The sequence below is a fragment of the Calliphora vicina genome, chromosome 4, assembly GCF_958450345.1.
Source record: "Calliphora vicina chromosome 4, idCalVici1.1, whole genome shotgun sequence".
Lineage (NCBI taxonomy): Eukaryota > Metazoa > Arthropoda > Insecta > Diptera > Calliphoridae > Calliphora > Calliphora vicina.
In genome coordinates, this window is record NC_088783.1 from 19,927,567 (window position 1) to 20,215,924 (window position 288,358).

The 288,358-nt window shown below is 29.5% G+C and overlaps 2 protein-coding genes across 2 annotated transcripts; one reads left to right on the top strand and one right to left on the bottom strand.

Annotated features, from left to right (window-relative positions):
- The first annotated feature begins 41,236 nt into the window (after nt 1-41,236).
- Nucleotides 41,237-87,379, top strand: LOC135956927 (piggyBac transposable element-derived protein 2-like). Its single transcript, XM_065507538.1, has 2 exons — nt 41,237-42,169; nt 87,350-87,379. The coding sequence occupies exons 1-2, from the start codon at nt 41,237-41,239 to the stop codon at nt 87,377-87,379; spliced, it is 963 nt and encodes a 320-aa protein (XP_065363610.1).
- A 125-nt stretch (nt 87,380-87,504) lies between these two features.
- Nucleotides 87,505-218,591, bottom strand: LOC135956929 (mucin-2). The gene is made up of 7 exons (XM_065507540.1): nt 218,452-218,591; nt 105,289-105,418; nt 97,593-97,707; nt 94,554-94,717; nt 94,231-94,370; nt 91,672-94,122; nt 87,505-87,510 (listed from the first exon to the last, which is right to left on the bottom strand). The coding sequence occupies exons 1-7, from the start codon at nt 218,536-218,538 to the stop codon at nt 87,505-87,507; spliced, it is 3,093 nt and encodes a 1,030-aa protein (XP_065363612.1). The 5' UTR covers nt 218,539-218,591.
- Nucleotides 218,592-288,358: the final 69,767 nt, after the last annotated feature.

Sequence of the window (288,358 nt, forward strand, 5' to 3'; positions counted from 1 at the left end):
GTATATTATCTTTAACTTTCCTAGAGCGACTAACAATAAATTTGATTTAATCAATAATATTTTAATTGTGAATTTAGTACTTTAAAACTAAAACCTATTAAAATTTTGTATTTCCAAAAATAAATTTTAATAATAATATGATTATTTTGGACCATAATATGATTTAATTGTATCATAGTATTGATTTAATTGGGTCATAAATATGATGGCTTTGGGTCATATTATGATTGATTTTTATCATAATTTGATTATTTCAGAATATATTATGATATTTTATGATACTAATAATGATCATATGTTTTGGACTACAAGCAAAAATCTGATCATAATATGTTGCTCTTAGTTTATGGTTACCACAACCATGTTTTTTCTCTGCGTATGGAAAATCGAATATGCTTTAGCTCCTTTAATAGTGGTTCATACTGAAAAAGGTAGGTAACCTGTGATCACGTTTATTTCCTACCAAAAATTGATTCTTTATATGAAAACCTAAAAAATAGTAGTCCAAATTAAAACAGGATTACAATCTGTTATCACTTTTATTTCCTACCGAAAATTGATTTTTATATGAAAACCAAAAATATACTTTGGCTCCTGGACGATCAACTTTGATCACTTCATTTTCTCACACTTTTTTTTTATTTTGTTTGTATGAATTAAAAATATCAGATTTCTTAAAATTTTTAGCCGTTATTTTGAAACATTCGTGCAATATAATTTTATTCAAAGTATTTGTCATTATTAGCTATGACCATCCCAATCACTTCGTTCTGAATACTTTTTAACAGGTATTAAAACATGTGGTCGAGCGTTTTCATGATGGAATATTAAATATTCATGTCTGACCGAATATTCTTGGCGTTTTTCGGCCAATGTTGTGTTCGACACTGAATCCGTGTGATGGTCTAGACAGATTTCAGCAGCTCATAATAGATAGGCCCTTTTGGTCGCACTAAATACATATCATTACCTTGGCACCATGGATATTTGGCTTCGTGTTTGGCTGTTTGAATGCTTGTCTTTTATAGCATTCAAACAGAATTTAAGACACTCAAAATCGTCTCTCAAGGACTCAGCAGCTCATAATAGATAGGCCCTTTTGGTCGCACTAAATACAGATCATTACCTTGGCGCCATGGATATTTGGCTTCGGTGTCGAAAAATAATTGTCTTTTATAACATTAAAATAGAATTGAAGACACTCAAATCGTCTCTCAAGGACTCTCGGATTCAATTCGTACGGTACATATTTCTCTGCTTTTGAATGAATCAAGCTGCACAGTGGTATGAAAAAAAATAGGGAAATAAATCTGTAACTTCTAAACCCTTAGTCCGATTTGAATGAAATTTTAAATGATCCAATTTCTTCGTTTGTGTTCCGATTTCAAAAAAATACATATATAGAATCTTATCATCGAGCACTACATAAAACCTCGTCGTAGCTTAGGAGATATTCGCATTTAAAAATTAAATTTTCAATATTTTTAGCCATCCTACTCCAGTTTTTTGATGACCACGGTTCCAAATATTTCCCAATTTTCTCCGTTTTTCTTTTGTAGGATTAACAAGAGATGTATATATCATATAAAGAAAGAATTGTTTAAAACTCATAACTGAATCCAAAGTTACATGCATTTGAATTTAAAAAATGTTAAAAATGCGATTTTTCGATATTTTTTTTGGGAAAAAAGTACTTTTATTCTTTTTTAGTTATCTAAAAAATTTATAGGAGGATGTATAATGAATTTGTACTGTTTAAAAAAGCTAACTTTATATTTTAAATGAAAAAACGCCTATTTTTTATGTAAAATTCAAATTTAGGGTAAAAATTCTCAAATCACATAGTCGATATCAAAATATAGTAACCCATTTTAGATGGCCCAATATGTTCTTAATTATTTTGTAAAGGGTTCCGATAACCCCGCAACTGGTATAGATATTGTAGGTATAAAACTAAAAAATCCCATTTTTGGGATTTTTCAAGACTTTTTTGGGAATTGTAGAATACTTGATAACAAATTTCAAAATTTGTTTTCATTTTTCCATTTTAAATAGAAAAATCTACATAAATGTAAAATTTCATTAAAAAATATTCATAAATAAAAATTTTATTACAATTTGAAAAAGTTGTATCTATGCAAAAACTCAATAAAAAACATTTTTTTGTCATATTTTTCAAAAAAGTATTCCATGAATTTTTTAATTGTCTAGAGTTATATACATTTTTGAAAAGTAGACAAAATTTTTTAAGTGGCAAATTAATTAGGGAAAACTTAACAACTCGCTGATAATTTACCTAACATAGCAATGCATAAAAAATCATGTAGCCTACATAACAACATTTTTATGAATGTAAATAACAGTGCTAGGTTAATTAGGTTAAATACGTTTAGCTCCTCTAAAGCTGCTGAAAATTACAAAAGGCTGATAATCTGAGATCACTTTCCCACTAAATTTCCATTTGTTTTTGAAACCTAAATTACGCTATAGCTCTTAAAGTCTCTTAGAAGAACTGCGGTTTACAATATTTTCATATTAATACAATTAATCTAACCATAGCACCCTGACGGCAAAGTTTTGCATCAAACCATAAACGATGACTTAAATATATGTAATTGTTTAACAAAATGCCAATAGATGTCAATAAAATATGTTTTAAAGTCTTTAGTAAAGGTGGTTAGAAAAGCGACCACTAAACCGAAAAGAATTAATCGTGGTGTAAATTGAAAATGTACATTCATCTATGATTACTTATTTTAAAGTCGACAAGAACTTCTCCCAAATTTCGGCTATAGTTACTAGTAAGACAAGTAAATTACATTTCTACTTGCTAAAATGTCTTTCACATTTATTTACTCATCTAACTGACCAAAAATAACTTTAAAATCCATTTGTTTCTTAAACAAAATTAAGTGTCTCTTAAATTGTTTTTTACTTTGTGGCAACAACTATTACATATCTTCTCTGTATGGACGTTTGAAATAGTTGTATTGTTTTTTTATTTTGTACATGTGGTCTCTTTTGTGGTAAGTTGTTGGATACTTTTTGTTTAGAAATTCTATGTATTCGTTAGTTTTTGTTTGTTGCAGTCTGTTTGTTTATACTTATTTCAATAGAAATTTTCTTTACATGTCAACATAACAATTGCAACAATAGTTGCTGCTTGGTGTAGATTTACTTCTATGTTGCTGTGTGTCTTGTCGAAGAATGACAACACCAAACTGTTACAATACCACCAGGAACAGGCTGTCAGTAGTTGGAAAAACGTACATATACATTACGTACAATAAAAAACTATTACAAACAAATGAAAATGAATAAAAAACTATAAACGAAGAGAGAAAGAAAGAAAAAAAATTGTACACCAACCAGTTAGAGACTTAAAACTAACAGACATGCAAGGATACTTTCATACGTTTGCAATAAACCCCCTAAGGACAACTGTCGCCAACATACACAGACTCATATAAAGAAAAGTTTTTTTTTTTTCTTTTTTTTTTTAAGCAGCAAAAAAATAACTAAAATGAAACAAAATCTCACAAAACTCATTCATACGTACATGTCAGTTTAAATGTAACAAAAGGAATATGGATTGTTCGTTATATTTGCTTTTAGTTTTAGTTACAAAATGTTTTATTTATTTGGTTTATGTCCCCTTACACCCTATTCATGTGTCTAAATAGTGAAGGGATGATGCTTGGTAGTTTGGGTTAATGATCACCAAGTTTTTTTCTTTGAAACCTGTCATCAGTTGCAGTTTACAGGAACTGCAGCATTCGCATACAAATGAGAAAAGTTGGTGTTTGTGCAACATGATGCATAAGAAATATTAAAAATCAACAATATCAAAGATTGAGATGTGTGATATTGTCCACCTTCAATTATGTGTATACTTCCTTTTGAAGGGTAACTGGACTGTCAGCTTCATATAATGTAACATTTTTAAGACACTGAAAGAAATTAGTTTTTAAATTATTCAATTTCAATATTTTATGTATTTAAATATGATCACAATAAATAATTTATTGACAAATTCATTTAAATTTTATTAAAAAAAAAATCGATTTTGTTCAATATTTTTCCCAGTGTCCTTTTACCGAGTTAAATTTCTACAGAAGGGAAATGGGTTTTTCTAACAACAAGTATGTTGCCACTACTGGTCGAGTCTTTGGCAGTGCACTTTAAAAAGTGTTAAATAAATGTTACCAACTACAAACACACAGTCCTACACACATTCAATTTTAAGTATATTGACACTACACTTGTAGCATAGAATTTAAGTACAATCACAACTACAAATGCCCATCAAGTTAAGAATACTAAGTCTCACATACTACTCATACAGTCACATGTGAGAGTGTTGCAAGTGTTGCATTATTACATATTTTCATTTGTATGTGTGTTACATTATTTATTGACAGTTACATTGGCCCCTTGAGTTTGTTTGAAGTTTCTTTTCTATTACATTTTTTTGTTGTTGGTCCTGTTTGAATTTCGACAGCACTGAAATTTTTTTCAATGACTTGTTCTAGTATTTTATTATTTTTAACAAGATAGTTTTTGTCAAAGCTAGTTTTGGAAGAGTTGTTATGTGTTAAAATGTAATTTCTTATTTACAAACGAGGAGAGTTGCGTTAAGTTTGAAATAAGTAGATAGGGGGAGCTGCAGCTGTAGAAATTATTACTAATTAGACATGATTTAAAATGTGTGGAATAATCAAAATTAATTTTTTTGTCTGCCTAATTGCTGTAGTAAATCCTATAGTCAACAGTGTAATTTCTGGTTTGTTTAAAGGTCCTTTTAAATTTAGCTAATATTCTTATATTAGTTTCCATTTATACTGAGTTCTACTTGCGTATCAGTCCATGGGGACACATCCACATTATGGTCGTATAATGTTTTGACTTAATCACCCAGGAGATATAAGGATAGCAGACGGAAAACATGGTGCATTCTTTTAGGTTTATATCTTTATTTTAAAGCTGAAGAATTGGTGATCATTTTCTACAAAAATCCATAGATCTCTATAATCTATGGATTTATAGAATATAATAATTTTCGAAAATAATTGCATTCTGAATTGATATCGTCACATTCCATATGGCTTAAATATGCTGGATTTACAATAGATAGCGTAGCTTTTGAAGAATACATATCTGTCACTGGTTAAATGATACGGATCGAATCAGAATCACTTTCTGCTTCCGATAATCAATTTAAGGGGCATAAATATTGGTATACACATAAAACAAAAGTAACTTTCATATAGACATAAATCACATGACCTAATTTCATGGCGATCGGCCCATAATTAATCATAGCTCCCATATGAATTTTGTGCTTTATTTCTTCAATTTGAAAAAAGTGCCACTGAAGCACAACGATTGCTCACTGAAGCTTATGGTGAATGTGTTTCATCGGTTTCAATGTGCGAGAGATGGTTTGTGGGGCTCAGAAGTGGTGCTCTTGATCGCCCAGGACAGCCAAAAAAGTTAAAAGACCAATAATTGGAGGCATTACTATATGAAGAATGTTGTAAAACTTGGATGCTATTCAGCCAGCATTTTCAAAACGTTTGCAAGTAGCAACATTCATCCAAAAGCAGTGAAATTTGGTTGCCATACGAATTGAAGCCGCGAGACCTTATAAAAGGGAATGAATCAATTACGATAACCCGAAGCAGAAGTGATCGTATATGAAGCCCTAACAACAAGCCGAATCGATACCAAACCAAACATCCTAACCGCTAAGGTTACGCTCTGTATTTCGTGGGAACAAAAGGGTCCTATATATTATGAGCTACTGCAATATTGCCAGACCATCAGCGAGCATTGGCCGAAAACGCCCAGAATAAGCGGTCAGACATGAAACCGTAATATTCCATCATGTCAACATTAAAAAATATTTATAATGACCTTGCCCCTTTCGATGGCTGGGGATGGCTCTATCTGGGATACGCTTCACTTTGAAACAGAGTTTTCGAAAATGGATTGATTCGTTCTTAGCCTCACAGGATGACCAGTTCTTTTGGATCGGAATCCATATGTTGCCAGAAATATGGGAAAAGGTCATATTTAACGATGGTCAATACTTATACAAATGTTTCAAAATAAGTGCTAAAAATATCCCCAATAAAAAATCTATTTCTAAATTTCCTGGTATACAAAAGAATTTTTGCAAGAATTGCTCCCACAACTAATATAAATATCTACCGTTAAATCACCTTAATACTCTGATGACAACTAATATAAATATCTACCGTACTCTAGCGGGCAGTGCTTAAAATCTTTGGATTGTAGACCACATAATTCTGTGGCTTTGCATCCCCGGGAAATGCATTACAGTTTGTAAATCCCCTTCGTCGCACATCCTATAACTATCCTAATTATATCTATGATAAACCTAAAACTACCTGCCATGTTTCGTCTACAGTTCCAGGATTGGTATTGGTTTCATCAATTCCTTCCTCACCATCAATAATAATTCCGAGTCATGCCTTGAAAACTTGTCCCCAATCTCGTTGCCTTCTATATCATAGTGTATTGGCATCCTTATTACATCGACGTGTTCCATCGACTTGACTAGGGCTCGCTTTTAGTCATCAGCTTGTATTTGACCCTGTGAACTTTCAGAGTCTTTAACGCCACCTGACATTGCTGTCAAGATCGCCAGTATCCCCGCTTAAAAAACCCTACATTCATCCGGATGTCTTAACGATATTAACCCATTTCGTTCCGAGAAAAAATTGTTATTTATTTAAAAAAATAAGGGTAGCTATGACCCCAATATTGCAAATATCTGGTAAAAAAAAATTCCGATTTTTCGTTTTCCCAGAAAAGCCAGATCAAAATTTCGAACAGTTAAGTTTACACATATGTCCCGCATTTGCATGTAAATCATGATTTTTATGTTTCATGAAACAGTTACATATGTTGGCAATAATTCCTCATGTTTATTATTTTAATTTTATTTTTTTACTATTTTTAAAAATTAATTTAAAAATGTCTATTTTTAGCCACTTTTTTTAATTTAATATAATTGCAGAAATTTGCCCCTAGCAACGAGGGGGAGGGGGATGTAGTTTTAGTTTTTATAGTTTTTTATTAGCTAAAATATTAGTCTTAACACACCAACATTTTTCAGAAATTTCACCTTTTTCACATATAAACATTTGAAAAATTTTGTTTTTACTGTTCGAAAAATCGAACAGCGGAGCGAAATGGGTTAAAGAGACCGACTACAATTTGAAGGTTTCTGAAACGGTGCCATTTGCCATGATTGGTCCATCAGGAAATACCGCATATTGCAAGCTGTGGCAGCTGTAATAGATGAGTCCTGTAGGGATTTCCGTGATCATGTAATCTAAGAGAATGTGATCACCTCGAATCTATGAACGGAATCCAAATTCATATTAGATTTTCATAAATTCCCTCGGTCTAAGTAATTTTGACATTTCTCAACACATAGCTGTCAGGATAACAAGTATTTGCCTTAAAATGTACTACATTTATTCGGATTTTTGAACGACTTTCTAGTGACCGTCTCCACTATGTACAATGGAAACAAGAGAAACTCTCTCCATTTTTGAAAAAGGAAATATCGCATAAATAACGAGTAATTTTTATGAACATTCCTATCCGGAATCTTTATTGGAGGTCTGAGAGAACTGGAGTATAGCGAATCCAAGAGGGGAAACCCAATTCTTATTAGATCTTCATATATACTCTTCTCATTGGCTTTATATAAGCTGAATCATACCATATACGTAAACTTTAAGGTTGACCCCCAAACGCTTTTTCCCGGCACATCAAGTGAGATCGACAAAAAGCTATTTGACGAATTAATTAATTAAGGAACTGAATTATTCAACAATCAATTAAATCTATAAAGTATGAATTTTTAATTTTGAAAATGTAATTAAGAAATTATTCTTTCTAACCTCTGGTTCGCGAAAAGTTCATTTTCTTCGCTCAAGCTCTGAAACTTCTTCACAACATAGCACATCATAAACTATTTCTGTATAAATAGCATTTTGTACAGCATGTTGCCTTGTAATGCTATTTATTAGAAACTTGCTGCGTTCAAATTAATTTTTATCATATTTGTTGCGAGCAACGTTGTGGTGTTAGCTATTTGATTGTCCGTTTAGTCATTTGTTCATTTGCAAGTTTTCTTTATCATTTTGAAAAGCAAAGAAAAAACTTCAGCAATAGTTAATTGCATTTGTGTTGTTTTATAATTACATTTACTTGCTTAGCAATTACACAAATGTCCAAATACATTTAAATGAACAAACTTACACTCTCTCAAACTAATGTAAGCAACGTACATACATAAATGCGTAATTACTGTTGTGGCATAAATTTGTGTTTGTATACACATATTTGGTCATTAATGTGCTGTTGCAACATACCAAATGCTAACAAGGAATTGTTGAAATAATAATATTAAAGTGTTTTGTGGTTACGCTTGATGTTCTGTGTGCATAAGTGCAGTATAATAGTAAACACACGCAGCAATGGTTTATTATTATGTTTTAAAATGTATAAAATGTTAGGATACATAACTAGATGTATATACATAAGAAGTATCTTGATAATATGATTTCGTTGATGCCATTTTAATTAAATAAAATTTGTAAAAGCTTTTGTAGCTAAGAATCTAATAACATCAGTAATAAATAAATATTTCTTTGGCAACATTAAATATATTTCCAAGGAAACTGAGATTGCATAACTTTTACTCATTTTATAGCTAAGTGCAATGTGCGAGTGTAACTATATCCTATATGGTAACAAGTATTTAATTTACAAACTCATTTAATTATTAGCAATAAAGTTTAGTTAGAACTATGTTGCCTTCTAATTACAATTCTTCATTTCACACCTAATTACAGAAGTATCTCTGTTAATGTACTGATAAAATCTGCTGCAAATATTTCATTATTGATTAAAGGTATCGAAATTAAATGTTATTTATTAACAAATATTCTAAGGAGTCATTAAGAAATTGGGTCAATAAGGTCTACTATAACAATTTTACTAATTAACAAATTTTAATGCAAACAGTAATTTGAATTTTAAGATAAGAAGTAAGAACTGTAAATTATTTTGAAATTAAACACTGATCGACAAAAGCGTTAATTAAAAAATAGATATAAAAAATATATATTTTCATGAACTTTAGTTTCTTTAAAGTTCTTTTTACACAAAGCCTGTTTTTTTATAACTAAACTTATTTTTTACACAAAATTTAGTTTTTACACAAAATGTATTTTTTACACAATACGCAGTTTTTACACAAAACGTAGTTTTTACACAAAACGTAGTTTTTACACAAAACGTAGTTTTTACATAAAACGCTGTTTTTACACAAAACGTAGTTTTTGCACAAAACGTAGTTTTTATACAAAACGTAGTTTTTACACAAAACGTAGTTTTTACACAAAACGTAGTTTTTACACAAAACGTAGTTTTTACACAAAACGTAGTTTTTACACAAAACGTAGTTTTTACACAAAACGTAGTTTTTACACAAAACGTAGTTTTTACACAAAACGTAGTTTTTACACAAAACGTAGTTTTTACACAAAACGTAGTTTTTACACAAAACGTAGTTTTTACACAAAACGTAGTTTTTACACAAAACGTAGTTTTTACACAAAACGTAGTTTTTACACAAAACGTAGTTTTTACACAAAACGTAGTTTTTACACAAATAGTAGTTTTTACACAAAACGTAGTTTTTACACAAAACGTTGTTTTTACACAAAACGTACTTTTTACACAAAACGTACTTTTTACACAAATAGTAGTTATCAGGCTTGGGCGATGCCAATTACATTTTCCATTAAATTACTTTAGGTGTAATTGCAATTGATAATTTCAAATTACAATTACATGTAATTGTAATTGAAGAATTATGATTACAATTACTGGTAATTGTAATTGCGATTTTTCAATTACAATTACATGTAATTGTAATTTGAAAAATTCAATTACAATTAACAGTAATTGTAATTGAAAAATGGCAATTACAATTACCAGTAATTGTAATTGATAGAAAAACCATATGTAATTTATTAAAAAGTAATTTAATTACTTTAAATTCAATTACATTTATAAATATTAAACCGGTTTACCGATTTTTTCATATTTGTAAACTCGACCGGTTTCAGGTTTCTTTAACGGTTTTAATGAAATATATTTTTTTAAAGCTCATTTAAACATATTTTTAAGAAGTTTGATACTATTTTTAAAAATATTATTTCGTCAAAGATATAAAATAATTGCATAAAGAATTAAAAAATATAAAATTTTCGAGGATTTAATACTCAATTCTTAAGGAATCATATAAGGACCATTTACGAACACATTAAACTGCATAAATATCTAAAAAATATTAATATTGAACAAAAATTCCATACCTATCCGTAATTTATATTTGCAAATCATACTACAGGATTTTGTGAATATAGTCCATATTTGGCTATACCTCCCATATAAGGTCAACTCCCGAATAAGATAGTAATAAATTTCTTACAAATATAGTTATCAAGTTGAAATTCGAAACAAAAAATTTCAATATATATAAAAATCACTGTACTCAATTTTATGAAGATAAATTATCGTCATAGCCTTCGCATGAGAAACATTTCCGGAAAACTCATTAACCTTCACAAATCTACAAAATAAATCTTTACTGAACCAAGTAGGTCATAGCCCCACATATGTCCCCCAACCCAAAAATACATTAACGCACATTTATATCGATCAAAAATTTAACAGAAATCAGTTTCAAGTAGACAGAAATCATACTATTTGATTTTGAGACTATGGGTTCATAATTATATATTGCACGTATATAAGGCTCATATCCGGAAAATTCATTAAACGCGAATATATGTATATTAAAATTTCCGTATGCAAAATTTTGAACTTTGTCTAAATATATTTGTATACCCTTTTTATAATCGGATTCTTCACTTGAATTATATATGTATAATTATTTTACATTCGAAATGAAATAACTTCTGCGCAAAATAGTATTTTTAACAATTGTTATATTATTTCATATATTTATTTAATAGTATTTCAATGACATTTTCTCAATCCTCATACATAATAGGATTTTTATGTAACCAATGTAACTTCTATAATTCTCATCATATTTCGGTGGAGGGTATTTCAGACTCGGCACGGCTGAATATAGTACTCTTACTTGTTTTTAAATGTAAATCATAACTTACAAATTTACTTCGTTTTAAAAATAGTTTGTTAATTTTGTTCAATATTCGTACATCATATTTCAAAAATGGTCAATATGTTAGTTCTGAGAAGTAAATGTTCTAATTTAGAGGGATATAAAATGATATGAAGTTGGAGTTTCGAGTTAATACGTCTTGAAATGAGTAGAATGTATACTTTGAATTTCAGAGAATTCGAAGTTGCTAAAAATCCATATAAGTACATATGTACTTCGAAAAAATTTAAAAATTTTTGTTTACAAACTATACTTATATCAAGATTTTCAATCTTTGTTGGGAAACTGAAGACTAATTTTATTAATCGAGTATGCATCAGTAGATATGTCTTCGGCATTCTACTGCACACTATAAAAATAAGTAATTGGTAACTTCTGTAATTTTATATTTTTTTAATAATATATACTTTGAAAGTAATCATTACATAGTTTTAGTCATATTACTATTACTTTTTCTTAATTTTGTAATTGTAATAGACATATTTCAATTACAATTACATGTAATTGTAATGTAAAATTTTGCAATTACAATTACTTGTAATTGTAATTGAAAAATTCAATTAAAATTACATGTAATTGTAATGTGCTATTGGTCAATTACACATTACAAGTAATTGTAATTGCAAAAATCCAATTACAATTACAAGGTAATGGTAATGTACCAGTAATATATTACACAATGTAATCATTACCGCCCAAGCCTGGTAGTTATTACACAAAACGTTGTTTTTACACAAGCGTAGTTTTTACATTAAACGTCGTTTATTACACACAAAGTAGGTTTTACATTAAACTTAGTTTTTTACACACTTATTGTTGTACACAAAACTTATTATTTAACATTAAATAGAGTTTTTGACACAAAATTTAGTGTTTTACGCAAATCGTAGTTTTTTACACAAAACTTAGCACTTTACACAAAATTTAATTATTACACAAAAATTTGTATTCACTATTACATTAAATTTTACCCAAATCATAGCTAATTACACAAAACGTAAACAATATTTCCATTAAACATAGTTTTTGCATAAAACCCAATTTTTTTTTTTACAATTTATAATTTTCTGTCGACTAGTGTAAAGCAAATTAAACAATTCCAACATGAAATATATAATTACTTTGTTTAAGAATGCTATAACAGCAAACACATGCAATTGTAATAAATATTTATGTAGACAAGTTACTATAATTGTGTGTTAATTGACTTTATATTTTTTTGTATGACAATATATGTAGTTATACAGTAATGGACAAGAACTCTAATATATTACATGCATTTACAAAAACAAATATTTAACATTACTTTTATACACATATACACATTTTTCGTACATTTATTTACTTTTGAAATTGACCCTTTTGGGGCATGTAAAATAATGCATTGACATGAAATATGTAAATAGATTTAGTTTTAGTCAATGTAATATGAGAGTTTTGCCTTAATAGTTAACATATGTTGCGTATTTATTGTCTGCTTAGAGTTAATAAAGAGTATCAAAAGTACACTTGTCTTCAATACTTTGGAATTTCTTGTAGATTTAGCAAAATTTATTTACATGTACATGTGTACGATGTTGGTGAGAAAAGTTTAGTTTGGAATATAATTTAAAAGCCCGAACAATATATTAGAATATAATTTGAGGGAAAATATTGTGAATAAGTCATTTAGTTTTCGTAGTGAAATTTATCCGTTTCTATTAAGTTTAAATAACTTAAAAAATCTGGAGTTAATGAAATATATTGTATGTAATGTTTTGAAATATGTAATACACATACCTATAATAATTTTCTCAATTATATCTAAAATCTAACTTTATATGATTTTTTTTTACGCAAAACTTGGTTTTTTACACAAAACGTGGTTTCTTACACAAAACGTGTTTTTTTGCACAAAACGTAGTTTTTTACACAAAACGTAGTTTTTTACACAAAACGTAATTTTTTAATTTTTTACACGAAACCTTGTTTTTTACTCAAAACTTAGTTTTTTTTGTGATTTCGTGCAACTTTCAATTTATCAAACAGCCTTCGTTCACAAAATATTTATATATGAAACAAGATAATGTTCTTTTCGAAATTAATAAAAAGACCCAAGTAAAAATGGCCAATAAGTTTGCTATGTTCTTACAACATTTTATTACAAATGTTCGAATTTGAGAGAATATTTCTTATGAATTCAATATATGTGTCCTTGTAGATCCTTTTAAGCATATGTATGAATGTGTGTTATTATTTGTATATGGTCTGTTAACTATTTATACCATTTTATTGTTATTAACCACAAATGTGTCAAATGTGTGATTTTATGCCATATATTGTTTTTACTTTATTTACGAGAAAAAAAAGTTCCAAAGAACTTGCCATCTAAAATAAAAAGTATTTTTGGTACGATAATAATACTTTTATTGTTTTGTATATGTTTTTTTTTCCTTTTTTTTTGGTTTCTCTAATGAAATATTGAATGTTATTTGGGAATTGTTTTATGTTTGTTGTACGTTTTACTTTGGTTAATATAGGGCAAGGGAGATTACAGTATGAGTAGGCTTTAGATTTTTATTGTTTGTTTGTATTATTAATGATTTTGAAGATGTTCATTTGTCTTTAAGTATTTTATTGTTGTTTTTGTTGTTGTTGGATTATTTATTTATTTGTTCACTCTTTATATATGATTATTTATGAGTCCTATTCTTGTTGTTGTGGTTATTTCTAAAGAAAAATAAATAAAATTGAACTTTGTTTTAAGCTTTCGAACAAAACATGCAGAAAGAGCATTAATAGATTAAGTTGAATAAATGGCATGGGAGACCAAGCAGAAGTAAAGAATTATCGGAATTTATTTATTTGTTAAGGAAATTATTTATTGTATAATGTTTTATTTGCTTAATTTTAAATGGTTGGGATGGGGATTAAGCAAAGATGTGTAGAAATAGACATTTAGTTGTAACTAAACTTATTTAAGGCTAATTTAGATATTTGTTGAGTGTTTTCAATGTTGTTAAACTTTCATTGACGTAAAGAAAAATGTCGATAATCAAAGTATATCTTAAAAAAAGCCATTTATTATTTTCCAAAGATTGTCCTTAAATATAATTCAGAATGGTACCATGGAGTGTTCTCGAGATAATAACATTTTTATCAGAAAATATTATTACTATGATTAGTGTCCTTTGAAGAAGGATTTTTAAAAAACGTGCTAAAAAATTGGTAGTGGGATTCTAATTATGTCATAAGACACAGGTTACTTTTACAAACTGCATTGATTATTTTCTAAGAAGTTTTGACTTATGAAGGATAATTCAATTCTATATATAAAATTAATTGTAATCTTTTGATGTATAATGATTCATATTTTAAAATAATTTGTATAATTTTATAGTACTTTTTCTCAATTGTATATAAAATATAAAACAATATGATAAATTTAATTTAAAAACTGTCCTACATATGTTTTTTTTACACAAAAAGTAGTTTTTTATACAAAACGTTATTTTTATCTCAAAATGTTATTTTTTACACGAAACCTAGTTTATTTCACAAAACGTATTTCTTTACACAAACTTTATTTTATTAGAAGAAACGTAATTTTTTCTACACAAAACTGCATTTTTCTGAGTTTATTACACAAAGCGTAGTTTTTTACAGAAACCGTAGTTTAGTACACAAAACGTAATTTTTTAAATATTGTTTTTTTACACAAAACAATATTTTCCTGAGTTTATTACACAAAACTTAGTTTATTACATAAAAAGTGTTTTTTACACAAAACGTAGTTTTTACACAAAACGTAGTTTTTACACAAAACATAGTTTTTACACAAAACGTAGTTTTTACACAAAACGTAGTTTTTACACAAAACGTAGTTTTTACACAAAACGTAGTTTTTACACAAAACGTAGTTTTTACACAAAACGTAGTTTTTACACAAAACGTAGTTTTTACACAAAACGCAGTTTTTACACAAAACGTAGTTTTTACACAAAACGTAGTTTTTACACAAAACGTAGTTTTTACACAAAACGTAGTTTTTACACAAAACGTAGTTTTTACACAAAACGTAGTTTTTACACAAAACGTAGTTTTTACACAAAACGTAGTTTTTACACAAAACGTAGTTTTTACACAAAACGTAGTTTTTACACAAAACGTTGTTTTTACACAAAACGTTGTTTTTACACAAAACGTAGTTTTTACACAAAACGTAGTTTTTACACAAAACGTAGTTTTTACACAAAACGTAGTTTTTACACAAAACGTAGTTTTTACGCAAAAGTTAGTTTTTACGCAAAATTTAGTTTTTACACAAAACTTAGATTTTTGTTACATAAAACGTAAAAAAAAGTTTTGAAAATTTGGAGTGAGTAGATTTCCGCATTGTGATATTTTATTTGGTTAATTTGAAAAAGTTGGGAAGGGGCTTAAGCAGAGTTGTGTAGTTTCTAAGGCTAATTTGTATGCTTTTTGGTATTTCAGCGATGTTAAATTTTTACCACGAAGTCTGGTTATGTTTTAACCAATAGTTATACTGACAGTTTTCATACAAAGACAATTTAAACCGACAGTATAACTATTAGTTAACGCCTAACAATGATTCATGTTACTGGGAGTAAGTAATAGTATTTAAACATTTTTATGTTCCTTGCTGTACACAGAAAAAACTATATTTCAATTCAAACATTTATCACAGATTGAACTGGTTTCATTTATTTCATAATTGAATCAAGTATTCATGTTTTTGAGCACATGCATACTTGATTCAATTATGAAATAATTGAAACCGGTTCAATATGTGACAAATATTTGAATTGAAATGGTTTAAGAAATTGTTTTTTCTGTGTACCATATACAATATTAATTTTAAGAGAATCACAGCAAATTTTTTTGTGTTTTTCCCAAGTCATTCATTTAAATTTGCTCATTTTTCCTCAATAAAACAGAGCACAGTCATTGTCATGACAGCACTTTAGTAAAAAAAAATCCTTAAATGCTGCTTAACGTTGCTATGAGTGACTAACAAATTGATTATATTTTAAAATGTTTTTCCTAGAAAACACTTCTATATACGGCATAAATACATGTGAGTACAAAAAAATATTCTTAATCCCAAGAATTAATTCCCCCACTTGTCGTCTGACCTGGCTTAGCAGCACACGTGTATTATTTTTATTTCTGATTATTAGCTAAGAAATAATTTTATTGAATTTTAATTAACAACTTTGGCATTGTATTTGTAATTACCTTGCTTGTGTAAATTTTGCTGTTGCTGTTTGAATTTTCTACAAAAGAGAGAAAAAGAAAACACTTCAACACTAAATCAACTAATTAAAATCTACTCAAATTTGTAGCTGCTGTAGTTACAAGCATTATTGTTGTTGTTGCTGTTTCTGTCGTTATTACGCTAAAATGTCTAAACAATTACAACAAGTGCCAAATAGTAGAGCGTGTTTGAAGAATGAACGAACGCACGAACAACAACACAACAGGAAATTAGAAACTTTAAACGAACATTTTTGAAGTCTTAAACTTTTGTTTTCAAAAAGTTAGACCAAAATCCCGGTACTTGACGGGTAACGAAGCTGTATATTGCCTTTCCATTCAAATGTAAAACATAATTAACCGTTATAAAGGGTTTTTAGTTTTTCTCGTTCGTTTTGTTTTTTTTGCAAGGGAAAATATTCATACAGCCAGTTTTGGGGAAAAGGGTGTTCGAAAAAGTGTTTTAAATTTTACTTTTCTCTATCTAGAGATAATCGCAATAATTTGATTGAAGTTAAATATCTGCGATATTTGTTGGTTATTTATGAAATCCAGAAATATTTGATTTTTGGCGAACAATCAAGTGATTTTGTACTGAACATTGCACTGTGGGGCAGAATTATATATTTTTAAAAATAAATCTTTAATTACTAACTGACTGACATGAAATTCTACATTATTCTCAAGTACTTAAATTTCTATGCCATTTTCTGTCCAAATTTTGGTAGTTTTTGATATGTTTTATCAGTCTTTAGACCATCTACCAGATTGTATTTTTGTAATCGACGTAGGGTCAATTCACTTCCTTTTAAAGGGAGCGTATGATAGATAACTTGTAAGGATATAAGTATTCGCTTTTTCAATTTAGAAAATAAAATTAAAAACTACTGTTTTTGCAGCACTCTCTAACGTAATTACATTGAAAATGTTACAACAATACACCTAAACTAATAACTAAACTCTGAAGCTTTTCAATGACCCTTCTTTAGCCAAAGCAAACTCCCACCTCCCCAAACGCCTCTACCTAACAGCAAGAGTTTCAACTGTAAACGAATAAACAAAATTTAATTTACAATTGTATAGAATCATTCAATATCTTTAGAATGGCAGGTAATTTGGTTAACTAGCTGTATATTTCATACTTGTGTGTATACATTGTGCATGTGTTTATGGATTCATTTGTAGAGAACGGCTTATTAACAGAAATTTAATTTTACCTATACACACAATTCCATAGAAAATTTCTGACAAAACGTATTGCACGTAAAACTTTAATTTACAATTAACAAGTGTTTAAAAAATATACGACTATACATAGCTGCTAAATAGCTACAGTGCTAATACTACAAACAAACACATACATTCATGCTCTCAATACTAATATTAAAACAATACAAACACTTTAACATATACATCCATCCATAATAATAGGCCTACAGCTTTAAACTTTCAATAGCTGTTTTCATTAAAGGTAAACTTAATATTTGAATTTCGATAAGCTCCTCAAGGTATGCTACATTTATTGGGGAATATGTTATGTTTGAGTTCCTAAAGTTATCATAACACTGTGGTTTCAAATAAAAATCTAGGTGGACAAAATTATTTGGCGATCTTTTTATATAGAATTGGTATCTCCGATTCCAAAAAAAAAAATCTTTAAAAGATCAATATAAACTTTTTTTAAAGTTACAGTAGGGTCTAGATATACATATAAAAAACATTAATAAAAAATTAAAAAAAAACTTTTTCATCTGTTTTTTCTGTGAAACTAAATTTTTAAAAAGATCTGTATTTACTATATTTCAAGTTACAGTAGGGTCTAGATATATAAAAATCAATAATAAAGAAATATTTCTAAAAATTCCATTCCGTAAAAATTAAAGAAAAAGTATTTCGGTGGGTGCTGGCGGCTACAATTTTTTTACAAAGACATTCCCCAGCAGTTTCTTTAAATGACGTATATAGTCATTGGACGGTCTTCGACGGTCTTTTTTTTTGGCAAGCTTAATATTCTTAGAAAAAAACAAGTAAGAGAGCTATATTCGGCTGTGCCGAATCTTATATACCCTTCACCAAATTATACTTTAAAATAAATTTGTTTAAATATTTTTAGGAAGACAAAATTTTATTTTTTTTTTAATTGTTTTTTTTTTAAATTTAAAATTTTTAAATTTAAAAATTTTTTTTTTTGACAAAAAAAAATTTTTGATAAAAAAAAATTCGGGTTAAAAAATATTTTTCCCTATTTTGACCCATTGTAGGTCCAACTTACTATAGCCTTATCTACATCGTTGCAATGGACTTTGAAATATCTGTCATTAGATATCCATATTGTCTATATTAATGACTTAGGGCCGTTTTCTCATTAGGTGATTATCTTTTTTCCCAACGAAAAACTGCAGATTAAAGAAATTTGGGTTTCTCAATGTCTCATTTGCTTCTATTTTGTCGCAAAGCTAACCCGACCTCATCTGCCAATTATTTATTTATCGTACAGATAAATTCAATCAGCTGACTGCTGTTCATAGTTTGTATGTGTTTGTGTTTTTGTAAACGAAATTAAATAGATTTTATAAAAACAAAAGTTTAATAGAGGAATTAACATTAATTTGATGGAGGATGAACATGAGTTCCAAGTGAATGCTGAAAAATTTTATCATGCCAGGCCTAACTACCTGGCAGACATGGAGAATAATGAATATTTCAAAAGATTCCGGCTGTCGATGGCCACGTTAAACAGCTGATTTATGTAAACATGTTGTCAATTGAAGGCAGGGTTCCCAACTTTCACATCTATTTTGAGAGGTTTTGCCAACTGAAAATAATCTTTTTTTGTCGGTATATTGAGAAAAACAAAATTGTTAATGAACAGTTTATCGGCCTAATAAATTTATGTCGACATTTAGTAACAGGCAGTTTGTCGATACATTGAGAAAACGGGACTTAGTAATCCAGATGTAGATAAAAAATAGGTCAAAAATTGAGGTTGTCCCGGTTTTTTGCTCATATCTCCGTTATTTATGGACCGATTTTTAAATCGAAAGCATGTCTGACAGAATTATTGAAGATTTGGATCCCGAAGATATCTGGGGTCTTCAGAAAATTGATTTCAACAGACAGACGGACAGACAGACGGACATGTCTTAATCGACTTCGCTATCTATAAGCATCCAGAATATATATACTTTATAGGGTCGGAAATGAAAAATGTAGAAATTACAAACGGAATGACAAACTTATATATACCTTTCTCACGAAGGTGAAGGGTATAAAAATATCAGTATATTTGAGAACCAAGTATAAAGGACTATAACAGGAAAATGGACAGGCCAATAAATATAAGATACACATTTAATAAAAGCCTATATCAATGTTTATCTATGTTTTGAAGTATGAATTTGTATGTGGTAAAACCATTGAGATATATCTAATTTAGTAAAGCAGTAAAATAAAAAATAAAATATATATTTTCGTTATTAAAAATTAACGAAAATATGATTCAAAATTTGTTGAACTTCTGGCGCTTCTGTCGAGAAAACGAAATGTCCAATTGAAAAACCCATTTGTATTGGAGGAGAGCAGATTGTCAGCTTCCAAAAAAACTTAGTTTTTCCAAATTCTGAAGATACCGATTTTCATAATTTTGTCCACTTAGATTTTGATTTGGAACCACAGTGCATAATAGCGACGCACAGTGGTTTAGAAACTTTTTTTTTTGGAATTATTGGATATATTGTTACGGAATTTCACATGGTTGGAGTTGAGGTGTTTTCGAGTTGATATACATTTTTTCAGCTTTTTAGCTCTAATAGGGGCCAGTCCGTGGCTCCTCAAAATTGGTCACCTCGGGTGTCAAATTTTTAAAAAAAATCATCAAAAATCCACTAATGAACTAAATGAGCTGAAATAAATAGTCCTTGAGAATGTCTACAAAAAATACGCTTACATATGTAGGTTATCTCTATTAGTTGAAGATATATTTAGGTTTATTGATTTATTTTTTTTAATTTTGCTCGATCTTTTTTTGGTTTTTTAGATATGGCGGGCCTACGGAGGGTTAAAATTTATTTTTTAAATATCAGCTAAACTTTCTAATAGTTATCTGGTCCCTATACAAAATTACACGCATCCAAAGTTGGAACAGGTAAAAGGGGCCGTATTTTTACGTTTTTTCCCAAAAAAGACCATACATTTTTTCTTTTTTTAAAAAACAAATTTGTTCTGGACTATAAACAATTTTTATATGATCCGGAAGGAAAACTTAATGCAAAAGCGTGTAAAGTAAAATTTGACTGTCTTAAGAGGACCTGGTACCCACCAGGCCTATCCAAACTTTGCCAATTTTAAAAAAAAATTTTAGGTTTGAGTTAAAAATTCTAAAAAGGCAAAGCACCAATCCTCGAAAAAGCTCCATATTTATATAACCCTATATGTTTCTTAAATACTTACAAAGCCTTTTTTACTATCACACGGTAAATAACATCACAGTAGGCACTTTTCTAAAAAAAAACTCAGTTTTTGGAACATATTTTCCCCGTTTTAGGAATTTCGGTATTGTCAGAAATTTTACCGCATAATCAACATGTTTATGGTTGCTGAAACAGTATTTCTAGGGAACATTTGCATGGGGGCTATATCAAATATTGGACGGATATTGCCCATTTTGAATACCACACGCAGAGAAAAAATATATTATAGTTGGTCACTGTAACCACATAAGTAGTGTTTTAAGTTTTTTAACAATATTATAGTCACAGTAACTATTTACATGGTTGTGGTAACCATAATATGGTTAATTTGCAATTCACATGATTGTGTCAACCATATATATGGTTACAGTAAACAAGTATATGTTTGTGACAACCATTCATATGATGAAGGACTTATCATATTATGTTGCTCTTGTCTCATAATCTGAGAACAACATATTATGATAAACATATACTTGTTGTCACAAACATATACTTGTTTACGGTAACCATATATATGGTTGACACAATCATGTGAATTGCAAATTAACCATGTTATGGTTGTGGGAAATTTTAGACAGCTAGCTCCTTTCATTTTGGACCTATCGTGTTTTCAGCAGAGAGACAAACGGACATAGCAGAATTGTCTTAAATCTTATGAGGACCCACAATATGCTTTTTGCTTCTCAACCAATATTTCGATATGTTACAAATGGAATGACAAAATCTTATCTTTTTTGAATTTGTGGTATAAAAATTAATTTTTCACACAAGTGTAATTTTAATATCAATTAGTATTGTGTTGAAAAATTCGTTCTTAAGAACTTGTTCACTCATGCACTACACACCACTAATGTACAGCATTACTTTGTCATCATGACCCAGCATCTTTAAATCTTTATAAAATATTTGTTAATTTTCTCTCAAAAACAAACAGAGGTTATTTCATCTTACGTTGCAAGAAACTACAAGTACTCACTGAAGTGTTTGTTGTTGTTTTATTTATACTCGTACTATTGTTGTTTTTTAATTAATAAGGCATTCGTTAACGAATTTTTCATCACATTTCCATTAAAAAAAAACAACAAAAAAGCATTTCAACAGTTGGCCGTAAATAAACTTTAGTTAGTAGGTCTGGTTGTTGAAATTTGTTTATAGATTCAAACAATTTTACGCTTTTATGATTCTTTAACTACAGCCTGAGCATTGTGAAAAACGTAAATGGTTGTAGAGTTTTGTATTTTTTTTAATTATTTTTTTATTTTAATGCTAATTTCTTTACATTTATTTTGTTTTTTTGGAGGAATTCTTTCTTATGTGTTTGGCATACTAATTATTTGTTGAATAAATTCTTTAGGTTTTATATTAAAATAAAAATTATTTATAGCAGAGTGAAGCTTATGTTTCATTCGTTTTTTATTTGAGTTTTTTTTCTTCTTTTATTATATGTTTTTGCTCTTTATCTACTTTTAAGCATGAAATTGAAAAAGAATCTTAAACAAATATTTTGATTTAATTTGCATATCGATAATTGAATTTTTATTTTGTTTATCTTTTTTTGTTTTGGTTTCTTAAAAACTTTTTAAAACAAGATAAAATTTGTGCTTATGAATTATATTATTTTTTAATTTCGAAGTGAAAATTTTAATTTGTGTTTGAAGTGTTTGTTAAGTTCTTTCAAATTCATGAGTTTAATTTAAAATTTAAAACATATGTAAATATAGTAAAGGTTATGCACCTACATTCTAAGACTGTGAAAAGAAAATATAATGTGAACCATAAAAATATCAACAGATGGAAATTGTTTATAGATTTTGATATATTTTTAAGTAGTTATAACAAATTCCTTAGAAATTTCCAAATATTTAAAGTTTTAAAATATAATAGGACATTGTGTTTGTATTTTATAAATTATATATGCAGATTATGTTAATTCTGATTTATAATTATACCAACTTAGTTGTTTTATCTGTTATATATTAATCTTACTTTTTTATAATACCCGAGTTGCTCATTAGTGGTTTAGGTTTTTTTTTTGTTATGTAAAATTATTTCTCTACTTTATGCAATGCACATGCAAATTCATATTAACAATTTCTAAGTGCATATATTAGGTAGGGTGCACCCTAAGTTATTTAAATAAAAATACAAAATTATAGGAAAAACACAGCACATAAAATGTATAATGAACCTTCATTTCACTCTTGTGTGGAAAATCACACAAGAACACAGACTTAAAAAGAACAGGAAAAGTCATGGAATTTTATTCGCTTTTCCTGCCTCATCAATTTAGCACTGAAAACTTATTTATTGTTTGATAACGAGTGACATTGCTTACCCTAATGTGTGGTTTTACACACATATGTAATTTCTATATATTTTGCACCAAGAACAGCGTTTTTGTGTCGTCGATAAAACGCATTTATTGATTCAGAAATAGTGTTTGATAAAGAGTAGCATTGCTTACCCTAATGTGTGGTTTTACACGCATATGTAATTTCTATATATTTTGCACCAAGGACAGTTTTTTTTGTCGTCAAGTTTCGCAAAAAATGTATGTGTTGAAAACAACACACGAGGTTAAACAACGTTAGTTTTTTTTGAGCGTGAGATCAGTGTTAAGTAATAACAATTAAAATATATGTTGTAAAGTGCAGTCAAAAAAGTCAATCCATCAACTTAACATAATTAATACTAATATTGTTGTTAATAATTCCCAAATAGTTTATGTGAATTTTAATATAAGACATCTAAAAAAACTGGAACAAATCGAAGTTCCGATCTAATTATACTTTCTTCCCGGGTTACGAAGCATAATAAGAAAAGGCTAAAATTCTATCTTCGTAGTTTGCCGATCGAGAGCCGACGCATATATATCGTCGGATTGTATTCATAACCTAGTATTAGCCAATAGGTTGTAGTTAGCCGATGAGAGCTGAAGAATTTATCTCCTCGAATTGCATCCATAAGCTGTATTCACCAATAATTAGTCGTTAGCCGACCTAGAGCCGAAGCAATCATCTCGTCGGATTGTAATCGTTAGCTAGTATTTGTCAATAAGTTGTAATAAGATGAGAGCTGAAAAATGTTTCTCATCGGATTGCATCCAGAAGCTGTATTTACCAATAGATAATCGTTAGTCATCCGAAAACCGAAGCATTTATCTCGACGGCTTGTATTCAGAAGCTAGTATTTGCCAAAATGTTGTAGTTAGTCGATGAGAGTAGAAGAATTTGTATCCATTGCCTCCATTGCATCCATTACTCATAATAAGTCGTATCTTCTATTAGAAGCTTCGCCCATTAACAAACGTATTCCAAAGATACATGACAGCTCTGTGGCAAAGAATATTTGAAAGGAATCAAAGCTTTGAAGAACATGGATAGAATAAGGATGCCCAGCACAATGTAGTTTGCTGCAAATAAAAAAGAAAATTTTAATTTTTTAATTTTTTTTGGACCTTTCGTACAACAAAACCTTGTTATAGATCCTTTGGAAGAATTGTTTTAAGAATCACTAAATCTTAAATCGGAATTTTTTGTCATATAAACATTAATTTTATTTTAAAAAATCCACAAAAACTTTCCGGGGATCACCCTTATGTACTGGTTTAATCACTATTCTATGTAAAATATATTATTAAATTCTTTGGTCGTGTTGCTACTAGCATTTTAAACAAAAACCAGCAACAACAAGAGCAACCTATTATAAATATATGGTATTAGTTTTAGCATAGACAATGTTTTTATGTTATACATATATGGTCATTTGCACGATCATGGCTGCCGTAAAAGTAATCAAACTTATGAAATGTTAACATTGGATCAAGTAAGGTCCTATTTCTTGTCGAAAAATGTTGTTTCCTTTCATCTATATATAATTTTCGGCCTTTCTGTGGATATACCCATATGTTGTATTATTTATTTTTTTTGCCCTGTTTCTATTAAATGCATTTTGTTTCTGGGGTTTTATAATTAAGTGTTTGGTTTTCAGTTTAATTTTGTGTTAAACATTTTCTATATTATATGTACAAATGTATTTGCTGTAGTTGTTAGTTTTTAGAAACTATAATTAAGCAAAACAACAACAAAAAAGTGAGTAGAAAATATATACAAAGTGATTTATAATATAATTAAATGAAGCTATAGAAACGACTTGCAATAAATTCAGCATATATTAAAAAAAATATAAAGAGACGAATGAGATGAGGGAATTTTTTTTAATAATTTTTACAATTATTTATTCTATATATGGGGGATTTCATGTCAAGTGAACCAAATTTTAAAATCGATGTCTTCCGATCGGGATGAAATTTGCACCAAGGTAAGACCTATTGGATAGTAATTCAGATACAATTTTTCAACAAGATATTAAATGTTTTCTAACTCAAGACATGCAATTTTTGAGTTAAACCATTTATTTTGATATATATCCCACTCAAAAGTTCCCATTTTGAAAAAAAGTCAAAAAAGTTTTTGATTTCGAAAAAAAAATATTAAACATTTTTTATTTTTTTTTTTAAATATTTTTTTTTCGAAAGAATTAACACACATTTGGGACACATTTTGCTAAGAACAATAGATAATAAGTTACGTGGATGAGAAAAAACATATGTTTGGCCAAAATGTCAAATATTGACCCCCTATATCTCAGAGAGTTCTTGACCGATCTTGTTGAAAAATTGTATCTGAATTACTATCCAATAGGTCTAACCTTGGTGCATCCCGATCCCCATCGGAAAACATCGATTTTTAGAGTTGGTTCACTTGACATGAAATCCCCCATACAGTATTGGCCATAACTATATATAACTATATTTTTGATAAAATATGCTTTTTTGAATTCTGATTTGTATATATTTTATTAACTTATATTGTTAATGTTCATATAACATTCATTTAGTAAAAGATTATTTTATGAACAATTAATTTAAAATGATAAATCATACAAAAACACAAAGCGCAACGGTCAAAACAAAAGCACTTCCTTATAAGATGTTTAAAAATTTGAGTTGACGGGGCTGACAACGAATGGATTTAAAAAACACGATATTGATTCCTTGATCAAAAGAGCAATTCAAAAATATCCTACAGCATAATCTAGTCAAGTATGAACAATCCGTTGAACAGCAATAGAAGTCGGATTATTCAGTTGACTACCAGCAAAAAAACCAATTATATCAGCTAAGAACAAGAAAGCTAAACTGGAGTTTGCCAAAGCGCACATCTACAAGAGTGTCCAAAAATGGAAGACAGTACTGTTCATTGAGTAATCCAAATAAAACTTAAAAAGTTCCGATGGTATAAGGCGTGTACACATACCAAAAGGAGAAAGACTGAATCCTAAGTATTGCAAAGGAACAACTAAACATGGAGGAGGCAATGTAATGGTCTGGGGTGTCTTCTCTGGTCAAGGAATTGGGCCAGAAATGACACCCCATAAAATTAATGGGATTATGGATCATTTTATGTACCGTGATATAATGAAAGATGTAATGTTGCCTTATGCCAGTGAAGACATACCATTTAAAGGGAGCTTCCAACAGAGCAATAAAATTCAAGTTATTTATTTGACTCCTCAATCTCCCAATATCAATCCTATTGAGAAGTTGAGGGAAATTGCCGAAATAAGGATCGGACATTTTAACGATTTATTCCAAGCCGTTAAAATAGCCTGGGATGGAATATTGCAAGAAAAGATAAAAAACTTAATATCTTCTATGCCTAAGTGATGTGCTTGTGTCATCCAATGCAAAGGATTTGCAACAAAATAGTAGTTAAAATTAGTGTTATATTATATCCATCAAGGGGTGCTTTAGTTTTATCCGTTTCATTTTCTACCTTAAAATATTTTTTGATTTTAAGTTAGCACTTATGGAAAGATTAACTTTCAAAGTATTTGTTTATCAATAATGAAAATATCAATAATGAAAATAATACATAATCGAAATTTAAATCTTTATTTTTATAAAATAAAATATAATATGAAAAAAATTCACTGAGGGGGTTCTTTAGTTATGGCCGATACTGTATGTATAAAAATTAAACTGATGTTACAAATTTGTTTGCATGGGTGACATGTCGTATGAGCATTGTACGTAAATTTCATATTAAATATACGCAGAGTGTTACATTTACTGGCATTGCATTATTTTGTGGCATACTTTAGGGAGATATAAATATTCTTGTCTTTTAATTGTAGCGTATGAGTGATATTTTTTAAACATGCATTTAATAATAAGTATACATTAATTAATAAGGGGATTTTGTAAAACTTTACCGTATTTTCAAAAATACATAATTGAATAATTCATAAAATTAAAAAAAAAATTCAATATTTCCTGATAACTATTAATATTTTTGCATATTAAAACGTTACTGCAAAATAAATACAAACATTATTAATCTATATAACATACATTGACAATGCAATGCAAAATGTAACTAAAGGCGTGACCACTTATTTTAACACAAATTTGTTAGACGTTATTTCGTCCCCTTAATAAAACAATAGTGTATAATTTATTTGCGATTTCGAAATAATTGAGTTTAAAAAAACTAACATGACTCCCAAAAATGAGAATCTTTAACAATGACAACAACAATGCCAACAAAATACTCAGACAAATTGTCAAACGTGTAGATATCGAATATTTTCTATAGAAAATAATTCGATTGAATTGCTAAAACTGCAATGAGTTCATTTTAGCACAAATATGCAACAAAAAGGAGAAACTGATACAGCCATTCACGAAGACAATACCAACAACGATGACCAACAAATTGTTGTATGGACAAGTTAATACACAAAACTATTGAACATTTAGAGACAATTAAAGTTGAAAAGCAAATAATACAATGCGATTGTGAGACGCACATTTATACAATTTCACTCCTTATTGGCATTGTCGTTGATATGGTTGATATGGTTGTTATTTGTTTCTTTTTTCATGTTCATTTAAGCCCTGGCATTGTATTGTTTCAAATGCGTACTCCATTGACCAAATGCTACACATCAAAATTAAGTTGCTTAAATGTTTAGAGAATGCTTTTGTAGAACAATGATATAGCAAAGCAGTTGGCATTGTCTATCATGAAAGAGCCAGTAGTAGTGTTTTATATTTTAAGTCAAATATTGACTAAATGACAATTTGTTGTGTAATGCGTGATGGTGTAAAAGTGATTTGAAGCGAGTGTGAAATAGGCATTTTGTGGCTAATGTGTGTTTTATAGAATTTGTGTGGAAAAGGAAACAACAAGGAGATTTATATTAAATTTTTGAAATGGAACCTTAATAAAAACACTTTTCAAATTGTTTAAAATTAGAACATTGATCAAAAATATGTACATTTTTTTAGAATATTAAAAATGTTATTTGAAATTTTGAATTTTGACAGTTTGGTCGACGTCAAATTGGCCATCATTATTCAGTTTGTTTTGCCAAATCACCGTAGATGCACTAGCGTCCAAAATAGTTTTGTCAAAATGTGTTCTGGCAACTAGAGTATCCAAAACCGAAAACCGGTCAACCGGTTTTTTCATCTTTGTAAACTTTGTTTCTGTTTTTTTAACTTTTCGGTTTTTTTGACAAACCGGTTTTTGTTTTTGGTTAACCGGTGTGAATGAAATATATTTTCTAAAGCTCATTCAAACGTATTTATGAAAAACTTTGATACTGATTTATTTTATAGAAAATTGTAGCATTTGACAACATTTCGTAAAAGATATAAAATAATTGCATAAAGAATTCAAAAATGCCAAATTTCCATTAAATAAAAATTTAATATAAATCGGTTAACCGGTTTTTTTGAAGACAAAAACCGAAACCGCTTAACCGATTGTTTTAAAAGACAATAATCGAAACCGGTTTTTTCAAAAACACACTTTTTCGGTTAAACCGGAAACCGGTTTTTTAAATTTTCCAGTTTTTTGGACACTCTACTGGCAACGTTCCTTGTACTTTGCTTATTTTATGGTGAGACCCATTTCTGGCTGAATGGGTACTTCAGAAAACTTAATTTTCGAATAATGGTCACTCACTTAGGACCATATGTGTTTAATATCAAGTTTCTAAGTCCATTGTTATAGAAAAATAAAATTCATTAGAATAATAAAAAAGTACCTATAGTTCAGTTCTTACATTTTGGTACCTAAATATTATCCCCTATTCCTAACACTAATTTCACTCAGATTCATAATAGCTAACTCTAATGTCGATAAGTGAAATAATTTAAAATATTAAAAAAGTACCATTAGGAGAAAAGCTCCAATTTCCCTTTTCCTCCTTAAACACCCCCAAGTTTGAAATTTAAAAATATTCCATTTTGCCAAAATTGTTTATGCTACAGACATGCCTCAAAAGATTAAAATCTGTATTAATATGCCCCAGAAAAAATATGTTTTAAAAAAAAGTACCCAACTGTTTACCCGGATTGGCACTCGTGTTCCAAATAACACCCTGTAAGTTAATTTTTGTATGAATCCAGGAACCAATGTTAAACAAATTATCTAAATTGGTTTAATAATTTCATGTATAATGTATTTTCCCGATTTTATCCCCTTTTTGGTAGATTTTTTTATCCCCATTGCGGTGGTAAAATTTTATTCAAATAAATTTCTGAATCGTGGTGGGAGCTCATAATAAAATATTCGTATGTCTATATCAAATTATAAAAACACATATTTTATGAAAAAGTGCTAAAAATAAACACAATTTTTATCCCTTAAGGGTTCGAATTTCGAAAAAATACCAAATTTATATTTTTTATTTTTTGATAGGTAAAGAATACGATTTAAAATTTGTTTCTGTGTTTATTGGTTTAAAAGATACATAAGGTGCCAAAAAAGTACCAAATTACAGTTTTTACCCGTTTTCTCCCCTAAAAGGTTCGAATTTCGAAAAAGTACGACACACCTGTCAGCTTTTTTTTTAATTGTAGTGACATGCAATTATAAGTTTTTTGTATCTTTATTAGTTTTGAAGATATAAGGTTACAGAATTTACCCGTTTTTACCATTTTTTTTCCCCCCAAACGTTCGAATTTCCTAATATCCTTTATTATCGGATCGTTTTGGGGAGGGAAAATTTCATGATTCTAGGTTCAGTCGTTTGGGCTGTGCGATCATGAATCAGTCAGTCAGTAACGTTACTCTTTTATATATATACTAGTTGACCCGCCCGGCTTCGCCCGGTTGCATTTACTAATGTTAGTTCTTCTAGTTTCTGCAACCCACTGTTCTTATTTATTTGCAAATAAAATATATAAATTTGTACTGCTTACTTTAGGGAGCTTTTTTTATTTCAGTTGATTGTCCTCAAAAAAAAATATTTCAGAGTTTTACCCGGAATTTTTTATTTTTTTTTCTTTACAAACCATCTCCTGAAAATTTCGAAAAGAATAAAAAAAAATCAGCCAAATCGCTCCAGCCGTTCTCACGTGATGACATTATACATGGACCATTTCATTTTTATATATATAGATATGACAAGGGCTACAACTTTGCCTCAGAGAGTAAATCAAAATTCCGAACTGTTGCAAGATATGAGCCTGAGAAAATTATAACTTTTTTGCATAAATGACACCGAGGCCCCAAATCTTTGGGGGCCCATGGGTCTTTATTTGGTCTTTTATGACTTAGTGGTGACCGTATATGGTTATATTTCCATGACTCAAAAAATAACACACAGTGTATTTATTTGAGAACTACATTGGCCAGACCATCAAAGTTAAAGGCGAGCGCTATTTGTTGATGATTATCAAGTTCTTAGGTTTGAATTGGATGATATGGATACCAACGACATGTTGTTTCAACAGGAAGGCTCTACGTGCTACACTGCCCATGATGCATTGGACATTCTGGAAGAGCGATTTGAGGCCATGGCCATCTCATGTGGGGGTGATGTTAACTGGATATCGAGATCGTGCATTTTGGCCCTGTTAGACATTTTCGTGTGAGGTTAATTTGCGAATAAGCTACAAACAACAGCGGCCCTCATAAACCAACATAACTCATGCAATCGGGAGCATCGAGAATCCAATAAGTGCAAAATAATTAGGATGACCCTTATTAGTCACTCTAATTAGAAAGGCATTTATTTCGATATTTTATACAGCTTTAAATTTTTAGTTTTACAAGATTTAATTCAGATCTGCATTATTTTCAACTGTTCACTATAAATTGTATTCTATACAAAAAATCTTCTGCGCTTTTAAAATACACTTTCCTTTGACAGCACATTTCAACAGAGAACCATTTTAATAACTCCAATCTAATTTTGTTACTTTTAATTGAATCCATTAAAAACTAACAAAAAAAATACAAAATTGAGTTGTTTTTTTTTTTCAACTTCTCTTACTAATTGCCGCTTTTCCTTCATTTTATTTTCATTCTACAAAGGCTAAAATGAAACAAGACAAACACTTTTCTAGACATTCCACTTCAACCGGAAATAAGTTTTCTAATGGTTGCTTCCGTTTGACAATAAACACAAAAAAGGGGCTAAAATGTTTTTTTTATTTAGCCTGGCAATGTTAAAATTTTTGAAATATTTTTGTTCATATAAATTTCTATTTCAGTTGAAAGAACAAATATCTTGGAGGTTGTTTTTGCTGTTGTAAAATTTATCTTAATAACAGGGCAATAAATGAAATAGAGTATTATAATTTTTTTAAACATAACACAGCAAGTAAGCAATACACCCTTTTAGAAAAGAATTGCCCTGACGGTAGTACTTGTATTGTACTTCTAAGATCAAGTATCATCAGAAATTAACATTGTTAGTGTACATTTTAAATAAAACAACAACAACAATGCCAACAATAGCAACAGCAGCAACAGAACAGCGTAAGTTAAGACAAGAATATAATAAATATAAATTTTTATTAAAAGTACTTACAAACAGCTTTAGGGGCCCTTTTTACTCTAATGTCTTGCTTGGTTTTACTGTAGCTGTTGCTATTTACTAATGCTGCCGTTGTTACTGCTGCTAGTAACATCATCAAGCCAAACTAAATGTTTAATATTTAACAACTTTTACACAAATGAAAGTCATTAAGTCGTAAATTTTTGAAATTATTTATAAGTACATGTTGTTTTCGTCTTTGCCCAAAAACCATATAAAAGTAGTAGACACTAAAGCATTTAGCTGAAAAATGCTTGGGAAAAGAATCAAATTTTAATTTCTTTAAAAGAACAGGTAACCATATTAATCTACTGTTTTTTGTTTTCATTTAAATTTCTAGGATTTATGACGCAATACTTATTTTATGTTATAAATTTGAACACTCCTATCAGCCCCATAAAAATATATTGAATATATTTACTACCTTTCGGCACAAATACTTAGTTTAGATAAAGTACATAATTGAATTGTAAAATAAAGTTGGCTAGCTTCATCAAAAACCCTTAAGGCTGTAGTAGTGTCATTTCATTTGAGAGCTTTGCCATAACTAATATATATTACGCAGTAGATTTGTAAATTGATTTCACAAAATAAATATTTGATTTTGTTCATTGAATGAAACACATATTTTTCAGAAAAGATAGGTACGGTAGTTTATTAAGTATTTTTGGTTTCCCAAATATACGTCACAATTTTCAGAAAATGAGATATTTCTTGTTTTTTATCTGGACGCATAAATACATATTTATTTTTTGGATTAGAAAGATCATACAAAATTTCAGTTTAAGGTATAATAACACTCTGCTCCAATAGGGGTTGTGGGCCTAGCTGAGGACATACTAAAACCGTTTTCAAAGATTTTGAAACACCCTCAAAACTTTGAGATATTTTGAAAAAAATGTTTTAGGGTAGGTCGTAGTACTTTAGTACCTCTAACTCACACATTTTTAGACGGACTTCAAATTGCATAAGTTTTTATAAAAAGTTTCGCTTTATTTTTTTTCATAATTTTTCAAATTCAACAATAGTTAATTTAATTTTTTTCTATAAAAACCTATTCCTTTTTCCACATTGGTTTAAAGGCAACTTTATATGGGAAAAAATGAGATATTACTTGTTAAAATCGGTTTATATATGCAAAAGTTATTAAACTTTTTTGAAAAAAGTTCGAAAAAAATTACCTTGTAATTTCAAAAATTTACAAATATTTTTTTTTCTATAGTTTTTTGTTTTTATACCCTTCACCTTCGTGAGAAGGGTATAGATAAGTTTATCATTCCGTTTGTAATTTCTACATTTTTCATTTTCGACCCTATAAAGTATATATATTCTGTATCCTTATAGATAGCGGAGTCAATTAAGCCATGTCCGTCTGTCTGTCTGTTGAAATGTATTTTCTGAAGACCCCAGATATCTTCGGTATTCAAATCTTCAATAATTCTGTCAGACATGCTTTCCAGAAGTTTGCTATTTAAAATCAGCAAAAGCGGTCCATAAATAACGGAGATATGAGCAAAAAACCGGGACAACCTCGATTTTTGACCTATTTTTGATCTATATCTGGATTACTAAATCATTAATATAGACAATATGGATATCTAATGATAGATATTTCAAAGTCCATTGCAACGATGTAGATAAGGCTATAGTAAGTTGGACCTACAATGGGTCAAAATCGGGAAAAATATTTTTTAACCCGAATTTTTTTTTCATCAAAACATTTTTTTGTCATACATTTTTTTCCAAAAAAAATTTTTTTTAAAAAAATTAAAAAACAATTTCAAAAAAAAAAATTTTTAAAAACAATTAAAAAAAAAATTAAATTGTTTACATAAAAATATTTAAAAAAAATTATTTTAAAGTATAATTTGGTGAAGGGTATATAAGATTCGGCACAGCCGAATATAGCTCTCTTGTTTATACCCTACACCACCATAGTGGGGAGGGTATTATGCGTTTGTGCAGATGTTTGTAACGCCCAAAAATATTAGTCTAACACCCACCTTAAAGTATACCGATCGACTTAGAATCTCTTTCTGAGTCGATTAAACGATGTCCGTCCGTCCGTCCGTCCGTCCGTCTGGTTGGCTGGCTGGCTGGCTGGCTGTCCATGTAAACCTTGTGCGCAGAGTACAGGTCGCAATTTTGAAGATATTTCGATCAAATTTGGTACATATTACTTTTTCGGCCCAAGGACCAAGCCTATTGAAACTGGCTGAAATCGGTCCATTATTTCACCTAGCCCCCATACAAATGTCCCCTCGAAATTGGACTTTATCGGTCATAAATGTTTAATTTATCTATGTATCTACACAAATTTCGCTCCAAATAAGTTTTATATATACAAAATTCATGTCACCAAATTTTGCTACGATCGATCCATAATTAGTCATAGCTCCCATATAGACCCGCTTCCGAAAATCACTTTAAAGTGCATAAATCGCTTAAAAATGTTGGTATACACACAAAATTCAACATAGTTAACTTTAATATAGACATAAATCACACGACCTAATTTTATGGTGATCGGTCCATAATTGGTCATAGCTCCCATATAAGGCCCACTTCCAAAAATCACTCAAAAATATAAATTATTGATATTTTAAAAGAAAAATATTTTTACTCATTTACTTGGTGTAGGGTATTATATGGTCGGGCTTGACCGACCATACTTTCTTACTTGTTTTTTTTTATTCATATGAGCTGGGGGAGAAAATACTAAAAATGGTGTTAATTAAAAGTTAAATAACTTTTACAATTTTAATCCGATTTGAATAATTAAAACCAAGTTTTATTAAGAACTAAATTTCATATATATGTTGCTATAAAGTTTTATAAACTTACATATCAAAATAAGCAATGTAAAGCGACAAAAATCAAAAAGGTTGACAAATTTTGTTTTTCTTTTAAATATTTTTAACAAAAACAATACTTATAACTTTCAAATGTATCAAAAAATGCACGTCACTTTGAAGCGACGTGCAGAAACTGACTAAGCTACAGGTCGATAAGATAAGTCGACGAACATCACTGAAAACGGTTTTTTTAGAATAACTTCTGAATTTGAGGTTTTTCTGAAATTTTTAGATATAATTTGTAGTGTACTCAGCAATAACTATAACTCACGCTTGGCCGTTTTCCAAGTTTTTTTTCCATCGTAGCACCGTGTAATTTTTGAAATTAAAAAAATATAAGATGAATATGGGGGATTTCATGTCAAGTGAACCAACTTTTGAAACCGACAGGATGAAATTTGCACCAAGGTTAGTACTATTGACTTTTTTATTTTAAATGAACCCTATTGTATTTTCTGGTCGGTTACTGGGATGCGGGTACGCTATCGGTCAAAATAAATATTTTATAACTCAAGACATACAATTTTTTTTGCAAAAACAATAAATTTTTTCAAAAAAGTCCTTCGTCGTCCGCCAAGGATTTCTAGTAAGTATTGAAAACCAGCTTCGCCCAGTAATGATTGATTTTACTGCCAATATATTACGAAATACCTTTTTAAGCTAATGTACGAAATCTTTACTAAGTGAAGCCGGTTTTTGATTCACAACAGAGAAGAAAACCTTTGTGATATGTCGAAGGCCGGTAATTCAATATATTTTTGCTTATCGTAGCCGCTTTCTTTTGATAAAGGAGATAACATCTCGAAGCTTTAGATTAAATAACGAACAAATATTCCGTTGGTATTTATTTCATCGGAACATACATACCGGGAAAAAGTGCATCCATTGCTTTAAAAATGCAAATTTTTTAAAATTCTTCCCCTATTTTTCACCTTTTTTCCTCAATAACTGGACTTTATTTAGCTTGAAAATAAAACTTCCGATTCATACTACAGTTATTCTTAAACAGAAAATATGATTTTTTTTCTATATACATCCTGGCTGAAGTGCACCCTTGTGGTTCTGATGATCTTGTTTTATTCGTAGGTTGTTCATATTCATGTTCTGAGTCTTCATGATCATCCGAGTTAGACATAATATTCAAGGGCATGTTTTCTTCAGTGTCATCTTCATCTTCGTTGCTTTCATCGTTAAACTGCATAACTTTAGAACTCCACCAACAAACCTCCGCAAGCAAATTATCTAATTGTTTGCCTTTGATTCGATTTGCACATGGTCACCTGGTGGAACCTCTCTCCAGGTTTAGTGAAGAAAATGGGAATCGCTGACCACTGATGTTTATTCATCGACGGTTCAGTTTCATGTTTTGAAGGTTGTGCTGTTGCACAAAATAAAAAAATATCCATCCATTTTATTGGGATTCAGCACAATTAATAGAATGGGAAAAAATGGGTATTTTTGCGATTTTTAAGACACTGGATGTACTTCTTTCGGGTAGGTATATTCCGCTTCTTTTTTTCTCCTATTCAATATCTACAACTTTACTTCAGACACAAAATAGATATTCCGTATGGTACACAGAGGGATTTTTGTGTCAAAAATCCTATTTTTTAGACCTATCAATTTCAAAAATCAGATGATGCAGTTTTGTAGAGAAACGTTTAAAGATGAAATGTGCATTTATAGGTTTTAGAAAAATTGTATTTTATTTTTAAAAAATTTAAGTAAAGTTTATGCAAAGGTGTTAAGCAAAAAATTATTTTATTTTTGATTTTCCATTGAAAAAAAATAATGTAGCCCCACTTTTTGTCGAATAATAAACGAAATATCATAAAACTCTTATCTGTGTATGGGTTTCGTGAGCAGTGGTCGTGACCGATTTTATTGAAACCCGGCATGCCTTCTTTTTTTTCCAAAAATGTATCTATGTACCAAATTTCTAGACTTTTGCTTGGATATTAACAATTTTATACGAAAAAATAGATTTGGATTGTATGGGCAGTGGGCGTTGGGCGTGAACGACTTTCATAAAATTTAATTTTTTTTCTTAATTTAGTCCATAAAATTCTCGGTGTCAAATTTCAATGCTCTACGACCACTTGTTATAATTTTTGCACAAAAATATATAAAGCCACCCCTCTGTGCGGTATACCGAGATATAACCGTGTTAAAATATAGAAAAAGTGTTAATAATCCACCTTGAGCTAACAAAATTCGTATGGCCATTAAATTATTAATGCAGCCAAAACTTGACAAAACTAATGATGCAGAAGTTCTAGTTTTTGGCGCTACTTTCACGTTCAATTGTCAGAATTGAGTCCCAAATCAATGAGCTGAAAAATGTACTGTGTAATGAAATAACTCCCAGCTAAAAAAAAAAAAAATTATAAAGGTGCCAATGCATTGGGAGTTATTTCATAATGAAATATTTAAGTTGCAATTTGTATGAAAAATTGTGTGAGGGGTTATTTAATTTTTTCCTAGGAAGTTATTTTACACAGATCATCATTAATTGCCCATAACTTTCTAAAAATTGTACTAAATGAGAAAAGAGTTAGAGCCTTTCATTAAGTCGAGAAAAGTAAACTAATACGTAATGCATTAATTTCCCGACAAATTTACACTTATGTTCTGTTTAAATGCATCTACATATATTTGTAATTAGTTTTACAATAACTCTAATTACATAATTTCAATAAATTTATCAAATAATACAATAAATTTGTCATGAACAGTTGACAATTTATACGCTACAATTTCAAATGTTATCTAATTTATTTAAATAATATGCAGATAACAACTAAAATAGAACAAAAAAAAAAATTATAAATACTTCATCACTAAACTAAAATGTCAAAAATAATGCAAAGCATTAAAAACACCCCAACACAACAACTATACACTCATGGGTATTTATATGTACGTATATGCGTAAGTGTGAATGGGTGTGTGGATACATAAATTCATGCAAATTTTATCAATTGCATTAAATCCATTTTGGCAAGTGTTATTTGTTATTAAAATGCCACAAACATGTGATTGCACTTTATGCAACCAATAAACTTATACAAAAACATATCCATACACACACGCTATACACAGATTTACATAAACAACTACACTGACATTAATGTAAATATAAACCCAGCAAACTTAAATTTAAATATTGTTAAAAATTATGAATTTTTCACTTTTCAACTGACCAAATCTGTTGGAAAATTTCAAAAAGTCATTATTTTAAAATTTCATCAAAAACTTCTTAAACATTTACATTTGAGTATGATTTTGATTTTAAATAATTCTAAATTTAAAATCAAACTTCCGCGTTTGCTGGGCATATTTACATAAACACACCAACACATATTAGTATAGACTCTCACTCACGCTGATAATAAACAAAAAACATGTGTTTGTATGTTGCTGTTGTTGTTTATCAGCTTATAATAAATTATATGCATAACAAACACAACAATGACAACAACAATAATAATAACTAGCTGTGTAAGTAACAATACAAATGGCTACTACAAATAAGCAGCAAACAAAAACAACAAGAGCCACTGCAGCAGCAGCAACAAACAACTAATTACATTTAAAATGGTAGATATCTGTTCATAAAATCACTTTAATTAACTAAGATTTATAGCTGTTTGTTTTCATGTATGACTACTAGACAGAAAAAAGTAGATAAATAAATATTAAAACATAAACAAATAAATATTTTCATAGAATTAAATACATAAATTAGTTTAAAGGTTACAATTAAGTAAATCCACATAGAAGTGGATAGAAAATAAATATTAAAGGCCCATAAACTTTAAATATCGAGGCCTATATTCAAAACCCACTATCTTAAAAAACACAACTTTTCAGGAGAGCCAAAAAACTGTTTTTTTTCGCATATTACTTTAGTTATTAAAATTCAGTATTCTTCAATATTTTCTTAAAGCAAAAAAAAATATGTTTATTATGAAATTCACACCATAGCTGAGGGCTGTTTTATTGAACATTTTACCATCAAAAAGTAATTTTCGTGAAAAATAAAAATTAGGGGGTTTTGAATATATATAGTCCCTCGATATGTTATATTAATGTAGCAAATGCATGAAATTTTTCAGAGAACTTTTGTGTTCAATATTTAATATTCAAAATTTTCGCAATGTTTTAAAAGCTAACTTTAAACGAATAGTAAAAAGTCTCCAAAATATTCTAGGTTTCTTACTATCATGCGGCTGTATAATATTTATAATATCTTTGTGATTACATGTTAAAGATGATAAGGGATGTGTAAATTATGTAATTTTATCGATCTGATCAAAAATACAATATATAAACTTTCTTTAATTTAAAATAATTCTTATAAATACTAAGTACTCTTTGAGTATTCAATAAAAAATAAAAATCTTTAGAAGATTTTTTTTTTATTAATCAAAACATTTATCAATCAGTACTTGTTATTTGTAACAAGAAATATAAAATTAAAAAGAATAGAAAAGTTGAGTTGAAAATTTAATAAATATGAATTATTTTTGATCTCTGGTATTTGCAATTGATTTATTTTTCATATACATATATATCAGGAAATATACAAAAGGCTCTGAAAATATGCAAAAATTTTACAAATTTCCTCAATTTAACTCTGCAGTTAGGTTAGAAAAAACTTGCGAATGTTAGGTTAATGGACCATTTGGTCCATATAAACTGCTAATGTAAAAAACAAGTGTGGGATTCCACTTTTTTATTTATTTTTTTTAATCAACGAAGATTAACCCTCCGTCATGCACATGTTCCGATAGTCACGTACGTAGCGCATGTATCTGGCCAGATACACTATGTATTTCAGTACATTTATATGAAAAATATGCTATTTTAGTGATAATATTACATTCTTATATTGTTATCACGCCAGGCAGATATATATTTTCTATTTTTTTTGTTCTTAGTGCATACGAAACCACCTACCTGTGCAAAAAAAAATTTATGTTTTTTTTTAATGTGTTTTTTCATAAAACGATACCTAACAATATTTGTAGAGGGTACCTGTAGACTCAAACCCCTAGCCAAATTAGAAATATATTTAAATCACAGTTAAATTCGTAAAATATCTGGCCAGATACATGTGCATGACGGAGGGTTAAATATGTAATGGATTTTGTTGAAAAGAAGCACAACTATTTGCAAATGCTTGGATAACTTTACATGTAGTGCTTTACTTATGACATGGCAAACTTGAACGAAGATGAAGTACAAGGACTGCTCAATGCAGAAAGTAACTCCGATATTTCAAATTCGGAAGTTGATTATATTTCAGAAAATATATAAAACAAACTAATAAATACTTATTTTTTTTAAATAAATGTAAAAAAATCAAAGAAAACCGAGGAAAATATACTATGGACTAAATGGTCCTTTAAGCTAAGATTCGTGATTTTTTATTTTTCTCAGTCCTGTTTTAAGTCAGATTCTTGTATTTTTGTATATATCATTGGATTATAAGAAGGCAAGGTGAGCTAAAAAACTAAGTCAATATATATCAACGTTCAAAAATTACAAAGGAAACAATTATAAAATTTAAAAATATCAAAAATGTATGGTATGAATATTTAAAGCTCCCTAAAGTATGTTATACGTATACTTAATATGTAATAGACACATATTATTCATACGCTACCGAATAACAACATTTAGTTATCACAGATTTGTAGACCTCGTAACTAGTACAAATATGGATAGACAAGTAATCAATGAATTTATTTTATAAAATAAATAAAGCTGTTTATTTCAATAAGTTTATCTTAAACATTAAAAGATATTTATGTTTCAATTTTGAAATGTTCGAGGTTTACCTTGACACCAATCACTTCGTTCTAAATAATTTTGAACATGTATTGCATAAAGCGGATCCTGCTGCCCCCAAACGTTTTGAAATTGCTGCTTGAGTAGCTCCTAATAATTTTGGATGATTTTGATATATGATGGAACACATCGGTTTCAATGTCCGAGAGCTTTGGTGAGCAATCGGTGGGCTTCAGCGGCCTTTTTTCAAATTAACCCATTCCCAGCCATTGTACTCGCTTGAGTACAGAAAAAAGGCAATATTTAAGAACGCGTAAATTTTTTAATACATGAAATTATGCAACGTGTCTTGTGGTTTTGCATTCAACACATTGTAGTTTAAAGACACACATAAAAAAATGTAAAGAAAAATATACCGTTATTGTGTATTTTGTTATGTTTTTGTAACACTTTTTCATTTTTGTGATTTTTAGCTAGGTCAGTAACAATCGAGCTGCGTAGAGTAAGTACTGCTTTGTTCAAATGAGTGTTTTTTATAGTTTTCTGAAGAAAAGTGATCGTGTGTATATTTAATAAATAGTTACAAGAAAAATAGTTTTTTTGCACAAAGTTATCTGAGTAGTAAAATCGCTGTACCCAATTGAGTACAATGGCTTGATATGTATAATTTTTTTTAGAGTTTTCCTTGGATAAAAATGGAATTTCAAGCCATCAAACCGTCAAGTTTTTATGGCAAAGCTTTTAAAAATTTAAACAGCGCTCTTGATTTTGTGGAAAATTATGATCACGAACATTTCGATATAGCGATTATTCCACCAGATCCAGACTATAACACAGATGAAGAGGAAGGGAATGCTGATGATATTCTTTTTGATCGCATGCCAAATGATATACCAGGTGAAGTCGAAGTATTTTTCGGCAGTGATAGCGAAGATGATATACCACTTGAGCAGTTGCGACAGACAATGATGTCTTCAAAATCAAATAAAATAGTTCCTAAATGGACAAGAAGACCTTGTGATATGGAAATGCATCGAACCAATACTTTTTCGGAAAATGAGCTCAATATGATCGCAAAATTGGATGGAAAATCGTCAGTTGAGGTTTTTGAAGTCTTATTTGATGAAAAAGTCGTTAATTTAATCGTTGAGCAAACGTGCATTTATGCGTCACAAGCTAATGAGCACAATTTCTTCTTCAACGCAGACGACTTGAAAGTATTCATCGGAATTTTGCTGTACAGTGGTTATCACTCAATGCCTAGAGAGGATATGTATTGGCAGCTTTGCGAAGACACGCACACCCCGCTTGTTTCCCAAAATATGTCGCGAAATAGATTTAGAGAAATAAAACGTTTTATTCATTTATCTGATAACACCAAATTAGACGCTACTGACAAAATGGCCAAAGTGAGACCCTTGTCAAAACTTCTTTCAAAGAATTTTTGCCAGTATGGTTATATGCATGAAAAGCTGTCAGTTGATGAATCCATGGTGCGATACTTTGGTAGTCATTCTTCTAAACAATTCATCAGAGGTAAACCAGTGAGATTTGGTTTTAAGAATTGGATGCTAACAAGCAGCTCCGGTTATTTATACCAGTTCGATACGTACTGTGGAGCCAAAGGTGTAAGTGCAGAAAGATCAAAACTCCCGCTTGGATCCCGGGTCGTGCTTGAGTTTTTAGACAACGTTCCTAATCCTACAGATCATGTAGTATTTTTTGACAATTTCTTTACGTCATATGATCTTCTAGTAGAATTAAAAAAAAGAGGATTTCGAGCTATCGGCACTGTTCGTGAATCGAGAACAAAAAAATGTCCACTAGAATCAAATGCAATTTTCAAGAAGAAAAAGAGAGGATATTTTGATTGCAAATTTGACACTAACAACCAAATAATATTTGTTAAATGGAACGACAATAGTGCAGTAACTGTGGGGTCGAATTTTGAATGTGTTGAGCCAATGCATATGGTAAACAGATGGTGTTCAACTGAAAAAGCTAAAATTAGTGTAAGCCAACCGAGCTTGATCGCAGAATATAATGCAGGAATGGGCGGTGTTGACCTCCATGATCAAGCTGTAAATAACTACAGGATAAAGTTCCGAGGAAAGAAATGGTGGTGGCCGCTTTTTACCGCAATGTTGAGTTCCACTGTGGTAAATGCCTGGAAATTGTTTAGAACTGCAAACAAATCTGAAATGGACTTGCTAGAGTTTCAACGCAACATTGTTAGATTTTATTTGCGAAACTATACCCAGAAAGTAAATATTTCCAAACGATCGCTGGCTCCTGGTGTTGCAAATAGTGGCGGAAGCCACTTTCCGAAAAGGATAAAAAATCCGTTACGATGTCGTGAATGTCATAACAGAATAAGATGGTTATGTGAGCAATGCGATGTCGCTCTATGTGTTGAAAAAGTATGATTCAAAAATTTTCATACTTGAAAAAATTGCATACTCATGACGCCACTGTACCCGTCCGAGTACAGCCCCAAAAACACATTTCCAAAAATTTTTTTTTACTTTTTTGTTTTTTTCTGTAATCTTTAACTCTATTTAACTACAAATAAATAAATGAATTTCAATTTTTTTTATTTTTAATTGCCTTGGCGTTTAATGGGTTAAAGCAGTAAATCAAAATTTCATCCCACTAAGTGCCAAAAAGCTTTTAAAGGAAAAGACCTAAGTTTTCTTTTGAGAAAAAAATAAAAAAGGATCAATTAAAGAAAAACAAAAAAAAATTTTAATTTTGCAAAAAAAAAGTCAAAAATTGTATGTCTTGAGTTTCGAAACACAATGCAGTACATCTTTACTGATATGAATATGTTTCTATTCATACTATTACAGATATTTAAAGGTTTTTACATAAACAATTCAAATTTGATCACATATATGACATTTCTTTATTAACTCTTAACAGAAGCGCTTTTTTGTGTTTAAGTTTAAAATCAAAACAATTGCATTTTTAATTTAATCAAGTCACGCGGTAGTCTTATATCAATAGCTGTCAAACTCAATCAAAATGACGCAGCTTGATCAAATTTTGACAGGAGTCAACTGATATATGCCTGACAGAAGCAGTATTGCACTTTCAGTTAAGAAGCGTAAATAATCACTGTTTAAGATAAGTATATATATGTAAGTCCTTTTTTGGGACTAAGCGAATTTTTAGTTACTTATTTTCTATTTTTTAATGGACTTACCATTTTTTTCCCATCATGTTTTCTTTATTGTTATAGCTTTAATTCTGTTATTTGATTTGAAAACTCTATTGTCACTAAAGTTGCACTAAAAAGCAAATAGAGTAACGTTATTGATATCTGTGATCTATCATCTCGATAAATTTCAAAGTTTGTTTTGCTTCAAATTTATCGAATTTTGTAAAACTCAACAAGACCTAACAAAATCATTGGGAGCTACTCAGTCAGCAATTTTAATGCGTTTGCGAATATCAGGATTCATCCAAAAGCAGTGAAATGAGAGACCTTGTATGTCTGAAATGCTTCTTGAACGCTATAACTATAAAAAAAAATTTCTGCACCCCCTGTTTGCGATGAAAAATGGATCCGTTACGATAACCAGAAGCGTAAGATCGTATGTGAAGCTTGGCCATCCAGCCGAATGGACACCAAAGCCAATGGCGCTAAGGTAATGCATTGGAGCGAGCAAAAGAGTCCTATCTATTATAAGTTTCAGAAAGCCGGCTAGACCTTTACAGGGAACCTCTAATGAATTTGTTTGAAGAGAGAATTGGCCGAGAAACAACCACAATATGCGGCCAGACATGAAACCGTAATATTACAACGCTAGGCCACGTGTTGCAATACCTGTTTGTTTCTCTCTGGGATACGCTCAGAACGGAGTATCAGATTTTGGCTTGATTCGTTCTCAAAAGATCAGCTGTTATTTTGGCTCTGAATCAATATGTTGCCAGAAAGATGAAAACCGTCATAGCCAATATTTTGAATGAATTTATATTCTACAAATTATTCAAAATAAGAGCTAAAATTTTAAAAAAATGTCGCATTTTTAATTTATACATCCAACATATTTGACTCTGATTTTAACGAAAAAAAGAGTTAGCATTTTTGAACTTGTTAAAATACTTATATTCAAACCTAAATTTTCATAAAGAGTGGACTTATCACTAAGCTAATGATATTTACCAACATATTGAAACCAAACTATTGGAAAAATCCTAAAAAATATCTTTTAACTAAACTATTTGAAATAAGTGCTACTTAAAAAAGTATTGTTTTCATTTCGATTAATGAAAACATAAATTTTAAAATAATTCTAAAAACAATCTTAATTAAATCCTATTTATACTCACATTATTCTTATCTATAAATTTGTAAAACCTCTCATTTGTTATAAATTTGTTATGAGAGTAAATTAAATTTAAATTAAAATCCAACACCTGAATATCAAACAAAATCATAAAATTTAATTTTATAACAAAAGCATTTGTACAAAAGATTTGCGTAAATCTAAAATAGTTAGTTGTTCTGTCACTCAACACAGTATACAGAGGACGTGTCTAAGAATGTGAGTAGTTTTCTGCCATGTTTGGGTTAGAGAAGCGTCTCAAAAATATCTGTGAAATTAAATCTTAATGCCACTAAAAATCAAACAATAAAACTAATGCTTGGGAGATATAGAGAAGAAACTTTATATCTACATTTGCAAAAAGCTCAAGCTCTAGCTGACAAAACTACACACTAAAAGTGTGTGCGTGCACAATGACACTCGTCCTTGTAACTATATCTGTGTGTGTGTGTGTGTGCGTGAGTATGTGAACAAATGTACAATTTAGTTTTAGTGCCATATAAAATGTTTGTAATCCCCTCCTCTCCATCTTTGCCAAAACCAATCGTAGGATTTTCTGTTCGCTTTCTATGAATGTGGGTGAGTGAGTTTGAGTCTGTGTTTTTGGGTTTTTCTTTTTTTTATGTTGTTTATCATTAAGTCACGGAGTCATAAAAATACCACATTTCGAAATTTGCCAAGGAATTTTGTACGATTCTATTACTCTGTGTATTTTCTCTGAATTTTCCAGCTCCATGTAGTTTTTCATTGTGTGAGGAAGTACATGTATATGAATGAGTCTTGGCTATATTCGTTCATTTGATTTGGTTTTTTTTTGGGTGTTTTCGTAAAATCCAAAACCAAATAGCTTAAGTAGACAAAATGCGCGTTAAACCACAGCTGTTACAGTTAAGACACCACCAGATATTGTACTATTCTTTACATATTTGCAATCAATTCTCTACACATACAATGAAGCACTAAAGTGTGAACTGACTGATTAACGTGGCGTGCTTTAAAAGTTCGTGCAAAAGTCAGATATTTTTAAAAAATTCATTCATATTTCCGGACGATAATTATCGATGTCAAATGAATATGCCAAGTTACACGAATGAGCAGTCATTTACTATCAAAATTAGTGTTAGTTCAAACGTTGTCATTCTTACCTTTATCATATTGTTACATTTATACCTTTTGAAAACGGTGGTTTATTTTTTATAAATAATCCGTATTCTTTTAGTTACAAATTTTTAACAAAATTTTTAAGAATAAAAGAAATTATAAAAGACTTTTTTCAAAAATATGGGAATAACAAATTATAGCTGATTTTTTGGAAAATTTTAATTTTTAAAATGCAATAACAGTTTTTTTTATGAATAATTATTAATGAAATTTTACTCTTATATAGAAACTTTCGATCCAAATCCAAAAGTGAAAAAGATATTTACGAATTTTTAATGACAATCCCACAATTCCCAAAAAACTTTCCAAAAATCCCAAAATTGAGACTTTTCAGATTTTTTGTTGGATGTGAAAGTGTCTGACATAGAGAATAGACATAAAGCGGAAACTATTCTGTCAAAGACCTAATTCATTTGCCAGAAACCTAAGTGGAGGTAATGAATTAGTAGAAAAACCTATATGAAAACAAAACAACACTCGTATGTATGATTATTTTGAGTAATTTTTTTGTTTGAGCTTTTTTCTAGTTTCCGCTCTTTCTTTCTCTTTGGTGTCTGAAGTCTTGAATCTGATAATTATTAGGAGCAAACCGATTTGATGGAGCTTGGTGACATACCATTGGAGCTCCAGTCAAAATTTGTTGGTGATTTTGATTCGTATGATGACATACCTCTATGAAATGTGGCTAATACTTCTCTTAGTGACTTATCTATCCAAATTGTTGTGGTGGAACTAAAATGAGGAACCAATTTTAGATTGGAAGAGACAGGTGATAATATAGTAGATGTAAATGTTATAATGAAATTGGTCTAATTTATATACTACGAAAATGTTAATCATAATTATTTTTAATGCCAACTGCCATGGTGGTTAATAAACTAGACACCCTTTAGCTATATTTTTATTTTTTCTTATTTTTCATTATATATGAACATACTAAAATACAAATTTATCCAACCAACCACGTATCTAACATACAATTAAAATAGAATAGAAGATATCATAGACGCAGTTATACATGTTTACATGCTTAAACACTCAATCACCGAAATTTCCATCATGTTGCCAGCAGAAACGCACTCGCACACACACTCACTCCCATATACATATATACAATACATGGCGAAAGGAAATGGTAGTATTTATGTATTTAAATTGCTTGTCTTTTAGTATTTAATTTGATCTGTTTTATTTAGATATGTGTGTGTGGAAAAAGTGATTGTGTGTGAGTGTAAATAATACAAGTATAGATTATATTTCGTAATACTGCTGTGTTTATTATTTAGCCAACGAATTTTAATTGAATTTTATGACTTTGCATATAAATTTAGTCTAAAATGTATTGTTAAATGCCTGCACACACAAAAACACTTAACTAACATTGAAATCAACAACAAAACTAAGGAATGAAATTAGACGAATTGTTTCAACAGTTTTAGGAGTTTATTGCAGTTCGTATTACTAATTTAAAGTTGCTTGAGTGTGTCCATCAGATACCTTGGTATTAACTCTTACAGTCACGGTTTTTTGTGCATAAGTTTAAAATCAAAACAATTTTGCATTTTTACTATAATCAAGGTTAGTTTATTATAAAAAATAAGCAAAAATAAATCAAAAAATAAAAAGAACCTGTCGCATTCCAAGGTTTTTTTTTGTGGAATAAGGTGGTTAGTTTATTAACCACCTGGCATTAAAATTTTTTAAATCTAATAATTTTGACTAAATTTTCTGACCAAACAAACAAAATAGAAAAGTACAATAAATTGGATGAACACTAAACACTCTGTGCATTTTTTATACCCTACACCACCATAGTGGGGAGGGTATTATGCGTTTGTGCAGATGTTTCTAATGCCCAAAACTTTTAGTCTAATTAGTCGATTAGTATACCTTAAAGTATACTAATCGACTTAGAATCACTTTCTGAGTCGATTAAATGATTTCCGCCCGCCCGTCCGTCTGGTTGGCTGGCTGGCTGTCCATGTAAACCTTGTGCGCAGAGTACAGGTCGCAATTTTCAAGTTATTTCGATCAAATTTGGTACATATTACTTTTTCAGCCCAAGGACCAAGCCTATTGAAACTGGCTGAAATCGGTCTATTATTTCACATAGCCCCCATACAAATGTCCTCTCGAAATTGGACTTTATCGGTCATAAATGTTTAATTTATCTATGTATCTACACAAATTTCGCTCCAAATAAGTTTTATATATACAAAATTCATGTCAACAAATTTTGTTACGATCGGTCCATAATTAGTCATAGCTCCCATATAGACCCGCTTCCGAAAATCACTTTAACATGCATAAATCTCTTAAAAATGTTGGTATATACACAAAATTCAACTTTCATAAAAATAACTTTCATATTGACATAAATCACGCGACCTAATTTCATGGTGATCGGTCCATAATTGGTCATAGCTCCCATATAAGGCCCACTTCCGAAAATCACTCACGAATATAAATTATTGATATTTTAAAGGATAATATTTTTACTCATTTACTTGGTGTAGGGTATTATATGGTCGGGCTGGACCGACCATACTTTCTTACTTGTTTTTATTGAATGCGTGAAAGTCTCTTAGAAAAACTGCGGTTTAAAATATTTTCAAGTTAATATATTAATCTAAACAGAGCTGCCTGACGGCAAACATAAACGATGACTTGAACAAATATAATTGTTTAGCAAAATGCCAATAGATGCCAATAAACTATGTTTTAAAGACTATAGAAAAGGTGGTAAGTAAAGTGACCACTAAACCGCAAAGATTTAAAATATCAAAAAACTTAAACTTGAGTTCAGCCATTTACTTTAGCATTAGAAACCATACTGGGTTTAGTCCTTAATTACGAATACAACGACCAGAAATTGTTCTTGTACAAGAAAATAAAACTTAAAGTATACAGATTTCTATTCCTTTAAACATTGTTCTTGATTCAGTTGATTATTCAGTAAATGGCAGTTTATCAACTATTTACATACTAGCGTAGATATATATGGAAAAGTGTATCTAAATGTAATTGTATGTGAATAAATTAGATGGTATTGTTTAGTTCCTTTATCATTTTTATACACACACACTCAGGCGTAACAGTGTGTTTGTGTGTTGGGAAATACACAAATGTATATTTGTTTAATTCATTTAATTTATTGTTAATGGTTTTTATTACAATTTAGCTGTTGGCAAAAATAAAAAATTGAATTAGGAACAAACCAAAAAAAAAGCAATTTAGTTTTCTGCATTTGCACATACGCACATTCATATACATATGTATTAGGGTGGTCCTTATTTTGGACTTTGTCGATTTTCGCTGAAGGTGTAAAATCCTTCCCCATCGCCTAAAAACTAAATACTGAAAATTTGAGCAAAATCTTAGAATGTCTAGATACTGCACATTTGATTAAATTAAATACATCTACAATTTTACTAATATAAATATGGAAGGTAGTTGAAAATTGCATCGTATAAGACGAAACATATTTTTAGGCATTATACTATTTTTCCCAAAACAGGAGCAGTAAAATTTTTTCTCATACAACGCAGCCAACCTAATAAACCTACATTTTATTTATATAGTGATTAACTCATGTTAAATGAGTATAATGCGAGTGTATATGTATTTTTATTACTTCTGTATACGGATACAGATACATAGATACACCAGGGGATATTGAATTCGCTGTGAAAGGGAGAAACAAAGCAAAGATTAGTATTTTAATGAATTCCACTTTGGTTTAATAAATACTCACATGTATAGAACAGCAGAACTGAAACTAATTTTATGGCGTTTTGCGGTTTATTAAATTTATTTATGTGGCCAGCAATTAAATTAATATCTGTTAGAATTACTTATTTTCGTAATTAACATGAAACAGTTTAAGTTATGTTATTAGAATTAATTAAAATTTTTGCACATTATTAGTAAAAGCAATAAACAAAGTTTTAAAAATAAATTAAAGTAATTTACAAAATTTAGTATTAAAACATAAATTTATAATTGAACATTATGATTTACTTTAAAAACTATAATTAATTACACTAATATACAAATAAATTTTACAAAAAAAATTACATTATTTTTAATCAAGAAGAGAAAATAATTTACAAATATTTTCCAATACAAGAATTACAAGCAAGTACGAGTTTATTGTAAAATTTATGTATTTGATTTTATATTGTAAACTAAATCTGTAAATATACAAAAAGTACTAAAAATTCTACTTTTTCTTCTTTTTCAAAAAAGTACTAAAAATGCTCATTTTTAAAAAAAGTATTAAAAATACTACTTTTTCTAAAAAAAAGTACTAAAAATTCTACTTTTTCAAAAAAAAAAGTACTAAAATAACTACATTTTCTAAAATTGTGCTAAAAAGAATACTATTTATAAAAGGTACTCAAAATACTAGTTTTTCTAAAACAGTACTAAAATTCTACTTTTTAAAAAAGTACTAAAAATACTCCTTTTTAAATAAAGTGTTAAAAATATTACTTTTTCATAGAAAAGTACTAAAAATACTAAAATACTACGTTTTAAAAAATTCTACTATTTCTATAAAAAGTACTAAAAAACTAATTTTTCAAAAAAAATACTAAAATACAAATTTTTCTAAAAAAAGTATTAGAAATACTACTTTTTCAAAAAAGTGCTAAAAGAACTACTTTTTGAAAAAAATTAACTAAAATAACTAGTTTTTCTAAAATTGTACTAAAAATTAGTGTTTATAAACCAAAATCTCGGCTTTTTGCGAACCGGTTAATTTAAAATGTTGATTTTCGGTTATCCGGTTTATATCACTCGGTTAACCGTTGATAATAAATCTCATGTTTTGGTGCATTTTTTTTATTCATTGTGTGCACATTATATCAAACATTTGGTCTGATTTCAAACCTAAACTGCTGATTTACAATATAAACCTCTTTAGATAAAACCTTTTAAGAATGACATTGATGAGTTTACTTAAAAACTTTTTCAGAATAAATTACACATAATGAAGTTAGAAGTTAAGTTAAATCTTAGTAATGATTCATTATAAACTATATAAACCTTAAATTGAATTTGATGTACATACCATCTTTCAATAAATTTGACACTAATGGTCTTAAAATTTTATTTTATTAATCATTTCGTTAGCTTAGTGTTCCTTTTTAGAAATAAACGGTCTAAAATCCATGATTTGAAATATTTTTTAAATCTGAATCTGAAATCTGGAGTTTTATTAATTATTTGGTAAGATTATAATGACAAATAATCAAAGTTAAGAAGATGTGCGTTTGCATCTTAATGTCCTTTTTGGGACTTGGAACATTTTCTGTTTCATATCAGAAAGTGTTGGTGACAATAGATTTTTAAAATTATTAAATACATATGTATTTTATTAAAAAAATTGTGATTTATTTATAATGTTCCTAAGCAATTAAATCGCCCAGCTGAGTCACCTGATCTCAACCCGATTGAGCATCTATGGAATCACTTGGAAATAAATATTCGGCAGCACAATATATCGACTAAAGATCAGCTAAAAGCCGTTATAATGGAAGAGTGGTATAAAATAGATTTCCTAACAATAACAAAGCTGGTCCATTCCATGCACTGCCATTTAAATGCTGCAATTGCTCAGCAAGGAGGACCTACCACATATTAAATGCAATTAATTTTCATATTGGGGTTCCTTGCCTTAAAACGGTCAACTGTACGGAGACTTTTTTGGTGATACTTTTAGTACAATTATTGAATTTATGTAAATTTTTATGATTTTAATGAAAATGTTTGTATTTTTTTATGTTGATTTCTAGTTTATAAAATTTTTAAAAAAATTAATTAAAAAAATTTTTAAATATGTATTGAAAAGTGACCATAAATTGCTAGTTTATATTAAAAGTGTTTATGTATATGACGGTTAACGGGTTTTTTTCAAAGTCGGTTAATCGAAAAAGCGGTTTTCTAAAAAAGGCCAATTTTCGGTTAACCGACAAACCGGTTTTTTTATAAACACTACAAAAAATACTACTATTTATAAAAAGTACTAAAAACACTTGTACTTTTTATAAAAATTACTAAAATTCTACATTTTTAAAAAAGTACTAAAATTACTCCTTTCTAAAAAAAACTACTAAAAATACTAAAATAGTACTTTTCTAAAAAATTACTAAAATACTACCATTTTTAAAAAAGTTCTAAAAATACTACTATTTCTAAAAAATACTAAAAATACTACTTTTTCCAAAAATAATACTATATCTAAAAAAAGTACTAAAAATACTAGTAAAAAAAAAATGTCAAAAAAAGTACTGAAAATATGAATTACTTTTTTAAAAAAAAGTACTCAAATTACTACTTCGATTGCAGTAAATACGTTCATGTTTGTGACATCAGTTTTTATAATGAAATATTTACCATATTATGTGGTTCTCTTCTTACGGATATCATAATCTAAGATTAACATATTTGGTCAATTCACAAGGTCTCTTATCAGTTATATTGTCATAATGTCCTAATATATCAGGACTCGGCTTAACCGACTCTTAGGCATTCGGCACAGGTCTTTGCTGGTTGGTTACGATAACACAATAAACATAGCATACAGAATAGTATTACTTTAGGACATTTTTTGATTGAAAAGTCATAAAAACCTTTGTTAAATATTAGGAAATTATGACAATATGACATGATAAGAGACCTTGGGAATTGACCAATTATGATATATTGATTCATCGTAAACCTGATTGCCATAAACATAAGTATATATATTTACTACAATCATATATGATTCCGAAAACCATTTGAAGCTTATCATTACCATATTAGGGTTTTTTTAAAAAACTTGTAAACATGTTGAAATGGTTACAGTAAACATGTACGGCTGTATATTTTCTCTGGGTGTATGCAAAAAATACTTAAACAATAAAACAAATTCAAACTATATTTGGTGCACCATGTCTTTGACTATCAGCAAAAATTACCTTTTCTAAAACGTATTTCAATGAAGTATATTTTGAATATATTTTTTTATTCAACACAAATAATTAATCCATACCAAAATTATTGAATTCAAACGACATTCATTGACAATTTCCGTGTGTTAAAACCATTACTAATGAATACTGAATGCATTATTATGTTGTCTCTGGAAAATTCCAATGAACAAATATATTGTGACAAACACAAATAAATACTTATGGACTTATATACATTTATAAAACTATGATCTGATTTATATTAAAGCTTTTTAAATGAAATTTCATCAAATTATTGTACGTTTTATATTCAAATACATACTTTAAGTGTCGTTGCGAGTTTAAATATTTGAATGTGAAATTATATAAATATTTATACCTCCATATATTGGGTAAGAAATAAAATAAATTGACTTTGTCACTTATTTAAGGTATAGATAGATTTTCAAAAAATACGAATGATTTTTTTGATTTACGGTCGGTTTTGTTTAAAACAATTCAAAAACTTTTTATTTTCATATGTATCGGGTATGTATTTATAAAAGCAAATAAGGAAAATAAAAATGTCAAGAAAATATAAAATAAAATTTTCAGAAAAATATCAATCAACAAAGAAATAAAATATTTGTAACACTATCGTGTAAACAATAAATATTTTTTTCGAAACGATTTTTTATAGATTCACTTTCATTGAGAAGTTATAGGCATTTAAATACTTTCACATTTAAACAGGGGTTTTCTATAAGCCTGGTTTCTTACTTGGGGGTTACATGTTCATGTTTTGCCTTTCAAGTTTTAATGCACTTTAAAAAATTTTACCGAACTTGCTTTCAATTTCTCTTTCAAGTTGGTGTTTCAATTTATAAATCAAGAAAACAGCTAATTACATTTTTTTGGAACAGTTTCTAGTTTTCCCATTACAAATATTCTGTCGTCGTAGTTTTTTGCAGCGTTTTTTTTTACAAATATTCTGCCGTAGTATAAAACCATTTTTTTTAATAAAATATGTATGTGAATAAAATTAATAATAATATGTTGCGATTCACAGAGCTGTACCTGAAGTTCTAACGAATATGAAACTTTGGTCATATACACGAAAATTTAAATGAATTTTGACAAGAAGTATGTGTAAAAATCTTGAAAGCAAAACTTGAACGAGTGGTTACTGGAAAATTTTTCTGCCATAATATTGGAAATTTCTTTTACCCCAACTAATAACTAAAACTTTTACAATATTTCGATATTCGTATATTTAATGATATTAGATGCTTTTACACAGTTTGATATTGAAATTTATGATACTTGTGTGTGTGTCTATATTTTTGAGTGTTTGAATGTTTGTCAATATGGCTACACTTAACGTTGACTCTTGGCATATGTTAGTTGTCTCTACTCTCGTACTCTACCATTTCATATAAAGATAAACTCTTAGACAAACAACGAAATGGTATTTCTCGTATGGCTAAAAACCGCTTCATTCATGGTTAACCCATTAATGGCGCATGTATTCTTATCTGAAACCTTTTTTTTAACCTTTATGTGCTCGGTAGTCTATATTTGTAGCATTTTTACAGAAAAAGTTGAATAAAAAAAAAGTTCCACTACAACAGGTTCTGAAATTTTCAGTAGCTTCCTAAAGATAAATTTTAAGCACTTTTGACCAGTAATACGTTAAAAAAATAATTTACAGCTCCCTCCAGGCCATACTTTTAAAAATGACCATCTCCTGGCCGGTAGTCTACAAATGTGGACACCATATAAAATGTATGGAAATTCACATGACTCTTTTACTCTACTAAAATTTTTGAAATGCGGCATGTGGAACATGTCTTTTAGTATTAGGAGGAAGAGTTGGTTCAAAATACAGGTTTTCCAATCTACATAATCAGGCAATTCGAATCGGTGCTCAGAATGTGTTTCGTAGATCTGTTGGCCCACCTCGTGCAACAAAAGGGCTCATCGAATCAGCCGTATTTGATATGATGCTCGAACAAGTTTGATTGATACTAACGCAAAAGTCGTGTAAACGTTTCAAAAGTGGAATGAACAAAACCGCACCGTAAAGGAGTGGGTGTGGAATAAGGTCTGGTTCGCATGCGATGCAAAGTCATTCTATCCTCTCAACAGCGATATGTATACAGGAATGAGCTCAAATACAAGTCGTGCACGACACTCTCTCCTCCAATGTAGGAATGAGGTTCGTGCAAAGGCTGGTTTACCTTTGGGAAAACAGCGGAAGAACCATAATCTGTGCCAATTTTTTCACATCATTGAATCTGTGTAGGCATTTGTTGTCCAAAAATCTCCGTCTTCTTGGTAAAATGAAAGTATACAGCAAACGATCATAAGAGTCTACAGTTTTTCTCGAATCAAAGTTTGCGTTGATTCGAGGGGAAAGAAGTTGTACTACTTTACGCTGGAAGAAAAATAAGCTACAATATATCCTTGACTACAACGCAGCCAAAGGAGGCTTCGATGCGATGGACAAAATGCTTACAAAACGCATATTCAACTAAAAGCAAAACTTTGTGCTGGAAATGTTTTTTAACTTGCTAAATAAATACCTTTAATACTTTCTGTATGAAATTTCGTGAAAATCAAACAACAGAATCTGGGGATAGGCGTTAATGGGTTAAGTGTATGTCTACGACTACATATTGACATATACATAACTACCTATGTGTTAGTGGGAGTAGGTAGTCCTTATCATAATGTAGATGCGTTTGTATTGTCTTTGCATGGTTTTTCATTTCCTTTGCTTTCCCCTAACGTTATACTGTGTTTCTATACGACTGACTAAAAGCGTTAGTCTACTTTTATGCGTTAGTGTGTGTGCCTGTGTACTTAGTGGAAATTGCATAAAATATCATAAGTTTGTTTACATTTCATAATGTTGCAGACAAGTTTGTTAATGTTGCTGCTTTTCATGCTGATGTTCTTTAGTGTTGGAAAAAAAAGTAGCATCAACATTAAATTTGCATTTTTAAAACGTTTGTCTTTTGTCTCCATATACAACCTCCCCCCCGCATGCTTTTTACTTCCTGGTCTAGTAAAAATTTCCATTTTTTCTTGATTTGTCTTGTCAAGACTTTAAGCATTTGCTAAGGGAGAGAAAAAATGATTTTAACTTGACTTGACTGATTTATTCAAGGTACGAGTACAAAACTCATGATGATGACGATGAAAAAAACTTTTTAAAACATTATTCTTTTGAGGCGCTATAATTTTAAAGAAATTCATATTATAAATGCTAACGAATATAACATTTTACCATGTTTCCCAGGGCAATAATTACTTGTTTTGCATTTAAAGCTTAAATAATTATAATATGAAATCAATTTAATTGTAGCTTAAAGGGGTTTTAAAGATTTTTTAGGACAATTTTTTTGTTAAATATTTCCTTATATTTAGCAAATATTAAATATTTATTCAGTATCCCATTACCATCTTTACCACAATAGAGTACCTAGTGCAACCTTACTTAACTTTAAGTAATTTTATGTTTTTTTTTTTTTTCTTGATTTCATGCTAAGCAAAAGTGATATATTCTACAAATATAAGTTGCATCATACATTTCAAGTCCACCCATACCAAAACAATAATTCAAATATAAGTTGCAAATGCATCACTTGAACTTACCAACTCATACACTCATATACTTAGATCCTTTTGCTATTTTTACAAAAGCTATTGTTAGTGTTGGTGGCAGTGGCAAGTATAATGTAAAGTTTAAGTAAAAGTAAAGACAATGCAATTGAGCAATGTTGAAGTAATAAATTTCAAGTGTTATATATATGCAATAGAAAAAAAGTCCGCTTTTATGTTATTTTTCTTCATTTCAGTTCATTTTCAATTTATCTTCAGTTGTTGAAGAAAGCTAGGAGAAAAAAAGCTATGAAAAGTGTTTTAAGAGGAAATGTTAAAACATCAATAGAAGTATTTTTTGAATTGTATGGTTTAGTTTATGCTTTTGTCAATGAAAACTAAATATTGCTTTTTTGCATACTTGAGGAAGTTTGTGCAATAGAAATAATAAAATCTTGTTCGCTTTAAATTCTTTAAGAGTTCGAATATTTAAGTAGAATTTGACTTTACCGCTTATATGTTTATTAAGTCAGTTATATCTATTTAGAAAATAAAATTGTTTTTTGTTCTGTCTCTCAAAATAAATTTTGTTTGCAGTTGAGCCACATTTGCTTAGTTTTCTTTTTTTAATTCATCTTTAGTTGTATTTAATACAAAACTAATAAGATTCATGTCAATAATTCATAATTTTTGCTGAAGATATAAATGATATAATTGTATTCTGTTTGGGCAACATTACTAGCGCTTGACCCATCGCGATGACGCCCATTTTTGGATGAATGGGTACGTCAACAAACAAATTTGTCGAATTTGGAACGATACCAATCCACATGTGATCCAAGAGCGTCAAATGGGCACAGGCACTTTTTGACAAGGATTTTATGGATTTGGTGGCATCATCGATCTTTCGTACAGTGGCGCCTGTAGAACAAATGAGGCTGCAAAAATTTCATGGGCCCTTAAAAAATATTCAATAATACAGCAAATTGTCCAACGATTTCAAATATGGTACTCTTCTTACAATCGGACTTGTGGTTAAAAAAAAGAACCGGATCGGATCGTTATTTTTTTGATTCTTTTGATAAATCTATTTTTTTTGGTTGATTCTATTGATAAATCTATATTGACCAACTATACATTTTTTCAATATTGCTCAACTTTGATGGAAAAAAACTATAAATTTCTATATTTGCCATAATTTAAAAATTTTATTATTCCTTTACCTAATGCAAAAATTTCCAGCTGCCTGCTTTTGCTCCATTTTTTGCAATTTATGACATATAATCTTGAAAACCAAAATAGCAATATTTTACAAAAAAATCTATATAAATAAAAATCAAATGTCGTTCGTTGGTAATTGCATCAGTAGAGAACGGCCGGACCAAAATATATAAAAACTCAAAATATCTAAATTCGCTAATAACTTGGCCAATAAGCATTTAATCAAGAAATAGAGCTCGATCTGTGATCACTCATATTTCTAACCAAAAATCGATTTTTTTTTATATAAAAACTCAAAATATCTAAATTCGCTAATAACTTGGCCAATAAGCGTTTAGTCAAGAAAAAGAGCTTGATCTGTGATCACTCATATTTCTAACCAAAAATCGATTTTTTATATAAAAACTCAAAATATCTAAATTCGATAATAACTCGGCCAATAAGCGTTTAATCAAGAAAAGGAGCTCGATCCGTTATCACTCATATTTCTGACCAAAAATCAAATTTTTTTTATATAAAAACTCAAAATATCTAAATTCGCTAATAACTTGGCCAATAAGCGTTTAATCAAGAAATAGAGCTCGATCTGTGATCACTCATATTTCTAACCAAAAATCGATTTTTTATATAAAAACTCAAAATAGCTAAATTCGCTAATAACTTGGCCAATAAGCGTTTAATCAAGAAATAGAGCTCGATCTGTGATCACTCATATTTCTGACCAAAAATCGATTTTTTTTATATAAAAACTCAAAATATCTAAATTCGCTAATAACTTGGCCAATAAGCGTTTAATCAAGAAATAGAGCTCGATCTGTGATCACTCATATTTCTAACCAAAAATCGATTTTTTATATAAAAACTCAAAATAGCTAAATTCGCTAATAACTTGGCCAATAAGCGTTTAATCAAGAAATAGAGCTTGATCTGTGATCACTCATATTTCTAACCAAAAATCGATTTTTTATATAAAAACTCAAAATAGCTAAATTCGCTAATAACTTGGCCAATAAGCGTTTAATCAAGAAATAGAGCTCGATCTGTGATCACTCATATTTCTAACCAAAAATCGATTTTTTATATAAAAACTCAAAATAGCTAAATTCGCTAATAACTTGGCCAATAAGCGTTTAATCAAGAAAAAGAGCTTGATCTGTGATCACTCATATTTCTAACCAAAAATCGATTTTTTTATATAAAAACTCAAAATAGCTAAATTCGCTAATAACTTGGCCAATAAGCGTTTAATCAAGAAATAGAGCTCGATCTGTGATCACTCATATTTCTGACCAAAAATCGATTTTTTTTATATAAAAACTCAAAATATCTAAATTCGCTAATAACTTGGCCAATAAGCGTTTAATCAAGAAATAGAGCTCGATCTGTGATCACTCATATTTCTGACCAAAAATCGATTTTTTTATATAAAAACTCAAAATATCTAAATTCGCTAATAACTTGGCCAATAAGCGTTTAGTCAAGAAAAGGAGCTTGATCTGTGATCACTCATATTTCTAACCAAAAATCTATTTTTTATATAAAAACTCAAAATATCTAAATTCGATAATAACTTGGCCAATAAGCGTTTAATCAAGAAATAGAGCTCGATCCGTTATCACTCATATTTCTGACCAAAATTCAAATTTTTTTTATATAAAAACTCAAAATATCTAAATTCGCTAATAACTTGGCCAATAAGCGTTTAATCAAGAAATAGAGCTCGATCTGTGATCACTCATATTTCTGACCAAAAATCGATTTTTTTTATATAAAAACTCAAAATATCTAAATTCGCTAATAACTTGGCCAATAAGCGTTTAATCAAGAAATAGAGCTCGATCTGTGATCACTCATATTTCTGACCAAAAATCGATTTTTTATATAAAAACTCAAAATATCTAAATTCGCTAATAACTTGGCCAATAAGCGTTTAATCAAGAAAAAGAGCTTGATCTGTAATCACTCATATTTCTGAACAAAAATAGATTTTTTATATAAAAACACAAAATATCTAAATTCGCTAATAACTTGGCAAATAAGCGTTTAGTCAAGAAAAAGAGCTTGATCTGTGATCACTCATATTTCTAACCAAAAATCGATTTTTTTTTATATAAAAACTCAGAATATCTAAATTCGCTAATAACTTGGCGAATAAGCGTTTAATCAAGAAATGGAGCTCGGTCTGTGATCACTCATATTTCTGACCAAAAATCCATTTTTTATATAAAAACTCAAAATAGCTAAATTCGCTAATAACTTGGCCAATAAGCGTTTAGTCAAGAAAAAGAGCTTGATCTGTGATCACTCATTTTTCTGACCAAAAATCGATTTTTTTATATAAAAACTCAAAATACCTAAATTCGCTAATAACTAGGCCAATAAGCGTTTAATCAAGAAAAAGAGCTTGATCTGTGATCACTCATATTTCTGACCAAAAATAGATTTTTTTATATAAAAACTCAAAATATCTAAATTCGCTAATAACTTGGCCAATAAGCGTTTAGTCAAGAAAAAGAGCTTGATCTGTGATCACTCATTTTTCTGACCAAAAATCGATTTTTTTATATAAAAACTCAAGATACCTAAATTCGCTAATAACTAGGCCAATAAGCGTTTAATCAAGAAAAAGAGCTTGATCTGTGATCACTCATATTTCTGACCAAAAATCGATTTTTTTATATAAAAACTCAAAATATCTTAATTAGCTAATAACTTGGCCAATAAGCGTTTAATCAAGAAAAAGAGCTTGATCTGTGATCACTCATATTTCTGACCAAAAATCCATTTTTTATATAAAAACTCAAAATAGCTAAATTCGCTAATAACTTGGCCAATAAGCGTTTAATCAAGAAATAGAGCTCGATCTGTGATCACTCATATTTCTGACCAAAAATCGATTTTTTTTATATAAAAACTCAAAATATCTAAATTCGCTAATAACTTGGCCAATAAGCGTTTAATCAAGAAATAGAGCTCGATCTGTGATCACTCATATTTCTAACCAAAAATCGATTTTTTTTATATAAAAACACAAAATATATAAATTCGCTAATAACTTGGCCAATAAGCGTTTAGTCAAGAAAAAGAACTTGATCTGTAATCACTCATATTTCTGACCAAAAATCGATTTTTTTTATATAAAAACTCGAAATATCTAAATTCGCTAATAACTTGGCCAATAAGCGTTTAATCAAGAAATAGAGCTCGATCTGTGATCACTCATATTTCTGACCAAAAATCGATTTTTTTTATATAAAAACTCAAAATATCTAAATTCGCTAATAACTTGGCCAATAAGCGTTTAGTCAAGAAAAAGAGCTTGATCTGTGATCACTCATTTTTCTGACCAAAAATCGATTTTTTTATATAAAAACTCAAGATACCTAAATTCGCTAATAACTAGGCCAATCAAGAAAAAGAGCTTGATCTGTGATCACTCATATTTCTGACCAAAAATCGATTTTTTTATATAAAAACTCAAAATATCTTAATTAGCTAATAACTTGGCCAATAAGCGTTTAATCAAGAAAAAGAGCTTGATCTGTGATCACTCATATTTCTAACCAAAAATCGATTTTTTATATAAAAACTCAAAATATCTAAATTCGCTAATAACTTGGCCAATTAGCGTTTAATCAAGAAAAAGAGCTTGATCTGTGATCACTCATATTTCTGACCAAAAATCCATTTTTTATATAAAAACTCAAAATAGCTAAATTCGCTAATAACTTGGCCAATAAGCGTTTAATCAAGAAATAGAGCTCGATCTGTAATCACTCATATTTCTGACCAAAAATCGATTTTTTTTATATAAAAACTCAAAATATCTAAATTCGCTAATAACTTGGCCAATAAGCGTTTAATCAAGAAATAGAGCTCGATCTGTGATCACTCATATTTCTAACCAAAAATCGATTTTTTTTTATATAAAAACACAAAATATATAAATTCGCTAATAACTTGGCCAATAAGCGTTTAGTCAAGAAAAAGAACTTGATCTGTAATCACTCATATTTCTGACCAAAAATCGATTTGTTTTTATATAAAAACTCGAAATATCTAAATTCGCTAATAACTTGGCCAATAAGCGTTTAATCAAGAAATAGAGCTCGATCTGTGATCACTCATATTTCTGACCAAAAATCGATTTTTTTTATATAAAAACTCAAAATATCTAAATTCGCTAATAACTTGGCCAATAAGCGTTTAGCCAAGAAAAAGAGCTTGATCTGTGATCACTCATATTTCTAACCAAAAATCGATTTTTTATATAAAAACTCAAAATATCTAAATTCGATAATAACTTGGCCAATAAGCGTTTAATCAAGAAATAGAGCTCGATCGTTATCACTCATATTTCTGACCAAAAATCAACTTTTTTTTATATAAAAACTCAAAATATCTAAATTCGCTAATAACTTGGCCAATAAGCGTTTAATCAAGAAATAGAGCTCTATCTGTGATCACTCATATTTCTGACCAAAAATCGATTTTTTATATAAAAACTCAAAATATCTAAATTCGCTAATAACTTGGCCAATAAACGTTTAATCAAGAAAAAGAGCTTGATCTGTAATCACTCATATTTCTGAACAAAAATAGATTTTTTATATAAAAACACAAAATATCTAAATTCGCTAATAACTTGGCCAATAAGCGTTTAGTCAAGAAAAAGAACTTGATCTGTGATCACTCATATTTCTAACCAAAAATAGATTTTTTTTTATATAAAAACTCAGAATTTCTAAATTCGCTAATAACTTGGCCAATAAGCGTTTAATCAAGAAATGGAGCTCGGTCTGTGATCACTCATATTTCTGACCAAAAATCAAATTTTTTTTATATAAAAACTTAAAATATCTAAATTCGCTAATAATTTGGCCAATAAGCGTTTAATCAAGAAAAAGAGCTTGATCTGTGATCACTCATTTTTCTGACCAAAAATCGAGTTTTTTTATATAAAAACTCAAAATACCTAAATTCGCTAATAACTAGGCCAATAAGCGTTTAATCAAGAAAAAGAGCTTGATCTGTGATCACTCATATTTCTGACCAAAAATCGATTTTTTCATATAAAAACTCAAAATATCTAAACTCGCTAATAACTTGGCCAATAAGCGTTTAATCAAGAAATGGAGCTCGATCTGTGATCACTCATATTTCTAACCAAAAACCGATTTTTTATATAAAAACTCAAAATATCTAAATTCGCTTATAACTTGGCCAATAAGCGTTTAATCAAGAAAAGGAGCTCGATCTGTGATCACTCATATTTCTAACCTAAAATCGATTTTTTATATAAAAACTCAAAATATCTAAATTTGCTAATAACTTGGCCAATAAGCTTTTAATCAAGAAAAAGAGCTTGATCTGTGATCACTCATATTTCTGACCAAAAATCGATTTGTTATATAAAATCTCAAAATATCTAAATTCGCTAATAACTTGGCCAATAAGCGTTTAATCAAGAAAAAGAGCTTGATCTGTGATCACTCATATTTCTGACCAAAAATCGATTTTTTTATATAAAAACTCATAATATCTAATTTCGCTAATAACTGAGACAGGACAACGTCTGTCGGGACAGCTAGTTAAAAATACAAATTAAATTATTTCTGGAATATTTTACAAAAAATTTTAAAATAAATTTAAAGAAAACAAAACATGGAATAATTTTGAAACATAAAAAATCAAAAATTTTAAAAATATTTTATTTTACTTTCCATAAAATTGATTTTTCCACATACTTCAACTTTGCTAACCCATAAGTAGGCAGCTAAAAGCATTGAACCATTTTCGAACACTCATTTCATAGGTTGATTAATTGTCTACAGTGTGACGTTGGCTAGGCCATCACCGTCAACGGCTAGCGCTATAGATCGATGATTACCAACTTGTTTTGACTTGAATTGGATGATATGGACACCAACGACATGTGGTTTTAACATTCTGCAAGCATGGTTTGAGGGTATAATCCATGCTATAGGTCAAAGTCAACATAATTTATGTGCCAGAGTCATGGAAATAGTAAAATTTTGAATGAGCGCCAGCAATCGAAGAGGCGGCGGACATTTGCACGATGTTTTATTCCATACATAATGTATTCGATGGGACTTTCAGACGAATAAAATATGTCTATGGTATCTCGCACACACTTAATGAAAGACCCTTATAAACTGAATGTAATTTTAAATTTCAATTCAAACTTAAGATAAAGATTTGGATAGTTAAAACTCATATAAACTAGAACCTTGTAAAGGTTTATTTAAATATTAATTATTTAATGCAAACATTATTTTTCACTTTATAAAAACATACTCGAATCTTTACTTTTCACCCCTCATCCTTGATAGCAAACTTTAAAGGCTGTCAGTTATACTTTCATACATACCAAATATCTTATTACAGGCTTAGAAAACTTTATTCCCAAATGCAATTGAATGATGCTTCTAACAAGCAAGTGAGTGAGTGAGTGAAAAGAAGATTCTTATTTAAATATTTACGTACAGGAACAGCAAACAGAAGACAGAGGAAACTGTCATATCATTCCATTAACTTCAACCAAAGAAACTATCTCGAAAACATTCGTATGTAGTTACTCGTTATGTATGTTTTAGGTTGGTTTTGCTTATTTTGCGGTAATAATATTGTATGGAAAAAAACGGAACAGATCTACTCATTTATGCTGTATATGTTCATAGTTAGATACGAAACCCCAGATAAGTATGGCCATAAGTAAAACTACATATTCTCATATACATATTTAGATATGAAAGTATGTAGTATGTTATCGTATGAATACGCCTGAACTGATTGTGGCTTGACATACATACATATAACAACTATTTCTTCTTTTTTACTTTGAACACATTTTGCACCACAGAAGTTTGCCTGTTTACAAATAAATGGCAACTATATATTAACTATATGTTAATAGGGTTTTTAATGAGTAGGTGTTAAATATTAGATGAAGAAGTTTTTATAAAGCAATTTATGACTTTGATCAGTATTAATTTAAATTGGAAAATCTAACGAAAATCCCCTATTATTAACCCATTAACTACAAAAATCAGAAAAAAAAAATTTAGTCTCAAAATATGATAGAATATATATTGATGGATAGCTAACAACACAACTCAACTAAATTTTTATGAATTGGTTTTATTTGACTCTCCCAGACTTCACCAGAGGTCGCTAAATTCAGTTAAATTTAAGAAAAAATTAATGAATAAAAAAATGATTTGAATTGCTTCAAGAAAATAATTCTCAAAAATTAATTTTTTTAAAAAGGAGTTTAAATTTCTAGTTTCTGAATTCATTGGTATATTCAAAATTTGGCAGCAGTAAAATTTTTATAAAATATTTCGACTAAAATTATTTTTTATCGTTCAAAAAAATATTTTTTTTTTAAATAAATCAAAAATTATAAAAGTTTGTTGGAATTTTAAAAAAAATCACACCTATAACCTGTTTCGAAACATCGAATAAAAGATTTCTTCCCTAAATGGGACGCACAGTAAAATAGGCGAAGCGCGCGGAAAAGCAAAATCATCTTTCAAGGTCTGGCGGCTTCAAGTAGTATGGTACCCAACATCGCTGCTATTGGATGAATTTGAATGCTACAAAATGTTTTCAAATTGCTGCTTGAATAGCTCCCAATGATTTTACAAGCTCTTGTTGAGTTTGAGAACAATCTTCATGGAGTAATGCCTCCAATTCTTGGTTTTCAAACTTGTTTTGCTGGCCTGGGCAATCTTTGTCTTCCGTTTCAAAATCGCCACATCCCAGTCCCACAAACCATGTGAAATTTTAGTTTTCAGTTTTCCCTTCATACATTTTTTACTTCATACTTTATTTGCCTTTTAACACACCCTTTATAAATATTCTCGTTTGTATCTCAGTGTATAAATCTGCGTTAGTTTCTAAGTTTCTTTGGTAAAAGAAAATGGCAACTTCTTGCTTAACACAACAGTTGGTAGTAAAGTAAATGCGTTACCATTTCCGTAAAAGATAACGGAAATGTGAATTGCGGTTGTATACTTTGGCGAATATAGCAGTTAGATTTGCTCTTATGAAAAACAGCAATATACTTATACCCAGCAGTTAAACAAGCAGTCAATGTATCCCTATAGATTTTCAAAAATGTATGATCTCTTGACTGCCTAAATACAATTTATATATTTTGGGTCTTGATAATGCAAAGAGTCGTCAATTGATTATTTTATACATTCCATTTCAGACAATTGTCACTCAACTGTCTCTAAGTAATCTAGATTTTAGTTACTCCACTTGTTTGTGAGTAATTTGTACAAACTGGTAGTAAACAAATTGTGTTGATATAATTCTCATACAGTTTATTTTATTTTTGCTTAAGTATACTGACATCCAATGTAACCTAAGGTGAAGTCAATTGTACTGCACTTTAGAAAGTAGTTACTTTACCCACCATAAGTAATCTATCGACGAGTTGTCGGATAATGGTTTGTTTGCAATCAATTGAATATTGAACTGTTTATGAGATGTCTTTTTAACTGATTATTTAAGGTCAATTAGCAGCCGTACTTGTGAAACTAACTAGTTATGTAGCTGGTTAAGTAACCAGCTAGGTAGGTAGTAAGGTAACTGACTCTATTTAATCAGTATGCGAATTCGTTGACTATTTCGGATCAGCTATCAAACAGTCTCATTGTAATCAAAAACTGGACGTCCTCTTGTGAAAATAAGAAGTCACGTAGCTGGTTCTGTAACTAGTTGTCATCCAAAATGATAGGAAAAGTCACTAGATCGGGATAATGTCCCAGAACTGCTGGATATATACATACTACATACATACACATAAAATATGTATGCAGGAGTATGTGTATGTGTAAATAAAGTTCATACTTTACGACACTAAACATTCATGTGTCTCCAAATACACATGCAATATTTATTCATACCAGTTGAATTTTTAAGTAGACACTCCTCTCATTTTAGCATTTGAATGTATCTACGTACAATAGGATGGCCCTTATTTTGAACTATTTGATCCCAAGGTCTAAAATGATACTCCATCATATAAATCCTAGTGGTGAAAATTTTAGTAAAATCGTAAAACGTTTGGAAATTGCACATTTTTGGGGCATCGAAAATTAAAAATGGGAAAACTAAGGGCCACGCTAATGTGTGTTTATGTGTTTGTACACAAACATTAGAAATTGTCTTGAATCTATACGTTTATGAGTTGTGTTTGTGTATGTGTAAATAACTAAGGAAATGTGTGACTTTATAGCGGTAAAAGGAAATAACATTTGTTGATTGCTCTACGCTCCATGCTCTGTGCATAAATTTTAATGCTTTCAGCCTACCAACAACAACAACAAAAAAGAACACAGATTTTTCTTCCTTTCTCTCCATTTCTGACAATTTCAGTTGCAAAAGTTTTCTAAAAAGAAAATAAACAAGACAAACAAAAAACACATAAAACTAAGTCATGATAGGATTCAAGGATTTCCGTATAATCATTTAATAATTTCGTAGCAACTGCATAAAGAAAAGCAAACAAAATGAAAAACTTCCTTAGAAAATATGTAGCTGCATTTGAAATTGCGTTATGGGAGTTAGTTGCCGTATTAAAGGGACATATTTGATGGATTTAAAAAACAGAACCACTTGAGAAGAAGGATTTCAAAAGTCTAGTTAGCTACTAGACTGAGATCGAAAAAACCTGAACACGAGTTTTTCCTTAAAACTTTTAACCCAAGTATTATTTGATTATTTGTTTGATCAAGTTACCTTTGTAGAGCATATCAGTTATTATTTTTAATGTCAATTATGCTCATTTGTTGTTTTATTTATTTATGAAATATTTTCCAAAAAAAATCCGACTTGGTCCTACAAAAAGTTGGCCAAACAATCAAAGGTCTGCCGTCAAACTGATTCAAATGTTATTAAACAGTATCGAGAGAAGTTGTTCGTTGATAGAAAACCTGGTTCATGATGTTTCTATAGCCAATAAATAGAAAGCATTTTCAAAAGAGCTTCCAACACATCCGGTAGGAAAGCAGTCAGGTTAGCTTAGTACTCGGACTATTTGGTACGAAAAATTAAAGCAATGCAAACGGACAAGGCTCAAAAAGTTCCTGGAAGGAATTCTGCTAAAAATTTAGAGGCCAAAGACAGAACACGTAAATTGGAGTCAAAGTTTATACAAAAAATATACCTGCTGCATAATGGATGACGAAACGTACGTATAGACATTTTTTCGTAGCTTCCGGGTCAATATTTTTATTTTGCTGATGCTTCACAGTGGGGCAGAATCGAAATAAACGGCTGGTCCGACCGGGATAAAATTATACGTGGGCGTAGCCAAGGAGCATTCGAGTTTAAGTTATTAAAATAGATCATACAAATGCTCTAGGGGCGTCGATATGGGGGCTAAAAGTAGGGTACTTCGACATGCAAAATTTTTAAACACGTGCCATTTTTTTGTTTCCCATCCGATTTAAAAGATTTTAATATTTTTGAAAAGCTCTCAGCTGGGTCTTCTAAAATTTTGCTTGCGCTATTTATCACTTCTAATTTTCGAGTTACAGGCATTTAATAATTTAAATTTTAAAATTTGGCCACACTTTGGCCCGCTTTTTTAAAAATATAGGGCGTAATTTTTTTTTATTAGTTAGACAACTAAATTAGCAATAATACACAAAAGATTTGAGGTCAATATCTATTAAGGATCCAAAAATAAACGATTTTCAATTTAAATATTAAAAAAATAGTTGATTTTTCCAGTTTTTTTAGGCGAAAAGGTGACTTAACTCTTTTTTAATTAAAAGAAAAACTTTCTTTAAGAACATATAACAATTTTATATTTAACTGAAATATATCTCTACGGAGAACATTTTGATAGGAAAAACATGTCCTATTCTTCGAACATCTCTCTCTTACGCCCTTCGGAATTTGACCTATTTTTTTATCAAAAATTAAAATTTGGGCCACATGTTCTTAAATCGCAAAGCTGGGATCAGAAAACAAAAAGCAGCTTTGGAAACCTTGATGTGTTCCCTATTTATCGCCAATGTATTTTCCCAGCCCCAAAGGAAATGTGGACCGTATAGGCAGAATTGTAAAAACTACCATTTTTGAGATTTTCGCTTAAATTTTTAGGGATTGCATTTGACCTTTTGACAAGTTTTGTTACACGTTGTTATTTAGAATGACAAACTTAAAAAACTTTGAAAATTTCATTGAGTTTCGTTAATAAATAAAGATTTTAATACATATTTTATATTCATTGAGTTTCTAAAACTAAAATTTATATCAACGTTTTAATAGGATTGCAAATATTAGGAACAATTTGATCCACATTTATTCTTAGCTATATTTGTTTGTTAAGATAAGTTAATTTTTGGTCTTATAAAAAAAATTCAAGTCAATATCTCAATTAGATTCAAAAATATGTCACTTTAAAACTCCGTCCCTTAAAAATTGCACTTTTTCATACTAAAAAAATTTTATAGAGATTTATTTCCAAAAAATTTTAATTCTGCCCCACTGTGTGCTCGAGGGAAAAGTTTAGGACCCCCAAGCAGAAAATTTTTCCAAAAAGTTCTTGGCAGGTCAAGCTAGTTGTGGCAAAAGAAGCCAAACATTTGTTACAAAGCTTTAGAAATACCGAAATTTACATCAAGGATAAGACTTCTTAATGTGTCCACTTATTTTTGGCCTGATTTGGTATCCTGTCACTATGGTAAGCAAGGTTTTGAGTGGGACAAGAAAAGTAATGTTTTATTTGTACCAAGAGAAGAAAATCCACAAACTGCCTGGAGCTAAGGCTAGTGTAGAGATATTGGGATCTTGTTAAAAGAGAATTGAGGAGCACAAAACTGTGGTCGATTTTTAAAATTACAATAAAATAAATGCTAAATAATTTAAATAACGCCTTTTATTAGGCGTTATTTAAATGACGAAAAAGTCGTTTTTTACGAAAATATTCATAAAATATTCTTACTGCAAAGTAAGTATTAAAATTTAATATTGTACATTTTTCAAAATTTATTCATACAATATTTCAGTTTTATTTTAATTTTTTTTCTCCCTACAAATTCGCATATTTCCCCCTTACATTTATTTCCATTAATATACTTTGAATTTCACAACCAGTCTCCTTGGAATTTAACAGTTTTTCTAACAACCCCTTTTTATATTTTTTTATTATTTTATTCCCTCGCACTAAAAAAGGAACAAAAATTATGGTTGTTGTAAAGGAATAAAATGAAAATGAGTTGTTATAAAACAATTTGATTACTCATACGTTAACCCGGCAATTCCCAGTGTCACCTACAGGTGACAAAGATTAAAGGTAGTTTTAAACATAGAAACAGATATCGCCGATAAATATTGGTATTATTTATATACAGACAAGATCCTGTTTTATATCTGATTTTATTTTGGCAACGCTAGAATTTTATTAACTAGGGGATTTTTAAAAATCTTTAAGCAGTGGTTTTGATTTTAACATACTGGTGTGTGTCTTATGATAAATAAGTTGTTATAAAAATGCCAAACGGGTAAGTATCACAATATTTTTTTTTAATAAATACTGCTAGATATTCCGGCTAACAATGTGAGCAAGTATTTTTAGAAAATTATTTTTTTTCTGCCCAGTGTCACCTATAGGTGACCCAGCTATAAAATCGAAACTAGCTATATTTTTTTTTTATTTTAAACTTATATATAGTGTAAACTAGACGTATTTTTACTATTTTTAATAAAAACAAATTATTTCTCCCTTTGGCGAGGGTATGGGAATTGCCGGGTTAAAACATTTTTTATTGAATTAAAATCCCTTTGCAATCAAACGAACACCGTAAAAAAAAGAAACCAAATGAAATAAAATAAAATGAAATCATCGTAAAATTCAGCACCTAAAGGATTCAGGTTTTAACCGAAAACAAGTTATAAAAAAAGGATCTCTTTGATAATGAATAATATTTTCCCCCTTAAATTACGTTTTTTTTGTGGTTGTTAATGTAGTTGTTGCTGCTGCTGCTGCTGAGCTCTTCCTTTAGCAATCACTGGCTTATGATGGTGAATGGCAACCAAGGTATTTTATAAATACACAAATACACACACACCGTAAACATTCAACACACACACAAATATTTTGACACGCGGTATAATTGCGTGTGAAAATTATTTTTATCTACTTCTGGATTTAAACGCATTTGTGTGTGTGTGTGTTCATAAGGGAGGACACATTTCCCTGGATATTCAAGAAAATGCTTGAAATATGATACCGCCAGATATCAACCATGATTCTCAAGCCAAATTCAAACTTAGATAGAAGCTTGAATTAAAAATTTGAATTCAGTTTGAGGTTGATTTGAGAAAAGGCATTTTGAGAAATGACATACTCTCAATATGATATTAAATGTCATTATAAAACAATTTTCAAATCTAAACATAAGTTTAAATGCATGAGAAATTATGAAATCCTAAACAAGGAACCCAAGGAAACAACCTGAAATTAAATTGTAGGAAATATGCTGCGAAATGTACTTTCAAGAAAAAGTTTCAAAAAATTTGCGAATAAAAAATAAATTTCCTCGAAATCTACCAATTTCGAATCTATACCCACGCTAACGCATAATAGGTACAATCTTTAAATTTTATTAGAATTGAAAACTAAGTTTCGATTTTTTTAAATTTTTTAAAATGAAAATTTGGAATTGAAAACTTCTGAAAATTTTTATTTTTTATATTTACAGATCTATTAGCAATTAAATAAAAACCTATTCTTCATTTGATTTTTTAAATTTTTTGAAACAATTTTTATTCGAAAATTGGTCCAAATTACAAGTCACCCTAATAATCATGTATCAGTGGATATGTTCGTTCAGGTTTTTTCCCCTGCCAGCATAAGCTTTGCATTCCTTTGAGGTTTACCAGAAAAATCCAACAATTAAATTTTAATTTTAATTCAACTCTTTGTATCATTTATATCTGACAAATTGCAAAAAGAAGCTGGGCAAAAAAAAAATAAATCGTAATATTTATCTGTTACCAAAATTTAATTTAATTCGAATGATATTTATTAATGTACACGAACGAGTATGTGAGTAAGTGAGGGAGAGTTTATATTTTAATTGCTCTCAGAGGAAAACCAAATTAATAACGTAAATGTTGTTGCTGAAATAATTTGTTTTAAAGGCTGTGGTTATTTTTTTACATATTTTATTTGTCAAGTGTTATTAAATCAGTTCTGAAATAAGTTTATTATTATCACATATATCGATATATGATTTAAAGGGGTTTTCAATAGGGATTGCCGAACTTTGACAGTTGTTGGCGGTCATATTGTAATTTAGTCAATTTGTTTAGCCATATCATCATGGAAGCATATAGTATTAAACAAAACGTGAAAATGATATAATTGTTTTATCAAAAGAGGAATTTCAGAAGTTGCAAAATTACCCTAATTTTCATAAAAAATCATAATTAATGATGAAGCCTATTTCTTCGTGAATGGGTATGTCAACAATCAAAATGGTCGAATTTAGGACGATACTAATCCACATGAGACCCAAGAGCGTGAGATCCTGAAAAAGTCACTTTTTGTTGTGGATTTTGGACTGGCTTAGTAATCGGTACATCAAAAGCGTGTGATAGATAATTGATCAACCTATGAAATGAGTGTTCGAAAAGCATTCTATGCCTTACAGGTGCCTACTTATGGGTTAGAAAAGTGTAAATTTCTTGAAAAAGAAATTTTATGGGAAGTAAAATAAAATATTTTTAAAATTTTTTTATTTTTTTTATTTTAAATTATTCCAGAAAAGATTTTAATTTTTTGTAAAATATTCCAGAAAAGATAAAATTTTTTTTTTTTTTTGAATTTATTTTTAATTTTTTTTTTAGACATTGCTTACAATTCATAAAATATACATACTTAACGGGTTTTCACGGCTATATGTCTTTTTTAAAAATTTTACCTCTAGCAAAAAATGGAACAAGGACGGATAGACAGTTTTGCATTTGGTAAAGGAATAATCAAAGAACTTATTTTGAAAACATGGAAATATAGAAATTTATGGTTTTATTATTTTCCATCAAAGTTGAGAAATGTTGAAAAAATGGATTTTTACAATTTTCTTTTCCTAGTAAACAGATCTATCAATGCAATCATAAATAATGACGAGCCGTTACCTAGTTTTTGAGATACTGTATCTGAAATCGGCCCAAATTACGTAAAAATGGTCTGTTTTTTTGAACACTGAAAATCAGTCAACTTTGAAGAGCTATCTGATTGTATCAATGATAGACTATTTGAAATCGTTGGAGAATTTCCTGTAAAATAGGTTTACTCAATATTAGGGTCACATTTTAGGGTCGCGCCACTGTAAGACTTTGGCGATGCGATCAACGGAAAATGCTATGGTTTGATGATCAACAACTTCTGAATAGGATGTTACAGACACCAGCGACATAAGATTTCAACAGAACAGCACTACGTGCTACTCACTTGGAGGAGAGTTGTACTGGTCAATGAGATCGTGCGATTTGACCGCGTTTAAGTGTTTTTTGTGGACTTAGCTTATGTCGCAGCTAGGTCCTCAGAGTAGTCCTCAAAGCCAACATAACGCATGCCAAAGTCACTTTGATGTATGCTACAGAGTCATGAAAAATTAGATATTCTGAATACGCGGCAGCCAGCAAAGCCGCGTCGGACATTTGAACGATTTTTTATTACATACATTAAATTTTAATTATTTTACATTGTTTTAAAAAACATATATTTTGTGTATGACTTAAAAATGCAGGATTTTTTAGCTTTTATTTTGAAATATTTGTACATTGGCCATTTTTAGCTATGACCTTTTCCCAGCTCATTTTTTGAGGCCAAGAATGAATCAAGCCAATTTCGAATACTCTGTTCTGAAGAGAAGCATCGATGGAAATACATAGTAGTCCGACAGGGAACGGTCTGGTCTATAAAGCTGGTGAGTAAAATTTTTTCAAACACTTCATTCTAAACACATTTTAACAGGTATTGTAACATGTGGCCGATCGTTGTCATAATGGTAATAGCGGTAGTATATCCTGCAGCGTATTGTTGTTTTTCGGCCAATGCTAGGATCTCATGAATCAGTTGCGTTCGGTACAGCTTCCCTGTGATTCGGTGGTCCGATTTCAGTAGCTCATGGTAGATAGGACCCTTTTTCCCACCTAATACTAAGAATTACCTTAGGATATTTGACTTTGGTGTTAATTCGGCTGGTTGGCCGGTCTTCACATACGATCTCTTACGCTTCGGGTTGTCGTAATTGATCCATTTTTCATCGCAATTACTGATTCTCTTTTATAGCGTTCAAGCATCATTTTAAACATGTAAAATCATCTTTCAATGTCTCTCGGCTTCAAATCGTATGGTACCCGATTTCCCTGCTTTTGGGTGAATCCCGCTGATCGCAAACATTTTGAAATTACTGCTTGAGTAGCTCCCAATGATTTTGCAAGCTCTTGTTGAGTTTCACAACAATCTTCATGGAGTAATGCCTCCAATTCTTGGTTTTTGTCTTCTTTGTCAAAATGACCATTTCTGAATCGCACGTTGAAACCGATGTAGCACATTTACCATAAGAAGCAATGCAAAACTTCCCGCTTATGACGCTTTGTTGGTACAAAATTCGAAATTTTCGAAGCAATAAAACACTTTGTTGTTTACACTATAATAAAGAAAGATATGTAGCCTTCAAAATAACATATAAGTTATTAGAAACAAAAAACCGCGTTCAAGAGATACACCATCTATTGTAAATTCCTGTGGGAATAAAATTTTCACATCACTTTTATAAAATTGCTGACAGGGCGCACTGTGGGACATTTGGCGAGAAAGAGGTTAATTGTCTACAACTTTTGGTCAAAGCTTCGAATTAATTAGTTAATTAATTAATTCAGTTTAGACTTAATTCATTAAAATCTGAATTTAGAATTCATAATGTTAGCGATTCATTATATAAAACTATGCACGCCAAAATAAATAATTTAGCTTCATTCAATGGCTTTTATTTGAATAGAGTTCATTGAATTAACTTCAAATGGAATTAGTTCATAATAAATTTCTTTCAATCTTTTAATGGTTAAAAATTTGTTGATTCAATTGAATAGGTGAGATGCAAAACTCTTACGTTACAAAAATTAAAAAAAAATTGAGATAACTATTGATTCTGGGTGTCCTTCTCTATGTTGCAGTTTATTTTATTTTTTCAACTGTAGAGTTTTAGTCAAGAATAGAGTAACATCTAAGAATTTAAAACATTCGACTAATTTGGTCCATTTAATCAGCCGCTACAAGTTTATCGTGTTTTTCCAAAATTCGGTTTATGTGTAACGAGCGAGTTTTGCATTTCACCTTTTCAAATATAATTTAATTGATATGGATTAGAATTAGAAAACGTTTATTGATTCAATAAGGAATTAATTCTACAAAGAAAATAAAACTCAAAGGAATGAATTCAATATGTTTAAAGAACTAAGGAATTAGGGCTATGAATTAATTCCAAATGAATTGCTTAATTAAATAATATAATTGTTTAATTGAAAATTGAAATCGAAATTCTTTCCAAGCTTTGCTTTTGATATTATGTAGGTTTTTGTTAGTTAATAATATTTTGACTTCAATTTAATCATAACAAAGAAAAATTTTAAGGTTTTAGAAAGAGACGGACAACAGACTAAACTCTGGGGATAAGTGGTTGTGAGAGAAGGAGAGCGACTTAAGTTATTGCAAAGATAGACAGAAGTTAGTTGTCTTTGAATTCTAGACAGCAAATGACATAAATATTTAGCCAATATAATTTTATAAGCTTCTGAGAATGTATAGTTAATATTTAATACATATAATCAGTGACTGACTTTAATAAATATAAGATTAATTAATTAGTATAAGTGAATAAAACCTTAGGTTATTTAATTTGCAATTTAAAATAAATGTTAAAGATCCAGGCAACTGTTAAATGAAATCATGAAGCCAATTATTAATTTCTTTAATATCTGTAATAAAAAGAATGTATTCAGTGATTTAATATTTATGTACATATGTTGTTTAAAAATAACATACTTGTTGTATGGCAATATACAACATAAGTATTTTCATGTTTTTATTTTTTACTGTAACAAAAGTTGTTAATTTTGTTGTAAGCTTTTAATGAATTTCATATGTTTCTGTGTAGCATATAAAAACATAAAGATTTATTAAATACAGGGTGAAAGTTTAAAGCAATTTAAGCATGAATTGGAAATGCCCTACCATAATAAAAACTGCAGCATGTTCTTTTTGATACTTAAATTATTCAGTGTACAAATGCATTCATGATGAAAAAACAAACCATTTTGTTCATTTTGTTTTAGCTGTATTGGTGTTCCACGGCTGTTGAGAATCTCCAAAATTTATATATATCCGGTTACATTTGTATTAACAAAATAATTATACCATCTTCAATATTACGTTAGTTATGGAAGCGTAAAGATACAGTGTAAAATGATTTAAAAATAATGAAAACCAAATGTGGTTTTGCTGTAATAATTCCATTTACATATATGTACATATATTTTTTTTAAATAAAAATATTTTACTTTAGGGCAATTTTATTTGGAAAATTATTAACTTTATTTTATGGAATTATTTTTTGCTGGAAAAAAAAGGAAATACTCTTGGATAAAGTCATATAAATTCGTTTATTTTAAATTGGGTTGCAACAATATTTTGTGCATTGTGAAGAGATTTCTACCATAAATGCTGATAATGATGAGTTATCATTATTTCATACAAAGTTTTTCCCATGGCGTATGATTAATATTTAATTAAATAAAAATCATACGACAAATTGTATGTGGGTACTAGGGTGGGCTTTATTTTAAAATTTTTGGATTTTCTCATTTTTATATTTTGTTTTTCAATATTGGGTTGCTATTCTGAATACCAATTTCCTCAGTATTAATTTGTATTTTATCAATTTCAATATTGAATCTTGACATTTTAATTTTTTATTGTATTTTAGGTCTGTGCCTTCAATGAAATGGATCGGTGGGTTAAGCACAATATTGTGAAAACCCCTTATGAATTAGAAAATTGTTAAATTCTGATCCAGTCTGTAATATCGAATATTACTTATATTGAAATTTAGTAAACGGGAATAATTTCCTACAATACCAGCAAGCAATTAAATAAAGCAATTATTTTTAAAAATTGCTTCAACCTTGAATATTTAAAATTTATTGCAAACAGCATTTGCTTCTCTAATCTAAATTCAACAACATGGTTTATTGTCAATAAAAATTCTCTGGGCTTTCGTTTTTTATTTGTACGTTTTACATTTAACTTTTTTTTTTATTTTTCTTTCACTCCACTTTCAATTTGTAGCTCTTTATTTATTCAATGGCTGTTGAAATTGTTTTGCTACCTTCAAATTTCCCAAATAATTCCGTAAAAACTAAATAAAAAGAAACATAGAACAGCAACATCAACAGCAACAAAAGGGGTTTTCAGTTGTAATTTTCACTTTTCAAAGTCAAACACAATACTAATCAATAGCACTGACTACAACATTGCAAATGCCGGAGGGTGGAACTGACTCACTGTGGACAGGCAATACATTCAAACACTAGTAGGAGGAGTGTTGTACTAGAGAGTTTTGGCAAAATAAATTTAAAATTCATGGAAATTTGTATGTTGTTAAAATAAAATAAATATTAGACCTTTTAGTTGAACAAGTTACCAATTCAATTCAACTTAGTTAAACAACAACCGACTTCATTTGAAAACTGTTACAGCAGAAACAAAAACACAAATTTCCCTTTCTAATGAAGGTTTTTTGGATTTTTTTTTACATTTACTGTTTTTGCTGTTATTATTATTATTTTATTATCTGAGTACTTTTTGTACATATAAAATTGATGTTTGATTTGTTTGCCAGTTATAAAAAATATTAACGAGTATTAAAAGTTGATTTGTTTTAGTGAAAAAGGACTTCTAATTTTATTTTTACTCAAGCGAATTTTTGACTTAAAATTAAAACCATTTTTTTTCGTTACGGGGGAATCATTATTCATAGTTAACTTTTAAGGTAGATATATAAAAAGGCTTTCAATAGGGACTTCCGAACTTTACATCTGGCGAATTCAGTTTATTTTAGCAAATTATCAAGGACTGATAAAGCGTTCAACAACACATACAAATATAAAATTTGTTTTTATAATATTGGTGTTCTGTTAGGGAAATATTCAGCGTGCCTTGCCCATTTTATGGTGAGGCTCATTTTTGGATGAATGGGTACATCAGCAAACAAAATGGTTGAAGTTGGGACAATACCAATTAACATGTGATGTAAGAGCGTCCAATGTGTCACGAAAAAGTCGCACTTTGGTGTGGTATTTCGGCTCGCTGTTTCATCGGTACATATTTCTTTGAGACGACATTGGCCATGCCATCACTGTCAAAGGCAGGCGCTATCGCACAGTGGGGCAGAACAAAATTTCTTAGAAATATATCTGACATTTCTAAACAGCTAGTCCTATCGGGATAAAATTTGACTTGGGCGTAGACAAGGAGTATTCGAGTTTAAGTTATTAAAATATACCCTACAAATTCTTATTAATTTATATTATTCTTAACTAAATTGCCAATTATATACAAAAGATTTTATAACAACATCTATAATGGATCCATAAATAAACGATTTTAAATTTAAAAATTAAAAAAAAATGTAGATTTTTTTTTTTTTTTTTTAAAAAAATATTTTCTTTAAGAACATATAACAATTTTATGTTTTTCTGTAAGCTATCTTTACGGAGAACATTTCGGTATAAAAAGCATGTCCTATTTTTGGAATGTGTCGTACCTACTTCCTTCGGAATTTTACCTATTTTTTTTTATCAAAATTTCAAATTTAGGCCACATGTTCTAAAATCCCAAAGCTAGGATTAGAAAACGGAAATCAGCTCTAGAAACCCTGATGTGTTCTCCATTTATCCCCAAAGTATTTTCTCAGCTTCAAAGGAAATGTGAACCCTATGAGCAAAATTGTAAAAATTAAAATTTTTGGGATTTTCGCTCCAATTTTTAGGAATTGCGGGACCTTTGTTAATAACTAAAGATTTTATTACATACTAGCTGACCCGACAGACGTTGTCCTGTCCAAGTTATTAGCGATTTTATATATTGTGAGTTTTTATATAAAAAATAGATTTTTGTTCAGAAATATGAGTGATCGCATATTAGCGTTTCATCAAACGATTATAGGCGAAGTTATAGCGATTTTAGATATATTGAGTTTTAATATAAAAAATCGAATTTTGGTCAGAAATATGTGTGATTACAGATCGAGCTCTTTTTCTTGATTAAACGCTTATTGGCCAAGTTATTAGCGATTTTAGATATTTTGAGTTTTTATATAAAAAATCGGATTTTTAGTCAGAAATATGAGTGATCACAGATCGAGCTCTATTTCTTGATTAAACGCTTATTGGCCAAGTTATTATCGATTTAAGCTATTGTGATTTTTTATATAAGTAATCGAATTTTGGTCTGAAATATGATTGATCACAGACCGATGTATTTTGCAGATATATTTAATAAGTGGGCATATTAGTGGACGTGGACAGTTTTTATTTATGTAAAAACTTTTGCGGACTATGTATTGCGAAGATTAAAAAAAATTAGTTAAATCGGTCCAGGCGTCCTGCGATTTTAAATATATCGAAAAAAATTGGCTGGTCAATTATTCTTTCAGTAAAAACTTAACTTGGATTACTATGATCAATTATTAAACAAAAATCGTAGCCGTTTTCAGATTTTAGATAAATCGAAAAAAGTGGGTCTAAAAGTAGGCGTGGTCAATTTTTCATTTCGTAAAAACTTAAACTGGGCTATGACCAACATTTAAAAAAAAAATTATCTAAATCGGTCCGGCCGTTCTCTACTGATGCAATTACCAACGAACGACATTTGATTTTTATTTATATAGAAGAAGATAGATTACATATTACATATTATTGAGTTTTAAAAACTAAAATTTGTATCAAAATTTTAGTAGGATTACAAATATTAGGAACAATTTGATCCACATTTATTTCAAATTATTGTTTTTGTTTAGATAAGTTAATTTCAAGTCAACATATCAATTATTTTCAGAAATATGCCGTCCTTTAAAAATATTGCGGTGCAAAAATAATTTTTTTTTATAGCGTTCAAGCAGCATTTCAGACATACAAAATCGTCTTTTAAGGTCTCTGAGCTTCAATTCATATGGTACCCAATTTCCCTGCTTTTGGATGAATCCTGCTGCTTACCAACTTTTAGAAACAGCTGCTTGAGTAGCAAGTTGTTGTTGAGTTTGACAACAATCAGTATGCAGTAATGCCTCCAATTTTTAGTCTTAAAAAAATATGAAATTTGAAACTCTATGAAAACCAAATTAAAATGAATTTCAAAATTGTGGAGAATTTTAAATTTTGTATTGCCATGAAAAACAAATATGCCAAATATTATTCGTATTCAATCAATAGCATAAAATTAATTTTTTTAGCTAAATTTTTCGTTTCCTCCCTAATACCAAATACTTGTATAGAATATATATATCCAACCTTCAGAAGACTTACAAATATACCCATCTATTGAATTTGTAACATTTCCAAAATAAAATATTTCTATACCACTGTGGCACCAACGTGTTCAATACAATTCTGTTTAAGATCAAAACGAAATTAAGACAAACTTAACTAATTTATTTCAAATTTAAAATTCTTTCAAATAATTTTATTTATAAATGAATACTTTTTTTAATCGCTACCAATAAAATTCGTCAGTTGTGCCTTTTTCACATTGACGCAAATAAAATAATAAATAAAAGTAACAAAATAACAAAATTAATTTTTTCCTATAAACCAATATATTCGCAATCCATATATTGTAGAATTGAATACTTAATTCAACCATTTGTTGTTGTTGAAGATAATTCTACCTTTGTTGTTTTTATACCCTACACCACCATAGTGGGGAGGGTATTATGCGTTTGTGCAGATGTTTGTAACGCCCAAAAATATTAGTCTAACACCCACCTTAAAGTATACCAATCGACTTAGAATCACTTTCTGAGTCGATTAAGCGATGTCCATCTGGTCAGCTGGCTAGCTGTCCATGTAAACCTTGTTCGCAGAGTACAGGTCGCAATTTTGAAGATATTTCGATCAAATTTGGTACATATTATTTTTTTCGGCCCATGGACCAAGCCTAGTGAAACTGGCTGAAATCGGTCCATTATTTCACCTAGCCCCCATACAAAGTCCTTCCGAAATTGGACTTTATCGGTCATAAATGTTTAATTTCTATATGTATCTCCACAAATTCCACTCCAAATAAGTTTTATATATGCAAAATTCATGTCACCAAATTTTGTTACGATCGGTCCATAATTAGTCATAGCTCCCATATAGAACCGCTTCCGAAAATCACTTTAACGTGCATAAATCGCTTAAAAATGTTGGTATACTCACAGAATTCAACATAGTTACCTTTAATATAGATATAAGTCACACGACATAATTTCAAGGTGATCGGTCCATAATTGGTCATAGCTCCCATATTAGGCCCACTTCCGAAAATCACTCAAAAATATAAATTATTGAAATTTTAAAAGAAAAATGTTTTTGCTCTTTTACTTAGTGTAGGGTATTATATGGTCGGGCTTGACCGACCATACTTTCTTACTTGTTATTATTACATTTGCTGCTCTTATATTCTCGAGTATTGACCTTTTACAAAAGAGAAAAATAAAACAAATTAATGCTCTTCAATTATTTACGAAACTTCAATCAACCTGGAATTGTATGAGTAGCAGTTTTTGTTTTGTTGTATTGAGCTGCTGTTGCTGTAAATTAAATGTATAGAAGTTGTTGGCTGCCAGCCTTCAGCAGATTGCAAATTTTTGTATTTGGTTTCATATTACAATTTTATTTCACTTTAGTGTGCAACAACTAAATTCAGTTGTTGTTTTTGTTGTTGGTTGAATTTTTTTACCTTTTTTTCTGAATTTGTATGAATTTTATTCATTCTATTTTTATAGGAAAAAATTTCATGATTTCTATATTGAATTTAATTGAAAATGGTCAGAGATTTGTTTTATTTTTATATGTTTAATTTATTTTATTTTGTTTTCATTGTGGAAATTGTATATTTCAATAGATTTTAATTGCATTGAAATATTAACCGTTGGTTTACCACACTCATATTTGTGATTTTATTGGCATAGTTGTGAATGTTTAACTTTTAAAAGATTCAAACAAAACGGAGTTTTATTCAAAGAAAAATTACAAATTCTGAATATAATTCAAATTTGATGCTATGAATTATGAATCCTTAATAATAGCTCAGATATACCAACTTTCTGAATGGTTTGAGTATACATATGACTTTGTATTTATTCCAAAAAACTTTAGTTAGAACTTAAAATATTAAGAAATTATTAGTTGTATTTTCTTTTTTAAAAGTTTTATTTTTTAATTCATATATTGTAATTCTTTTATGGGTTAAGAGATTTATATTTTGTTAGTTAATTAAAAACAATTCAACTACCTTCCTGCTGAATTTGTATTGCCCTTGTATATTCTTCAACTTCATTATTTCCGTATTTATATCATTCTGGCCTTTTTGTTGTTATTTTTGCATAATTTGCTTTAATTTGTATTTGTAAAATATCAAATATGATTCTGCAAAATTAAGAGGAAATTTAAAATTATTTGAGAATAGTTGAAACTGAGAAGAAAAACAAAATGGCCACAAGTTACAGAATATAGCTGTCAGCAGTTTTTTTTACAGATTAGATTAGATTATTTCAGCAGGACATTTGTATTGGTATTAGGTGGAATAAAGAAACAATTACAGCCACTTTATATAGGTTTCGTTCACGTTTATCTTGGGTCGTCCGTTTTTGCCCATATTCAGTAAACACATACTCTTTTCAGTCATTTGGACACTTCCATTTTCATTCTCTAACATTTCGAAAAGTTATAAGTAGATTTTATTCATGTAATAAATATTTTTGAAAATCTAGAAAATTTGCATGGGTTTTTTCGAATATGATCAAACTCATTATACGTGTATACAGAAATCATGTCACATAATTTTATGATAATCGATCCATAATTATTTACAGCTCCCAGGCCCACTTGAAAAATTACTGCAGAGTGGGGCAAAATCAAAATTGTTTGGAAATAAATCTGGCATTTCTAAACTTCTGGTCTGATCCGGATATTAATTTGCCGCGGGCATAACCAAGGAGTATTCGAGTTTTAGTTATTTAAGTGGGCCCTACTGATGCTCCAGGAGAGGCGCTATTGGGGCTCAACTTAAGGAATCTAATTGAGATATTGACTTGAAATTTTTTTTTGTAAGACCAAAATTTACTTAACTTATCTAAACAACTAGTTCGGAATAAATGTGGATCAAATTGTGCTTAATATTTGCAATCCTTTTAAAATTTTGATACAAATTTTAGTTTTAGAAAGTCAATATGTATGTAATACAATATGTAAAATGTAATAAAATCTTTATTTATTAACAAAACTCAATGAAATTGTCAACATTTTTTTTTAAATTTATCATTATAAATAACAAAGTTTAAAAAATCTGGTCAAAAGGTCAAAGGGAATCCGCAATTTCTAAAAATTGGAGTGAAAATCCAAATAATTCGATTTTTACAATTTTTCCTAGAGGGCCCACATTTCCTTCAGGCTAGGAAAATACTTTGAGGATAAATAGTGAACACATCGGTGTTACCAAAGCTGCTTTCCGTTTTCTGATCCTATCTTATCCCATTTTAGAACATATGGCCCAAATTTTAAATTTTGATAAAAAAATAGGTCAAATTCCGGAGGGCGACAAAAAACCAAAATGTTCTCCGTAAAGATTACTTACAGAAAATCATATAATAATTATATGTTCTTAAATAAACTTCGTTTTCTTTTTCCCCATAAAAACTGCCAAAATCTACTATTTTTGAATTTTTAAATTGAAAATCATTTATTGTTGGATCCATAATTCATATTGCTCTGAAATTATTTGTATATTATTGGTAATTTAGCTTTCTAACTAACAAAATAAATTCGAATCCATTTGGTCTAAAAGTACGCCCTAGATTTTTAAAAAAGCAGACCAAGGTATGTCAAAATATTTTAATTTTGATATTCAAATGCCTATAATATGGAAATTATATTGTCTCTTATAATTTCCATATTATAGGCATGTTTTTTCAAAACCAAAAATATAAAAATCTTTGAAATCGTATGGCAAAATGGCACGTTTTTATAAATGCTACATGTCGAAGGTACTCTACTTTGAGCGCCGCGCCAAGATAATTTGTAGGCCTCATTTTAATAACTTAAACTCTAAAACTTCTTGGCCCGCGTCAAATTTTATCCGGATCGGACCAGCCGTTTAGAAATTCAAGATTTATTTCCAAAAAATTTTGATTTTGCCCCACTGTGCACTGTAATGAGTATAAATCTGTTAAAGGTGTTGGTTTACAAATAAAATTCAACACAAATAAGTTTTATCCTAATAATGTGTCCTTATAAGCTACAGAGTATGTGGACTTAAAATTTATTAAACAAAAATTTGCTTTTATAACCTGAAAAATCAAGATTTATTATACCCACAATAAAATCGCAATATCGATCCATGATTTCACCTAGTTTCCATACAAATATCCTCGGAATACTAATAGTAATATCTGGCGAAAATCCGGCAATATATGTCTATAGCAACACAAGGTCTTCTTCAGAAAATTACTTGAACAATCATAGTCTTCTAGTAGTATATATCGTGATGAAATTGGACATAAACAAATTTTAAATGAACACAAATTTGTCTACTAACTTTTATGAGGATTATCCTAAATTAAAAAATGGTGTGTATCCAAAATTAAGCAATATGTCGGCTATAACAATTTTACGAGTTTTGAATGGTGTGATAATTGTAGGCATGACTATCTTTTTACAAATTTTTCGTCGGGAGAGCGACTTGGAGTATTATCAGGGATTAATTAAGCCTTCATTGGGAGGAAGTTTGGTTTTTGAAATGAATCTAACATTAAATAGTATCCACGTTTTATTTGAAGGTAGATGATAAGTTTTAGCATAACCTTCACTCAGTGAAAAAATATAGTTGTTCATGGTTATCATAACCATTTCAAAATGTTTAAAATTTTTTTACTAATATTATGGTCAACTTAATAATATGATTAAGTTACAATTCATATGATTGTATAAATCATATATATGATTGTTGTAATTAATGTATATGTTTGTGGCAACCATTTTTATTTTTTGTTCCAGATGCATTAGAGCTAAGTAAAATTGTTAGTCTATCATCAGCTGTTCACTAATTCAAATCTAGATGATAACTTATGTTCAGAGACTTTAAGAAGTCTTACATTGTATCTGGTTTTGAAGAAATATAGCCGACCATCACTTGTATGGAATCTGCCATCGTAAAGACCTTTTGGTTTTCTACGGCAATGCCTGGAATGTTTCTTCTCTGGTTGAGAAAAAAATTCTTTAAAGACCGACAATTTGTTGGTTGGTTATCATCGACCTATAAAGCTCGCGGTTGATGTTGATGACCTGGCCATCGGCGATCTCAAAGTAGTATGTACCGGTAGTGTCCACTTAAAATATTGAATTTTTTGGAATGCATTGGGCGCTCTTGGATCTCATGTGAATTGGTAGAGTAAGTTCGGGTAATGTGGTATACCTATTTTTTATTTGACTATAATTTTTAGAATCTTTATTCGATTGGAACAGTTTTCAGCTGGTGTTTTACTACATGTGTTAGGTTTACATCCATGAAAGTAAAAAAGTCTTTTAAGTTCAAGTTTCAGAGACATTTGGGAAAAAGAGAAAACACACATAAACAAGCCATTGAAAAAATTGGCGGGTAATGTGGTACACCATGTTCTTTTAATATTGTATAACAAACCGCATAACCGATACATATTATTTTAATTTGTAAATGAGTTGCGTTTTATTTAAATCATCTTTAATGGATGCGGTTAAAGTTGGCGGCTGACCAAGCTTACCAGAAGCTCCTCAATACATTCTTCGCTTCGTAGGAGACATTGAATGATTGATGCGAAAAAATTTCCATTTGTTGTTTCTAATAGCTCCGATAGCGTTCTTCAAATCTTCCGCTGCCCATTTTCATACTTCACATTTCTTTGGCATATTATTTGCTTGAAATTCTTTAGCTCTGCCACATTAGCCGACCACGTGGTGTAATGAAATTATTATAAAATTAAACATATACACTAAATATACTATATTGTTACATATGTTCTTCAATAGCAAAATATTCCCATTTGACTTTAAACTTAAATTAATAATGTTTAAAACACGTGATTGCAGAAAAAAAATAATTTTTAACAGACCACAAAAAAAAGTCTACCATAAGATAATGCTGATTTTTTACAACTGACTATTAACATGACCTGTAAAAATAAAGTACACTCACCCAATGTGAATTTTCTGAGATCATAAAACTCTTAAGCTTGGTACCGCTACTCCTATGCTCTTAGTTTTAGAGAAAAGCAGCTATACCATATTACCCGCCTATACCACATTACCCGAACTAACTCTATCGTCCCAAATTCGAAAATTTTGTTTGTTGACATAATCATTCATCCAGAAGTGGGTCTCATTGCTGAAGATGATAGGGTCAGTTTACAACTGGTCCAAGGCCCATTGAGCGAACACACGTCGTTGTCCATGATGATTTGGCAAAATATTATGACCAAAGTTCAGAAGTCACTATTGGAAGACTGTTTAGTTCTTTAAATAGATATTATGTTTATCGATAGACAAAGGTCTAATATCGAAATTTGTTTTATAAAGATTTTTTTGTACCAAAATACGTCTATGAGATTGATAACACAATAATCACTTTGACCACTTTTTATCTCAGTACTAATATTACTAGTGACTTCAATATGTAGCATAGGATATTTATGAAATAGGTTCAGCCAATTTCAGTCCTAAATAGTTAATTGGCCTAACACTTTATCATAGTTTCAATTGACCTCCCAATAGTTCATACCATGTAGCACAAGCCAAGCCTTTGTATACATAAATAATTCCCATGAATCTCTTTTTAATACCAGTTTATAAGCTCTAGTGATTTAATTAGTTTCACTTTTATTAAATGTTAAATATTTATTGTATAAAAACATAAATATATTGTTGAAAAACCTACAAAAAAAAAGAAGTAAATTCATTTCACCACAATAAAACACACATTTAAAACAGTTGGTTTTAATTTTTTTATTAAATTAATTTTTATTTTTATTATATAATTAAAGAAGACTGGGTAGGGATTTCGAGGGAACTTTGAGGATAAAAGGTTTTAATGGTTAAGGGATTTTGGTTGTAATGGTTTTATTCATACAATTTTATTTGTTTCATTTTATTTTATCATTTCAATGTAATTTTAATTTTAATAATAATTATAATTTAATATTTATAGTTTATAATAATAATGGACTTGTGCAATTAAATTGTAAGGTTTTTTTTTGTTAAATTTATAATTTTTTTCACCATTAATTTATATGTATATGAAACACAATTTAATTAATTTTATCTAAAATTAGAAAAAATGATTTATCAATTTTTGTTTTAGGTTTAAAACTAAAATTATTAAAATAAATTAAAATTAAAATGTATTAAATTTTGTGTTAATTTTGTTAGGGGCTGTAAATAATCGCTTTGCAATTTATATGCAGCTTAATTTGAACATTGTGTTTTTTTATGTTTTTCATTTTAATTTAAAACTCAGTTTATTTTAATTTTTTATCTTTAATTTTACCAAAAAAAATGTTCTGTTTTCTTTGTCATAAATTTATTTATATTACTTAAATATTGTTGGTTTTGTGTATTTAATTTCTTTCTTTTTTTTTAACTTAATAATATTGTTTACTTTTTTATTTATTTATATTTGGCATTTTTGTTTCTTGACTTCCGTTGTTTGTTTTGTGCTACAGGAGAGGAAAAACAACGCAGTTGTTTTAACTTCCGTTTTATATGTATTTGTGTAGGTTTGTGTTTATTTTTTAATATTTTCTTTAATATAAATTGACTTACCACTGGTTTTATTTTACTGTATATGTGAGTGTTTGTATGTATGTATTTTAATTATTTTCTTTAATTATTCATATTACAAACTGTGAGTTTTTTTTTTATTTTGTTGGTTGTTTTTCTGCAAATATTTTATCTTTTTTTGTTACTTTTTACATGCTACACATTTTTACGTCTTACATTTTCTTTTGTTAATGTTAAAATTCTACTTTAATTTGTTTGATTATTTTTTGTTTTAATCCTTAAGAGAAGTTTTTAGTGAATAATGAAATTAATGTTGGACATTAATTGAACATTGATTAATAGCGAAACGGTCTCTTAGCAGTAACAAAATTGAAATAGAGGAAGGCAACGAAACCTTATCATTTATTTCAAAGTATTAACTTTGAAAATAAGTAACTTTCATTACTTATTTGATTTTTGTAAAGAAATTGAATAGGATATTGTTCTTAAATAAGATTAATTCACTTATTTAAAATATATTGGATAAAGTTTTTGAAGACATTGTTAGTGGCCAGATATAGTTTTGTTGCATACATCTCATTTGCTTTAGGGTTTAATTTTAGTATAAAATAAAAAAGGTTTAACAGAAAATGCAGACCAAATGGACACAAACAGTTCGAATAGTAAAATGTTCTATTATCTTTCCAAAGATGTCTTTATTTTTTTTTTTGAACAATTGCTGAGAGACCAAAAACAGTGTTCAAAACCCTATAACTCCTCAATTTTTCAGAATAAAAAAGGATTAATACTGGTGATGGCATGGCAATGAAACGATGCTTGGATATTGATATGAAACACTCCAGAATTCTCAGAATTGGACCGAAGCTAACTTAATAGAAAAAGTAGATTGGAACAAACTGCATATATAAATATAAAAGGTTAATGTTTTTCAGGACAGTTATTGTAAATATGGATAATCCACCAAGCTCTTATATCATCGATTGGAGTTAATTTACAAAAAAATGGCGCACTATTATAATAACCAGATCAGTAGCTTGAATTTTTTTGTATTTTTTTTTATCAATATTCTACAAAAGTCTGTTGTGAGCGGAAAGAAAAATTGCGTTTGCCATGGGATCGTTTAATAATTTTTTTTTTTGCATTATTACAGTGATCGATATCAGCTATCATGTCATGTCAAGAGAATTGAGAGAGGTAATATTGATATTTGTTCCCGGAAGAGAAAATATAAGCCACAATACCGTGACTATATATATATAACTATAGATAAATCGGTTTGTAATTATTTTTATTGAAAATAATGATTGGTGTTTATGCCAATCCTCAATCCTGGTAACTTCTTTAAAGGAAAGTCTTTCTAATCGAGACAATATTTAAAATATGCCTTCTTTTCTGGTGCCTTCAAGAATATTAATACATTCTCTATAGTCGAAACCCTAAGTGATTTAGAGATTGACCAAAGAATAACTGATAGAATGAGGAATAGGTTGAAGCGCAGGACCATAAATTCCTGTTTTAACCCTTGGCAAGGGAAAACGATTTGAGATTTAATCCGATGAAGATCGGATTAGTAGTATTTTTCAAAAAATATAAAATTCTGGAATTGCGTAATATTTTATAACATTTTCTAATAAGGAAATTTTTCTGCTACTGCACATATGAAGACCACTATAATAAAGAAGCTAGCAAATTCTAAAGAGTCATTATGGTTCAATTAGTTTCACCTAACGTATAGTGTTCTAGTCATGGTGGGCACTTAATCACACCTCGGTGTTTTGTTTAAGGGTCTAGCCTGTCTTACTATCTACATTGGTTCCAATCTTCAGGAAAGTGTGGAGACAATGCTGAACAAGTCTTTTTCCGATATCTATATCAAACAGATCGCTGTTGAAGATAAAAAGACTGGCCAATAGTGGGGCAGTATACAGATTGACAAGAAATTCTGTTGCTACCACGAATCTGTTTCCTCTGTGTGCCAATAAGAGATCACTGCAGCGACAATTTCACTTGCACTATTAAATGTCACTTAAGATATTAAAATGTATAGCAAAGAAGCAATTACTTGTATTTGAAGCAATATAGCAATGCTAGTGTAGCTATTTAAAGAGAAAAAAATATGCTGTTATGTACTATGGACACTTTTCAACATATTACTACACAAAAAATTTGCTTTTGAAATATTTATTTATATTTATAATATTTCAGCATTTGGACCACTGTGCTGAAAGGGGTACAGGCTCGAACATTTTCTCTGATAAAATTTGCTTCCAGATTTCACTCGGTTTCCATGTTTAAATTAACGCCTTTAGTACAGCCTTGAGCTGAATCAGTAGAGTAAATATCCAGGCGTCCATAATTGATATTTACGTGGACAGCTTTGATTAAATTAACGCATTTAAAGTGTGCTAATTTCAACTTATTATGGTTACCACATGTATTATATTTACTGTGACTATAATATTGTTAAAAAAGTTTTAACATTATTTAAATGGTTACAGTAACATGCATAACTATATTTTTTCTCTGCGTGTATACTCGCTAATTGTGAGCAAGACATGGTAACAACATACTCTATCAACAGGGATGGATTGATGAATAACGACTTTAGTGTATAACAGTATTTTCGAAATCTTGTATGTATTTTACAGAAATTCTTGTGTAAAACTGTATCTTCTATATAAAATCTTGAATATAACAGTATTTTCTATAGGAAATGACAGCTTTTTATTACAGAAAATCTTGTGTATAACTGATTTTTCTATAGAAAATCTTGTGCTATATAGAGCATTTTGTTTATAACTATATTTGTATAGTTGATTTGTACTACAGAAATACTGTAATATGAACAACATTTCCAATTGCATTTCAGAAATTTCCAATTATTTTTCAGAATTTTCTAATTGAATTTCAGAATATTCCAATTGTATTTCAGAAATTTCCAAATTTATTTCAAAATTTTATTTTAATAACAATACCAATGGAAATTTCTGAAATACAAATAGGAATTTCTGAAATACAATTGGAAAATTCTGATAGACATTAGAAACTTTTTAAAACTACTGAAATTGAAATTTATAAAATATAATTGAAAATTTTTGAAATGTTATTAGAAAGTTCTGAAATATAAATGAAAACTTCTGAAATATTATTGCAATATTCTGAAATAAAATTAGAAAATTCGGAAATATAATTGGAAATTTCTGAAATTCAATTGGAAAGTTCTAAAATACAATTAGAAATGTCTGAAATTTAAATGGAATTTTCTAAAATATAAGTAGAAATTTCTGAAATATAATTGGAAATGGTGTAGTAGTCTGGAGGTGAAAAAAGTATTATGTGAATATTATTTTGATACCGAAATAAATTATTTAAACTTGTCTAACTCTTAAGGATCAATTGTTATAATTTTCAAATAATGTTTCTCTCTCTCTTTCTTTATTTTCAAATAAACACTTTTATTTACTAACAGTTAATATTAATAATTTTTGTTGTTGTTCTATTCTGTATATAATATTGTGCACTCTTCATTTCATGTCTCTCTCTTTCTAAAATAAACACAACTTTTCTGTTTCTTTTTCTCAATTATTTTTCAAATTATTCTTTTGTATTAAATTGCATTTGGTTTGGGTTTAATGTTATTTTTATTTTCATTTTCTTTTTGTATAAACGTTTGCATGTTTTATGTATGTGTGTGTGTAAGTGTTGTTGTTGTTGTTAAACTTAACCTAAAATTTTTTTCATATAACTCACTGTTTCTGCTCGGGCTGTTGCTGATTCAGCATCGTTTTCTATTGTTGTTGTTGTTGCTGCTGAAGAAGATGATGAGGCCACCAATGTTGAGAAAGTTGTTGTGGTGGGTGGTGTAATGGTGGTGGTGCTGGTGCTGGTACTGCTTAAATCCTTATTAGTAGTTGTTGGCATATCAGTGGTTGTAGTAGTGATGATGTTGGTGTTGCTGGTGCTCGTAGAGGAAAAGGAAGTCTCAGTTGATTTTACTTCATTTTGTGGTGCAGTTGTAGTAATCGGTTTAACAGTTGTAGTTGTGGTTATACTTGAGCTTGTTGGTGTTGTTACAACTGTTGTTGTTGTTGCTGGTGTATCTTCTGTTGCTTGTGCTTTTGTTGTTGGCGATGATGTTACTAGTATTTCCGTTGTTTTTACAATTGTTTCCTTTTCATCTTGGTCTTTTTGTTTGTCTTCATCTTCTTCTTTATTTCCATTTGCTGGGACTTTTTCCATTTGTTGTAAACTTTGTGTTTCTGTTATTGTTGTGGTTGTAGTTGGTTTCTGTTTTTGTATTTCTGCTGGTATTGTTGATGTTGTTATTACTTGTGCTGTTTCTGTTGTAGCTAGTTTCTGTGTGGTGGTGGCTATTGTTTGCAAATGTTCTTTATGTTCTGTAGATTTTATTGCTGCCAGTTTTTCTTCCGTTGTTATCACATGTTGTTCTGTTTTCTTTGTTGTCTCTGCTGCTTCTGTTACTGCAGCTGTTGTTGTATCAGCAATATCTTGTATTTTTTGTATATTGTCTACTGCTGTCTCCAAATCATAAAGTTTTTCTGTGGATTTTAAGGATTTTTCTGTTGTTGCAATCAGTATTGTGGCTTGTGTTGTTTCGGCATCTGTATGTGTTGTCTGCTCATCCTCATCTTTTTCAGGGCCAGCATTATTTTTATTAATTTCTTCAGAGTTGGTAGTAGCTGCTGCAGTTGTGGAGACAACTACTGCCTGTATAGTTGTTGTGGTCATTGTGGTTTGTATTTCCTCGAAATTTAAATTTTTGGAATTTTTACGTTGTTCCGTTTCCGCTGTTTGTTGCTCTGTAATTGGTTTTATGCTGCTGTCACTTTCAGTTGTTGTAGTTATTGGTGCTGTTTGATGTTCTTCCTGTCTGGTTGTGGCAATTTGTTTTTCGCTTTCGGTACTGCTGCCTGAGGTGTCCAAAGTCTTTAATGTAGTTTTCTCTAAATCCAACACTTTAGGAGTTGTCACCGCCACAACAATATCTGAGGTTTGATTTTGTTCATATTTCGCTATTGTGGGCTGAGCTTGTTCTTCAGTTGTGGTCTCTAAGTGTGGCTGTTCCTCCGCATGCTGATGATGCTGATGGTGATGTTCGTGTTCGGTGTGGCCATGTTTGTTGACAGGTGGCACATAATGAGATTTTACCATCAACATGGGGGGTATGAAATGAGAACTGTCTGTGGATTCCTTTGTATGAGCATGTTGACTTTCTTCGTTTAGCACATTGCTGCGTGGCTGTTGGGGATGCATTGGATGACCTATGCTGGTTGAAGAGGTTGTTGTTGTCAAATGGCCTCCGGAATTGTCAAATTCTGTGTGGCCTTCATGATGATGATGTTTATGCGTGTGGTCTTCACTAACTGTTGTTAGCTCATCAGCTTTAGTTGTTGAGACAGTTTCAGTTGTTGTCAAAAGTTTTTCTGTGGTTGTTGGACTACTGGTTGTGGTGGTAGTAGTTGTTGTGGTAGCCGGCTCTGTTGTTGTTGTCGTCGTCGTTGTGGTTGGACTCATCATAAACATCTTTTTATTTTCCATTTCCTTAGATTTCTGCAAACTTTTCTTCATGGCAATGGCCTCCTTTTCCATTTTCTCCAAGCCATCTTCTTTGTGTATATTAGTTTTCTTGATGTGCGGCAAAGGTTCCATTATTTCATTGGAAACATCTTCATTTAAAAGTTGTTCCGGCATTTCTGGTTCCCCCTGCAGAGGCTGGTCACCCATCATCATTTCATCCATTTCTACCGGCAAGCGCTTTTTATCTTTCTGTGATTGTTCCATATTTGTAAGAGCCTTTGGTTTGCCATTATCCTTTTTGGGATATTCCAATACCTTTTTGGCTGATTTTTTAACGGGTTTTGGTATGAGGCCAGGAATTTTGTAGAATGAGCTAACAGTTTCCATATTAGAGGGCTCATCGGCCTGCATTAACTCATCCACATTGAATTGTTCTATAAGTCGCTGCACGGTATTCTTTTCGGTTTGCAATTCTTCGGGATAATGGGGACCATAGTTCACCTCCATGGGCAACAATTCAATATCATTGTTCTCATTATTATCTGAGGGTATGGAATTTATAATTTGCAGGGATTTGAAATGGGAGTTGGTAATATCATTAATGCGCTGGGCCTCCAAACGTTCTCTAGGGCAGATCAAATCTTGCAAGGCTCTTTCACGATCCTTAAAATAACAAAATATTTTTTTAAATTTATATTTAGTTTAAAAGTTTAATTAAAGCTTAACTTATTACTATATCTTTTGGTTTGTTTAAATATAATTTTAACCCACCTGTTTGCCTCTGCACATTGTCCTTAACAAACCCTCCTCTTGGCAATTTCGTATCAATTCAATGCTGGCTGTATCAGCCATATACTGCAAGGTTAAATTTGGCATGTCCTTTAAATTACAAGCATCTGCCCAGCTGGGTACTATGAAGACAAAAAACCAAATTACAGACAACATCCAATAAAGCAACGAGAAATAAGTGAACAGGAAATTATGTTAAATTAATTTAAAAATAAAATCTGATTACACTTGACATTGTTTGATTTAAATTGAGGTTTAATTAAGTTTCGTGGGAATTTCTTTATTTTCTTTTCTGTTAAACATACCTGGCATTTCACACAAAAAGGATGCTGTCTCCGGACCACCGCATCGCAAGGCATGCCAACGATAATCACGTATGGGATCAATTACAGCACACAATGGTGCATCCATTAAGGGCAAAGATTCAGCCCAATAGCCAGTGTCAGCCACTAAAGCTCTGGAATTGCTACTTGATATTGAAATAAAATTAAAGAAAACAAAATGGAAGAAAAGAAAATTGGTAATAAACATGACATAAGGCAGATGTTTAATGACAAAAAATAAATTAAAATTTAAAGGAAGTATGTTGTAGTTAAAAAAGGTAAATAAATGAAAAGTGCACTATATGAAGGTAATTATTTTGCTCTTGGATTTTCAATGGCCTCAAAATTTTAAATTGTTCTGAATTATCTAAAAATCAAATGCCGAAAATTTTAACAAAATCGTATAACGCTTAGAGTGTGGAGTTGTTAGTCTCCCATGTGGCGGATAGGGTGAGCCATCGTCTAGACCTGTGATAAATTTTATACAAATGGTTACCGGTGTTGAAGACGGCTCGAGCGATATGAAGACTTCATGATACATTTTATTTTATAACAAAGTCTTGGTATAGCTTGGTTCCTAACAGAAGATGGAAAATACAATGGCTATTCCCTTGCGATACACCTGCAACGAGTGGACGCTAGGGAATGCTATCTGGTGATAGGATTGCTGTTACTACAAATGATACATTTTTGACAAATGGTCATATGTTATTAATATAATCATAATATCCTATCATCTCCAACTCTTTTCCCTTCCTCCAATCTCTCTTTACCCCAACTCCTTTCCATCCCGCCTCTCCTCTCCCCCACTTGTAAGGTTAACGTGGTTGGTAGCAGTGCCGAGAAGCTGAATTGGTGGAGGTGTCTACATTCAGGTATATGAAATTCGGTTATCTTTCAGACTTACAAACGAATGAAGTATTATTCAAGACGAAATATCGGTTATTTAAAGGACAGCTAACTAGCTCAGTTATAACCAGATACCAGTCAGGGATATTCGTATATATACTGAAAGTCAAACCGCAATAAAATCTCTGACAGGTGTGTATACAACATCGAACATAGTCCTTAAATAGGATGGCGAGATATTCAATTGTCGTACTCATGTAGGTACGTGAACACAGCACACAACTGTGCTGCTGTTGTTCTAGCGAAAAAAGGCGCCATGATGCCTGACGGAGACAAAAAGACTACCTATGCGTGATTCCGTTAATTAATTGCAAGCAGAAAATTTTGCTATGAGCTCGCTGAGACAAGATGGGGAGGTGAATCCACAACATATCTTCTTGGCCTGACACGCTCGCAATTAAGCAATGTAGTGGTGGTTATAACCGGACGCTACACTTTTGACAACCATGCTAGGAGACTTGGCCTGCCCTTTAATGACTTCTGTAGAAGTTGTCAAAATGAAGAGGAGGCTGAGACCATTTTCGTTTTCTTTGTCATTGCCCGGCACTAGGGTCAGGTTTCTGGGACATGGTTCCCTAAATAGTGTTATTGAGCTATCGGACATGAAGTTAGAATGCATCAATGCCTTCATTAGGAACATCAATTGGCTACTCAGGAATTTCCACGGAGTGCACCAGTACCCATCAATGACTTGTGCAACTATTCTCGTTACTTCTCTTCTTCTGACCACCTTCCTCTTTATTTCTCCTACTTCGTATTCTATCTGATTTTCCCCTGGACACAAGTGAGCTACTCTATTTCTTATTTCTACCATGCGACTGCCTGTCAACCTAACCTAACATTGAGGAATATGGGAGGAATCGAAACATTTTTACCAAAAAAACCTTTCTCTTCTGCATTCCACAAATATTAGTGTTATTTTAGATAGAATTTTTTTAAAAAATCTCTATATTTGAGAATTTTTCTACCCATCCGGCGTTAATCGGTTAATATATATTTTTCTATCATGTTGCCTACACAATTTTGAGATGAGGGTTAACAAAGAAGTGACTAATTTGTTTATGAAATGAAAAAAATATTTTTTTAAGCAAAGTTCAACTTAAATTTACATTTTGCTAAAAAATATTAATATTATTATTAGAGTTGAAGTTCTGTGATATTAGTATTAAGTTTGACTTATAGTATATGTTTGTGTTGTAATGATTATTTATTTATTTATTAATTCTGTGTCGTGAAGTCCAGTTTTTTAAATAATAAGTTAATTGACAATGTAAACAATAGAATTTCAATTCAACAATAAAAGAAAACCCCTGAAGAAGTTTGAAACAAACAAACGAAACGTTGGGTAAATAATAATAAAAATGAAAATACTTTGATTTTTATTTACACATTTGGTAACAAATGATTGACCATAAATAGCCCGTAAGATTGGAATCTTAAAAACTAAAAAAAAAAATATTAATGTTTTCTTAAATTTAGCTACAAAATTATGTTCTAAAAAGGATAACAAATACAAATAAAACCCAGTTCTTTTTATATTAACATCTCCCCTTTTTAAAGCTACTTCCTATATAATAAAAACAAGTTTGTCCTTGCTGTTGGTATAAAATCCTCTATTTATAGACATCCCTAAATATTCACACATTTTACATAATAATTTTTTTTGCTTTTAGCCACAGACTCCAAATAAAAAAAATCAATAAATATTCAGTCACATGTAAACAAAGTTTTTCATAATTTCTCGCACATCCTGTAATATGCTTTCTAAACATTTTATTTTTATAACTCCCTACTCAAACAGCAAAAAAAAAAAGGAAATTTGTGCAAAAAATAAGCAACAAAAATATTAAATAAAAATAAACAATTTTTATACCCAAACTCCTATAAATACACATTCATATGCTTCATAAAACTTGTGTTTAACTATTGTCTAGTAATGGTATTAGAATATTTATATGTGAGTGTTTGTGTTCAGATACACATACATTTTATGCTATATTTATATACATATGTATATTGTAGTATTATTAGAAAAGTAGTGTACAGCTCAGAGTGATGTGTAGTGTAGTGAAGTGAAGAGTAGTAGTTGAATTTTTCACATTTAATACTTACGACCACATAAAACGATCAGAGCTTTGAGGTCTCATAAGACCAATCCAAACAATGTCGTTAACATCTAATTCTCTTAAAAGGTCTCTGGTTGCATCAAATTGAAAACTGTTGTCGACTATGGAAATATGAAAAAAGAAACAAACAAAAAGAAAAAAAATAGAATAGAAACAGTATAAAAGTAAGTAAAAATCAGTAAATATAAAATATGTATACAACATTTATTTATATGTATGTGTAACTAAATTTAAATATTTATATGTTTATAAAAGATTTGGCATGTATTTTGAAAATAATATTTAATTATGTATAAATCACGTTCTTTAACAGTAATTCATATGAAAAATTCATTAGAGATTTTTTATTTATATTGAGGAAAAAATTATAGTTGTGGTGTGTTGGATCAAAGGGGTCAGTTTTTTCTAATTTAATTCAAGTTGATTTAGTTATGTACGTGTGTGTAAAACACTCTTACATCCCAACTACAAAACCAAAATGAATGAGATTTATGGGCAATATTCAAAGTTTTCTTAAGCAGTTTGGTATTGAGAATCTTCAAAATTAGTTCAGTAGAAAATTAGTTATAAGCGAAAATGTGGGACAACCTCAAAGAAATTTTAGGTCTTTTCAAAAACACCATTTATATTGAAAATCAAAATTTTGGTGAACAGGATCAAAGAGGAATAATTTTCACTTTTAAATTTACCGCAGTTTAAAAAGTGTCTATTGGAAATTTTACACTACACTATGGTTTCAAATCCAATTTTTATGGCATAAATTAAAATAATCATGTCAGAGCTTTTAGTTTCAGCACATTTAATGTCCATGACATATAAATAAATTTAAACAAAAAATAATCAATTGGACCACGCCCACTCCATACGCCCACTAAATGGGAAGGTATACGAACTGAACTATTTATACCCTACACCACCATAGTGGGGAGGGTATAATGCGTTTGTGCAGATGTTTGTAACGCCCAAAAATATTAGTCTAACACCCACCTTAAAGTATACCGATCGACTTAGAATCACTTTCTGAGTCGATTAAGCCTTGTGCGCAGAGTACAGGTCGCAATTTTGAAGATATTTCGATGAAATTTGGTACATATTATTTTTTCGGCTCAAGGACCAAGCCTATTGAAACTGGCTGAAATCGGTCCATTATTTCACCTAGCCTGCATACAAATGTCCTCCCGAAATTGGACTTTATCGGTCATAAATGTTTCATTTATATATGTATCTCCACAAATTCCGCTCCAAATAAGTTTTATATACACAAAATTCATGTCACCAAATTTTGTTACGATCGGTCCATAATTAGTCATAACTCCCATATAGACCCGCTTCCGAAAATCACTTTAACGTGCATAAATCGCTTAAAAATGTTGGTATACTCACAAAATTCAACATAGTTAACTTTAATATAGATATAAATCATACGACCTAATTTCATGGTGATCGGTCCATAATTGGTCATAGCCCCCATATAAGGCCCACTTCCGAAAATCACTCAAAAATATAAATTATTGAAATTTTAAAAGAAAAATTTGTTTTGCTCTTTTACTTAGTGTAGGGTATTATATGGTCGGGCTTGACCGACCATACTTTCTTACTTGTTTTTATATGTATAAGAAAATTATATACATTTTATTTAATTTTATTTTTTTTGTTAATAATCAGATTTTTATTGATTTTTTGAAGTACACAATTTATTAGTACATCATATTTGCGCCCGTTTGTCGTCCAATCTGAAAGCATTTCGGTACGGGTAATCAAAAATTGTGCTAAAATCAAATGACAATTGTGGGAGTTTGCTGAAAAATGCTGGCGAGATATGAATATACACTCAAAATATACACTTTGGCGAACACTTCCACATTTAAACTTCCATGCAAGTTCGTGCCAAAATACAATTTGTGGTCCACGGAACTTATAGGTTATTGCGAGACTACAAAACTACACAATCACAATATCAAGAATTACGACAAGGACTCAACAAAAACAAAATTCTAAAATATGCCATAAAACTACTTACCTTGGGCTACATTCGCCATTTTTGAAATACTTTATAACTTTATTTTTTAAGGTTTGTTCGTTGTACAATTGTAACACTGTTTTAACACTTATTTAAGAACACGTGTTTAAAGTTTCAACTTTGAAAGCCTAGCAGACCAGCAGTGTTGCCAACTGTTTTTTTAAAATATATTTTCTTGATTGCTTGGAGTGTTGTCTTTAAGAAAATAAATTAATTTTTAACAATTTTTAAAATTTTTGTTTTTGAATTTTTGCCAAAAAAATCGATTTGGGACCATAGTGCGGTAGCTATATTACTACTTTAAAATTTACAATAACAGTACAAAAATGGAAATTAACCCTTAATAGCACATGGGGTCCAAATGACCCTGAACTTTTAAAATCACAAAAAACACAGTCATTTTGACCGCAAGTGTTCTAAAGGGTTAATTTCCACTTTTGTGCTGTTATTAAAATACTAGACTTCATTTTATATATAATATCGGCCCAAAAATATATAATATTTCGCTATCTCTCCTTGAAAAATTCCAAATATTGAAAAATTTTACATTGACCCTCAAGATTTAAGGCTTACCGTTTTCCGATTTTAGTAAAACTTTCAGACTATATTTAGATTGACCTGGGCTATAATATTCTGAATTGGTTGTACTTAAAAATCATAACAGTAAGGAAATTCCGCTCATTCTCCAAAATATGGCCAACAAATTATTTTTTCTCGAAAATCGAAAAAATTTAAATCGTAGGTACGGAAAAACTATAGGAGGTATTGACATATTTTTTTCACATTTTTATTCCCTATTATGTTGCAAATAAATCCCCGATCAAATGTAAGCATAGTTAAATAAATTTTAAGGAATAAAATGAAAATATGTTATTGTGATTCTAAATTTATAAATAACTGCTAAAAAAAACACTTTTTGTAAAAACTTGAAAAGTGGTTGTAGACCTCCGTTTTCAAAGATTTTGAAACACCCTCAAAATTTTGAGTTATTTTGAAAAAACTGTTTTACGGTAGGTCGTAGTTCTTTACTACCTATAACTCACACATTTTTAGAACGAAAAAAAATCGTTATGGTTATGGAAAGGCAAAGAATTAAGCTTTCATAAAATTTATGCATAAAATGTATTTTCTATGAAAATCAATTTTTTTGTACAACGTTTTTAAGAAAATTGTATATAGAAAAAAAAACGAAACATTACTTGTTAAAATCGGTTTAAATTTGCAAAAGTTTATAAACTTTTTCGAAAAAGTTCGAAAAAGTTTTTGACACAATTTGTAATGTAGATAATTGTAATGTAATTGGAGATAATTAGCTGCCTCCTAGGAAACGTAAATTTTAAATTACTAAATTTGTTTTGCCAGTATGAGATAATGATGTTAAACAACATCTGTATGATAAAGGAATTCTCTTGGAAAACGATATAGTAGCATTGAAATTACTTCAAAACATATAGAGGTGTGACTGGCAATATCTCGCGTAATGGATATAAGATTTTGTATGGCTCTTTGCTCTTATAAAATCAACATAAAAGTGTATATAAATGAATATTCCACAAACTTGACTAATTTTAATATACAATTGCTGCACTTTTTCTAGACCAATAAGCTCAGCTGGCAAAACACAAATTTAACATTTAATTCAATATTAAGCTCTATATATAAAACCCTCTTTATGCATATACGATTGCTTATAAATACAACACATTTTTATTTTTCCTCTTAATATTTTCTAGTCAATTATGCCTAAATAAGTAATAAATATTATAGACAATTTTTAAAATTTAAATTGTCGATTTTAATTTGTACCCAACAACAGCAGATCACATGAAAAAATTATGTTAAAAAAAACATACACTTAACGAACCCCTCTTTCAACCTTGTTTTCTTTAACAACATGAAAGACGTAGTAAAAGCTGTTAGAAAAAATTGGCAAAAAAAAAGAAGTAAAATAGAATATTTATATCTTATATTAAAGTACATGTGTCTGAGTTTTTCATGTCACTGCAACTGTGACACCTTGTCGCAACAAAATACTAAAAATCACATAAGATCCCCTTTGTATCATTCGTTCGTTCATTCACTCATTCAGCCAGTCCTTCATTCATTCGTTTATTCATACAGTCATTCATTCAGTCTTTGCTTTTATTGTATTGGCTGCTGTTAGAGTTTAATTCTTTTTTCTTTTTCTATATCTACTTAGTGTGTTGCTGAATGTATTTAAGAGTGTTTGAATGTGTTCTTGGAAAAGCTGTTTACTTGTTCATGTATTTTATGTCGATGGGTTGTCTATGCTTGAATGAATACTTTTATACCAACAAACATACGTAAATACATACATATGTACATAGATTTGTACTGTATATGGACTTTTCTTCGATATGAAAAAAGGAAAAAAGTATTGGTATCCATATGCAGGCCTAATTCGCCAAATTGGTTAACTCCACATTTTCTTTTTTTTTAGATTTTAAAATACCACACTGAATTCAAATGTTTTCCATTTAAAATAAGGAAGACCGAAGGAATCTGATACAGAACTAATTAAGTTGCATGTTTGCATACCATGTAATGGACTTAGCGCAACGAGAAAAAAGAAAAAAAATATTTGTAAACAATTTTTAAGCAAACTGTGAATTTTTACTTATTTGAACGTTTTCTTTTAATTTCTCAATTTTCATAAAAAGAGGACTTAGCATGTTTGCTCACTAAGCTAACGATATACATAGTATATGAGGAGCCGCAGAATAAAAGGTACTTTTTTGAAAATTTTAGGAAATTTACATTTTCTAGAAGGTTTCAACTCAAATGTTATAAAAATACCAAAAAATCAATTTGAAAAAAAATTCGAAAAATTACTTTTTGTTCTGCGGCTCCTCATATATGTATGTATCTATGGTTATATATATGTATGTACGATGTATAAAACATGTTGACATTTTAAGTGATAACATTTCTAGCATCAAATGGAAAATGCTTTTGCCGTATTTAATAGAATCCCTAGAACTTTGTTTTTATTTTTGTGTGCGATTTTTTGGCAATTTTTTTCTAGTTTGTCCTTAATTTTAGGCCGGTGTTCTCTATTTTTTTTTTGTACTACAATATTTTTCTAATGGTTCTCTATCTATGCTGTTATCCTTAGGCATTTTATTATCATTTTTTTAAGAGCTTAAGAGCAATTTTTTGGAGCATATGTACATTTTGTATTGGAGTACTTTATATTTTTTTGGTTTACTAAATGTTCATCTTAAATGGACTTTTTAAATATTATCTAGTATCGTTGGTGTAGAGATATTGTCTAAGAAAAATAAGAAAAGTAATATAAAAGTGGTTTACAAAGAATGTTGTTAACCCAAGCTGGGAAAATAAATTTAGGCAGTTTAAAGCATTGGAGAATTTAACTAGTACAGGGCAAAAAAAATCGACAAAATTTTAAAGGCTTTTTTAACCACTACACAATTTTGATGTATTGTGGTTACAGTAGTACAAATATGATCCAAATTTTAAATTTATTTTTTACTCAAAAACGGTTAGTCCAATATTATTAAAGTAAACATAAATGAATTTAAATTTACTTATCCTTTAATCAGTTTATATATTGCTTTTAATCGGCTCAGTAGATTCGGAGTTATGATAACAAATTTAAGAGAAAAATATATTTTTTACGTGAAAACAGCTAAATTTTGTTTTAAAAAAATTATGAAAAATCGAAAAGGGCAGAAATTTTAAAGATTTATTGCTTTATCATAAAGCCACGTGTACTAGGAATAATTTCAGATATCGATCATAAAAATCGATGGATTCTTTTCGAATTTATTCACAATTAAGTGAATTCGTTCATGTTCAGAAAATTGTATGTGCTTACAAGCTTTTACCTTGAGTGTAAATTTTACATGTGTTTTGTTTTTGTTACAATAAGGATCGAGATAAAATTTGACGTGGGCATATCTAAGGGGAATTCGAGTTTAAGTTATTCAAATTTTTAAACTCGTGCCATTTCTTGGTTTTCCATCCGATTTCAAAGATTTTTTTGGTAAGCCCTCGGATAGGTCTTGAGTGTGCTATTTCTTTCTTCTAATTTTCGAGTTATATTCATTTTGTAAAAATATAGGGCGTACTTTTAGACCAAATGGACTGAAATGTTTCCTGTTAGTAGACTACTAAATTGCCTATAATATACAAACGATTTTAGAGCAGTATCAAATATGGACTCAAAAATAAACGATTTTCAATTTAAAAATTCCAAAAATAGTAGATTTTTGCTGTTTTTTTTAGGCGAAAAGAACATACATATAACAGTTTTATGTTTTTCTGTAAGGTATATTTATGAGAAATATTTCGGTATACAAAATATGTCCTTCTGTTCGAATTTTACCTATTTTGTATCAAAATATATTCTTTGAGTTACATTTTCTGAAATCTCAAAGCTAGGATCAGAAAACCGAATGCTGCTTTGGAAACCTTGATGTGTTTCTTATTTATTTCCAAAGTATTATCCCAGCTTTAAAGGAAATTTAGACCATATGAGCAAGTTTGTAAAAAATACAATCTGCTTCAATGTGCGAGAGATGGTTTTTTCCGTTCAGAAGTTGTGATTTTAACACGGAAGACAGAGATCGCCCAGGCCAGCCAAAAAGGTTTGAAGAGCAAGAACGGGAGTCATTAGTCTATGAAGATTGTTATAAAACGCAATAAGTGCATGTAAGGCTGGTAGGATTCATCCAAAAGCAAGGAAAATGGGTGCCATTCGAATTTGCATGTCTAAAATGATGCTTTAACGATATAAAATAAAACAATTTTTCATCGAATCATTACTTGCGATGAAAAATGTATCCATTATGATATATCCTTGAAGCTAATGTTATTCTCTGTATTTGATAGGAGCAAAAGTGTCCTAGAACGCTCTCTTTGCAACAGAGTATCCGACATTGGCTTGATAGTTTCCTTTAACCTCTAGTACCATTTTCAGCTCTTTTCATGTCTACCTACCTTTACCGTTCATAATGGTTTAAACGTTTTTATTTTCTTTTATTTTTTTTTTTAAGTTGCAAATAACTTTTAGTTTTTTTTTTTAGCCCCGAACTAAAATAAAAAAAAAAAGCAAACAAATTTAAAACAAAAAACTGCTCTTTGGCTAGGACTATTTGTTTATCTAATAGTTGTTTATTGTATACATTTTGCTTTAGTCTAACAGCTGCCGGCCATTAAATAAGGTTTGTCATTTTTGTTTTAACCTGACTAACTTAAAACCTCCTCGTCTGCCTACCACCGCACTCACGTAATTCAAATAGGTTTCCTACATTTTTGAATCATTCATCTAAGCACATTCTACATGTCTTTTACAGTCTGGTGCTACAATTGTCTGTCATTTACCTGCCAGTTTGGCCTCAATAAGAGACTGGCCAAGGAATAGAACATAGTATTTTCCTTGCTGCTGCTTTTTCAAAACATTTTCTAGCAGTGCTAGTGACATTTGTAAATAACAGCAACAAAAAATATGGCCTAAAGCAACACAATTTTCATTCTTGTTTAATTTTCTTGCTCGAATACTACTATACAAAAAATTAAATTACTTTTTAGGTTTTTTTATAGCTTTTGCCTATTTTATGTAGCTTTGTATATTATTTATTCTCTTGTTTGGGAAATTTAGTGTATGACCATATTTTACCTGTCACCAGATTGGCATGATGGAATTGACAAACAGCATCAGCTTCAAACCAGGATATTCGATCACGAAAGAAACGATAAAATACATTAAGACCCTCTTGAGGCATTGTCCAAGTGTTGCTAACATTAACCTGCAAAGATATTAAGAGAAATATGTTTAGAAAAAAATATATATACATATGAAAAACAATGAAAATAGATAAATTTTACAAATGGGAAATCATTTCGAATTTGACAGTTTAAAAAAAGAACAGATAAATTGCTGGCAAAGTGTGCGTATGAGTGTTATTAATGGCATTATTTATTGCTTATACTTCATGGTCGGCCATTGGAATTTTAAACAATGATTCTTTTTAAGGAAATTCATTCTAAAATATTAAGAAAAGAGGAGATGCAAGTAAAAATACATCAAAGGTTCGAAAGAATTAAATCTTAATTGAATTTTCAAAATCAAATACAATTTTTTCTCTTAAAAATTTCATTAAATAATTCATTGCAAATTAATTCTTAGATATAATTCCTTAGTACTTGAAACGTAGAGAATTCATTCCATTGAGAATTCAAATTAAATTCAAATCTAATACAAAAAGGCTTATGTCAACTTTTAATAATTCAAAGGTTGAATGAATTTTATTATGAATTAGTTCCATTATGATTTAATTCAACAATGAATGAATACTATTCAAATAAAAAATTAATTTTTTATGTTGCGAATGGTTTTATATAATGATTTGCCGAAATTTTTAATTTTAAATTAAGAGTTCAGTGAATTAAGCTTAAACTAAACAATGTTTATTAAATTTATTCAAAACCTGAAAGGTCTGATACCTTTTTATCTGAATATTCCTTACAAATTAGAACAAAAAAATATTCTTTAAATTTTCGATTTGATTTTAATTTAATATAAAAAAGTTAATATAAACCTTTAGGAAACTGAGACCAAGGGGTTAACCCAAATTGATAATTTCAACCTTAAAATTACGGTTCTTAGTTGCCATTTGGTTGATCTGGATACGCGCCTGTCTAGCTATCATATAGATGGTGAAAAGTTAAAAACACATATCTAACTAAATAATTCTGGCTTGATGAAAAATATTGTTACATTTTTGATAGAGTAAAATAAATTCAATAATAAATCGGTAAAAATTCACAAAGTTCTAAAATTTGTCGGAAATTCTGCAATATCTTTAAGTTTTAAAAGTTGTTGGCTAAAAATTATAAATGGAAGAGGAAAATAATGACGCAAATCACAGATATTTTCCATCAGATTAGGTTTATACTTTCAGAAAATTTTATAATGTCTAATAAAATTCAAATAACTAATGAAAAGACTGGCAAGTCTGAGATGGAGTGTATTTATATTTTCTAAAGTTGCATATTGTCGTTGAAAATAATGGAAATATTGATCTCCATAATATAGAACCATAATTTTTGTTAATGAAGAGAAAGTCTAGGAAACATTATATAGAAAATATATGGGGTTATTGGGAATTTCTACATCGCTAATAATCCTATTCAACTTTTCTATGACTTTATTAAAACCATGGTAACATAGTAACTTAATAGTGGTTCAAGTAAAGTTTTCACAATGAATAACAAATTGAGAAGGAATGGAACTCTCTAACACTACCCAGCAGTTCGACAAGGACTCAATACACCTGTAAAATATACTAATTTTCACTATTGTCTAAACCCCTGGTTGACACTAACTTGTATGTATTGGGTTATTCGTCAAGAATGTACTCATTGTAATGCAGAGTGGAGACAGTTGTTACTTAAACTTCAGGTAATGCAGGCAGTCGTCACTTTAGTGGTCCTAAGAAATCTAGAGATGGGGAAGCAGTTATATAAACTGTGGTAATAAATCGAATGCAGAGTAAATTGTCCATTTGCAATAGACAAAATGTAGCACGGTCTCCAAAGAGTCAATTGACTTCCTCCTAGGACAAGCCTACTAATTCTGTGGCTATTGGTAACCTGAAAGTAGATTAGATTGCTAGTTTCGGACTGCCTAAAAAGCCCTACACACACATGACTACCATATTTTTCAACATAAGATAATTGTGGTAACCACCATCAGTATAAAAGAACAGGTTTGGCATCATTATTTCATGGTCGAAAAAAATTTAGTTAGATTGTGTCAACCTTTCACCATCTAAATATTTTATATAGTCATGTATACTCATACCCTTAAATGTTTTTATTATGATTTTCTAAAAAAAAACTAAATTTTTACTTGAAAAATTAAATTCATATTTCATATGTTTTAGAACCCACATATGCCGAAGTGGGTATTTTTATACCCAATCAACAAAATCGTACTTGTTGCTTAGGACAGTGGGTCTAATCACTTGGTTATTTTGTTTACTGATAGAGGACATCTAAGACTACTAGACACAAGGAGGGCATGGGGAACTTCCACTCCCCCCTTTTCTAGAGCCGTTTATTTTCGAATTTTGTGATTTTGTAAAATTACTCAACTTTCCCTACCAACGAATTATCTACTTATCTTTATCTTTTTATTTATTCCAAAAAAAAAGATTTTTGATATCGCTCTCCTACACTCTAATAAATTTTCATGTAAATTTCCTACATTAATAGTAGGAAACTTTTCTCCTTCTATAATTAGGGTAAAAATACATGTTGTGTGTAAATTCAAATATATTTTTTGATAACAAATGGTTTTTGTTTTTTTATAAATAAAATGTTGACAATTTGTATATTAAACATTTATATTAATTTACACACTTTATGTGTAAAACTTCAATTTATTCACAATATACATACATATGTATGTAATTTTAAACATAAAATGCCTATTATATTATAAAAATTTAAAATACAACATTTTGTTTGTATTTTTGCTGATAAAAGTATGTAATTGATTTTGATAAACATATTGTGCTTAAATTTACGCATATTGTGTAATTTTACATGAAATCTTACTTACTTTATAGTAGTAGATTTACATGCATTTTTTAGAGTGTAGAATTTTCTAGAATTTTTGTAAAATTGCTCTATTTTTGGGTATTTTTCTACCCATTCGGCGTTAATGAGTTAAACTCTCTTTCAACAGTTACTATGGCAGCTGCCGGGAACGCAGAACTAAGAAAACTGTTTTTATTCCCTACGCCACCATAGTGGGGAAGGTGTTATGCGTTTGTGCAGATGTTTGTAACGCCCAAAAATATTAGTATACCGATCAACTTAGAATCACTTTTTGAGTCGATTAAACGATGTCCGTCCGTCCGTCTGGTCGGCTGGCTGGCTGGCTGGCTGGCTGGCTGGCTGGCTGTCCATGTAAACCTTGTGCGCAGAGTACAGGTCGCAATTTTAAAGATATTTCGATGAAATTTGATACATATTATTTTTTCGGCCCAAGGACCAAGCCTATTGAAACTGGCTGAAATCGGTCCATTATTTCACCTAGCTCCCATACAAATGTCCTCCCGAAATTGGACTTTATCGGTCATCACAAATTCCGCTCCAAATAAGTTATATATACACAAAATTCATGTCACCAAATTTTGTTACGATCGGTCCATAATTAGTCATAGCTCCCATATAGACCCGCTTCCGAAAATCACTTTAACGTGCATAAATCGCTTAAAAATGTTGGTAAACACACAAAATTCAACATAGTAAACTTTCATAGAGACGTAAATCACACGACCTAATTTTATGGTGATCGGTCCATAATTGGTCATAGCCCCCATATAAGGCCCACTTCCGAAAATCACTCAAAAATATAAATTATTGAAATTTTAAAAGAAAATTTTTTTTTGCTCTTTTACTTAGTGTAGGGTATTATATGGTCGGGCTTGACCGACCATACTTTCTTACTTGTTTATCTTTTCTTTGAATGTCTGGCTTTTCACTAGTTAAAACATTGATTTTTTCGACCTTTTGGTAAAACAGTGACTTTTTCAGTGAAAAATTAACATTTGGGTGAAAAATATACTTTTTGGTGATATGTATAGTGAATTTTGGTGAAATGTGAAATTTTGGAGAAAATTATCTTTTTGGAGAGAAAGTTACTTTAAGGTGAAAAAGTAACTTTTTGGTTAAAAATTAATTTTTTCGTGAAATAAAGACTTTTTGGTGAAAAAGTAATTTTTTAATGAAATAGGAATTTTTTTGTTAAAAAGTAACTTTTTGGAGAAAAGTAAAATTTTTGTAGAAAAAGTGACTTTTTGGTGAAATAGTGATTTGTTGGAGAAAATTTTTTTGTAGGAGGCTTTTTCTTTAAAAAGTAAATTTTCTGTGAGACATTGATTTTTTGGCTGCAAAAATTTAGTTTTCAGTGGCTTTTTCGATACGACATTTAATTATATCCTTCACCATGAGTTGCAAAGTGTTTGTATAAGTTTGTCATTCCGTTTCTAGTTTCTACATTTTTCATTTGCCACCCCACAAAGTATATATATTCTGGATCGTTATAGATAGCGAAGTCGATATAGCCATGTCCGTCTGACCGTCTGTATGTTTCCGTAGCCCAAATAACTTACATACATGATTCATGCATCAATATATCAGGAATTCTTCCGGCTATCAACAAAATCGGTCCATTAATGGCTAAGTTATAAGGAAAATACTGGGATAACCTCGATTTTTGGCATATTTTTTATCTATATCTGGATTACTAAGTCTTTTTACTATGGATATCTAATAATATATTTTTCAAAGTCCATTGCAACGATGTATATAAGGCTATATTAAGTTGGATCTACAATGGGTCAAAATCGTGAAATATATGTTTTAACACGAATTTTTTTTTCAGAAAAAAAAATTTTTTGTTATAATTTTTTTTTAAATTAATTTTAAAGTATAATTTGGTGAAGGGTATATAAGATTCGGCACAGCCGAATATAGCTCTACTACTTGTTTTTCTATGAAATGTGACTTTTCGTGAAAATTACTGAAATGATGAAACTGTAAATTTGATTTTTCGAGTAGAAAGCCACTTTCTTTTGGCTATTAAGACTCTTAGCAGAATATAGTCCATTTTCTGCTTCGCTTCTAGCTTCATCGGTATGTATGAATGAGACATTTTTATTTCTTGACCTAATTCTTCAGTGATGGCTAAGAGCATCGAGCTCTAACAACCAATAAACCAAAAAACATGGTTCGGCATGGTTACGATAACTATACTGTGTTCTTTGCAACAATATATATGGGGAATTTCACGTCAAGTGAACCAACTTTTGAAATCGATGTCTTCCGATCGCGATGAAATGTTAGTTCTATTGGACCAATGTTAGTTCTATTGGATAGTAATTCGGACACCATTTTTCAACAAGATCGGTCAAGAACTGTCTGAGTTATAGGAGGTCAAAATTTGACATTTTGGCCAAACAGGTGTTTTTTTATCCATATAACTTATTACCTATTGTTCTTAGCAAAATGTGTCCCAAATAGTTTAGATAGCTATTTATGCAATCTTTCGAAAAAAAAAATAAAAAAATTTAATAAAATATTTTTGATTTTTTTTTTTTAAATCAAAAATATTTTTGACTTTTTTTTTCAAAATGGGCCCTTTTTATTTTTTTTAAGAAAGCTTAGGTCTTTTCCTAAGCGACCTATATGGTCGCTTAGTGGGATGCGAGTAGGATATCTATCAAAAAAAATATTTTGTAACTCAAGATTTAAAATTTTTGAATTTTTTTGCAAAATCAAAAACTTTGTTGACTTTTTTTAAAAAAATGGACCCATTTTTTAATTTTTTTTTTTGCTCAGAAGAAAGCTTATGTGTTTTCCTTTAACACCCTTTTTGTCACTTAGTGGGATGCGAGTGGGATATCTATAAAAAAAATGTTTTGTAACTCAAGACATACAATTTTTTACTTTTTTTTGAAAAATCAAAAACCTTTTTGACTTTTTTTTTCCAAAATGGACTCTTTTTTTATTAATTTTTTTTTCTCAAAAGAAAGCTTAGGTCTTTTCCTTTAAAACCTTTTTGGTCGCTTAGTGGGATGCGAGTGGGATATCTATCAAAATAAATGTTTTGTAACTATATATATATAGCTTTCGTACATTTGTACTACTTTAAACATTTGTATGTTCATCGCAATTATATTAAAGTAAAGTCATGTATTATCAAATATTAACATTGTAAGTAAAGAATTGTTGCAAAAACAAATTTGAACATTATTTCGCTAAATGCTTTGTAAAGTTTCTTTCTTTCTATATTTTTTTATTGCATTTTTCCATATTTAACTTTTTCAAATGTTGTTGCCATCATGTCTATTTCGTATTTTTTTTGTATTAAAAGTATTTTCATCCATTTATATAGTCTCTGAATATTATTTATTCAGGCATTCAATTTTTTTTATTTGCATTACTCTAGCAAGCAGCTTGACATTCAAATATTACCAGACATTTATCTCGTCAAAATGCAAATTTGTATTTATTTTTCTTGTGAGCTTAAAAATTTGCACCCAAAGGAAGAAGGAAGCCAGAGAAAATGATAAAACAAAAATAAATAAACAACATTGAATATAAAAACTACTATGAAATTTAAAAAATAATAAAATATTTATCTCAAAAATAGCTAAAAAATTAAATACAAAAAATGATTTCACCAAATTTAAGGTTAGTTAAATTTAAATCCTTAAAATTAGAAATAAGTTAAAAAGAGAACTGTAATTTTTTTATAATTCAATTTCTGCTTGATAAATTTTTACATTTGGTTACTACTTCCTAATTAAAATTTAACCCTTTAGGTCTCCAGCCTAGGGCTATTCTATTTTGTAAAAAAAAAATCCTTTTATTTCTACATTCCCATAGGGCTCAAAAGGGTTCATTATTACAAGTTCTTGCTGCTTTCATTTATAAAATTTATCATTAACATAAAATAGAACAAGAGAAGGAGTAGAGTTAAATAAAGAAATGAATGTCATTATACTTAATTTGAAATCATGGCGTAAATTAATGGTTCGTTTGTTATGAACACAAAACAACAGAGTGAAAATATTTGCAATTTTTTCTGTAAAAAATTATATAAAAAAATATATATAAAAAAATGCATCAAACAAAAAAACAGAAATTACCAGCCAGCATAAAAAAAGAACGATAAAGTGGAAACTGGAAAAAATTTTAACAAAATTCCCTACATATCCAAAAGTGTAGATAATTTATTTAAAATAAAGTTCTGTGGAAATTAAGATACAAACAGCAAAATTAAAAACAAAAAAGTTAAAAATAAAAAATAAAACTTTTGAAAAAACACAAATTATTATCACTTAAGGGTAGTTTTAACTGCAAATGGAGCACTTTTGCATTCCTTTTGGCGCATTACGAATGCTAAAAGGAAAAGATGCACACAACAGACAATTACATGAAATGCAGGAAATGAAAATGAAGTTGAATTCGTTTGCTACGAATTTTTAATGTACATCAAGATTAAAGAGGAGCAAGTCTACAATGTGTAGAACGTTTCCATATTTTTCATTTGCGATATCATAATGTATTATCATTAACATATCTGTGGAACATACAACATTAAAAAAATGACTTGAGTTGATCATTGTAGAAATAGAATTTTCATGAAGCTACTGGAAGTAAGATGGCGCTATATAAAAATGTGTCAGCAGTAGCAGTCGGTGACTAGTTGATCGTAGGCACTGTTAGAATTTCCAGTGTATTCTTGCACAGTATATACGGTGATATAATAAAGAGTTGCTACAATTTTAAACTTGTATCTCAGAAAAGGCGAAATAAATTTAGAAGTATTTTTTTAAGCTGCACAAAAGTATGCTTTAGTTAATAATAATTTAACAGTTTATGGCCCAAAACACTTAATTCTTTCAGTTGACCTACCTAAACGGTGTTAAGAATCATTCCTACGAAGATCCTTGGTACATTTTTGTAGTTGATTGTTTACTAGAATTTTGAACGGTTTGCTAACTATGGACCTCAACAGGGGAAAAAAGACAAAAAATCGAATTTTTAAAGTTTTTTTCGATTTTGATATTGAAGATAATTTTTTTGTGATTTTATATATTCACAATATTTGTTCTTTATGACAAGGGCTACAACTTTGCCTCAGAGAGTAAATCAAAATTCCGAACTGTTTGCAAGATATGAGCCTAAGAATATGATAACTTTTTTGCAAATAAAAAAATGCATGACTTTTGGCTAAACTGGTAGACAGTGGTCTTTTTTTTTGGTCTTTTATCACTAAGTGGTGTCCTTATATGGTTATTTTTTTTCGTGTTGCACTACGATATTAAAGGCGAATCCTAATTTAACTACTTCTGAGTAATACAGATGGTATGTAGTAGTCATTCCAAAGTATATTGTTCCGCAAGAACATGGCATTATCATGTTTTTCCGGGAACCCTCATATATGAGACATTCCATTATGTCTCATATATGAGGGTCATTTTTCAAAATGAAAATTCTGCATTTTGGACTTTAAAAAGGTCTAATTCGTGTTTTTATTGTTTATAGCTCCAGCAAACCGATTAAACAAAATTTTATTGTGAAACTTTTGTTTACCCTTACCACACATTGTCTCCCTCTGTACATATCCATTTAAATGTTAGACGTTTTTATAAATGATGAACATCAGCAGGTGCAATACATCTTGGTACTTCACAGTTTTCTGCGAAAAATAACGCATTTTGTTCAACCTTAACAAGCAACCACTATTCCAGAGAGAAACAAAAAATATAAATAAATGCCATAGAAAACCAAAAACAATGTATTATTGCAAAATAAATTGCATAATAATAAGGACAATACAAGGACACAACTTACAACTCACCACTCCATACTTTATCCTCTAATATTGTATGTTTTTTCTACACTTTTATTTTATTTCTTATTTTATTGTAAACGTTTCTATTTAAAGCGTAAAAACAAACAATAGACGGAAAAGTTACGGCAAGCGAAACAAAAACAAGTGAATGAAATATTATGCAGTAAAATTAAAATAAAATGCACTGCACTGGGGACTGTCTATGTAGTTAGCATGCTTAAAGATCTTCTTTTAATTTTAATTAGTTCATTTTATATATTTTTCTTACATTTTAAGATAACAAAACAAGAAAGAAAAAAACGTTATAGAAAATGTAATAAAGCCATTCAAAACTTTAAGTCCGGATAATTGATTCAACTGGAAATAATCTGGGTGTGAAACAAAATGCTGCTAATTACTTGAAATATGCATTAGAGCTGGGAAAAGTGAATTATTTCAAAAGAGTCTATAAAAAGTACTAAACATGTGTCATTATTTAAAGCACCCAAAGCTACCTAGACACGAATTTTCAAAAAGCAAGCAAATGAGAAACAAAATTTTAATCAGTCACTCATCTGCATTACTTACGATGTTTTTGAAAATTTTCTAAAGCGCAAGCTTTCAATCAGTTCTCTGTTTGCCGAGCAATAATTTAAACCAGAGTCACTCGTAAAGAGAGAAGATTCATTTGGGACTACATTTGATTTAAAATGTAAATGTGAAAGTATTGGTGCCTTCGAACTTAAATAATGTTGCAATTTTTTTTACAAAATGTTATGTAAAAGTCGATTTGGCTATGAAGGCTTTAAGCCCATCTTGCTCAAATAGGTTTTAAGTATTGACTTCTACAAATTGTTAAAATTTTTATTTTTTTTTTTAAATCTGAAGAATATACCATTTATCTACACCAATGTGTACACAAATATTAAACAACTTGTTAAACTCATTTACTTTTAGATTCTCTTTCAAATTGTGTCACTTTTTGTTAAAACAGAAAATTGTTTTTCTCTTTCGTTTTAGTGTTTGAGGCGACAACAGCAGCAGCTTAAAATTAAAATAATTTTAAGGCGACTTAAAACTAAAACTATATTTAAGAATAAAATGGCAAGTGTTTTACAAATAAGTAAATACGTATAATAATATAAAGTATGACAAACTTTTCACAAAAGTATTAAAGATGATTTTAAATATGCACGTCTAACAGTGGAGAACATTTCACAAAATATTTTAAAAATTATGAAATAAATATTTTGGCTAAATAAAAGGCATGAGAAATTCGAGCATGTTAAAATTTTATTTTGTTCTTAATAATATTATTAATTTTTATTTTAAAGTATAATTTGGTGAAGGTTATATAAGATGCGGCACAGCCGAACTTGTTTGCTATGTTCCCTAATTTGTCTAGCCTGCTCCACCATGCACTGCTTTGTTAAATCAATTTAACAAAATTGATTAAGATTTCCTATGTTCCCCAATTTGTCTAGCCTGCTCCACTATGCACTGCTTTACTATAAAAATTTAACTAAATTGATTAAGATGCTAAGTTTTTTCTTAGTATTTTCTGCAAATCCTTTTAAAGTAGATGAAAAATAATCCTTTTCAATTTTCTTTTAGTTTGTGTTATGGATGCAAACATAAACATTTCTTCTAATTATACTTAAAATATTTTTATTTGACTAACAAGTCTTCATTAGTCTTGGGATAATAAGGAAGATGAGAATGTGTCAATGTGACACAGAAATGTAGTTTGGAGGATGAGTCAAGGCGACTATAAGATACACTCTACAAAAAGTTGGTGAGAGAAATAAATTAATGAAATTTCACAGAATTCAAAATAGGCTTTTCGATACTAAGTAAGCGGATAATATAAACACCTAGAGAAGAACATCTGTGAAAAAGACTCATAGCAAAGAGCAGCAGCATGGAATTCCGAAAATAAGACAATTGAAAGATTCCATCGAATCAAAATGTGTAGCCTTATATAAAACTGCTGATTACGAGAGGTCAATCGAAATGCTAGATTAAAGCAAACACAACTTTATTATTATTGGCGCCAACTTTAATGACTCCGCTGACTAACACCAGAAAATGAGAACTTCTGAAAGCATTTTTACTGGAATCCAAGTTGAAAGCAAGTGTAATTCAAGCCTTGAATTATAGTCCAACAATTAATTACAGTTGTATTACATTTTGTTTCAATAGCATTCTCCAGTAAAAAGGAAACATAAATACAAGCCATATGTTTTTTGATTGAAAAATATTTAATTTTTCAAATATTTGTCAAGTTCAAAACATAATTTTCAAGTACTTGAATTTTTGGTGCTTTGGTGCTTATTGGGCTCTACTCAATCTCATCCTGGTGAATAAAAGAAGCGCACACACTTTCAATATAACTAGATACGAAGCAATACTCGACATTACTTTCGTCAGTACCACACTTGCTACACTCAGAAAAAAATATAGTTGTGCATGTTTACTGTAGCCATTTCAACATTGTTACAAGTTTCATAACAATATTATAGTCACAGTAGCTATTTACTTGATTGCGGTAACCATAATATTTATACCCCACACCACTACAGTGGGAAGGGTATTATGCGTTTGTGCAGATGTTTGTAACGCCCAAAAATATTAGTCTAACACCCACTTAAATTATACCGATCGACTTAGAATCACTTTCTGAGTCGATTAAACGATGTCCGTCCGTCTGGTTGGCTGGCTGTCCATGTAATCCTTGTGCGCAGAGTACAGGTCGCAATTTGGTACAGGTCGCAATTTCGGCCCAAGGACCAAGCCTATTGAAACTGGCTGAAATCGGTCCATTATTTCACCTAGCACAAATACAAATGTCCTTCCGAAATTGGACTTTATAGGTCATAAATGTTTAATTTATAAATGTATCTCCACAAATTGCGTTCCAAATAAGTTTTATATATAAAAAATTCATGTCACCAAATTTTGTTACTAGTGGTCCATAATTAGTCATAGTTCCTATATAGACCCGCTTCCGAAAATGACTTTAACGTGCATAAATCGCTTAAAAATGTTGGTATACTCACAAAATTCAACATAGTAAACTTTCAGATAGACATAAATCACACGACCTAATTGGTGATTGGTCCATAATTGGTCATAGCCCCCATATAAAGCCCACTTCCGAAAATCACTCAAAAATATAAATTATTGAAATTTTAAAAGAAAAATGTTTTTGCTCTTTTACTGACCGACCATACTTTCCTACTTGTTTTAATTTACGATTCACATGATTGTATCAATCATATATATGGTTACAATAAACAAGTATATGTTTGTGACAACCATATATATTTACTTTTATATACATAACATAGACATGGAATTAGTCTTTAATCTTGTAAGTAATTACACTGCCGACTATAGTACATCCCTAACATTTTCAATTTATCTTGGAAAATTGTTAACAACAAATATTTTGCAACTTTTTCACAAAAAGAAAGAAAAGTTTTTTTGAACCAATTTTTTTGTTTTCATTTAAAATAAGTTTTGTATGTGATGTTTGTTATTTGCAAGACATTCTTCTCAATGTTTTTGGTTTCGAACGATGTACGGGCAGGGCAGACTGTATTAATACAAAGAAAAATTCCCCAAGAAAAGAGTAAAATTAGCTGTTGGCTAAATTCGGTAAAGGAAAACACAAACAAACATACTTGAACTTTGGCTGTTCTAAAAGTTCCTTTCTGTAGCTTTTAACAAACCAATGAAATATTTCACACTCAAAGTGGCAGCAGAGAGGAATAAGAAATTATTTTTCAGCGGTTTTCTATTTCATAAAAAATGTTTTTATACATTGCATTTTAGGTAAAAAAAATTAAATATAAAAAGCGAAATGTATAAAATAGAGCATTAATGTTGAGGTATTTACTTTCATCATAAATTTTCACTTTGATTTGGGTCGGTTTTGAGCACAAAGCAGCCAAACGAATGATGAAAACAAAAGAAAATTGTAATAAAAAATTATTTTTATAAAAATGCTAAAAACAACATCAAAAGTAATAAACAAATAAAAACCTTAAGGTCTAATAAGTGGGAATATTTTTTTGTAAAAGTCATTCATGATATCCTTTGAAAAATTAGGATTATAATTTGAATTATAAAACTTTAGTGAAGCGAAGGTAATAAGAGATTCGCTAAAAAAAAATGCAAATGCATCTTGAGAAAAACTATAGTTGTTCATGATCACAGGAATCATTTTAATAATTAAAAATATTATATATTCATCACAGAAATGTTTGCTACAAACATATATGTAATTACTATATACATGACTACTGTAATCATGTGAATCATAATTGTTATATATTTTGATTGTCTCTACCATAAAAATAATTACAGTAGCCATAATATTGTTGATTATCATGTAATCATGCTAAAATGATTGATGTGATATTGTACAATTATATTTGTCCCTGGGTGGGTGGCTGTTTGAAGGATTACAGGTTCAATTCATGCCAGAGATTTTTGGCTACTTTACACGATAGAATAACTGGGAATACAATTTAGTTTAACAGTTTTGTATTGTTTCTTTTACCTTTAAAAATATGCTTTTTCCCTTAACTTAATTTACCAAATTTCATAAAGTCCATTAAAAAAAATTATTTCTTGCTAAATAAATTTTATGTGAATTGCATTAAAGTATTTATTAAAAAATAAAACTTAAAATATGATTATTTTTTATGATTACAACATTTTAATCGTACTCTCTTATACGTAAGAACAATTTTAAGCAACATAAAGCCACACAATCTGTTGCAAGTACACAAAACGAGAAAAACTAAAAAGAACGAAAGGGAAAATAAAGCCAGGCAGGCAGACAAGCTTTTATAGCTTATTAAATTGTAATAGCAACACATAAGCATAAAAATCTTTATGGCTTAATACAGCGTTATTAAAAATAATATAAAAATGGTGAAAAAAAAACCCAGCCAGGAAACTAAAGATGAACATGAAGAAAAGTTCACTGCACATTAAAGACTGGAGGAGCACAACATGAACAGGCTACAACAGGTTCAATTCAATTCACTTTGCTTTTTTGTTTGTTTGTTTATTAAAGTAAACAACAACAAAATGAAGATACTTAATAATTTATAAAGTTTATAATAGAATTATTAAAAAACATAAACTTTCAAACAACCATACTTTGTATGAAAATAAACACACAGCAGTAGCAACAGGAAGAGAACAACAATAGCAGTTATAGCAGGCAGCTAGCTATTCTACTGCTTGTGAATTAAAAACTCCCCCAGAATAAACATGCAAAAACAACTACAAAAATTACCAAGTTCAACAACAAAAATAAAAGAAAAAAATATTCATGAATGAAGAAATTTCTAACAAAAAAAAAAAAAAATAGATGTTGAAAGAAAAAGAAAAGAAAACTGATAGACAAACAATAAAGTTGAAGAACAGCTTAATAATCGGGCAATAAATGCACTGGAAGATATTTGTGTGCTTTATTGAACCTAACCTATTCTCACCTTTGTGTAGGAAACAATTGAAAAGAAATCTTTTTTATTAATTTTCATTTCTTGCCGTATCAATTTAGCACAGACAATGCATTAAATTATTCAAAAATAATTTTAGATATTGAAATAAATAAAATTTGCATTTTTTACCCTCTTGTGTGATTTTCCACACATATGTAATTTCCATGTATTTATCACTAAAAATATAAATTTTGTTGGCAAGTGTCCTGTTTCTGCCAAAAATTTTATTATTTAAGTACTCATAACCGAAATTTTTGTGGAAAATGCATTGAAATATAAAGATAAATATATTATTGATGGTAAATCATAAAAATACCGTATGTGTGGAAACAAACACATGAAGGCAAAAAACAATATCGAAACATGTTTGGTAAATTTATTAAAAAATTTTATTTCAGGTATCTTCATTTAATCCAAAAAAGAAAGTATGTTTTGAAACTTTTCGAAATTTGAATATTAGATCAATAAGTTTTGGTAACCTGTAGACATTTCACTGTCAAACTTAATGCAAACATTTTGCTCCCCAGGTCTAAAAATGTTCTCTCTCGACTTCAAAATGCGAGAAATGGCTTTTACGGTTCAGAAGTGGTGACTAAGGTTTTTATCCCCGGAATTCCCGATACAAATTTCCTGGGAATTTTGCCAATTTTTCACTACCCGATTCCCGGTATTTTGAGTCGGGAATCCCGGGAATTAAAAACTGACGAAAATACATAGAAAACAACTTGGAACTCTATTTTTTCACCAAAAAACAGTGAAAAGTTTTTACAGTTTTTTGCTTATATCTCGGCAATAATAGACCGCTTTTTATTATTATTTATTTGGGGTTTTTAGTATGAAAATTTAAAAAGTGAATTCATTATTTATAGAATTCATTTCTTATTGAATCGTTCTAATTTCTTTAAATTTCTTCTTCAAATCCATAACAAAATAGCTTCAAAAATTTATTAAATGATTAAATTTTTCTTCAATTCAAATCTAGTACAAAAAGGCTTAAGACAATTTTTTCAATTAATTTTGTAATTGATTTGATTTAACAAAAATTTAATCATTCAAAGTTTGAATAAATTCTGTTATTAATTAACTTTAAAATTAATTCAGTTTAAACAAAGGCTTTGCAATGAATCTAAAAAATAAAATATTAGGAATGGATTTATGGAATTAAAGGCGAATGTCAGCCTTAATTACAGATTAAAATTTTAGTGAATTAAGCTCAAATTTTATTAATTTATTCGTAGCTCTGATATTTAGTATTTATAACACTAAGTTTTTATATGAAATTTGGCTATAATATTCCTTCTAAGGTCGGGAAATTAAAAACCCTAGTGGTGACTTTGACACAAGACAAAGATCGCCCAGGCCAGCCAAAAAAGTTTGACGACCAAGAATTGGTGTTATTGCTATATGAAGATTATTTTAAAACTCAACAAGAGCTTGTAAAATCATTGGGAGATACACAAGCAGCAATTTCAAAACAGCATTATTCATCCAAAAGCAGGAAAATTGTGTACCATGCGACTTTGAATGTCCAAAATGATGCTGAAGCGCTTTAAAAGAAAATATTTTGTTTACCTAATCATTACCTGCAATGAAAAATGTATCCATTACAACAACCCGAAGCGTAAAAGATCGTATGTGAAGCCAAAGCCAAATATTCATAGCTCTAAGGTAGTTCTCACGAAAAGACTCCTCCTTATTTTTCAATACCGGTTAAAAAGTATTTAGAATGTAGAGGTTGGGAAGTTTTGCCTCTCCCGCTTTATAACCCACACCGCGGCCCGTCCAACTACTATTTGCTTCGAGCAATGCAGTACGCTCTCTTTGATATACGCTTCAATTTAGAATAGAGTATCCGATATTGGAATTCAATGAATTGCCAGGAAGATGGGAAAAATTCATAGTAACAATGGCCAATAATTTGAGTAAATTTATATTATACATATAAATATTTAAAAATAAAAGCTAAAAAATCTCGCATTTTTAAGTCATAAACCCAATATTTTGTTATAGGGTTAAATATTATTATACTGGCTGACTATGATGCGTCACAATATTTTCTTTCATTGTCTACAGTATGTATCAGAGTGTCCCTTAGAATTAAATTTTTTGAAATGTTGAAACGGTACCCGCTGAAAATTTTCGTAATGACCTAAAATACCATACAAAAAAATTTTAGCATTTACAAGGGGAAAAAATTAATTTTTTTCAGTTTTTTTAAAAAAAATTGCTATTAAGTAATTACTTTTGCAATTTAATTTTAAAGAATCGGAATGTGTACGTAATTGTCGTTCTAATGAGATATAAAATACAAAAATTGGTTAAAAAATGTTAAAGTTATAAAAAAATCGCCAGGCCATTAATTTGTCTCAGGCCACTACAACAAGAAATGTAGGAACAAAATTAACATATTTTAAGAAATATTAAAACAAAAGTTTATTCTTATTTAAAATATATCCATATTTACTTGTATATGAGTTTTTATCTTCATAGAATACAGTTAACCTATTCGCAGGTATAACCAAAAAAAATATATTTTTTTTAACGGCAGTTTCAAAACTACAATTTCAAATTTTTAAAATTTTTGTTAAACAAATTTCAGAATTTTATGATTTATTGACAACATAATTGGGAATAAAAATGTAAAAAAATTATGTCAATACCTCCTAAAGTTTTTCCGTACCTGCGATTTAAATTTTTCGATTTTCGAGAAAATCTAATTTTTTGGCCATATTTTGGCCGAATTTCCTTACTGTTATGATTTTTAAGTAAAACCAATTCAGAATATTATAGTCCAGGTCAATTTAAATATAGTCTGAAAGTTTTACTAAAATCGGAAAACGCTAAGCCTTAAATCTTGAGGGTCAAAAGTCAAATTTTTCAATATTTGGAATTTTTCATGGAGAGATAGCGAAATATTATATATTTTTGGGCCGATGTTGATGAAACTTAAGAAAAATATAACATGAAGTCTAGTATTTACAATACAAAAATGGAAATTAACCCTTAATAGCCAAATGACCCTGAACTTCCAAAATCACGAAAAACACAGTCATTTTGTCTATATTATATAAAGAATATAAATATTCAAACCTTCATCAGAAAAAGTTATGTTGCTGTTGGAATGTCTACATATTTTGCTCTAGCAACATATTTGTTTTTAGTTAAAATCGTGATTTACCTTCGATAACATATTTGCTTTTACATTTTGTTATCTGTTTTGCTATTCCTAGTGCAAAATACATAAAAATTTCGTATGTGTGGAAAACCACACACCAGGGTAAGCAACAACACTTTATAAATATATCATAATATTTTTGAATCATTTAATGTGTATTCTGTGCAAAATTTATGTGGCATTAAATTTGATGAAAATCGCTTTACAATTTTTATTAGAAATTTATCAAAAATAATTATTTTTTTAGGTTTTTCTCACACGATCGAGGTACTTAAATTTTGTTTGTATACAATTTTGTACCTGTTATATGACTGTCATATTGTAGCTGACATATTAAAGATTGATTCCATTATAGTCTGTCTATCTCTTTGAAGCTTGTATGTGAGTTCACTGAGAATGAGTCAACTAATATGAACTGTTTCTTTGTAGCTGGTATCTGTTTGAGTTGAGTACTAGAGTAGGGATCAATTCAATTCATGTTGAAAAAAATTGTTAATTATGTAAACAGATATAAACCTATATTATAAAAAAAATCACTAGTTCGGGACAGTCACCCAGAACTGCTGGGTTATTTAAATTTCACTTTACTCAACTCAGTTTCTTTTTTGTTAATGTTAAAATTATGATGTTCCTTCATACACAAACAAAAAACACAACATTATATTATAACATTATGAAAATGAGTCTAAAGTTATTACAACCATGAATAAAAGTCTGTTTCACGAAAAAAAAAACTTGAAGGAAAAACGAATGAATCCCTGCATGAGCAGATACTCAGGCAAGACACGACAAAAGTAAAGTAAAAGAGTAAACAAATCTTCTACCACTTCTCTGTGCAAAGAAAAGCGTCTTTTTAGTGCCTTGCTCTGCTAAAATAAATTTGTTAGTGTTTCAAAGAAAATTGTTTTTAGCGCATAAATTAATTAGGATAATTAGGTACATTTAACTTTTTTGTTAAAAAACTTACATAAATTTCTATTAAAAAAAGGTGAAAATGAAGAAAATAAAACAAAAATTTTTGTAATAATGCATAATGTAGACATTAAACAAACAAAATGTATAAAAAACAAGGAACAAAATAATGGCAATGTAAAACACCTCTTAATTTTAAGGACATTGTCTGTGTTTTTTAAAGGTTTTAAATTGCTTGTAATAATCTAGTGTTTGTTGCAAGATAGGTTAGATGTTAAAACAAAGTTTTCTTGAGTCTATTTAAAAGTGTTTTATTTTAAATATTTGTTAATTACCATTATTTTGAGTGTAATTGCTGTTAGATGTAGAGAATAATTTATTAAAATTTTTAGCAAAGAAAACAAAAGGAAGAATAAACTACCCGACAGTTGATAGAATGAAACCGTAATGTTGACTTAACGAAAGAAATAATAAGAAATAAAAAAACATTTTGAGCTTTCTTCCGAAAGAAAGTATTTTATTAATTTAATTGCTTTTAAAAATCAAAACTGTCAAGAGATATCAAGTAAAAATTAAAGGACATAACTCATTTTATCACTCTAACTACTTTTCACACAACAAAAATTATCAGCTGTTCCGTTTTGTTAAGGAAATTTTTTTAGAAATTTGATATATTTTTAAATTAGAAACTTTACATTAGCTCTTTCTCACCCTTATGTGGGAAACCACTCAAAAATATATTTTTAAAACATTAATTTTTTAAGCAATGTTCATGAAGATATTAATTGATTCATATATAATTTTTTGATTACGAGATATTTGAAAAATAACGTTTGTTACCCTGGTGTGTGGTTTTTCACACATATGAAATTTCTATGGATTTTGCACTAGGAACAGCGTTTTATCTACCCAGAGAAAACTGATTCGTGATAGCAACCGAATTTGTTGTCAATAGAATGATTCTACTTTAGTGACCTAATTTTAGAGTTATGGGTAAACAATTTTATAAGGGGTAACAAAAGTTTGGTTGCTTCAAGCGAAATTCTTCTTCATATTTATTTTTTATGTTAATAGAACCGAAAAATTCTTTGTGAGAAAACAAATATTTCTATTAGCTACAATTTCGGTTGCTACTACGAATCTGTTCTCTGTGTGTATTTGACTACTGCTGTAAACGAAATGCTTGTATAAAATATGTTGAAGATTGACAAATTTGTCGTAACTGACAACAATCATCAATTAATTATAATCATGACTTTGACTACTATACAAATTATGTTGCTAGTGCCAAATACGTGGATGTGTGGAAAACAACACATGAGGGTAAACCTTTTTTTCGACCTTTTTTTAGAGTGAGATGAAAGTTAAATTAGTATTTATTTGGAATTACATAGAGATGGTGGCAGAACTACACAGAGATTTCGGATAAACATGACTGCGATTTTGAAATCTACACGTAGTATTGAAAAAATAAGTTGAGTATCGACTTTACTTAAAATCATTTTTAGATTTTGCGGCACCAAAATTAAAACTTTTGATTATCTATTATCATAACTTTCGCAATTATGATCCTATTTTAATAATTTGAATATTTCTGTCTAAATTTAAAATTAGGCTTTATTAAAATTTATATTCTAATTTAAATATTTGCTAAAATCTTCAGCTTTAAATACGAAATTAATGAATTGTTACAATTTTAAATTAAAAAAAAAATCACTTAAAAAGAAAACACCAAACATATGCCATATTTAGCTATAGAGAAATAAAATATAAATGAGAAAAAAATCAGACAATGTATAAACATGAAGCATTGTTAGATTTATAAATTTAATCCACAGACTAACACAATTATTCATACGTCAAACATACAAACAAAAACCCTGCAGTTTTAAGGACTACACACCCAGACAGCAAACCTGTAGTTTTAAGGACTACACCCCAGACAGCATTTGGAATATAACTACGAAACATTTTTCTCTAAAAAACAATTGGTGAAAGAAGGACCTGCGCAGTTCATAAGGGCAGCTGTTCGAAAAGTGTTCTTTGATGAATTAGGTTCCCTATATAGCTGGAAAGGGGACTCATAATGATATCACTAAAATATGATTCGAAATTTACTCTAAAACGATTAGCAATTCAATGAAAGACAACTCAAAAAATGATAATAATTATGACTAAAATATTGTTACGTTTTTACCTTTTAAAAATGGTGGCTTGTTTCCTTTAAATAAACCGTATTCATTTAATTGCAAATAATAATGATCAGTAGTTTATAACAACTCTTTATTTACTTAAATTTACACAACATTTTATATAGTCACTCTCTTTTAATACACACACTTTAAAAACACACTGGCAATGCAGTTGATGTTAAGTTAAACAGCGCCTACAATAAACTAACACTCTGCAACTTGTTGTTACGCAGTGCCATCAGCTAGCAGTTTCATGAATTATCTTACAGACAAAACTATTTCTAGAGCTTTTAGCAGCTTTAACAGTTAACAATGTTAATAACAGCGTGTTATCAACATTGTTGATAAGTAGAAGTTTCGAGCACTCTAAATATTTATAAACATGATGAATGTTGCAAGCAGCCGTTACAGACAATTAAATTCAATTGGTTAATGCAATTTTGTAACAATATGATTCGAAAACTACACCTGATCGCTTTTGACTGAAAAAGTACTCAAAAACGATTCGCAAATACTAATCAAAATAAGTCCAAACTGATCTGAAGAGAGACTCATAAAATACAATTTTAAAAAAGTCGCGAATAGCTTACCATTTTCTGATTCGAAAATGTATCTAACATGATCAGCAATTCGACTGAAAAATCATTCAAAAATACTAATCAAAACTTTTTGGAAACTGATTAGGAGAAAGCCTCATAAAGACTCTGTTAGAAAAGTCGCTGATAGCGTACGATTCTCTACCGACAAAATTATAATTTATATATTTTTATACCCTTCACCTTCGTGAGAAGGGTATATATAAGTTGTCATTCCATTTGTAATTTCTACATTTTTCATTTCCGGCCCTATAAAGTATATATATTCTGGATCCTTATAGATAGCGGAGTCGATTAAGCCATGTCCGTCTGTATGTACGTCCGTCTGTCTGTTGAAATCAATTTTCTGAAGACCCCTGATATCTTCGGGATCCAAATATTTAATAATTCTGTCAGACATGCTTTCTAGAAGTTTGATATTTAAAATCAGCAAAATCGGTCCACAAATGGCTGAGATATGAGGAAAAAATCAATACAACCTTGATTTTTTACCTATTTTTGACCTATATCTGGATTACTAAGTCATTAATATAGACAATATGGATATCTAATGATAGATATTTCAAAGACCTTTGCAACGACGTATATAAGACCTGGACTTACAATGGGTCAAAATCGGAAAAAATATTTTTTAACCCGAATTTAAAAAAATTTAAAAAACATAATATTTTTTTTTAAAATTTAAAAAAAAATTTAAAATTTAAATTAAAATTTAAAAAAATAAATTTTAAAGAAAACAATTCGAAAAATTTTTTTCATCAAAAAATAAAAAAAATTAAAAAAAAAAAACCAGGACAACCTAGATTTTTTATCTATTTTTGACCTATATCTGGATTACTAAGTCATTAATATAGACAACATGGATATCTAATGATAGACATTTCAAAGACCTTTGCAACGAAGTATATAAAACTATGTATTTTTTAACCCGGATATTTTTTCCACCAAAAAAAAAAAATTTTAAAAATAAAATTGTTTTTTTTTTAAATTTAAAAAAAGAAATTTTAAATTTAAAAAAAAATTTTAAAGAAAACAATTCGAAAAAATTTTTTTTTCCAAAAAATAAAAAAAATTTTGTTCACCTAAAAATATTTAAATTTTTTATTTCGAAGTATAATTTGGTGAAGGGTATACAAGATTCGGCACAGCCAAATATAGCTCTCTTACTTGTTTATTGTGCAGATAATTCTCAAATGGCTCGATAGTAATAAAAAAAATGCTGAATTGACCCACTTGGATATGTACATCTTTTAATCTAACTTACTCTGACTTCTTACTCTTGGTAATACAAGAAAATAATACGATTCTAGGTATACAATAATATATTTTTTGATTTAAATGTGGAACTGGTTCCAAGGTCTGCTGGGCATATATATAAAATAAACACATGTAGTCATACAATTTGATCATACATAAATACATTCATTAAACCATAAATGAATAGACTGACTATTGGATGGGTGAACAAGCAAATAATTGTAATACTTAAATTATTTTGTTATTTAAAGGAAAGTTTAATGGAATCATGGCCTTAAATTAGTTATGAGGCATATTAAATGTCTAATTTTACAAACAACAGTCGCTCATGGTTATCTTGTGAATTAAAAGAACCGATTTTCATTTGGTAGGTAATTCTGTTTATTTCCTGTAACGGAAATTACTTTTTTCCCCAACCTTTGCCTTCTAGTTTGAATATGAGATGCCTACTTTACAATGAATAGCTATAGAATAAAATAATATTTTCCATTTCAAGTATTTTTTTCCTTCTTTTTTGCGAAATTAATGTAATAAAATAACAAAATCATATAAAAAACGGAAAAATGAAATAAGTGGAAGGGAGCGTAGAGTAAAGAATGAAAAGAAATATTTGTAAAGAAAACATATTGCTGGAAAAAAAAGAAGAAAAATGTTGAGTAAAATTAGGTTGAGGGTAGACGGTCTTGAAACAAACCATGTTTTCAATTTTCATATTTAAATAAAATAATATTAAAAGAAAAAAGTATTTCTTTTTAAGCAAAGTAATTAGATAATTGAAATTACTTTTGATAAATATACATTCATAACTTTTAATATGAGGGTGTAAAATGTTTTAATAAGAAATTTTCAACATTTTTATTTATACGTTCATAAAGTCATTTATGCTTAATTTTTTTAAAAAAAATAATTATCTAATTGAGTTTTAACTAAAAGGGTCTTGGTATTTTAGCAATGAAGGCTATGAGTTAAATTAAGGCTCTTATTTATAATGAAAATTTGTTTTTTAAAAAAAGTTTATAAAACTAAATTCTTATATAGAATTTATTAATTGGATGTTAATTAGTAGCGGTTATACCTATATAGGCGATCTAAACCAGTCTTCGCAAAATACGGTACCAGGGCCCGAAGATTAGACGATCGTTAAAGAGGGTTGGTGTTGCTTTATAAAGTTCAGTTCTGTTAATGAACGAAACAGAAAATTAAATAAAAATTTTCATAATAATTGAATATATAAACACAAGATTCACAAAATATACTTTCTGCTGCTACCTTTAATTCCTTCTTAAAATGCCAAAGGTAAAGCATGTTATTTATTTAGAAAACATTAAAAATAAAGAGCTCGTTAATAATTTCACACAAAGTTGGCTGTTGTCCATTAAATAAACCTTTTATTTTTAACAAATAACCACAACGAGCAACAACCTTTATAATCACTACAAGCAGAGAAAAAGGAAACAAAGCCTTTATAAAGACAGCGTAACAAACCCTCAACACAGGAAATACTCTCATACAACACCAGTTTTATGAATAGAAAAACACCAACTGCCTGCCATATTATAAAAATATGTTTCTGCTATAGGAAATAAATAATGTATTTTTTTATTATTTTGTTTTTATTTCCTTTTGCCCTCTTTATAGAAACATAACCTCAAAATAATAAACTTTTATGTTTTATTGGAGTTGTAAAATATATAAAAATTATTTATAATACTCAACAACAAATTTGGCAAATATTCGTGCTACAAAAACCCAAACAAAAAAAAACGACTGAAAACTTACATCAAAGTTGTGCTGCTATTCAGTTTGTTTTTATGATTGTGTTAGCATCGGTAACGTCTACAGCTACATATTATGCCAGCCATTGGACATTTGCCGGTTTACTGGAAAACGGAAAACTACTAAAACTACCGGTGTAATAAATCACTTATATAATAGCGTTACGAAAATATTACACATAAAATATAAAACCAAAAGAATAACATAGATTTACTTTATAATAAAGTTTATATTTAAACCTCAATATAGATGCGCTACAGCAATTAAAGGATATAATTAACAAGTGTCTGCTGCTTGCGAAAATGTCTGGTGTACAAATAATTTTAAATTTTAAACATAATTCAAAATTGCCTTTTCTAGAGGGAAGGACTAAACAAAATCAACTAGAAACCAAACCTTCACCAAATTAAACTTCAAAATAAAAATTTTAAATATTTTTTAGGTAAACAAAATTTATTTTTTTTCAAAAGTTGTTTTTGTTTAATTTTTTGGAAAAACAATTTTTTAAATTAACTTTTTTTTTTTTAAATTATAATTTTTTTTTTAATTTTAATTTTTTTCTTTTAAAAAAAAATTCGGGTTAAAAAATATTTTTTCCGATTTTGACCTATTGTAGGTCCAACTTACTATAGCCTTATATACATCGTTGCAATGAACTTTGAAATATCTATCATTAGATATCCATATTGTCTATATATTGATGACTTAGTGGACCGATTTTCTATATTTTATATATGAATCGTGTATGTAAGTTATTTTGGGGCTTTGAAAAGATGATTTCAATAGACAGACGGACATTAATCGACTCCGCTATGTATAAGGATCCAGAATATATATACTTTATAGGGTGGAAAATTATATTGTGGAAATTACAAACGGTTTGACAAACATATACCCTTCTCACGAAGGTGAAGGGTATAAAAACAAAACATACAAACAAAGCTTCATTGCAACTGAATGATGACCAGGGAAACCGGAAATATGCTCTAAAAAAGGCGTTTTAAGCGCTTTAATGCAGTAAAAACTTTAAAATATGCTCTTAAAATTTAAAAAATATGATCTTAAAAAAACAAAATTTTACATAATTTTTAACCAAAAAAAATACTTTTATTTAAAAAAAATCAATGCAATTCATTTCTAAAAAGGTAAAGTAACATAAAATAAACAAAAATAACATGAACTAAAACAAGTGTAACAAAAAATATATACAACATAAAAACTATAGGAACTAAAGCTATGAAAAGGCCTCGAGAGGTATTTTTTGATATTTTATATAAATATAAAGTCACTTCTTCAATTAAGTATATTATTGCAATAAATTACAAAATATTGACTTAAAATTTCAAATAAAAATCGTTGTCTATTGGATCTGAAAACATTTCAGTTGATGTTGAAAATATTCTTTCGACATCAGCTGATGTTATAGGAGCAAATTTAAAAGACAATATTTTTTAACACTTAGAACGGTTTAGTTTGAATTAGAACTAAAATTTGATATTATTAAAATAGTGCTTATTTTATGTTAAAACAAATAAGAGAGCTATATTCGACTGTGTCGAATCTTATATACCCTTCACCAAATTATACTTCAAAATACAAAATTTAAGTATTTTTAGGTGAACAAACATTTTTTTTCAGTTTTTGGAAAGAACAAATTTTCGAATTGTTTTTTTTAAATTTTTTTATTTTAATTTTAATTTTTTTTTAAAATTTTAAAAAAAATTTTTTGTTTCTTAAAGTTTTTTTTTGGTGAAAAGCCATCTATTTTTCAATTTTGAATTTTAAACAAAGGAAGTAAAAACCTGTAACACAACAGCGAAAAATAATTAAGACAAAATTGTTTTTTTTTAAGTCAAAATATGCTATTAAACAGTAAAATATGCTCTTAAAACAAATATATGCAAAAATATGCATTTAATGGTAAAATATGCAAAAATATGAACTAACAAATCGATGTCAAAATTCTTAAATAGTTCTGAAACGTGAAAAATATTTTATCCATGTGCTCATTAGACTCACAAGAAAAAACATGGATTTGCATATTTTGGTTTCCCTGATGATGACAAAGGCAACAAAATTTTATTTGCAGAGTGAAGGCGCAACAAAAGTGTGATAAGGCCTCGCCCGAATATTATTCCCATAACTTTAAATTATATTCTTAAATTTAAAGAGTGTTCTTTAAGCCCCATAAAAAGGGTTAACGAACTGTTTTACTGCTCTTACTTTTTAACATTTATGATCTGTATACTGTAGCAAATCATCATGAATAGATTGACGTTTGAACAACTCTACCAAATTATTCAAATTTACTTTGAACGTCAGTCTTCGATTAGTGCAACTTATAGACGACTGTTTTATCGCAAAATTGTAATCAGCGATGAGGTTAATTTTGTTAGTAAACAAAATTGACGGATACAGGCTCCATTACATCTAGAAAAATTCAAGTTTTGGTGCAGTTTACACAATGGCTGCATCATCAGACCTTATTTCTTCAAAAAGGAAGCCAGAGCTCACATTACGGTCAATGAAGAGCGTTATCGCACCACGATCAATGATTTTTTTGTTTGAAAATATGTATATTTATTTCTTGGGTATTTCCTGTGGGCCCACGTGAAGTTACTGATTTATGCTGATAAACCAGCAAAAATTTACGATTTGTAGACCAAAACTAGCCCTAAATTAGACGTTCAGAATGTCGTTCGTCAAGAACAGCCATGTATTTATCCGTCTGTATGTTGAAATCAAATTTCCGTAGCCCCCAAATAACCTTCAAACATGATTGATACATAAATATATCGGGAAATCTCGCGGATCGGTTGCTATTTAAAATCGAGAAAATCTAAACAAATAGCTGAAATATAAGAAAATAATGCTGAAGAATCTAGTTTTTTGACCTATATCTGGATTACTAAGTCATTAATAGAGACAGTATGGATATCTAATGATAGATATTTCAAAGTGCATTGCAACGATGTATGTATATAAGCTGGACTACAATCGGGAAAAATATTTTTTAATTCGAATTTTTTTTTTTACCAAAAAAATAGCTTTGTCATCAATTTTTTTCACTAATAAATTTAAAAATTTTCAAAAACAATTTTGAAAAAAAAAATTTAATTTTGTTTACCTAAAAATATTAAAAATTTGTGTTTTAAAGTATAATTTGGTGAACTCTCAATTATCTCAAATTATTTCATCTATGAGTCTGATGTAGAAATACGAACGGACAATGTTTAACCTACAAGCCTCCTCAAAACCCCATGTATCGTGGTATAGGGTGTAAATACAGTCAGTTTATAATACTTTTATACGTAAGCTTATTATAGTTGTTTTTGTATGTGAGTTAATATTTCCCATTTTAAAGAATGCGCCAAACAATGAATATAAAACAAAGTTTATGATTCTAGTTTTTGTTTTCAGTTATATACCTTTAGTTTATGGCTGCAAAAATTATGTAATAAATAAAAAAAAATAATGTTAGTATTATTACAAGGTTTACAGAAAATAAAATTTATTTCGTTACGGTTTCATAAAGTATTAAATGATGGAAAACTAAAAGAAATTTGGCGGCTGACTTTAAATCAAATTTAAACACAAATTAAGGGCCTTAGAGCAATAAGTTGATAAGTCATAAAAATAAAATATTTAAAAAAAACAGACTTAAATTTTTTTAGAAATTGTGTGTTTTACATTTATAGATCCTTAAATTGATTTCAAGTCCAGTAGACATTTAAAGCAAAGACATATAACTGCATGGCTTATACTGTTTTAACAGTAAGTCCTTCAACTCTACATTATTGCTTAAAAAATTTAAATCCATCATTGGTGCAGTTAATCCTTAATCGACTTAAAATGTATAATATAGTTTTATAACTTTTTTTAATAGTTACATATTTCTGTTTGTAAATTAGGTGTAATTTTTCCTTTAATATTAATTTTCTCATGCGACTTTATGAACACATCAAATAAATTATATTTTATATGGAAAACAATTTTGAACTATACTCTTTTTTTAGATACAAACTTTTACATTTTACAAAGTTTTAAAAAAAAAAAAAATAATATATTAACATAAATATTTTTTCTACATTAAAAAGTATTTCTCAAATATATGTACTTATTCTATTGTAACAAAAGACAGAATTTTTTATAAAGCAAAACATTTAAGTAAATTGTAACAATTTTGTTTTATTCATATTTTTGTATATTTTTGCAAAATTTCTGCTTTGTAGAAAAACTTTTGCTTTTTACTTTGATTTCTTTTGTAGCACAAAAAAACAAAAAAAATATATATTTCTTACAAAAAACCAGAAAGAACTCATTTGCATTTTAACATAAATTCAGTTCTTTTTTTTTTGGCAAGAAATCACTGCAAGTTGAGACGTGTTAAGGTGTGCTTTTTTGTGTTTAACAAGAAGAAAAAAAGTTTAACAAAAAAACTTTTCAATTTTCAGTTAAGAAAGGGAGAAAGAAACAGCAGCAATAACAATATACATTCATTTATAAAGAAAAAAAAAAACTTTTCACTTTCATCATGCAAAAACCAACCTACAAATCTTTTTTGTTTCACTTTTTATTATTAATATTTTTTTTTCTTTATCTTAATGTATGCAACTTTTTGTTTCTTTTTGAACTTTCTTTGCTACAACAATAATGGACGAGTATGTGGAAACAATCAGAATAAGTGTATGGTGACAGAAGGACAAACATTTATGTTGGTTACATCATATACATAGATATGTAAGAGTAAATTTTGAGGATACAAGTTGTAGGAATAACTGAAACAGTCAATTTACATTAAATATTTCCAATTCAATTTATTTTGTCAGCATTGAAAGCAGTGGAAAATAAGTTTTTTATATATTATAATGTGCATTAGGGTGGGCCTTATTTTATACTTTTTAGATTTACGATGCTCTCGAGATCTCCTATTGTTCCCCCTCATCTAACTATCTGTTCAAACTTGATGGTTTACTGATTCCACGTGATCGACTTCATGGCTCCTATGTCCTTTTTATGACTCACGACGATCGGTAACTTAAGTGAGGATCCCAAGGTATCGACTTCAGAATCAGCTGGCTGTGGTGGTAAGCCACTGTTAAATAATAAAGCTTATGAGGAGTTTGAATATTTGAATTACTGTACACGCAGAGAAAAATATAGTTGTCCAAGTTTATTGTAACCATTCAACATTTTTGTATATTTTTCTACGATATTATGGTTACTGTAATTACCTATATGATTGCTGTAATCATAATTTGGTAAAAATTATGATTCACATGTTTGTAGCAATCTATATGATTGCAATAAGGTATCAAACTAGAAATTAGCTCTTAATATTTCATTTTATGTCAATATATTAAAGAATCAGGCGAAGTTATATCATTTATGAACAAATTGAAAAAAAAACCACGAGCGGTATATAAGTGATACCTTTTTGTTCATATCGTACTTTTAGAATTTCCAAAAATCGAACGTAATTAGGCACATATGGTCCAGGATACAAAAGGGAACTAAGTGGTACATTTTCAATAAAAATTAAACTCTAGTACAAAATAACACTTTTTGTCAGAACTTGAAAAGCGACCTAATGGTGAGAACATACTAAAACCGTTTTCATAGATTTTGAAACACCGTTTAAGGGTAGGTCGTAGTACTTTAGTACCTCTACCTCATACATTTTTAGACGGATTTCAAACTTTTATACAATTATGGATAGGTAAAGAATTAGGATTTCATATATATGTGCACAAGGTCTATAGTCCAAGAAATTGTATAAGTTTTTATAAATACATAGTTTCACTTTTTTTTTATTTTTTTTTTGTAATTTTTCATATTCAACAATAGGTATTTTTATTTTTTTTCTATGAAATAGGGTTTTTTGCACAGTATTTTAAAGAAAATTTTATGTAAATAAGAACGAGACATTAGTTGCCAAAATCGGCTTATACTTGCAAAAGTTATTAAACTTTTTCGAAAAAAGTTCGATAAAATTTACCCTGCAATTTAAAAATTTTACAAATATTTTTTTGTATATTTTTTTTATTTTTTTTTATTCATATGCGCTAAGGAGAAAAAACTAAAAAATGTCTTAATGAAAAGTTGAATAACTTTTACAATTTTCATCCGAATTAAATAATTAAAACCATGTTTATCGCAATGAAAAGCGACTAAAATCAAAAAAAGTTGATAAATTTAGTTATTCTTTTAGATATTCTTAACAAAAACAATACTTATAACTTACAAATGTATCAAAATATGCACGTCAGTTGAAATCGTAATCAGCTTTCTTTTTAAACCCGTTAAAGCATTTAATGTCGGACAAAAACTGACTGAGTTACAGACCGATAAGTTGACGAACATCACTGAAAACGGTTTTTTCAGAATAACTTCTGAATTTAAGGGTGTTTCTGAAATTTTTTGACACAATCTGTAATGTACTCAGTAAGACCTATAACCCACGATAGGTCGTTTTCCAAGTTTTTTTCCATCGCAGCACCGTGTTATAAATATTTTAACATAAATGTAGAAACATAAGTTTTCGGCTGAATGTTACTTTTTTGTTAGAAAAGTACTTCTTGATTATTCAAAACCATTAAAGTTAGCAGCAAGAAATTAGGCTGAAATAAAAACCTACAAAGGAGAAAATAATGCTGCTTACTGGACGAATACATCCAAAAGGGGATGTATTAAATCATTAATATGAGCATCCGAAAGCTGCAAGAGAAGGTATATATCAAATCATCGATTTTTTGATCCGATATCCTTTCTTGTCCAAAAATTTGCATAAGGCAAGAGGCATTAAACTTTTTATACCCTACACCACCACAGTGGGGAGAGTATTATGCGTTTGTATAGATGTTTGTAACGCTCAAAAATATTAGTCCAACCTTAAAGTATTCCGATCGATTCAGAGTCACTTTCTGAGTCGTCCGACCGTCTCACAGTATGAGAATAAAAAAAGAGGGAAATCAATCTGTAACTTCTAAACCCTTACGCCGATTTGAATGAAATTTCACATGCGCAAAGAGGAAGTGTAGTCGACTTTAAGTCGACTACACTTCCTACCAGGAGCGGGACCAGGGGTTCCCAAAGTAGGACACCTCGGGTATGTTCAATTTTTAAAATTATCATATTTCTTCGTTTGTGTTCCGATTTAAAAAAAATTACACATATAGATATCAATTATCTTTTATAGCTTAGGAGATATTCGCATTTGAAATTTTAATTTTCAACATTTTTACCCACCCTACTCCAGTTTTTTGGTGACCGCGGTTCCAAATATTCCCCGATTTTATTCTTTTATAGGATTAACAATAGATCTATATATCAAATAAAGAAAGAAGTGTTTAATAATCATGGCTGAGTCCAAAGTTACATGCATTTGAATTTAAAAAAATTAAAAAGGCGATTTTTCGCAATTTTTAAGGGAAACAAGTATTTTTATTCTTTTTAAGTTATCTAAAAAATTTCTAAGAGGATGTATAATGAATTTGTATTTTTTGAAAAGCTAACTTTACGCCAAATATTTTAAATGCAAAAAAACATTTCTAATTTTTGATACCGACGGGATCAGGTCTATTCAAAAAATGCCTATTTTTTATGTAAAATTCAACTTTAGGGCAAAAATTCTCAAATCGCATACTCGATATCAAAATATAGTAACCTATTTTAGATGACCCAATAAGTTCTTAATTATTTTGTAAAGGGTTCCGATAACCTCGCCCCTGGTATGGATATTATAGCCAAAAAACGAAAAAATCGCATTTTTGGGATTTTTCAAGATTTTTTTGAGAATTGCGGGATATTTGATAACAAATTTCAAAATTTGTTTTTATTTTTCCATTTTAAATAGAAAAATCTACATAACTGTGAAATTTCATTAAAAAATATTTATAAATAAAAATTTTATTTCAATTTGAAAATTCAATAAAAAGCATTTTTTGTCATATTTTTCAAAAAAGTATTCCATGAATTTTTTAATTGTCAAAAGTTATATACATTTTTGAAAAGTAGACAAAATCCTCTATCCATTGATATATAACATGTCTACCTTATGTTTTTTACGTGTCAAATAAATTAGGGAAAACTAAACAACTCGCTGAGAATTTACCTAACATAGAAATTCATAAAAAAGCGCCTTCGGTATGTAAACTGTACCAAACAATAAATTGTTCGGGATGTAATGGAGTTTCAAGAGTCTTGTAGCGATTTTGCTGTCTCCAAAATGATAGTTCTGCTTGTTTGCATACCTATTAAGCCGGAAATGATCTTCATCACTGAAGATGATTTGACGATAAAAGAGCTCTGTAAATTTGGAGAAAATAGCATGAATTTTTTTAAATAATTTGTTAACGATTCATAAACAATTTGTTCGCATTTGAATTAAAATTAAATCTAGAAGTTTGCTTTAGAGAACATAACTTTATTCAACACCTCTTTAAATAAAATGAAATAATACCACTGAAATTACTCAGGTACAGTTGTAGACAACAGTTGTGAAGTTCTCAATATCATACCAACAACCTAAATTCAACACTTGTCAAATGTATTAAATTGTCTGTATTTTATACACTATTATTTTAATTATTGAATTAATTATTTAATTTTTTTTGTCTGCTCATAATTTGGTTATTACGAAAACAATTACATATAAATAGCCAATAAAATATATTAAATATATTTTAAACGAAAATTTATGTAAATACAATTAAATATGTACAAACACACATATTGTATTTTGTAAACATGCATTCATTAAAGTAATATGTTTAATTAATTAATGCGTATTATTGTGTTGTTTTGCTATTATTACATGCTCGAATTAATGATTTAATTACAAATATTTGTAATTAATAAATTTATCGTGATTTGGCAAAAAAAAAACCAACACAATTGAATAAATAAAAATAATTTAAATTGATTTATTAACTTGAAATCATTATTAACAAAATTTTAAATGCAAATGGAAATGTAAAATAGAATTGAATACACATATATAGATAATAACGTTTTTAAATGTTTAAATGAAAACAAAGCCATATTTATTTAATTTTAATTAATCATATGGCTAAAGTAAACAAATGAAAATGTGTATTGATTATAATATTTGTTAATAATATAATACTTGGAAAACAAAGAAAATAAATACTAATAAGTAGCATTTTATTTAATTTCATAATAAAATAATTAACTATTCTTTATTAAGGTTTTATTGTCCATTTATTTTAATTAATAAATTTTAAAAAGTTCTGTTTTTTTCTTTTACAAATTATTGCTAACAATTTTAATTTAAGGCAATTATTATAAATTACTTTAGCTTGAATGCTTTTAATAAACAATTATTTTTTTTTGTATTTTATCAGAGACCTTCAACTATGTTTTTAAATTATAGTTTTATTATATCTATAAATAATTTTTTTCATTCTTTTCTACCCTGCACATTTTAATAAATAATATTAAAACCACATTCATTTTTCCTTCCTTTTACATTTTGCCTCCATTTTCTGCTGTTCTTATAGTCATTACTATATTTTATATCCGGTTTAAGAGTGAGAGTGGTTTCTGTTTTTGTTATTGTTAATGCAGTGAGCATGAGCACCTTCAATTTTAATCAACCACTCATCAAGCGGAAATTAATCTTTTGCCGTTATACTTGTATATAGTTATAAAATCCCATGAAAACTACAGCAACAAAACAAAAAACAGACTGACAGAAATATAAAATATATATTGACCACTTACCACAAGAGCTAAAGGTTGACCGCACATGACACACACAAGCTCACAAGGAAATTTTGCTAGCACCCAGCAGTTCAGGGAAACTGTACCGAACTAGTGATTTTACCTATCATTTAGGCTGACAATTAGATACATAACTAGCTACGTGATTAGTTATTTCATGTCCTAAGCAGGGCGCCAATTGACGCATTTAGATTACAATGAGACTGTAAAATATCTGTTCCTTAGTAGTCAGCTAATTGGATTTAAGTACCGGTTACATAGAGTTAGTTTCCTTACTAGCTACCCCACTGGTTACTTGATCCGCTACAGATCTCAAGTAGTCAGTTAAAATGACATATAATAAACAGTTCAATAACCGATTGCTTGTAAACAAACCTGCCTCCGACGACTCTCCAATAGACTACTTCTTGTGGGTAAAATAAGTACTTTCTAAAGTATAATACAAAATAAGCACTCTAGCTTACTTAGACACACTAAGCAATTGACTTCACGCTAAGTTAAATGGAGTGCTTCCAAAGCAAAAAGAAAATAAACTGTATGACAATTATATCAACAAAATTTGTATAAAATGAATTGAACTCACAAAAAAGTACTAAATAAACATTTAAAGTGACTACACTCTAGATTACTTAGAGACACTTAAGTGACAATTTTCCTCATACTAGATTACATGGGATGTGTAAAGTAACCAATTGACTTATCTACACTACAAAGATCACAGACGTGTCAAATTATCCAAAATATATAAATTGGAGTCTGCCAAGTGGTCCGGCATTAGCGAAAATTAATTTATATAAAGAATACATTGACTAATTGCTGGACAACTACTAGAGATGAGAGATATTTCCATACCTGTTATATAATCACTGTGATTGAAAAATCACTGGTAACAACTGTTACTGTATATAGCAAGTAACAGGTACATTTAAGTCGTTCTTTCATATTTTTCAACATACTGTTAAATGTCGTTCCTTAATATTTTCAACATTCACTGGTAACGTTTTTGGAAAATCACTGGGACAGGTACTTTTAATATCGTTCTTTTATTTTTTCAACATTCACTGGTAACGTTTTTAAAAAAAACACTGTTAACAAATGAAGAAAGTAACAGGTACTTTTAATCAGCCTTATCATGTAAGGCGTAGTCGTTTTACGAGAACAACAGTTTCGTACTAGATTAAATAAATAATTCAACCTGTTTCATTAATCTAGTACGAAACTGTCGTTGTCGTAAAACGACTACGCCTTACATGATAAGGCTGAATGTCGTTCTTTTACGTACTTTAACAAACTGTTAAATGTCGTTCTTTTATATTTTTCAACATTCACTGGTAACAACAGTTACTGCATATTTTTAGGAGCATAATTTTATTTATACATAAATGCATGAAAATCCGCGCCATAGCTACATATATCTTCAACACAGTGTATAAAATAAAATGTTAAGTAACATATCAGGCAGTTATCTTAAAATTTGTGTTGCATTTGCTTAATTCTGTTATTTTCTATTTAATTGTCATTTTGCATAGACAAAACGTGATCATGGTCACTGTTTAAAAGAACAGCGATTTATAAATCACGTTCACGGATAACGACGTTCTTCAAAAATCACGGGAACGCTCATCTCTAGCAACTACCCATTAGTCCATTCACTAATTGGTCAATTAATTTCATTGTCATGTTAGTATGTCTGAGTAATCTAAATGTAGTCACTTTAAACTTTAGCACTTCAGAAAGTAGTTATTTTACACACTAGAAGTAATCTAAGACTCAATTGTCACTTTGTTCATGTCTGAAACACAAAGTATTGGTTTGCCTATCTCTGTCCTGTTGGAAAATACTATTGGAAAATACAAAGGAAAGTGTTTTGTTTTACAATAAAAACAAATAATTACACAATATAAAACAACTCCCTTTTTTTGTTCCTAACAAACCATGTTGTTTTTGATACTTGGTTGAAGTAATTGCAGGTCCCACATAAACTGGTAAAAGTTAACACATTTGGTGACTTAACACACTTAATGTCGTTGTGTGGAAAACCACACAAAATTAATATTTTTTAGAATTTTAAAAAAATTTAACCAATTCATGAAATTTCCTGAATTGTATTTTGCCGATAAGGATATATTGAAAAAGTGACGTTGCGTACCCATGTGTGTTATTTTCCACACATGTGTAATTTTTGTGTATTTTGTACTAGGAACAGGATTTGTTGTCACTAAGCTTGTGCCTAGATTAGGTACATACATATACAAATAATTAGTTAAATAGCACGTCAAATAACCATTTAGTTAGCTATGATGCAGTTGCAGAGTAAGCTAAATATTTTGGGTCTAATAACTTTTATCTAATACTCTTACATGTTGAAATAAATAGTCATATAGCTAATTCAACAACTGGTGACTCAGAAATGCTTGGTACTTATTTATATGTACGGATGGGTAGACTGACAATGTGCTTACATCACCCTTGTGTGGAAAACCACACAAAATAAATCGTTTTTAAAATATTTAAAAAATTTAAGCGATTCATGCAATTTCATGAGTTTTGCTTTGTCGATAAGCAGCTATTGAAAAAGTGAAGTTGCTTATATTGGTGTGTTGTTTTCCACACATAGATAATTTCTATATATTTTGCATTATTAACAGAATATGCTGTCGTCAATTAGCTATATCTGATAGGTACATGAGAAAATAACTATGTAGTTATATAACTATTCAAAAAGGCATTGAGGCTGCAGACTCTCATATGTTGAAATAACTAGTCACATAGCTAATTCCAGAACTACTGGGTACTCATTTAAATGCATGTACGGATGTGTAGTCTTACAAATGTGCTGAAACTCTTAAATACTCACAGTATCAATCATCTACATGCTAATAGATATGAAAGGGATATATGTTTGTACATTTGTATGTTTCAATGTTCATATGGACTTGTATTATGGAAAAAATAACCTTAACGAAGCCAGAGGCCAAACTATTTTGTAATATTTCAATTTTCTTTATACTCATCATATACAGTAGAGACTAAATTTAAAGCACTGTTAGATTATAATAAATTCTGTGTAGACAATACATATGCGGGAAGGTTTGCTTTACTTCATTAATTTGAAAAAAAGAAGTGCTGCTGAAGCACATCGCTTGCTCACTATAGCTTATGGTGAATGTGTTCCATTGGTTTCATAGTGCGAGAGATGTTTTTTATGGTTCATAAGTTTTGATTTTGACACGAAAGGCAAAGATCTCCCAGGCTAGAACAAAATGTTTCAAGGCCAAGAATTGAAAACATTAATCCATGAATATTGTTGTCAAACTCAACAGGAGCTGTAAAATCATTGGGAGCTACTCAAGCTCGAGCAGTAGGATTGATCCAAAAGCAGGTAAATTGGATACCAACGAATAGAAGCCGGACGACCTTGAAAGGGGTTTTGGCTTGTCCGAAATTCAGTTTGAACCGAATCTTTACTTGTGATGAAAAATGGATGCATTACGATAACTCGTTGTAGCGAGCCGAATCAACACCAAAGCCAAATATACACGGCGCTAAGGTAATGTTCTGTATTTAGTGGGAGCAAAAGGGTCAAGTCTATTATGAGCTGCTTAGATATGGCCAGACCATCACAGGGAACCTGTACCGAACGCAAGTGATTCGGTACAGGTTCACACATGAAACCGTAGCATTCCATCATCACGCAGAGAAAAAATATAATTGGGCATGGTTACTGCAACCATTTAAATAGTGTTACAAGATTTTTAACAATATTATAGTCACAGTAACTATTTACATGATTGTGGTAACCATAATATGGTTAATTTATGATTCACATGATTGTATCAACCATATAGATGGTTACAGTAAACAAGTATATGTTTGTGACAACCATATTTATGATGAATAATTTTATCATAATATGATAAGTCCTCCATCATATGAATGGTTGTCACAAACATATACTTGTTTACTGTAACCATATATATGGTTGATACAATCATATGAATCGTAAATTAACCATATTATTCTTAACACAATCATGTAAATGGTTACTGTGACTATAATATAGTTAAAAAACTTGTAACAATATTGAAATGGTTACAGTAACCATGCCCAACTATATTTTTTCACTGCGTGATGACAACGCTCGTCCACATGTTGCAATACCTGTTAAAAAGTTTTTGAATAGTCCAGACCTTTCCCCGTCCGACTACTATTATTTCGATCGATCACTTTGGATCAGAATATCCAAAATTGGCTTGATTCATTCTTGGTCTCAATAAGCGCAAGTTTTTGTGCAGTAGCACAGGCTAGCTTTTGGGTTTAACCATTATACCATTAATTCACAATTACTTAGGTTTGTATTTGGTAAAACTGTAAGGAAATTATGAACATATCTGTGTATAACAACGGAGCTTTTCTTTTCATGTTTAACAACCTTTTCACTTAAAATCATTTGGTAATAATCCCATAATATTAAAGGTTTAACATTCTGCTTATATGTTTGTATGCATGCATGTAGTAGACATGTTAAGGATATTAAAATAAATAACTACTTATTCATATATGTATGTAGATGTTAATACTGACACTTGGCCGCACGCACAATAAAGCTTAAAAAAAGGACATTGTTAATCCTTTAAAGCAGTATTGGGACATAAATCAGTGATTGGTGACATTTACAAGAAAAAATCTTTGAGAAAATCAATGTTTATATAGTTAAAATTAACTTAATTATTTAACAATTAAAATAGCCTGGTTTATAAATAAATAATTATGCTATTAATGATATTTTTATAGATAATAATATGACCCCATCTTCTATGTTATTTTGGCTGTAAGTAGTCATCGTGCATGTGGTTTGCCACAATATTTACGCTTATCTGCATTTGAGCATGCAGTTGACATTGCGGTTATTTCGGTTTTGCATTATCAAACAAAATTAATTAGTTTTTCAATTGCTTGCTTTCACTATTTTTAGCAGCAAATGAACAGCTGCACAAATTGTTTTTTTTAATTATTTTAATTTTGAAAATCTGTGTGTGTATGTATTTTGTGCAATTAAAATTAATTGTGAAATTATTGTTTTTTTGGTTGAACTCACCAAATGTTGCCAAAAAATTAGTATAAACGATAATTATTGAATGCTGAGGTTAACACTTACCTGAAAAGAGAAAAAGGTGGACAAATATTGGATTAGTCAAGCATATATTTACTTTAAATATTTAATAAATATAATATTTAAATAGTTCAAAAATGCTTTTAAATAAAATCTAATGGATTTGTTGTACTAAATACACCCAGAGAAAAAATATAGTTGAACATGATTACCATAACCATTTCCTCATTTCTATGAGTTAAGTAACAATAATTATTATGGTCACTATAATTATTTATTTGATTATGACAACCATAAAATGTTTATGATACAATTAACATGATTGTAGCCATCATGTTTATGATTGTATTAATTAAAAATGTTTATAGTGTTATTGTAATTTTTTCTCTGCGTGTATCAGAAATGTTAAATTGCTAATGTTGGCTTTTCAATTCAGGCATATGTATGTATGTAAAACTATATCCCTATAAAGCCATTAACTAGTAGTTATTTGCCAAGCCTTTATAACTTTTAACCACTTAATTCTATTTACACATTTTTTCTCCCCGTTTTAGTTTTGTTTAAAAACTGTTGAAAAGCATTTTTATTTTCCCAGCAAATACTTTTTATTATTTAATTTGTTTTTAGTTTTCCTTTATGCCCCTCCAACTGCCATTGACCTAATGAAAAGTACCATTGAAAAATCATGCTAGCACTTTAAAAACATTATTTGCTTACACTCTAAACTCTACTCCCTTTAACTTTTTTCTTTTATTAGTTGTAACAACAATTGCTTAAAAACATTTTTTTTTTAGTTTTCATACTTTCGACAAATCATTAAAACAATAAAATTGCAAATAATAAAATCACACACAAAAATATCCTTAAAAAATTTTAAAAAATCTTTTTTTGGTGCCACATTTCTGTGGTCTAAATTGGAAAAAAAAAGAAATAGTTGAAAAACATCACAGTTACTCTTGTAGTTGAAAAGGATACAATTGTAAAAACTTCCATTTTTGCCAAAAAAAAAAACAACAAAATAAGTAGCAACCACAAATATATCGAAGAAAAATATATCAATATAAAACAAAACTAAATCGATAAAATTTTCCTTCTGGTTTTTTTGTTAAGCAAATTATTTGGCCCCAATAAAAGTATGTAGAAAAAAACGCAAAATTATAACTTTTCCCCAACCAACCAAATACTAGAGAACTTTTTTTGGATATTTATTTGGTTTAGTTAGACAATGGACGACTACAGTGGGAGAAATAATAAAAAAGAGAGATAATATTTTTATGATTTGTAATTGAACTACGGAATTAGAATTTTAAAACAGAGCGTTTGTCATCTGATAATTTTTCTTTAAAAATTTACGGCTTGAAAAGTTGTCGATGATTGACAATTTTGCTATAGAAAAACTCATGGTTGAATGGTGATGATAAGTTTTCTATGGAAAGCCTGATGCCTGACATGTTTTCTATCGTAAACCTGAAGCATGACAAGTTTTCTATAGAAAATTTGTTGACTGAACAAGTTTTCTATAGAAAATTTGTTGACTGAACAAGTTTTCTATAGAAAATTTGTTGACTGAACAAGTTTTCTATAGAAAATTTGTTGACTGAACAAGTTTTCTATAGAAAATTTGTTGACTGAACAAGTTTTCTATAGAAAATTTGTTGACTGAACAAGTTTTCTATAGAAAATTTGTTGACTGAACAAGTTTTCTATAGAAAATTTGTTGACTGAACAAGTTTTCTATAGAAAATTTGTTGACTGAACAAGTTTTCTATAGCAAAATTTGTTGACTGAACAAGTTTTCTATAGCAAAATTTGTTGACTGAACAAGTTTTCTATAGCAAAATTTGTTGACTGAACAAGTTTTCTATAGCAAAATTTGTTGACTGAACAAGTTTTCTATAGCAAAATTTGTTGACTGAACAAGTTTTCTATAGCAAAATTTGTTGACTGAACAAGTTTTCTATAGCAAAATTTGTTGACTGAACAAGTTTTCTATAGAAAATTTGTTGACTGAACAAGTTTTCTATAGAAAATTTGTTGACTGAACAAGTTTTCTATAGCAAAATTTGTTGACTGAACAAGTTTTCTATAGCAAAATTTGTTGACTGAACAAGTTTTCTATAGCAAAATTTGTTGACTCAACAAGTTTTCTATAGCAAAATTTGTTGACTGAACAAGTTTTCTATAGAAAATTTGTTGACTGAACAAGTTTTCTATAGCAAAATTTGTTGACTGAACAAGTTTTCTATAGCAAAATTTGTTGACTGAACAAGTTTTCTATAGAAAATTTGTTGACTGAACAAGTTTTCTATAGAAAATTTGTTGACTGAACAAGTTTTCTATAGCAAAATTTGTTGACTAAACAAGTTTTCTATAGCAAAATTTGTTGACTGAACAAGTTTTCTATAGAAAATTTGTTGACTGAACAAGTTTTCTATAGAACAAATTGTTGACTGAACAAGTTTTCTATAGAACAAATTGTTGACTGAACAAGTTTTCTATAGAACAAATTGTTGACTGAACAAGTTTTCTATAGAACAAATTGTTGACTGAACAAGTTTTCTATAGAACAAATTGTTGACTGAACAAGTTTTCTATAGAACAAATTGTTGACTGAACAAGTTTTCTATAGAACAAATTGTTGACTGAACAAGTTTTCTATAGAACAAATTGTTGACTGAACAAGTTTTCTATAGAACAAATTGTTGACTGAACAAGTTTTCTATAGAACAAATTGTTGACTGAACAAGTTTTCTATAGAACAAATTGTTGACTGAACAAGTTTTCTATAGAACAAATTGTTGACTGAACAAGTTTTCTATAGAGCAAATTGTTGACTGAACAAGTTTTCTATAGAACAAATTGTTGACTGAACAAGTTTTCTATAGAACAAATTGTTGACTGAACAAGTTTTCTATAGAACAAATTGTTGACTGAACAAGTTTTCTATAGAACAAATTGTTGACTGAACAAGTTTTCTATAGAACAAATTGTTGACTGAACAAGTTTTCTATAGAACAAATTGTTGACTGAACAAGTTTTCTATAGAACAAATTGTTGACTGAACAAGTTTTCTATAGAACAAATTGTTGACTGAACAAGTTTTCTATAGAACAAATTGTTGACTGAACAAGTTTTCTATAGAACAAATTGTTGACTGAACAAGTTTTCTATAGAACAATTTGTTGACTGAACAAGTTTTCTATAGAACAAATTGTTGACTGAACAAGTTTTCTATAGAACAAATTGTTGACTGAACAAGTGTTCTATAGAACAAATTGTTGACTGAACAAGTTTTCTATAGAACAAATTGTTGACTGAACAAGTTTTCTATAGAACAAATTGTTGACTGAACAAGTTTTCTATAGAACAAATTGTTGACTGAACAAGTTTTCTATGGAACAAATTGTTGACTGAACAAGTTTTCTATAGAACAAATTGTTGACTGAAGAAGTTTTCTATAGAACAAATTGTTGACTGAACAAGTTTTCTATAGAACAAATTGTTGACTGAACAAGTTTTCTATAGAACAAATTGTTGACTGAACAAGTTTTCTATAGAACAAATTGTTGTCTGACAAGTTTTCTATAGAAAAAATTGTTGTCTGACAAGTTTTCTATAAACAAATTGAATCCTGACCAGTGTTCTACAGATTAAATTGACTCCTGACTAGTGTTTTATAGAACTAGTTGTCTCTTGACTAGTTGTCTATAGAACTTATTGTCTCCTGACTAGTTTAAAAGTTTTTTAATAACATGTTGGTAAATCTTTAACAAACTGTTCGGGTTTTTAAAAAGCATCATAATTTTTCTTAAACAATTTATTTTGCAGCGCCAACTGTCTGCCATTTTTATTGTGGCTCGTATATTTTTATTTTATATTTTTGTCTATTTATGGTTCAATGAATGGCAACTCACACAAAAAACATGCAAAATAGATTCTTTTTTGTGTTTTTGATTATTTTACTATTAGTTTTTTCTTCATTTATTTCATTTCTGCTGCCGTTCCTGTTTTCTTGTGTTTTTTGAATTCATTTATAGTTTGGTACAGACAAAAAAAAATAAATAAAAACAAAAACAAAGAGTCAAACTTTTGCTGTTTTTCCAACGAAATGAATTTAATTTCAAATGCCACTCACGCTCAATTGAATACAAAACCAAACAAAATGCCAAAGCATTTTAGCGTGTACTTTCCATTATATTCCATACAATACAAAATTTTTAGTTTAGTTGAGCCAAAAAAATAAAAATTTTTGGAACAAAAGAGTGTTGCTGTGAATAGGAACACCATTGCTAAACAGAAATTTCAAAAACTAAAGTTGGAGAAATGCGTGATAGTTTTGATAAGGAGTTCAGCAAAAGTTTTAAAAAATTCGGAAATGAAGTTGATACTTTTAATACGCTTTTACTTGCTTCCGAATAATTTGTTGGTCTCAGAAATGTTGTCCTTTGCTGAGTTTGTTAGGATTTTTTTTCAATTTATAATGGAAATGGTGTACTTGCAACTAACTCAAATATTTAGCAGCTATAGAATTGCGAATACAACAACTACTAACTGCTTTTAAATATTGTAGTTTGCTGCTGTAGTTGTTTTCGTTAAGAAAAGTGTAAAACTTGATCAAGGCAAACGTGTTAAAATCGTACTAGACAAACAAACAGACAGACAGACACAATACAGCCAAACCAAAGAAATAAAACAGAAATATCGAAATACCAGACAAAACCAAACCGTATAAAACACATAAACACATTTACACAAATACCTAAAACGATTGAAAAAAATCAGTAAATGGAGTAGAAGTTCTACAGACTACTACAAAATATACAACAAAATATAAGATAAAAAAGCAAAAAAAATTAAAACAAAAAATAAACCAAGGAATTTACAAAAAGTTGAAGTAGTCGGTTTTACAAAATGAATGCTGACTATGCCTGGCTAAGCTAATTGAATGAAAAAGGGCATTAGGAGAACAAACACACACAAAAAAACAAATTTCAAATATTTCTTTTAACCCAACTAGAGTCCTATAAAATGTTTTTGTATTTTTCTACGTTTTTTATAAAAACAATTTTTCTGTTGCAACAAAAAAAATTACAGAAACAGAAGAATGTACGAAAAAAACACGACAAAATAATTGAAGCAGAATTTCGCACATACATACCTACATATGTACATTAGGGTGGCCCCGTTTGTATGGAGAAAAAATAAGGTATCGATGTTCCCGCCTAAAATGAAAATTTGATTCATTCTAAGACTACGTTTTGAAATTTTTTCGTCCTGGGGTCAATATTTGGCGAGCTGGATCAAAGGATAAAAAGGTCCTTTTTTGAGGTTTTTTACATTTTTTCCATATTTCTTCCAAAGGAAGTATATGTAAATTTGGTATCATATGAAAGGTCTTTGAGAGACGCATTGAATTAGTTAAAAGAAATTTTAAAAAAAAATTTTAATTAAAAAATTTTAAAAATTTTCGACAAATTTTTAGTTTTTTTTAATTTTTTCATAGAATTTATTCAAATACATAGATGAAATTTCTTGATCATAAACATCATGTAATTTCACCGAAATGGTTTTTCTCGTTTTTTAAAATTCAATCCAGTTCAATGTTTATTCAAATTTGTTTAAACCTAATTTCATCCCTATCTGACAATCTCTGTACTCAATTCATAGTATATGTATGGGCATCAAAATAACTCAAATTTTATAAGCTTTCCATCGATGTATAAATTCTTATACTTTTCTTTTGTTACACTACGAATATTTAAATTTAAGCTAAAACATTTACTATACATCGCGCTATAATGATTATTTTAATGTTATTCCTTTGGAATGTTGTTGTTAATTTTAAGTAACATGTGAAAAACTGCTTAACAGATAGGGATGAAATTGGGTTTAAACAAATTTGAATAAACATTGAACTGGACTGAATTTTAAAAAACGAGAAAAACCATTTCGGTGAAATTACATGATGTTTATGATCAAGAAATTTCATCTATGTATTTGAATAAATTCTATGAAAAAATTAAAAAAAACTAAAATTTTGTCGAAAATTTTTAAAATTTTTTAATTAAAATTTTTTTTTTTTAAATTTCTTTTAACCAATTGAATGCGTCTCTCAAAGACCTTTCATATGATACCAAATTTACATATACTTCCTTTGGAAGAAATATGGAAAAAATGTGAAAAACCTCAAAAAAGGACCTTTTTATCCTTCGATCCAGCTCGCCAAATATTGACCCCAGGACGAAAAAAATTCAAAACGTAGTCTTAGAATGAATCAAATTTTCATTTTAGGTGGGAACATCCGCAAATTAAATTTTGGGGCCACCCTAATGTACATATAAACAAAAAATATATATTGAATTAAATTGCTTTTGTACCAAAAAAAGTTTTTATTGGAACTATTCATAAAACTTAATAACACGATATGAAAATTTAATAGTGTCGACGGTTTTAAATTTAATATGTTTTTAGAACAACTTTTCACGAGAGCCACACAATAGTAAATATTTTATATGAAATCTATAAACCATGGCCCAATAATCTAAAAATTATTCAATAAAAAGTCTTGTTGCTTGTCAAATTTTATAGAAAAAATGTTGCTTGAAAAAATTTATGTAGAAAAGACAGTTTGACAAGTTTTCTGTAGAAAAGCAGTTTGACAATTTTCCTATACAAAACAATAAAATCAATTACAAAATCCCCCTCTCCAACTGCTTCAATAAGAAATACTAGAACATTTCCTTGACATAGTACGTGACATCTGTACGCCTATAGATTGGAATAGATTTTGCAAAAATTTAAGTAACTGAAAAATAATTAGGTCTTTATGTTCCATTCAGAGGGCACTTCATTCAATAAGTACATTCAAAACATTGTTGTTCAACATATAGAGTGAAATATATCATAACGGAAGTGATTTTGAGGTATATGTAAAAATTCGCCTAGACCTGCATCTTAAGAAAACCCAAAAAAAAAGTGTAATGGGGTCGAATCTTACGATATCGATGACCAATTCACATCACCTCTACATGAGGTGGCCATGCGCTCAAATCGCTCATGAAGAATATCCAAAGGCAAATTGGTAATCATCGGTTTTGCCAACGTCGTTCTCTAATAAATGTGGATTGATGACACCGCCATCCCAAAATCCACACCAAACAGTAACTTTTTCGGGTTGCACTGAACGGCTACATCTATCCATGGAGATTTGGCAAAACAAACTGAATAAATGACAGTCAATTCGATAGGTATATTGGGTGTATGACTTAAAAATATTTCTAATAACTTATACATCATTTAGAAGGGTACATATCAGTCATTTTTCATACTTATTTATTGAATATTATAGTGGAATCAACAATTTTTTTTTTGCTTCCAAAATGTCGAATTTTGTGCCAACAAATCGTATTTGAATTTGAAGAAAAACTGAAGCACAACGATTGAAGTAATTTCAAATGTTTGCAGGCACCAGGATTCTTCCAAAAGCAGGGGAATTGGGTACCATACGAATTGAAACCGAGAGACCTTGAAAGTAGAGATGCTAAACGGGACTGACCCCGACCCGGGGTTTCCGAGTGATCTATTTCTTTTGCAAGTTGCAAATCTACATTATAACTTGGTTTCGTTATTGTTATTTGGGTTTTTTACATTTATTAATAATATCTTTTAGCCTTTGAGCAATCGAAATATTTTCATTTTGTTCGAGCTCCTCATATGAGATAAAATCGATTTCGTTTGAAGAGGATTTAAATTGAGTTTTGTTAGATAACTTACAAAAAATGTGAACAATTGATTTTCCAGAGCCCCACTCTAGGAAAACCAAAAATACCGCTTTCCTTTATTAACTATGTTGTAGAAGGAGTTGAGCTTAAAAACTTTGCTGAACATCACTTTGCGATATTCCGGCATGCAGAATGTCAAAATGCATAAAAAAGGCACACAAAAATTTAATTTCCCCTATTTATTTATGAAAAACGGGATTTGGAAAATCCCGAAAATCTCGGGATTTAAAATTAGAAAATCCCGGGCTTCGGGGTTTAAGAAATCCCGAAAACCCCGGGATTTTCGGGAACGTGATTCCCCGTTTGGCATCTCTACTTGAAAGTCAATTTTGCATGTCCGAACTGATGTTTGAACGCTAAAAAAGGAAATCCAGCCGAATCGAGACCAAAGCCAGATGTCCATGGCGCTAAGGTAATTCTCAGTATTTGGTGGGAGAAAAAGGGTCCTACTGCTGATTCGTTTGAAGCGACTATTGGCTGAAAAACGCCCAAAATATGCAGCATACATGAAACCGTAATATTCCAACACCTGTTTAAAACTATTTGGAATGAAGTGGTCGGAAAGTTTTTCCTCACCCGCTTATAGCCCATAACAAATAGTGCCCGTCCGATTACTATCTGTTTGGATCGATGCAGAACGCTCTCTCTGGGATACGCTTTACTTTAGAATAGAGTATCCGACATTGGATTGATTCGTTTTTCTCCTCAAAAGGTGAGCAGTTAATTTGGCTCGGAATCCATATGTTGCCAAAAAGATGGGAAATGGTCAGCTAAGAATGGCAAATAAAAGTTAAAAATTTTAAAAACTCCCGCATTTTTTTAAATGTTTTTTTTTAAGACGAATTTGTCCCCAAATTCATCATCGAACCACACTCTAACCATACTACGCCTTATAAACCTTATAATTGTATGTCTTGAGTTACAAAACATTTATTTTGATATACATATAACCCACTCGCATCCCACTAAGCGACCACAAATTTTTGAGGCAAAAAGAATTAAAAAAGGGCCCATTTTGAAAAAAAGTTAGATTTTGCAAAAAAAAAAAATCGAAAACTAAATGTTTTGAGTTACAAAATATTTATTTTGATAGATGTCCCACTAAAGCTACGTTTCCGCATACACCGTAATCAGCACCGAAAACGAAATTCCATACATTCGCACCGAAAAAAAGTCCGTTTCAGAAATCGGCAACGAAAATTGGGAACGAAACGTCACCGATCAATAACGAAAAACCTGTAATTTGGGGCCGGAACAAAAACAACTTCAAGTAGCTTGTTTTAGGTGCTGTAGGAACTAAATTATTTTAATTATTTCTTTATTTCAAATTTAAAGAAAATCAAAATTAATAAAAAAAATTAACTTTCTTTATTGGAAGAGGATTAAATAATAGGTTTTGTCAAAAATAATGAAATTCTATTTAATTTCCAAATGACAACTTAAAAAATAATTTCATTTCTGTTTTATGCCGCAACGCACCCAACTGAAACGAAAACAATTCAGAAACGAGACGGCGACGAACTCCATCGTTTTTCAGTTTTCGTTATCGGCGCCGATTACGGTGTATGCGGAAACCCAGCTTAAGTGACTAAAAATGTCTTCAAGGAAGAGACATAAGCTTAATTTTTACCAAAAATAAAACGGGTCCACTTTGCAAAAAAAAAGTCATCAACATTTTTGATTTTGCAAAATAAAGTCAAAAATTTTATGTTTTGAGTTACAAAATATTTATCTTGATAGATATCCAACTCGCATCAAAGTAAGCGAACAAATAGGTCTTCATGGAAAGTATCTAAGCTTTCTTTTAAGAAAAAAGACCCATTTTGAAAAAAAGGTCAAAAATTTGTTTGATTTCGAAAAAAATATTTTTAATTTTAATTTTTTTTTCGAGAGATTGATGAAATAAATATCTAAAATATTAAATGTTGACTTCCTCTAACTCAGAGAGTTCTTGACCGATTGAAAAACTGTGTCTAAAAAAGTATCCAATAGGACTAACCTTGATGCAAATTTCATACCGATCGGATGTATAAATGGGGATAAAATAAAATCTTTCGCGAATTTTCTATATCATGGAGAGTTGTGTACAGTTTAACTGCTTATTAAAAAACAAATTTTTAGTTATTTGTAAATTTTAATAAGGATTTTACATGAGAATATAAATTAATCTAGAAAAACTAGTAAACTCTACTAAATCTATTTAGCATCTATCAAAAATATATGGTTTACTACAAAGTGTTAACATTTTACAATTTTATTGAAATCCTATTTTTAAATCTAAGCTCCTTTAATGATCAAATTGTAAAATATAAAAAATGTCCACAGTAAATTAGATTTGCTTAAAAAACATTCACTAAATAGCTCATGCATTTTTTTATTATTGCATTAAATAGCATTTCCAATAACATAACTTCTTTTAAAAAGGTATGAATACCTTAGATAGAAAAAAGCAGGCCATTCAATAACATACAATATCCACTAGACTAATAAAGAAAATTCTTAAGTGTCCACACATACGAATGTATCTATAGGTCTCTTCAAAACAAAAACTTTTCATTCTGCTCGCGCTGCCACAAAAAGTACAAAAAAGAACTATACACACCCAGAATGTGGCATAAGTTTTTGCCAACGTAATTGAAAATGAAAATTTCTCCTAGTCAAGTCCATACACAACAAATACTTGCTACAAGAAAAACTTTCTAAAACTAAACTTGTTGGTAACTATTGTACACTACAACTGCCTAACTAATACTATAGTACAACTAAAGTTGTTACAAATACTTAGTAGTGGTGTGAGTTGTCAAATATAGAAGTAAGAACAACAAAAAATAAACAATTTCCAAAAATATAAAAACTAAATCAAGTAAAAAAAATTACAGCTAAGGAGTGAGATCGAAAAATTCTTAACACACGTTTTTCATTACATTTTTTAACCCAAGTATTATTTGAATTTTTTTTTGATCAAGTTACCTTTGAAAAACATGTCAGTTATTATGTGTAATGTCAATTATATTAATTTTTTTGTTAATCTGATTAAAATGAGTGACCAGAAAAAAGTGCGTACTGAAATTATTAAATATTTTCAACAAAACCCAACTTGGTCTTACAAAAAGTTGGCCAAGCATACAAAGGTCTGCCGTCAAACTGTTTCCAATGTTATTAAACAGTACCGGGAGAACTTGTCAGTTGATAGAAAACCTGGTTCAGGTAGAAGGAATGGTCCACATGATGTTTCTAAAGCCAAAAAAATAGAACGCATTTTCAAAAGAGCTCCCAACACATCCGGTAGGAAAGCAGCCCGGTTAGCTTAGTGCTCGGACTATTTGGTACGAAAAGTTAAAGCTAATGCAGGTTTAAAAACATACAAGGCTCAAAAAGTTCCTGACAGGAACGCTACTAAAAATTTAGAGGCCAAAAACAGAGCACGGAAATTGAAGTCAAGTTTTATAAAAAAATATTCTTGCTGCATAATGGATGACGAAACGTATGTTCTGGCAGATTTTTCGCAACTTCCAGGTCAAAAATTTTATGTTGCTGATGCTCGAGGGAATGTTGAAGAAAAGTTTAGGACCCAAAAGCAGACAAAATTTCCCAGAAAGTTCTTGGTATGGCAAGCAATATGCAGTTGCGGCAAAAGAAGCCACTCATTTGTTACAACGGGCTCTATAAATACCGAAATTTACATCAAGGAATGTTTACAAAAAAGGCTGCTTCCATTCATAAGACTTCATAATGTGTCCACTTATTTTTGGCCTGACTTGGCATCCTGTCACTATGGCAAACAAGCCCTTGAGTGGTACAAGAACAATAATGTGGTATTTGTACCAAGAGAGGCAAATCCTCCAAACTGCCCGGAGCTAAGGCCAGTGGAGAGATATTGGGCTCTTGTTAAAAGAGAATTGAAGAGTACAAAAAAGGTGTCCAAAAGTGTGGTAGATTTTAAACGGAGATGGACTACATGTTCGAGCAAAGTGACAGAAAGCACTATAAAAACGTTAATGGAAGGGTTTCCGAAAAAGGTTCAAAATTTCATCACTAGTGATTAAAACTATAAAAATAATTTTTTTTGTAAATTGTAATAATAATTTCAATCAAATAAAAAAAAAATTAAAGCTGTAAGTTTAGTGGTTTCTTTTTTATAAACATATATGTATGTTAAGAATTTTTCGATCTCACTCCTTATGTATCAGAAAATGAACGAACAAACGAACCAAAAACAAATAGAAAGAACTTTAATAAAATGACCAAATATTGAAAACTTAGTTTTGTTTGTCTTAACCAAACGATTGTGAGAATAGCAGCCTATTAGGGTTTGGGCAAATGAAAAGAGTAAAATGTCCTTCGTTTGGCAAAGTAATCACTAAAGTTTTCTCTCATGCAACATCAAGTTGTGCTACTAATTTTTTTTATTTCTTATTTGTTTCTTTCTTTCAGCTGTTTGAATGTTGTTTAAGAGAAGTTTCTTGTATATTTGAGTTTTTCTTCTTCTCAGCAATTACTTTGGTTGTATAATAGTGCAAAAAAAGATGGAAGAAAATTCCATTTAATATTGTAAATGATTTTGTCGTTACAGATTTCTTTTCTTAACTATAGTTTCGATGAAGCTAGGTTAAAACGGGTGTGGGATTATATGTTAGGTTGGGGGAAAGGTAAGTTCACTAATCACGAAATTTGACTCAATGTACAAATAGCTTATATCTTATTTTTTTCATTTTGTTCTCCAATTTCTTTTTACACTCCATCAAGTCTTTCATCAATTTGAGTTTTTTTATTCACCATTTCAATCATAGAGTATTTTATACTCCAATTTTAACTTCAATCCTATGTCATTTAATCCTCCTAATTTATCCTCAATACTATGTAATTTTATACTCCAATTTTTATACTCCAAAGTTGTACCGAAATTTTTGCTTCGATCCTGATCATGTTATACTCTAGCTTTAGCTTCTATACTAGATCTCTTATACTCCAATCTTAGCTTCAATTGTTGGCCTTCTTATCCTCCAATTTTAGCTTCTATTCTAGGACATTTTTAACTCCAATCTTAGCATCAAATCTAGGTTATTTTGTATATCAATCTTAGCTTCAATCGTATTTCTTTTTAAACTCTGATTTTAGCTTTAATTGTAGGTCGTTTTATCCTCGAATTTTAGCCTCAATCTTAGGTAATTTTATACTCCAATATTGGCTTTAATTCGAGGCCATTTTGTACTCCAGTATTAGCTTCAATTGCAGGTCTTTTTATTATCCAATTTTAGTTTTAATCCTAGGTAATTTTATCCTCCAATTTGAGATTTAATCCTATGTTGTTTTATCCTCCTATTATAGCTTTAATCGTATGTCATTTTATACTTCATTCTTTGCTTCAATTCTAGGTCATTTTGTACTCCAGTATTAACTTCAATTGATGATCTTTTTATTCTCTAATTTCCGCTTCGATCGTAGGACTTTTTATTTATTATAATTTTAGCTTCAATCCTAGATCATTTAATACTCCAATTTTAGCTTTAATTCTAAGTTGTTTTATTCTCCAATTTTAGTTTCAAGTCTAGGTCATTTTATACTATAATCTTGTCTTCACTTCTAGGTCATTTTGTACTCCAGTATTGCTTCAATTGTAGGTTTTTTATTCTCCAATCATAGGTAATTTTATAGGTAATCTTATACTCCAATTTGAGCTTCAAGCCTAGATCATTTTGTACTCCAGTTTTAACTGCAATCGTCAATTTCAATTATATACGTCAATTTCAATTTCAATCATAGAACATTTAAAACTCCAATTTTAGCTTCAATCCTAGGTCACCTAATACTTCAATATTAGCTTTAATCCTAAGTCTTCTTGTGCTCTGATTTTAGCCTCAATCCTAGTTCATTTAATACTAAAAGTTTTGCCTCAATCGTAGCTCCTCTAATACTTCAATTATAGCCCCAATTCTATGTAATTTTATAATCCAATCTTAGCTTAAATTTTGGGTCATTTTATACTCCAATCTTAGCTTTAAATCTAGGTTATTTTGTACTCCAGTTTTAGCTTCAATTGTAGGTCGTTTTATACTCCATTTTAAGCTTCGATCCTAAGTCATTTAATACTCAAATTAGCGCTTTAAGTCCAGATCGTTTTATGCTCCAATTATAGCCTCAACCATAGGTCATTTTATACTTCAGTTTTAGCTTCTATCCTAGATCATTTTGTACTCCAGTTTTAACTTCAGTCGTGGGTCTTTTAATACGCCAACTTCAATCATAGAACATTTTATACTTTATACAATTTTATCTTCAATACGAAGTCAGTTAATACTTCAATTTCATCTTCATAGCTCTTCTTGTACTCCAATTTTAGACTCAATCCTAGGTCGTTTAATACTCCAAGATCGTAGGTTTTTTTCAATTTTATCCTCAATCCTGTGTAATTTTATACTCCAATTTTAGCTTCAATCGTAGGACTTTTTACTGTCCAATTTTAGCTTTAATCGCATGTATTTGAATATTCCAATTTTAATTTCAATCGTAGATTTCTTTATACTCCAAATATAACATATTTGCGGCAACTGAAATTTGTTTAGGTTTATGTTGGAACTGCGTGAATTTGTCATAATTTTCGGCATACTTCATCTGCATTTAACCCTTTCTCTCACCCAAAATGTTTCTCTTTTTTTTGTAATTTCAGTTTCCTTTTCATGTTGCTTTGTATTGTGTTTTGTGAAATCTTAATTATGCAAAAGTTTGTTGAAAGTTGTGACAAAGTTTCCAATACTTTTTCTATAGTTAGTTTTTGCAAAAAAACAAATTTTGTTTTTTGTAGCTTTTTACAATCATTTAATAAAGTCTTTTAGTTGGTTATTCATGCTAAAATGTACTAATAATCCTTTTTGTTTACCTACAATATACAGTACAATCATTTAACTTTGTCATAATATCCTTTAAGAAATGATTTACAAAAATAAGTTATTTGAAGGGTGATTAGCAAACAGCTGTCCAGTTTTGTTATATCTTACTGTATTTGTTTATTTTATTGAATACTTTATTGAGTTGAAATCAATATTTGATATTCTTAAGAAGAAATTTGTAACAACTTTGTTAAAATATGTCTTTGTTTTATTTATTGGAATTAATTTGAGGGTTATTTGGTGTATTATAGATTTATGGAAGGAGAAATGTAACCAGGATTTAATACAAATAATTATCATTAAACTACTAAAAACAAATCGCTTTTATGTTTTCAATTTAACTCTATTTCATATTACTGCTTTATGTTTTGCTTTAATACTTTAAAAACTATTTCAAAATCTGGCCTTTCAAAATGTTAACAAAAGAAACATATTTTTGTTTTTCGGTAATATTTCTTCTTGAATAGAATTGAAATGAAATATTTTATATCAGCTGGCAATTTAAGACAGAGAAGTGAATTTCTTTGGAAGGCTAGAAACCTACACAGAAAAAACTATGTCTTAAACCGTTTCAATTCAAATATTTGTCAAATATTGAACTGGTTTCAATTATTTTATAATTGAATCAAGTATTCATGTGCTCAAAAACAAAATTTTCTGATATTTTCTATTGAATTTTGAGTTTTGAATTTTATAATTTTGATAATTGAATAGACAATTTTCGTTATTGATTGAACTTTAAATACAAAAAATATTGAATAGATAATTTTTGTATTTAAAGTCCAACCAAAAACGAAAATTGTCTATTCAATTATCAAAATTATAAAATTCAAAACTTAAAATTCAATAGAAAATATCAGAAAATTTTGTTTTTGAGCACATGAATACTTGATTTAATTATAAAATAATTGAAACCAATTCAATATTTGACAAATGTTTGAATTGAAATATAGTTTTTTCTGTGTATAGAAAGTAGGATATAAAAAGTGTACCCATGGCTGCCAATCGATCTGATATATATTGCAAATTTAGACTATTTTGGAATTTGACTTGATCGTCAATGAATAATTCCAGGAAAAGAAACATCGAAGATAATTTTTTAAAAAAGAAAGTTATTCTTAGCTGTTCGCAAAAGAACTATAACTTGGGAAATTATTTTTTTTTTATAAATTGCTTAAATAATTTATAACTTGGGAAATTGATTTAGAGAGTATAAATTTCTTTAGAATATTGAACTTTTTCGAATTAAATAATAATCATACGTTCGCAAAAGAAAGCTTAAAATCAATCAATGATCAATATCTATAACTTGGGTAATTTATCAGGAAGAAAAATGTTACGTATGATTATTATTGAACTTTTTCGAATTAAATATTAATCATACGTCGTTACCTCTACCAAGTTATTGATAGAGTTCTTCACAGACTGAACGTATGTTTAATATTGAGTGTTTTCGAATTGAATATTTATCATACGTTTTCTTTAGTGAAGTTTAAAATCATTTTAAATTTGAATAAATGGGCAAGTTATGTTCTTATTCAGTGTAATGGCTAACCCTTCAATAATATTTTATTTGCAATAATTTTTAAATCTATAAAATCTTTGTACTGCTGTTGCAGAATATCATTCTTGCAAATCTATCTTACATTTTTAAACTAAAAAAAAATCTAACCTAGATTAATGATTCTTGATAAAAAAAAAAAATGTATTCAGTTTCGTCTTTATTTTTTTTCTCTCTGGTTTTGTCATTTTGTCCACCCTTTTTGAGGCAACACATGAACACAAAACCCATTTACAAGCATTGCATAAAGACATTTTCAAATACGCAAGATGATCCATTACGTACGTAACAAATGGATTGAAAACAGAGATAAAACCAAATTTTTGCTGTCAGTCTTAAACCACATCTAAATAATTTGATACACATTTCTTGTGTGTAGTTTTTGTTTTAATAATCTACATACTATTAAAACAAGCAAAAGCTTTAAAAGATGAATGAACCTAAAAAAATATGGAACCATAACATTTATTTGAGAATAAGATACATGGGATTTTGTATTTATATGAGTCAAGTGTAACAATACGAGGGTAATGTACACATTCTCAAAATATGAATTTGGAAACTGTTATATTCGCCTTATATTAGAAGTCTTTTTAAACTACTTAGGTATTGATTTAAAGTATTTATCAAACTCTAAACTTTCATATACCACCCTCGCATGTGAGCAAAACTTGTGTAATAGCAATCCCTCACTCACTCACTTACACACCCAGTTAGTTAGAGTGAATATTAAAGAAACACACACTTATACCCATATGGATAAATACTCAATAGGGTGGTCCCTATTTGGAACTTTTCGATTTTCTAATCTCCTAAGGTCTAAGGTTCTACGTCTTCTGAAACCAAAGGCTGAAATTAACTTTTAGACATTGCTACTTTGACCCAAAACTCGACACTACAAACAAATTGAGCAAGCACTAAACGTTTTCCAATTTTGCTCAAATTTATTGTTTGAATTTATTGAAATCAAGTTGAAAAAATGCAAAATAAGCGCCACCTTAATGCATACACATTCATCAAGCTTTTGATTAATGTTTGTTGGTAACTGTTGTTGTCATTTGAAGTTGATTGCTTGTGTCCAGACATTCGTTGTTGGCTCTAGTTCCATGTTTTTTTCTTCCACTCTTTTTTTTTGTTGGCCACTTTTTTGTCACTGGCCCAGCAGTTTGGAAATGAACAAACAAATGTTTTTAGATTTTTCTCTAATGGTTTCATATGACAAAAACCAAGAAACATAATTCTTGTTGCTATTTTTTTGTAAAAGAAACAAGAAAAAATCTCTTAAAGAGTACATACACCCATGCTCTAAATCATACTTACACACAAAGATATATATTGTACATATGTATATGAATGTGAATGTATGTATGCATTTGTATATAGGAAATAATGAAAAATTAATGAATTTTTGTTATAAATTGGGATACATATATTTCTTTGCAAGATGTAGAACAATTTTTTTTTATCTAAATGTATCTAGTTTGAAAAGTTTATTGCTGTACTATAAGTTTTATTTTTTTTTAAGTTTGGCTTAAGTCCAAAGTAAACAGGAAATAAATTGTAAGCAATTTGCTACAAAGAAAATGAAGACAAAATGTCAATGTACTGATATATGTACATTAGAGTGGTACATATATGTATGAATGGAAAAAATAAACACAATGTACACAAATGTCACTTGTGAGACACATTTTTTACAAAATTTTAGCCAAATCGTACAATCTCAACGCCTCAGAAGTTCAAGAATGATTATATTTAGTAGGGTATCCATTCGATTAATGATCGTTCGATTAATCGATCAATTTCGTAAGAATTATTTTTCGAGGAATTTAAAAATTACACTGCGTTACAATAAAAAAAAAAAAAAAATTTTGAGTACCCGCTTTGAAATGCCATTTTTTCTTATTTATACTTATCGTTTATTAAACATACATTAAATTTTTTTTTTATCACGTCTCATTTTTCTTCCGTAAGAATGTGCCAAATTATATCTTTCTTATATATAAATAGGTCACACGTTTTTTGTGGTACACTTTTAAGTATGTTATTGTCCACCAATATTGATGAAACATGTATGGTTTAAAAGGTTCTGTTCTCTAGATATTTACAATATAAACAATTTTTTCAAAATTCTTTCCATTAAAGTGGTCGAATTTCCAAGTTAAAATTAAAAGGCCAACACCTATTTTAAAGAAATCTAATAAAAACAACCAGAATTTTTTACATTAGGTCTGTTCATTTACTTTCCCAGTAAATACTTGCTACGAGAGAATAAAATCAAAATTTCCAAAATTACTCTCTTAAATTCTCAAAAATAGTAAAAAGTAAATTAATGCTTTTCCAGTAACAATTGTTTTATACACACAATTTTCTTATTTTATTCCTTTTAAAATGTAGAAATACTCACATTTTCTTTAATTTTATTGAATATTCTTTTGTTTTGGCATTTTTCACCACAAAAATTAAATTTTAAATAAATAAACAATAACACAAAACATATAAAATATAAGCTGCTAACTATTACGAGTTCAAAATAGAACTTGTAATAGTTTTCAATGAGAGAACACTCTCTAAAATTTATACGCTCTTGATTTTTTCTCTACTTGCAAGTTTTTAAGTTAATGAACGCTTTTCCAGTAACAATTGTTACTAACTAGTAAAAACTTTTAGTTATTGAACATAGCTATTAATCAAGTTTAAGTTTATCATTTAAGTAAAAAAGAAATTCAAAGAAAATCTTCTTATATAATTTGAACACAAAATATCGTGAAACTTTAACTTTTTCTTCTCGTTTTTAACGCCAACAGTAATCACTTAGCATAGTTGTGTTCCAATGGCCTTTAAATCATTTTTCAAGCTCCTTTACAGGGTGGAACCAGGATGTAAATATGAGCAGGGTGTCAGGAGACACAGATTAGATTGAAAAAATACAAATGACAATGAATAAAGTAAACTTTCAATGACATTCTCAAACCCAACTTTTCATAAGCTTTAAACATGTCGTTAACTAGCTGTTCTACATTTTCGGCTCTGTTGTTCTCTAAAAAGCCTGCCTTCAGTGATTACTAATAAAAAAGTACAATACATCGAAAACAGTAACTGTTTCTTTTAACCCTAAAGTGAGGGTAGTAAAATAATAATTGACATGTACCTCGAAAACTAGACGTGATGGATACTACATTCGTTTGGAACATTTAATCTATGACTCATTACCTATTCATTCCAGCTAACAGTTAAGAGGATACCAAAATCGTTTTACGCAGTGTTACCGTTTAATGAAGTATAATCAGCATGGTGTAGTGGTTAAAGTGCTTGCCTACAAAACCAGGCACCCCAGGTTCGATCACTGGCAGAGGACGAAAAATTTAAATCATGGTTTTCGAGTTTTTAAAATTAACCTCCCTCTAAACATTCCATCCAGGAAGCCCCCTGACCATTCCTTCACCTGGAAAAGAGGATAACATCATGGAAAAGGTCAGCCAGCCCGCCATCCCCTGGGAGAAAAAAGGTAGGAATCAAAGATCCGCAAGGTTCCCCATCACTACACCAAACACACAGAGGGCGTTGTTTCTAGGCAACGACAGATGGCAGCACCATTATCCTTGACCAGCTACAGCAGACCAATCATATACTTAGCTGGAACAGCACGCGATTAACGAAACTGACACAAGGCAATAATAACAATTGATTGAATCCTTATGGCAACATCATACATGTATCCGAGGACCCGCTACAGCAGACCAATCATCTAATTAGCTGGAACAATAACAGTATAAACTGATACAAACAATAACAATGGATCTAATGGCAACATCGTATATGGAGACGCACGATACTCCAATAATTAGGACAGTGCAATCTACATGAAAAATGCGCGAAAAACAACTGCAACAATTCGTATAAGATGGAGATGCTTTGTGGAACCCAAATGCCCCCAAGTATGGTAATGGAGAAAAAAAATCTAATAAAACAATTAAAAATATTTGTTTTAATTTATCATTATTCTGAATGTAAATCAGTAATACTATCGTATTATAACTCGTTACAATCATAACAAATCACGATTTGCATTCATGTTTTCCCATACAATTTGCAGTAGAAGCAAAACCAAGTTTTTCTTAGAAACACTTAAAAATTAATGATTTTGTGGATTTCATTTAGAATCATAAATTGTATGGTCCAGATACGACGATGTAATGCGAAAATATAATGGTGTTATACGTTAGTGATAATGTTTTTGATAAAAATAAATAATACTAATAGAAATGTTAATGAGGACATCCAATACTACTAGACACAAGGAGGGTATTGGGGACTTTCACTCCCCCCATTTCTGGTGCCAATTATTTTCGAATTTTGTGATTTTGTAAAATTGCTCAACTTTGGCCCATTAGTGCCCCACCAAGGAATAATCTAATATTACCGAACAAATTAGTTTATCTTTATCCAAAAGAAAATTTGTAATATCGCTCTCCTAGAATTTTCTAGAACTTTTCTAAAATTGCTCTATTTTTGGGTAGTTATTTTTCTACACAGAATTGATGTCTACAATTTCGTACCAGTCTACAACCAGTAATGAATAAAAAATTAATATTTTCCTTCAACAAATCAAATCAATCAAAATGCGAAATATTTATATTTATGCATGGGACAGCAAAAATAGTATTTTTTTTCTAAAAAGTTGTGAAATATGCAAAAACTTAATATTTAAGCAAACAGCTTGAAAAACTTGCCCTAGTCCTTAGGTTTCAGTTCAAGTATCAATTGAACTTTGAAAGCATGGAAATGTGAATCTTCACCAGCAAATAATAACACGGTGCTACGATGGAAAAAAATCTTGGAAAGCGACCTAGCGTGGATTATAGGGCTTGGTGAATAGATTACAAATTGTATCAAAAAATTTCAAAAACACCTTCAAATTCAGAAGTTATTCTGAAAAAACCGTTTTCAGTGATGTTCGTCAACTTATCGATCTGTAACTCAGTCAGTTTTTGTCCGACTTTAAATTAGTTAACGGGTTTGGAAAGAAAACTGATTACGCTTTAAAATTACGAACAGTTTTTTATACATTTGTAAGTTATAAGTATTGTTTTTCTTAAGAGTATCTAAAAGAAAAACAAAATTTATCAACTTCTTTGATTTCAGTCGCTTTTCATTGCTTATTTTGATATGAAAGTGTGTAAAACTTTATACCAACATATATAGGAAATTTAGTTCTTAATGAAACATGGTTTTAATTATTCAAATCGGATTAAAATTGTAAAGGTTATTAAACTTTTACTTAAAACCATTTTTAGTATTTTCTCCCCCAGCGCATATAAATAAAAAAACAAAAAACTGTAGAAAAAAAATATTTGTAAAATTTTTAATTTACAAAGTAAATTTTTTCGAATTTTTTTCAAAAAAGTTTAATAACTTTTGCAAATATAAACCGATTTTAACAAGTGATATCTAATTTTTTCCCACATAAAGTTGTCTTTAAAACACTGTACATAAAAGAATAGGTTTTTATAGAAAAAAATTAAAATATCTATTGTTGAATTTGAAAAATTATTAAAAAAAAATAAAAAATAAAGCGAAACTTTTTATAAAAACTTACGCAATTTTTTCGATATACATTTTATGAAAGCTTAATTCTTTGTCTATCCATAATTGTTCAAAATTTTGAAATCGGTCGAAAAATGTGTGAGTTAGAGGTACTAAAGTACTACGATCTATCCTAAAACAGTTTTTTTTAAATATATCAAAATTTTGAGGGTGTTTCAAAATCTTTGAAAACGGTTTTAGTATGTCCTCACCTAGGCCTAGAACGCACATTAGGTCGCTTTTCAAGTTCTGACAAAAAGTGTCATTTTGTAGCAGAGTGTAATTCTCATTCGGACTCAATAGAAATAAACGAAAGCTTTTTTTATAGCTACTTGCTGTAAGAGCTTACATAAATGCAGTAAAGACTCAGTAATGTAAGGGAGACTATTAAGATTTCAATTTTGGATGCAAAACTTATTGCTTTTATGCGTCTCATCTCGAACGATAATATAAAATGGTAAAATTGTGAAGATGTAGCATCTTGAAATTATACAAAACTTAGTTTTATGATTAATACTGTTTTTGAATACAACAGAACTCTATAATCTTATTTAAAACACAATTGAAGCATTATGGTAATTCTCACTTTAAAACCTATTTATTCAAAACCTAGAAAAAAAATAAGAAATTTTTTTCTCCAACTATTATACACCTGCTTTACTAGAATAGTTTAAGGATCTCCATTAAAAATTTATTCGTATTTGTTTGCATGAATTAAAATAAAACTTGTTGTTTAACATATACCAGTACAAATATGCTTATGGCAGCTGTCTTTAAAGGAACAACTACAATATTTATTGCTGGGAAAATTTATTAAAACTGCAAAGATTTTTTAAATAAACATATTCATGCATATTCTAGTCAAAGTATCAAGTATCATCATCATCATCATCCATTCCAAAAGAAAGACTTTATCACTTAAACATACTTGTGCATAAATTTCTGAATAACTTTGTGATGCTGTTTTAGTTTTAGTTTTTTTTGTTTTTGGTTTATTTTTTTTTAGTTTTTCTCAAAATGTTAAGAATTTTTAACAACTACAATAGTTTGTTAGTATTATACAATAAATTATACATGCTTACATACAAGTATTTAAATTTACATACAAATACAACTAAACAAGTGGATACAAGTATCTACTTAGTTTGTTAGTAAAAGAGTTAGATTTACTATAACATGCTTAAATTAAAGATTAGTTAAAGGGTTCAGTAATAAGAGCTGTTTAGAATTGAAATTCTTAGTAACAAACTAGCCATTAGCATCTATCCCTTTAAGCACGTGACCTTTTATCAGCTGCTCCGATTTTGTGGAATTTCAATACAAAAGAACTTAGCTCTATTTTATAAATTTTTTGAAGAATCACTTTATCATCGATTATATATTTTAGATATCAGCGTGATTTACACAGACAAAATTATATATACCCTCGTTCACAACTTTTATTCGTATAGTTCCGTAATTCTTTAATATGAGTAGGTGAGATGCAAAACTAGTTCGTTACAAAAATTAAAAAAAAAAATTGAGATAACTATTGATTCTGGCAGTCCTTCTCAATGTTGTAGTTTATATAATTTTTTCAACTTTAGAGTTTTAGTCAAGAATGGAGTAACATCTAAGAATTTAAAACATTCGAATAATTCGGTCCATTTAATCATCTTCGTGTTTTATCAAAATTCGGTTTATGTGTAACGAGCGAGTTTTGCATTTCACCTACTCATATGTTTGGACCATTCCCGTTTACTGTAAAGAGCTGTTAATTCATTCCACTATATTTAGATTTTTATTTTATTTATGGAATATCTTGTGGTGCAAATGTCCAAAAATTTCCATGACCATTTTGAAAAAATATGCCTTAATTTAGTTCATGCAGTATTGAAACTTCTAGTTCAATGTACACTGTATGCTCGCCTAGACATTTGACTTCTAAGAACTTAATGAAAAGCAATCCAATGGTGTTAAAGCACACGATCTAGAAATTTACTTCTGGATGGCCTGATAGACTAGACGATAGTGTGCTAGACTATCAATCCAAGGGTTTCGTGTTTGATTCCCAACACAGACTCTGGGTGTTTCAGCACACAACCAAAATGCTTCACAGTTGGTGTTTGTTTTTATAGAAAAAAAACCAAAACAAGAGAGAGTACACGATCAGGAAATGTCTCATAGAGTACCAAATTTAATTGTATCACGCTTCATCGCTTAGGATGAGTTTTCTGTAGGAACTCATCCATTTATTGATATTTAACTCTTTGCAATTTAGTTGTCTCTTTTCTAACCACATTTTCTAGAGTCTTTAAAACATTATTTAGTGACATGTTTTGGCATATTGCTTTTTTGCAAATATTTTGCCATTTTTGCTCTGGTTAGATTAATTTGAAAATACTGCAAAACGCAGTTTTTCAATCAATAGAAAAAGGCCAAAGTGTTTATTGTTCATCGAATTCATTGTTACTTTGTTATTTTGTGTTTGTTTGATTGTCTTGTGCTAGAAAAGTAATATCTTAACTATACTCTGTGATAACTAACGTAAGTAATATGGTGGTTAGATTGCTAACCACTGTGATTGAAGAAAGATTTATATAATGTTTTTCTTTACAGAATATCGTGTTATTTTGTAGATATAAAAAATATATCTTCTATATTTTTTGAAAGGTATACCTTCGGATGGCGAAAGTGTCTGCAGTCTTGAATCAGATGAAGAAGATAATTATGAGGAGCAAACGATCTGATGTTCACATACCTACGAGACTCGAGTCAAAATTGTATGGGGATTTTGATTCGGATGATGAAATACCTGTATCAAAATTGACTAACTACTTCTGTTAGTGGCTTATCTACACAAACTGCTATGGTGCAACCAAAATGGACAAACAATTTCTGATTGGAAGAGCCGGTTAATTACGGAAGATGGGGTATAACAAATGATGTAATAGAATTGGAAAATGTCTCACCTACACAGCTATTTCGTTTGTTTTGGTCAGAAAATGTTGTCAAAATTATTAGCTTTCAAAACAAACTAATACGCTATGAAAATGTTTATCCAAATTTTTTTAATATCAACTTTTATGGTGGTTAATAAACCAACCACCTCATTACATAAAAACGTTTAGCTCCCAGCGGTAAAAAATGATAGGACTTCAGATTGTGGGCCTTCTAAAAGGCATATTTACTTATTCTAAAAGATTCGATACTCATTCCACACTGCTTGCTTTTAGAAGGTGTTCAAGAAACCCTATGAATCCCCTTCTAAAAACAAGTGAGTAAATTAAAATAGTCTAATCAAAAAATAAAATACTCTGAATCTCTTTGATTAATTCTCTTTGAAAAATTTTCAACAATAAATTGCTTGTGGGCTACCAGTAGCCCATCATAAGTAGGCCCTCTCTCAGCCCTCTAACAGCAGCGAGTATGCAAGGCCTTGGCTCGCATAAAATTGTAAAATTGAAATGATTTTGCCATGCGGCTAGAAGTCTTTGTGTCTGCAAAATGAGGCATTTTTAAAGGCCTCTTTACTGCATGATATTTTTCCCGCTGCACACTGTGGTAAATCACAAATCTAGCTGGACAAAATTAAAAAATAAATGTCTGGCAACATTCCTTCTGATCATTTAATGAGCTTCTCAATACAATAGGGAACTGTAATTCATGTTTTGTTTTTTTGGTTTTTTAGCTCCGATTAGGAAAAACTAAGCTTTAAAGTCAGCTGTTGTCAACAGGTACATTAAGATTTCAAAGATAAGTGTATTTTTTGTGTGACTTTGGTTTATGATTAAAAAGGCTACGGTGATTTTATGGTCATAATTTTTTTATATTATTATTAAGCTCTATTTCAAGGAAATATGCAACAATTATCATTTAATTATTTCCATTGTAACTTTTAAAAAAAAATATTTTTTGTGAGAAGATCAGAAATTGGAAAAAATAAAATATTTCCTTTTTTCAAGTAGAGTTAAAGCTGTTTATTCCGCATAGTTCCGCTGTAAAACTGTATTTGGGTTAATCTGTCAAGTGTTCACTTTAAGGTAAATCAAAAACAACTTGCGCATTTTTGCGACCGCCATACATTTTTTTTCACTTTTCCAGTATGATCTACACAAAGAAAAATTAAAATATTTCCTTTTTTCACGTAGAGTTAAAGCTATTTATTCCGGATAGTTCCGGTGTAAAACTATATTTGAGTTAATCTTTCAAGTGTTCACTTCAAGGTAAATCAAAAACATCTTGCGCATTCTTGCGACCGCCATAAATTTTTTCACTTTTCCAGTATGACTTCTACTTTTTCACGAAAGAAAATTTTTGAAGAATGGGTAAAAACTCATACAAATACATTGCGAAAAAAAAGTTGGTTTTTTATAATCGTTTATATATTTGAACTCATTTTTTATATGATTCATAAGTGAGAAGTGAACCCAACGTGATTTATTAATTTTGTCCAGTTATATTTGCGATCTACCACTCTGTGCGCTGGGCTGTATTTTATTATTTTCTAATTTTTTATAATAAATGGAACTTCATTAAAGTTAAAACACATAAAACTGTGGCTGCAAAGTTAACAACTCATTTCGTTCCCATTACATGTGGCTTTGTGATAAAGCAATAAACCTGAACAATGAAAAATTTGCTATTTTCACGTAAAAAATATATTTTTATACTCTTCATGCCATGAGTAGCAAGGGTGTAATTAAGTTTGTCATTCCGTTTGTAATTTCAAAGTTTTTCATTTGCGACCCTACAAAGTATATATATTCTGGATTGCTTAAGATAGCGAAGTCGATATAGCCATGTCCGTCTGTCCGACTCGGTTGCTCGGAAAATCGGCCCACAAATAGCTGAGATATAAGGAAAAAACCGGGACAACTTCGATTTTTGGCCTATTTTTAATCTATATCTGGATTACTAAGTCATTAATATGGATATCTAATGATAGATATTTCAAAGTATATTGCAACGATGTATATAAGGCTTTAGTAATTTGCACCTACAATGGGTCAAAATTGGGAAAAATATTTTTTTTTACCGAAAAAAAATTTTTTCTCGTAAATTTGTTTCACTAATAAATTTAAAAAATTAAAAAAAAAAATTTTAAAAATATTTTAAAAAAATTGTGAAAAAAATAAAAAAAAACAATTTTGAAAAAAAAAATAAGTTTAGTTTGGTGAAGGGTATATAAGATTCGGCACAGCCGAATATAGTTTTCATACTTGTTTTTGCTGCAATTTGTTATTAAAAATCTGAAACTACTGAGCCGATTGAAAAGCAATCTAATCTAAGTTTATATTAATAACATTGGACTCACCGTTTTTGAGTTATCATTAATTATGTGGAGAAACGTCTAAAAAAATTCACAATTTTACTTAAAATTTAAAAAAAAAACCGTTTACTGATCAAATGGCTGCAAATACAAACCCAGTATTTTGTAACTCATTCTGTTAAACAAATGTATTTTTTTTCATTTATTTTGTTAAATAAAAGAAGATGCACCCTTTACTTCTCTACCAACTTGTTTGCTACATGAACCGGAAAAAGGAAATAGGATACAGGATGCACTGGTAGTAGTAAGACATTGTTAGTTGTTGTATGACAACTAATCCTTGTACTAGTTTTTCTTAACCTCTCTAACCTCTTACTGCCATATATCCCTTTACTAAACTCCTTGCATTCCCACCCAATACACTCGAACCCTAAACTATTGTTGTTAAGACTTTGGCATAGCTCAGTATAACCAAATTATAAACTAAAACTAAAAACTACAAGGCATTAAGGATATACATATGTTTAAAATATGTGTATATGAATGAGTATAAGAGAAAAATGCCAAGTACATGGGAAGTTAAATCATTGAAATCCTTGATATAAATGCAATGCATTATTTGTAAGTATGTGAGCATAAATTATGTATGTTGAGTGTATGAGTGCACCTATGTATGAGTGTGTGTTTGCATCTGCCAGACAGATCTGCCAGATCTTTTGTTATAAAGCTTTTGGGTTTATTATTTTAGAAAATTATGGTTTTTTAATGCATGAAAATTTATATTTGTTAGTTTCCAACACACATGCTAAACTAAAGCAAACATCCTATCAGTTACAGTCATACTACACATTTATTACGGTGGCACTGATTTCGGACTTTTTGGCTTCAACTTCAAATAAAATGTGCAACCTCTTAACGTTATCCGATTTTGATAAAATTCTCAGCATTTAATTTCTAGATGATAAAGAACAATTGCGACATTCCACAAAATGTGGGACCACCCTAATCTACATAGATGAGTACGCAAATACATTACGAAAAGTTAGCAGATAATTATGGTTTCCTATAAATTTTCTTTGTGTGAAAGTCGTCTCTTATGTCTTGCATAATGTATTAGAGGATTTGTGTTATGCATGCATGTGCGTGCATTAATACTTGTTAAATCTACAAACACAAAAACATAAAACATTCAATTAAATTATAATGATGTGTATTTGGCATCATGTGATACAAACCAAATGTTGGTTTTTGTTTTTCTGTTCAAGTGAAATTAGAACTGAGAATTTTGTTGTTAAATTATTTGTATATTTGCACATAATTTAAGCAATTAGTAGCAGCATATTATAAACCTTCAATTAATTGAATTAAATTGTTCAACCAATAAATAGATTATTAAATTTCATACAAAGTTTTATAGGTTTTAAGAGAAATTTTCATTTTGTTCTAGGAGATTTGCTTTACTAAGTATTTAATTAGTGGTTGGGCAAATATTGTCTTTGTAATATTCTTTGTAATTTACTAACGTTTTAGGTTAGTTTGTATTAATATATTAAATGTATTTTATATAAGCTTTATACACTTAACTTAACATTTTTAATTAATACTGGTGATAGTCGGATTGTATTGGACCATCAAAATGCGAGATTTAATAACTTATATGTCATTTTGATGGGTACATATCTGTCATTTATTCTCACTTAGTTATTGATCATTATAGTCTAATCAACAAACTTTTTTTGCTTCGAAAATGTCGAATGTTGTGATAACGAAGCTTCAAATGTGGGAAGTTTTGCTATACCTCTTTAATTTGAAGCACACTAATTGCTTACCAAAGCCTAGGGAGATTGTGTTCCACCATTTTCAACGTTCGATAGATGGTTTATGCTGTTCAGAAATGGTGATTTTGACATGGAAGACAAAGACCTCCCAGGCCAGCCAAAAAAAGTTTCAGGACCAAGAATTGGAAGCATCACTCCATAAAGATCGTTGTAAAACTCAACAAGAATTTGATAAATCATTTGGAGCTACTTAGGCAGCAAAAAACGTTTGCGAGCAGCAGGATTCATCCAAATGCAGGTAAATTGGGTACCATACGAATTGATGCCGAGTGAATTTACTTGCGATGAAAAATGGATCCATTACGATAACTCGAAGCGTTGTAGATCGTATGTGAAGCTCATCCAACCAGCATCTACACCAAAGCAAAATACCGATGGTGATAAGGTAATTCTCTGTATTTGGTGGGAGCTGCTGAAATCTTGCCAGGGGAACCTGTACCGAACACAAGTGATTCCTTATAAGCGAGCATTGGCCAAAAAATGCTCGGCAACATTTTTTTTTGCTTGGACCAGCACCCTACTCATGCACTGCATTGTGTTGGAACTAGGAAAATAGGTTATGGGAAGGAGGATAGAGGGAGTAGTGTTTGTGGACATTTGATTTGAATTTTCCTACATTGAAAGGGACAGGAAATATTTCGACAGGAAGCTTATTCCACATACGGACGGTACGGCTACGGTGTTGTGCGATCCACTGACCAATCGACCACGAATGGATGAGTCCCCACTGATGAACGCGTATTTCGTAAGAAACTACGGATATCGGGAACAAGTTCCCTAATTTCATCAGAACACATTCCATTGTAGTATCGATAGAACAGTAAAACACAACCCACATTGCGACGATGCTCCAGAGAATCAATAGAGCTGGATACCCTACTGTCGCCGATAAGCACCTTCGCCCTCTCCTGTACGCGGTCGAGTAACTCCAAAATAGACTTCGAAGCACCGGCCCATACATGAGAGTTGTATTTCATTTTGGGTCGGATATAAGTGATGTAAATAGGAAGGTGATCAGATGAAGTGAAGTATTTCTTACACCATCTTAGAAAACCGAGACACTTGAATGCTTCTTTCGACACTTGAAAAATATGTTTTGTACACCACCCATAGAAACAGATGAAGCAGCATGATCTATCGTGCGTTTGCGTGTTAACATACAACATTGAGTCTTACGTGCATTAAAATCGACTCTGTTCACATGACCCCATTCGGAGATTGTCACAAGATCTTGGTTAAGTGTATCATTCATATTTTGCCTCATTGCCCCAATCTCCAAAAGGCTTGGCCTATAGTTGAATGAATATGAATGGCAAATGTTGCTGTCATCTACAAAAGAATAGATTGGGTTGGAAGTTTTACTTAGGTCATTTAGAAAAATAAGGAATAGAGTAGGAGAAAGAACGGAGCCTTGCTGTACCCCTACCTGTTTAGAATTATTTAGAAAGAAGTGTTTTGGAAGTTTTGTCTCACCGATGCAGCACTCTCTCTCGCTTCACTTCAAAACAGAGTATCCGAAATTCGGCTTGATTCGTTTTTGGCCTTAAAAGATGAGCAGTTCTTTTAGCACAGAACACATATGTTGCAAGAAAGATGGAAAAACATCATAGCTAACAATGGCCAATGATTTCAATAAATTAACATATATTGTACAAATGTTTCAAAATAACAGCTAAAGATTTAAAAAAAATCGAACCTAGTTATATTTGATACCAAAAACTCATTATATTTTCAAAGAAGTAAAAAATTGTCTTTTATTCAAATAAATGTTAAAAGAGGATTAACAGTGTTATATTCGCCTGTACCGAATCTTATAAACTCACCATTAATATGTGGATATTTTTTTTAGTTTTTTGATAATAAAATATTTTTCTGATATATGGGTTATATGGGATGTAGGGTCAATTATGGACCGATTTTCACAATAGTTGGTAGACAGATTTATGGTCATATAAATTCCACTTTCATTTCGATAGTAGTTATTATAAAACAATCATAAATATACAAGTCATTTTCTAAGGTTGACATTGTATGGGGTATAGGGACCAATGTTGTCATAATTTGCATTATAATATCAATGTATTTAGAACTGTATTTCGGTGAGATATTTGTATGAGAGCTATTTAAAATCGTGGACCTCTTTTGTTCATTTTTAATACCAAACAAACCTTATCAACAGAAAATCTTGTATTCAAAAGACGTACAGACGGACGGACGGATATAGCTAGATCGTTTTAGAGTCTTTTGAGGATCCAGAATATATATAATAAAGTATTAGACGGAATATTCAAAATCAATATCTTTTGATTGGTGGTTATAAAAATAAAATTTTTTTTTTAAAAGTTGTCGCAGTAACCATGCATAATTTCGAAAAAAAATATTTTTAGTTCATGAAGTTGTTGAAATATAATCCTTTAAATATTTACTCCTAAACTAAAGTAAATAACTCATTTTCTAGCCCTTAAAGTAAACAGTCATATAATTAATTATCTTTTGAAAAATCCCCGCTCAACAAGTCCTTAAATTCTCCATTCTTCAACGTGTTAATATTTTAACCTCACAACTTTGTCATGCAACTTTTTATAGTTTTTTATATGTATATATTTTAGACAACTGCTAATAAAACCCATTAACATAATTCATAAATATCCCTTTCGCCCTCTATCCTTCTCCATCACTCATTCTATTTTAAGTATACAGACACTAAGCAGTCAATGTTGTTTACAAAATGACACCACAACCACCACCAACATTAACAATAGCAATAGCAACAGCAGCAGCAACACAATGCTCCTGTTTTACAACCACCAAAACATAAAAACATTCTTTATAAAGTCAATTTCAAATGCCTAAAACATTTGTTACTGTTTGCTGTATATTTCAAACGTGGCAACAACTACTAGTGGCAGAAATATAAAAATGATAACTGTCAAATGTCTTTCGGTCGTAAACTGTTGTTGTCTATGTAACAAAAAAGTTTTACACAAATGTTACGAACAAACAATAAGAACAAATTGCCACAAAGTTATGTTTTTTTATAGAGATACTTACATAGAAATGTAAATATTTATTGTTGAAGACAACACTTTAAGAAAAATATTGGTAAATATTAGTTAGATAGTGCAAAATATAAAGTTTATCTTAAAGTTTGGCAATGTGGTCCATATCTGAGAGCTATGATAAATTCTAGACCGATCGTCATAAAATTCGGCAGGGTTATCAGGGATAAAAGTATTCCCAATACAAATATTTATAAGAGATGTAATTATTGACCGATTGGCAAAGCAATATAAATGTAATTTTTTCTTGTCTGAATTTTATTTATGTGGTTACCGATACATTTCAGATATATATGACCAATAAAGGAAATTTGTACTGGAACTTGGTGAAACTATAGACTGATTTCAATCAGTCTTAATATAGATCAATATTGGTCATTCTGTGTCTATATAATTTATTTGGCCTGTATACATTAGAAAAAGAACGAGTTTCTGAGCATTGAGTGAATAAAAGTACGCTCAGACATTGCAAATAATTGACGAAAAAGACATTAGCACTATATTAAATAAAGTAGGTTCCAAAATTTAATTGAAATTAACAATCTTTCTACCTTGTGTGAGAAACCACACAAAATCTTTTTATAAATTTTTCAAAATAATCTAATCTATTTGAAAAAGAAAATACATTTATTGATTCAAACATATTTTTAGATAACAAGATACATATAATTAAAAAAGTACGTTGCTTACCCTGGTGTGTGGTTTTCCACACATATAACATTTCTAATTTGATGTAAAGTATAAAAATAAATGTATTATTGATGGTAAATCATGAGTACATAATGTATGTTGCTAGTGCAAAATACATACCCATACCGTATGAAAAAGAAAATACATTTATTGATTCAAACATATTTTTAGATAACAAGATACATATAATTAAAAAAGTACGTTGCTTACCCTGGTGTGTGGTTTTCCACACATATAACATTTCTAATTTGATGTAAAGTATAAAAATAAATGTATTATTGATGGTAAATCATGAGTACATAATGTATGTTGCTAGTGCAAAATACATACCCATACCGTATGTGCGAAAAACAACACATGAAGGTACATAATTTTGTTTATTTAATCAAAAAGTAAATGATTTTCACCGCTTTAATGCAACATAATCAATTTGTACACACATTTTTAAATTTATTTTATAATTTAGTTAATGCATTGAATTTCCTCCTTCCATACACTGGTGTGTGTGGATTTAAATTAAACAGTGTCAGTAATTCACTCCATCGAAAAATTCCAAAATAAAACTAATTATTTAGCTTCATTCAAAAATTTTTACATTTATGAATATATTGCATTTCTGTTGAACTAATTTTTAATGGAATTAATAGAAATTAAGGAATTAAACCTATGAATTAATTCTTAATGGATTCTTTGACTGTAAAATTGAATTTGATTTTGAAAATTGCATTAAGAATTAATTATTTTGAACCTTTGGTACCTTAACCTTAATAACCCGGTAAAGAGAAATTCAAATGCATAAAATGAAACGATCTAGGTTGTCGATTCAGTTCGCCCAAACGAGAGAGTATACGATCCGGAAAAATGTCATGCAGCTATTTAATTATTTCACATCGTTTACATCAATATCATCAAATTTAGGCAGAAAGAATTATCTTATCATTTCGCTATATCGAGTACCAGAATCATATAATCCTTGACCAACCTCATAATTGAAGAAATATGGTCGAATTTTTCTACCAGCTTCCGCACCAAATAGTGACAGATTATGGATTAATTCGACACTCACAACGTGACAATCAAACGGCTGTTTTGATGAGTTTGCTCAAACTGTGACCGCCAAACATTCATTGAAATATTTTATCTCGTACAATGATCCATTTCTAGTAACCCTTAACCAGACGGGAAACTAATAGACATTTCAGCGTTTTTTCCTTTTAAAAACGGTGGTTTAATTTCTTTAAATAAACCGTATTCTTTTAATTGCATATAAAATCGATCACTAGTTATACCCTACACCACCATAGTGGGGAGGGTATTATGCGTTTGTGCAGATGTTTGTAACGCCCAAAAGTATTAGTCTAACACCCACCTTAAAGTATACAGATCGACTGAGAATCACTTTCTGAGTCGAATAAGCGATGTCCGTCCGTCCGTCTGGTCGGCTGGCTGGCTGGCTGTCCATGTAAACCTTGTGCACAGAGTACAGGTCGCAATTTTGAAGATATTTCGATGAAATTTGATACATATTATTTTTTCGGCTCAAGGACCAAGCCTATTGAAACTGGCTAAATCGGTCCATTATTTCACCCAGCCCTCATACAAATGTCCTTCCGAAATTGGACTTTATCGGTCATAAATGTTTAATTTATATATGTATCTCCACAAATTCCGCTCCAAATAGTTTTTATATACACAAAATTCATGTCACCAAATTTTGTTACGATCGGTCCATAATTAGTCATAGCTCCCATATATACCCGCTTCCGAAAATGACTTTAACGTGCATAAATCGCTTAAAAATGTTAACTTTAATATAGACATAAATAACACGACCTAATTTCATGGTGATCGGTCCATAATTGGTCATAGCCCCCATATAAGGCCCACTTCCAAAAATCACTCAAAAATATAAATTATTGAAATTTTAAAAGAAAAATTTTTTTTGCTCTTTTACTTAGTGTAGGGTATTATATGGTCGGGCTTGACCGACCATACTTTCTTACTTGTTTTTATTTAAATTTGCACAAAAATTTAAATAGTAACTCGTTTAACTTTTTCAGCAACGCTTTTTTGTGTATGAGTTTAAAATCAGTGAAGTGGTTAGTTTACTAACCACCGTGGCTGTGGGCATTAAAAATAACTCTGATAAAAATTTTCGTTTCGTATAAATTTTATTGAAATCGAATATTTTTGACTAAATTTTCTGACCAAAAAACCGAAATATCAAAGTAACACTGAATTCGATGAACAATAAACACTCTGTGATTTTTTTTATTGAATGCGTGAAAGTCTCTTATAAAACTGAGATTTTTACAATATTTTGAAATTAAGACCACCCAGACGGCAAAGTTTAGCAAAAAATCATAAACGAGGACTTCAAAAAATATAATTGTTTATCAAAACGACAATAGATGCCAATAAACTATGTTTTAAAGACTTTAGAAAATGTGGTTAGTAAACTGACCACCCAACCCCAAAGAGTTAATAAACAAACTTTAAAAATACACTTCAATTTACAAGAATACACTGGTAATGCAGTTGATGCTAAATCTAACAGCGCCTACGATATATAAACTGCTCTGCAACTCGCTGTTACTATTATAAACACAGTGCCATATTTTAGTGGTTTCATGAATTTTCTAATGGACAAAACTAGAATGTTGTATTTCCACAATGATAACCTAGAGATTTTGGCAGCTTTAACAGTTAATATTGTCATACTTATAAACAATGTTAATAACAGCGTGTTAATAAACTTGATGATAAGTAGATGTTGCTATAGATGTAAATGTTAATAAACATGATGAATAACATTCAAGAAACCGCTACAGACTGTCAAATTTATAATGCAATTTATAATCAACAAAATAATTGACTAATCCGTATTTTTTTTTTGTTGCAAGAGTTAGTTTTTTGAAAACAGACTTAGGTTTTTGACAATTAAGTCTTGTCTCCGTGTTATCCTCAGCCCTGAACTGTCAGTTTTTATTTTTACTGCTCAAATGTTGGCAAATTAAAATCTTGCGCGAAATCTTGCGGTCACCATTTATATAAGATTCCCGTCGTTAGTGCAGGGAACCTATGGACAGAATAATCATAGACAAATACACAGTATAGCAATTTTATTTTGTTCTCCAAGTGCACAACACGTCCTTATAGTCCTAATATTTGCTTTATATTATTTATTTTCGTGTATGATTTATTTCAAAAAGACCAACACTAAACATACAGTAATTTTTTCTCAATTTACAAAATATTACTTTTTTATTTTATTTTTTGTTTATTTGACTTAAGACAAAAAAAAATACCAAAAACATACACCGGAAAATATGAAACATACTCAAGTCAGAAAAGCTCATTTGTGACACAACCGGAATACAAATGTTGTACATTGTGTTGGAAATTTTTGGTATGTTTTTTTTTCCTTTCCAGAAAAATATAGCAAAAACTTTTTTATGAGCAGCATTAAAGTAAAAATATGACATTTAAAGGGAATTACATAAGTAAATCGATTTGAAGCAAAGCTATAGAATGGTAAACACTGATTCACAGGATAACATAGAGATGAGATGTTAGTGGCAAAAACCTAACTCTCGCTAAAACAAAGTACACGTTAGTCAATGTATTTTGTTGTGGTATCAGACCTTTGTTATTTTTGTTTAAAAAAAACGGATTGTCTCGTCTTTATGTATAATTCTCTACGCATTGATATTTAACGTGTGAAATCTTAAATATTTATTATTGATGCTTAACTAGAAAGCATTTTCTTTCATCTACTTCATTGAAAAAATTTGCAAGCCAATGATTTTTTTAAAAAAAATCCTGCTACTAATTATAAGACAATGATATTTAGAAAATTGTTCTGATAATTGTTATTGTTCGTGCACAAGAAAGTGTTTTTAGTATTGTTTAGTTTGAGTTTTTCATGACAACCCTAGCTGAGTTTATAATAGTAAAAGATTTTGATATAATTTGAAAATTTAAAACATCTTGCATAAATATATACTTAAAGTACCATTCTTTTTAAATAGAAGCATTAAATAAATAAAGATACATTTTCATATGTTATTTAAACAGTTTTATATAGTATCTTTCCCATAAATCCTTTGAAGGTCATTCAATCATATCTGTGATTTGATGTTGTGATGGTTGAGAATAATACTTTCAAAATAAATGAGGTGAATTCTCAAACAGTTAACATTATGTGAACCCACAAATGTGAAAAACTTTAATAAATTTCTCACGTACCAACATATTTTTTACTACATTTTTGGCTTGATTTACTTTAGCTAAAAAAGAACAGCAAACGAAATCATTTTTCATCAGGAAGCATTAGTAACAAACTCACAAATACAAAAAATAAAATAAATACACATATTCTTAACGTGATTTTTTGGTTACGCAGACATCATAGATCATGATAAATTTCAAAAAGGAGGGTAGTATAACTGCTTTATGAGAGGGACACATAAAGCCACAAAACATAAGATAGTATTATGGAAAATGTACCACTCAACCCTCGTATTTGTGCGAACTTTAGAAGAAAACATTTATTTTAACTCTGTTTATGTTGCCAGTCTTGCAACTCACACTTTTTTGGTTGCTCCTTTGTTGGTTTTTTTTTTCTTGGAAATTTTTTTCGGTTTGACATTTGCCAGTCTTGGGCATTAAATGGAGCATGACAGATGGCAAAAATGAAATTTCTTTTAGCAACCAACAAAAACAGCAAAAATTTGCTTTTACATATAGAAAATTACATAGTGTAGGCAGTTGTATTCAAAAACACATTTACATACCTTCAAAAATTGTAACCACAGATGAAGACTGATGAAGATGATGAGAAAATGTCATTGTTGTTAAACTTATATTGAATGTTAATGAGCATTAAAATAATAAAAAAGGTGACTTGATAAGTAATTTATATTGTTGTATTTTATGTCAAAAAGCATAGCATTTATATTGATGTGGCAAAATTATCAAAATACAGGGTGTATTACATTTGAGAAGAGATAGAAAATGAGAAGTATTCATGTTATGAATGAATACTACATGTTTTACAAAATTATGGTCACTGAAATTATTTATATGATTGCAGTAACCATAGTTAATATAACCATAAAATAATGTGTTAAGATTACGATTCACATGATTGTAGCAAGCATCTGATTTAGAAGCTATTCTCTGATGAAGAGCAAAGGCAATACTGACATCGCCTGGTGGCCGAAATTTAACCACTTTTTTATGGAAAGAATTTTTAAATAGTTTTTTATATTGTGCACATCTAGAGAAAAAAGCCTTTTAAACCATATATTTTTTATGAATATTAGTGGACAATAACATACTTAAAAGTCTACCACAAAAAAACGTATGGCCTATTTATATATAAGAAGATCCAACTCTGAACTGATTGCTTAATACCAGAGACCGAAAATAACGGGTACTTTCATTTCAATGGTAAATTCTCATTCGCAGCCATTTAAAAATAATTTTTTGTGATATATCACTGAGAGAGTGATTTATTCGAGAACATTTTAGGTTTGGGGTTGAGAGAAACAGAAAAGAAACAAACACAAATAATCTGGATGAGTGATTTATAATTTATTTTTTTTTTAAATGTCAGCTTGTGACTTTTATTTGCGAACATGAAAAATAAATCGCAAAAATGCATTTGATGCAAACCAACGCTTAAATATATAAAATTTATCAAAAGATTAATAACAATTTAAAAAAAAAAATCTCAAATCTGGTACTCAGACTTCATGCTTATCATATTATTTCAATAATTTGTTAAAAATTACCAATAATATGTTATTGTACGTAAATAAAAGAGAAAGTAACAGTTATTAAGAACAAGAACAAATGAATTGTTTACCTCACACCAAACCATTAAAAAACAACAAAAACGAATAAAGTTCAACCAAACCATTTAAATAAAGATCATTTTATAACTGATATTTTCCGTGATTTATTTTTATCACATTTTTCATCCGATTAAAAAAATTAAAACACTGTTTTGTTAAGAACTAAATTTACTTTATAAACAGTTATACATTTTTATAAGCTATCATAGCAAAATAAGCAATGAAAATAGCAACTACAATTAAAAAAAATTTTGATAATTTTTTTTTTAAATTTCTGAGTTGCTCAACATTTTTGCATGCCATTTGTTTATAGGCACCAAAAGGCAGCTAAGTTTCATATATATTTTAGATAATAAGTTAAGCTTTAATTCTATGTTACAAATAGATCGGCGGCAAACGGCGACAATAGTTAAAATCCTAGTCAAATTTGCGTATGTAAGCCAAAAAACATTATATATTTTAAATTAATAAATTTCAAATCTTCTAACAATATACTCAAAACTCATTACAAAGATAGAATGTGGACAAGATAGCCTTTCCAACAAGGTATAACAATCCAAAAAAATAATTATAAATACTAAAACTACGCCCTTGAATATGGTACAATTTTAACTCCACAAATATTTATAGTTGAAAGTAGTGTGTTCTGTCGCAATTTTCGAATACTTCTGTTGACATAATAACTATAATTTCTGCAAATAATTATTGCTGGACATCTTAACTTTACAATAGAATTTGTTTTATGGTTAATTTCAATAATTTGCAAAAATCAATTATGTGATGCATTTACCTTATATAATCAACTGTGCGACACCTCAGATGGTATTAACTTAGAAATTCCTATCCATTTAAACTTGTAATACCTCTTCATTTATTCAACTTTACACAAAAACAATTTAAAAAGTTACTATACGCGTTTATAATTCACAATAATACACTAAACACCGACTGCAACACCGTCGTCTTCCTTCCAGTAGCTTCATGAAAGTTCTATTTCTACAATGATCAACTCAACGATTTTATTCAATGTTGTATGTTCCTGAGCTAGTAAATAATAATCAGAGATATGTTAATAATGTCCACAGCTATGTTAACTATTGTTAATCGGCCGGTAAACAACATTGTTCACAATTACAAGTCTCCATAAATAGAAAGGTTGAGAAACATGATGCAACTTTAAACCAGCCGTTTGAATTCAAATACAATTTCGTAACAGTATTAATTACACTGTTCAATATATTAAGACTTTTTGATTGGAACAGAATAGCGATCCTGTAATTCTGAAAGGGTATATTGAGTAGATCATTTTTGTAGAATAAACTTATAGTCCAGATGTTCTCAGTTTTTTTAACAGTGGGTTAAAGTTTTAAAAAAGTTGTAAGTTAATCTGTGAGAGAATTCTTATTGTCAGGGTTATATTGTGGAATTTTATGGGGATAATTTTTATGGAAGAGCTTAACCCTCTTACTCCTCTCCTTAGGGATCAGTTTGACTCTTTTTCGAGAAAAAGGATTAAAATATTCTATGAATATTTTTGCCGGAAAATATCATTGGGGGTTACCAAAAATACCAATGTTGTAAATAAAGCTCTTTATGCTTAATTAGTAAAATTACAAATCAGATAACATCCAAAGAATCACTTAAGGAGGCACTCCTCGTAGAATGGAAAAAAATTACACTTGATGAATTAGCAAACCTAGTAAGAAGTATGTATATATGTGTCGCCGCTGGGAAGCATTTATTCTGGCTAAAGGAGGTTCAACCAAATATTATATGTACGAAATTTTCAGGAGATGGTTTGTAAAGAAAAAAAAAAATCAAAACTACCGGGTAAAACTCGGAAAAAATTTGTTTTGAGTCCATTCAACTGTAATAAAAAAGCTCCCTAAAGTATGCAGTACACATTTTTATATATTATTTGCAAATAAATAAGAACATGCAGGAGTAAATATATGTGGGTTGGAGAAACTTGAAGAACTGACATTAGTAAATGCTACCGGGCGAAGCCGTGGCGGTCAACTAGTAAAATATAAAATGTATTCGTATTGAACGAATAATGAATTATATATACTTGAACTGTCCTCTATTTTAAAACATGTTGTATATCCACAAGTTTAAAATTTTAATAAATTCAGTTTGTGTTTTTTATATGGGAGCTCTGAGTAATTATAAACCTATCGTCAGTAAATTTGGTTGTATGATTTAGATATTTATAAAAGTTATTTGAGTCGAATGATATCTCAAATTAAAGATATTTTCGGATGTAGGACTTATATGGGTGCTACGATCAACACACTTTTTCCAAGCATTAACAGATTTCAAACATATTTAAAGCAAAGAAAATAATAAAAAATTACTTATCACGTTTCTACACTAAACTAACGGTCTGTATCTTTAGCAATTTAAGAAATATTAATTGGGAAACTTTCAGTAACGAAATTCTCGATATATTCAGGTCTGTCGCACATTTCGAATTGAATTGCGAATTGCATATGTAAATGAAACTAAAGTTATTATTCCGACGGATTTCGTTTTAGTATCTTTAGATTGCGTTTGATTTTTTTAATTCCAAAAATATTTAGGCCCTAATTTTGTAAATCACGTCACCAAAGTGATATTTATGTGTTGGCATTTATTTATATTGAAGTTTATGATATGAGTACTTAAGAAGTCATGATAATACCAATCAATAAAATTGGGATATTAGAGATATTCTTATTCTAATATCCCAATTTTAAATGTAACACCCGGTTTTCTAACATCATCTATGTATAAAATGTCATACAAAACTGCGTGAAGAAAGATGTAAGGGCTGCTTGCGAATCTTGGTAATAAATAATAGAAAACTTTGATTACATTTGATTGAGTACTGTACCTGTTTCATTGGTTTTTCTTTTATTCCTGAAGGCAGTAGAGAGGGAATGGTTTGTAAAGCTAATGAATAGAAATGAGACCAACATCAATAAATAATAAATAATGGGAATTAATGAACCTTCAATGTTGATGTAAGAGTAATTTAAATGTTGGCATAAAAACGTTGTTCTCTTGTGTTTAAGATTAAAAAAAAAAACAAGACAGTTTGTGAAAGTTTGACACAGAACTAGGGAATTAATTTAAATACATCATTATGCAGGAGAATTGTTAATAAATATTTGTTTAAAAGCATCTTAACATCGTAGAAATTTAAAATGTTAAAAATTTTTACATTTTTAGTATTTTTTTTTTTTGAAAATTTGTTTCAGTAACCGATTATATTCCGCCCCTGGTGGATGTGAGTACCTACCCCTGATTTATGTTAATTATTGTTTTCTGCCAAATGACACATCAATTATAATGATATTGAGGTTATTTTTTTAATTATAAGGTGTAATATTTTTAGGAATTTGAATTTTTTTTTTAAATCTACACCCCTTACAATATTAACTTATTTTTTACAGCTTAACAATATTCATGAATAATCATTTGAAAAGTGGCCCAGTTTATTTGGCAATAAATTATTTTATTACAATTTTTTAGTGGTCTGCTGCTCTTTTTTTGTTGTTTGTTTTTGATGTTTTGCATATAAACCATATTTTTTTTAACAATATGAAATTTTCTTTTTATTACAAGGTTATTTTAATGTATTTGGTTGATATTTTTTTTGATTATTTTCTCTTTTGCTTAATGTGAAAACGAATTTCTGTTTTCTTTGCTTCTTTTTTCATACCACTGGTGCCATTAGTATATTAAGACTTTTTCTTTAAAGCGAAAATAAATAAAAAAGAAAAAATTTCAATGTTTTTTAAGAAAAACATTTGTAGAAAAAAATGAAAATATTATAAGAAAAAGAATTTAATGCAAAGTTTGTTTGTTTTTTTCTTTTTTTTGGTAAAGACTTTATGGCACCAGACGTTAAAAAGTTTGTTGAAGAAAATTACAAGGTCATTTAAATGATTTAAACCGCAAATGTTTTTCAATTTCTTAAGATGGATTTTTGATTATTCTTTGAGCAATCATTAGAGACAAAATATTGAAGTAGGTAAAATATTTGCTATGCGAAAGCAATTAAAGGATTTTTCATTCACTCTATAGTTAAGTGGGATATACATATATAGAAATAAGTGAAGTAATTTATTTCTTACATTGATGGTTACATGTTGACAGCTCTAAACTGACAAGATTTTTTTTTAAGATTAGAAAATAAAGATAAACGATAACTCCAACATTTAGATGAAATAAAAAGAAAATTGTAGTTACAAAGTATGTTCATGTGACTCTCGACATATTTCCTAAAAAAAATCCGTTTAAAGGATCTTTATAAGCTTTTTCACCCTAACTCTTATCTCACCCTTGTGTGGAAAACCACACAAAATTAATATTTTTTATAAATAAAAAAAATTAAATTTCTTGACTTTTTTTGTTTTCGAGATATTTATTAACTAAGGTTGCTTTTCTCTTGTGTAATTTTCCACACATACTTAATTGCTATGTATTTTAAACAAAGATCAAAAGTGTTTGAATGCAAATATAATTTTTCTGACAAAAATTAGTACATAAGTATTGGGTGTATTACCTAAAATGAGGGATTTTTAAAATTTTAATTTTATTCAAATTATTGGCTATTGTTAGTTATGACCACAACAATATAAGGTACACTCAGTAACAAAATAAATTCTCAATTATACAATTCTTGTAACCTCAAACAAAAGAAAATATAAAAAAATATGAAAAAAAAATCAAAATCAAAGTTTGACGTTATAGGGCTAAATATTGAAAACTCTCCCTAGTGATTTTCCTTCAACAATTATTGTATCATGGTTATGAGCAAAGAATAACAAGAAGGGAAGCCTGTCAATTTTTCTACAACAACAACTTCTCTCTCTTCTCACATACAAGTAGTATGTGAATTCAACACAGAGAGAGATTTGACTTCAAACTTTTTCTTGAAAATTGCAATAAATTTGCAATTCTAACACACTTTTTCTTAGACACATAATATTCTTTTATTTTTTTCCACACATATGAACCATTAAAATGTATATTTTGCACAAACGAAAAATATTTTTTTTAATTATTTTGACTTTTAATTTTTGGGTGTTGAAATTAAAGCTGAAAAAAAACACACTTGTAAAATTTGGTATTAAAAATTAATAAAATATTCAAATAGATTTAATTTTTGCAGAAATTATGGAATAAAAAGCTGAAAAATCTAATTATATAATCTTTCCAGTTCAAATATACATTAAATAATTTAAGAATTCTTTGAATTTTTTAAATTTAATTGTAGTACAATTTTGTTATAATTTTTAAGGTCGCTTTTTTATAACTATGTGTGTTTGAGGAGTGTGGTGAAAGTGATTTGAAAACTAATACATATAAATAAAATGTTACCAATACATGCATAGAGTTAGGTTTTTTATGACAACCGACTTAGGTTTTTTTGACAGCGTTTCACTTCTTGTTATTATTCTTTGGTTATGACCTTATGGAATCCGAGCCAAAAGTATCAAGCCAATATCGGATACTCTGTTCCAAAGTAAAACGTTCATCAAATAGTAGTCTGACAAGGTAAGGTCTGGACTATAAAGCGGGTGAGGCAAAACACCCACAGACCACTTCATTCTAAATAGTTTTTAACAGGTATTGCAACATGCGGCCTAGTGTTGTCATATGGAATATAACAGTTTAATGTCTGGTCGCATAATCTGGGCATGTTTCGGCCAACGCACGCTTCAAACGAATCAATTGTATTCGGTACATGTTCACTGTGATGGTCTGGCCAGATTTCAGCAGAGAATACCTTAGCGCCATGGTTATTTGGCCAGATTTCAGCAGAGAATGCCTTAGCGCCATGGTTATTTGGCTTTGATGTCGATTCGGCTGATTGGCCGGGCTTCACATATGATATCTTACGCTTCGGGTTATCGTAATGGATGCAGAGCATTACTTTAGGGCCATGCATTTACGATCTCTTACACTTCAGGTTACTTTTCATCACAAGTACTGATTTGGTGCAACAATGATTTTCTTTTATAGCGTTCAAGCAGAATTTTTGACAAAGAAAATCGCATTTTAAGGTCTTTCGGCTTCAATTCATATGGTACCCAATTTCACATCATTTGTACATCAATTTCTCATCATGAATCCTGCTGCTGGCAAACGATTTGAAATTGCTGAAATTGTTATTGAATTTGACAACAATCTTCATGGAGCAATGCCTCCAAATCTTGGTCTTCAAACTTTTTTGGGTATCAAAATCACAACTTCTGTACTACACAAACCACTTCTCGCACGTTCTAATTGATGGATCACATACACCAGAAGCTTAAAATTAATGAAGTAAAGCAAAACTTCCTGCATACACGCAGAGAAAAAATATAGTTGGGCATGGTTACTGTAACCATTTCAATATTGTTTTTTAACAATATTATAGTCACAGTAACCATTTACATGATTGTGGTAACCATAATATGTTTAATTTACGATTCACATGATTGTATCAACGATATATATGGTTACAGTAAACAAATATATGTTTGTGACAACCATTCATATGATGAAGGACTTATCATATTATGGTGCTCTCGGCTTAAGGCTTATCATAATCTGAGAACAACATATTATGATAAAATTATTCATCATAAATATGGTTGCCACAAACATATATTTGTTTACTGTAACCATATATATGGTTGATACAATCATGTGAATCGTAAATTAAACTTATTATGGTTACCACAATCATGTAAATGGTTACTGTGACTATAATATTGTTAAAAATCTTGTAACACTATATAAATGGTTACAGTAACCATGCCTTATTATATTTTTTCTCTGCGTGTATGACGCTTTATTGGTGTAAAATTCGACTTTTTTAAGCAAAAAAAACTTTGTTATTTATACTATAATAGCTGGCCATACACGGAATGATTTGTGATTGAAAATTTTCAATTACTTATGATTTTGTGCGCGTACATCCCCATTAACAAGTCGAACATGAACAAATCGCACTCACAAATCACCCATGTGTGTGCAGCTTAAGTGAGAAGAAAAGACAGATTTCTACCTTTCAGAATGACATATAATTTATTAAAAAATAAAACTGCATTCAAAAGATACGTCATCGATTATAAATCCCGCATGTTTAAGTTATATATACACCCAATACTTTTTGATGTCAGTATATTCAAAAAAATGAGGATGTTTACCCTCTTGTGTGGTTTTCCACACATATGTAATTTCTATGTATTTTGCACAAATAACACAATTTTTTGACGAAAAATGTGATTTTTCAGCCAAAAAAGTGTATTGTACAAAAGTACAAATGTGTAAAGTGTGTTGAAGATAAACTTATTTGATGACAAACTGATAAAAAAAACATAAAGATAAATATGTTTTTGAGTAAAAAATAACGTAGACACATTGTATGTGTGGAAAAAATACCTAGAGTAAAAGACCGAAGTTTGTTTGAGTGTGAGATGAGAGTAAAATCATTTGCCTCTCGAACATTTGTGGTTTTCTCAATTAAATAGTGTCTTATACATCCAGAGGTATAGCTCAAATGTTTCGACTTACCCCAGTTCTATAAACATAATTGTTAAGAGGAAATAACTTACCTAAAATGAAAAAAAATAATAATAGCAATTTAGTAAGTAGGATCAACAATTTAAAATGTTATATAAAAAAGTTTTGATAAAATTGCAACTTTAACTATTTTAAGTGTCCTTTCATTCACGTTTTTTTTTTCAATTAACAAACATGTTATATAACTTCTACGTGTCTATATTAGAATGACACTTTTTTATACTTCTTTGGTTTTCGATGTTCCCTAGATCTTAACAAATGCTGAACATTTAAGATAGATTTTAAAACGTTTATATGTTCCACATTTTATTTGATGTTGCAAGTTTAAAATCAAAGTAACAATGTTTTCCAAAAAATTTACAAAATTAAATGTTGAAAATAATTTCCAATTTAAAATATTTTTTGTATTTTTTTGAAAGTCATCTTAATACTCCTGCAAACCTTGTCACTTATTATGATTTTTTCTTAATTTAAAGTGTCATAACTTTCCATGGACTTTGTGATATTCCATCACCATTCATTTCATCACTTTAGTGGTTGATGCAACTCATACATATAATTAAACGCTAAAAAGTTTATGTCAAAATAGTATATTTTCTTTCAATTTCATGTAAACACCACTATTAACAGCATTAAACAAAAACTTGTTTGAAACAATTTTGCCTTGTATGCAAAATAGTTTTGTCAGGTAATAACTCATTATTGCACTTCACTTATTTACAAAATTAACAGTAAATAAAAATGAAAGTCTCACGGTGCCATGGATGCACTCTCTCACTATTCGTTGCCAGTTCTCGGTTGTTTTGTATTTTAACATTTGCGCTAAATGTTAAACACAAAAACTAACTTTAATCATTGTTGTTGGGGGTACATATACAAGTTGTATGCCTCAACAGCATACATTCATTCATTCATATGCTTGTACTGTACAAGGATGTGAATAAGTAGAAAATTTAAAGTTATGCCTGAATGCAGACAGGCATGCAAGTGTGCAGAAATATGTATGTGGAAAAACAAAATATACGAGAATACCAGCAGCACGCAACAATTTTCAGTTACTAAAAAATAAACGTACAAATACACAAGTGCTTGTGAGTACATTTTGGTCGCCGTCATCATAACATGCGAATTTTTAATGCATGCGCTGAACTCAGTCACATATGAAAATGAGCTAAAATGACTTTGGCATAAAAAAAGCAACAACGTTTATAACAATAACAAACATGTTAGAAAGTATAGTCGGTCAAGCCCGACCATTTATTACCCTACGCCGGAAAACAGTTTTCTTTGAATTGTTGAATTTTCTTTGGCTATCAACAATTTTAAGACATTTGTACTTGTTAATGTGATTTTCGGAACTGGGCATTATATAAGAGCTATGACTAATTAGGGACCGTATTTTCAAAATTGCTACCTGTACTTTGAGCATAATGTTTACATGGAAAACCAGCCAGTCGAACGGACGGACATTGTTTAATCGACTCAGAAAGCGAGCGAAGTCGATTGCTATACTTTTTGGGGGTGTTAGACTATTAGTTTTGGGCGTTACAAACATCAGCACAAACGCATAACACCCTCTCCACTATGGTGGTGGAGTAGGGTATTAAAAGCAACCATGAGTTATAGACATTCCTCCACATACTCATACACTTCAATGTGGATAGGTACAGAGATATACATGAACCTCTGTATATGGATGTGTTCAAAAGAGTTTTAAATTGTATGACTAATAAAAAGGAATACACTTTAAATTAAAATTCTTGCTCACATATGTATGTATACGTATGTATATATGTATATGTACCCTGCAGTTCATTGTACCGATACATCGAATTAGTTAGCCACTGAGAACTACTACTTGTGAATTTTCAACCCACTCGCAACGTTATTGACTGGTGAATTAAATCGTGGATATCCTTGCAGGTGGCTGATTTGAATAATCTGCATTAAACTAGCATTTGAGAAAAAAAAATAAAAAAAAAAATTTTTCAGAGTGCGGAGTTGAACACATAACCTCTCATTTTATAGTCAAATGCTCTAATCACTAGGCCCTTATTTGTACTGCTCTCTATTTGTTATTTAGAATTGAATGTAAGTTTACTCTAATGTTTTGCATTTTCTGCATCATCATTGAGTACCAAAATACTAACGGCCACATTCAGCATTACATGTGGTCATCGAAGTGGTATATTTTTGAGGATTTTATTTTACTTGAATTTATTTTCAAAAACTTAATGCGAATATCTAACTATTGTTAGCTAAAATTGACACTTTTAAAACTGCTGGGTACTTACATTAACGCACACACACACACCTGCCTGACAAGCTCTACGTATACTTTCGTTTGTGATAGTTTATTTTAATTAAAGCATACTTTAAGGCATTAAGGTACATTAACCCATTTTAATTTTGGGGACAGTAACATGTAAATGCTTTTTAAGCCTCTCTGGAGGTATCATTTATTACTAAATACTTTTCTTAAAGTGTGCGATAATTAAATATGGTTTGCTTTTACCTTTTAGAGAAATTTATTAATATTTTTTGTTGTGTGATAGAGAGGGGAAAGTTCAGAGTTTTGTAACATAACGCTTTAATTATATCATGTCAGAGATTTTTATTATAAACTAGTTGACCGCCCCGGCTTCGCCTGGTAGCATTTACTAATGTTAGTTCGTCAAGTTTCTTCAACCCACGCACACCAGCCTGTTCTTATATATTACAAATAAAATATCTAAATTTGTACTGCATACTTTAGGGCACTTTTTTATTACAGTTGACTGGACTCACAAAAAAAAGAATTTCCGAGATTTACCCGGAATTTTTGAATTTTTTTTTCTTTACAAACCATCTCCTGAATATTTCGAATCGAATAAAAAAAAATCAGCCAAATCGCTCCAGCCGTTCTCACGTGATGACATTACATACATGGACCATTTAATTTTTATATATATAGATAAGACAAATCAAAAAAGTTTTCTGATAACAAGAAATACATTTTGTGGTTGTATACTAGGCTGAAGTTATTTTACACTTTTTGAATATTCGATGCTTCCAATATATAAAATTGTTCCCCCTCATCTAAAACCAAAATGCTGAAATTATTCGCAAAATCGAATATCATTTAGGGGTTGCACATTTTGTTTGAAGTTTCGAGTAGTACTTAAGTTAATTAATGGTGTAATTTAGATGGAAAATTGCTTTAAAAAACCTGTTTATAATGGGTCCAAGTAAAAATATTTTTTGTTTTTTTTTTTTAATATTTAGACTCCGATAGAATGCAGAAATTGCACTCAACCAGCAAATTTCAACTTTTTTGTATTTTTGCTTATTTGAACAGTTTTGACCCCAGCTGTAAAATGGTTAACAATGTCCTATAAACTCAAAATTACGTACACGTAAATTAGCAGCCCCAAGAAAAAATCTGAAATTATATACTACCAAATAGGCTACTAAATGTATTTTGAAGAAATAATTTTAACAAATTTGTGACCAAAAATTAAATTTTCCTGAAATGGGTCAAATAAAATTCTAACAAAATCTAATTAATAGTCAAGACTACATATTTCTCCACCTTAGTAAAGTCCATGAGACTCTCACACAATATATAATGAAATATAATAACTTTATGAATAAAAATTCTTGGTAAATTCTATTGAAGTCGGTGATGACAAAACAGAAAATATTAAAATTTGGTCCGTTTTGATTTCGTTTCCCTTCTACAAATTTTACTGCATATTTTAAACCCTAATTCTATGCTTCAAAAATTAAACTCACCAGACATTATGTCTAATAATGTTTAATCTCATGTCATATAATATGCATCTCACAATTATTGTTATTCTAACTGACTTTCTTCTTCTCTATCTGGCCCTCTCTATTTCTCAATTTTCTCTTCTGAATGGACCCAAGTGAGCTGTTTTTTTTTCGAATAGACGGCTGTCTGTTCACCTAATCTAACCTAACCTAATGTCAACTTTAAAAGCATTAAAAACTGTTTGCATAAGTATTACCTATGACCCTTTTATGAGTATTATAATTTATGCGTAAAGTGAAAGCATACTTTTAGGCTATTAGTAATGTTTAAATTGCCTTTATTTGGTAATAATAATTAGACTACTACCAAAAACAAAAGCTTCAAGTTGTTCTAGTATACTCCATTTCCAAGAAAAAATAATGTAAATTAATTATAAGGCTAATTTAATTCTGAAGTTGCAGTATCCTTTTGTGAAATGGTGTTATTAACTTCAATATTTTACCTTATTGGTATAATAAATTTTCTCATAATTTTGTTTTTTCCAAAATAGATTGGTTTTCAAAACAACATAAATAAGCCAACCAAATAACCATAATTTTGTATTTAATAACCAACATTACTGGTGGGAAAGTTGATACTGGAATGTAAAGGAATTGCTTTTTTTAAAATGCGTCTACTGGTATCATTGTTCAAAGTTCATACTATCTACAACAGTAAGACACAATAAGTTACAAAATAAAAATAAATCATCAACATAATTATGAGTGAAAAAGATCATAAATAAAAATTTATTGTTTTATTTTGGTAGTAAAGGTGTGTGTAGTAGGTATGTGTTGAAATGTAAGTATTACATGGCCATAAGATGATTTAGATGGTTATTAAAGGGAAATAGAGAGGAACAGTTAAGGGAAAGCAACAAATAAACCACAGCCTATTATAAATGATATATAGGTTATAAGGAAAATGTAATTACATATTTATAGGAAGAACTTTAGTAAAGTTTGGCTTAATTTGCTATGAAAAATTATTATTACCTATTATTTTTTACTCATTCTCTTGTGTTTTACAATTAGTTATCAGGAAACTTGCAATTAGCTTGTTAACTACTTTTGGCTTGATCTATATTAGCGGTATATTATAACTGTTGTCTATCTTTGAGGCTTTAAATAAAATGTATAAAACTTTGCCTACTTTCAGGCACTTCACCTTAAAACAAACAGCAAAATAATGCCTTTTAACCATTATTTTTATTTTCTCTTGGTTTAAAAAGCATTTATTTTTGTATAATTTCAACAAAAGATTTTTTTTAGCATATAAAAACACCGCAGGATAATAGACACAAACATACACACAGCCTAACTACTATCATTATTATAAAGCCGTAGAACAAAAGCCAGTGATGATAAAATTGTCATAAAAATATGGAAACAAAAAAACGGATAAAAGTATAATATTAAAATTTAACATCATTAGAGACAACAAACGATTTTAGCGGGATCTTTTCTAAAGGCTCTGCTGATTTAATTATGTTTGTTCATCATCTATTTTAGCCATTATTTTAATTTAGTTTTTTTTTCTGTTCTATTCCCACCAACAATTATTATTTGCTTTATTCCGTTGTTTGTTCTAAATGACCCTGTACCCAATTCTTTAGTCTATGGCTTTTGTTCTGGAGATTGTATTTTAATGCGCTGGCGATAAAGTCATAAAAATTTAAATGCAAATTAAAATACAAGAAAATATTATAGAAAAAATAGATGTTAATCAAAAGAAAATCCTTAGATTTAAATCTCATTAGCTGGAACATTATTTCCACAGCATTAAAGATATAGAAATATATACTCAGCGGTATTAAAACAAAGCGTGGGAATAGTATTTTCGGTTTTTATTTTCATTTTGATAATCAGCTGGCCAGCTGTTCATTGATGGGCCATTAACAAAAACGTAGGTTTTTTGTTAAGTAATTAAATAAAAAAGTATAATAAACTGTAAGATATAATGGGATTGTAATAAGAAAGAGGATACGTTTAGGTTGAATAATAAATAATATTAAAGACTGCGATACAGATACAACTGTAAATGTCTAAATAGAATTAGAAAATTATAAAATATAATATGGCAATATTGTTGTCTTGTATAATCTTTCATAAAAATTATAGTAGCCTACTTTAAGGCTTAGCCTTTACTCTATTTAAATACTAATATGTATGCATATTTCCTTGCATAATAGTTTTACTATATGCTGATAATTATATAACTATAACCATATAAACTTTACTTATAACAACAAAAAATAATTAATTAAAATTGCTTGCAAAAATGTAGCCTTAAACAAAATTTCATTCCCAGAAATACTAATTAAAATGTTGTTATGTATTCATTAAAATTTTGCATTTATTATGCATTTCTGTTTAATAGAAATCAGAAAAACGTAATTTCCTTTAATATAATTTTGTTAAAATAAATAATAAGAAATGCTTTCTCAATGAACTGCATACTTTTAGGCTGCAAAATAAATTATATTTTCTTTGCATATTATTAAGCTGCATAGTAATTGCGTTTCTTTAATATTTTAGCAATATGTTTTTTTAATTATAATGTTATTTAATAGCTTTGTCTTCTTAAAAATTTGTTTATAATTATATAAAGAGCTTTCAGAATTTAATGACATAATTAGTTTTATTTTATTTTTTTAATCCCATTCATATTAATGCTGTACAAGTTTTAAATTAATGTTTACAAATAATTTTTAATATAAGTATTCAAATTTGTATTAATCAATGGTGTCCCAAAATTCATCGTCAATATGTTGTTAATTAAAATATTATATAAATTGTGGAACACACTTTTCATCCTACTTATGAATTAGTAAACCTTGTGTTTATAAAAAAAAAATTAATACAAAATATTTATTATTATAAAATTTTTAAGGATTCATATAAAAACTTTTAGTTTTATTGATTCCTCTAAACTTTAAATGCTTTATATTTTAATGATGTTAAGTTTTGTGAAGGTATTTTCAAATTAATTCATGGGTTAATGATATGCCTTCATCCTAATTTCTGACAGAATATGATTTCCACAGTACTAATAAATAACAATTCCAGGAGGAAGCCCGTAGCTTAAATAAATATCCTTACAAGCTTATAGTAGTTTAATGATATCAATGACATACAAATATATACTACAACTGTTATTAGTATTTTTATTATTTATTTGTTCAAATCAATATCCACCTTTCAAATTTTAGGGCGAAATTTACTCTGAGGTTTATTTAGAATATGTATATCATGGTATGTGTAAATACAAATATGTACATAGAAATGAGTACGTGGGAGTAGAGAATGTAACTATTTATTTCGATTTTCATCTCCCTTGCTCTGGCGAAATATTACAGCAAATATGAAACGTAATATGAAGGAACTAATGAACAATCTGATTTATTATTTGCCATGATTACTTAAGGCGAAATACTAATAATAGCAAAAAAAATAAAACAAGTTTGAATGATATAGTCGGCAGTGTTGAATCTAAAGTACCTTTCACCGTTTGAAGACCAATAATTGGAGGCTTTATTCCATGAAGAGTGTTTTCAAACACGACAAAAGCTTGGAAAATCATTGGGAGCTACTCAAGCAGCAATTTCAAAAAAAAAATCAAAACGTTTGCGAGCAGCAGGATTCATCCAAGATTTGAAGCCGATAGACCTTGAAAGAGGATTTTGCATGTCCAAAATGAAGTTTGAATGCTAGAAAAGAAAATCAATTTTGCACAGAATTATTACTTGCGATTAGGGTTTTCAATTTTCCGACCTTTTTTGATTCCCGGGAATCGGACATTTTTTTCTACATTCCCGGCTATTCCCGAAATATATAATGATAATGTAAATTAGGAATATTATAGCCAAATTTCATATAAAAACTTAGTGTTATAATTATTAAATATCAGAGCTTCAATCCGCAATTAAAGAATATCAGCCTTTCATTCCATAAATCCATTCCTAATTTTTAATTTAATTAATTCTAAAGTTAATTAATAACATAATTTATTCAAACTTTAAATGATTAAATTTTTGCTAAATCAAATCATTTACAAAATTAATTGAAAAAATTTCCTTTTTGTACTAGATTTGAATTGAATAAAAATTTAATCATTTAATAAATTTTTGAAGCTATTTTGTTATGAATTTGAAAAAGAAATTAGAATGATTCAATAAGAAATAAATTCTATAAATAATGAATTCACTTTTTAAATTTTCATACGAAAATCCAAATAAGTAATAGTCTATTATTACCGAGATATAAGAAAAAAACTGTAAAAAACTTTTCACTGTTTATTGGTGAAAAAATAGAGTTCTTGTTTTCTATGTATTTTCGTCAATTTTTAATTCGGGTAGGAAAAATTGGCAAAATTCCCGGGATAAAAACCCTACTTGCGATGAATAATGGATCCATTACGATAACCCGAAGCATAAGAGATCGTGCGTAAATCCTTGCCAATGAATCGACACCAAAGCCAAATATCCATGACGCTAAGGTAATTATCTATATTTGGTGGGAGCTAAGGGGTCCTATTTATTATGAGCTGCAAAAATCTGACCAGACCATGTACCGAATACAACTGATTCGTGAGGCGAGCATTTGCCAAAAAACCGCTCGGCCACATCATGCAATATCTGTTAAAAACTATTTAGAATGAAGTGGTTGGGAAGTTATGCCTCATCCGCCTTCTATTCTAGACCTTGCCCCTTATGACTACTATTTGTTTCGATCGATGCAGAATGCTCTCTCTGGGATACGCTTTACTTTGGAACAGACTCCGAAATTGGCTTGATTCGTTCTTAGCCTCAAAGATGAGCAGTTCTTTTGGTTGAAAAACGACATAGCTAACAATGATTATGGTAACCATAATATGGTAGAGTTAAGATGCGCATGATTGTCGCAATCATATATATGGTTGTAGTGAATAAATATATGGTTATGACAAACATGTTCATGATGAGTTATTATATCATAATATGTTGTTCTTAGATTATGATAAACATAAGCCGACAACTATATAGGTAATATGGTAAAGCCTTCATTATAAAAATGGATGTCACAAACATATAATTACTTACTGTATTCATATATATGATTGCTACAATCATGTGAATCGTAAATTTATCATATTATGGTCACCACAATCAAATAAATAATTACAGTGACCATAATATTGTTGAAAAATTTGTAAAAATGTTGGAATGGTTACAGTAAACATGTATAACTGTATTTTTTCTCTGCTTGCGAAAAGACAAACTTATTTAGTATACTTTCATTCACCAGACGCTGTGGCATAGAGTATAAAAACTACAGCTATCACATAAGTTAGTATAATTTGAGTTAAAATAAACATAAGTAGTTATGGCTAAATATACCTTCATATAAAAACAAATAAACCAATATAAAAACAAATTTCAAATAAAGATAAACACAAATTCTGTGTATTTGGTAAGACGATTTGTTAACAATGTGGGCTGGGCTGTGTTCGTTCATTGGAGTATTTATTAAAGCTAAAGATGTACAAATATTTATTACAAAATATATATTTAATAAAATTTACCATTTCATTTGTATGTGTATATAAGGAAAACACATACTCACAGGCATACATACACACCTTAACAATATACAAATAAATTATTTATGAAATTATGTCAATCATTAAATATTTATAAATGTTGGTTTACACAGCGAATTATGAGATTTTTTATATATTCAATATGTATAATCAATCTATATGTATGTAAAAATGTTCGAATTTATATTAAATATTCGAAGTGCTTTATTTTTTATACCAAAAGTTCATACAGAGGAACTTTAATGTGTGAAAGAATAATATGCAATTATGTTTTTTGATGTTTTACAATAATATTGAAAATATGTTATATTTCTTTATAGCTTATATATTATAACATTATCCATTTCAATATCTGTAAATGCTGTGCATATGTACATCATCATAACATTGAATTTGATGAACAATAAACATTCTGAACTTTTTTATTGAATGCGGGAAACCCCCTTAGAAAAACTGCGGTTTAAAATATTTTCAAATTAATATACTAATCTAAGCAGAGCAACCTGACGGCAAATATTTGCCAAAAAACTTAAACGCTGAATGAAGAAAATTAATTGTTTAGCAAAATATCGATAGATTTCACTAACAGCTTTTTAAAGACTCTAGAAAAGGTGGTAAGAAAAGTGACCAGAGAATTAAGATCCATCACTTTTTTATAATCAATCCATCATGTTTTCCTTTGAGGTCTTTAAGTATACCAATTGTTTTTTAATTGCAATTTGCTTATTCATAATTTAATTATAAACAATTTAGTTTGTATTTCTTATAAATTGAAATGTAAATATTTGCCAAATATTGTTATGAAAATGTCATTGAGGTTATTGATAGACCACAATATTTAATACTAGGTAAATATACATATAAATATCATATAAAATATGAGCACAAAGAATAAACTTATAAATACATGTTTACAAACATTTAGAAATTATCTAATATTATCCTTGAGTTCAAGTACTGTATAAACATATAAATAAATATAAACACAAGTTTACTAAAACGCTTGCAAACACAAACAACTGAATATTTATGTATGTAGTTATATAAAAGTATTAGATTACAAAATTTCTATTTTATTGATGACTACAAGCTTAAATACTAAAGGACATACAAAGTGTTTACACTGTGTATTTAGGGAAAGTTGGCTGCAAGCAACTGTATTTTCGGTAACAACAGTTTTCAATTACATTATTTTTAGTGTTGACTTAAAATAGTTTTCAAACTTGTTTATGTCACGAATGTTATTTTGTAGTTCTAAAAGCCCCTACTAAAGCATGTTAAGACTGCTGGCGTTTATAACACTATACAACACCAAAAATATTGAAGGGTTCTCATATAACAATTCCCTAGACTTCGGAAATACTTAGAGTTGTTCTCGATCACTCTGGGTAGTATTTTTATAACCTTCGCCATGAGTGGCAAGAGTATAATATACCGTTTGTAATTTCTACATTTTTCATTTGCAACCCCACAAAGTATATATATTCTGGATCGTTATATATAGCGTAGTCGATATAGCCATGTCCGTCTGTATGTTGAAATCAACTTTCCGTAGCCTCCAAATAACTGAAACACATGATTCATACATCAATATATCGGGAATTCTTCCGGCCCGGTTGCTATGTAAAATCGACCCATAAATGGCTGAGATATAAGAAAAAAACCGGGACAACCTAGATTTTTGTCCTATTTTTGATCTATATCTGGATTACTAAGTCATTAATATAGACAGTATCTAATGATAGATATTTCAAAGTTCATTGCAACTATATATATAAGGCTATAGTAAATTGGATTTACAATGCGTCAAAATCGGTCTTTCATACAAAAAATCGATTTTTGGTACGAAATATGAGTGATCACAGATTGAGCTTATTTTGCCTAAAATCGCTGTATTTACAAAGTTATTAACGATTTAAGATATTTCAGTTTTTCATACAAAAAATCGATTTTTGGTAAGAAATATTACTGATCACAGATTGAGCTTATTTTGCCTAAAATCGCTGTATTTACAGACTTATTAACGATTTAAGATATTTCGGTTTTTCATACAAAAAATCGATTTTTGTTATGAAATATGAGTGATCACAGATTGAGCTTATTTTGCCTAAAATCTCAGTGATCTCAGATTGAGCTTGTTTTGGCTAAAATCGCTGTATTTACAAAGTTATTAACGATTTAAGATATTTCAGGTTTTAATGCTAAAAACCCATTTTTGGTATGAAATATGTGTGATCACAGATTGAGCTTATTTTGCCTAAAATCGCTGTATTTACAAAGTTATTAACGATTTAAGATATTTCAGTTTTTAATGCTAAAAATCGGTTTTTGGTATGAAATATGAGTGATCACAGATTGACCTTATTTTGCCTAAAATCGCTGTATTTACAAAGTTATTAACGATTTAAGATATTTCAGTTTTTAATGCTGAAAATCGATTTTTGGTATGAAATATGAGTGATCACAGATTGACCTTATCTTGCCCAAAATCGCTGTATTTACAAAGATATTAACGATTGAAGATATTTCAGTTTTTCATACAAAAAATCGATTTTTGGTATGAAATATGAGTGATCACAGATTGAGCTTATTTTGCCTAAAATCGCTGTATTTACAAAGTTATTAACGATTTAAGATATTTCAGTTTTTATTGCTAAAAACCCATTTTTGGTATGAAATATGTGTGATCACAGATTGAGCTTATTTTGCCTAAAATCGCTGTATTTACAAAGTTATTAACGTTTTAAGATATTTCACTTTTTCATACAAAAAATCGATTTTTGGTACGAAATATGAGTGATCACAGATTGACCTTATTTTGCCTAAAACCGCTGTATTTACAAAAATTATTAACGATTTAAGATATTCCAGTTTTTAATGCTAAAAATCGATTTTTGGTATGAAATATGAGTGATCACAGATTGAGCTTAATTTGGCTAAAATCGCTGTATTTACAAACTTATTAACGATTTAAGATATTTCAGTTTTTCATACAAAAAATCGATTTTTGGTATGAAATATGAGTGATCACAGATTGAGCTTATTTTGCCTAAAATCGCTGTATTTACAAAGTTATTAACGATTTAAGATATTTCAGTTTTTATTGCTAAAAACCCGTTTTTGGTATGAAATATGTGTGATCACAGATTGAGCTTATTTTGCCTAAAATCGCTGTATTTACAAAGTTATTAACGATTTAAGATATTTCACTTTTTCATACAAAAAATCGATTTTTGGTACGAAATATGAGTGATCACAGATTGACCTTATTTTGCCTAAAATCGCTGTATTTAAAAAATTATTAACGATTTAAGATATTGCAGTTTTTAATGCTAAAAATCGATTTTTGGTATGAAATATGAGTGATGACATATTGAGCTTATTTTGCCTAAAATCGCTGTATTTACAAAGTTATTAACGATTTAAGATATTTCAGTTTTTCATACAAAAAATCGATTTTTGGTAAGAAATATGATTGATGCAGATTGGGCTTTATTTACAAAGTTATTAACAATTTAAGAAATTTCAGTTTTTCATACAAAAAATCGATTTTTGTTATGAAATATGAGTGATCACGGATTGAGCTTATCTTGCCTAAAATCGCTGTATTTACAAAGTTATTAACGATTTAAGATATTTCAGTTTTTCATACAAAAAATCGATTTTTGTTATGAAATATGAGTGATCACGGATTGAGCTTATCTTGCCTAAAATTGCTGTATTTACAAAGTTATTAACGATTTAAGATATATCAGTTTTTCATACAAAATTCGATTTTTGGTATGAAATATGAGTGATCACAGATTGAGCTTATTTTGCCTAAAATCGCGGTATTTACAAAGTTATTAACGATTTAAGATATTTCAGTTTTTCATACAAAAAATCGATTTCTGTTATGAAATATGAGTGATCACAGATTGAGCTTATTTTCCTAAAATCGCGGTATTTACAAAGTTATTAACGATTTAAGATATTTCAGGTTTTAATGCTAAAAATCGATTTTTGGTATGAAATATGAGTGATCACAGATTGAGCTTGTCTTGGCTAAAATCGCTGTATTACAAAGCCATCAGAATTCAGTTTCAAAGTTTCTTCAGCATTTTTTACATTTCCTCATTAATTTAGAGTTTTAGCTGCCCTTATTTTAATAATTCAGAGTGTGTTTGAAGTTTTTGTTTGTATTTATTTTCTATATCTTTGCTTGTATAATAAATAAAGATATTAATAAACACTCTCTATCTAGTTTGTAATAAGTATGTTTATAAGTGTGTATATTATATATTTTGTTTGCCTTTGTTTTTGTTTATGTTGTTTTTGTATTATAAGGTCATTTATCTAAATATCAAAATACATACTTAGAACAAGTGTATATGGTTAGATAGTATAACAGATTGTATCTAAACTGTACACATTTATAAACAAAGTCTATCATTAGACTATAGACATAGCCAAACATCCATTAAAGACAAGGGTTTAGGTCATAGATATTTAATACTTGTAATTGAATATGTCTCTCTATCTTATTTTTATCCATTATTATTTTTTTGCCATTGATTGAAGTGTCAATATTATGGACACTTGACCAAGTGTATAAGGATTTTAATTAATTTAAAATGAAAAATTCCTATATAACTATGTACGTAAAAGGGATTTAGGATGGAATTTTCTGTTTGGCATAATAATTACAGTGAGCTAAAAATTTAATAGAAAAAACTAAAAACACTTGTTAAGGGAATAAATGTAGGTTGTTGACTTAATTGGTTCTCGAAATTCTTCAATTTCTAATCGTTCCCTTATACAACAGTTAAAATTTGCATTAGTAGTCCTTTACTGTTTATTAGAATCGAACACATTTTTTTAGTTTTTGGAAATTTTGTTTAAAAAGCTTTTGAATATTTATTTGAGTTTTCATGTAGCATTTATTAGAATCGAAATTTTTTCTCATTTTTTTTTAAAAATTTTAAGTTTAAATTTTTTTTTGTAAACTAACACAGTGCAACAAAATTGAACAAATTTTCAGAGGCTTTTTAAACAACTACAGAATTTTGATACAAATATGGTCCAAATTTTAAGTTCTATGGAGAGTAAAATTGTGAGTTTTTTATAGACGTTTCTCAACATAATTAATGATTACACTTATATTATTAAAGTAAACTTAGAAATATTTCAATTTGTATAACCTGCAATCCTTTATCACAAACCCAAATATAATAGGAAATGTAATGTAACATAAAATTTTACGAAAATGAGCGAATTCACTTAATTGTGAATAAATTCGAAAAGAATCCATCGATTTTTATGACCGAAATTTCATTTTGTTTCTATTACACAGAAAAAACTATTTCTTAAATCGCTTCAATTCAAATATTTGTTACATATTGAACTGGTTTCAATTATTTCATAATTAAATCAAGTATTCATTTGCTCAAAAACAAAATTTTTTTCGTAATTGAAAACACATTTTTGTTATTTTTTGTGTTTCAATTATAGGGCCCATACAAAACACCATCATGATTGTGCAAGCTGATTGATCGTGTATGAGCTTGTGGTGTGATTGTACCAGCTGCTGGTGCTTTATCAAAAATAGTTTGATATATTTTTATTGAACCAGCATGATTGAATTGTGTGTTGTAAAATTAGATCATAAAATTTAAATCGTCAAGACATAAATATCAAAAAATAAAAAAAAAATAAATTGGGGAGAATTTTTCGAAGTTTGTAAAACAATGCCTTGCCTATGAATTAAAAAACCAATGCTACAATAAAATGGTAGAACAATTGAAAGAGGTGTGCCAAGAGCAAGAATGGTAAAAAAAATCAACGTTTTTCGAATACTGCAGGAAATGTTTTGGAGTCTTCGTTGTGGTATTACGATAAACTACATTTTTGGAAGATCAGGAATGTTCCAGAGAAGAAAAATGTACCATCTTTTAGAAGTTTAGTGTGTCCTAGTTCTCCTTTGTTTTCTAGCAATTTCTTCATGCAAACACGTTTTTTTTTTTGATCATTTTTCGTTTTTGTTTATCATTATTCATTACAAACTTTTCCACGGAATTTTTGGTAAAAAATTAATTTTGTACCAGCATGCTGGAGTAATGTGTGCTTCAAGCTTAATTGCACAATCACTTCATTGCTGAATAATGATGGTGTTGTGTATGGGCCCTATTAGAAAAATTATCTATTCAATAATTTTTGTATTTGAAATTCAACCAATAACGAAAATTGTATATTCAATTGTCAAAATAATCAAATTCAAAATTCAATAGAAAATATCAAGAAATTTTGTTTTTGAGCAAATGAATACTTGATTTAATTATGAAATAATTGAAACCAGTTCAATATGGGATAAATGTTTGAATTGATTTTTCATGATTTTTTTAAAACAAAAAAATTAGCTATTTTCACAAAAAAAAAAAATATATTTTATGCTTCAATTTGTTATTATAACTCCGAAACAACTGAGCCCATAGAAATGCAATATATAAACGGATTAAATGTTATGTAAATCTCAGCTTTTCTAAGTCTATTTTATTAACATTGGACTAACCTTTTTCGAGTTATCATTAATTATGTAGAGAAACGTCTAAAAAAAATAATAATTTTACTTAATCTTTTTTTAAAAAAATATATCATAGAATTTAAAAATTTGACCATTCTTGTACTTAGGTAGCCATGATGCATCAAATCTATATAGTGGTTAGTCAAGCATTTTTTTTATGTTGATCAGTAATCCTTCTTTGATCCGCACTCGATATTTCAAATAAATTTTCAACCTCTAAACGTTATCTGATTGAGTTAAAATTTTCAGCATTTGGTGTTTAGACAATTGTTGTGCTTGGGTGCATCCGCAATCCAAAAAGTGTAAATGAATATTTGTGTATTACAATGAAATTATTTAGTTTCTTATATCTAAATTACACCAAAGTGTAAATAAAAATATTAAATCAATAAATGAAACAATAATAATTCTCTACCAGACCAAAATGGAAATTTTCTTTTAAATAGCCATTTTTTAACCATTACAGCTCTTAAAAATAACTATAATAATAATGGTCACAACCCACACTATATATTATTATTGTTATTATTGTTATTATTTTATTCCTTTGCCTTTTTTAACCTCAAAACTATTGCAATAAGTATATCTACATAACTATAAAAAAACCAAAAGAAATAAAATAAAAATAAATGTATAACATAAAAGAAAATAAAATGAACAGGAACATGAAAGAAAATATATAAACGGATACCGGAAATAAAATACTGTTGGTGTAGCATATAAACTTTATGAACGTGCACACAATTTTAATGTTTCCGATTTTCATTTTCAGACTATATAAATTTCGTTACTCTCTCTCCGGCTTACATAAATTTCAAACAAATACAGAAAAGGGCAAAATATATAAAAAAAAACTGAAATAAGAAAACAGAATATAAGCTGTGAAACAAAGAAAAATAGTTAAATCTTGTACAAAATATAATTCCATTTGTGGCAGCACAACAAAAAATCTTCAATTGTATTAAAAACCAAATCATTGTAGTTGCAGCAGTGAAAGTATATTTACACATACAATTGAATATATGGGCTGTTATATTACAAATACATAAATACATTATGTACATTAGGGTGGCCTCGTATTTAGGGAAGGAAAAAACTGATATGCTTGCTTATTGCTTTAGGGCACCATTTCTTATCTTTAAATTTAACTTTTATTTTAGTTGGGAATATCCACAATATTTTTTTTGTGGGCCTCCCTAATAAACATGTTTCTTGGTATGTATTACGGTTATGTTGGGCCATAAAAATAATTTACATATCAGCCTAGAGGGCAATTTGTCAAGTGACTATATTGTTATTTTTATAGTGAGTACAAGCAGTAGCGGCTCAGATTCAATAGCGGAAATGGTATACAAAAAAAATGTTTCTGCTTTTTTTTCCCACGCTTCCGGAAATGTAAGAAAAGTGTTCAAGATATATTTTAACTATTTGAGATTTGTTATTGCATTTGATAATACAGAAAATTGTGCATGTTATTATTCTGAATTATTGCCATCTTAACATTTGCGAGATATGATTTATACGAAATACACCATATATGAAGCACTGCTAAGAACGCGACATTCGTGCATCATTGCAGTGAACTAGCAATTTTCTATGGTTTGAAACAGAACTAATTTTCGACTACATCTAGGAAATGACAAAAATCTGCAAACTGGAACACAATTTTTTAAAGCGATTAAACAAAAATATAATAATATATTGATAGTTTTCATATTGAAATATTTACATTCATTTTTCATACAAACTTTAGTATGATTTAGCACGCGACATTTATAATGTGACATAATTTTCTTCACGTTTTTAATAAGGATTAGTTCAAGTAATTTCAACACTAGCTTTGTGTTTATTTGTTCGACATGTATGTATATAGAAATTCATAAAAGAGTAACATACTTTAACTCTTTGACTTTATTTTTAGGACTTTGGTATCTGCCATAGATTGCATTTATTCTCACTTAGTTATTGAAAAATATTTTTTTTTGCTTCGAAAATGTCGATCTTTGTGCCAACAAGGCGTCATAAGCGGGAAGTTTTGCTTTTCTTCTTTAACTTAAAAAAAGTGCCAGTGAAGATCATCGATTGCTCACCGAAACTTATGGTGAATGTGTTTCATCGGTTTCAACATGCGACAGATGGTTTGTATGATTCAAAAATGGTAGTTTTGACACGGAAGACAAAGATCACCCAGGTCAGTCAAAAAAATTTAAAAATGTTTGCAAGCAGCAGGATACCTTGAAAGACGATTTTGTATATCTGAAATTCTGATTGAAAGCTATAGGAGAAAATAATTTTTGCGGCGAAAAATAGATCCACTACGATAACCCGAAGTGTAAGTGATCGTATGTGAAGCCCGGCCAAACTGACAAATCGACACCAAAGACAAATATCCATGTCCCCAAGGTAATACTCTATATTTGGTGGGAGAAAAAGTATCCAGATGACCAGACCATCACAGGGAACCTGTTCCGAATGCAACTGATTCGTTTGAAGCGAGTATGCGAGTCCAACTACTATTTATTTCGATCGTTTCACTTCAGAACAGAGTATCCAAAATTGGCTTGATTCGTTCTTGGTCTCAAAAAATTAACAGTTCTTTCGAAACGGAATCCACATGTTTCCAGAAAGATGTTGAAAGGTAATAGGTAACAATGACCAATACGTTGAATAAATTTACATTGTACAAAAGTTTCAAAATAAAAGATAAAACTTTTAAAAAAATCCAGTATTTTTAAGTCATACACCCAATTTTTAAATTCCAAGATAGGAAGGCCTTATGAAAGATCCTTTATATTATATATCATAGTTAAAAAGTTACTAAAATTTAATTGAGTAGTGCATATTTGTAGGGCACAAACTTGTCGCCTTGTTAAGCATACACAATTAAATATCTTAAGTAAGTGTAACCATTACATTTGTTTTGAGATCTGTCATAGACGTTCATATTTGACTTAAATAAAGATTATATATACAAATCTTTGCCCCTATTTAAATACTTATCATTCAACCCTCGTGCCCAACATTGCCACTTAAAGCCAACAAATGCAAAAAAGAAAATAATAAAGAACAAAAGTGAACAACTTCACAACACTATCACCATTCCACTCACAACATAGTGGGAGAGTAAAAAAAAGAACAGCAATAACTACAGAAACTATATATTACTTTAAAAGGGCAATAACAGTAACACCAGCCACTACACAGATACAACGAGATATATATGCATATACACTTGCACAAACATTCATAAATAGTTATTTCAGTCATCGTTGCCCAGCAATTCTAGAAGACAGTCCCGAAATAGTGATTTTACCCATCATTTAGGGTGACAACTAGTTACATAACTAGCTAAGTGGCTAATTATTTTAACACATTGGATTTACATACTGGTTAAATAGCGTCCTAACTGGTGACTTGATCAGCTATATAACTAGTTATTATAACATATCATAGACAGTCCACAGAAAAAATTATATTTCAATTCAAACATTTATCCCATATTGAACTGGTTTCAATTATTTCATAATTAAATCAAGTATTCATTTGCTCAAAAACAAAATTTCTTGATATTTTCTATTGAATTTTGAGTTTTGAATTTGATTATTTTGACAATTGAATATACAATTTTCGTTATTGGTTGAATTTCAAATACAAAAATTATTGAATAGATAAAAAAAATGTAATTGAAATTCAACCAATAACGAACATTTTTTTTTTGAATTGAAACGGTTTAAGAAATATTTTTTTCTGTGTCCAATAAATGATTGCTTGTAAACAAACCTACCTTCGACAACTATTCAATAGATTGCTTCTGGTGGCTAGAATAACTACTTTCTAAAGTGCAGTACAAAATAAACTTTTAAAGTGACTTCACTATAGATTACTAAGAGACACTAAAGTGACTATTGACTTTACGCTATCCCATATGGAATATCAGTATAGTTAAGCAAAAATAAAAATAAACCGATGAAAATTATATCAACACAATTTGTATAAAACCAGTTTGAACGAATTACTCACAAATATAATTGGGCATGGTTATTGTAACCATTTAAATAGTGTTACAAGATTTTTAACAATATTATAGTCACAGTAACTATTTACATGATTGTGGTAACCATAATATGGTTAATTTACTATTCACATAATTGTATCAACCATATATATGGTTACAGTAAACAAATATATGTTTGTGGCAACCATATTTATGATGAATAATTTTATCATAATATGTTGTTCTCAGATTATGATAACCCTTAAGCCGAGGGCAACATAATATGATAAGTCATTCATCATATGAATGGTTGTCACAAGCATATACATATTTGTTTCTGTAACCATTTATAAGGTTGATACAATCATGTGAATCATAAATTAACCATATTATGGTTACCACAATCATGTAAATGGTTACTGTGACTATAATATAGTTAAAACACTTGTAACAATATTGAAATGGTTGCAGTAACCATGCCCAACTATATTTTTTCTCTGCGTGTAGAGACACTTAAGTCACAATTGTCTTGTCGCTAGAATACCTGGGATGTATAAAGTAACCAATTGACTTCTCTCTGGACTAGAAAGTGGAATCAGCCAAGTGATAGAAAATTAATGACAATTACTGTCTATAAGGGTTACATTGGCAACTTGCTTAACTGCTGGGTAGTTATTTCAGTCATCGTTGCTTTTGCTAGTTTTTTTTTTATTGTGGAACAAACTTTCATACATTCGTGTATTCATAACAATACTTTTACTTGTAGGTCTACAAGTAATACATATGTACATGACTACAGCAATAGCAGTAACAACAGCACCAACATCATCATCGCTATCACCACTTCCACCATTGGCACCATTATCACTATTTCTATAAATTTTTTTTTATATTCTGTTCTTTGTCTACATGATAGTAAATGTGTGTTTGTATTTACTTTTGTATATAAGTATTAGTTTATGTATTTGTATACATATTTATGAAAATAAAATTTAATTTTCTTCCCTGTGTCGAGTGGAGTAGTCACATGTATGACCCATAAAGGGATATTTACACCGTTTCCAAGTGTAGCAGCTTCGCTAGATGTCGCACATCCGAAATGTGACTTTACATGACTCTGCCTAATATATTTGAAGACCGCTGTGGTTTGTGACATGTTCCGTTCAAATCCTTCACAGTGGTCCTTTGGGTAACATATACAGGCTGTCATAGCTCCAAAGCTTAGTAAACTAATGGTTTGACTTGTTGAAATACGGATAGATACAAGAGTGGGTCAAAAAGTACATGTACAATGTAGTCTCCTTTGAGTTAGTATATGCACTTTGTCCAACATTTGTTCAATTATTTTTTCCTTTCCAAGAAATAAGATTTTTCGAGGTCATCAAAATAGGTATTGTTTGTATGTTTGTGAGATGATTGTAGTCAAATCTCCTTCCTCTTTCAGGTTTGGACACAATATTCGGTGTTAAATCCGATAAATTCCTTAGCCAAATTCATGATGGAAACTGCAAATGTGTGTACGCCTATTGTGTACCCGATTGTGAGCAAACGCATCAGCCATCTTGCTGTAAGCTTTCTTTCTCGTAGCCAAGTGATCATTCTAAATTGAAACCACTGAGCCTATGCATACCTATGGCTTCCGCTATCTTCCGAACTTTCAATCTTTGATCGGCCAAAACCATATCGTGATTTTTTCAATTGTTTCGGGTGTAGATACCTCATCTGGGCGTCCAACGAAATTCAAATCTTCAACAAATCTTCAACAATTCTGTCAGACATACTTTCGAGAATTTTGCTATTTAAAATCAGCAAAATCCATCCGTAAATAACGGAGATATGAGCAAAAATCCGAGACAACCTCTAAAAATTTCATCAAAAAACACAATGTATTGAATGCTTTGAGAAAAAAGCAACAAAACGTATGTTTGGATGTGCATGCTTTGCGTATTTTGTTTTCTTTTGGCGTTGTTGTTGTTTTTTATACAACTAAACGTATGTTTGGTTGTGTGTTGGTTTTTTTGCTTTGCGTATGTGGTTTTGTTTTGACAAAAAAGCAACAAAACGTATGTTTGGATGTGCATGCTTTGCGTATTTTGTTTTTCTTTTGTGTTTTGTTTCTTTTATACAATTAAACGTATGTTTGGATGTGTGTTGGTTTTATTGCCTTGCGTATTTTGTTTTTTTTTTTTTCTTTTGGTGTTTTGTTTGGCGTTGTTGTTGTTTTTTGTGTTCTTGATAAATTTAGGAAGCTGTACGCTGAAAGTGGGCAATGTACATACATATATACTAATTATAAAAAATAATAATGCATCCATAACAAAGGTGAAGGGTATATAAGATTCGGCATAGCCGAATATAGCACTCTTACTTGTTTTTCCTCAAATTACGTGGTAGTCTGCTATCAAAGGCTGACAAACACGAACTACATAAATTACGCAGCTTGTTCAAATTTTGATAAGAGTCATCTGACAAATGCTTGTTGACAGGATCATTATTGCTCTTTCAGTTAAGAGCCGGGAAATTCGGAAAGTTGCGGACTTATTGCATCCAATTTTTTAAATATCTTTACAAATTATAATAAATATGTATGTTTATTGGAAAACATCTGTCAACTCCAAAAAAGAGTTATGTGTGCATAAGTATGGACCATAACCATAAATAAATTTTATTGTAACATTTTATGCCAGGTTATTTAAAAGTTATTGAAGAGATCAGTTGAAAATATTTTTGTATATGTGTTACAAAAGAAGGAAATACCACAGTGACGACGCCACACAATTTTTATTTTATTTGAAATCTTCTTCAAATATCTATGAAGTTTTTATTTCTATGGTGAAATAGTGTCTATCACCATTATCAGCTGTTGGCGATTTTGTTTTGCTGGTCTAATTTTTTTTTGTTCCTTTTTCTGTTAAGTAACACATAACATACATATTTACAACTTAAACTGTAAAAAAAGAAACGAAAAAATTGAGTTCATTCTATTATATTGTAACATGTTCTGGTTTTAATACTTCAACTTTCCATGCCAGAGAGGAAAATTGTTTGAGTTTTTAAGCCTGGCAGCTAGAGTTGCTTTTAAAAATGCTTTTTATTTATTTATGATTAATACAAAGATACAGCATTATTCAACATAAACAGAGCGAAATAGAACACAAGTTTATATATGGGGAATTTCATGTAAAGTAAGCATACTTTTAAACCCGATACCTTCGGATAGGTATGAAATTGGACTAACCTTGTTGAAAATTTCATACCGATCGGAAGACATCGGTTTTAAAAGTTTGTTTACTTGACATGAAATCCCCCATATATAATGTTGTTTTATTTCTGTTCCATTTCCACTTTAACCGAGGTTACACTATATTTAAAATGTAAGGATTGCCGACGAATATTGCCAGTATACATTTTGTTATGGTTTTTATTTCGGTCAGTACCTTGTTTTTAATTTATTAATACCCCATCGCCCAATAACAAAATAAAGGAAAGTTGAAAACAGCATACAATTTATTTTTATTTCCCAATAATGCCAATATAAATATTACATGTTAAAATAAAAACGAGAAATTGTTATACATCTACAAGGGAAGAGTATAAATAAAATATTAAAAAAACCCACCACATTTATTTCAGATATACAGAATTAATAACTGTGTTTTTCTTTTTTCGTAACAAGAAAGAATTTTTGTATTTCACCATAATTTTATTGAATTGAGAAATTCAATTGATGTGTGTGGGTTTAAAAAAGTCTTTAAGAAAAATTGTAATTTCAAGGGCAAATTAAACGGAATAAATTCATATTTATTAGCTGGTTTTTATAGAATGAATAGCCTAACCATTTGTGAAAAATAAATTTGTGTTCATATTTTTAAAAAGGAAATGTATTTTGAAAAAATAGATTAAAAAATAATAGAGACTATCAGTGCAAAAGTGATGTAACCCAAAACTGTGCATAAATCTGCATTAGAACCCCAAAAGCAGGATTACTCCACTTTTGTATTGATATTGGTAATGAACACCAGAAACGCAACCAAACAAATTTTGGTTACACCACTTTTGCGCTGATGACCTCAATATTCTGTTCATGCTAAATACAAGCTTATAAGTATTAAAATCGAAAATATGCTCTAAAAAAGTTCTTAAAGGAAAAACATGCAAAAATGTGCACTAACAAGCAAGGCTTCAGAAAAAGTAGTTATTGTCCTAAAATATTTTGATAAAATAATAAAATATTATGAACCCAAGTAATCATATTATGACCCAATGAAAACATATTATGATCCAACGTAATGTGAACTCATATTATGATCCAAGGAATCATATTATCATTAGAATTTATAATTTGGAATTTAATTTCAATAGATTTTAGTTTTAATGTACTAAATTCGCTGAAATTTATTATTGTTCGCTTTAGGAAAGCTAAAAAAAATCATACGAATGATACTATAGTGAGAATGAGAATTACAGAGACTCAAACTTGACTTAAAAAAATATCATAGCTTTGACAAATAACTATGCGATGAACATAAAAACTAAGATATTGTTGAAATTAAATTAAAATTATTTGTGAACGACAGCATGTCAAAAGTTTTGGAAAATTTATTAAGTTGAAAAAACATAATTTCATTCCGCAGTGATTATTATTTCTGCTTGAATACTAATGGATTTTTAACCCTTCACCATAAGTGGCTAGGGTATATATAAGTTTGTCATACTACATTTCTCATTTGTGACCCCACAATAAATATTCTGGATCGTTATAGATATCGGAGTCGATATATCCATTTCGGTATGTCCATCTATATATAAGGCCAAAGTAAGTCGGACCTACAATGGTTCAAAATCGGGAAAAATACTTTTTAAACCGATTTTTTTCACCAAAAAAAGTTTTTTGTTATAAAACCTTTTCACTAAAAATAAAAAAAAAATATTTTAAAAAATAAAAACAATTTTTTAGTCATATAATTTTTTTGCTAATAAATTTAAAAAAAAAAATTTAAAATTTTGTTTACTTAAAAATATTTGTAATTTTTATTTTAAACAACAATTTGGTGAAGGGTATATAAGATTCGGCACAGCCGAATATAGCTATATTACTTGTTTATTATTATATTCGGTTTATAACACAATTTCAATCAACTATTAGCTGTCCATATTTGTACAATTTAAGAGCTCCACAAAGCTTTGCAAACTAAAGTAGATTAACTTCAGGCACCCTGTATCTCACCTTGTATTCAAACAGGGTCATAAATTTAATTGTCTGAAAGCTTATTTCCTACTGTATGATTTATTTGTACTTAATTTTACAATCTCAGCAGTAGTTTAGTATATTTATTTACCAATAATTAGCATATGCTAGGAGACTATAGTTGGAATCCTAGAGAACATAAGCGGAAACTAGAAAAAACTCAAAATAATCACACATACGGGTGTTGTTTTTGTTTTCACATAGTTTTTTCTACTAATACATTCTCACCACTTAGGTTTTTGACAACTGAGTTAGGTCTTTGACAGGAGAGTTTCCGCTCTATGGTTGGAGTATCGTGAGGTAGATAACTGAAAATATTTATAAAAACAGAACTAACACTGTAAATTTTTATTATACCCTTCACCTTCGTGAGAAGGGTATATATAAGTTTGTCATTCCGTTTGTAATTTCTACATTTTTCATTTCAAAATCAGTCCACAAATGGCTGAGATATAAGGAAAAAACCAAGACAACCTCGATTTTTTACCTATATCTGGATTACTAAGACATTAATATAGACAATATGGATATCTAATGATAGATATTTCAAAGACATTTGCAACGACGTATATAAGACCATAGTAAGTTGGACCTAGAACGGGTCAAAAAATTTAAAGTTTAAAAAAAAAAGAATTTTAAATTTAAAGAAAAAAAATTTTTAAATCTAAAAAAAAAAAATTTTAAATAATCGAAAAATTTTTTTTCTAAAAAATGAAAAAAACAACTGTAAAAAAAATTTAATTTTGTTTACCTAAAAATATTTTAAATTTTGAAGTATAATTTGGTGAAGGGTATATAAGATTCGGCACAGCCGAATATAGCACTCTTACTTATTTTTTACTAAAATTGATCTGCTATTTTTAAGATTTTCTTTCGTAATAATTTTTTCAATATTTTTTTTTAAGTTAGAAGGTACAAAATATCAAATCCAAATGTGGGCAATTCCATGTCATCGTACGTGACATTTGTACGCCTATAGAGTGGAATAGGTTTTGCAAAAATAGGAGTATGTATCTGAAAAATAATTTGTTCTTTATACGAATGGTGAGAGGCTTTATTTTTTTTTTAATTTCTTACACTAAAACAACTATTTTTTCTTTACAATCCGTCATATTTAAATAATAAGAATCATTGGATGATTTCATAATAATTAAAATTTTATATCGTACGTGACATACCGTACGCGACATATTTTTATTCTGTAAATATATGTATACAAAAACTAAAAAAATACATATTCGGTTTTAATAAACAAGATGATAATATCAAAAAAAAAACAATCAGAGTCAAATTCATTTCATACTACATGCTAATTGTGCGCTTAGCTTTCACTAATAAGCACTAGATTTCTTAATCTATAATATCTGTAGTTTTTAATTTTTATATTGACTTAAAAAGAAATTCAAAACAATAAAACTTAGGTAGTTAGTAATAGAGAACTGGTACCACAAAATGACATTTAAACTGACATTCAACTTAAACTAAAAAAAGGAAGATGGCTACATTCGACAGTTCCAAATCTTGTATACCCACCAGCAATATGTGTTTCCAGATATAGGGGTTATATTTTGGGGTGGGGGATCCTCACAAATGTTGGTAGAAAGATTTAGGGTCATATAAAACTTGATTATGTCCAATTTCATCATGATGTTAATTATTATAGAATAATTATGATTGAACATTCATAATTATTCTATAATAATTAACATCATGATGAAATTGGACATAATCAAGTTTTATATGACCCTAAATCTTTCTCCCTAGAAATTGTAAGTGAAGTAGGGACAAATGTTGCCTGATTTTCGCAATACTTTAAATTATTACTTCATAGTACTAAGAACTAATTTGTACAAAATTTGATCAGGATTACCGCATAATCAACATATTTATGACTACTAAAACAGTATTCCGGGAGGATATTTGTATGAGGGCTATGTGAATTCATGGAACGATATTTCCCATTCAATACCAAAATAACCTTATCAACAGAGAGTATTTGTGGAAAATTCCAGGCAATTAGATTCGTTCGTTAGGGCCCTATCGTGTTTTAAACAGACAGACGGACACTCGGACGGATAGATCTAGATCGTCTTAGAATCTTATGAGCACCCAAAATATATATAATAATGTGGGTTTGTGACAAATATTTTTACAGAATGACAAAATTAATATACACCCACTTTTTTTGATGGTGGGTATAAAATTATTTTATAATTAAAAAAGTGAGTAATCACCAGTGAATTTTGTTAAGATCATGAAGATCATTACAGGCCGACTTAAATCTTTTTCTTTTTAGTACCGAAACTCTTATTCGTCCCAATCTACAACAAACAAAGAATTTTAAATTTTAATCGATAAATAGATTTTTGCATTTTCATTATCTTAAAAAAAAACAAATAATCTGTGGTGTTTATTCACTTTTGAGGCTGTGTATATGTATATTTTCCTAAAATCTCCATATATTTTCTTGTTTTTAGTTTTTTTTTATTCCAGAGCATTTATTATTTAATCTTAAATTACCTTTTCACGCAAATTTTTATTATTTCCATGAAAACATATAGAATAATATTTATTAAAAAAAAACAGCTTAGTTCATTCACAGAAAACGAAAAATAAAACAAAAACTTCCTGTCTTTCATGCTGTCAGTTGTTGATTTATTGAATTCACAAGAATTCCACTTTTCAAATTTATTGTTAAGTAAAATGAAATGAAAACATCATTATATTATAGCAAAACTGATGTAAAATTTAAGTACGAATGATTGTTTTTAACAAGAAAACTTCTTTGTCCTTAATATATTATAAATTCTATTATTTTTTTTGTGTTTGAAATTCTAAGAATTTATTTTTTTGAATATAAAAATATTTAAAGAAACCACAACTTACCGCACGTGCATCACATTGCATGATGATGAAAAATAATCCCACTAACAAAAAATGCCAGTTGATGCATGAGGAATTTTGGCGTAACATGATGCCAAGCTTAACAAATGTACTTTATAAACAAGGAGTTTTGTTTTTTTATATATTTTTTTTAAATTTATTTATGGTTTCTTATGGTTTTTGTATGGCAAATAATTTATTTTCTTGAAACTCTTACACAAACACTAGGAAAAACTGGGAATAGAGAAAAATAATATAGGAAATTAACACAATAAATAAAGAGAAATTATTTTAAATATTATATTATAAAGATACACAGAGTTAGTTTGAGTTTATATGTTAGCAGAAAATTGCACTTTAAATTTATTTTCTTTTATTAAGAAAACACGCTTAATTTTATTAAAGTCACTTAAAAAATTATTAAAAGTCCTTTAAAATTCAAGTTTTGTTATTATTTAAATTAGTTTTTATTTTGTTTGAATTTTTCTTTTTGTTTATGTTGTTGGTCCTTATTAAATTACTGTTTATTAAAGTTTTTATTTATTTATGAAAATAATTTGTAGAAATTTCTTTAGTTTTTTGTTAAGAAAGCACACCTTACGCTTTGAATACCCGTTAGAGAATGCTGCCACAATTTGTTCAACATGTCCTTAAAAAGGCCAATAATAAAAGAGCCTAACAAAGCAAAAGAGAGAGCATATTTGTGTGTGTTTTTGTTCATATTAGGAATTCGCTGCGGCGAATATGCCTTAAAAGAAGTTTAGTGAAGCTCTTTGGTGTTGCCAATATTGGAGAAATATAAAACGCCAGGTTTTAGGATAAATATATTTATAAGCAAATAGCATTGGTATTTTTGTCTTTATTAGCAGACAATTATAATTATAACACGGTGCTACGATGGAAAAAAACTTGGAAAACGACCTAGCGTGGGTTATAGGGCTTGCTGAGTACATTACAAATTATGTCAAAAATTTTCAAAAACACCTTCAAATTCAGAAGTTATTCTGAAAAAACCGTTTTCAGTGATGTTCGTCAACTTATCGATCTGTAAATCAGTCAGTTTTTGTCCGAATTTAAATTAGTTAACGGGTTTGGAAAGAAAACTAATTACGCTTTAAAATTACGTGCAGTTTTTTATACATTTGTAAGTTATAAGTGTTGTTTTTCTTAAGAATATCTGAAAGAAAAACAAAATTTATTAACTTTTTTGATTTTTGTCGCTTTCCATTGCTTATTTTGATATGAAAGTTTATAATTAGTTCTTAATAAAACATGGTTTTAATTATTCAAATCGGATTAAAATTGTAAAAGTTATTCAACTTTTAATTAACACCATTTTTAGTATTTTCTCCCCGAGTGCATATGAATAAAAAAAAAACAAAAAATTGTAGAAAAAAAATATTTGTGAAATTTTGAATTTACAATGTAAATTTTTTCGAACTTTTTGCAAAAAAGTTTAATAACGTTTGCAAATATAAACCAATTTTAACAAGTAATATCTAATTTTTTCCCATATAAATGTGTCTTTAAATAACTGTGCAAAAAAGAATATGTTTTTATAGAAAATAACTTACTATTGTTGAATTTGAAAGATTATTAAGAATATAAAAAATAAAGCGAAACTTTTTATAAAAACTTACGCAATTTTATGGAAACATAATTCTTTGTCTATCCATAATTGTTTAAAATTTTGAAATCGGTCTAAAAATGTGTGAGTTAGAGGTACTAAAGTACTACGACCTACCCTAAAACAGTTTTTTCAAATTATCTCAAAATGTTGAGGGTGTTTCAAAATCGACAAATGGCGACACAAGTGGCCCACAAATAGCTGATATATAAGGAAAAAAACCGGAACAACCTCGATTTTTGGATTATTTTTTATCTATATCTGGATTACTAAGTCATTAATATAGACATCTAATGATAGATATTTCAAAGTCGATTGCAACGATGTATATAAGGCTATAGTAAGTTGGATCTACAATTAATCAAAATCGGGAAAAATATTTTTTAACCCGAATATTTTTTCACCAAAAAATGTTTGAAAGAAATTAAAAAAACAATTTCGAAAAAAAAGTATATTTTACAAATATGTTATAGGTATCAGAATAAACCACTGAATTTCGTGAAAATATAAATACATTTTTGCTTAACACCCTGAAATTTACTTAAGTTTTTTAAAAATAAAATACAATTTTTCATAAAACTATAAGTGCACATCATCTTTAAACATTTTTCCACGAAACTGTATAATTTGATTTTTGAAATTGAGTGGTCGAAAAATAGATTTTTTGACACCAAAATCTATGCACAATATCAAACAATTTTGCACTTACAAATCGACCCACCCTATTGTACATATTTACTGTAAACATTTCAACATTTTTACTAGTAATAATTAGTATGATTGTGGAAAACAATAATATAGTAATGTTAAGATTCACATGATTGTCACAATCATATATATATGATTGTAGTAAATAACTACATGGGGGATTTCACGTCAAGTGAACCAACTTTTAAAATCGATTTTATTACTTTTTTTTAAATGGGCCCTTTTTTTCTTGAAATAAAGCTTAGATATTTTCCTTGAGGATCTATTTGGTCGCTTAGTGCGGTGCGAGTTTGATATTTATCAAAATAAATGTTTTGTAACTCAAAATATGCAATTTTTAACTTTTTTTGCAAAATATAATTTTTTTTAAATTGCGTCCTTTTTAATTTTTTTTTTTTTTTTCTGAAAATAAAGTTTGGGTCTGATCCTTTAAGACGTATTTGGTTGCTTAGTGGGATGCGAGTGGGATATATAGCAAAATAAATGTTTTGTAACTCAAGATATACAATTTTTGATTTTTTTTTGGCAAAATCTAACTTTTTTCCAAAATGGGCCCTCATTTTAAAATTTTTTTTTACTCAAATGAAATCTTAGGTCCATTCCTTTAAGAGCTTTTTGGTCTTTTAGTGGGATGTGAGTGGAATAGTATCAAAATAAATGTTTTAACACAAAAATTGTATATCTTGAGTTACAAAACATTTATTTTGCTATATATCCCACTCGCATCCCACTAAGCAACCACTTTCATTTGAGTAAAAAAAAATTTCAAATTTCATCCCGATCGGAAGACATCGATTTTAAAAGTTCGTTCACTTGACGTGAAATCCCCCATATGTTTATGGCAATAATATGTTGTACTTAGATTAACATAATAAATCCTTCATCATCAATATGTATTGTTGTCACAGACATATACATATTTAATCGTAACTTTACCATATTATTTTTACCGCAATCATATTCAAAATTACAGTAATTTTTTGAGTACAATTTTACACAATTTATAATCTAATTGATTATATACGACATTACTTTGACCTCTATTTTTGACTTCGGGTTAGTATCGAAGTAAGAAAGTATATTATTTTTGTTAAAGTCACTGTTCAATAGGCTACACAATTTATATTAGCATAAACATTTATACATAACTAGATGTCCCGGCAAACGTTGTTCTGCCATAGCTCACACAAAGTTTGAAGACTCCCACAATAAAAGTACCCCAGATATGCAACAATAAATTTTTACTTTGTATGGGATGTGCAATGCCAATTGTTCCTATATATTTCAATTGTGAATCTAAACCATCCACTCAAACACACACAACAAATTTCATCGAAATTGGCCCAACGGTTAAGGAGGAGTTCAGTTACTAACACACGTACAGAAGAATTATATATATAAAGATTAACGATGTAAGACAATTTTGATATTTTTTTTAAAAAATTTATTTTTTTTAATATTTTTTTTTTGGAAAATATTGCTACTTTAAAGATATGAATTACAAAAAAGGTCCTTTAAAAAGTATCTTATAAAGATTAGTTTTTGAGAAATTCCTTTTTCAGAAAGATTTATTTAATAAGGAACATATTAAGAAAAACATAAAAATTGTTTCGTTTAGAAAAAAGTCACCATCGTTACGTTCCCTGCTTACAACTCTTTTATACAGAACTCTCTTTCAAATACATACTCTCTCGCTCCAGCTCTCTTTGCCATAAATCTCTTTTTGTTTACAATGATGTAGTTTTTGCATTATTTTCTATTTTTTATGGTCTTTGCTGTTGTTATTTAAACTCTACTCTCACTCAAGGACACTTTGAGCTGTCAACGTGTAAAATTTGTATTGTTACTATATTTTCATTTATAGTTTTTTTCTTCGCTTTTTTTTTGCCATATTTTTGTTTTCATTATTTTATTTTTGTTATGTTGTTATCATAGTTTTTTTCTGTGTGCTTTGTTTTTTCCTTTCTATTTTGTTGCTGTTGTTATGCTTTTTCTATTGCCAAAACATTTTTATTTTTGTTTTGTTTTTCCACTTTTTTTTTTCCATTTTTTGGTGTTTGTATTTTTATGCTGACAATCATGCTCAGCTGTTAAGCTGGTAGTAGAAGTGGCAGTAGTAGTTTTTAGTATAGGCCAGAAAAGAAAACACAGAAACAACAAACAACAATGTCGACAATAAAAAAGGAATACAAAAAAAAATTCTTACAAAAATATAAATTTTTAGTAAAAATGTAGAAAACATGCTCTTGTTTAACATAGAAAAAAAACACAAAAGATAACAGTTAAGTATGGCAGTGAGTAAGTGCTTGAGTGTGTGAGTTTAAGTATTTGGTAGTATTAGTTGGTATTTGTCGTTGTTTTTCTTTTTAGTGTGTGTATGCTTGTGTGTGTTTGGTCGCTTACTGTATGTGTGTAGGTTTGGTTTATGCGAGTAACATCCATCTAAAAAAGATAAGTAACACAGTGTCCCTATTTTATTGTTATTTTTATTTTAGTTTTTTTATGCGTTTTTTTAATGCTCTTCAACTAACTGATGTAGTTCTTTTTTCTAGTTTTATATTTGGCACTTACTTTTGTATGCGTGTATGTTAGTGATGGGATTTATGCCAGAAATTTCTGGTAACTTTTCATTCTAAATACTTTTTGTGAAAAAATGTTTAATAAAAACTTAAATGGTCAATGTCCCATTCCATTATTACTGAATAGCCTACTTTCCAATACCTACTACATACCGTTTTGACTTACATAGAAGTAGTCCAGTAATGCTTATTTACATAAGCTTGAAAAAAATGTTAGCGCTCGCAATGTCTACAAATATGAGTTTAAACTTTAAATCGTAACTTAGCAGGCCCACAGAACTAAATACAATCTTATATTTCAAACTTTAGTACGTTTTTGGCACTAATGTTTGGTATAAAATAAAATTATTCACATCTCCTCCCTATTGCACAAAAGTATAGTTGTGTAAAAATTTGTATACCCTACACCACCATAATTGGGAGGGTGTTGTATGTTAGTGCTGATGTGTGTAAAGTGCAAACTTATTGTCCTAACAGCCATCTTAAAGTATACTAATCTGCTCAGGATCACTTTCTGAGCCGACTAAGCGATGTCCGTCCGGGCATATAAACCTTGTAATCAAACAACAGGTTGCAATTGCAAAGATAATTATACAAAATTTAACACAAACTTTCCATTATTTCTCATGACCTATCTGAAGAAAGTTGAACTGTAATAAATATCTTAATTATATAGATATCCAAATAGAATTCATCACAAATAAGTTTTATATTATCTAAATATCATAGCTCCCATATAAGGACCAATATCGAAAATTTCATTTATTAGCTTAAATATCCAAATAAAATTCAACACAAATGCAAATTATGTAAGCAAATTTTAAGGCCCACTTCCAAAAAGTCACTTTAACTATCATGAATCTCTCAAAAACGTTGGAATCCAAACTAAATTCAACAAGAATTATTGTCATACTATGTCGGGCTGTGACTCTTTGAATGAAACACAGATTTTTGAATGAAAAATCATTTTATTTTTCAATATAATCTCCTTTGAGTGTATACACTGTGTTCAATGTTTTTCCAATTTTGTTATTCTTTCCAAAAAATAAGATTTGTCGAGGTCATCAAATGCCTATTTTGATGACCTCGATAAATCTTATTTTTCAACTCTTTTCTGATTCACCCAGTATAACGGTATACAAAATCGTCCATATTGCGGTTGAACAACGCTAAAGACTAATGCAAGGTTGTCACAATGATTGACTTTTAAACTTCTGAGTCATGTGAGATGCATATGGCTTCCACAATTTTTCGCTCTATAAATCTGCGACCGACCAACACCATATCGTTATTTTGTTTAATTGTTTCTAGTGTAGAGACGCCAACGTCCAGAACTTTCGGCATCTTCAGTATTTGTACGGCCACAATGAAATTCAGTAAACCACTTTTTACCACTGAAATTGATGGTGCATAGTTCCCATTGTATTCACCAATCTTTGCCTTTATTCTTCCGCACACGAAATTCCCTTTTTACCATTTTCTCTTCAAGTTACGAGATAGTTTACTATCAATGGCTTTAAATAACAAACAGAATGACGCAGCTTATTCAAATTTTGACACGAGTCAACTGACAGATGCTTGTTGACAGGAGCAGTGTTGTCCTTTCACTTAATTGAAAAAGACACGAACTTATTGATCTGCTTTCGTATATACAAAGGTCATGTCACCACATTTTATAAAGATCGGTAATAAGTAGTTACTTTAACATTCACAAATTTTTTACAAGAATTGATATCGAGATGAAACGTAACTCAAAAAAGTTTTATATGCCCAGAAATAATGTCACTAAATTTATTGATGATCGGCCCATCGAATAATTCGCTAAAAATTTGTAGAGATGATATCTTTTCATATTAGCAAATTTTAAGGGAACCGTTTCATTTATTTGAACTTAGATCATAATTAGTCAAAGCTCTTAGTATATTTCCAAAATGTTGCTAGGTCTATGAATGAACACTGCGGGATTTTTTAGAATTTTTAGCTTTTATTTTGAATCTTTTGTACAATATAAATTTGATCAAAGTATATCTTAGCTATGACCTTTTTCCATCTTTCTAACAAAATATGGATTCCGAACCAAAAGAACTGCTCATCTTTTGTGACCAAGAATGCATCAAACCAATTTCGGATACTCTATGAATCCCAGAGACGGCGTTCTGCATAGATCGAAACAAATAGCAGTCGGGCGGTGTAAGGCCTGGCTTTTAAGGCGGGTGAGTCAAAACTTCCCTACCACTTTTTTCTACGTACTTTTTAACAAGTGTTGCAACATGTGGCCTAGCGTTGTCATGATACAATATTACGATTTCAAGTCTGGTCGCATATTCTTGGTGTTTTTTGATCAATGTTCGCTTCAAACGAATAACTTGCATTCCGTACAGGTTTCCTGCGATGGTCTGGTCAGATTTGAGCAGCTCATAATAGTAGGATCCCACCAAATACAGAAAATTACCTTAGCGCCATGGCTTTGGTGTCGATTCGGTGGTTGGCCGGGCTTCACGATCTCTTACACCTCGGGTTATCTTAATGGATCCATTTTTCATCCCAAATAATGATTCGGTGCTAAAATGATTTTCTTTTATAGCTTTCAAGCAGCAATTCAGACATTCGAAATAACCTTTCAATGTTTCTCGGATTCAATTCGTATGGTACTCAATTTTCCAGCATTTGGATGAATACTGCTGCTCGCAAAGGTTTTGAAATTGCTGATTAAGTAGCTCCCAAAGATTTTGCAAGATTTTGATGAGTTTAACAACAATCTTAATGGAGTAATGCCTACAATTCTTGGTCTTCAATCATTTTTGGCTGGCCTGGGCGAACTTTGTCTTCCGTATCAAAATCACCACTTCTGAACAGCACAAACCATAAGCTTTGGTGAGCAATCGGTATACTTAAGTGACACTTTTTTTCAAATCAATGATATAAAGCTAAATTTTCTGGATATGACGCTTTGGCACAAAATTCGATTTTTCGAAGCCAAAGAAAAAAACTATGTTGTTTACACTTTAATGTTCATTACAGATATGTACCCTTCAAACTGACATATATGTAAATTATTTAAAAAAACCGCGTTCAAAAGATACGCAATCATTAATTGTAAATCCCGAATTTTTTAAGCCAATAACATAAACCGTATCTTAGAATCCATTAAATTAAATTTTAAAAGAAACCTGTCTATACTCATATAATCGGTGTAGGTTATCAAATGGTCGGTCTTGAACGACTATACTTTCTCATTTGTTTAACTTACATAAGTGTGTGTTGGCATTTCTACGTATGTGTTGCTTTTATTTATTTTGTATATTGTTTGTTGTAATTATTTTTCACTTAAAACCTCGTTTTATTTTTCTTTTTTTCATAAATAACATTTTGTAAAATGGAAAATTTTCAAATTAGTATAATGGATAGGCAGCATTTTTTTTATTTAGTTACACTTAAGTGTCTTTCAAATAAGAATAAATAGAAAAGTGGAACAGATTTTGTTTTACAATTTCAAATATTATTTACTTTTATTATTTTGTAATAAATCTAGGCAAAAATAAAGTGTTAAAAATAGGAAACTGTTTTAAATCTAGATAAATAATATGCAAATGGCTGCAAGTTGTTTGTTAAATAAATGAGTTGATTTGAAATGAAAATTTCTCTTTTATTACACAGTTTCTGTTACTGAACTATCTGAAAGATAAATATTAGCCTCATTATTCGCCAAAACATGTTCTAGCTTAACTTTATATTTTAAAAAGATTAAGCTCATGCAGTCAAAGTCTTCTCTACCTTATAGGGAAAGCTTTTAATAGGGGAACTTGTTACCGAATAATCTCTGAGAGCCTTAAACCTTTAATATCTTTTAAATTACCTACTACATGCAGTGCACTTCAAGAGTAACGTTACGCTATAAACACAGGTGACGAGTTAATAAACTTGTTTCGAAAACATCAACCATGGACATTTAGTTTTGTTGTGGATTCAGTTAAAGTTCGTGAGAACGAAATTGGGGGAAAATGGATAGAAAATGGGTCGTAACTACTCAGAAGTCACCCCTAGGGAGGTAAAATATTTGAGCGACCTCCATTATTTTCGTATCCCAATATTTCTCTAGAACAATTTTACCCTCTATATCCAAACCTTCAGGGTGTCCCCATACAAAAAAAAATTAATTTCATGAAAATTTGCCAAAATTAAAAAAAATATATATGTACAGTAGAGTGCTCCAAAAAAATAAAATACTAAAATTGTTTAAAAACTGTTAAAGTTATTAAAAATTCCCCAGGCCATTAACGCGTCTCAGGCCACTAGAACAAGAAATGCGGGAACAAAATTAACATATTTTGAGATATATCACGAAATTTTTTTTTTTTTGACGGCAGTTTCAAAACTCAATTTACAAAAAATTTTGTTAAATAAATTTCAGAATATCTTAATATCATAAATTTACAATAACAGTGCAAACATGGAAATTAACCCTTAAGAGCACTTTGGGTCCAAATCACACTCCACTTTTAAAATTACGACAAACATAGTAAAGTTGTCAAATTTTGTTTTTGAAAAATCGAAAATAAAAAATATGGTCTCCCTTAATAAATATATAGTATGTATATGATAAAATCTAGAAAATATTCCATTAAAGTATCACAAAAATGAAATCGTTAAAACGTAGCTAAAACTACTATTTACCTTAAAATGGTGTGAAATTTATTTTACGGTATTATTCAAATCTCTAATGAATACATTTTTGCTTACACACATTTTGGAATATTAATCTTCTTCTCTTGTTTTCTCCCAAATTCCTCGGGGTTAAGAAAAAAGGGCTAATAACTATCCATAATATTAAAAGTAGCTACTTACCCTAACTCTAATGACTAATTGATTAGTTTTGTTATGTATATTTTTAAATATGTACATAAAACAAGCAAACAGCCTTAACAAATGCCTAAAATAAATCATTAATTTCACTTTTGACTCTCTGCTTAATAAGTTTTGTGTGAAATTTTTGAAAATTTCTTAATTTTTTAAAATATTCTACTTAAAATACAAAGAAAATGAACAGCATTTACTAGTCTCCAGAGATCAATTCGCTTGTCGTATACAGTGATGTTTAAATGAGCATATGAATACAATAATTTTTTTAATACCTTTAATAAACACAAAATTTTACACAGCACACATTTTTTATGGCTTTTAAAGAAACACGCAAAAAATATTAACAAAAATTTAAACTGAGAAAAAATATGAAAATAAAAGAACAAACAGACGGCAAATGTTGTGAAATTCCCAAAAGCATCTGCTTTCAACATTACAAAAAAAAAATATATTAAAACAAGCAAACAAAAGCAACAACGATAGCGGCTAAAGCAACAGTAATGGTAACAGCAGCAACATTTTAACACAACATCGAAATTTAAACGTATAAAAGGTACATAAGGGTGGCTCTTATTTTAAACTTTTGCTATTTTCCATGATCCAAAGATCTATAATCTCCGTGATCTAATGATCAAATTCTAAAAGTTTGAGCAAAATCGGACAACGTTTAAAGGTAGCACATTTCATTTGAAGTTTCTTGTTTTAGGTAAAATTCGAAAAAAATTATAAAAGTTTAATAATGGAAGAAATTCAAAATCGTTTCAGTATTTCATTTGCCCATAAATCTTTAAATGTTAAATACAAAAATAGTTGGGAATTCCAAAAACAAGAAGTGAAATAAATAAGTAATTTCTAATCGGAGAAAAGTTGTAGCTGATTGAATTTGGACTTTAAAAAGCAATGGGGAGTGGAGTCACAAGGCCCCAAAGTAGGGTATATCGGGTTTACGTAGTAGTTCACTGCGTGCGAACAATCAAGTAGAGTCGAAAGGATCCCGTTTTGACAAGACCACACCACCTGTAAGATGCAGTATCATTTACATCGTAATGTATGTATATCAGAATGTCGAGATTGGTAGACCCAACCTTTAGCCGTGAGATATCTCAGTTGGTCATTAAATTTAGACCCGGCAACCTCTCAAAGGTTGATCAATATGTGATTGCCTAGGAATTTATGCTTTTTGATACTCAGGGCTGTGCATTTCCTATCTTTGAATCTACGACAATGGTCGTTAAAAGAGAGTCCCAGGCAATTTGCATGATTACCTAGTAAATACTGATGGCAACTTTGATATATCTGTTCTATTTCGGGTTATCAGTTGCATATATTGTTTTTTTAAAAGACTTAACAATATATTTACTAGTACTTATATTTCTATGACTTACAAATGAAATATTTGTACAATATAAATTTATTCAAAGTACTGGCCATTGTTAACTATGACCTTTTTCCAACTTTCTGGCAACATATGGACTCCGAGCCAAAAGAACTGCTCATCTTTGAAAGCCAAGAACGAAACATGCCAATATCGGATACTCTGTTCCAAAGTGAAGCATATCCCAGAGAGAGCGTTCTGTATCGATCGCAACAAATAGTAGTCGGATATTGCCCCATCCGACTACTATTTATTTCGATCGATGCAGAACTGGACTACAAAACTCGATAAGCAAAACTTCCGAACCACTTCATTCAGCATAGTTTTTCACTCCATGTGGCCAAAGTGCTTTATCACGATGGAATTGGTGTCGATCTCTCTTGTTGGCCGTGCTTCACATACGATCTCTTATGCTTCGAATTATCGGAAGTAATGATTCGGTGTAAAAACGATTTTCTTTTATAGCGATCAATCAGCATTTCAGACATAAGAAATCTTCTTTTAAGGTCTCTTAGCTTCAACTCGTATGGTATCCAATTTCCCTACTTTTGGCTGATTGCATACGTTTTGAAATTGCTGCTTGAATAGCTCCCAATGATTTTGAAAGCTCTTGTTGAGTTCTACAAAAGCTTGATTTCAAGCATTGTGTTAAAATCTTGATATCAAGCATTCTTTTAGACTTGAATTTCATTGTAATTAACATCGTGGTTTTAACTGTATTTACGTAGTAATGGTTGACGTGAATTCAAGTTTCCTTTTCACTTGAGAATGCTATTGAAATCAAGTGTAATACAAGTTAATTAAACCCTTGAAATTTGATTGTATGACTGGAATTAAATTTGTTTTAAACTTGAAATACAGCAAAAATGTTTATTGTCTTATAATTCCTATTTCTAGTCGAATTCAAGCTGAAAGCAAATGTAATTCAAGCCTTGAATTATAGTTGTATTCCACTTTATATCAATAGCATTCTAAAGTAAAAAGCAAACATAGGCCATCAATGTTTTATTTTGGAAAAATATTTAATTTTTTCAAATATTTTTCGAGTCAAATTCCAACAAAATGTTCAAGTATTTGAATTTTGAGGCTTTGATTCTTATGGGGTTGGTTGTCAATGTCAGCTGATTTTTATAATTTATATTTCAACAAATAGAGATAAATGAAAAGCTAAATAAATTTGTAGTTGGATTTTTTTCAATACTTTTTCCAAATAAACAGTTTTACTAGAATCCAAGTTGAAAGCAAGTGTAGTTCAAGTCTTGAATTATAGTCAAGCAATTAAATTACAGTTGTATTACACTTTATTTCTATAGCATTCTCCAGTAAAAAGGAATCACAAATTCAAGCCATATGTTTTCTGTTTGAAAACTATTAATTTTTTCAAATATTTTTCAAGCTTAAAACACAATTATATTTGCATTCAAGTCAAATTCCAACAAAATGTTCAAGTTCTTGAATTTTTGGGACTTTGGTGCTTATTGGATTGAGTTTTTTTTTACTTTGATCCAAAACACGAAACATCAAATGTCTAATCTCTAAACGTCGATAGCTCAAATTTTCAGCATTTGATTTTTAGATGACGAAGAATTAATTTAGACCTTTGAAGCATCGAAAGTCGGCCAAGTGCAAAATAAGTTCCAACCTAATATTCGTACATCTGTATGTGTGTATGAATATATTTTTGTATGTGTAGTAGTGTGATATGTGTAAATAAAATATTACAATTTGTTGTTTGTATTATTGTCGACGTTGTCGTTGTTTTTATTGTTATTGTGGGTATTTTGTAGGTCCATTTCCTGTGAACTCTCTAACGGATGTTGTCATTTTAAAACGAACAACAACAAGAAATAAACAACAACATCATACCCATAAAGAGAAACACGGTCAACAAATGAGAGAGAGAGAGGGTGCCCAAAAAAAATGCTCATACAAGTAAAATGTAAACACAAAACATAAGTTATGGATATTTTAAAACTCCTCAGGGATGTTTAAAGGACAAGTAAGAACACAAAAAAAGGAAAAAACAACAACTAAAATACAAACATGTAAACAAACACACTTGTAAAATTGTAAAATGTTGTTAAATGTTTTATGAATGAACCAGAATGAGCCAACACACATTCATTTATTTGCTCCCGTAACGTATGAGTAATGAATTTAAGCATATAAAAATTATACGCACTTTGAATTTTAAAATTTATTTTCCTCTATTTTGGATTTTTAAACCCACCAACCAAACCAAACAATACACAAAACGAATCTTTGCATCTTTTATTCTTCTTTTGCTGTTTTTTTCTCTTATAAATGCCATGAAATTGAAGTTCAGCCCTAAAGCCAAGAAGGGTTTATTGTGTACGTGATGGCCCACGTGTGTTTGTTTGGAAAAGTTCATTTTGTTGAAATATTTGCTTTTAAATTTAATTTAAAATTAAATATTTAACAATATAAAATTATATGATAAATTTGGAGTTTTCTACTATTTAGATATTAAATACTGAAGTTAGATTTAAATAAATTAATATTAAAAAAACATTTTTAAAACAAGGTCTAAGAAATTTAAAATTACAAAATCGTAAATAAAAAACTCAAAGAAACAAAAAAACTACGAAATGCATTTTTATGAAATAATTTTAAGAAATTCATCGTCAAACACAAGTACTCAGTGCTTTCAGGGCCTCGTTACAAAACACAAATGTAGGAACCATTTTCCCTCCTTCTTCCTCAGTTGAATCCAATGATAATAAAATTAAGGATAAGTAGATTAAAATCTTCCTTACTTGCTTGGTAATCCAACTTAATCTACAGCAGCTACTGCTCTTAAATCTCTCCGGTTTAGCGGTCACTTTTCTAACCACCTTTTCTAGAATCTTTTTAGTGACATCTATTGGCATGTTGTTAACCTTTATGTCAATAGCAGAACTGTTTACGCACGTCAACAGCAACATACCTGGGTATGTTCATACGTTTTGTATGGTGAATGGCTGCCGTTAGCATAAAAATGCTAATATCTAACTCGTTTATTGGAATTTCTGTTTTATTTTGTTAGAAATAGACAAAAGGTTCAAACATTTTATGATAACAAGTTTTACCTTTAAGTTTAGTCATTGTTTTTTGAAAAACGTGGTTGTGTAGGTATGACAAAAAATGCTTTTTATTGGGTTTTTGCAAAGATACAAATTTTTAAAATTAAAATAATTTGTTTATTTATCAATAGTTTTTTAATAAAATATTACAGTTATATAGACTTTTCTATTAGATATAGAAAAATAAAAACAAATTTTGTAATTTATAATCAGGCATGTTTTGAAAACTCCCAATGGGATTTTTTAGTTTTTTTGCTATAATATTCCCAGCAGGAGCGGGGTTATCGGAACCCTTTACAAAATAATTAAGAACATATTTTACCATATAGAATATGTTACCTTATTTTGATATCGACTATGCGATTTAAGAATTTTTGCCCTAAATTTGAATTTGACATAAAAAATAGGCGTTATTTGAATGGACCTGGTCCCCTCCGTATCAAGAATTTTTAAATTTATTTTCCTTTAAAATATTTAGTGTAAAGTTAGCTTTTTAAAAAGTACTTTTTTCCCAAACACTAGAGAAAAATCGCCTTTTTATTTTTTTTTAAATTCAAATACATATAACTTTGGTGTCCGTCACGATTTTTAAATAACTCTTTTTTGTTTGACATATACATTTGTTGTTAGGCCAATAATGGAGAAAATCGAGCTATATTTGGACCCGCTGTTATTAAAAATGTGGAGTAAAGTGGGTAAAAACGTTGAGAAAATACTATACTTTTCAATTTTATCATTATATTTGCATGCGTTTTACTAATGGATACCGAGGTATATATGCTGTTCACTTATGGGTGCAACTTTGTAAATGGGCTTTATCTTCCAACCCGGTGATTCTATCCTAACCAAACTTGGTACAATTGCGGAAAACAGTTTTGGCTAGGATATCAAGAAATTTCATGTCAATCCGATTATCCAATTTAGAGCTAATGCAAAACAAACCCAGGTATGTTGCCGTTGACATAAAGGTTGAGCATATACTCAATGATCATTAAATTGAAGATATTTCATTCGAAGGTATACCTTCTAATGCGAAATAACTCTGAATAGAAATGAAATAATTCCCAATCCAAAGCAATTTATTTATGTAATCTAACTCCCAATGAAATAAAAAACCACAAAAGTGGAATATTTCTTCGCATACCAAACAGTTTTTCATTGCCGGAGTATATCAGAAACCGGTTTCGCTTAGAAAAGTTGTTTTGCATTGCCAGCCTTTGGCCGGGCGCTATGGTTTTCTTCTCTGGGGTGTATCGAAAACAGGCTTCGCTCAGAAAAGTTTTTTGCATTGCCAGCCTTAAGCCGAATACTAAAGTTTTTTCCTTCTGGGTGTTTCATCGATCGGATAAGTTTTTGCATTGCCTGGCAAATGGTGAAAAAATTGTCGATTGGAAGAGACAGTTGATATAATAATTGGAGAATATCACACCTAAACAGCTATTTCGTTTGTTTTGTTCAGAAAGATAAGTTTTCAAACAAGTTTATACGCTACGAAAATTTTTATCATAATTATTTTTAATACCAACCGCCATGGTGGTTAATAAACTAACCACTTTATTACATAAAAATCTTTAGCTGTATTTTTCTTATTTTTTGATTATAACTTTTACCAACTCGTATTACTTGTTCAATGAATGATTGATCAATGTCTAAAATGCTGAGCTTAGCTACAACTTCCATCATTATTGTTAACCACCATCCGAAGAACTTCATCTGTTGAATATACGTTGACTTTTTGCTCAGCTTAAACTCCTGTCCTGAAGTCTCTCTGTTGACACTTTTTGGTTGACTTACTATTGACACTCTCCACCAACAGAATGAAAACCCCTGGCCTCCACGGCTTTGCTCGTGAAGTGTTGTATTTCCTACTTTAAGGAGTGAAAACATGTTGTCATAAACCTTTGTTTTAAAACCCCTTAAAACTAAATTCAACAACAACACTCCTTAGAGGCCAATTTTGATCACCGAAACGAGAGATTACACGGCAAGGAAATTTCTCATGATGCAATTGAATTGTTTCACGGGCTGTATGAAATGTGGGGTCATCACACGATCTTTAGAGGCCAATTCTGATCACCGAAACGCGAGATTACACGACAAAGAAATTTCTCATGATGCAATTGAATTGTTTCACGGTATGTGTGAATTGTGGTATCATCTTGAAATTTGTTATTAAACCGCGATATCGAGCATTAGTTACAGTTAATGCTAGACCAACATCATTTTCAAAGTAGTATGGTCCAATGATTATTACCGCCCAGAATCTGCTCCAAACATTGACACATTGTGGAATCATTTCACACAATTATACTTAGATTCTCTGAGCCATCAAGATGTAAATATCCTCAATTTTCTCGAACACTGCGGGAAACAGTGCAGTTCATTATTTTTGAAAAATTGTTTAATGTAATGTCCCTTATTAACTTTAGGCAAATTAAACTATTTCATGAATTTTGGAACACTTAATTTTACACTCTATACTTCTACATATTAAACTTCTAATACCTACGATTTCTGACTTCAAAACTTACCAGATTATTATGTATCTCTTAACAACTTATCTCAAACTATTCACTACATCTTAAATTATAAAACAACTTTCAACAAAAATCAACTCACAAATCAAATCAATTATGACAACAAATCATTACACAAGTTCTGCTTAAAGCAATCAAAAATTTCTAAAATAATAACAAAATAGAAGCAAAAAAAATTAAACAGCAAAAACCTAATTATACTCAAACAATAATAGAAAATGAAATTGAACGTTAATTAATAAGAAAAACTCTTAAAGACAACAATAGAGAGAAACAGGAAAAAAATAGAAACAAATTAAGAACAAGAAAAAAAGAAACATAAAAATGATTGAAACCAAAAAAAAAAAACTAACAACATCAGAGTAGCAACAGCAACAAGAGCAATAATAAAATAAAACATAAATACAGCCAACCAAATGGTGAGTGATGATGAACTAATGAGAAACAAGTGATAATCAGAGTTGACAGCATTTTGTCACAATTGTTTAACTTGCTGAGCACGTTGCAAAACGTGCAACGAATTCTATTTTAAGGATGTAAGACTTACGTACGTACACACACCGATTGTTGTTGTTATTCAGGACTTAATGTTTCATTTACACTACATACAGCAACTAGCAGCATAAGTAGCAGCAGCATTCACAGCAACAAACCATTATTACAGAGAGTTGGACAAACGCACTGCTACACTATCGGACCAGCAGCCATGTAGCTGGTTTATTTAGTAGCAGGAGCATAACACAGCTTATCACCAACATTGATGTATAAATAATAACGCTTTGCTGACAATAGCAGAGGAAAAGAGTAAAAACAGCTTAGAATCACTATAAGATATAATGGCAATATAGAGATGAAAGAAATTTCTTTTGTTTTTTATTTTTCCTTTTTTTTTTTTCTTTTATGCAACAAAACGAAATGATTTCGTTTATTAAAGTTGTAAGAACAATAGAATGAAAATGATAAAGCTAAAACGAAAAAAAGTAGATGAAGATGGAGAAGCAGACGAAGACTTTAATTGAAGGACAACTTAAGTAAACTGATTGTTAAGTATTTAAACTGATACAACCAAGAAGTAAAGTAACTAAAACAAAAAAGAACTTTTACTTATTTTCAATACACTGGTAAATACTCGCACTTTCTCTCACTGGCTGGCTGGTGTTGTAGAGGGTGTAACAAAAATTATGCAAGATTTTAATATATATAAAGAGTAAGTTAGAAAAAACTTAAACAACTATTCCAGACAAATCACGCTAGCTTTCAAAAACATGTCTGATATCAGCTTTTCTAAATCATTAATGGCCAACTGTTGTCAAAATGGACAGCGAAAAAAAAGTAAGTAAAAAATAATTAAAAGTTTTCAAAAAAATTAAAAATGGATTTTAAAAAAAATAGCAAAAAAAACTGCTGGTTCATGGTCAACTTATTCCAAAAGCCATTGAATAGTATAAGGAAGACTTGAACATTGAAAGAAAACCTGGATCAGGAAGAAAAAAATCTAACAGATATTAGTAAGGCAAAGGAAGTCAAACAACTCTTTCGAAGATCACCGAACACTTCAATCTGAAAAGCAGCTCGTAAATTTAAATGCTCTGATTATTTTGTGTGAAAGTTAAGAAAGGTCCAGATTGCAATGCGAAAGAACTAGCGAACAAATTAAGGATAAATTTTATAAAAAAAATATGTAAGAAAGTACACTGAATAAATGAGTAAAAACATTTTTCTTTTAAAATTTATACAATTTATTGTCATGAGTGATTAGCCTTATCAGTTATGGACCGATCGCCTTGAGATTAAGTCGTGTGATTTATGTGTATATGCAACTTATTTCTGTTGAATTCTATGTCGATACAAACATTTTCAAGAGATTTATGGAAGTGAGCCTTATATGGGATCTATGACCAATTATGGACCGATCATCATAAAATTAGGTGACTTAAATTCCGTATATATAGAACGTATTTAGAGAGAAAATTGAGTAGATACCTGTTTAAATTAAACATTTGGTACCGTCCCATTTGGGAGAACATTATCGTTAAAGTGAATCTGAATCTGGATATACATTAAGGTGGGTGTTAGACAAATATTTTGGATATTACAAACAAACATCAGCAAAAACGCATGATATCCTCCCCACTATGGTGGTACACAGTGGGTCAGAAACAAGATTTTTTGGAAATAAATCTGTCATTTCTAAACGGCTTGTCCGATCCGGATAACGTGACGTGAGCGTAGCCAAGGAGTATTCGAGTATGGTACATTCGTCATGGTATTGTGTTATTTATCTCTTATAATTTTCGAGTTATAGGCATTTCAAAATTAAAATCATAAAATTTGGCCATACCTTGGTCCACTTTTTTATATAGGGCGTACTTTTGGATCGAATAGACTCGAATATTTTTGTTAGTTAGTTAACAACATTACTAATAATATATTTCTGTGCAAAAATAAAAGATTTTCAATTTAAAAATTAAAAAAAAACATTTTTGCTGTTTTTTAGGTTTTTTTATTAAAAAAACTTTATTTCAGGATATTTTTACGGAGAACATTTTGGTAAAAAAAATCATTTCCCATTTTTTGAATATGTCGACCTTACGCCCTTCGGAATTTGACCTTTTTTATCATAATTACAAATTTGGGCCACATGTTCTAAAATCCCAATGCTGGGATCAGAAAACGGAAAGCAGCTCTGGAGACCTCTATGTGTTCTCTATTTATCCCCAAAGTATTTTCCCAACCCCGAAGGAAATGTGGACCCTATGGTCGAAATTGTAAAAAAAATATTTTTGGGATTTTCGATCCAATTTTTAGGAATTGCAGGGTTCGCTTTGACTTCTTGACATGTTTTTTTACACTTTTTATTTAGAATGACAAATTTAAAAAGCATTGAAAATTTCATATGTAAATAACCCTCCGTTAGTCGCAACTGATCTGGTTGATACAGGAACAAATTTGTTTATTGTAAATTTTTTGAAACACTCAAAATTTTAAGCTATTATTTTTTGATCAAAATATATTTTTACTGCAATTTTATTTTTATTACTCTTTAAATACTTTGAATTTAATACTGTGAAGATATTATTTTCAAACGCGCCTTTTTTTACTGAGATCAATTAGATACATTGCGACTAGTCTCGATTGAAAATGATTGCGACTAACGGAGGAATAAAGATTTTGTTACATATTACATACATATTTATTGAGTTTCTAAAACTAAAATTTGTATCAAAAATTTAATAGGAGCAATTTGATCCACATTTATTCCGAGCTAATTATTTTGTTTAGATAAGTTAATTTTTGGTCTTACAAAAAAAAATAGAAGTCAATATCTTAATTAGATTCAAAAATATTCCACTTTAAAACTCAATCCTTCAAAAATATTGCCCCCAAATAACTTACATACATACATGATTTATACATCAATATATCCGCTATAGACAAGGTTCGGTAGCTATTTAAAATTTGATCTTTATCTTGATTACTAATGATAGGTATTTCAAGGACCTTTATAATGACGTATATAACGCCATATAAAGTCGGAATTATAATGGGTCAAAATCGAGAAAAAAGAATTTAACATGAATTGTTTTAAACCAAAAAAAAATATCAAAAAATTCTTTTACTAATAAATTGAAAAAATAAAATTTAAAAAAAATGTTTGCCATAACATTTTTTTAAATTAAAAATTTAAATTTTTTTTTTTAAATTTTTAAATGAAAATTAAAAAAAACATCTAAAATTTTTTTTTAAATTTTGTTTACCTAAAAGTATTAAAAAATTCTATTTTAAAGTATAATTTGGTGAGGGGTATATAAGATTAGGCACAGCCGTATATAGCTATTTTATTTGTTTTTATTAATATTTTTTGCGCTGGGGAAGACAGGTGTTAATTTTAAAAATGAAAACCATGTTTTTTAAGAACAAAACTTTATTTTTACATTGATATAAATTTATACAAGCTTTCATAACAAAGTATGCAATAAAAAGATAATAAAAGCAAAAAAGTTGATAAATTTCAGAAAGAATACTTATAACTTACAAGTGTACCAAAAAATTAACGTAATTTAAAATCATAATTAGTTTTATTTCCAAACCAGTTAAAAAACAATTAAGAAAGTATGGTTGGGCTTGACCCTACACTAAGTAAAAGTGCAAAAACATTTTTCTTTTAAAATTTGGGCCTTAAATGGGAGCTATGACCAATTACGGACCGATCACCATGGAATTAGGGCGTGTGATTTATGTCTATATTAAAGTTAACTATGTTGAATTTTGTGTGTATACCAACATTTTTAAGCGATTTATGCACGTTAAAGTGATTTTCGGAAGCGGGTCTACATGGGAGCTATGAGTAAGTATGGACCGATCGTAACAAAATTTGGTGATATAAATTTTGTATATATAAAACTTATTTTGAGCGGAATTTGTGGAGATACATATATAAATTAAACATTTATGACCGATAAAGTCCAATTTCGGAAGGACATTTGTATGGGGGATAGGCGAAATAATAAACCGATTTCAGCCAGTTTCAATAGGCTTGGTCCTTGGGCCGAAAAAATAATATGTACCAAATTTGATCGAAATATCTTCAAAATTGCAACATGTACTCTGCGCACAAAGTTTACATGGACAGCCAGCCAGCCAGACGGACGGACCGTAGCACTGTGTAATTAGAGTACATAGTATTGCAACGAATTTCCTGACTTCTGCTGAAAAGTATTGTAAATGAATTTCAATTCTATATATATAAAGAACACATACCTTTGCCAAACATTCAACCCACAACTACAACAAGTCACAAAGTTACACGAAAACATAGATAAATAAATGAATAAATGGACATACAAAATGCCTGTGAAAGAAGAAAAAAAAAATATCAAAATATCTAAAAACTCATCATCAACAACAAAAGGCTTAAAAATGTGTAAAAAAAAAAATATCTTTCTGTTTCTAAAACAAAAACAGTGCTATTGTTTCACTGTCAGTCATTCTTACTCAGTTTTTCATTTTTTAGTGCCCTGTCAATCTTCTTCCTCTGGTACTCATACTTTCATTGTCTATTTTTAGTTTAAGTTGTCGTTTGCGTTTATAGAATTTTTGATGTCCTTAACGAGTCACGTGATCAGCAAGACTGATACGATTCAAAGATTTTCAAATACACGAAAGTCGGTTGCTGATGATGAAGAAGAATGTAAAAAAGGAAAAAAAACTGTTGCTAATATTAAATTTTTGCTGTTTATAAGAAAGTATACAAAATTGTATAAAACAAATAAAGTTTTTAAAACAAACTTTAGAAATGAAACTTTTATTTTTGTTACACAAACTGTTTTATTTTACTTTTGGTCAATTTATATTGGCCATGTTTTTCTTTATAATGATAGGGACTTATACAAAAATATATATTTAAAGTAGGGACACACCCTACTTTAAATATTTTAAAATTATTTTTATAAATTTAAATTTATTTTGTAAAATTGAAAGGAATGGAATTCAACAAATATTTGTTATGTCAGCCTTCTATAATCTTTGGTAGACCACAAACAATTCTCTTTATATCGACAGCTTGTCTGTCCAGTCCGACTTTTATTTAAAATAAAAAACAGAGCAATGAATAAAAACTTTAGTCTTTTGTTTAAACTCCACTTTCATCTTTTACAATCAACTTATCATCACTTGTTTTTCATCATCGTTTTATTTTTGTTGTTCTTATTGTTGTCTTTTCATTTGCGTATCAGACATTCAAGTCATCCAGCTCATCATTGAAGGCAGGATAAACTTTAAACAGGATACTAAACGAGAAACGTCGTACAAGTGTAAAAGTATGTATGAGTGTGGATATTATCCCTGCAGTTAAGCAAGTAGTCAATGTATCCTTTTTAAACAGTAACTGTCACTAATGTCTGACTACTATTTTGGGTCATTTGACACGTATGTGCTTTTTGTTGTCCAGAGAGAAGTCAATTGGTTACTTTATACATCCCAGGTAATATAGCGTGAAGTCAATTGACACTTTAGTGTCTCTTAATAGCCTAGAGTGTAGTCACTTTCAACGTTTATTTTGTACTGCACTTTAGAAACAAGTTATTTTACTCACAAAAATAATATATTGCAGTGTTACCGGAGAAAGGAATCGGTTATTGGACAGTCAGCAAGATCTACCAGGATGTTAGTGTATAATTTATAAGTTGTAAAAGTGTTTTGTTATAGTAGTTGTATTAAGCTTTTATGTGGCCTCTTAATTTAAAAACTTTTCCTAACATAAATATTTACAAAATATATTTTTTAACAACAAGGACATTAGAAATTAAACTCTCTCTCTGGCTCTATCTCTTGCACACACTTAGTTACAAACATATTTGGCAGACACTTTTACAACTAAATAAAATTGGTAAAATGAAACAAAGTGCAGAGAAATAGTATAGCAACAACAACAAAAATTAATGAAAAGTTTTATTTGAAATTTTATTAATAAAGTTTTTAATAAATTGAGCAGAATTTGTTTTGTTTTATAGAAAGAAGTCAAAATGGAAATTCTACTCACATACAACAAGTGCTAATTAAAAGAAATGAATTTGTTAACAAGTCAGTTTAATTGAAACGCACAGTGGAGAGATTTTATTCAAAATATTATATAATCTAAAAACTTAAATCAGGCGCGGATCCAGAGGGGTGAAAAATTAAAATTCCCTCCCCCCCAAAACTGAGAAGTTTTAATATAAAAAAGGACAAAAAAGAAAAATGCAAAACAAATTTTTTTATTTCCTCCTGTTCTAAAGCTCAGTTATGTTCAGTTTGGAAATCAAAATCAAATTTATCGATAAAAACATGCAGTCTATATGTCTCCGATAAACAACTAACTTTATGACGTAACATATTGATTTGTAAATTTTAGCATAAGACTTTTGTACCATTTATCTAATAAAGATTACCCATACCCTCATAATGTGTTAAATTTTTAACGATCACAATAGAACAAAAACCATTACAATTTATGCAATTTTCTTTTAAAATTAAAAATTTTAATTAGTTTTAGGCAAACAAAATTTTAATTTTTTTCTTTTGAAAATTAATTTTTTTTTTTTTTCAAAATTTTAATTTTTTTTCGAAATTGTTTTTTTTAATTTTTTCCCAAATTTTTTTTAAATATTTTTTTAAATATTTTTTTAAATATTTTTTTAAATTTTTTTTTTATATTTATAAGTGAATTTTGTTTTTGTTTTGTAAAAAAAAATTCGGTTTAAAAAATATTTTTCCCGATTATGACCCATTGTAGGACGAAATTACTATAGTGCTATATACATCGTCGCAATGGAGTTTGAAATATCTATCATTAGGTATCCATACTGTCTATATTAATGACTTAGTAATACAGATATAGATCAAAAATAGGCCAAAAATTGAGGTTGTCCCGATTTTTATTAGAAATTACAACGGAATGACAAACTTATATATACCCTTGCCAATCATGGTGAAGATATAAAATGAAGGGTATAAAAGCAATAATAAGAAACGCTGTTTAAAAAGAGGTGCCATCTAACTTATTGATAAATTTGAGGTTTAAAACATGTTGCATATTTTCGGGGTTTAATAGCAATATTACTTGAAAACAAGTAAGAGAGCTATATTCGGCTGTGCCGAATCTTATTTTTTTAAATGTTTTTCAAAATTTTTTTTGAAAATTGTTTTTTAATTTTTTTTTAAAAAAAAAGTTTTTTTCCAAATTTTTTTAAAAATATTTTTTTTGGAAAAAAAATGTATGTCGAAAAAAAAATTTTTAGATGAAAAAAAAAATCGGGTTAAAAAATATTTTTCCCGATTTTGACCCATTGTAGGTCCAACTTACTATAGCCTTATCTACATCGTTACAATGGACTTTGAAATATCTATCATTAGATATCCATATTGTCTATATTAATGACTTAGTAATCCAGATATAAATCAAAAATAGGTCGAGGTTGTCCCGGTTTTTTGCTCATATCTCCGTTATTTATGGACCGATATTGCTGATTTTAAATAGCAAACTTCTCGAAAGCATGTCTGACAGAATTATTGAAGATTTGGATCCCGGAGATATCTGGGGTCTTCAGAAAATTGATTTCAACAAACAGACAGACAGACAGACAGACAGACAGACAGACAGACAGACAGACAGACAGACAGACAGACAGACAGACAGACAGACAGACAGACAGACAGACAGACAGACAGACAGACAGACAGACAGACAGACAGACAGACAGACAGACAGACAGACAGACAGACAGACAGACAGACAGACAGACAGACAGACAGACAGACAGACAGACAGACAGACAGACAGACAGACAGACAGACAGACAGACAGACAGACAGACAGACAGACAGACAGACAGACAGACAGACAGACAGACAGACAGACAGACAGACAGACAGACAGACAGACAGACAGACAGACAGACAGACAGACAGACAGACAGACAGACAGACAGACAGACAGACAGACAGACAGACAGACAGACAGACAGACAGACAGACAGACAGACAGACAGACAGACAGACAGACAGACAGACAGACAGACAGACAGACAGACAGACAGACAGACAGACAGACAGACAGACAGACAGACAGACAGACAGACAGACAGACAGACAGACAGACAGACAGACAGACAGACAGACAGACAGACAGACAGACAGACAGACAGACAGACAGACAGACAGACAGACAGACAGACAGACAGACAGACAGACAGACAGACAGACAGACAGACAGACAGACAGACAGACAGACAGACAGACAGACAGACAGACAGACAGACAGACAGACAGACAGACAGACAGACAGACAGACAGACAGACAGACAGACAGACAGACAGACAGACAGACAGACAGACAGACAGACAGACAGACAGACAGACAGACAGACAGACAGACAGACAGACAGACAGACAGACAGACAGACAGACAGACAGACAGACAGACAGACAGACAGACAGACAGACAGACAGACAGACAGACAGACAGACAGACAGACAGACAGACAGACAGACAGACAGACAGACAGACAGACAGACAGACAGACAGACGGACATGGCTTAATCGAATAAAGCAGCAACTCAAGCTGTTCAAATTTTTGAAAAAGCCATTGACTGGGCTGAGAACAATACTAAAGATTATGAAAATATCTTAGTTTTACAAATTTCGTGATTTAGCAGTACAAAAAGCCAAAAGTACATGTACAAAACAAGCAAACATTAATGATTTATTTGTCCCTTTATAAAAATATAATAAAATGTACATTTTTGACATAAAATTTTATGAATTTTTATAATTTTTTCAATCTCGATAAAGTGAATTTATTGGATAAAGTGAACCGGCCTTGCATTAATTAGTTCACTCTATCCCAACTCCACTGTACTTTATAGGGTCGGAAATGAAAAATGTTACAAATGGAATGACAAACTTATATATACCCTTCTCACGAAGGTGTAGGGTATAAAAACACATTATACGCTCTTGAAAAATCTACAGCTCAAGTATCTTGTCATTGGGATGGTTTGTACGGTTAGGAAGTGGTGATTTTGACACAGAACACAAAGATCGCCCAGGAAAACCATCTTTTTAAAAAACCAGTTTGTCGGTTAACCAAAAATTGGCCTTCTTAAAAAAACCGGGTTTTCAGTTAACCGACTTAGAAAAACCGGTTAACCGTGATATATGTGTAGAAAACATAAAATGTCCTATAAAGTATACACAGCTTTAAAATTTTTGGTTTTTAGTAGTCAGGAATGATTAATATTAAATAATTATAAATATGCAAAGGAGCTTGGTCCATTTTATTTTGTAAACATTTCAAAATTATTATCTCAGTCAAATTGAATTGAGTATAAATATGTTACTAAATATATAATACTTGTTAAGTTATTGGTTTATTCATTAAATATCCACCAAAAAATGTAAATGAACTTTTTACAATTTATTATCACCTAGACTTTATGATATAAAAAAGAAAATGTTACACTTCTTCTTAGCTGTGATTATTTGTCATTATAAAACATACCAAATAATTAATAAAACTCCATTATAATATTTCAAAAATATTTCAAATCATGGATTTTAGAAGTTTTTTGTCTCTCCTGTAATTTTTCTGAAAAGGACTTTTGTAGACTAAGCTAACGAAATGAATAATAAATCAAAACTTTAAGAACAAAACACATTAATCAGGCTTGTTCTGTAATCCACGTGATTTCAAATCACATGCTGTTTTAAAATCACACGTGTCTGTTCTGTAAATCACACCGTTATTGCATTTTTCGGTGTGATTTGAAATTTTCGAAAGCACAAGAAAACAGCTGATTCGTTTATTTTAAATGTTTTGTTTTGCAAATAATTTTGTAGAAATATTAAAGTTAAAATAAAAAATGCCTGGAGCTTCTGTTATATCTTTAATGGAATTAAAAATAATGTAATTACATTTTATAAAAATTTTACAAAAACTATGGCGAAGCTCAACCACTATGTCAAAAAGAAAACAAAACAGCAAAGCTGCCACAGTACACAATTGCTTTTGGTTACCACTTGCTTCATCTTTGTTGCAGTTTTTTTTCCAATTAGCGCAAAAAACATAACGCATATTGATAAACTTATGACGAATTCTATAATTAATTTAAAGATATTGAACATATTTTAGACAAACTTTAAAAAATTTTGGTCTGGCAAGCTTCCATGTATTTTCGAAAATCATAAACAGCTGACAACTGAAAACAAACCTGTAACCACAAAAGAAATCACAAAAGCAAATAAAATTTTTACAGCAGAAAAGGTGTCTCTAGATTTTTATTAAATTTTAAGTGTTTTTTTTAATAAAACAAGTAATTCTATAAGAAAATTAACAAAGGACTTATTTGTTTAATATACTTAAATAATTTATTTTAATATTTTCCATGTAATAGCCGCAGAAATAACCAAGTGATTTGAAAATATTAGTGACTCAGTGCTCAGAACACATTTTATGTGATTTCAAACCACTTTTATAAAATGTGATTTGCAGAACATACCTGAATGAAGTCAAATTTATTGAAAGAAGGTATGTACATCAAATTCAATTTAAAGTTTGGTAAAATCATCACTAAGTTTATAATGAATCATTATTAAGATTTTTAATAGTTTCATTATGTGCAATTTATTCTGAAAAAGTTTTTCAGTAAACTCATCGTCGTCTACTATTTAGAATCTAAAGATGTTTTTATTGTAAATCAGCAGTTTAGGTTTCAAAGCAGACCAATAATTTGTATACAATGAATATAAAAATGCACAAAAACATTAGATTTATTAATTTAAGTCCCAAATTTTAAAAACCAGATAAACCGGTTAACCTAAAATCAACATTTTAAATTAACCGGTTCGTAAAAAACCGAGATTCCGAAGAAACCCCGGTTTTTCGGTTAACCGGTTTATAAACACTACTTGAATGACGATTTTGCATGTCAGAAATGATGCTTGAACGCTATAAAAAAACTTTTCTGCACCGAATCATTACTTGTGATGAAAACTGGATCCATTACAAGAACCCAAAGAGTTCGTATGTGAAGCCAGGCCAACCAGCCGAATCGACACCAAATCCAAATATCCATGGCGCTAAGATAATTCACTGTTTTTGATTTGAGCAAAAGGGTACTATCTATTATGAGCTGGCCAGGCCATCACATGAAACCAGTACCGAATGCATCTGATTCGTTTGAGCCAAGCATTGGCCGAAGAATGCTCAGAATGTTCGGCCAGACATGAAACCATAATATTACATCATGACAACGCCCGTCCACATGTTGAAATAGCTGTTAAAAAGTATTTAGAATAAAGTTGTGGGGAAGTTTCGCTTCATCCGCTTTATAGACCCGTTCGTTTACTATTTTTTTCGATCGAAACAGAACGCTTTCTCTTTCCTTTAGCTCGGAATCCATATTTTGCCAAAAACATGGGTAAAGATCATAGAAGACAATGACCAATACTTTGAATAAATTTATACAGTGCACTCGCGATAATATGAACTAACTAAAACCAGGCCAGTTAACTTTTGCAAGATTGTTTTTAATTCCCATCAACAGCTAGGGAAGTCCAAAAATTATTAAGCAGTTAAATTAGAATATAACCAATTCTCTGTTGATTTAGATTTCAGCTCTGTGTAGATAGATTAATGCGTTAAAAAAACTAAAATAAGCTGTTCATATTTCAAAAAGCTTTAAAATATGTATGAACAACTTAGTTCACTAAGTTCATATTTTAGAGTACCCCATGGAAGTAAAAAGTGTTCATATCGCGAGTGCACTGTATTATACAAAAGTTTCAAAATAATATGGCCACCCAAAATATTAATATCTACACCACCATAGTGGGGAGGATATATTGGATTTATCCAGATGTTTGTAACACCCAAAAATATTTGTCCCACCTTAAAGCATGCCAATCGATTCAGAATCACTTTCTGAAATAAATTATTGACATTTTAAAAGAAAAATGTTTTTTGCTCATTTACTTAGTATAGGGTATTGCATGGTCGGGCTTTACAGGCCATACTTTCTTACTTGTTTTTTACTTGGTCCTCATTAACACATTAATGCAATTTGCATAACAATTATACCATTAATATTGTTAAAAACCGAAAATGACAACCGAATTATCACAAATATATTGTAGTTAGTTTGGACAGTACAATTTTGAAAATGTAATATTTATTTAGAATTTTTCATGAGATCTAAATAAAGTAATCTCAGTTAAGTGATATTCCTAATAGTAACAAATAAATACAAAATCTCCTAAATGCTGTACTTTTTATTTTTGATAAAGTCCTTAACAACTAAATGGCGTTTTAAATACACAAAAATACATACACACAAGAACACTCTAAAATCCTTAGTTTTACGGAAATAAAAAAGGGCCATTTCTATTTTTTTTTTCATTTGTTGGTGCTTAAAAATGGTCGGTCAGACTATCATTACGAGTACATGATACAAAATAAAAATAAAAGGAATATATATACAATACAACAATAACAACAACAACACAGCTGCAAAATACAAATAATACCAAAAATAAAACACACACACCGGAAAGAAAACAACTAAAGCCTTTAAAATCTCTGGTATGAAAAAAATCAGCAGCAGCAGACATTAGACACGGCAGACCAAAAGCTTAAATAACAGTAAATGTACAAAAGTAAATGTGTGTGTAGCTAAAAATATATGTATAAGTGTATGTATTTGTGTTACTTTGTATGCCAAACAATTTTTGACTTTTGGTTTTATTATACCCTTCACCATGAGTGGCAAGGGTGTAGATATATACGTTTATCATTCCGTTTGTAATTTCCACATTACCCCAAAAAGTATATATATTCTAGATATAGCTATGTCCATCTGACTGATGAAATCAACTTTCCGAAGCCGCCCAATAAGTTTTATACATCAATGTTTCCACTATAGTCCCCACTTAGATTTGCTATCTGAAATCTAGAAAAACGGCCCACAAATGACTGAGATGCGAGTATAAACAAAAAACCGCAACTACCTCGATTTTTCACCAATTTTTTTTCTTCCAAAAAATTTTATTTTAAAAAAATTAATTTTCGCCCTAATTTTTTTCATCAGAATTTTTTTTATCAAACAATTTTTTTAAACGAAAATAGTTGCAATATTTTTCTAAAATTATATTTTTGTAAAGTGCATATATGATTTGCCACAGCCGTATATAACACTCTTATTTGTTATACCCTACACCAACATAGTGGGGATGCGTTTGTGCAGATGTTTGTAACGCCCTAACATATTAGTCTAACACCCAGCTTAAAGTATACCGATCGACCTAGAATCACTTTCTGAGACGATGAAACGATGTCCGTCTGGCTGGTCGGCTGGCTGGCTATCGATGTAAACCTTGTGCGCAGAATACAGGTCGCAATTTTGAAGATATTTCGATCAAATTTGGTACATATTATTTTTTCGGCCCAAGAACGGAGCCGAATTATTTCACCTAGCCCTCATACAAATGTCCTTCCGAAATTGGTGTTTATCGGTCATAAATGTTTAATTTATACATATATCGCACTCGTTCAACAATACTGCATTAACTGAAAATTTTAAAATGTTCAGTAGAGGCCAAAAACTGTTTGTGATTACATTTTAAGAGAATTTGAAAATCCGAATACATCCCAATAAGCATTTTTACTGGAAATCAAGTTGAAAGCAAGTGTAATTCAAGCCTTGAATTATAGTCAAGCAATTGAATTACAGTTGTATTACACTTTATTTCAATAGCATTCTCCAGTAAAAAGGAAACATAAATTCAAGCCACAAGTTTTTTGTTTGAAAAATAAATAAATTTTCAAATATTTTTCATGTTTAAAGTATAATTACATTTGCATTCAAGTCAAATTCCAACAAAATGTTCAAGTGCTTGAATTTTTGGGGCTTTGGTGCTTACTGGGATCATATTAAGCAAATTCCATTTGAAAATATATTTACATTGTTTTTCTTTAAAATGTTTGCAATTATTGCAAAATAAATCTATTTTTTGAGTTCATACCATTTTTCTGAAACTTCTCGATTTTCTTTTGTATTATTTTATCAACAAAACAGTATCAACTCAAAATACAACCAAATTTAAATACAACAATTTGATTATTTTAACTTGAATAAAGGCTCAATTCAAAATAATAAATTTGTTTATGAAAATATACGATGTATTGCTATTTAAATAGTTGTATTAACTCAAAATAATGCCTTTTTGTTGATACAAGGTAGTCACTAATTATCACGAAAATGGTCTCAAATGTGGTTATCGAGATGAAAGAGTAATCGGAAAACGTTGAAATTTTTACAGTAGATAGATATTGATGTTGTTAGTTTATTTCTTACAAAAAGGAAATTTTTAAAAATTTTGAGTTAATACAGTATTGTTGAACGAGTGCGATATGTATCTCCACAAATTCCGCTTCAAATAAGTTCTATATATACAAAATTCATGTCACCAAATTTTGTTACGATCGGTCCATAATTAGTCATAGCTCCCATATAGACCCGCTTCCGAAAATCACTTTAACGTGCATAAATCGCTTAAAAATGTTTGTATACACACAAAATTCAACATATTTAACTTTAATATAGACATAAATCACACGACTTAATTTCATGGTAATCGGTCCATAAGTGGTCATTGCTCCCATATAAGGTCCACTACCGAAAATCACTCAAAAATATAAATTATTGAAATTTTAAAAGAAAAATGTTTTTGCTCTTTTACTTAGTGTAGGGTATTATATGGTCGGGCTTGACCGACTATACTTTCTTACTTGTTTTTTTAGCTATCTTTTTTTCGAGTGTTTATGTCTCGTTTTGTTTAGTTTATAATACGGAAAATTAATGGCGGAAATTATCTGGGACTTGATGTTTGTGGAAAGATTTTATTCGAAAGAAAAAAGGGACAACATGTGTTTTACTCGTAATTTTTTTTCTGTTTAAGTACCAACACCAACAACAAGTAAAACAATATATTTCTCTTTATAATTGGCTGTATGTATCAGTAATGGGTTTTCAATTTATAAAGTTACTTTTTATTTTATTTTGATTTTTTTTTTTTAAATTTAATGTTAGCTTTTGAACATTTCTAAATGGTCTTATAAATTACATGCAATTAAAACAAAAGGGATAATGTTTTTTTTCTGTTTTTATTTAAGAGCCGTACTAGTTAAGCTGCTTATTTATGATGCTGAAAAGCATTTTGAACAAAAGGAATTCTATGTGAAATTAATGTTGACTTGGGATTAGGGTATTAATTTATACTGCAATATGACTATTTAAATGGTAATGAATTTAGAGAGTAACTAATAAGTTCGTAAATTAAAACCACTGTTGAAATTATATTTTAAAATTTTAGAATTCTATATTTTAACTTAAATTTTAGTACGTTCGGTTACATTTTTACAAGTAAAGAGTGAATCAAAAACTCTTCTACAGACTATTCCAGCAAAAACCAATCCTTGGTCCAACATATTATTATTTTTTTAATCACGTTAGCTTTTTAAAATATATGCCAGATATTATTTCTTCTAAATCATTAATTTACAACTACTATTCAAACTGGTCAACAAAAAAAAAAAAAATATGTGAAAAAATAACACATTTTGTCAGAACTTGAAAAGTGACCTAATGGAGGTTGTAGGCCTAGGTGAGGATATACTTAAACCGTTTTCAAAGATTTTAAAACACCCTCAATATTTTGAGTTATTTTTAAGAAACTGTTTTAGGGTAGGTCGTAGTCCTTTAGTACCTCTAATTCACACATTTTTAGATCGATTTCAAATTTTTAAACAATTATGGATGGCAAAGAATTAAGATTTTACAAAATGTATGCATCAAATGTATAGTCCATAAAATTGTGTAAATTTTTACAAAAAGTTTCAATTTATTTTTTTTTCTATGAAAACCAATTTTTTTGGACAGTGTTTTAAAGACAATTTTATATAGACAAATATAAGACATTATTGGTTAATATCGGTTTATATTTGCAAAACTTATTAACATTTTTCTAAAAAAGTTCGAAAAATTTATGTCAAATTTTATAATAAAATACACCAGTTTATTTATTTTTATGATATCGTCCTTATATGGGAGCTATGACTAATTATCGACCGATCGCCATGAAATTAGGTCGTGTTTTTTATGTCTATCTGATAGCTATTCTTTTGGAGAATTTTATGAATTTCGGAAGTGGACCTTATATGAGAGCTGTGACTAATTATGGACCAATTATCGCAAAATTAAGTGACTCGAATTCTGTATATATAAACCATATTTGAAGCGAAATATGTGTAGCTACCTATACAAATTAAACATTTATGACCGATAAAGTCCAATTTCATGAGGACATTGTAATGGACCGATCCAACCCGTTTCGTCCTTGGGTTGAAAAAATTATATTGACTAAATTTTACTTAATCGACTCAGAAAGTCATTCAGAGTCGATCGGTATACTTTGTGTGGATTTTAGACTAACAAATATCTGCACAAATGCATTATATCCTTCCCTAATATGGTGGTGTAGGGTGTAAAGATGGATGCTTGTATGAATGTATGTTTCGAATGAAGTTAAAAACGGCTGGACCAATTTTGATGAAATTTTCAGGGAATAGTCTAGTGGGTTAGTTTAAATGTATAATTATTGATTGACCTTTTCTTCAATTCTTATAGACAGTTTCCTATATACAGGTTTTCAGTGATTATTGTCAAAAAAAAAAATTCCAAAAAAATAATTTGAATAACTCCTATAGGCGCATACTGATTGGCGAAATGAACAAACTTTTCCTACATTGCAGCAATTTGAAGTTTCCTAAGGAATCCCCTGGAATGTGCTGTTCGAACGGTAAAGTTGTTCTGCCACCAATTATTGAGCCGCCCTAAGTGACATTTCCGGCATCACTCCGATTCCCAAGCACTTCCTTCTAAATATACAACTGCATTCAAATGACGTGCTTCGGGGCAACTAATATACATGTAGTTCTTGTTTACAGGATACGTCACGTTTATCAAAATACCATTTTTTTGTTCACATACTTAGTACTCACCAATACCTCATGGGAGATTGTGTGATCGCATTATTTTTTTGCTACTATTTTTGAGTTATTAAATTTTTAATTTGTGATATTTTCATAATGCCCATATTCAGTTATTATGGACATATCTCGTTTGTACGGAATGTAAAATTTTGTACATTTACAAGTGAATAAATACTATATTTTTTGGAATTTATATTTATGAAGATTAGCTTGATTGTTATATGCATGAACGTTTCATTATTGCGTTTTAGTTTTGTTGTTGTGACCCCAATGTCCTATATATAGCACGACTTAAAAAACCACTTTTTTCAATAAATTTTTTAAAACCTATAATTGCATTGTTTTTTATTTCTCATTTGCTTCCAAAATAATATAAAAGTACTTTTAAAATGATCAAGCTCAAGCCTTCGGCATATCTGGGTTAAAGTTCATTGCCAAATGTACCACAGAATTGGATCATTGCTCCCGCTTCCCAATGATGATGCGAAGTTTCTTAAAATTTAGTTCACTATCTTCTGCCTAAACATTCTCAAAGCAATTGTTGGACATCGGAAATGGAAAGGTTCTAATTGATCGCGCAACAAATAAGATTTCGTTCCTGCCGAACCTCTGCCAAATGCAAATGAATATTCAATTTCTAAGTCTTACAACCAACTACAAAAATTCGGATTGGCTGTAGAAACGTGCAATTTTGGTACCAAAAAGGCTGAAAGAGCAAATTCAATTGAAACTGCCTGTGGAAGCCATGACATACAAATCGATTGACACAGTAATAAACGAAGAACAAGCAGTCAATTATCCTACTGGTTTTTTTTTAATTCAATAGAACCAGCTGGAATGCCACATGTATTAACATTGAAGGTTGGATCACCGATAATGTTTCTCCCCAACTTACATGCGCCAAAATTATGCAGCGTAACATAAAATGTTCACCAAATGTAATTGACGCAACAATCATCGGTGGCAGATTTAAAGGCGAAGTCGAACTGATTCCACGCACACCGATGATTTCCAACGACATACCATTTTAATTCAAGCTGCTCAAGTTCCCATTTCGTCCTGCCTTTGCTATAACCATTAACAAAGCCCAAGGTCAATCGTCGACTATTGCTGGCATATAATTGGAAATATGTACACAGAAAAAACTGATTCGTAATAGAAACCGAATTTGTTGTCAATCGAATGATTCTACCTTACTGACTGAATTTTACAATTGTGGCTACAAAATTTTAGAAAGATTAACAAAAGTTTGGTTGCTTCAACCGAAGCTCATCTTTATCAACTAACTTTCTGACCGAAAAATTCTGTGTGTACAACAGAATCATGTGTTTTCTCTGTGTATTTTTACTCCAAATACAACAAGTAAGAAAGTATGGTCGCTTAAACTCGACCATATAATTCCCTACACTAAGTAAAAGAGCAAAAACATTTTTCTTTTAAAATTTCAATAATTTATATTTTTGAGTGATTTTCTGAAGTGGGCCTTATATGGGAGCTATGACCAATTATGGACCGATCACCAAGAAATTAGGTCGTGTGATTTATGTCTATATGAAAGTTTACTACGTTGAATTTTGTGAGTATACCAACATTTTTAAGCGATTTTCGGAAGCGGGTCTACATGGGAGCTATGACTAATTATGCACCGACCGTAAAAAAATTTGGTGACATGAATTTTGTATATATAAAACTTATTTGAAGCGCAATTTGTGGAGAAACATTTATGACCGATAAAGTCCAATTTCGGAAGGACATTTATATGGGGGCTAGGTGAAATAATGGACCGATTTAAGCCAGTTTCAATAGGCTTGGTCCTTGGGCCGAGAAAATAATATGTACTAAATTTGATCGAAATATCTTCAAAATTGCGACCTGTACTCTGCGCACAAGGTTTAAATGGACAGCCAGTCAGCCAACCAGACGGACGAACTGACATCGTTTAATAGGCTCAGAGTCGATCGGTATACTTTAAGGTGGGTGTTAGACTAATATTTTTGGGCGTTACAAACATCTGCACAAACGCATTATACCCTCCCCACTATGGTGGTGTAGGGTATACAAATGAAACATTGTATATCCCCTGGCGAAGTGAGGTCCGTGCTTTAGTTTTGTCCGACTGTCTATATTAAAATCGAGATCGATTTCGCGGACCGGGTTCAGCTAGTTGTTTTTATATAAAAAATAAAGGATATTGATTTTGATTTTGTCATTCGATAGGGCCCAAATGAAAGGGGTTAGCTAACTGAAATTTTCCACAAGTATTCTGTTGATAATTGTTATCAAATATTGAAAATGTTCAATATCGGTCCATGATTTCAATATCGGTCCATGATTTCACCTTGATTATGAGTCAATCATGATAAAATTTGGGGCAATAGTTCTAAGTACTCTGAAATTATTCTGTAAAGTATGGCGAAAATCGGGCAAGATTTTTGCCTAGTTCCCATACAATTTCCCCCTCTGAAAATGATACTCATAATTGTCATTAATTATGGAGTTTTATATGAACGGTAATCTTTCTACCAGCTTTTGAGAGGATCGCTCTACAATTGACCATAGAAACTCTCAAATTAGAACTTAATAATTTTTCACCCAAATTTGGCATTAATTAAAGTTAATTTGTTTCATTTAAACCTTAAACAATTTAATTTATCCCTCAGTTGAAACTATATTTGTCTGAGTTTTTATCTCTTTATTTCAAGAGTACACAATTTTATTTTAAATGTTTGTATTGTTGATGTAGTCTATAATGTGCTTAAGCCTCTTTTAATACCAGATATAATAATGGTCTTAATGCGTAACTACTTACTTACTGTTAGCAATCCACTTTATGTATTTAGTTCTTATTGACCATTTTATTCTGCAACACAGTTTTTTTTATTTCTATCTTTTGCCAACTATTTGTACATTTTGTTTTGTATTTGTAGGGATAAGACTTGTGTATGAGTTAATGATCCTGAAATGTTAAAGGGAAACAATAATAACAACAACAGCAGCAGCAGCAAATTGATGCTTTAAATCCTTAAAGCTGCGTGTGGTAAGAATAAAACAGAAAATAGGAGAAAAAATATTTGCAAGTATTTAGTATCAGACTTCCTCCCATTACATTCTTATTAGTAAATTTAAGTATTTGTAACTCAAGTTCGTTTTAAAAACTATTTTTCAAGAATCTGGTTTTTTGTTTCATCTTATTTAGTAAAGTTTTTATTTTTTGCAGCCAAAGAGACCCCTGTAAAAGGCAGAGGGCAAATAAAGATGCCACTTCAAAGAGTTGTTTGTGTTAAGTTCAATTTGAGGAAAACACTGGCAAACGAAATGAGCATTAGTGTGCTTAATTATTTTTGGGTGATGTCCAGTTTACTAATTAAAAAATAAAAGTTTTAAGCCTTGAAACCCTTTTTTTGTTTTGTTAGAAAGCATTTAGTTTTATAGTTTTCTAAATTGTTGCAAGGGTTGAGTTTAGTTTAAGGTGGATTTTAAATGGAAAGTTTAAAAGATTGTCCCATATATTTAATACCACAAATGTATACAATTATGTAAATAGCCTGCTATACAATATCAATCCGCATTATAATTAAATATTCTTTAAAATGAAAGTGAAGAAGAAAAATAATAAAAAAAATTCATACATAAAGATCATTCTTAGTAGTTAAAGCTAACAAGTCCAAAGGGATAAATTCATACAGATGTTGAGAAAATTAAATTAAAATACCTTTTCGAATTACAAATATGTTTAACAAAACACTCAAACTTACCCATAGGAGGAGAACGAATACCTAAAGCCATACAAGGACAAACCCATAAAATAGTAGATTGTGATGTTGCAAATGGCAGTAATATAAAGTGAATATGGTAAAAATGACTCTATTGCATCCTTTTCTCATTCTCACACAAGTTGAAAGTGGACTGACTAATAATTACCACAATTGCTGTACACACCATATAAATTAACATTGTTAGTAGAGGCATGTGTGTGTTTTACAATGGGTGTGTAACTTTAATATCTTTATATGTATGTACATTAGGGTGCTCCAAGATTGTATGGACGAAATTTGTATACCCTACACCACCATAGTGGGGACGGTATTATGCGTTTGTGCAGATGTTTGTAACGCCCAAAAATATTTGTCTGACACCCACCTTAAAGTACACCGAACGACTTATAATCTCTTTCTGAGTAAATTTTTACAGTAGATAGATATTGATGTTGTTAGTTTATTTCTTGCAAAAAGTGAATTTTTAAAAATGTTGAGTTAATACAGTATTGTTGAACGAGTGCGATATGTATCTCCAAATATATATTCAAATAAGTTTTATATATACAAAATTCATGTCACCAAATTTTGTTAAAATCGGTCCATAATTAGTCATAGCTCCCATATAGACCCGCTTCCGAAAATCACTTTAACGTGCATAAATCGCTTAAAAATGTTGGCATACACACAAAATTCAACATAGTAAACTTTCATGTAGACATAAATCACACGACCTAATTTCATGGTGATCGGTCCATAATTGGTCATAGCCCCCATATAAGGTCCACTTCCGAAAATCACTCAAAAATATATATTATTGAAATATTAAAAGAAAAATGTTTTCGCTCTTTTACTTAGCGTAGGGTATTATATGGTCGGGCTTGACCGACCATACTTTCTTACTTGTTTTTTCAAAAATTCACCCCCCCCACTAGAATTTACTCTATCTACTACTTCAGTTTTTGTAAAAATTTTGCAATTAAGTAACTACTTTTGCAATTTAATTTAAAAGAATCGAAATGTGTACGTAAGTGTCGATCTAATAAAATACAAAACACAAACATTGGTTAAAAATTGTTAAAGTTATTAAAAATTCCCCAGGCCATTAAAGAGTTACAGGCCACTACAACAAGATAACATAGTAGGAAAAAAATTAACATATTTTAAGAAATATTGAAATAAAAGCTAATTTTTACTTAAAATATATCCATATTTACTTGTATATGAGTTAGGATACGAATAGGTTAACATTCGCAGGTATGACTAAAAAAAATATTTTTTGTAAAGGCAGTTTCAAAACTCCATTTTAAAATTTTTAAAAATTTTGTTAAAACAAATCTTGTTGAGTTTGACAGCAACATTCATGGGGTTGTGCTCAATTCTTGGTCTTTAAACTTTGTTGTCCGTGTCAAAATTACCACTTCTGAACCGAACAAACCATCTCTAGCACGTTGAAGGCGATGGCACACAATCACCATAATTCTATCAACAGGCAGTATTTGTTTAAAATTTTAGCCAGCTAGTTGCTTTCATTTGTGCTTTATTGTGTTTTTAACCCTCCGTTAGTCACAATCATTTTCAATCGAGACTAGTCGCAATGTATTAAATTGAAATCAATAAAAATAGCCGCGTCACTTTTTATTTCGAAAACATAAAAACAATATTAAATTCAATGTATTCAAAAGAGTAATAAAAATAAAATTGCACAAAAAATATATTTTGAAAAAAAAAATGGCTAAAAATTTCAGGTGCTTAAATTTTTGCCTTATCTACCAGATGATTGGTCTGCTGTAGCTGGTCTAGGATAATGGTGCTTCCATCTGTCGTTGCCTAGAAACAACGCCCTCTGTGTATTTGGTGTAGTGGTGGGGAACCTTGCTGATCTTTATCTTTGTTTCCTACCTTTTTCCAATCATCTACATAGCTGGATCGGTTAACCGATTAACGAAACTGACACAAGGCAATAATAACAATCGATTGAATCCCTATGGCAACATTATATATGTATCCGAAGAGCCGCTACAGCAGACCAATCATCTACTTAGACGGAACAACATCCGTTTAAACTGATACAAACAATAACAATCGATTTAATGGCAAAACCGTACAAAAAGACGCACGATACTCCAATAATTAGGAAGGACAGTGCAATATACATGGGGAAAAAAAGCGAAAAAAAACAACTACTTCAACAATTCGTATAAGATGGAGATGCTTTGTGGAAGCCAAGTGTCCCCAAGTGGAGTAATGGAATACAAATATCTACCAGATCAGTTGCGACTAACGGAGTGTTAAAAGACAGACGGACGGACATAGCTAGATCGTCATAGAATTTTATATGTACCCAGAAAATTGTGGAAGAGTTCTGACTACTCAAGTTAAAAAATTAATAAAATAAATGTTTGTAAACGTAAAACGAAATAATCTTATCCCAACACATTTTGCTGAGGCACATCCAAGATCCTTCGTGAAAGTTCTCAAAACTGAATGCAATTGTAAGCTTTGCTTAAAGATTTTGCAGATCTAAAGGGCAAACAAAAATTTTGTAGTTTAAAAAATTCTCTTAAAACTGCTAAGCAAAAAAACCTTGGAGCAGATTTACTAAAATTTAAACAAAATTTTGTGTTTTCCCCATACATATAAATGATATTTCGAATTCGATTTTTTTCATTTATTAAGTATGTTTTGTGGAAAATATAGCTACTTTAACAGAAAGCTACACATTATGCGATTTTGCTAAAATTTTTAGTATTTGGTTTTTAGATGACGGAAGACAATTTTAGAACTTGAGAGCAGAGAAAATCCAAAAATGCAAAATAAAAGCCACCCTAATAAACATGGAGTGCAAAAGTGTTTGTGGGTGTAATATGAATAAGTGTAAATGTTCACATATAGACATATAAAGCTCAAGTACACTCTAGCGGTCAGCGTGTCATGTATTAATTTCATTAAAATTGACTTTTTTGTTATTACTGCTGCTACTACATTTACACACCACCTTCTGCTAGGGCTAGCCAAAAGGCCAGCACTGTTCAGCAATGTTTTCAATTGAAATTCATAGTGAATTTATATGAAAAACTACTCAATACAGACAAAAACAAATTGAATAAAAGTGCAGTACACAACTACACCAACAACTGCAGCTGTATCAGTAGCTTCACTCCAGTACAAACAAAGGAAACCTATTAGGTATATTTCCGTCTGTCCATCTACAGATGTGTAACTGTATGCATGATTTTTTTTCTGAGTGTAAGCATACATATAGCCTAAAAGTATAAAACAGTTTGTGTGCTGGTATTTGTGTCACTATATCTGTGGTATTGGCTAAATTGAATTGGTAAAACCTTGCACAAAAGCCAAACCAAAAAAGAAAATATATGTATTTAATTTTCGTTTTCCAATACGAGTAAAAAATGTGGCAAGAAGAGCACAAAATTGAAATTGAAAACTGTCAAATGAACAAAGTTGTGTGTTAAAATCATAACGTGTTGCCAGTGTGTTTTCTCTTTCTTATTTTTTTTTTAGTTTTTAATACTTGTGTATTGGAGCGCGTGAGTGTGTGTATGTGTTTGTAGATGTGGTATTTTCTCTGTGCTTAAATGCACACATGTCCTTTGTCCACTTTTAACTTTAACAATTTTCTCCTGATACGTGAGCCAATGTTTTACTTTTTTTGGTTTTGGACACATGTAGTAGCACAAAACAATTTACCAATTTTTTCTATGAATTCTCAGCTTCATGTTGAAATTCAATTAAAAACATGTTAGGCTAAATGGTGTAACTTAGCAAAAAAAAGGGAACCTAGTAATAAAATTATTTTCTGCAGATCTTTAAAAAAATATTGAATTTAAAATACAAATTAGTCATAGTCTAGTCATAGTCTAAGTCTAGTCATAGTCTAGTCATAGTCTAGTCATAGTCTACTCATAGTCTAGTCATAGTCTAGTCATAGTCTAGTCATAGTCTAGTCATAGTCTAGTCATAGTCTAGTCATAGTCTAGTCATAGTCTAGTCATAGTCTAGTCATAGTCTAGTCATAGTCTAGTCATAGTCTAGTCATAGTCTAGTCATAGTCTAGTCATAGTCTAGTCATAGTCTAGTCATAGTCTAGTCATAGTCTAGTCATAGTCTAGTCATAGTCTAGTCATAGTCTAGTCATAGTCTAGTCATAGTCTAGTCATAGTCTAGTCATAGTCTAGTCATAGTCTAGTCATAGTCTAGTCATAGTCTAGTCATAGTCTAGTCATAGTCTAGTCATAGTCTAGTCATAGTCTAGTCATAGTCTAGTCATAGTCTAGTCATAGTCTAGTCATAGTCTAGTCATAGTCTAGTCATAGTCTAGTCATAGTCTAGTCATAGTCTAGTCATAGTCTAGTCATAGTCTAGTCATAGTCTAGTCATAGTCTAGTCATAGTCTAGTCATAGTCTAGTCATAGTCTAGTCATAGTCTAGTCATAGTCTAGTCATAGTCTAGTCATAGTCTAGTCATAGTCTAGTCATAGTCTAGTCATAGTCTAGTCATAGTCTAGTCATAGTCTAGTCATAGTCTAGTCATAGTCTAGTCATAGTCTAGTCATAGTCTAGTCATAGTCTAGTCATAGTCTAGTCATAGTCTAGTCATAGTCTAGTCATAGTCTAGTCATAGTCTAGTCATAGTCTAGTCATAGTCTAGTCATAGTCTAGTCATAGTCTAGTCATAGTCTAGTCATAGTCTAGTCATAGTCTAGTCATAGTCTAGTCATAGTCTAGTCATAGTCTAGTCATAGTCTAGTCATAGTCTAGTCATAGTCTAGTCATAGTCTAGTCATAGTCTAGTCATAGTCTAGTCATAGTCTAGTCATAGTCTAGTCATAGTCTAGTCATAGTCTAGTCATAGTCTAGTCATAGTCTAGTCATAGTCTAGTCATAGTCTAGTCATAGTCTAGTCATAGTCTAGTCATAGTCTAGTCATAGTCTAGTCATAGTCTAGTCATAGTCTAGTCATAGTCTAGTCATAGTCTAGTCATAGTCTAGTCATAGTCTAGTCATAGTCTAGTCATAGTCTAGTCATAGTCTAGTCATAGTCTAGTCATAGTCTAGTCATAGTCTAGTCATAGTCTAGTCATAGTCTAGTCATAGTCTAGTCATAGTCTAGTCATAGCCTAGTCATAGTCTAGTCATAGTCTAGTCATAGTCTAGTCATAGTCTAGTCATAGTCTAGTCATAGTCTAGTCATAGTCTAGTCATAGTCTAGTCATAGTCTAGTCATAGTCTAGTCATAGTCTAGTCATAGTCTAGTCATAGTCTAGTCATAGTCTAGTCATAGTCTAGTCATAGTCTAGTCATAGTCTAGTCATAGTCTAGTCATAGTCTAGTCATAGTCTAGTCATAGTCTAGTCATAGTCTAGTCATAGTCTAGTCATAGTCTAGTCATAGTCTAGTCATAGTCTAGTCATAGTCTAGTCATAGTCTAGTCATAGTCTAGTCATAGTCTAGTCATAGTCTAGTCATAGTCTAGTCATAGTCTAGTCATAGTCTAGTCATAGTCTAGTCATAGTCTAGTCATAGTCTAGTCATAGTCTAGTCATAGTCTAGTCATAGTCTAGTCATAGTCTAGTCATAGTCTAGTCATAGTCTAGTCATAGTCTAGTCATAGTCTAGTCATAGTCTAGTCATAGTCTAGTCATAGTCTAGTCATAGTCTAGTCATAGTCTAGTCATAGTCTAGTCATAGTCTAGTCATAGTCTAGTCATAGTCTAGTCATAGTCTAGTCATAGTCTAGTCATAGTCTAGTCATAGTCTAGTCATAGTCTAGTCATAGTCTAGTCATAGTCTAGTCATAGTCTAGTCATAGTCTAGTCATAGTCTAGTCATAGTCTAGTCATAGTCTAGTCATAGTCTAGTCATAGTCTAGTCATAGTCTAGTCATAGTCTAGTCATAGTCTAGTCATAGTCTAGTCATAGTCTAGTCATAGTCTAGTCATAGTCTAGTCATAGTCTAGTCATAGTCTAGTCATAGTCTAGTCATAGTCTAGTCATATCTCTTTATCACTTTTCTATTCGCTATTAATTATTTCCCTAGGTGTTTTATACTTATAACAAGAATTACATTCGTTTAATATTTGCATCCCCATATCAGTAAATTATAAACTTGCTATTATTTGCAGTCTCTGGTCAGATACAAAAAGTAGCTCCAGCTGTTTTCATTGTGGAAAAGGCAATTAAAATTAAAATGAAGAAAATTAAACAAAATATGTATATTTTAACAAAAAAAAACAATAAAAACAAATTACAATACTTTTCCTTCTCGTTCAAAATAGCATTGTACTATAGAATTTACATAACTCATACGTCATATGGGTCAGACATAAAATACGGTTGAAACAAACACTTAATGTATTCAGTGACTATTTAGTTTTATATTTTCCAGTTATGTATTTGCGTGTAGGTAATATTTGGGGGAGTTATAATTTTTAGATGTTTTTTAATTTAAAAATATTTTTTCGAATTCGGTGTTATTATACATTTGAAACATTTAATATTACATTAATATAGTTAAAAAGTTATATTCACATAACTTGCAATGTAAAATGCTTGATTACACTTACTATTATTACTAAACTATCCAAATGTATGTATCAATGTGTTGGCTCTGAAATCCCTAGTATGGCCAACAAACAATGCTGACACCCAATAAAAACTTATACAACTATTATTGTGGTTTTGGAACACACAAAACAAAATGCAAAAAAAAAAACAATACCAAACAACATTTGTATTGTGGGTTGTTGGTTGAATCTTTTTGTTTTATTTTATTCTACATGTTGGTTGGGCTATTCTGTTGCAACATTTGTTGTACATGCTGGAGTTGTTGGTGTTGCTGCAACTAACTATAAACGTAGCCCAACTTTATCTATTTGTTTGTTTAACAGTTTTGTGTAATCTGAACTATTTTTTTACATAGTTTTTTGTAGCCTTGATTTCTTTTTTCATTTTTTAGCAAGGATGCTCTTTTTTTGTAACTATATAAGTAGGGAATTTATATTTTATGAAAAAAATAAACTGCACTCCCTCACATATTTACAAACTTACATTATGTAGTAAGTTGGTTTTAATGTTTGCTGGTGGTGATCGTAAATTTAGTGGTGGTTGTTGGCTGCTTTAATGTTTCGCCTGCCACAAGTATAATTTTACGGCAAAAAGAAATGGCAACATAAAATTGTAAAGCAAAAAAAAAAACAATTGGCTCTTGCCATCAGGCTTCTATGGCACTAATTAATAATTTCAATTTAAATAAGATTTGAGTGCAACCAGCATATAAATGAAGTAAATTACACAAACGACACAAAATAGGCAAAAATGTATGGCAAAAAAAAACCTTAGCAAAATGCAAAGAAAATTATGGGGAATTTTCTACTGGTTGCGCTTTGTATTTAATTTTGTCTTTTTTATGAAAAAAAGAAAATCATACTGTTAACGTTCTACTTATTTTTCAATTACTCAGTTTTTTATTTGTTGGCATTAAATAAGCTTTTTAAAAAACCTAAAGAAAAGGACATACTTAATATATAACATGGGTATTATTATTTTTACTATTGAAATTGTAATTGCCTTGAGTTACTTATTAATATTTAGTAATTGTTCTGAACTTACACTATTTGAAAACTTTTTTATACATTTGAATAGGTCTTTTAAGTGCCTTCGATTGGCTAACTTATCTGCAATATATATACATTATAGTACCAAAAAATTAATTTTTTAAACACAAAAAAAAATAAAATTGTTTCAAGGAATGTAAATGAACTAGATAGCTTGCTGATGTAAATTATATATGTAATGAGAAAATCATTCTAATTCTATTGCAGACACCATAACGTCTACTAGGTTTTTAGTTATCACAACGTGGTTTTGTCGTCGGCTGAGATAGTTCAGTCGAAACCAGGGTAGACTTACGGATCCACAAAATTAAAGTGATAACACAATTGATTTACCCTTTCTGTGATCAAAAATATCTTTCTATTGATGCGTATATCGGATTTTTCAGGACTTCAACAATCGTCAATGGCACGATGTATTGGCTCTCTAAATGGGCAGTTTGTCAAAGGCAATATCTATGGATTTCTGGTGATACCATTCGGCGATAATATGATCGGATGCAGACGGTTCTGGTGATGCAAATCTCGGATTCTTCGGGATCGGGTGATAACTAAAGCTTTAATAATATATATACTTAGTCCAGCATACAAATAAATGAACTAAGCTAGGGGAACAGTTGGCTGAAGCGTCTGTCTTGAACAGATGATAGAAGTCGCTGTATTGAACAGTTGGCCTAAGCCCCTATACAGAACAGACTACTGAAGTCTCTATATTGTACAGTTGGCCAAAAACCTCTATATTGATCAGGCGACCGATGTCTCTGTATTGAACAGTTGGTCGAAGCCTCTGCTGTGAACAGACGACCGCAGTCTCTATATTGAATAGTTGGCCGAAGCCCCTGTACTGAACAGACTACTGAAGTCTTTATATTGAACAGTTGGCCGAAGCTACCGTCTTAAACAGACAACCGAAGTCTCTGTAGAGTTGGCCGAGGCCTCTGCCTTGAACAGTTGGTCGAATGAAATAATCGAATATAACTAACTAAATATAAAAGGAGTCATTCGATCACTATAGATGAAATGTCCGACAGCTCCTTCTATAGATAAATAAATATTAATGCAAGAAGTTACAATTCTAAAAACAAGTCTTTCAAAATGTTTAATTTATGACTTGAACCAATGAAACTAAAAGGTACGGAATAGAATATTTGTTATTTAGTAAAAAAACGACTGAATGATTTTAGAATTGATTTCGAAACAGAAATTTTAGCGTCTAAAAATGAACATATACTGGCGAATTATCAGCAAAATCGCAATTAATAATCAACATATTAACTTAGATTAAAGAGGTGATGAAAGTGATTTTGAAACGGACGTCGACAGCGATATTGAGGATGATTACGCTGAAACAGAGTTCGACTTATACATGTTTAACATCATCGTTGGACTTATACATGTTTAACATGGTAATAAACATTTTGCGTATTTATAAATGCATCAATCATGCACTGTCTGACTTCAAATTTGCCACGTTCACTGAGAATGATATCAAACTTTGGACAGATTCGTGTAATTCCCTAAGACCACTTGATTAAGCAAAGATTCGGCAATGTTGATAGAGCTTGAGGGTATAATACAATTCGTAATAAATAATTTAGAAAAAGTGAATAATTCGTTTGCTAAAGAATTAGTTACTCATTTAAAAAACCCAAATTAATGAACAACATAAAAAAGTTCTTTATAAGTTTATATTGTACTTGAATTCAGGATCATGTCCAACTAGCTCAATTTTTTTAAAGCATAGCTCCAAAACAGAAACCAAGGAGTTTGCTAGTCAATTGTTTAGATTGTTCGGGAGGGAATCTAATCAGAATATTTCTGATGAAAATTCATGCTTTAATTTTTTAATAAAATGTAAATTAATTTTAAACGTTTGCTCGAATTATTCGAACAAGTTAAAATCTTTTATTCGAATTATTTATTTTATTCGAACAAGAGAAAAATCGAATAATTTGAATGCCTTATTAAATAGGTTTGCATTACAATTAACTCAGTAAGTAACACAGCACGTATGATGAATATTAAATTGAATACACTATATTAATATTAATCATACGTCTCAAAATTTCATATTGTTATAATTAAAAATATTCGCAACAGACATAAGTAAATAAAAAATTGTCACATAATATCAACATATTAACACATTTTATATAAAAAAAATAAAAAAAACAACAATATAAATGAATATAAAACAAACATTAACATAATTATAAAACCTTTTTTTTTATTAAATACAAACTAACTAACACATTTGTATGCATAATACAACAAATATTCCAGCCCACATGTAAGAGTGTAAGATTGTGTCTGTGTCTGTATGTCAACATGAACTTACCTTGTTGTTTGTATGTGGTTTTTCAGCCTATTGAACAACACATCGGAACAAACATTTTAACAACCACATTACAAATACAATCTCACACATGCAACACTAAACGAAAAAACACACACATTACTAAACACACACATAAGTTATTGCTACACAAACATTCTGCTTACATATGCATGTATGTCTGGCTGTATATTCTACATGAAATGTAAAATAGTAGTTACACATTAACTTTACCATACGTTTGCTGATAAAAGGTGAATTTTGTGTGACAGTGTAGTCAGACACAGTAGTCAGTCAGTCAATCAGCACGTACAAAATATCAACATTAAACACATTGATTCACACACACATACACAAACACATGTACTTTTACTAACATAACCGCAATCACTGGCACACACAATTACATATCATGTGTAGTCGTAGTTGCTGGTACGTTGTATATGTATTTTAACACTACTACAATTTGGCCATGTATGCAAATCGGTTGAAAAAAGTGTTAGAAGAGTTTAAGGCAAAATAGCATAAAGGAGACAGAGAGACAGATGCAAGAGGGTAGTGACAGAGAAATGAGTTGATGCTTTACAATTAGAGCTGAAAATTACATGTAAATATTTAAGAATCATGAAATTAAATGCATTTCTATATTGGGTTAGAGATAAAGGAGAAATCCTTAACTATTAATTGTAATTTAAATGAATCATAAATCAGCATGATAAGATACGAATATTAGCATCATTATATAAAATACCAAAATTTCACTTTTCTAAAAATTTAATTCGCGACTAAGGTTTAAAATGTCCTAGAAATTTAAAATTACAAAATCGTAAATAAAAAACCCAAAGTAACAATCTGAAATAAAATATTAGAAATTGGCTAGGAAATGTTTTTTTAAGATATAATTTTAACAAATTTGTGACAAAACAAAAATTTTCCCATTCAAATTGGTCACAAATAATAGTTCGAATTGTGAAAATTTTCATTAATCCTCAGTTAATATTTATTAGAATCACCCCCAGTAACACGAAGTATGGTTATGTATTAACTAATGGTTAAACTGACAGTTTTCATACAAAAATATTTTTAACCGACAGTATAACTATTAGTTAGGCCATAACAAGGCTTCGTGTTAATGGGGGTCAGAAACATTTTTTTGTGTGTGTGTGTCAAAAAAGCTTTAAATTATAATTTTTTTAATCAGAATTTGTCAGAAATTTTCAATTCTAAATTATTAATTTTCAACCCGTATTTCAGTCAAAATAATCACCGAAAAAAAGTAAGTGAAAAAATATTTAAAACAAAGATTTTCTGTTAATTTTATGGTTTTTTATGGTTTTTCACAAAAAAGTCCCGATATTTTTTCTTTTTTCTTCGGGCCTATATAAAATATATGATTTAATGCAAAACAGTGTAAAGCAAAATTTGACTCACCTAAGTGGACAAATTTTACATTAATTCAAAAAGAACAACATTATTTAATTTCATTAAAATATCAATACTCGTATGGTTTCCACCAATATCAAAAATTTGTATAAAAAGCTTATATTTACTCTTCAGAAGCTCCACAATCCTCGCCCACTTTCAAAAATGTTAACGTTTTTTTACATCTTGCATCAAGCCGGTCTTGCGTGATAGAGATTTGGGTTTCGTGATGGACCAAGATCTACTTATAATGATTTGCCCATTGGAGCACAATAGAGAAGTGTACACTTGGTTATACATTTTTAACAAAAAAATCTTAATTTTTTCATCAAAAAATAGTAAAACGAACATTTTTAAGGTACAAAGTGATTTTTGTGAGCTATTTAGAGTGCCTAGATATGTTCATATTGCATTGATATGTTTACAAGAGTTGTTCAGCTTTACCGTAGTTACAACTTTGCTAATTAGTATCAGTGAAAAAATAGGAGTCCCTGGAAGTTATTCTAAAAAAAGTGAAAAAAAATTCCTTCCAATATTTTGGGAAAAAATTTTAATAAAATTTTGTTGGCGGCCGCTTAGCTATATTACTGCCTGTAGACACCTTTTGTTGGGGGCCCACTGATTTTCAAAATCTTTGGGGAACATTAAAAAAAAATTTTCACCAAAATGGACAAACTGAGTATAAGGTTTTACTACAATAATCAAGTAATAGATTCGAACCTATACTGTCATGATCGTGTATTTTTCCAAAAGTTTTTCATTTGTTGCACAGTGTTATGGACCGATCGTCACAGAATTTGGTGGTGAAAGTTCGATTTATACAAAATTATTTATGCTGAATTTGGTTTGGATATCTAAACAACTAAGAAATTTATGAGATATGGCAATCTTATGAGAGCTAGGAGAAATAAAGGACCGATTTTAACCAAATTCAATAAACTGTGTTCTTGGAGCAATATAAAACCTTTTACCAAATTTTGTCGAAGTGTCTTTAAAATGGCGACCTGTATTTTGATTACAAGGTTTACATGTATGCGAGCTATTTGGTGACGGACATGTCAATATGACTATGTAATCAATAACTATCCAGAATATATATACTTCATTGAGACGCAAATGGAATAATTTGCTAATATGACGAATATTCATTATAGTTCGCATTACACCGTCCGACAAATAGAGAAAAAATTCGTTAGACACAAACCGGATGATATACGTCTGAAACTGTAAATTTAATGGAGAAAAACTGTGTTTTCAGTTTTTCATTTCGTGATCATGTGTTCTTTTTTAAGGAATATAAATTTTCAAAGAAGTACATTTTTCCAAAAATATTTAAAAATACTCCTGCTATTCCAACAATGACAAATTGTATGTCAGAAGAACAAAAAAAGTTGTAAAATATTTTATATTATCTTTATTTTATCCTGTAAAGATCAAAAGATATCAAAAATGTCCTTTTAAATGTTGATCCTTTAATATCCTTTAAGATTGCCAATAAATTCCTTTTAAAAAAATAGTGCGTTAAAGACCCAAATATTCTATACTAAATGTCAAAATTTCATCCTTGATATATATAAAGGTAAAATTAAAATATAAAAAAAAAATTTATTAGTATAAAAAAAAGCTTTATTAAGAAAAGTGCATGTTTATAAACTACACCACCATAATGGGGGAGGTATAATGGGTTAGGGCTGTTGTTTGCAACATACAAAAATACTGTGCCAACACCCACCTTAAAGTATACCAATCTGCTCAGGATCACTTTAGTCGACTAAGCGATGTCCGTCCGTCTGTCCGTCCATCCATGTAAACCTTGTAATCAAACTATAGGTCGCAGGTTTAAAGATAATTCGACAAAATTTCTCACAATTATAAACATATTCAAACCAAATTCAGCACAATTAAGATTTATGTAAGCCGAACTCTCACGAACATCGGTCAACAATATTCCATAGCTCCCATATAAGCAACATTCTCGAAAATGTTATTAATATACATAAATCTCTGAAATACACTGAATCAATTAAGTCTCCGTACAGACATACTCATAATATAAAATAGCTATTTATGGTCACTTTTCTATACATATTTAAACCTTTTTTTAATTCATTTTATAAAAAATCTTATAAACTAGAAATCAACATAAATAAGACATTCCTTTACTAATCTAGAGGTGTGTTCTTGGAAGCAATACATCGTTGTCTTGTTGGAAGCAATACAAACGTCCCAAGCCTAATTTTTCAGAACTTTGTTTTAAGTTTTCTTTTAATATATTAAGGTATGCATATTTATCCATCGTGTTTTCAACAAAAATAAGATTTCCCACCCCAGATAAAGCCATGCAACCCCAAACAATAACGTTACCTCCTCCATGCTTTACGGTTAGCGTCAAATGCTTTGGATTCATTTCAGTATTTGGCTTTCTCCATAACATTTCTCTTCCATCAGAACCAAAAACATTCAATTTACTTTCATCGCTAAAAATAACTCGATCCCAAAATAAAAAATCTTTATCAATAGCTCGATAGCGTAATCCAATCTCTTTTCGAACAAGGGGCTTCTTACGGCTTACTCGACCATTGTGTCCATTTAGTTTAAGAGCGTTTCTTACAGTTTGGGGGTTTACCGTTAATTCATCACTAGTTTTCAAGTTTCCCGCAATTACACATGCGTTAATTTTTGGATTACCTTCTACAAATCGTACAATTCTTCTCTCTAAGTGGTGGTCTATTTTTCTTGGATGGTCAGTTCTTTGTTTATTTGCCATTGTTCCGGTTTTTTGAACTGTTGAATAACGTACTGAATGGAAAAGCGTGGTCTTTTTACAATATCCTTGATTTCGGTTGGATTTTTTCCTTCATTTTGCAAGTTAATAATAATTTTCTTTCTATCCATTAAAATTTGCTTATTTTTGGATTCCCTGATAACAACAAAGCTGGTCCATTCCATGCAAAGCCACTAAAATGAAGCAATTGCTCAGAAAGGAGGACCTACCACATATTAAATGCAATTAAGATTAATATTGGGATTCCTTGCCTTAAAACGGTTAACTGTACGGAGACTTTTTGGTGATACTTTTCGTACAATTATTGAATTTATGTAAATTTTTATGTTTTTAATGAAAATGTTTGTAGTTTTTTTATGTTGATTTCTAGTTTACAATTTTTTTTATAAAATGAATTAAAAATAGGTTTAAATATGTATTGAAAAGTGACCATAAATAGCTAGTTTATATTATGAGTATGTCTGTACGGAGACTTAATTGATTCAGTGTATGTCAGTATCCAAACAAAATTCAACAAAAATATGTTTCATATATTCACAATTCATCCTACCAAATTTTGTGACGATTGGTCCATAATTAGTCATACTTGAGTAGTTAAGGTAGAAGGATGAAATTTTGGCATGTGGTTTTCAATATATAGATCTTTAACTCACTATTTTTTAAAAAAAAAAAATTATTGGAAATCTAAAAGGATATTCAAGGATAAATATTTGAAAGGACATTTTTCACATATTTTGATCCTTACAAGATAAAACAAAAATAATACGAAATATTTTACAACTCTTCTTGATCATTTGACACCAAATCTGACATAGTAGGATGATCAAAAGTATTTTAAAACATTTTTTTAAAAATGCACTCCTCTGTAAAGTCCTTTTAAAAGGAAACAGGATCACGAAATGAAAAACTGAAAACGCAGTTTTTCTCCATTTAATTTATTGTTTTAGACGTATATCATCCGGTTCGTATCTAATATTGAGTGTCGTACGGTGTTACAGTATAAACTTCTCATATTGAATGTTAATTAATAATTTATGCTCTTTGCAAAATGCTTCTATTTCCATTACAGATAGGTAAGTTTGCCTTTAGCCAATGTATTTTAATTATTATATTTACCACAGCCTGGTAAACAATATTAAAAGTTAAAATTTAATAGACATTCTTATAAAACATAGACTTTCACCCCTCCCTCCTTTATATTTCAAATCTAAGTTTGCTGTAATTAAAGTTTTTTCAAAACTTGTCATTTACCAAACAAAAGCAGTATTTGTTGTTTAATTAAAATTTAATTTTAATAATAAAAATAAATTTGCATACTTTAATAAAACCTAAACCTAAAATATTTAAAAAAAATATAATTTGGAAAAATATCCTGTTAATTAATAGATATAAACATCAAAAGAAGCAACTTACTTAAAAACAAAACCTCCACAAAGTCAGAAAACTAAACAAAAAACAAAACATTTTTATGCAAAAATATGACTCAAAATTTAGGACAAACCACAATTTATATGAACGCATAAAAGAGGTTGATGTAGCCTGTAACAAAAATTAAAAAAACAAAATAAATAAAAAGCTTTCAAAAAATCCCACAAACTTGGTCGGCTACCAAAGAAAAAAAAAAAGGATTTTTGAGAGCTCTAAACTAAAAACAAGCAAAATGAAAATGTGGTTGCAACATTTTTATACATTTTCTTTATTTTATTTTGTGTGCATATTTTACTTTTAAGCCCAATTTAATGAATGTAATGAATTAGGTATAAAAAAAGAGAACACACTGAATATAAAATAAAGAGAATTCATTATGCCACACAATGTTGTGGGTTGGTTGTGTTAATTTGAAATTAAAAGTAAAATTTATTACGTTTTCTTTTATTTTAATTTTTTATAATAGAAAATGCTTAAATTTTCTAGATAATTGCTTTAGCCTTGCACATTTTCATTAAAATGTTTAAAACATTTTATGGTTTTATTAATGAAAAAAGAAAGGGTTTTGTGCGACCCAAATCAAATAAAATTGGTAGTGACACATTAAAGAAGGCACAGTATGCCTTTTGAGCAAAAACCCAAAATTATTTTCTCTGAATTTCAAAGTTAGTGTAATTATATTCGTACTATTTTGCTCACTAGCTTTCTTCAGTTTTCAAGCAAGCAGTTGAAAAGCACGGATCTCTTGAGGAATTTTCTTTTTATTTTAGTAACATTACTTTTTCAAAATGGTCCACTGTATTTTCCGTCATTATTTAAAAAAAAATATTGATTATAATGGGGACACAAATATCTACTGACTTTTAATTTTAACTTCTTTAAGTTGTTGATAAATAAATTATTTGATATTTAATCTAAATACAGTGGAAAATGTCAGCAATAATTTAAATAATTAATATAGAAATTGAACCCTAATTGCTTTATACAACTTATATGGTCATGAAAATTTCTTTCAAGTAACACAAGGTAACAAAATCGAACAAATTTAAAGGCTTTTTAAACCAAATGAGCGTATTCACTTAACTGTGAATAAATTCGAAAAGAATCCAAAAAATTTAACTTAATATTTCTAAAAATCCATTTAAATTTGAGCTAAAAAAATTATTAAAATGTATAAAATTTATAAAATTGTTTAATAAATGATATTCTAAAATAATATCAGATGATATGTTTTGAAATTCCCTGCAGTACTAAAAAACGCATTAATTTAATAGCACCCCTGAGCGTATGATTATTGTTGAACATTAATTAAAAATAAAGTATACGCCCCAAATGACCCTTTAACATTCATCATGAATTTTTTATTAAAATAATAAATTTTTCCTTTTACAATTCATTATTATTATTTTTAAAAGCAGTTTACACAATGCTTTGCAAAAATAATTATCATCTCTTTCTAATTAATATTTTTATTTGTTTCTTTGTCTATTTTGTAACAATCACTGTGACAATTTCTATTTTCTATCTTAATTAAAATGACAAACCCCCTTTTTGAAATAAAAAAAGTAAAAAAAACATACTAACGTATAAAATTTCAACATAAATCATTATAAATGATAAATTACAACTATGTATATTTTTAACTTTTATGGTATTGCAGCTTGCTTTGCTACCTTTGTAATGAGATTCTTTTGTTGCAGACAATACAGAAATCTAATAATGAGACACATTGTTTTACCACTTGAGCACAAAGGAAATGCATTAATAATTGTAGGAAAATAGGGAAACAAAAAACCAAAAAGGTAAAGAGAAGGAGATGTGAGGAACTGGACTGATTGAAATAAGTACTCTACCAAAGAATATATGGAATTAGTTATTTCACATAAGGAGCAGACAATATATTTAAAAAGCAGTTGTTGGAAACTACAAGTACTTTTGTGGAGATATAACAAAAATATTAATATGATGAAAATCAAAAATTTTGGAGAATTCGTTATGGTATCAAATGGGACATACTTATATAAAACCATATTGAAGGGATTTCTAGTTATGACTTGCACTGATCCTATGTTTTATGACAATATGGAAAAAACAGCTTAAGTCGGAAATAAAAATTTAATGATCATTTGTAACTTAAATGAAACTTTTAAAAACTGTACTTGGACACATAGAATAAGAATAATCTAAAACTTAAGTTAATATGTAATTTATATTAAGTAGACTTAATATATTTTGCTATATTTCCATAGTTTTATTACAAATATCTGTAAGTTATGTAAAACAAATGCATTTGCAAGTATTTTCATTATTAACAAAAAAAATACAGGGCAACAAAATCGAAAAAATTTTAGAGCCTTTTTAAACCACTACTAAATTTTGTGTTTCTAGTAGTACAAATATGGTCCAAATTTTAAATTCTATGGAAAGTGATTAAGTAAAACTGTGAATTTTTTTAGACGTTTCTCCACATAATTAATGATAACTCAAAAACGGTTAGTCCCATATTTTCAGATTCAGGTCTATTGCTTTATCGCAAAGCTTTATCTGAAAACGAGCGATTTCACTTAATTGTGAATAAATTCGAAAAGAAGCCATCGATTTTTATGACCGATTTTTCATTTTGTTCCTATTGCATGTGGTTTTGCGACAAAGTAATAAATCTGAACAATTTCTGCCGTTTTCGATTTTTCATGATTTTTTTAAAACAAAAAAAATCTATTTTCATGTAAAAAATAAATTTTTTGTTTCAATTTCTTATTATAAGTCCGAAACTATTGAGATGGTTGAAACGCAAAATATATGAGAATATTTAAACATAGCATGGGGAAAATGTTTTCAAAATTCAATCATTCAAAAGAAGGACATTAACTACTCAATTTTATGTATATCAAACAAAAAACTAAATTTTTTTAAAAATGAGCTAATTCACGTAATTGTGAATAAATTCGAAAAAAATCAATCGCTTGTTACCATCGATATCTCATTTTGTTCCGATTACATGTGGCTTTGCGGCAAAGTAACAAAAGTGATTTCTACCTCTATCGATTTTTCGTGATTTTTTTAAAACAAACAAATTTTATTTTCACGTAAAAAAATTATTTTTTCCTTCAATTTGTTATTGTAACTCCGAAACTATTGAGCCGATTGAAACACAATATATGTGTGGAAATTTGCTCATAATATGGGAAAAATGTTTTCAAAATTCACTCAATCGAAAGAAGAACATTTACTACACAATTTTATGTATATCAAACAAAAAACTTAAATTTTGTGAAAATGAGTGAATTCTCTTAATTGTAAATAAATTCTTAAAAAATCAACTTTTATGGTCGATAATTCATTTTGTTGCTATTGTATGTGGCTTTGCTATAAATCTGAACAATCTCTGATGCTTTCGATATTTCATGATTTTTCTAAAACAAAATTTTTTTGCTATATTCTCGTAAAAAATATTTTTTTTGCTTCAATTTGTTTTTATAACTCCGAAACTACTGAGCCCCTTAAAATGCAATATATAAACGGATTAAAGTTTATGTAAATCTCAACTTTTCTTGGTTTATTTTCAGACTTACCCTTTTTGAATTATCATTAATTATGTGGAGAAATGTCTAACAAAATTTATAATTTTACTTAAACATTTTTAAAAAAAAAATCTATCCATAGAATTGAAAAATTTTACGATTTTTGTACTTAGGTTGCCATGATGCATCAAATCTATACAATGATTAGTCAAGCCTTTTTGTGCTGTTGACCTGTGTAACCTCTCACAATTAAATTCAACAGAACTAAAACTGATTTATTTTAATCCATCTAAATAAAAACAAATTTAAACCCTATTATTTCATTTTTATTGCAACATGAATACGTTTAAATACACAAAACAGTGTGTAAATATACAGAATCTCATATAATAAGCAAACAAAACTCTATAAAAAATCTTTAATACTCTTTAAACAAATAAATAAATATAATTTTATTATGCACTCTCCTCCACTCATAGTCAGTTGCATAAGGATACGAGATGAAGTATATAAATATGTCTATGAATAAATAGATTTTTATAACTCTCACTACAAGCTGCAGAAAGTTATTTTTTTTTATATAAACTTAACTGCATATTTACACCTGCATTCACATGTTGAAGAATAAAAATGCATGGAATGGATGTCTAATAGGAGAGCCCAAATAAAAAAGTTGTCTTTGTTTTTTTATAAGAATTAAAGAAAAGTTTGAATTAAGAAAATCAAATGCGTAACTGCAGAAAGAACAAAAATTGTGAACATATAAAATCAAAACAAGTAAGAAAGTATGGTCGGTCAAGCCCGAACATATAATACCCTACACTAAGTAAAAGAGCAAAAACATTTTTCTTTTAAAATTTCAATAATTTATATTTTTGAGTGATTTTCGGAAGTGGGCCTTATATGGGGGCTATGACCAATTATGGACCGATCACCATGAAATTAGGTCGTGTGATTTATGTCTATGTTGAATTTTGTGAGTATACCAAAATTTTTAGGAGATTTATGCACGTTAAAATGATTTTCGGAAGCGGGTCTATATGGGAGCTATGACTAATTATGGACCGATCGTAACAAAATTTAGTGAAATGAATTTTGTATATATAAATCTTATTTGGAGCGCAATTTGTGGAGATACACTTATAAATTAAACATTTATGACCGATAAAGTCCAATTTCGGAAGGACATTTGCATGGGGGCTAGATGAAATAATGGACAGATTTCAGCCAGTTTCAACAGGCTTGGTCCTGGGCCGAAAAAATAATATGTACCAAATTTGATCGAAATATCTTCAAAATTGCGAGAAAGTGATTCTAAGTCGATCGGTATACTTTAGAATCACTTTCTCGCAATACTGGGTGTTAGACTAATATATTTGGGCGTTACAAACATCTGCACAAACGCATAATACCCTCCCCACTATGGTGGTGTAGGGTATAAAAACTTCAAATTCAAGATCAAAATCACAAAAAACTTTAAAAAATTCAAAATAAATTTAGAAATACATTTCTTTAAAATTGCCTAAAAGTATGCATTAGTTTATAATAATTTAATAATTTACGGCCCAGAACACTTACTCCCATATCGTTACTTTAATATAGAAACACCCTAACTCGTTTTTTTTCCAAAATTTAGTTTTTTGTATACTTCGATAGATAATCCCGTAATACACCATTAATAAAATAAAATGTCTTAACATTAAATTGGTCGAAGACCTTCATAAAAATCTGCGTTAAAAAAAAATCGCAACTACAGAATTTTAAGTTTTATTTAGTTTATTCCTCCTCCTGTAAAGAAATGAAAATGTTATTAGGGCCTTTCTATATTAAGGTAGCAATATTCTTAAACAGTTTATAAATTTATCAAAGCTTTATCAAACTAAATTTCCATATAAAATTGTTTTTATGAACCTTTGATAAATTTATAAACTTTTTATGAATATATATATATTGACCTACCTATATTGACCTACCTACGCCGTGATAAGAATCAGTATACGAAGTTATCAATCCTACGAAGTCCAGAAAGTTGTTTTCTGAGGTCTTAGGTACATTTTTGTAGACGATTATTTCCTTGAATTTTAAACGGTTTGCTACCTATGGACTTGAACAGGAAAAAAAAAGGTAAAACAATTCTAATTTTTTAAAGGTTTTTTGCGATTTTGATCTTTACGATGAAGTTTTTTTGATTTTATATGTTCACAATTTTTGTTCTTTATGCTACAAATTTGCATCAGAGAGTAAATCAAAATTCCGAACTGTTTGCAAGATATGAGCATGACAAAATTTCACGTACAAAATATATTTTTTGCTTCAATTTGTTATTATAACTCTGAAACTATTGACCCAATTAAAATGCAATACCTAAGAGAAGATTTTGTACATAGCATGGAAAAATGTTTTAAAAATTCAGTCAATCGAAAGAAGAACATTAACTACTCAATTTTATGTGTATCAAACAAAAAACTAAAATTTTGTGAAAATGAGTGAATTCAATTAATTGTGAATAAATTCGAAAACAATCATTCGATTTTTATGGCCGATATCTTACTTTGTTGCTGTTATATGTGGCTTTGCGATAAAGCAATAAAGCTGAAAAGTTTCTGCCGTGTTCGATTTTTAATGATTTTTTTAAAACAAAAAAAAATGCTATTTTCACATAAAAATACATTTTTTGATTCAATTTGTTATTATAATCATAGAGATTATAACTCCGAAACTACTGAGCCGATTAAAAAGCAATATATAAGTGAAAATTTACACATAGCATGGGAAAATGTTTTAAAATTGAATCATTCAAAGGAAGAACATTAACTACTCAATTTTATGTATATCTAACAAAAAACTAAAATTTTGTGAAAATGGGCGAATTCACTTAATTGTGCATAAATTCGAAAAGAATCATTCGATTTTTATGACCGATATCTAATTTTGTTGCCATTATATGTGGCATTGCGGAAAGCAATAAATCTGCCGTTTTCGATTTTTCATGATTTTTTTAAAACAAACAAATTTGTTATTTTCACTTAAAAAATTTATTTTAAGCTTCAATTTGTTATTATAACTCCGAATATTTTAGTAATATTCGGAGTTTTTTGAGTTATCATTAATTATGTTAAGAAACGTCTAAAAAATTCACAATTTTACTTAAAATTTAAAAAAAAAAGACTCTCCATAGAATTTAAAATTTGGAATATATTTTTGCTACCGGAACCACAATACATCAAATTTTTTTCGATTTGGTTGTCCTGTGCATGATCTTTAATTTGATATTGGAATATCTCCATTACTTTTTTAGAAACAGTCCTACTAATATCTATGTATATTTAAAATGCTGTCATAAGTACACATATATATATGCACTACTCAATTGCGTAGCTTTGTTAGTTTAGTTGCATAAGGATATGTGTGTATATATACTTATGAATTCATATGAAGTTGTAATATTTACATAAATACCTTACTACATACCTACAGACATATGCACCACCATAGAAGAAAAGGTAATATTCAAGGCTATATAATATATATGCATAGAATTACATGCAGCCAACCTGCCAGCTAGAGTATTGTGTAGTAGCAGTAGCTGTAGCAGCTGCATCTATACCCTGCAGTTCATTGAAATAAGATCTACTACTAGTGAAATATCAACCCACGCGCAATGTTATTTACTTCTGAATTTAAGATAACACTTCACTATTAAATTCAATAGTACTAATTCTCCTGCATCTCAGAAAAACTAAATTTATCAGGGAGCGGAGTTGACCTCATAACCTCTCGTTTTCTAGTCAAATGCTGTAACTACTAAGCCTCAGAGCTCTTATCTTATATTCTTTATTTTTTTTCATTCAGAATTGCATGTGAGCCCACTCTCAATTTTTGCATTTCCTGCATACAGGATTACATAATTCTACTCGAATATATTTTCAAAAACTTAAAACGTGGCAGATGCATCCACAGCGCACTAGTTTGTTGTACAAGTAGTAAGTAATATAGCTAGTGTAAGCTTTCCAATTGCCACTTTTCAAACTGCTGGGTAGTAGTTGGTGTGTATTCATAACATAAACTAGAACTGCAAGAAAAAACAGTAGATATTTTTATGTATAAGAGTTTATATGTACATAAGTACCTAGTATTTTTTTGTGTTCTTTTGTTGCAAATGAAAGCTTTTTATTATTATTAAGTCATAAAAACAAAGATGCTAACAATGAGTGTATTTACAGTGGTACTAGGAATTGCTGTTATATTGTAAGGCATATTTCCACGTACACATGATAATTGATATAATTTAAATTGACATAAAAACACAGAGACAGCTCTATGAAATCAAATGGATTTTAATGAATTCATAATTCAGACAAATAAAAAATAAATAAGCAACTGCAACGTTAAAGTTTAACAAACTAACTACTGAAATCAGTATTGAATTCAATTATTTTTCAAACCAAAGCGAATAAAGCAAAGCCAAGGCAGTATTTGGAAAAATCGGATTCCTTTCCATTTAAAGTGGCAGTGGTGGATTTTTAAGGATAGAACTTGAAATTGTAAAAAATAACACTGAAAAGAAAATTTTAATCTAAAAATTGTTTTATTCGAAAGAGCAACACATGGTATTAACATTTAAAAACAAATAAGAAAGTATGGTTGGTCAAGCCCGACAATATCGATCCCTTAGCGCCAAATTATCGTAAGCGACATTTTAAAAAAAAAATTTTATTGCTAAAATTAAAATTTTATGGTCCGACTGATGTTTTAGCGTTCTCAGAATATCAAAATTGTTAATAACTTCAAAATTATAGGGGGTAAGATTTTATCGTATGTCAATGTTTACATCTTACAGTAAACGAATTTTATCGTAAGCGACACATAAGCCCGACCATATAATACCCTACACTAAGTAAAAGAGCAAAAACATTTTTCTTTTAAAATTTCAATAATTTATATTTTTGAGTGATTTCCGGAAGTGGACCTTATATGGGAGCTATGACCAATTATGGACCGATCACCATGAAATTAGGTCGTGTGATTTATGTCTATATTAAAGTTAACTATGGGAGTATACCAAAATTTTTAAGCGATTTATGCACGTTAAAATGATTTTCGGAAGCGGGTCTATATGGGAGCTATGACTAATTATGGACCGATCGTAACAAAATTTGGTTACATAAATTTTGTATATATAAAACTTATTTGGAGCGGAATTTGTGGAGATACATATCGCTGGCTTATCATGCAAAGGCTCTAAGTCCATATTTTAAAATTTTACAGGAGAGACAAATAACAGTCAAACTTTTTTTTGCGTAAATATTTTTGAATTCTGTAAACGCAATTTTTTTTGCATTTTTCTTTGTTTTCGATGTGCGTAAAAGCAAAATGATAACATAAGTATTTGCCGAGATAAAAGGTTTTTTGGACTTAGAGCTTAGGTCTTTTTCTTAGAACTTGTCTTTCATTTCTTATTTACTAATTTTTATATCTGGATTACCAAGTCATTAATATAGAAAATATGGGTATCTAATGATAGAAATTTCAAAGTCCATTGCAACGATTTATACAAGGCTATAGAAAGTTGGACCTACAATGGGTCAAAATCAGGAAAAATATATTTTAACCCGAATTTTTTTTTCATCAAAAAATTTTTTTTGCCATAATTATTTTTTTTAATTTTTAAACATTTAAAAAAATTTAAAAAATCTAAACAAAAAACTAAAAAATTTAAAAAAAAAAATTTGGAAAAAACTTTTTTAAGAAGGATATATAAGATTCGGCACAGCCAATATGGGCCTATATGGTAGCTATGACTAATTGTGGACTGATTATCACAAAATTTGGTGAGGCGAGTTTGACTTATATAAAACAAATTTTTGCAGAATTTTGTTTGTATATCTATATAACTATGGTATTTATGAGAGCTTAACTTTGGTACTTCGTCCTTGTACCAAATTTTATCGAATTATCTTTGAAATTGCGACCTGTAAATCGAACTCGACTCTAAATCGACTCCGAAAGCGATCCTGAGCAGATTGGTATACTTTAAGGTGGGTGTTGGGATAATATTTTAGTATGTTATAAACATCAGCATATATAATATAATAATATTTTCTTCATCGGGTCAGATATCCTTTTAAATGGAATATAAAACAAAAAATGATAAAAAGTTTTAAACAATTTTATAAAAATATATCACAAACTGGATTTTCAAAATAAATAATAAGATGAGGTCATGTAAAATTGAAGATCAAAATTTAATTACTTTTAAAATTTCCTTGAGATCTAACAATATAACACTCCCCATATGGGCAAATTCGTACACGTTTTCATATTTAAATATGAAATTTTTTTGGTTTTTCAAATAAGATACTTCCAACGTATACTATACGCTATAGTGAGATTTAAGTGCAATTCCAAATGGCCATTTCTTGCGAAATAATTGATCGCAAAATTTTGTGACGCACGTTACAAAAAGTGGAAGTAACATTAAAAGTTGAAGTTTTTATTCGTAATTTTAGCGAATTTGGCATAATAAAGCACACAAAATCTTATTCCTAAAAGAATGAAAGAATGAAAGAGAATTCTAATATAACTTATTTGCATGAAAAAACATTTGCCGTTTTCATAAAAAGCCGAGAACATTTTGTGACGCACGTTACGTGACGCTCGTTACAAATTATCCAGATGCTAGAAAATTATCTCCTTTTCCTTGAGAAGTTGCGAAAAATTCCATTCAAAGTGAAATTACTCAAAATTAATTTGTATTTAAATTGAATGGTCAAAAATATAGAATTCCAAGTTTGATTCATTTAAAATTTTTTTTGTTGGTAGACTGTTTCTGGGACTTGCCCATATGTGCAAATATAATCAATTTAATTCTATTTCCCTTAACAATTATTTTTATCCACTTAAGCTTTAAGTTGCAGCGCAATTTCTAACAATAATTTCACTTAAAGTAATTTAAAAATAATTCTATATTTTGTTCTCTCTTTAACTGTCTACACAGGTTCAAACTACAAGGTTTCTACATTCCACTTTTGCAATATTTTCCTTTATTGAAATGATTTTTTTTTTTTGCTTGGTTTTTCTATTTTCCATACATACTTTTGTGTTATTTTTTTTTATGTGAATTTTTACTTGCACAAGAGTTCATAAAGGTAGCATCAAATGTATTGTGGCATTAAAAAGAAATGTATTTTTAATTGCAGGCTTTTATGTGTATATAAGGGTGGCTCTTATTTTGCACGGCCTAAAATAAAAATTAAATTTTACAATTTTTAATTTTATTTTAAAAGAAATTTAAAAAAAATGTTTTCGATTCTAATAAACACAACACACATTTCTACCTTATATGAATTAGCGTGGCACCGATTTAAAATTAGCTGATTTTGTTTAGGGACACAAATTTGTTAAAAATATTTCTTTGAAATAAATAAGTTGTACATAAGACCACTCCATAAAAAATCTATTTTCTAAGGGCAGATCTAATGCAGATATGCATATAACTATGTTGTTGTATGTTTATATGAGAATGTAAGTATTTTTCTAAAAATCATATGTCTGGCAAGTTGTTGTTGTTGGTTTGGTATTTTATGCTTCAGTGATTCGCAGAGGAAAAAAATTGCAGATGCTTTTGAGATTTTTTGAACTGTTTTTTTTTCTCCTATTCTTTTTCTAATCATGGGTGCTGTTAAGAGCTTAATATTGAAAAGCATTTACGTTTGAATAATTTTGATGGAAACAATAATTTTACAAGAATTCAGTCTAAGGTTAGGTTTACATAAGAAATTAATTGATCAGAAAAAAGAGGTAGAAGATATGCTAAAAACATTATTATTTCCAACTGATTAATCAGCATGTAATCCTTGTTGGTAGGATGCAACTCCTTGTATTTAACAAATTTCAAATCCTAAGAGAAATCTAACAAAATTGGGAAATTCGTTGAAATTTATGCCAAATATAAAAGAAATGTTGTAATTTTCTGTGGAGATAATTAGCTAAAAGAAAATTTACTGATTGCATCACTTAATGTTTAAATAAGGTTCTCAGGATAAAGCTATGCATGGAAAAGCTTATCCAATAGCAGATTTTGTGTATTAATTTTTCCAAGTGCTGTTTTGGACCTTAGATATTAAAGAGCTAACAATGTCATAGAAATTCAAAATCGAAAATTAGCAAGACAAATAAACAATCTAAAATTAAATATTAAATGATTTTTTAGGAAATGGTTTTAACAATTATGCGTTCAAAAACAAAATTTCTTCGAAATCAGCCGATTCCAAATGAATTCTATTTTCAAATAAAAAACAAGTAAGTAAATGAGCAAAAACATTTTTCTTTTAAAATTTCAATAAATTATTTTCGTGAGTGGTTTTCGAAAGTGGGCCCTATATGGGAGCTACGAACAACTATGGGCCGATCGCCATGAGATGAGGCCATGTGGCAAAGCTGTAAATGAATCATTAATTTTTTAATTAATTCGCGAATCACTCACACAAAAAAATTAATTAAATGAAATTTGAGTCAATTCAAAAGAATTTGGTAAAAATTAATTTCCAATTCAAATGAATTTGTGAAATGAATTGCAATTCGTTTCCAATTCAAGTGAATTGCAATTCAATTCCAGTTCAATTGAATTGAATTGATTTTGAATTCAATTCATTTTACAGGTTCATTTGAATTGAAAACGAATTGCAACTCATTTTTACAAATTCATTTGAACTGGAAATGAATTGAGATTTATTTCTGCCTAATTCGTTTTAATTGATTCAAATTTCATTCAATTCTTTTTTGTTGTGAAAATAATTAATTCAATATTTAGCTAATTCGTAAAGAAATAAAATCAAAAAAGAATGTTTCATTTACAGCTCTGCTATATGGAACTTATTTTTGTTAAATTATATTTGTATTTCAAAATGTTTAAGAGATTTATGCCCGTTAAAGTGATTTTCGGAGCTATGACTAACTACACAAGGCAGCAAAATGGAAAAAAATTAAAGGCTTTTTAAACCAAGACATGTATTGCGGTTCCAGTAGCAGAAATAAGGTCTAAATTTTAAATTCCATGAAGAGGTTTTTTTTAAAAGAAATGTTTAAGTAAAATTATAAAAATTTTTTAGACGTTTCTACACACAATTAATGATAACTAAAAAAAGATTAGTTCTATGTTATTAAAACAAACTTAGAAAAGTTGAGATTTATATAACCTTTAACACATTATATATCGGCAGAAGAACACTTACTACTCAATTTTATGTATATCAAACAAAAAACTATAATTTTGTGAAAACTAAAATTTTGTGAAACTGAGCGAATTCACTTAATTGTGAATAAATTCGAAAAGAATCAATAGATTTTTATGACCAATATCTCGTTTTGTTCCTATTACAGGTGGCTATGCTGCAAAGCAATAAACCTGCACAATTTTTGCCTTTTTCGATTTTTCCTAATTTTTTTAAACAAAGAAATTAGCTATTTTCATGTAAAAAATATATTTTTTGCTTAAATTTGTTATTATAACTCCGAAAATACTGAGCCGATTGAAACGCAATATATATGTAAAAATTTGTACATAGCATGGGGAATATGCTTTCAAAATTCAATCAATCGAAAGAAGAACATTAACTACCCAATTTTGTGTATATCAAACAAAAAACTAAAATTTTGTGAAAATGAGCAAATTCACTTAATTGTGTATAAATTTGAAGAACAAGTCGATTTTTATTGCGAAGATCAGTTCGACTCGTAGCTTAATTCAGAGCAAACGTCTTCTCGCTAGTGGATATTAATACTAAGTAAATAAAAAATTAATAGATAAAATTCAAACGATTATTTATTTAAAACATTATATCAACATCGCCAAAAACTTCTATCAAAAAATATAAAACTTTTTGTAAATATAAAGTGTAAAAATAAAAAACAAAAAAATTATAATTTACATTATCAACGTGTTCTATTTAAGAACATAAAACAAAAAACAATTATGAAAAAACCACCGGACAATTTGTCAACTCACAAATTATCTCCAACTCTCAATTGGGATAATACAAAATCACTCAATTTCTCTCAACCTGGTCCCATATATTTAATAATGAAGAGAACCAATAGTGATGATACACTTGCGAATGTCTCTCCGTTCTTGTTAAAAAAAGCAATTGATTACACTTGTAACGGTGAAGTGGAAGAATGCAAAAAATTATTGAGTGGAAATATTTTAATAAAAACAAAAAATTACGTACAGGCAAATAAACTAACAACACTGATTGCACTCTCCGACTCAATAACAGTGGAAATAACTGAGTATAAAGTACTAAACCAAACGAGAGGAGTAATATACTCAAACGATTTAAGAGGTATACCAGAGACGGAAATCACTAGCGAATTGACCGACCAAAATGTTTGTGAAGTTAAGAAAATTATGAAGTTTGTTAATAACCAACCAATTGAAACCGGACTTACTATACTTACATTCTCGTCGTCATCCTTACCCAACGATATTAAAATCGGATACCAAAAAGTTAATGTTCGCCCATACATACCGCTTCCAACAAAATGCAACAATTGTCAACAATTTGGACATATTGCAAAGTTTTGCAAAAATAATAAAATCTGCTTCCACTGTGCAAAAGAATTTCATCTCAATACAGATACTGAAGAAGAATGCGAAAACGAAATAAACTGTGTGAATTGCATACATTACAAAATACACAATACAAAACACTCTTCAAAAGACAAAAAATGTCCCGTATTTATAAAACATAAAGAATTACAAGCTATTAAAACTATTGAAAAAGTAGACAACAAAACTGCCCAAAAAATTTACAATGAACGCCACCAGCATGATGGATCTTTATATTCTTCAGTTGCCAACATCAACAATAAAACACCATTCAATTACTCGATGCCAACATCAAAGGATTCAGTATCCAGTTTGTTTATACAACCTGCTACAACATCAAAACTAACAACTAATACTAAACTTACAACATATGATTCGCTATCTGACTTTGAAACTGACTTATTGCCCCAACCCAATATTTCTCTACCCAACAAAGAAACAAAAGTAAAAATTCTGCCTAGAACAACTTCAAAAAGACTTCAAGCTAGATATAAAGCTGCTGGCAAACCTCAAAAATCTACACCAAAGACTAAACCAAAAAAAGATATTATTGTAAACGTTAATGATGAAATGGATGAGTAATCACCTTATTATGTATTATCAATTTTATACAACTAAATTAATGTATATTATAATTTTACATTTATCGTTTACCAATATTTTTAAGTTATATTTTATCAATAATATACTATTTTACCATCACATAATAAAATTATCATATGTAATATATATACCTATTAACTTTCCTCCCAAATGTAACCATAAATTCATATTAAAAAAACTAGCTCCTTTACTAAACCTAAAACATAGAACAGAACGACTTATTTATATAAATATTTTTTTTATTTTATCCTTTGTATGGCACTCAACGTTATACAGTGGAATATAAACGGATATTTGAACAATTATAGTGAGCTACAGATTTTGATAAAAAGATATAGCCCAAAAATTATATCATTACAAGAAACTCACATTCATAACTACCCTAATATTCCAATACCAATTAACTTCTCTTTCTACCATATTAATACCTCCACAACAAGATTTGGTGGCGTAGCTATTTTGATACACAATTCTCTCAAACACAGTCAGGTTAATATAGCTAATGATTTCGACGCTTTACGTTTTTCTATTACATCTAAAATAAAATTTAATTTTACAAATTCTTACATACCTCCTAATCAAAACTTTAGCATTAGTAACCTAAAGAATATGTTTGACGACCCAGGTTTAACTGAACTCATAACTGGTGATTTTAACGGTTCTCATATAAGTTGGGGTTCTCAATCTAGCAATAGAAGGGGAAATACCATATTTAAATACATAAATGACTCTAACCTAATTATATTAAATGATAAATCACCTACTCATTTAAACACACATGGCACATACTCTTATATCGATATATCATTTTGCTCCTCTGATTTGGCCCCACATACCGTATGGAAAACTGATAGTGACCTTTGTGGCAGTGATCACTTCCCCATTATTATTTCACTGTTTTCAAATCTTGACAATTCTAATGAGTGTAGGCGCAAATTCAGAGTAAAGGATGCTAATTGGGAAAAATTTAAAGAAAACTGTCTTAAGTATGACATGTCACATCCTATCAGTTCTAATGTTAACAAGGAGAGTGCTAACATAACAAAAATTATCCTTCAATCAGCCAATTCTTCTATTCCGCTGTCAAACCCGAAAATAAAAAATTTAGTACCGTGGTGGAACACCAATTTAGAAAACCTTAAGAGGACAAAAAATAAAGCTTGGCACTTATTTAAGCGAAATATGACACAGTCGAACCTCCTGAAATACAAAAAAGAAAATGCTATTTATAAAAGGGAAATCAAAATATCAAAGAGAAAATCTTTATTAAGTTTCACATCATCTATTAAATATTCAACACCAGTAGAAAAAATTTGGAGTAATATTAGATTATTAACTGGTTATAAAACGAGCCACAATATTCACTGTATCACTTCCACTGATGATCCTAAATTCAATATAATAGACAAAAGCAAAATAGCATACGAATTTGCCAAGTTTTGGTCTAATAATTCCGCTGATGAC

What these genes read in the sequence shown, in the direction of transcription:
- LOC135956927 (XM_065507538.1), top strand. Translation starts at nt 41,237, where the DNA reads ATGGAATTTCAAGCCATCAAACCGTCAAGTTTTTATGGCAAAGCTTTT. An exon ending in CGTACTGTGGAGCCAAAGGT is followed by an intron (nt 42,170 to 87,349) that starts GTAAGTGCAGAA and finishes TAATATTTATAG; the next exon opens with TTTATAATAATAATGGACTT.
- LOC135956929 (XM_065507540.1), bottom strand. Translation starts at nt 218,538, where the DNA reads ATGTTACGCCAAAATTCCTCATGCATCAACTGGCATTTTTTGTTAGTG. An exon ending in TCTGATCGTTTTATGTGGTC is followed by an intron (nt 94,718 to 97,592) that starts GTAAGTATTAAA and finishes TTCAATATCAAG; the next exon opens with TAGCAATTCCAGAGCTTTAG. An exon ending in CTTTTTGTGTGAAATGCCAG is followed by an intron (nt 94,371 to 94,553) that starts GTATGTTTAACA and finishes TTGTCTTCATAG; the next exon opens with TACCCAGCTGGGCAGATGCT.